General features: G+C 38.8%; 4 protein-coding genes and 2 long non-coding RNA genes across 16 annotated transcripts in view; 3 read left to right on the top strand and 3 right to left on the bottom strand.

The window, feature by feature from the left end:
• Window positions 1-200: 200 nt before the first annotated feature.
• Window positions 201-8,018, top strand: BAG2 (BAG cochaperone 2). Its single transcript, XM_066179741.1, has 3 exons — window positions 201-457; window positions 6,080-6,189; window positions 7,160-8,018. The coding sequence occupies exons 1-3, from the start codon at window positions 288-290 to the stop codon at window positions 7,558-7,560; spliced, it is 681 nt and encodes a 226-aa protein (XP_066035838.1). The 5' UTR covers window positions 201-287; the 3' UTR covers window positions 7,561-8,018.
• Window positions 8,019-11,436: 3,418 nt separating this feature from the next.
• Window positions 11,437-26,515, bottom strand: RAB23 (RAB23, member RAS oncogene family). 4 transcript variants are annotated; one of them, XM_066179737.1, is made up of 7 exons: window positions 26,368-26,515; window positions 24,147-24,348; window positions 23,243-23,328; window positions 18,205-18,361; window positions 16,700-16,782; window positions 15,410-15,502; window positions 11,437-14,554 (listed from the first exon to the last, which is right to left on the bottom strand). In XM_066179737.1, the coding sequence occupies exons 2-7, from the start codon at window positions 24,299-24,301 to the stop codon at window positions 14,415-14,417; spliced, it is 714 nt and encodes a 237-aa protein (XP_066035834.1). In that variant the 5' UTR covers window positions 24,302-24,348; window positions 26,368-26,515; the 3' UTR covers window positions 11,437-14,414. The 4 variants fall into 4 exon arrangements, with proteins under 4 accessions (XP_066035834.1, XP_066035833.1, XP_066035836.1 ...); XM_066179736.1 differs by having other exon boundaries at window positions 26,372-26,515; XM_066179739.1 differs by having other exon boundaries at window positions 26,379-26,515.
• A 2,714-nt stretch (window positions 26,516-29,229) lies between these two features.
• LOC136287225 (endogenous retrovirus group K member 8 Gag polyprotein-like) lies at window positions 29,230-38,554 on the bottom strand. Of its 2 annotated transcripts, none has more exons than XR_010720120.1 (4): window positions 37,967-38,554; window positions 36,581-36,777; window positions 34,699-34,949; window positions 29,230-31,609 (listed from the first exon to the last, which is right to left on the bottom strand). XR_010720120.1 is itself a non-coding variant. In XM_066179735.1 (4 exons), exon 3 carries the CDS (start codon window positions 35,746-35,748, stop codon window positions 34,993-34,995), a length of 756 nt encoding a protein of 251 aa, XP_066035832.1. In that variant the 5' UTR covers window positions 35,749-36,147; window positions 36,581-36,777; window positions 37,967-38,554; the 3' UTR covers window positions 29,230-31,609; window positions 34,699-34,992. The 2 variants fall into 2 exon arrangements, 1 of the variants encoding a protein (XP_066035832.1); XM_066179735.1 differs by having other exon boundaries at window positions 34,699-36,147.
• An 11,347-nt stretch (window positions 38,555-49,901) lies between these two features.
• On the bottom strand, window positions 49,902-60,189 carry LOC136287825 (uncharacterized). Of its 2 annotated transcripts, XR_010720363.1 has the most exons (4): window positions 59,452-60,189; window positions 58,876-58,975; window positions 56,706-56,814; window positions 49,902-53,126 (listed from the first exon to the last, which is right to left on the bottom strand). It is a non-coding gene; the product is annotated as an uncharacterized lncRNA (long non-coding RNA). The 2 variants fall into 2 exon arrangements; XR_010720362.1 differs by lacking the exon at window positions 59,452-60,189 and having other exon boundaries at window positions 58,876-59,120.
• Window positions 60,190-60,625: 436 nt separating this feature from the next.
• PRIM2 (DNA primase subunit 2) lies at window positions 60,626-154,428 on the top strand. 2 transcript variants are annotated; one of them, XM_066180547.1, is made up of 13 exons: window positions 60,626-60,889; window positions 61,602-61,705; window positions 62,022-62,101; window positions 66,016-66,136; window positions 81,943-82,038; window positions 82,882-83,019; window positions 113,167-113,234; window positions 120,204-120,276; window positions 121,230-121,415; window positions 141,142-141,268; window positions 142,142-142,224; window positions 148,890-148,958; window positions 153,828-154,428. In XM_066180547.1, exons 1-13 carry the CDS (start codon window positions 60,736-60,738, stop codon window positions 154,053-154,055), a joined length of 1,527 nt encoding a protein of 508 aa, XP_066036644.1. In that variant the 5' UTR covers window positions 60,626-60,735; the 3' UTR covers window positions 154,056-154,428. The 2 variants fall into 2 exon arrangements, with proteins under 2 accessions (XP_066036644.1, XP_066036645.1); XM_066180548.1 differs by lacking the exons at window positions 141,142-141,268; window positions 142,142-142,224; window positions 148,890-148,958; window positions 153,828-154,428 and adding an exon at window positions 124,862-125,648.
• Window positions 154,429-219,747: 65,319 nt separating this feature from the next.
• The window catches only part of LOC136287224 (uncharacterized), a 169,293-nt gene continuing 145,247 nt past the window's right edge, over window positions 219,748-243,793 (top strand). For 3 of the 5 annotated variants that reach the window (XR_010720118.1, XR_010720117.1, XR_010720116.1), the window contains exons 1-6: window positions 219,748-219,795; window positions 219,880-219,954; window positions 224,318-224,449; window positions 226,051-226,487; window positions 229,341-229,514; window positions 232,291-232,420. This is a non-coding gene — a long non-coding RNA (uncharacterized lncRNA). Of the gene's footprint in view, window positions 219,796-219,879; window positions 219,955-224,317; window positions 224,450-226,050; window positions 226,488-229,340; window positions 229,515-232,290; window positions 232,443-243,793 lie in introns of all 5 variants that reach the window. The other 2 variants (XR_010720119.1, XR_010720115.1) reach the window with 2 other exon arrangements.

Genomic DNA, 243,793 nt, shown 5'->3' with positions numbered 1-243,793 from the left:
TGGAGAGGGGGCAGGGAGGTTGGACCAGATGACCCGGTGCGGTCCCTCCCAGGCTGGCCCGTCCCGTGCCTGCGTTGCCCCCGGCCGGGGCGAGGCGTCCCCGCCGCGCTGCGTGAGGCGGCGCCCGCGGGCCCGGCGCGGGGGCGGGGTGGCCGCGGGGGCCGGCGGCGGGGCGGCTCCTTCTTTGGCCATGAGCGAGGTGCCGGCATTCGGCCGCCGCCGCCGCCTGCGGGACGCGGGGAGGGAGCGGCCGCAGCGAGGTTCCGCCGGCGGCAGCGGCGGGTGGGATGGCCCAGGCCAGGATCAGCGCCAAGGCCAGCGAGGGGGCGCAGCAGCAGCCGCAGCAGCAGCAGCAGCAGCAGTCGGGCGGGCAGCTCCGGGGCCGCTTCTACCGCTCCACCTCCATGGCCGACCGCTCCAGCCGCCTGCTCGAGAACCTGGACCAGCTGGAGCTCAGGTGGGGCCCGGGGCCGGGCGCTGGGACGGGGCCACGGAGCCGTCTGGCCCCGAGCCCGTGGCTCCGCACCGCGGGCCGGCGGCGGAGCCCTCCCCCGGCTGGGGGGGTGGGGAGGGGGTGAGGCTTCTTGAGGGGACCGAGGGGAAAAGGGTTCTCCTTCATGGGGGGCAGAGTTTACAAATGGGAGCTGCTGCTCTAAGGTGAACTTTCTTGGCCTGGAAATACACGAAAATAGGAATATGTCTACGAACGTATGAAAGTAGACGTTTTCCAGAGAAAGCGCGAAGGGCTGCTTCGGATTTGTTAGCCTTCGGGGTGTGGGGAGCCTTGAGCAGACGGGGCTGTGCTCTGCCAGCTGTGACACGGCGGGTGCGAGCCCGCGGTGCCTCCTGTCTGTCGTCCCTCCCTGTCGCCCCTATCCCGCATCTGCGGGCAGGTGTTTTATAAGAAGATGCAGGAAATCCGAGGATAAAACGTGGTGTCATTCGGGCTCTCGGAGGCTCTGGCAAGCCTTTAAGCTGCACTGCTGAATGCTGGCGTGTGAAGCTTCTTGTCTTCTAAACCTCCCTCTGCTCTTACTGGTTCAGCTGTGGATGTTCTGGATGTGTTTGTGTCCACCTCATCTGCGAGATATATTAAAACGTCTCCCAGTTATGTGGATAGCATTGCATTCTGCAGCTGAGGTGTGTTTTTTCCAAAGTTATTGTAAATGCTATGTGAATTTCATCCTTGTGCCAAGGCATGTCCTGACTTTTTTCTGTTACTTGACGTTCCCTAAATTATACCATTTGACTTTTTTCCCAGTTTGGCCTCATGAGAGATGATACCTTGCCTTTAATCATCTTCTCTGTCTTCTCAGCTCTGCTAAATTACATAGTGTCCTTTCTGAGGTGGATGGATGTGCAGGATGCCACTGATTCACCTCCTCTGGTACTGTTTCAACACACCCTTTCCTTCATTACAGCTGCATATTGATCACCGGCTTTCACAGAACCACCCAGAATGTTTCTAGGACTTTCCTGTAATTAAAAGAGCTCTGTGGGATGCAGGAGTTTTATTTCCCCTTTCTGCCTGCATTACTTTGCATTATTCAGGAGTGGACTCGATGTGCTGTTATATTAGCCTTTCACTTAGCTTGATTAAATCTCCTTGAAGTCCTTTGCAGACTTCTCTGAATTTGACTAAACAAAATCACTGTCTGCAAACACGTCTCACTCCTCATATGCCAGGTCTAGGCATATGATGAATATATAATCCAAAAATTAGCATGAGAATATGCAAAAATGTGTTTTAGATTTGCTGAGTGACTCTGAAACAAAGCAGACAGTTTGGTTAGCCAGCAATTAAACCCTCAATTAAACTTCCCAGTTTGCTGTGGTTCTTTCAGACAGCCATAATTCAAAATGTGGAATAGTCATGAGAAAAAAAAAAAGTCTAATTTGATAAAAGTCACTCAAGTCTTATGTTTTTTTTTCTATGCACAACTAATTGACATGCTTCATTTCAAATATATTTCAATGAGAGGAGGAAAAACTTCTAAACTTTCTCTTTCTCCAGCTGGTTTGGTTTTGCTATAGACCCTCAAGGTGTTGCTTAGAAATATAGTAAGTGAAAATTTGTCAAACTGAACGACAGCCTTTAATTAAAACCCTCAACAATCCTCAGTTCTCAAGCTGCCTAAGGTCAACTGAACTCTGAAGCAAGCCTCATCCCTCTGGAAATCACAGGATCACAGAGTGGTCTGGGTTAGGAGGGACCTTAAAGGTCATCTAGTTCCAACCCCCTGACATGGGCAGGGGCATGTTTCAGTAGACCAGGTGGCTCAAAGCCCCATCCAGCCTGGCCTTTAACACCTCCAAGTACAGAGAGTCTACAACCTCTCTGGGCAACCTGTTCCAGTGCCTCACCATCCTCAGAGTGAAGAATTTCTTCCTAATACCTAATCTAAGTCTACCCTCTTTCATTTTAAAGCCATTGTAAAATACAGGGGCTTTCTTCTGTATGGAAAGTGAGCAGGGAAGGGGAATTAATTTGGCTGCCAGGGAGCAAGTGCTCGAGGCAGAGGTGGCGAGGGGGGCAGGTGGCACCTTTGCCCCTTGTAAGGGCTTGGACCTTGGTGTTGCTGTGACTGCCAAGATAGCTTAGGAGCAGCTGGAAGCGTGACCAGAGGCTGTTCATGAGTCACTGCGTTCTGGTGCTTGTGTTAAGTGAGAACAGTTTTAGGTGTGATGATACGCGAGGTAAGTCAGACGCTTGCTGGGTATTTTTTAATCTTCATTTTTGTACTTTTTATCTTGTTCTTTGGGTCAACCATATTCCCCCACCGTTCATTTCAGTGTTGACAGAACTGCTCACCTGTGAGTGGACACTCAGCTGAAGGAGCTGAGGGTGAAACCCCCTGCTTTGTCTCCCTCCAGTGTGCCTGATTAGCTCCATTTCGGGGGGGAAAAAGTTGCTCCATCCTCAGATGTTTCTTATTTCCTTTGAAAACTTATCTGAACCTCCAGCACGTGGGCTTTAACAGTGGGCTGTTTAAGTCAGTCAGTAGTTTAAAGGACACAATTATTGCAGCTGTCCTAAGAAAGCGGGTGTCAAGTTTCTCATCTGGAAACAAAAGCACAGCCTGGTCCACCTGTTTCTCAGGGGAATGCTCTGCTCATGTAAATGGTATGTAGCAAAGGCACTGCTCAGCTAATTGCTCACAATCAGGGAAAATCAGACGTAAGGAATGTCTTTTTCAGTGTTAGGTAATAAATGGAATATTTAGTTGCTGTTCAAAGAAACAAATACACTCTAAGTAAAAATATGAATGGAGGTTTTCATCTCTGAGGAAAAAAGACCATATTGCTGTATCAAAATAATTGATAACTAGGCATAAATATTGAGTATCTTGTGTTCTTTTTTCTTTGCCTTTTATTCTTTGGTTAGTTGTTTTTTTTGAGACTTGGATTATGTTTCCACCCCTTCCCACATCAGTCACCTCTGTTAGAGTTTAAATCTTCTCTTTTTTGGGGGGGTCTCCCACTCAAGGAAAGGAAAGATTTACAGAGCCCTGTGCAGTTAAGAAACCATGCATTTTTTAGGAAAGAAGTTACGAGAATTGACTGCAAAGTGTGAACCTGACACATTATTTTCCTGAAGTTGGTGTGACTTGTTTCTGCTTTTTTTGCTGGTTTTCTTTCCCCCACTAGAGTACTCTTATGAAATGACCCTGTCCCATTGTTGTGTGGCACTCCATATTGCAGTCTAAAAAATGGTAAAAATAATTCTGAAGAAGCAATTATTGCGAAGGAAGTAGTTTTTAAGATTTGGTTATATTACCTTTAGTAAATTAATGTCAATCGAAGCTCTAGTTGGTGAACTATGGTTTTCCTTTTTTGTAGTATGCAACATTTATTCTGACAATTTGGCTTTTAGGTCCTACCTCACATAGCAAGCTGGCCTTTGGAAGCAGTGATATTTTAGGCACTCTCTTTAGAACTGTACCAATTCAGGATACATCTCTGCAATGCAGCTTTTCCACATTCTTCCTAGGACCCAGCAAAGCCTGTGGAAATCACGGACTGATCTATCTACTGAAGGCAGAACTTTAGTTTTTAAGTCAGTACAATGATATACAGAATCTGATTTTAAAACCCCATCAAAATTGAAATTCTGCACTTCAAAATTTTAATTTACAACTTTCCAGCGACCACAATGCATTTTTAAAATTGTGAAAATACTAGCTTTTTAAAAAGGCATGGCAAGGCATTTTGAAGATATTGCTAGACTTCCTAAATTATAAAGTAGAGACATCTGAAGTCTGAAATGACTCCACCTGCTTCATTGCTCTTACTAACCAGTCCAAAATAATAATTAAAAGTATTTGCTCTTGGCATGAATTTGCATTGCATTAACTTTTCCCACTCCTCCTCAGAACAAACATTAAAGGCAAGGCCTGAAGCCTGTGCTTTCACTGACTAAATTAGGCTAACTATTTTGTAAAACAGAATTATTTCGTGAGCAGGCTGCGTGTGAAGAGTGACTATATCCTGAAATGCTCCCATTCTTCTGCTTTCACCCTTTTTTCTCTTACTGCTGTTCTCCCGAAGTTACCTGCCTTCTGCCAGCCTGTGAGGAAGGAGCAGCAGCTCCCTTCCTGTCTCAGAAGATGTCCCCTCCTCTGCAGAGACAGCAATGAGCCACTGCTGTCTCAGGGCAGCGCCCAGAAATGTTGAAGAGTGTAGAGCACCTAAGAGATTTAACAGTGTTTTGGTTTGTTTCCCCTTTTCTGGCCAGGTTTCGTAAACATTTCAAGCTAGATGTTTGGTTTCTCATGATGCAGCTAGACCTCCCGAGCTGTGCACTGCAAGCATCTTAAACCATCAGCCAGGTTCACATGATACTCCTGCTTCTCTGTGCAGCCAGTGAATGCAGAGTTGATGGTTTTGGCACAACTCTTTCAGCCAGTTCCAGCTTGGGAAGTCCTCTGCAAGCCCCTACTCCCAAGTCTCAGAGAAAAGCCAAGGGATTGGGATATTTCCCTCTTTTGTATCGGGTCTTGGAAGTGTTGCATTAGAGTTCCCCAGTGTTCTTTTCCATATTATTCAGCTGATTGCAAAAGCCCCTTCTGTAAATCTATTGTGAGGAATATGACATAGATTAAGAAATTGGACTTGGACTTCTCATGTGGCATTTTCACACTGCCCGTGGTGAGCTGAATCTGTACTTTATGCCAGAAGGAGGGCAGGCTGTGGGCACAGAACCGTACACCTTACCAAGACCAACAATTACAGGGACAGCAGTTTCTGATAGACTTTCCCCTTGTCCTCACTGCATTACATGTGAGTTTCAGCACAGTAATGGGACTGGAGTAGGGGTTTGGTTTCAGGAGGGACTGAGTTTCGTGCTTCCTTGCAAGCCCAGAAATAGGAGCTGCTCCCACAGAAGCTTCCTCCCTGTGTGAATCCATGGAAAGCACCAGTGACAGTGGGAGCAGGCAGTCCAGCATCTTCTCCCAGTGACCAAGGCACACCACTTGTGTCAAGGAAACCCTTATCATGTTAATAAATGTGTGTGAGCTTTGTCCCACTCACAGGGTTTTCTCCTTTGCAAAAGGGACGTTTGGCACGTTGTAGGTTTCTGGAGTTGCAGCTGGATTATATGGGTTCTGCTGGCCTGGAGGTGGCACAGGGAGTAAGGGTCCCTTGCTGCCTCCATCTCTGCAGCTGCCACCCTCACTGCCAAGTTCCCTGATGGGGACTTGATCCCTTTTCTCTCCTAGTTCCTAGTTAGGCAGCTGATAATAATTGCCAGTTGGCTACAGGACTTCTGCTATGGGGCTGTAGTACCATCAGGCTCTGCATATCCAGATTAACCAGAGAGTAGGCTAGAAGAGCACTGTCAGTAAAATAGAAGTCTTGATTTAATTGTTCTTTTCATTTGCTCCTCCGTTTGTTTGTTTGAAATTATATTGAGTCTTGAAAAGAAGAAAGTCATGAAATCAGAGAGTCTGTCTCATGGGTAACTAAGAACTGACTGTACTTAGACTAAGCCAAAGTTTAAAACAACAGTTCTTTGCAGCTATAGAGGTGAACAGCTATTCTATCATTTAAACATTTTGTTTGGTTCAACCTTGTACAGGGTAGAGGCTTTCCGTGATGCAGCATCTGCTATGGAGCAAGAGAAAGAAATTCTGCTCGAAATGATCCACAATATACAGAACAGCCAGGATATGAGGCACATCAGTGAAGGTGAGAAGCTGCTTTCCTGTACCATCCAACTTACCCAAAGTCTAATCAGCCCATCTCTTAGGGAGCAGCTCTCTTTGCTGCTGGTAAAGGGGCACCATTGGAGCCAGCTGAGGTTGTTGAAGTGTCACCCATTATCCTGAGATCTTCTCAAGTATAAATTCATGCTGTTCAGCTGGATGGACTACCGTGAATGTCACTGCTGTGTATGTGAAAGCCTATACTCAGGTCACTGATATATTTTCAAAATCAGCATCACTCTGCTGGGGGAAGAGACATTGATGATGATGATGATGATATAGTTGAAAATGATTTTGACTACTGGACAGGCATGAGTGTTAGAAAGTGTACAGCCTGCAAGAACCTGATGATTAAGATCATTGTCACAGTTGTGTGATTCATGGCTTTAAATATATTCCCTAAACCTTATTATTAGGTGCTTTAAATTGTTGGTTTATTGGCTCTTCAAGAGCCTACGTATCAAGTGTGTTGTGTTCATATTTTTGAAAAGCAGCTATAGTTTCAGAAAATAGAGAAGCCGTTTTTTCATGGCTTCTTATTTTATCTAGTTTTCTCTATATGGCCTTCTGGGGTATTGTCTAAATCTCTCCCTCAGAATGGCACAGAAATCCTTAATGAGCCAGTTCTGTTACTGAACGTTTCCTAGTAATATTGTATGTTTTGCTTTAAAGTGACACAGCAAGCATTGTGTCAGCAGTGGAAAAACATTGCTTCCAACTTTAGTAGAGTTCAGTGCCTCATTTCAAATCAGACATTGACTTCTGTGAAATGAGTATGACTTGGGCAAATGCAAAAAGTTCATTTCTGGCTTCTTGAAATCTTGTTGATTGTCACTTACTTCAAGAAAAAGTTGTTTACTGCTAAGTTCTAGCAGCTTGAGTGTCTCTATGATGCCATTTGCACAGGAAAGTATTTGCCTTTAACCAGGAATATTTTCTTGTTGTCGATTGAGGTGAGAGAGAAGAACTGAACTTGACCGCGAATCGCCTGATGGGCCGAACCCTGACTGTGGAGGTTTCCGTGGAAACCATCCGCAACGCGCAGCAGCAGGAGTCGCTCCTGCATGCCACCAAGATGATTGATGAGATCGTCAATAAGCTCCTCGACGACTTGGAAGACGCCAAAACACGCCTGATGTCGCTTTACGGCGCGTGCACATCCGATGTGCCAGCGGGACCCATCGATCAGAAATTCCAGTCTGTGGTCATTGGGTGTGCCATTGAGGATCAGAAGAAAATCAAAAGGCGCCTAGAGACTCTGCTCAGAAACTTGGAAAATTCTGAGAAGTCCATCACGTTGTTGGAGCATCAGAAATCGTCCGTTCGGCAGTCTTGCAACAGCAAACAGGATTAACGTACCCTCCTGGCTACTTCTGGCAAACCACAGGATGAGCAAGTGCCCATAAAAAGCACAGAGAAGCCAAGAAAAGAATTCTCTGTACGAGCACACACGTGTATACACATCCACACGCACCAAAGTATCTTTGATTGCAAGGTGCAAGCATTTAATGGGTTTTGGTAGCATTGGCATTTTCTTTTGGCAATAAGGAATGCTATCAGTTCTTCTGTAGAGTCGATACCGCTCTATTGCAAATTGTAATTGTGCTTCTGCTGAACTGACAGAAACTGAAAATCTAGCCTTTCCTCCATTCTCCTGGGTTTTTTGAAACTAAAGTTGTTTTGTCCTATCATGAGATTTCAGCTTTTCTCTGCTGTATACGTAGTGTGTGAACCAGACTTTTGGGGACAAAAGACAAATCATGGCAATAAATCAAAACAATTAATAAACATTTATGGTATTTTCATAAACAACACAGTGTCCTACTCCTTACCATTTATAATTTTGCACTTTTTGAATATTTTGAATAAACCAGTCACAGTACTTTTCTAGGGATAGACAGCTACCTCCAATTTGTAACTGAGGAAGTGAAAAGCAACACTTTTTTCCCTGGGAAATGTATCCCAGGGATCACCTGCCAGGCTTTAAAGGACCTGACTCTCAAAATCCCCCCTCCATGCCGAATGAACCATTCTGCTCCCACAAGCTCACTGTAGCTTTGAGATTGCTGTTTCTTTTTAAAAGATAATAGAAAGGGGAACTGTACATCAGCTACTACTCCACTTCTGCATCATCTATGAAGCCGCAGAGCAAAACATTTTGACTTCTCACGTGGCATGGCAAACACTGCATTTGTGTCTCGTGTAGGATGATGCTTTGTGCATCCAGCATTACTCGCCTCTTCGTAAGTGGTTTTTGGTTTGTTCTTTGTCTTCCACTCTCTCACAGTAACTGCTGGGCATCATCACTGAACTCTGTGGCTGTGGGTCAGAAGTTGAAGATTTCAAGGTGTGCCTGTAGTTTTTTGACCCCCTGTAGCCTGGGCAGTCTTGCAGCACTTCACCCAAGGGTGGCGGTGCCCTGAGGGGAGCAGGGGCCTCTGTGGCTCAGCCAGCAGCGTGCTGAACTTGGCTCAGGCTGAAGCTCAGCTGAAGGGAGCCCAAAGGGTCTGAGTGCTGCCACCAATCACAGCTGCCTTGGTGGCAGTGCCTGGGTGTGACAGCTGGAGTGTCACACTTGGATGCTCTGAGGGCACCAGCCCACGGTGACAGCCCTGCACATCAGACTCCTGCACAACCGACAGTCAGGAGCCCTGTGGTTTTAAATGCTTTGGATGGGCTCAGGTGCTCTGCAGGAAAACTCAACCTCAGCTGCCATGAGGTCACCGTCACTGCATTTAATTTGCAGAAACGGCACTTCAGGTGGGTGCTTCAAATGCAGTCCAAGTTTCAGCTTTGAGATTGTGAGAAGTTTCTAAGAGTTGGTGACATTAATTCTGTAATTCCGCGTTAAAAAATCTTTAATTAAAGTATTAAAACCCTTTACAGTAATACACGGACTGGGTTGTTTTCAGAACTCAGGCTGTGTAACACTTAAGTTGAACACAGCTTCTTGTTGCTTAGAATATTCCTTCAATATTTGGGGTTTTAGGGCCATTATAGGGTTATTCAGGCAAAAAGGTTTTTTTGGTTTTTTACTGATACCTAAAAGAATTCTTATTTCTTAGAGCACTTGTGCTATCACAGAATTGCAGAGTAGGTGGGTTAGAAGGGACTGATGAAGGTCATCAAGTCCAGTGCCTCTGTAATCAATCTAAAACATTGCCAATTAATCCTTATCAGGGTGTTAAGCAAACACATTGATTTTCTGTGTTCTAAACTGCATGCAGGAAGAAGCAGGAGTATATTACTTCCGCTGCTCTTCAGATTCCTGAGTAAAGAGGCAGACACAGCTACTGACTTGGGTTTTACTAAAAAGGGAAAAAGTACCAAAACAGTGCAAAATCCCCAGCCAAAAATCACTAGTGACTATTTACCTGTTTAATTTCAGAAAATGTACCAGGCATCTTTGGTATATTAATAATACTTTAATGCCACTTCCAATGTCTGCAATCTTTGACTTAAACCATATCACTGTATTGGCCAGACCAATCATGAAAAGCAAAATGACCAGGAAGAGCAGAAAAGAATCCCTATTTTGTATTTCAACCACATGGTAGAGAAATCAGAGGCAAGAGCTAAGAAATACCATTTCTTTTGGACTGGGGTATCCACACTTGTTCCTTTGAGTGCTCTCATGTGCTGCCTTGGATCCCAGCTGTTGGCAACACACACGAGAATCAAGTACGTTTCTCAATCAGATTGAGGTTGCACAGCTTGTAGTTACAGCAATTTTTGAAATTTAATATACTGACAATTTAATATAACCACAAAAGTAGTGACTTATATCACACCCAACAATAAGCAAACAAATGTTTTAAGTTGCATGATGCAGCTAGTGTCACTTACAAGAGAACAGCAGAATTAATTTGTAGGGATTCTACAGAATAGCATATACAAGATACTCACTTTTAAACACTGATTCTTCTGCTTGAGGATTTTATGGTATGTTGACATTTTTTTTCTACAGATCTGTTACATTTACTTGAGATCATGATGGTGAGAAAACCGGTTAAGTACATTTCCTCTTTTAGCCAGTTACATTTAAGCCATTAGTAACAATGAGTCTTAATCCCCACAGTGAGAGTGGTGTTTTTCCTGGTCCACAGTGATTTTTAATTTTTCTTATCAACTTTAGTGGGTTTGGCAGAACTGACGAAGTATTTATTAGTATTACCCTTTTAGAAACCTGAGAATGAGCCTAGTTCAGTACTAGGACTCACCTCGCTCTGAGATGACTCATATAGAACACTTCAACATGGAACAGTAGCAGGCTTCTCTTATTCCATTATAGCACCTTTCATCTTAAATCTATGCACTGCTGGTTTTCATTCTATAATTTTGATCACCTGCTTGGATGCCATATTTAACAGAGAATTATTTTCTTCTCTCAATACTATTTGTGCATTAGAAAGATGATCTGTACAACTTCTGCTTCCTACAAAAAGATGCCAAGGTCATTTCGATGAACCCAAGCCTGCTGGACCATCCTTGCACTCTAATTTTGGTCCAGTTAGTGTTCAGGTAAAGTGACTTCAACCAAAGGTCTATGAATACACTTAGAAAAGCAGCAGGGGCTCAGGTAGTGGCACTGGAATGGGAGCAGCATGTGTGTTGGCTTGCTGCATGAACAACTCCCCCAGAGGAGAAGGGCAGATCATTCACCCTGTTAACACCTGGAGCTCTCAGCCTGAAGGGTGCATGAACAACTTCAAGTGCAAGCTGAGCCTTGTGCAGGTACCCCACATAACCCCCCAGAGCGCTGCCTGTTCAGTTGCTCAATGCTCTTTAGATTATCCCACCTCTACAGAAATGATGTGAAGGAAAACTTCATGTCAGATGTACGGCAACCCAATAATGAAGCATAAAAATTAAACAGGAAATCAGACCGACAGTGTGGTAATTCAGGCATTTTGACTACAAAAGTGCTGCCTTAAGAAACACTGAAAATAAGAAAGCTTCAAAATTGTCTTAAGTGGAATATTTAAATTTTTTAAAAATTAACCACACACACACACAAGCACAAAAATTAGCGTGATCAGTCATACAACTTTGAGATTTGCTATTTCCAGTTGGAAATACATCCCTAGCATTACTGCTTTGCGTCTAATGATGCCCCACGTACTGGGAGAACACCCATTCACTGAATGGATACAACACAGAAGTGACAATGCTGTAGTGTCATACTTTTTAGTGAGTCCCTATTTCACTAAGGCATTAACAATCACTAAAGTTTCCTGCTAGTGGTAGCTTTACCAGCCAAGGGCAAAGAATTGTGGCAATATCCAGATAATACAGTCAATGAGCTATTCAAGAGATATAAAAAGAATATATAGGAGTGCAATGAACTTTGTGTCTTGTGGCATGGGCATCTCTTGCTCTCAATCCAGGGCATAACAGAACTGCATCCTCACCCACCTTGCAGTCCCAGGGATGCAAAGAGAAGAGAAATTTTATTACCAGCCCTGCACCTGCAGGTTTTGCTGACTAAAACATATAATATTTAATGAGCACACTTTGAGTGGAGAATGGAGTAATGTTTGTAATAAAAATTATTCATGAGGGACAACACACAGTGCTAAAACATTTCGGTATGTCTCTTCTTCCAAAAGGCAAAAGTTAGTGCCACTGAAGAATCATGTGAATACCTAAGGGTTCCTGCAATATGCAAAGTCATCTGGTTTACATCTACACACTAGCCCCAGCAGAATAAAAAAAATCAAAATTTTCAAGCAGAGTACATGCAGGGCACTTCCCAAAAAGATGCTAATTTGGGCAGTTTCCATCTCAGTCATATTGGAGAAAAGCACTGCAAGGTCTCAACAAAGAAAGATCCACTTCAGATTTAGGATGGGAGTAAAATGAAAACTCACTGTTACCCAATGCTGCAAATAACTATTCCTACATTAAAGTATGTGCACTACCTTTCAATTACATATCTTAAATTTATCAAGTCTGTCAAGTCTCCAACTATGAAAATTTCTGCTGAGTCATTAAAACCAGTAGTTTATAGTGACATAATTTAAATACAAACAGCCTATATTAATTGTACAGTGTGTTACAGTATAACATAAAATAGCACAAATTGTCATACATAATAAAGAGTTACTTTTCAGTATGCTGTACAAAGTCAAACAAGGCAAAAAAGATGTTTCAGACACCGTGGTTTTGTTTTTCATGAAAAATGAATAAAACCCCATGGAACTTGGAGACAGACAACAAAATGTAAAAGATTCCACATCAAAAACAATTGTCAAAATTCTTCATGCACACACTCTACCCTAAGTTTTGAGGTGGCCTCATGATGTTCAGTCATTTTATCCCAAGTACCTTACTTCTTAAAGTGCTAAGACAGATAGGCCTTGACTCCATTTATACATAAAATGATTAAATGCACTTGTTAAAAAATAGAGGCCTTTATCCAAGAGAAACTACAGGAAACATGATGGTGAAGAACACACGGTTTTGCTGCAATAGCAGAACTGATGGAGTGTTCTCCTTCTTGCCAGCAACAGATCTCTAATAGCTTGTCAAAGAAACTATAGTGCTCAGTAGAAAGTCTAATACTTTCTAAAAGTAATCATAAAAGTAGATCATAAAATACAGAGTTCAGAGATCTTTAGTGTTTGTGCATAACTTGCCACTCACTTCTCTCCCTGCAGACAGTGGGAATAAGTTTTCATACTCATTGACTTAGAAACGAAGTCAGTCAAGCTTCCTACATGAATTCACATAGTGAAAAGTCCTTCCTTCAAAAATATACAGAATCACTTAACCAATTTTCATTCTCATACACCATTCATAAAACTATTAAAACTTTTTTTAAGCAGCATATTTTGCATTTGTCACTGGCAGACTTGTAGAAATCTTAGAAAGTTAAAATTATATCATACCATACAAAAACATGTAAACAAAATGAATAGTTTTAAAAGGCATGCATGCTCTTGAGAAGGATTATAAAGTGTTCATTTTTGCTAAATAAAAGGTATTTTGCTTAGCATTTTTAAAAGCACCTTAGTGATTTAGGAGCCTTAGCCCAAATAACCTTGAAGTTAGATTTGGGCTCCTAAACATCAAAATCAGTTCTGTAAAATTACCAAAGCATTTTGAAAATTTTTTGCCATATCTCTCATCTTGCAGAATTAGATTTCCTTAACTTTAACTCTGAGACAACATTCAAGAATGTCTCCCTAATATAATCAGCTGCAATTTTTTGGATCCCTGTAACTTAGTTTATGGTATCTATGAAAAAATTTCATATAAGATAAATACTGTGTAACACCACTTTGAAAATTCCTTTTTCATAAGACAACACAGGATACAACAATCAAATTTGAACAAGAATATGATTATGTGGTCCTTCTGAATAGCTGTTAGTGTTACTTGTTCAACCTGTTGAGACTGAGAAAAACAAACTTACAAAACGTCTGTAGCATAGCATTAGGTAAAAAGGAGCATTTTTGGCACCATACATTTTAAAATTTAAGCTTTTAGGCCCAAAGTATAGCAAGTTAAACATACACAGTGGCAGCTTGGAAAGCCTCATCTGAAATGCAACATTTTTAAAGGACAATTGGAAGATGCTATTTGATGATCATTACCTGATCTCCAAGTAATGCAGACACTGGAACCAAGCCTAGATATTCATCCCAAATGTTTACATATATACCTTAGCACACATATATATAATGCAAGGATTTTGCACCCACAGGACTGCCAGAATCCATATTAATATGGTCAGGCATAAAATGAAGTAGTGTTTTTTTTGCTCTTCATTTATCTTGGTAGTGTCCTGACTAATTCTAATATTTGCTTTGAAATTGAGTTGCAAGGTTGCTACATTACATTGGGCCACAGAGTTACAGACCGTACCTATAAGTCTAAGTATTATCCTTACATTAAATGTGCTTTGCAATTCAGCAACACCTAGGTCATAGCTCTGTAAGCAATTCCTTGAAAAAGGAACAGCTCACCTAATCTGTACAAAGTGCACAAGGCAGCCACGGTTCTGTGTGTCGCCACCAGGCGTCTCAGGCCACACAGCAAACCCACAGCATCAGCAAGTTCATCTAAATCAATCCACCCTCTTTCAAGGAGGCACAAGATTTGCTAAAGCACCGGTAAAAATACCTCTACAGCTGGCTTTATTCTGTATTCAATTGCACAACTTCATCCAATTCTCTGAGTTTCTTCATTTCCTCCAAAAGTGGTCTAGGGTATACTGCAGTTGCTAAAAGGACTTCTGGTTTTCTTGGTCCTCTGTTTGTTGGGTTTAAGGTTGATGACATCTCCACCATTAAGAGTGCTAGAATTTTGGTTGGAGTGACTTCCACCAGCTGTATTAAAAACACCTACAGAATTCAGACAAGAGAAGTATTTATATTTGCTTACAGCTTGCAGCATAATACATAAACACTTCAGATGCAACACCTGCTAAGGCACAGTAGAGCACCTCAAAGGTATACGCACATTTTAAAATCTATTTTGGGTCAATTTTGCAGCTAAATTGGAAGTAGAGGCGGTTGCAATTACTAACCAGGCAGTATTTAAAGCTGGTATGCATCTGTGTAATTGAAGGCAGCACATTTACTCATCTGTGTATGTATGTGTATGTTACTAGCTGCACAAAATTGTGGTTAGCTGAGTAACATAACAGAAGAAAAACACGACGATTTAAAATTCAGAAACTTTGTTGATATAAAGGTACGTAAAAGGCCTGAATAAAAAGGGAGTGCTTTAAGGAAAATAAATTACCTGACTCAGAAATTCTTTAAAGAACTACAGAAGTTCAGTGTTTTCTTACAGAAGGCAACTTACAAACACCTTCTGATTACATGCCAGATTCTTTCCCAGTGAGTCTTAAAAGTCCACATTGAGATGAGCAATGCTATGTAATGCTAATTACATTAAAAAAACCCCAACAAGCCTCCTTCTCAAATCCATACACAATCTTGTTTAAATAAATTTAGTAAAAGGGCACTTGCCAAGCATCAGCTAGAAATGTTTGTACATCAGTTTGACCATCTTGTAACTTTAAAGAATCACAAAGTTATTTTACAGCAAGAGATGATATCCTAAGATAGGGAGGTAATAATTAGACCCTGATTCACCTTGTATTAATTCCATAAGGAAACAGATTAGACCATAAGCTTTGGTGGCACAAAATACTGTTTCTAGGGTTTTTTTTTTTATTACAGTGTACATACCAATCTTGTTACTGCTTGTGTGTACTAGTTCTGAATCTTCTGCTGTTTGTTGCTTGAGCTTTTGAAGATATTTATCAGCCAAATACTTAAAAACTGAAAAGTTAAAAAGAAAAAAGGTACATCACAGAATGTTTAAAAATCGTCATCATCATCATCATCCCACTGTATCAAAATTCTGCATGGTGACAAAAGTGCATTTCACACCCCAGGTTTAGCACAACCTGGTGAGTGACTCTGGGCAAGCCTGTGTGCCTGGGCAGAACCCAGGTCAGTCCAATGTCTGCCTAGCTCTTACAGTTTGCAGCACTGAAGTCTTGCACAGAAATATCTCAATGCTCTTACTAAAAAAACTTGCACACACATACTGCCAAATGTTTCAATTAATGCAACTTGGAACCTTTTACAGTTATGTGGGAATTTATTATATATATATATTTGCAAGAAGCCTTAGAAAAATAGCAGTCATGTAAAGTAATTCTATTAATAAAACATGGCAACAACTTTTTTCTAATTAACTAATGCTACCCTCATTTCTATTGGCAAATAAGAGGTTGACCTAGGAATCTGAAAAAATGTAAAACTAAAGCAGAATTTTCAGAACCTAGATGTGTTATGATTATTTACATTTGTAATTCAGCTCATTTAAAGATGATACAAAAGCGTTTTATATTTTCTCTTGCAGATTTTTCCCGTGGTGAATGATGTTAATAGAGAAGAAACAGGGAGTTTACTATTAATCTTGGCTAATTAAACAAGAATATATCATTAGAGAGTATAGTTCATGATTATTCAAACCCAGCCCACAAAAGATAGAGACTCAATATTTTAAGACTACTCTTATGACATTAAGTTCATTGAAAGTGGTACTTAGGAACTAACCAAATATCACCAGTAGATAAAACACTGCAAGAGATGCAATCTTGTAATGCACTTCATTTAAATATGACTGAAATATAAAATAATTTTCTATCAATTATTTATTATTAACAATTACAAAACAATCTGTTCAACAATTTGTATGTTGCAATAACTGAACTTCTACATGTATTTGTTTTAAAAGCTCACGCTTACTGACACTCACTAGGACTGAGGAGCCTTAACACACTTGTAAAACACTGCAGTTGTGTGCGTTTGTAGAAGAGAAAGATGTGCATAAAGAAATGGGCCTAACTCACTGATATCAGGTCATTTTGGCTGTGTTTAAGGCGTGGACAATAAAGAGGGCTGTCACCAGCACACAAGGACGTGTAGGTACCAGGCAGGACACGGCCTCCCCACGGCACCTCCTACCTTCGCTCACGTTCAGGTCTTCCTTCACCGACGCTCGGTAGAATCTCACTTTCAGCTTCTTTGCCAGCGCTTCCGCCTCCTCACTGCACGACACAAGGCAACTTTGTAAATCTTTATCTGGTTCATTTGTCAGCATTTATTCTTATAAACAAAATGCTTCGTTCTAAGTTGAACGTGGCAAAGTGGGTTGAGACATTCAAGACAGTCTAAATATGCCTAATGCTTAATTTCTTTACAATATCTCCACTATAAAAAGGAAGTATTTTACATGCAGTTTCTTTATGACTCAAAGGAATTCTATCCAGTTTTTACTGACTTCATTAAATAAAACTTCCCAAGGGCTCGAAGAAGAGTGTTGGTGAAACCAAAAGGAAGGAGACAGTAATAAACAGCACTGTAACTGCAAACTCTGAACAACAAAAACTAATCCTTAGGTATATCTTAATGAAGCAGTATGCTATGCAATCAGATGAGAACAGATGAAATCAAGGATTACTTTTTTCTGCGAAGTGAAAAAGAACTTATGTTAAAGTTTAACAAACTTATGAATACTTCCCTAAGGAAAATCACATCATCAGAAAGATTATGTTACTGAGGCAGACAGTGTATTCCGAGAACCAAACCTAAGTGACATACCATGAATAAAGGAGGAGTTCAAATGCAATTTTGCTTTTCCTTTGAAAAATCCTCAGAATTCTTTGCAGAAGAAGTAGAAGCTGATTTATGCCATCAATGATAGCAAACAGACAACAAAGAAAGCCAGTGCAGGAAACAACAAAAAAGAAGAAATAATTTAAATCTCTCAGGAAGATGACAGAAATCAAAGAAGTGGAGAATGATCAACTTGATCATGCACTATTTTCTACATGAAATGCTGTGGTAAATAAAAGCATTTGTTAAGCTGATTTTATTACAAGAATGAAGGCGGTCACATACACAAGGGCGGAAAGAACTGACAATAAAATCTGTAAAGAAAAATACAGCAAGGAAGATTCAGCATCATGCAGTTTGAGAATATCACCACATACGTATTTCTACAGAGTTACAATGTTTTGATAAAAATTAATAATAAGAAACAAATTAAAGAAAGCAAAGAATATTAGCAAGCGTTCACTAACCAAACACCCAATGTGCCTTCAGTGGTGCACAGCATGGTTTAAAAGCAACTGAATTTTAACAGGAGAGAAAATTTATAGTTTTAGATTTTCTGAGTTAAAAAAAAAAAAAAAGTGTGACTCATATTATGCCAGAACCAAACTTTTCATGTCATTCCTCTCTTAGTTTTGGCTTCAGGATGCAGCACGAAACAAACAGCAAGCTCCTAGTTTTGCAGCACATCTGCCCAAGTATCTACACTCATGCAGCAACACCTGCCCTGTGTGCTCCTAGGGCGTGTCTGGACGCAGGACACAGGAGGGACAACCCAGATACTCTAAGACTTCTTAAAACTTGTGCATACAGGGGGCACCTATTAATCTTTAAAAGTAGTACAATAGAACTCCTACTTCTTTATGCAAGAGTCATCAAGAAGATCAATCTTATTCTGCACAAGAACTGTGGGAATGTCACCAACTTCAGTCACAACTTTTTCCTTCCAGGTAGGGATTGCTTTGAAGGACTCTCTGTCAGTTGTAGAAAACACAAGAACACAAGCCTGGGCTCCTAGAAATATACAAATAAATTACAAATACACACAAATTAGCCAATAAACAACAGAAAAATAAATTGCAGTGTATTTAAAATATGAGGGATTTTTCAAGTATTTCCCATAAACACGCACTTTTACCACCAGCTTGTGTCAAACCACTCGTCATAGATTCCCTAAAAGAAAATTCATTGCCATATTATTTTGATCATTACAATCATCTTCATGATGACCATGGGTCTGTTACCTTTAAAGTTAATTCCAGCATATTGAATGTATACAGAGGAAAGGAACAGCAGAAGATTTGGAAAGGCTGGAACAAGGGAAGGGAAGGTTTGTTTATTAGTGTTTTACAGACAGATTAATGGAGGCCAGAAAACAAATTTTTTCCTGTGTGGAGCATCTGTAAAGCACATTCCACATTATCCTTTGTGGTACAGTAATTTGGATTCTGAAAAGCAGGAAACTTTAAAAAAGTTTTCAGAGGAAGTTGTGATTATTTCAAGTAAATTGTCAGTAGCTTTTTGGGGGAAATAAGTGTGTTTCTAATTAATACTATCAGATAGTCTAATAATTCTATCAGAGCAACTACGATAAATTATACAAAACCTTTTGTTATGGTTTTGTAAACAAACAATAGTTAAACTCCATGGATACTCAGAAGGTACTTCCTCAGCTGAAATATTAGTGTGTGGTCTTTTGACTGTCCAGTAGCCCTTTGTTATTGTCCAGAAACTGCTTTTCTTTCCACACTTCATTATTTATATGCTTTCAATATACTAGTTACTTAGTAATAGAGTATGAAAGAAATAGATAGCCTGTGTTTTAGAGACTCTTGTGGTGAACATTTCAAATTAATACCATATAGCATGAAAAATTTTTGATCAGTATGAATTTTATCTCAGAATTTTACCAAGTATCCCCAATTCCTGTATTCTGTTTATCTTTGTATCTCTCTTGACACCAAGCACACAAGTTCTCTTACCAGGTTTGCTTTTATTTAGCTTTTTAAAAGCCAGGTTCAGAGTCTATCTTGAGAAAGATTTCCTATGCTCTTTAACATTCTTCCACATGCATATTAAGACTCTTCTGGTATGGTTTTATGCAAAACAATAAGAACTGTCCTAAAAACTTCAACTGAAGCTCTACCAGTAAAAAAGCAGCAATACAGCCTTCCATAATTTCCCCTATTATTTGTGTAGTAAAACTGTTTGTTTTCCCTACTGTCCACACTGTACTCTAAGGTAAGCAATTATTCTGATGCAATTCCTGTGACATAGGTGTAAAATTCATTATTCTTTCCAAAGCAGGTTAGTTTGCATTTTAAATTGCCTATTATCTCACAAAGTAGCTTAATGGAGATGAGAGCACTTATTAAAATACTCTCACCACCTGTAAACATCACTTTGTTCAGTTTCAAGACCAAGAAATCCTTTATGAAGTTTCCAGACTATGACACCTTCATTTCATCTTTCTCCTTCCACCCATTCCTTCTGAGTGCTACCACAGGTAACAGTAAGTTTAGAGGGAAAAGCCCTAGCACGTGGTAAGTAAAGAGAATTTGTTTCAAAAGGGAATTAGATGACAGGCTTTAATAAAGAATCAAACTGAAATATTTTTGAGGATCTTCAAGATTTTTACAACAAACAACAGTAAAACAAAGTGTCATCAACACTGACAAATTCTATACACTTGTGTCATTGTGTACTTCCAAACATCTGCCAAAGTTTTCGATTGCTAGATTGTATGTATCAGACTTAACTAACCCAATAACTCTGTAAGATGCTTATTTAAGAAGAGAAGAAAAAATGACTTTTCCTCTCAGACTGAATGCAAGACAGTATCAACTGTGGTCTTTCTGAAGTAGATTTCAGTATGGTGCAGAAGTTGGTACATCACCAAAGTTCAACAGAAGATACTGCAGGGCAGAGATTTCAATACGCAAATTCTTTTCACCTTCAAGACGTCTGCTAAATACTCCGTATTTTTATTGAAAACATAAACAATTTAATATACATCTAAGAGTTCTAAGGAGGGAAATAAAAAGACAAACCCCAGCATTTAGCCACGTAAACACCTTTTTTAATGCAGGCACTGACAATATTCAGGAGTCAGTAACGTTACTATCTCAGTCACCCACTGCTAATGGAATCATACACCACCTCTGTCATACAATAGATTATGTACAACAACATAATGTACCAGCAGCAAAGGCTCAGGATAGTGTCAAAGAGGAGCATAACAGCTCAGGATGTTCTCAATGAATATTTTAAATTAAAGTTCTTTTGTAAGAAGCTGTTCCATAAAGCTACTTTTAAGTACTGAAGAAAATGACATTGTGTGCAATTACTGCATTGATAATTCCTCTATATTTTAAAATGTTCCAACTGCCTGCAGAATCACTGACATAATATTTATACTGAGAGCAATTCAGAAAAAAATTTAGATACTACTGCTACTTAATTCAAGTAAAGCATGAGGTTGTCAGCTGAACTGGTCTCAAAGATGAGTTCAGCAGACTATCCCATCCCCATAGGTTATAGACTCCATAACCACTTTTTTTTTTTTTCTCCTTTCATAATGGTACAGAGCCTTTGCAATAGAAAAAGTGTAAGGAAACTCCTTGCCATGAGGGGAGTCTCACAGGCTTTATACCTGACCCAGCTCATTTCACTCAGTACTTTGCCTCAGCTTTTCCAGGCTATGATAGAAATTCCAGGCTATAAAACTGATAGTGACTTGTTGAATCTCACACTGAGATCAAAATCCAGCATCATCATCCAGAAATTCTTGTTTACTGCTGATGTTCTAAATTCTGTGGATCCTGGCCGTCTTTAATAGGCTCAGCAGGATTTAATGTCTCCTTAACAGTATCTAAAAGAACTGTACCAGGGCAGTATTGCAGGCCTTCCATTATCATATTTGCCACAGACAAGAGGGGTTAACAAATGCAAACTAAAGCAATATGAAGGCTTAATAATGAAGAATGAACTATTTTGCAACAAAATGAGGATCCTGACAATTTGACTAATCAGCAATGGAGTAACACACTAATGAGCAAGATGTCTCAAGGATCTTCAAGATATACCAGTGGTAGGAAAAGGAAGAGGATACATGCATGAAGAAATTATCAAATACTGCCTTGAGAAACATTTGACTTCAATCACAGAGAAAGTGGTGAGAAGGTGCATGGTATAATACAAAAAAAAGGAAATTATTAAATACATACAGTGCTTCCTTCAACTCTGAATTTAGGCTGCTGGACTCCTTGCACTGTGTGGTCATGGGCATGCAACTACACTGGCTGCACTCATTTGCCTGCACATAGAAAACCACATGACAAATCCACTGTCAGCTCCAATTCTTTTTCTCTGCAAGGCTGAAGGAGTTTGGTCCCTGGACAAGAAACACTCAGAGACAGGCTCTGAAGCCTTCATGTGTGAGCACTGAAGAAATGACAACAGACAGTATCCCAGGGGAGTACATTAAGTGCAATGATAGTGGGACAGTGGTAGAAGCAAACCTTAAATTAACAGGCAGCATTTATCTTAACCTATCTTAGAGATGTCCTCCCCTTATCAGCAATAAAATCCTGACATTTCCAAAGTGAGCTTCACTTTTTGCTTCTATAATAGTGTGATTGCTGAGGTTAGACCAAAATTGCATTCCAGGCTCTTCTGATTTCCCTTGTCCTTCATGAGTCAAGACCAAGATTTCAAGATATTCATGCAAACTTTTTAGTTTTAAACCACCAGGTTGCTTGTGCTAAGTGAGGCTAGTAAGTGTACTTCTGAGTTCTTCTCAACACTCCATATTCTAGCCTATCAGTCCCAGTAATTAGGAGAAAAAGTCTTTGGCTTGAAAAAACTGGGGAAAGCAAAACACACAAGAGGACCAAGGGCCAGGACAGTAAAAAGGAAGCTCCAAAAGAATCAACTACTACCATCTAAAATTCATATGCTCAGCTTGTCAGCTGTAAATTATCTATATCCACGTGACAAAACAAGATCTTTTTCTGAGAAAACTGTAATCATCAATCACAGGCAACAAGTATTACCAAAAAACCCCACCTATTAGCAAATTGATTATGAAACATAAAAAGATCCTAAGACTACAACACCCTGGAACAGCTTGGCATAATCATTATTTTATCTCTAAATGAGGTAATTTTATACCATAGCAGTACATTTTCCCCCATCCTCAGGTACTTAGTTTGCAAGAACTGAACAGTGAAATCTGAGCAGTCATTTTTATCTCTCCCATTGAAAAAACCAAAGAGAAGTATTTACAGAACCACTGTTAAATTTTAAGCAAAGAAAGCTAAAGTATGCAATTTGTAACTGGTTAAATAGATAAGCTGCCTTTACACAAGTAATAGTTTATTTTATGAAGTAAATACGCTTTTCTTACTGCTTGTATTTTAACGTATTCAAGGCAGACTGTACTAGCAAAAGAATGCCTGTGCCCTGTAAACTGTCCTTCTAGGATGACTGCTGGATTTTCCTCTCCTTGGATTAATTACTATGTGCCTCATCCACAGTTGTTGGAGTATTTACCAATTTGTGTGTCTCTCAGAAACAATGAAACACTTTTAGAGGGAAAAAACCCATTTGCATCTGATTGACTGAATGTCTACATTCCGTCCATTTTCTGCGCAGATATTTGTCTCATTTCATTCAAAGTTTTCTAAAGGTCACTACTGCATAAAGCGGACATGATTAAGACAAGAAACTTGCACAAAGAGAAAAAATACTTAAGAATTGAAAAAGCTGAACTAAACATGCTTTGCATACACACAAAATAACTGAAATTCTTAATACAAAGATAGGAAAACATTTTAGAGATATGCAGACCAAGAAAACCCAAAAACTACCAAACAACAAACATGGTATTTTCACCTCTATAGTAGGCCTTCGTTATTGCATCAAATTCCTCTTGACCTGCAGTGTCCCACAGCATTAGCCTGACATCTTCACCATTAACTCTGAAATAAACAAGACAGTTTTACGATCAATACAGTAACAGGAACAAATCAAAACAATTGACAAGGAAATACTTCTGTTTCTACACTATAAGAGTAATCCAAATCAAATTTAACTGGATTTAAACATGATGTAACATTATTAATATTCATTCACCTTCATAACATACAATGGCAATAGTCCCTCAACTACATTATATGCTCTTTACAATCTGTATTACATCTTCCTCTTCTTTTCCTCTTCTTCCTCTACATTTCCCTCTACAATGAAAAATAAGATAGACACCACAACAAAATTCAGGTGCCTGAAGAATACTGCTTTTGTCTTTTTAATCAGCTTGCAGAATTTATAGAATTTTTTTCACTTCTCATTGTCATAAGATTTTCCACTTTACCAAACATAATTGGATACTATCTGCTTATTCTGCATAAAGACTCTAACTAATTTTTTCACAGTCACTTTTTCTATATTGGCTAATAAATTTGTGTAATACTTTTCTCATGAGCAGTTTCACTTCTTCTCAAGAAATCACAAAAACAAATTAAAAAATAATCAACAAGTGGCAGAATACGAAGCAAACTTGTCAAAGAGTTTGGTTTGGCAGAGATTCCAGATTTTATTTATAATTTAAAATTCTGGATGGAGAATAAAGGATATAACTTTAGCCCACAGTGCAAGAGAGAAAACAACTCCCTTTAGTGTGCTTCAGAAACAGCAGGCCTTGTTTTCCTAGTCTTCATAAATTTCAAGATTACAACAGAAAAAAGAAATAGAGAGAGAGAGGTAAAAATCAATAGTATGTCATCTCTTTAATACATACTGGATCTGTCTTTCCAGGAAATCTACACCAATAGTTTTCTTGTAGTCTTTTGTAAAAATCCCCTTGCAATATCGCTGAATCATACTGGACTTCCCAACAGCTCCATTTCCTACTACTACCACTTTGATGGCCACCTCCATATCTTCTTCCAACATCTCTGCGTCTCAGGTGACTCTCTGGTTTATTCAGGAAACTACTGATTCTGTCAACAAAGTAAATAGCTATTATGGTCATAAAAATGCTGTGAATAGAAAGCAAGAGGCAAGATCATCACACAGATTAGGATGCATATAGATAGTACAATTTATTTCTGTCTCTGTCACAGATTGCTTAAGTGGCCTCAGGCAAGTTATTTAACTAGCTTCAGTTTGACACTTACTAATGGAAAATTAATAAAAATTGGAAGTAGAGAATATTTTATTCGGCTTATTGCAAAGATATTTCACTGATGTTTTGGTGGCTTTTTTTCTTAATGAGGAAGAAATGGAGGCACTGAACTACAAAATCACAGAATGGTTAATGTTGGAAAAGACCTCAAAGATCAGCAAGTCCAATCATTAACCCAACACTGCTAAGTGTTAAACCATGTCCCTAAGTGCCACATGCACACACCTTTTAAATACCTCCAGGGACGGTGATGTTGCCCCACTGCCACAGGCAGCCTGTTCCAATGCCTTTCAGTGAAGAATTTTTTCTAATATCCAACCTAAAACTCCCCTGGCAAACCTTGAGGCCATTCCCTCTTGTCCTATGGCTTATTACTTGCAGATGAGACCAACCCCCACCCTCCTACAACTTCTTTTCAGGCAGCTCCTGAAATGACCCCAGCTCCCTCAGCCATTTTTCATAGGACTTGTGTTCTAGACCCTTCACCTCATTGCTCTTGCAACTCACTCCAGCCTCTCGATGTCTTTCTTGCAGTGAGGGGCCCAGAACCGCACACAGGATTTTGAGCTGTGGCCTCACCTCGGTGCTGAGTACAGAGGGACAATCCCTGCCCTGGTCCTGCTGGCCACACTATTGCTCATACAGGCCAGGATGCCACTGGCCTTGTTGACCACCTGGGCACACACTGGCTCATGTCCAGCTGCAGTCAACCCAGCACCCCCAGGTCCTTTCCCACTGGGCCCCATTCCAGCCACTCTGCCACCAGCCTGTAGCTCTGCATGGGGTTGCTGTGACCCACGTGTAGTAGCTAGCACTTGTTCTTGTTTCATCTCACACAACTGGCCCCGGACCATCAATCCAACCTGTCCAGATGCCTCTGCAGGGCCTTCTTACCCTTCAGTAGACCAACACTCCCACCCAACCTGCTGTCAACTGCAAACTGACTGAGGGTGCATGCAATCACTTCGTCAAGATCATTGATAAAGTTATTAAACAGGACTGGTGCAAACACTAAGCCCTGGGGACCACCACTAGCAACCAGCTGCCAGATGGATTTAAATCTACTCACCATCACTCTCTGGACCTCCATCCCTCAAATGCATGCCTCTCCCAAATTCTTCTCTAGGGAGCCTGGTTTTATCACTTTTCTCCTTCACATCTAGTCTAAAACTCCTTCAGTGAGTCCTACTAACTCGTGTAAAAGTAGTTTCCTCCTTTGAAAAAGGGGGAAACCTATTGCCGGCAGGCATGGCTGTTGTGCGGACTGACCCACCACCAAAAAAACCAAAATTCTGCCTGTAACACCAGGCTCTTTCCCGGACTTGCTACAACTGCCCACCTGATAAAAGCTGTTTCTCCCACCTTCTGCTGTGCCGGGATATCACAGTAACATTCTGAAGCTGCAGAGTGGCTGATTTTCTCCCAAGAATCAGATCACCCTTCTTTCGAAAGAGGGGCAAACACTCCCGTTTTGAAGGCTCTGCCCATGAGCACACTCACACCCGTGCTGGCAGAGCGCGGCTACCCGATCCCTTCGCTCGGCTCGCTCAGGCAGATGATGTTTCTCGACTGCATTTGCCTACACCCGGCTACCAGGAGTTCGGCAAGCCCCGTTAGCACCGGGAAGCCGGATGGCCATTTTGGGCGAGAACAGAGGCAGCCACCCACGGGTCTCCGCGCAGGGATCCATCCCACCGACACCTCCCGGCCCTGCCCGAGGGACCACGCCGAGGGCGGAGGTTCGGCCGCCCCGGCCCCTCCCGCGGCCCCGGCCCCGCTCCCGCCAGCCCGGGGCGCCCGGGCTCGATCCCCGCCCGCCCGCGGCCGGTCTCACCAACCCCTTACGGAGCGGGCGGGCGGCGCTCCCTCGAGGGCACGGCGGTGGAGGGACGCAGGGCAGAGGAGACGGGGAGAAGGCGAGAGGAAACCACTCGCTGGGGCCGACCCAACCCGGACGCACATCCCGGCTCCCCCGCCCGGAAGCGCCGTCAGGACCGGGGGCGCCGCTCGGGGAGGCGCCTGCCCGCTGCCCACGCCCCGGCGGCGGACCCCGCTGTGGGCGGCGCTCGGGAGGCGATACCGCGGGGCTGGGCTGGGGCGGTGGGCGCCCCGGTCGGGCTTGAGATGAGGGAGAAGGTGCGTTTGAGGGGTTTTCCTCTGGGTTCCTGAGGAAATATCCGGAAAAGGCTGATCTTTCCTTGTCCACGGGGTGCCTTCATCTGTGGTCCATTCGCTATACGTCGGCATTCCTCACCTCATTCCCCATGAAAAGCAAAACCGTGTGATCAGCCACGGGTTTTCCTTAGGCTACCACGGAAGGCAGCTGCCTCCCTGTGTGTAACACCCTTTTTTTAAAACCAAGATGTGCCCATTACCATGGTACGTGGTCTGCCAGCTCCCAGACTATACATTAAACGGGATACGTTTTGGCATAACAACAGAAGTGGTAGTCTCAAAATCTGAAGATTCAACCTTTATTAACCCCCTTTTTTGTTTTGTTTTCGGTTGGTTGGTTTTCTAAGTTAAAACTGCCAGAAGATGTCTGCTGCCTTAAATCCCCTTTCAGCACTGCAGAGCACATCTCTGGCTGGGGTGGCTGCTCTTAGTGCTCCCGGCCCTCCTGCTACTCAAAGATGGCCAAGGAGCACTCAGATATTGCCAAGTGTGGGTTGATGAAATCTGCCTTCCACAACAGAGAGCTCTCTATGCTGTGTCCTGTGCTTCCCAAGGCAACAGCTTTGTTCTAGAGTCAATTAGTTATGCCTGTCCCTAAATAAATACTTTTTGGATTAGAACATTATGCAGTTACATTCCAAAGGAATAGTAAGATTTTATGCATGGTTTTTGTTTTGAAATGTGTATGTTCATTTTGTTAATGCTGACACTGGCTCATAGTCTCAGAATCTGACTGATGCCAGGGCTTCTCTGTTCCAAAAGGCCTTGAATTGTACAGCCCTCACATTAGGAGAAATTTGTTACCTGCCTAATACCAAAGTAATATATTGGAAGTGTGCCTTATTATACTTCCCTGTTTTCATCACGGGAGACGTTGGGGGTGTGGCTGGGATTCATCTCACCTAATGCCTGCATTGTAAACACTTGTGTGGTATGGTTCACCTTCAGATGGGTGTCAAGTATCCCATGTGGACTGCTCCTTCTGTTCTCTCTGTTGACTGGAAAAGGGAGCCTGTGGCCACAGCTGTACAAGGTTGGAGAAAATGTAGCCTGTCTGAAGTTCCCTAATTAAATTAATGATGGCTCTAAGTAATTATAATGTTTAATTTTTTTGTTTGTGAAATTCTATATATTGGGTAATGCTTTTATGAAGTGTAAGGCTAGAACACGTACTATGACCTGCCTGTGATGTTGGCAGTAGTCAGGTACTTCTTTGTAAAACCCCAACAATTCAGTGAGGCTAAACCATTCCAGCATGTCTTATAGGTGCATTGAGAGCAATCCAGGAAACTATTCCTACAATGTCCCACAGAGGAAAGAGAAGAATGAAAGAACTGATATATTCATGAATGTCAAGGCTTTAGCTTGTACATTATTTGATGACTTGTGATGAGATCAGCTAGCAGTGTGACTTGTTTTGCAACTAAAACTTTTTACCTCTTTTAAATTTGTCTAAATTAACATTCTAGTCACTGGAATGATATCTTGGATATCTTTTCCATTTGCAGGTACCAGTATGCACATTATCTGGGAAATTTCTCTTCAGCAAACTAAATATGCCAAACCCCGTCAAACACCTACCACAATATTAACTTTTCAGCATCTAGATCCCTTTCTGTGACACATCTTTGAACACTGAAGTATTTTGATGATGTAAACAGAGACACCAAATTAGCAATCTAATCTTAGTGTTATAGTATTAGGTATACAGAGGTGAGACAACTTCCTCCCTTACAGATCCCCCAAAAGGTCATGCTAATCCTTCTTGCCATATCATCTTATCAAGGTTTCCAATTCAGGCAGTTTTCTTTACATTCTCTCTGTGATTACTTCCAAGACATTTTTCAACATGAGGATGTAGCCTGTATTTTTTTTCCCAGATGCACCACGGTGCAGTTAGCTACAATGAAATTTTTTTTTTGACAAACAAGGCAAATCAATGGATCTGTACAGAAAAGTACTCCAACTTTTAATAAAATCATCTGTTAACAACAAGCTTTATATGAGTATCATATATGTCTGATTAATTAATAGAAATGTTAAGTATTCTCTCACAGAGAATCATTGGGAGTCCCATTGCTGCTGAAGGTAGTTGATGAAAACTGTCTTGATGATAAGAAGGCTTAGTCTTTTTTTTTTTAATAATTAATTCCTACATTAAATTTTTGTGGGATATATAGGCCCTTCTGAAGTACTTTGGAGGCACAGTGCTTGCTATGGTCAAGCAAATTGTTGGCTTATTTTTACTTTATTTGCAGGGAATATAGTTGATTAGAACATTACATCTGAATTTCCAGAGTCTGGAGCCAATAGAATTAAGTTTCAAGTTCATGGTGTTACAAATAGGTGTCAGAGCTCACCTAACACCATATAAGAGAGGCTGTATGAGTTTTAGATACACTGTGGACTTACAGCTTGCGTGGAAGTCAGTGGAACTGAAGAATCTAAGTAACCTGGGAAACTTCACCTGTATATGTGATGACGATTGACAGAGACATGGACTCTATGGGTTGCATGCATGAAGCCATTTATTGATACACCTAGCTGAGTTTATATACATTTTCATTATATAACAGGTAATATTGCCAAGTACATTGCTTAAGTCATGCCTCACACTAACTAACACAGGTATGTGCTGTCTTATCTAAGTTCTGCTTGCTAAACACGTATTGTACCAAGCACATTGCTGTCTCTTGCATTCCTTTCTCAAAGTTCTGCTTTCGGTTGCCAAGGCTTGTGGCCTACTAATGCTAACATGTCCATTTCTGTCATGACCTGAACAGTGCTCCCAGCTCAGCTCTCTAGGTGTACTCCCACATCTCCCCCTTCCTGTTCCACCAGCAGGATTTTCTTTGTAGATTTATCAATCAGTCTCTGCACACATTGCAATACACAAGGCAAGCACATCATTATAAGCAACAAGATGGTTAAAATATAAATTCTTGTTTTAACTAAATGCTTAAGCCAGCCAGTAAGCCCCCATCCTCCAAGCATATGTCCAAGCCAATCACCATCATCCACCACCTTCAATTTGGCTAGTGTCTCAAAGGGCCTATCTGTTAGCACGAATAGACAAAGAGTTGTCAGAAAGGTTCATGCAGCACAAGCCTTCAAAATCCTCACAACCATGTCTATGAGCTAGAAGCAAAATATCTATTGCAGCCCTATTTTGAAGGGTGGCATGCCTTACACTGTCAACATCTCTTAATAAGCCTGTTAAAGCAGAGCTAGTAGCATTAATTTGTTTTGCAACCCAACAGCCAAGGTTATTCAAAGTTTTCAATGCATGTGCTGTGCCTGTGGATGGAATAATTGAGGCAAACACTCGGGCTCCGAAGTTCCAGGATTCGACATTGTCATCACAGTCTGGGCTATATGTGTGTGTGCTACGTTTCGCTCGCACCAGCTTATGCAGAGATGGTAAGCTGTCCCGAAAAGAGTGAAACATGGTCAGTCAGCCAAAAGTACAAGGGCCTCCTATAGCCCTTCCTGGTATTCCTTTCTGGACTCTATTTCCACATACCAAAATATATTGTCCATCAAACTAATAGAAACAACTCCAGGTGTAATGGGCTGAGGCATGGTATGATTACACCAGGCAGAAGCATTGGCATAGATTCCTGTGCCTGAAATATCGAGGCCAAATTTTTGGTTAGCAAAAGGCTCAGTGATATGATTTAAAAAGAAGCATGCAAAGGCCTGCATGGATCCAAAAATATCCAGTTCCTGGGGCGGCAGGGAAAGGGTAAAAAAGTCAAGAAACCTTATTTACTCCTAACCGTCTATCATTAGCAAAGTATCACTCAGCTGGCCTATTATTCTTTTTGCGATATGCATCATTGCACCACCATACCAGCTCAATTCGACCTGGAGTGACACAGTCCATGTGCATTGTTTTAATATATAAAGCATCCTATTCACTTTTTCCCAAAGGTATGGCAATTAAACAAGTCTGGAAAGGATCACAGGGGGAAGTCATAGACAGGCACAATGTAGATTCATTTAAGGCTTGAGCTAGTGTAAGCCACACATTATGTTCTGGAAGGGGTGGCATTGCTGCCACGTCCCCTTTGCCAAGAATCCACAGCCATAGAAGGGCTAACATTGGAATTGTCCACATCTCGTTCTAATTATAACTTGCCAATCCCACAATTCAACAATTAAGTTATCTTTTGTTTGATGATATATAGCAATAGCTAAAGCATATTGGTCTGTAGATTTCATTCTTCGCAAAAATCCTGGTAAATCCAATTCCCATCTTTCTGGAGGACCAGAAAGATGCTGTTGGAGAACCTCGGGTCCTAATTGTTCTCTAACAAATGCAAATGGAGTAAATGATCTGCAAATCTCACAAAAGCAACAATAACATAAAATGCCAACAACATGTGCAATTTTATGAGCAGTTTGTACCTTACAACGTAAGCAAACAACTGTCACTACTCAGCGACAGCTAAAATTATGTGACTGACACCGTGCTATTCTTTCTATATGACTTTATGCCTGGATATGTACATATTGCAATGCTTGTGTTATATCATCAACATCATTACCGCTGAACTGCAGCAGTGACAGGTTAAGCACTCTGTTAGTCCTCTCAACCTGTCTTCTGGTTGCTTCTGGGTCTTCCAGCTTGCTTTAAGAAGGGCCGAACCAGCTGTCTCTGGAACGAGTTGATCTTGCTGCTCACGAATTGGTGAGAGGTCAATGAGTCATCCCAGGTCAGGCAGAGGCTGGTTTGGGTGGTTTTGGGCTCTCAATGGTTCTGGATTCAGCAGTCTGAGAGAGCAGAGGTGAGGGCGAAGCAGGTGAAGTGTCAGGGTGACCGGGATCCTCAGGAGAGGTGTCCAAGGGTTCTCTGAATGGTCTCACATTCTTGACTGGAATCCACCTTGGGCCAGCTTCTGTTGAGACACAAGCAAATCCTCTTTCCCGTGTGACAAGGGGATAAGGTCCCATAATTTTACCTGTTTCTGGGTCCTTTAAAAGGAATGGAGCTTTCTGTTTAACCTCTAACTTGGAGTTGTTGCCAAAGTGCCTCACAACTGGATGGTTAGGATCCATAAGTGAGCAATTTAGGAAGCTAAAACCATACAGTGCTTTCTGCAATCGCTCTGCTGGGGTAGCATGCCCCATTCCCCCTTTCTGTTGCAACAAAAGACGCTTCAGTGAAGCGTGAGCTCTTTTGATTATGGCTTGTCCTGTGGGGGAATGAGGAATCCCCGTTTTGTGGGTTACCCCCCAGAGGGCAAGGAAATTTCTGACCCTCTGGGAAATGTATGCTGGGCCATTATCAGTTTTGATTTGTGAGGGGATTCCCAGGATCACAAAGGCACTTGCAAAGTGATGGACAATGTCCTTTGCTGATTCTCCTGTGTGACAGGATGCAAACAAAGCACCTGAAAAAGTATCAATGGAAGAATGAATGTACTTAAGTCTGCCAAACTCAGGGAAATGAGTAACATCTGATTGCCAGATCTGAAGTCTCTCGAGCCCTCTAGGGTTAACACATCCCACAAGGGAGGTGAAGGAGTGTCTTTGGCAGTCTGGGCACACAGCCACAATACTAGCAGCTTGGCGTGTGCTCAAGCCAAAGGTGCGGGCGAGCGCAGCAGCATTTTGGTGAAAAAATGAGCGACTGAGTTTGGCCTGGGAAATGCAGTCTAGGAGTTGAACAGGTAAGGGAAGTAAATTAGCTTGGCGGTTCCCCTCTGCAATAAAACCAGGTAAAGTGGTGTGAGACCTAACAGGCATCACAAAGTAGGGATGGTCTCAAGTATCTAAAAGAAAAACAAGTTGTAACCACTGAAACAGCTCCTTGTTGGGCACATCTATTAGTACAGGAGCCTCAGCTCTCTCCACAAGTCCTGCAACATAAGCAGAATGTGTTATTAAGTTAAAAGGGGTGACAAATCACTGAAAAGCTCGTACAAAAGCTGCTAATTCAGGAATCTGAGGTGAACCTGATACAGTAGTGACATCTGAATCCCATCGATCGAGATCGGTGTTCCACCATAGTAGCACTGACTTGTGGGTGCGACCGGATCGATCGGTAAAAACAGTTAAAGCCTGCAATGGGACTTCACTTTTCTTGGGTCGTGTTAGAAGATTAAAGCTGGTTGCTACAAGCTTGTGCTTTGGGGGATGTGTAGAAAGTCGTCCAGAAAAGTCAGTAAGGGCTATTTGAAAAACTTCAGACTGTTGCAACAGCCACTGCAAATAAAAGGTAGTAACAGGCAAACAGATTAAACAAAAATCCACACCTGCAAGTGTGGCAAGTCTCTGTCTAGCTTTTACAATGAGCATAGCAAACATTTCATGTTGTGTGCTTATAGTTTTAGACATCTGATGTGACAAAAAAATCCACTCAATGATCAGCAAGGGGTCAGGCACTTTAGGATCCCACTGGAATATCAAAGCATGAAGTTGCCTAGCCGGATTCAGAATGATTAAGGTAAAGGGCAACTCAGGGGCCCATCAGGCTGCTTGCCGATTTGAAATAGCATCAGCTACTATTTGCAATGCCTGGCAGGCTTCTGATGTGAGTTGGCGAGGTGATAGGCAATCTGGTTCCCTTTTTAGCAGATCAAACAAAGGGCTCAGGTCAGCATTTGAAATTCTTAACAAGGAACGAACCCAATTAATTGAACCCAAAAGTTTTTGAGCATCATGCAAGGTACGAATGTCTGTGTGAATTTGCAAAGGCTGAGCAGAAATACTCTGGGTCCTAATGCACCAGCCAAGGTATTTTCAAGGAGGTTGAGACTGGATTTTTTCAGGAGAAACACAAAGCCCTGCTTGGGTTACAGCATGAGTGACAAGGGCTAGGGCTTCCTTCATGATCTCCTGATTTTCTGCTGCAACAAGGATGTCATCCATGTAGTGATATAACAAGGCAGCAGGCATTTTCTCGCGAATGGGGCTGAGGAGCCTTGCAACAAACCACTGGCAAATAGATGGTGAGCATTTCATTCTTTGGGGCAAAACCACTCAGTCATATCTTTGCAATGGTGCTTGCATGTTGATGCTAGGTACAGAGAAGGCAAATTGAGGTGCATCCTCAGGATGTAATGGAATGTCAAAAAAGCAGTCTTTTAAGTCAATGACTGTCAAATGCCAATTTCAAGGGATCATAGTAGGGGAGGGGAGACTAGGCTGCAGGGCTGCCATGTCTTCAATGGCATTGTTAATTTTTCAGAGATCCTGAAGCAAGCGCCTCTTGCCAGTTTGTTTTTTAACAGCAAACACAAGTGAGTTCCAGGGACTCGTAGAGGGGACTATATGTCCCTTTTGAAATTGTTCCTGAACAAGCTCAGTAAGCGTGCGTAATTTAGGAAGTGGAAGGGGCCATTGATACACCCAACAAGGTGTTTCAGTTTTCCAGTTTAATTTCAGGGTGTCAGGTGCCGCAGTGGCCCGCTATTAAAAGTCAGCCTATTGAGAAAGCACATCTCGTCCCCACAACACCACGGGCATGGACAAAACAAACGGCTTTACAGAGGCTATGTGACCTTCAGGTCCTATCACACAAACTAGATGGAGAATTTGGTAACTGCGACTGCTCCCCCCAGTCCCAGTGAGGTTTTGGGGTACCTCTGTGAGGGGCCAAGTTGGAGCCACTTGGCTTGAGAGACAACACTCACATCTCTCCTGTATCTAAGATACCAGTGAGTGTCACCTGTTATCCCTGTAGTGACAGGGTACACTTGCAAGTGGGATGTTTCTCAGAAATTTCTTGCACCCATAATACTTGTGGGGTTCCTGTGGAACCAAATCCTCCCACCCTCGTATCACACTCTGCAGAAAGGGGTGACAAATTGTGTGAAAAGGGAATCAATTGTGCAGTGCGTGTACCTTGAGGAACAGCACAGGGTGGAAAGGGAGTCCAAGCCATAGTTTTTATTTCCCCAACAGAGTCTGAGTCTATAACTCCTGGTGAAACAAAAAGCCCTGAAAGGGTAGTTGAAGACCTCGGTATCAGTAGAGCACTTACCTGGGGCCCTGATGGGGCAGAAATTCCTGTAGGGTGTAAATGAACAGAAGAGTCAAGTAACGTTACTGTTATTGAGGTTGCCAGGTCCAGTCTGGTGCTCCCTGCAGTTGCTGGGTGAAGACTTGACGCTGTCCTCTGCTGGACATTCTCAACGGCTGCACTTGTGGGGCTGGCATCTGTGGTGGCTGAATCTGCATCGGCGGCTGAGGTATTTGTGTCGGTGTGCGGCGCTGGCCCACGCTCTGGCTTCCCTAGATCAGACGACCTTCAGAATCATACTTGGAACGACACTGATTAGCAAAATGACGACCTTTGCGGCACCATGGACATATATCGGGCTTTTGGCTTAGCTCTCTTCCGAGCAAGGCAGTCTTTTTTAAGGTGGCCTGGCTTGCCACAGCCATAGCAAACTGCTGAACTTCCGAAAGTGCCTTTGGCTGCCGCAAAAGCTGCAGCCATGGCCTCATATCGATGTTCTATTGTCCCAATTTGGTTGCATGCTTCAACCATTTCAACAAGACTTGGTTCTTGGTTAGGCAGGGACCTAAGGAGTTTTTTACAGTCTGTGTTTGCATTTTCAACAGCAAGTTTTAAAAGCAGAATTTCACAGGCATCTGCATTATTGATTTGGTGTTCTAATGCTTGTTTAAGGCAATCAATGAACTGCATGTAGGGCTCTTGGGGCCCCTGGACAATGGTTGTGAATGCTTTCTGAGGTGTTTTGGCATCTGGCACCTTAAGAAAGGCTTGGCGAGCTGCATCTTGAGCTCCATCAAGGGCTTCTTTTGGGCAATCTCGCGCCTGAATAGCAGGATCTGTATATGGTCCCATTCCCATAAGCTGTCTGATTGTGAGGGAGGCCAGGGCCTGACCAGCGTGGCCCATGTAAGTTATAAGCAGGTCTTGCAAACCTTTTTCCCGCTCTTTCTCCCATAAGCTGTATTGCCTGGGAGATAACAGCAGCTGGGCAAGAGTTTTTAAATCATATGGAGTCATTGTGTGGGCAGCAAACACAAAGTCTAGCAAGCAAATGCAGTGAGCCAATACCATGCGCTGTAGCTGCTCGTTGGAGCTTTTTAATTTCTGAGAAGGATAGCTGTTCCCAACAGGCAGTTCTCCATCGCATTCCCTTATATATTACCGGAACTCCGATTCTTTCAGCAATTTCAAAGTCTCCCTCTTTTAGTGCTTGTTGTTTTAACTGCACCCAGTTGTCATGAGGGTCGGGGGGATATAAATCAAGTTCTTTGTCAGGATCAAAGGGATCCTCCTCCGGACCATCTTGATCACTTTCCTCACTGTCAGCAGCAGCAGCAAAAACCCTCACGGAGCGTGGAGGGCCCCCCTCCCTTCTCCCCCCAATAGCTGGTGCAGGGGCTGTGGGTAGCGCTTGCTGCGGCATGGGAGACAGAGATACAGTCTCTTCAGTTAAGGAGTTATTAGATTCCGCTGCAAAGGAGGGAGAAGCGGCAGTTTGTTTAGCTTTAGCAGCAGTCCCTTCAGTTTTTAAAGAGCACTGAGAATCTGCTGTAGAAGAACAGGCATTCCCTGTATCTTGGGAGTTTTCTTGAGCCTTTAAGGTCTCAAAAGTCACCCTCCACAAGGGTAGCATTTCTGCAGCCGCTTTATTTGCCTTGGTAACAAAATCCCATAGCTTAACTCCTGCTTTGTCCCACAGATCTGATGTAAAGATTGTGGACTCAGTGACTCCTGGAATCTCCACTGTTACCCAACATAATAAAGCTTTTAAATCATGCGAAGGCAAAGTTTTACCATGCAGTCGCAACAGCCTGTACATAAGCTTAAAAATGCTTTTTTCCTGGGCAGACATTCCCTGACCCATCGTCCCCTGCACCTCCAAAATCCCAGAGTCTTAGCTCACCTCCTGTTTCCCAGAGGGGTTCCTTTTGCCAGCCAGCGTTCCTTCTTTCAGCAGCACTTTGTTCTGCAGGGCTCGTTGTCTGCCGCTCAGCTGGGCGATTGTCACTCCATCACACAGGGGCACCATTTGATGAGGATTGACAGAGAGACATGGACTCCATGGGTTGCATGCATGAAGCTCTTTATTGATACACCTAGCTGAGTTTATATACGTTTTCATTATATAACAAGTAATATTGCCAAGTACATTGCTTAAGTCATGCCTCACACTAACACAGGGATGTGCTGTCTTATCTAAGTTCTGCTTGCTAAGCACGTATCGTACCAAGCACATCGCTGTCTCTTGCATTCCTTTCTCAAAGTTCTGCTTTCAGTTGCCAAGGCTAGCAGCCTACTAATGCTAACATGTCCATTTCTGTCATGAGCTGAACAGTGCTCCCAGCTCAGCTCTCTAGCTGTATTCCCACATATATGTACTTATATGCACACACACACTTTTATATATATATATATATATATATAATATTTATATGTATGTGTGTGTGTGTTGGGGTTGAGATCAAATGCAAAGCAAAAATCTACATGTAAAAAAGTAAATATACCGACAGTGGGAAGCCCACTGATGCAGTGTTACAGTGTTGAGCTCTGCAGTCTTATGAAGGAGTGTTTGAGATCCCTTAAAAAAATCTTTGGCAGGGGTATGAGCAAAAGTCAGATTTAATATTAAGTGACAAAACACAACAAATTCATTGGCAAGATTCACTCTACTACTTACAGGACATTAAAGGCACAATTAAGGAAAACAAGCAACAACAAAACCAAACAAAATCCAGGCATTCAAAACAGAAATTAACCCATAACTACCTAGGGGTATGTGTGTGTGTGTGTGCGTGTATGAGTTTAGGTGCATGTGGCAAAAGACAGTGAGGCCAAGGATAAAAAGGCATATAGCCTAAAACCTGAACAGCACTCAAACTTAACAGTACTTTAATTTATACCTTAAGCCTAAGAATTTGACACTGGAAAAACACTTAATTATACCTAAAAATTTCTAACTTCATCTTAACAATTTAACAGAGGAAAAACACTTAACAGCATTTAACCTAACTTACACTTCAAAGCTATACTTAGCAACTCAGCAGAACAACACCTAACTGAGCTTATAACTTATGTTTAACAACTTAGCAGCATTTAAGTAAGTTTATAACTATAATTTAGCCTTACTTACAGGCCTAACTCACTTAGATATCCAAGGTACTTAAGCATCTAAGAAAGCAGTGTTTCTCTTAGATTTGTTATAGCATATGCACAGGGGCATAGACAGGAAGAGTCGGTGCAAGCAAGGTACCTGTGAGAAATTTCCCTTGGAGATCAGTGAAATACTCACTTTGGATGCCTCTGCATCTCCTGATGGTGAAGGATTTGCCCTTGAGGAGTGAGGATATATATTGGCCCAGGACACATCATTGCTCAGTGGTCCTCCAAGTGTAGCAAACCTGAGGGTTTGCTGGCTCTGAGAGGCGTTCCCCCCAGAAGGAGATTGCTGCTTGCAGGACACAGCTCCCAGAGAGCTCAAAGGGTCTTACTTTGGACTACTGTTTATAGGGTCACAACGATGTTTCATCCAGCTACAGTTTGGGTCAGCACTTTCTTTGAAAGTGTGAGAACAGGAATGTTATGCCATTCGGGCAAGAAAAAAATCTTTTCCAAGGCTGGTCAAAAGGAAAACAGGAGCTTATTAGACAACAGCAGTTCCTGGGAGCAAGGCAGTGTTTCTGATAAGCTGGGGAAAAGCTGAGCCCAGGTGCTGTTTTCAAGGCCTAACAAGCATTTCTCAGATCACACTGCAGCCTGGAAAGGAGGAAGGGAAATGCACCACCACATGCAGGGGGTGGTTTTTTTTCTCTCCTTTTTGTGTCTCCCTTTGCCACACAATCTCCCTTTTATTTAATTTCATTACAGATAAACAGTCACCTTCTGATTGGTCCCCAGGGCCTCTGCTAATTTTGTAACACCCAAAACCTGTGTGAAGCATTCCATGCATGTGATTGTTTTCAATCACAGTAAGACAAGCACTCAAACAGTGGATTTTCCACCAAGATAGTTTTTTTCACAGCATCCTCAGCAAACACACAAATTAGCAGGGCCTTTAGGGCTAATCTCTTGTTCTGATCTTGGGTAGGATGCCAGGTGTTTGGCACCATTCCCACAGTGTTCATATGTTAACTTAAAAATGGTATAGAAGTGTGGATTTTTACTTCTGTGTATTTAGTGAATAAAATTTTTGACAGTATTTCTGGGAAGACTTAAGCAGATAAAATAGAAATAAGGAAGGTGACAATCTTGTGAAATCAAAAATTCCAATTAACTGTTTCCTTAAAACTGTGAAATGTCTAATAAAGCGGGGGGGAGTGGGGGTGGGGGGGGGAGGAAATAGCAGCAGCAATCATTACTGTGGTGAAATTAGCCTGCTGTTTAACAGGAGGTCTAAGAATATCAGAGGAAAAGACAACACTTTCAGTGCTCTAGTCTTGAGGACTTGTTACGAAAATACATACAATTCATTAAAACAAAGCTACCCAGGCTGCGAAGTCTTTCTTGCTGTCCAGTGTCATCTGTAAGCACTGTTAAGACTTTGTGCAGAACTGTATTTTAATCCTTATGTAAAATTAGAAGAAAAGTCTTCAAATTAAGTTCTTGTGAAGTGTAAGATCTCCCTAATGTTAAACCAATGCCATTTAGAAAGTGGAATCACCAGAATACAGTAAAGCAATAGTTGAGCTTGTATTTAGAGGCAATTATGGGTTTTGCAAAGATAGTAATTTGATAATTTTGTTCTTAGATACACTACCATTCAACATTTAGTTTCCCTCACATTTTTCAAGTTCTCTTTGGAGTCACTGAAGGATTTATAGGAAATAAATGATTTGAGAAATATCTTGTGTGACTTTATTGTGTAGTCCAATCTTGACAATCAGTAAGATGCACTTCCCAGTGTAATAGCAGTTGAAACTTACAGTGGCAGGAATCAGAAAACATATGCATGTGGATCCCTGTAGCTAGGCAAGTAATCTATTTGCCTGGCTGCCGTGTTTGTATTACTTGAATTTTGTTTACAATGAGTCATGTCCAAACTATTGTTGAAGTAAGTTAATGTCTTATGTAAGACTGATATAACCTTATTTTAAACACACTCTATTAGACAGAAGGTGTAATTTTACTGTATTGAGTGGTCATCTCTGTATCCTTATTTTTGGAAGCATTAGTTCTCCACACTGTAAGTCTTGCATTCTGATGGCTGTCTTTGCAGATATTTGCTGATGGAAAGCAGTTTAAATGTGCAACACCACATCATGGGCATTTATGCCAGATACTTTTGTAAGTATATTTACAAAAGCTAACAGAATCTATTCTATGAAAATGGAATCTTTCTTACTTACCTCTTTACACAAACATCAATAAGGCTGTTTAAGTTTAAATAAAGATGACAGAAAAAGAGGCTCTCCAGGAGTGAAGCCGGATATTTTGCATTACAGCAATCAGAAAACTCTCGGGCATAATTGTCAAGAAAACCGTCACAAGGATAATAGGTGAATTTGCTTCAAAATCTATGGAGTTTTCTTTCATTCTCACAGAATTAAACTGAATAAATCTGCTACAAACAAAACCTTGTATTTGATTTAACTACAGACAAATAAGTGCCAATGTTTTTACCTGACTGAGTAAAAAACAGTGTTAAAATCAATTCTTGATATTTTATATAAGGCTACAGTTCCTTTGCTCGCTCCTTCCTTCCTTCCTTCCTTCCTTCCTTCCTTCCTTCCTTCCTCCTTTCTTTTCTTTCCTTTTCCTTCCTTCCTTCCCTCCCTCCCTTCCTCACTTATGGCTGCCAGTATAAAAGTCCCTTCTGGGCTTTGCCTCAGCACTTTCTAGTGAAGATCTAATTTTCTCTGGAATTCCCTTAAAACTATTCATTAGAACACTGGAATCTGGAGCTGGAGGGTGTTAATTCCTGTGAGGGCAACAATTTTCAGTCACAATTAAAAAGTTCATCCCCCACGCCATATGGCCTGACCAAAGCACACCCCATACAGTCTTACTTCTGACCCCTCTCCTTGTGGGGTGAGGATGAAGTAAGTGGCCTCACTGGATTATGTTGTCTCGTTGGAGATACTGGAGCAGGGACTCAAATGCCACAGGAGCGGGGCCACTTGATACTTTGCTTGGAAAACTGAAGGATGGATTTGTTTGGGAAGCAGAGTAGAGGGAGAAGAGCTAGACAACATACCTTGCCTGCATGGAGTTTAGTCAAATGCTTTGCCAGATAGTTGGGGTATTTACTAAGCCTCCAATTAATTAAGGCAAACATATTTGGGACTAAAAGTGCAGACTGTAACAAGTGACAAAATGTAAAACTATGCAAAGTTGTTAGTTGTGCTATAAAAATAACACAACTTGTTTTCAGAGATTTTACTTGGCATTTTAATCAAAAATGGCTAAAATTTTCATATTCCCTGTGAAGAAGTCAGATATTAATAGAAAACTAATAATTTAGTAATACAGTAATAAATATACAGTCCTAAGAGTAGTGATGAGTCTTTCCATGCCTACATAGTAATTTCTATTGTTCTCAACATATGATGTAATATACCTTAAAATTCTATAGGTTTGTTTTAATTAACTGCTTAAAAGAGTAGAAATTATGAGTTATTTGTTTAAAGAAGTTGATTTTTACATCCCAGTATCTGCTTACTCCATATTGCTGTGGTGTTTTACACTTGCCTTCTAGTAACTGCAGATTTCTTTGGAATTTTCGTGTTTGTGTTTATCCAACATGATGAGCTCGGAGGGAAATTTGTGTGTATTGAAGTTGGTGTATATGTTCAATAATAAATGGATGTTAATAGAGAAATAATTTGCTGTGGGAATGAATTATTAAGACATCGTTTGGTCAAACCTTCTCTCTGCCCAAGTAATCTGAATCATATTTTTACCAATATACCAGGAGGAATAAAAGATACAAGCTAAATCAGTCACAAGAGGAATGTGAACTAGATTTCAATTTTCCAAATTGTAATTCAAGGCACTGGGTAAGCAAGCATAAAGAACTGCCAAGATGCTGCCTCATGCTTTGTGTGAGGTTGGAAGGTCATCAGATGATGACTGTTGGGGCACATTTTGTTCACTGTTCTTGTCTTACCGTCCTTGGGGGAAGACAGCTCATATAACATGATGACAAGAGTGGGCTGTGGTGTGAGAATTTAACTCCTCACCCTTTTCACTCCTGCACTATGTAAGTTTTTAGCACATTTTCTGTTTCTTTATCACCTGATTGGCTTTTGCCTTCTGACTGTATGACCATATTCTGTATAAGGTGCTGTGCACATCACTGCCCCTTGGGTTCTAATTTGCCCTGGCTATGCTGCCCATGAAGCTGGCAAAGTTATAGCTATGCAGGGTAGGTTGAGGACCATCAGCATCCCATAGAGTAGGGTGGATGGGTAGAGTCTGGCATCACAGACCTCATTTTTGAAATAATTTTACAGTCCACCAAGGACACATATCACCTCAGAAGTGAAAGAAAATATATCTTCAGATAGGTAATGAGAGTGCAAGGTCTATGCTATTACGTGCCATTATCTTTTTTGGTCTACTACCTTCTTGGTAGTGCATATTCAAAAAAACCCTCATAAATATCTTGAGAGAGCTAGATGTAGTGAGTTACGACCCTGTCAGCTGCCATATGACTGGAATCCAAGGTTTCCCTGGTCCAGGGTTGAGTGCTCAAAAATTTGACCTTAATATGAAAGACCTCTAAAGGCAGTTGATTTTTTCATCCTGCATAAATAATGACACTTTAAAGTAGGAATTAGGTTTGGGGCCTAAATCCATTAAAATAGACCCATACAAGAGAAAATGTTTTAGGTACACCTCTTTCCTTGTCATTTGGGCTTGCCTGGTTCAACCATCACGCTGTGATAGCTGCTGCCCATCTGGACTGGGGACTGTTGCTCTCAGTGTAGCTCTGGATAATTTAATATTTAAGATTAGGCTAACGCTAAAGTTCATTTCTGACCTCAATCTTAGAAAAGTTTGGACAGAAAAAGATGAAAGATGGAGGCCCAAGAGAAACCTTGCAGCATACTCAGCCCCATGCAGCTGCTTACTCACACCCTAGCACTGAGATGGAAGAAAGGATCAGAAGAGTAATAGTGAAAAAACTCATGAGTTGAGATAAAAGACAGTTTAACAGGGAAGGCAAAAGCCACACACGTAAGCAAAGCAAAACAAGGAATTCATTGATCACTTCCCATGTTCAGCCATCCCCAAGAAAGCACATGTGACTTGGGAAGACAGATGCCACAACCCTGAATGTGTCCCCGTCCTCCTTCTTCCCCTCCTTCTTCTTGCTCAGCAACTGCAAAACATCCCTGTATTATCAACCCTGTGTTCAGCAGAAATCCAGAACAGAACCTTGTATTAGCTACTGTGAAAAAATCTATCCCAGTCAAAACCAGGACAGCACATTACTGCAAATCCCAGGAGAGCTCACCAGGTATTTTCCAAAATGCCTGTTGGGGTCTGCTATATAACTTGAAATTTCAAAGGAAAATAGACATTGATAAAATTGATGCCAGCTAAAATGTCCCTGAACATAGGAGGAAATTACTGCATAGCTGTCCCCTGCAAGTCACAGTAACCAGGCAGAGCACTGCAGTTTGCCTCGCACAAGAAGGGTGTCTATAGCTCCTGTCAGCAGAGTGATTGACTTTCCCTGCCAGTGGCTCTGTTGAAATTGATACAGCTCATGCTTCACTGCTGCATGTGAATCTCTGCACTGTGAATCTCTGAACTACTGCTAAATAAGCAGACCATGGCTTCAGACGTAGCAGTAACTAATCCACCAATAATTGACTTGTAAAAATAATTTGGCCTGAAAAAAGTAATCTTGCTCAGATATCAGTTGTGTTATAAATTGTAATTAGCTGAGCATATGGTTATTTTGCTAGATTAGAGATAAGATTTCTTTATTTTGAAAATGTGAAGGTTTGTACATGAAGCTATTATCAGATCCAAATTCCAAGTCTATTCCTCTTAACAGTACTTTTCATTTGGGGATACAATGTGCTTCCTAACTGTTTCTAAGTCCACAGGAACACACAGACTTCTGTCAGAAACTGAAAACCTGTTCTTTGAGCCCAAGCTGTATTCTGAGACCCACCCTATCATACTCAACACTTTCTTCTGACACAGCAACCATTACAAAAGGTGTCTGTCCTATAGGGCCCAGCAATAAAATAAAAGCCTTGTGTTTGTTCCCCCCTCCATTCCATATACTCTCCCAAAATGTCCTGAGACTTGATTTTCTTAAGGATTACTTTTCAAGATTTCCTCCTCATAGAAAGGCTAATGAAACTCATCGATTCCTAGTGGAAGCTAAGCAGGGGCCCAGCACTGACACATATTCCTCCAAGTGTGGCCCCACCAGTGCTGAGTAGAGAGGAAAGATTACTGCCCCTACCTATAACCGCATTCCTGCATCCTAGCTCAGGATAAGAGTAGTCACCTTTGAGGCATGGATGCATTGCTGGCTCGTGATGAACCTCATGTCCACCAGGACACTGAGGTCATTTTAGCCAAAGGTGCTTCCCAGCTGGGTGGCCCCAGCAGGTACAGATGCTTCTTGTTACATAATCACAGAATGATTTGTGTTGGGAAGGACCCACAAGAATCACTGAGGCTATCCCTCATAAAGTAATGACCCATACAGGTAGTGAACTCACAACCTTGGTATTAGCACCAGGCTCTCACCAGCTGAGCTAATCTTAAGGGTCTGGTGCCTGGGGTTGTTCTTCCCCTGGTATAGGACTTTGCAATTCTCTTTTTTGAACTTTATGAGGTTCCTGTCATAGGAAACATTGAAATAAATTAAATTTCTTATAAAAATAAACAATTTATATAATGAAATATTACAGACAAAGGATGTATTTGGTGTATTTCTGTCTTCCTAGAACAGAGCATCTATGCCTAAGTCATTCCTGGTAGACATTTGTCTTGGTTTTAATAAGCTCCAGCAATGAAAACTTTGTAATTTCTCCCAGGAACTTCTTCACCCTGAGAAGGTTTTTCCTGATGTCTACCCTTGCAGTTATCATTGCTTTTCCTTCATGATGATTATTGAAAATCATCAGGCACCACTCTCCCCTACCAGTCTTCCCTTTACTAAGGCAAACAACCTCACTTTATTACATATTTTTGATTTTGGACCTTTGATTTTACTTGTTGTTACGCTCTCCAGTTTTTGTGTATCCCTCTTAAATGTGATGACCAGTTGCAAAACCATATTTACGGCCTCCCTCACTTGTGGTCTGGGCTTTTGGTGATGATGGCTCCTACTGAAATTCCACACCCCAACCCCTCCCCTTTACAAAAGAAAGTGAAATACCTTGACCTGAAGAGCCTTGCTTAAGACTTATTGTGCTTACCACATTTAACTGTAAGTCTATCGGTGCAAAAGACAGAGACCTGAGCTTTGATTTGGAGTAGAAAATTTCAAGTTTTTTTCCTACATCTGAAATAATATGTCTCAGCTGTGGTGGTGCATTCCTCCTTCTCCCTAGGCTGCTCTGCGACCTTAGGAATTCTCGTTAGGCCTCTGTCTTGATAAATGACTCTTGGGCAGTTAAGCTCCCCTTGAGCCTATGAGAAAGACTGTCTGTTCCCAGGATCTTCTGTTGCCTTAGAAACTTCTGTTTTCTAACAGATAGCCTTGGAACATTATTTTGTCTGAATCACAGCCAAAGTGAAACAATATTATTGTTACTGAGGAAAGTTCAGTAATTACCATTGTGGATGGTTTGCGTGCAGGATGGAGATTGACAGATAATTACAGCCAAACCTTTGGTCACCCTATAAACTGTAGTCCTGAGTGAGGCTCTTTGAGTTTCCTGGGCTGCAGCATCTCCCTCTGAAGGGGATGCTTCTCAGAGCTTGCCAGCTCTCAAGCTCAAGATAATTGGAGGATCATTGCTAAAAACTAGTGATGGAGCCTGGACTAGTAATACCCATCCCAATTCTTTTTATTATTTGAGGTATTTCACCAAATTTGAGAAGAATTTTTAACAGGTACCTTTGTACATAATTGTGTGTAAATTGATGTAAATACCTTATAGCAAGTGTGGTGTGAATATTGCCATCTCTGATTTGTAGTTAAGCTACTTCTGTGATTATTGTAAATCCTATTGTATCATTCATTCATTGTTAAGTTAGTCAATTATTAAGGGTTGTTAAACCCTTTAGATATAAGCTGTTGACCAAGCCTGAGGTGAAGTTTGGACTCAACCACACCCAGGCTCCATCAGGAGTTTAGAAAGTAAGGGGTCAGCTCTGAGCCTTGTGTCTCAGTGGGAGGATCTCCCTCACCCCCATGCCCTTTTGTGACTGTGGTCTCCATGCAAATTGATCCTAATACAGTTTTCCTTTGTGTACTTCATCTGTGTAGTAAGTAATAGAGTGAAACTTGCCCCCAAGTTTGAAGTCATGCTTTTGCAAAGTTATATTACACATGATTTTGCTAATACCTTTGACAATGATTCTTTAAGTCACTTTAACCGCTCATTCACATCAGCTAACTGATTTCAAGCTGTGTCTATGTAATGCCATTTCTTTGCAATCCATCTGCAAAGAACTTCATATGTACATTGCATAAAAGGAGGGGTGGGCATCCATTTTAAATCTGTCATTTTGACTGCCTCTGTACTCAGCAGAGGGAGGACTCCTAGAGGGTGATTCATCTTGAGATAGTGTAAGTATCAAAAATATACTGGAGATCTTTTGCTTTCTGAGGCCATACTCTCTCTGCAGTAAACAATGAGGCAGCCAAGTAAATTAGCTTAAATTAGACTTAGCCTTTAGGTGGTTAAATTGGCTGAGCGAATGTAATTATCAACACTATTCTGTTGTGGAAATTCTCGTTACTAATGAAAAAAAAATAATGCAAAAGATGACCTCATGAAATATTATCCTGCTGACTGCTTTGTCGGTGTAACTGAACAAAAATGCTTGTAAAAACAAAAAAGACATGGCTGTGGGCTATCTGCTCCATAAACTGTACACACATGTTGGAACTGGTGACCTATGGTGAATCTGCTGAAAATGCCAAGGGTCAAATAGCTGCAGTATAAGCAAATGGAGTGGTAGAAATTGGCAGGTTTTACAGAAATTAAAACAGCATGTTGAAAAAGATTTGCTTCAATCAGGTATCTGCAACAAAGACCCATAAAGGTGCAATTTCTCCCAGTTTTCATAGTCATCACCAGTGTTTTATACAACACATAATCCATGGATTTGGTTGTTCAAAAGGACTGAGGTTAAGAGTCCAGTAGGCTTCAGCAATAAGCACACATCAGTTGTTATGGACCCTACTTTGGGTTGGATTGTTCGGGCATGTTGTCCATACCCCATGATCTACACAAGCATGACATGTCCAGCTTACAGATATTAAGCAAATGCTTATTGACTCACAAAGTCAGCTTGGATTTAATGATCTCTGAGGTTAAGGATATACTCAGTGCTCCAGATATGGTACCCAAGATTGTTGTTGCTCAGCCAGGCATTAGTCATGATGGGGAGGGCAGGCTGTCCCATGGCTCCCTGCAATGGATGCCCAGGGCTGCTGAGCTGCCACCTACCACCAGCTCCACTGAAATTCATGGCACTGGTGACATGACCAAGAAGCTTCTGAATGGTCTCTGGGCCAAGGAGCCCTCCTCTCTGTTTTAATTTACAATTATATACCTTCTTGTTGCCAGTGTTTTCCCTCTTAAATCCTTGAGCTGCCAATAATCATGGCACACCATACCTAGAATATTTATTTTCCTTGTCTCTGTATAGACTCACTGCTCATTTTCTGCAATCTGAGCAGAGGCTGTGGAGCTGTGGTGTCAGAGGATCCTTAGGGCAGAGACTGCTAAAGACCTGGGGATGGGGGAAGTATGCAGCAGAGTACAGAAATTACAGAAAATACAGATCACTTAACAGGAGATATGTTATTGAGGTGATGGAAGAGAGTGAATTTGGAAAGGGCATAAAATGCCATTCTTTAGGGCATGAACCAGCTAAACAGTAAATCTGGGAAGAATCTGTCCTTATGCATCAGTTCTTCCCTGCCTGCTTACCTCACAGGCTTGTGGAAATTCCCTTTGCAGCCTCTGGAACCTATCAGTGTCAAAGCCAAATCATATTAAGTAGGTGCTTGGGCTGCTCCTGTATTTGCAGCTCCTGCACTTTGTGCAGATGCAGATATCTGTGTGAAAAGACAACCCACCTGTGCTCTGCATTACCCTGATGTTAGTGAGAAGACAGGGGTAGAAAGTGATTGTAAAAAATGGAGAAATGGCTACTAATCCTTTTTGTCAGGTCATTCAGTATTTCATTTTTCAACATTACAGATGGAAAACAACCCCCTTTTTCTTCATTTGTAGAAGGATATCTATCTGTTCCCATATTTATGTCACATTCTTATATAACTGACGTCCTTGGCGATGGTGGCAATGAAAGAATATTGGCACTTTAATCCAGTGCCCTAGTTATAGGGTAGTTCATGGTGGTCCTCTTGCTTGCTTTAGATTTATTTCTGCACCATGGGTCTGTCTTGTGACTGGTTATCAGTCTCCTTAGCATTGGTAGGAGTAATTTTTAATCTTTTCTATTTATTATGTTGACTTTGCCTTTAGAGCTTGTCTCTCTTGCATTTGAGAAGTAGATAAAACTGATTTCTCGCCTAAAACATCACACAGCTCAAACATTTTTTGAAAGAAAACTGTCAAGAGGACAGGTTTTGGTTGCTTAGCAAAAGGACACAGTCATTAAATGCTTTCCTTCATGTGTGAATTTGTAGTAGTTAAAGCTGCCTTCAAGGTAAAATAATTACAGTAATGCAAAAGTGTTGCTTATAAGAAGCCTGAATCAAGTTAACCCCGGCTCACATCCAGGGAACTCCCTTATTTCTCATTTAGAGAGTTTCATAACAATTTCATCCTCTTTATTTTTATGTGACTTCTCACTTTCCTCTTTGCCTCACTACAATTAGAAGATATTATTTATTACTTTGATATTAATATAATAGTAATGAAGGAAACACCTTCATGAAAATCAGGAAGTACTTTTGCTATGAAACCTGGAAAATTCTAGGCTAACACATACAGGTGTTGCTGAGGACTAAAATTCCTGTGTACTTTTCCCTTTCCTTGAGCACTGCCTTCAGATCAGCAGCATCTATACTATTCTGAGATAGCTGGGACATCTGGATATCATGGATGAAACTGCCAAAGAGTTGTGGATAAGCAAGTTAAAGAAATTAGGAGGATAAACTGCTCAGAAGTTCTATAGAACTGAATTCTGATGGTCATAATTGTTAAGGACCTAACAATAAACTACCTTCTCTATGGCATAAAAGAGAACTGAGAAAGAAATACAATGACAAAAAAAAGGTCTTATTTTTCATCAGAAACAATGTGCTGTGATTTGTAAGATAGGCACCATATTAGCTTACCAGCATTGTCCCCATTCCATGTGACATTTTGTGGTGAAGACAGGGACTCACTGGTTGAGTGGCAAATGCCGTCTGTTGTAGCTGATCTCTGCTGGCTGCCTTTGCAGGCTGTTGTGAACACAACAGCAGCAGCAGAATTTTGTTTGAGTTGGCAGCTGGTAATGGTAAATTTCAGTTAATATAGATAGATAAACATCTTGGAGATGGTAAACATTCAACATGCCTTAAAATTGATAGCTGAAGTAAAAGAAAGAGACCAAGATGTATGTTCACCCAGGGGCAAGACAGCTGAAACTATCTGTCACTTTTGGTAGCCACCACTTAACTAAGCAGTGTCCAGGCTATGCTCACATTTACTGGATCTTCAGGCAGTGAGGAAGAAAAGGAGGAACTAGGAAACACGAATGGGGAAAAGGCTGTGTGTGAATTGGAGCAGAGGACTGAAAAAACGGTGATCCATAAAATGGTATGTGTTCTCCTAAATATAGAATAAACGCTGTGCTTATAACGGTATAGACAGTTTAGGAATTATGCCAGGTCTCAGATGCATCACTGAGATCTTTGTCCAGTGACCTGTTCCTGCAGACTGAGTGGGCCACCCTGTATTCCCAGGTGGAAAAAAGCTACTTAGAAATCCAGCTCTCTACACTCCAGCAGACACTGCTGGCTTTATAGCTACACAGAGCTGGAATGAATAGTCTTGAAACATCTGTGTGGAGTAATGGGGACAGAGAGGAAAGGATAACATGGCTCCATATCTTTTCTCCTCTGATTTTAGTTTATTTAAATTCCCAAGTCAATCCAGAACCCCAGAAATAGTGTTATTAATATAACTACAACAAATACAAGACACTATCTTGTCAGGTTTACTCTCTTGAATTTTTGGGCTACTTATCTTCAATTATAATTGCAAGGAATAAGCCAAAAACTGATATAAGAAACTGGTCAATCACATCAGATTTTAATATGAGCTGAAAGTGTTTTAGACATCATACTGCTGGCAAAATTTCAAGCCTGAGTGTTGCCTGAAAAAGTTCTTCCAGCTGACTGTCAAAGGCTTTTTCTTTTTTAAATGAGACTCTTTGTGTTTGATAGATTTTTTTTCCTCCCACAAATTTCAATCCTGACTTTTTTTGTGGCATCTGTAGTACTGTTGTTTTCATCCTGGCCTCTGTGTTCTCTGTAGTCCAAAATCATAATAGCTTGTCTGTACTATTTCTTTTGTTTTAAATATTCACTTTCATGAATCATATGTAAAGCATGAAAAATCCTTAAATATGTTTCAAAACTTTCAGGAATTTTTAAAGTGTAAAGAAATTAAAATATGTAAATTATTCACAATTGGGTCTTTTCCTTCAGTCTTGGGAACAAAATTAGGTAACAAATATCCCCTGTAACGCTGAGGTTCTACTTTGATCTGTGAAGAGCTTAGAAATAACTCTTTTAAAAGTATGGCAAAAAAGGATAAAATTTAAAAAATTTTAATATCTTAATTTTATAAAATCTGCTTTAAATTTATAATATATTTTGACAATATTCTCTAAGGACATTTGAATGCCATTTTTCTCAAAATTATGTATTATCCAAAGGTTAGAACTTCAGTGGTTGGGATGTTGATGAAGCAAGCCTCATAATACTGCCCGGTAATTAAAACACACCAACCAAGAACTGATTTGTACTTCTTAAGTTTCAACTGCTGTAAATGTGTGCAATAAGAAATAGCAAAGCTTTGCTCCCAGGGTCAGGATGTAGGTTTTTTGCAGTATTAGTCACAGAACTGATTGCATATCAAACTATTTTTGGTGCTGTTGATGCCACACCATCTTTCAGACACACTGGTTTGTGGATAGATAATGAATTGCTTCTCCCAGAGCATGGCTCTTGCATACCACTGCAATACTAACAACGAGAAGAAAGAAAGATCATTTTCCGCCATTATACAAATGTTCTCAGCCAAAAATGTATCCAGTATATATAAAGTCTGTTTCTTTAAAAAAAAACCAAAAAAACCACAAAACCAAAAAACCAAAACAACAACAACAACAACAACAACAACAACAAACCAGTTTCAGGTAGTTGAAGAAATCTGAGTAACTCAGCTCTAGTCAGGCTTGAGAGTAAGCACAGCTGGACTCCAGACACTGACTCACTCTCCCATTACCACTACTCAGATTTTTTTCCAACAGGCTCTTTTCTGACAATAAATCTTCCAGCTTCCCATGATGTACTGTTAGGCTGAGATCATGTCAACGTAGACAGAAAAACTAAATCTATGTTTACATTCATAAGGAGGAAAATAAGGTAATAAATTTGAATTTAAATAGCATCAGTAAAAGCAGAAGAACAACTGGAAAACATACAGACAGCTTTGGAGTGTCTTTGTACAGATTACAGTGGAAACATTCTGCCTCTGTGTTTATGGGCCTGCCCACTATAAGCCTTTTGCTGCAAGCAGGAGAGGAAAGCAATTTATAGTTAATAAAGACTACCCCTACTTAAAAGCAACAGGACAATAGAATTTTACTTAGTAGCATGTTACAGCCAGACTATAGGGGGAAAAAAACCCCAAAACTAACATTTTGGGAAATATAAGAAAATAAACAGTGGTCTCTACCATCCCCAGTCTTGCTATCATATGTGAATAAGTAATTATTGATCCAAAGGACTGTTTGCAATGTCTTGCGGTAAATTTCAGATATATGTTCTTGTGGCCACAGCATGTGAACTTAGTAAAGTTTTGGCACAACCACATCTCCCTTGTGCTTCAAGTTTACTCTGGAAAATTTGGATTTGAGTTTAACTGAAAGATTCCAAGATCCACTCTTTCCTAGACCAGATATCTTAGACCAGTTTTAATTGTATGGGTCCATACAGTGGATGAATTCCATGACCTGTTGTATACAGGAAGTTTAAATATACTTCCTTCTGGCTATAAAGCTTAATTAAAATTAAATCATGGAGCATATTCTGCTTTTTCTAATTGCATGGTCAGTCTCCAGCTGAAGACCACGAGCAAGCACCTTACAGTCAACCTGTTCATCAGTAAAGCACAATTTAAAACAATTTTTACTGATGGAAAACAATCTGTCAATTACAAAATAACATTCAAAAACAACATAGAAATTGTACTGTTGAATTTCCAGAGCCATCTCATTTTGAAGCAGTTTTAACAGATAGCCAAGGATACTAAGCAACTACCTTCTTAGTCCTATGCAGCATGGAAAAGATAATGTCCCAAAGTAAAACTGTGGCTGACAAACAGGCTAGTACAGAGTCCCAACAACCAAACCAAATTGATATATAAATTTGGTTGGTCTAGCAAGATCTCAGCCAGGCATTTTTTTTCAGTTTGTTTGAAGATCAAAAATGTCACGAAGAATGAGTTCCTGATATTTTCTTTGGCTACTAGTGAAAACTCATCAGTATTCAGGCTATTACCCTTGAACTTTGAAGAGTCTGTCATAGTAACCTTAAAAAAAGAAGTTAGTGAATCCAACTTTAGTTCAATGAGGGAGACAGAAACCTTATGAGGGAATGCAGATATTTTTATACCAGATTCAGGAAAATGCTCAATAAAACTAACCAAAGTAAAACATTATGAAGAAGGATAAATGCAAAGAGAAAAGCAATAAGAAACCAAGATAGTCTTTTGCCTCCAACACCAATAATTTGTACGAGGAAATGTTTTTTAATTATCTAAAATGTCATTAGCCCCTCCCTCTTTGTTTTTACACATGACATAATTAAATGTTCAGAAGAGCCCTTTGTCTGATGTGTTCCTTTGAATTTTAGTACTGTCAGGAGACAGCATCAGGAAGGTGTCACTGTTGCCTACTTGGCCCCTGCCTACATTAGGAGGGGCAGAATGCTGGGAGATGGGAGGTCTGCTTCTCTTCCCTGGACACTGTAAACTCCTTGGATGGCAAGGCTGAGGTGGAGCCATATGAGGAACAAGGTGTAGATCACTTCATCTGCAACTGCTGAAGGCGAGTGCCTGGAAATGCAGAATCAGCAGGTTAGTAAGCATGATGCTGGTGAAAAGAAGTGTGGGAAGAAATAGGATTGGCTGTGGGGCCGTGAGGGAGGGCAAAAAGTGAAGGCTGTTGTGGTGTGGTCCAGGACACCAGGCTGCTAGGGTAACTACTGTGACTACTGTTCTACTGCTGCCTGCAAATGAGCGATGCCTGCACATATTTGGAGCTGGGTGATGTGGGACAGGCGAAGTGCTGCCTTTGCAGAAGACAGAGCAGGGAAAGGAAATATGGGGAAACACATACACACGGATGGGACCAGAGTAGAAATGAGCATTATGAGTTCCTGGGGCCCAGAAACTGTCAGAGTGGACTGAGTTGTGCCAAGTGAACTGGAATGGCAGATGAGGTGACTTAGGATCTAAGCATGGCAGTGTAACCAGCATACTTCTGAGGACACCTGTCTGTCTGTCTCTTTTTGAGACTCCCTGTTTTGTACTCCCCTTCTACAGCCTGGGCTTTCTCTGTGCCCTGTGTAGAGTTTGCAGGCTGCCATGGGTATACAAGGCAAAAACCAAGATGTCCACAGGCCTGTAGATAAATTAACGCTCGTCTGTTCACTGAGAATATCATCTGCTCACTTCTGCAAGGTGATGAGCTTAGTTGGAGTTGGATGGGAAGGTGCAACACCACATGTACTCAACACTCAGCATATAATTACATAGCTGCCATAATTTTTACCCATATTTAACTGTATACAGTTCACTGAGAGGGCAAAACTGCAGGCATTTAAGTGTGTAATACCATCTAGGTACCCATGTTAGTTATGGGCCCATAAAAAATATGTATAAAGATAACGTAGCCCCTATTGAAAGTATTTGTAACACTATCTGCTACTATATGTATAAATACCACATAAAATATAAAGCATATCAGCTGGATTCATTTGGATACATTGTTATCAGCCCTTGCTGTTTAATTGTTACCAGATTTGTTAAAAAGAAAAAAAAAAAGTTAGGTCTTCAATATATCTAATAATACTGTGGTTTTTAGAGCAGTATGTTATTAATAGCTGTGCAACTGATAAACTTAGTTTTCTAATTCGAAATTTAAACATATGAAACCCTTCTACTTAGTGTGGCTATACTGTAGGCAATTTTAATGGTTATTCAAAAGCTAGTAGGATGAGTCTCAGCTTCTGAAATTTGTTATGCAAATGTGATGTGTAGTTTTGAAAATAGCGAGTGTACCAGATTTCTGCATATTCATGGAAGTGAGCTGAAGAAAGATTGCCAAAATACTGGTGTCAATAGCTATTCTAGCTCTGTAGTCTGAAAATAAATCAACAGTTTTATCAGCAAGCCCTGAATTTTAAGGAGCATTACAGCAGAAACTGATTTTCACAGTGCTGGTGGATGGGGTTGGGGTTTTATATTTGGAGGCTATATTCTGCTTCTGGTGAAACCTGTGCAGTTTAGACAATACTTAATGGGGAGAGGAGCCTTAATTGGAACTTCTCCTAGTCAGTTTTACTTTCTTAGCTCAAGTTCCACAGAGTTCAGACAAAGGAAATTACACAGCATGACAAAAGTAACACAAAGGCAAAATACTATGAACTAAGACAAAGTAATATATTTAGTTTACAGTAGGAAGGTGCTCAAGACTTGGCTGGTATGTTTGTTCATCATCTTCATCTCGTAGGTCTTGCTTAGGCAACTTCCAAGTAATTGGAATTTTGCTTACATAGGGAATGTAAGGTATCTCTAACTCCTTACGCTGGTATCTGTTTCTAATGGGGAAGAGGACCTTGTATTACATGTAAGGAAAACTTCATTCCCCTCATTTGCAAAAATACTTATGTTTCCACTCCTGAGCACCACTTATATTTGAAAGAAAACCTCAGACCCCAAACCTAGAAAACAAGCAAGTAAAAAAGCCAAACAGACTTGAGGTAAACAAAGGGAAAACAATCAGCTATGTAAGCACCTAAATTTAGGCAGTCTAGATGTCCTTTTGGTGGCCTGCAGGATACCTACCTCTTTCCAAGTATTCTTGGGAAAACTATTCCCTTTGAAAGAAGAACTTAAAAGGTAGGTGCATGTTTAGTGGCTAGATTAGGCAGAATAAATCTCACCCCAATGCTTATTTTGGGGGATTTCACTTGTAATGGTGGAAGTGTTCTGAGTAAGTCTAATAGGAACATTTATCAGCCATTGGAATGTGGCTGGCTGCTTAAAATTAGGTTGGAATTTTGCAGACTGTTTTACAAAGTGGCTGAGTATTTGAACACTCAGTATGTGTCAGGACTGAACAGGACATTTTTTTATCATCAAGTCATAGGCTTAGAACATGAAGTATTCCTGGCCAAGTCAGTATTATACAATACCGATAGTCAAACACCAAAATGGCTGAACAAAGTCCTTCAACTGCACTGGGTTTCTTTTAATGGAGACAGAATAATATTTGAAATTTTTTCAGACAATAAGAGATTTTCCTTGTAAAAATACTTTAAATGTGAGTGTTTTTTTTTTTTGTATTATTCTGAATCCTGACAAATGATTCTTTATCTTGTTAAAAAAAAAATTTAAAAATCCTAGGTATATAGGTATGTCTTGTTCTTATGTTGGATAGCAATACTTTTGGGATTAATGAAATCTTTCAATTACCTACAGATTATTTGATGAGAAAGCATCCTATTCTTCTCTGTTATACAGGTAAGAATTTGATTATTCTTAGGAGAGTATTAGAAATGCAGTAAATCTTAAATGTTATGTGTAACAAAAGCATTTTCTTACTGTTAATTAGTTTAATGGTAATAAAAATCCAAGAAAAGAAAACATCAGTATCCCTTCAAACAGACAGACTTTGTAAAACTTCTTTATGTGTTTCAGAAGCTCACAATTTAAATATGATGAAGATAGACATACTAGGAAGAAGAAGAAGAAGATCCTTATGCAGAAGATTAAATTAAGTCTAGAAATGAATTCTACATTTTTTTTGGTCCTGGTTCTGGATAGTTCAAACCTTCCCCTGTCTGTTTGGAGATGATGGAGCAGTGGCTGAGCTCAATCTGTATTTATGCTGACCAGCCCGGATGTTTGTGTTAATTGTCTCATTGCTGCTGTTCCACACACAAAAAAGACTGAGTTCTGCTCTTCTTTTCCATGGTAGAAATTTGAATCTTCTTCTTTTCTCTTTACTCAGGCTCTAATTCCTCAAATATGTGAGCGCATCTTATCTTTGATACTTCAGCCCCCCTCTTTTACATTGACTCAATGCTTAAAAGATACCACAGGAAGACTGACTAGAGAAAAAAAAACCAAGTCAATTCCCCCTCTCCCCCAAGCCCCAGCACGGCAAGCAAAATTATTTCAAGTACATGGAACATCTTGGATAGAAATACAAGGATAACACACTTGTAAAAAGCCTAGTGCAGGGACAGGGCAGATTTTGCCTCTATATGTACCCTGAAAAATTATGCAAAGGGATCAAAAATACAATATATAACAGAAGAAAGATGCAATGAATGTATTTGTTACAACAGCCTAAACATATTGAAGAAGATGCATGCAGTGAGAGGCAGAGGTGAATGACAGACCTACCTGTCAGGAGAAATTTAAAAGGATTGTGAAGATGTATCTGGATTTTCTCTGCCTCTGCACTAGAGTCTTGGACAGGGCATTTGGGGAATAAATCTAGGATTCGTAAGCCCTGTGTAAAGTGGAGTCAGAGAGATTTAGAGTGTCACAAGGGATGTGACCATTGTTACTCTGCACTTAAATAAATTAACATTGAGAGCATATTTCAGCTAAAGCAGTGCTCTGAACCTCTCTTCGCTGTGTGATTCATGCTTTACTCACTTCAGAGCCTGCAGGAATTTAAAGGCCAGCTCAGAACATTTACCCTGCTATTTATAGTAAGTACAGGGGTATCTGTGCATTGTAGTCAGAACTAAAATCCCAGTATAACCTGGATGTCAAACATTTAAAGAAGTAATAAAAAACATGGAGAACTGCAAAACTGAAAAAATATAAATAGCAATTGTGCTAGGAATTACACATATAGACTACAAGAAAAGGTTTCTGAAAAGGTCAGAGTAGTAAAGGAATAGAGTTAGGCAAGGGGAAAATATGTAAGTAAATACTTTGAACAAACAAAAATATTCAAGAAGAATATTTTCAGAGCTGAAAACACCAAAACTCCAAGATATTAATACAATATATTTGAAGACAGAATTACATGAGAATTCAATCAGGCTGATGATACATGCAGTCAGATTGTCAATTGATGATAAGAGCTGAAAGGGAGCTGGAAACAGGGAAGGGACATTTTGTGCTAATCAACTGCCATCCATAGAAATCCAAGCATCGTAGACATGAGGGTTGAATGGGGTTTGAAAGACAGACTGCATTTCAGCATCACCACATTTACCTTTTTGTTAGCAGATGTAGTTAAGCAAATAGAGAACAACTGGGCTCTGGCAGGTTAGCATTAGGCACTGTGCTGGATTAATACAACAAAAGTGGGAGTAGCAACTGTGCAATGATACATATTTAATGCAAATAAGTATTGTGTGTGTGTGTGTTGACACAGACAGGCAGCTGGAACAAGCACAAAACCACAGTTAAAATGCAAAGAGTAAATTTATTGTGTTAGTCTGCTAACTGGAAGATCCCAAGGCAACACCCTGGCAGAGACACACAGGCAGGAAGGCGAGCACTGTTAGGCTCAGTTATCTGAGTGAAAGGCAGGCCTGCTGTTTGCACCAATTTATCAAGGGTCCGTGCACTTGTAGTTTACCAGCATGCTGTGATCTCCTCTGGGCTTTTTTTATGATCTCTGAGCTTTGACCCTCTCTCTCCCAAAGCCTGGGAGCTTAAGTATGTCCCATGAGAGTGCCTCCAAGTCTGTCAGAACACCTGCATTATCTCTACACAGAAATGCTTCTCAAAACTCGAGTATAAACAGCGGTAGGCACAATATACAGGCCTCCCCTCACTGTTATTCTCCAGGCCTTGACATTCCCAGCTGCAAGGTCACCCGAGTGAATCTACTATCCTCATCCTCCTCCTCATTGCCATTCTTCCACTTTTTAAACTCTTTCCTCCCAACAAGGCATTAATTAAGCACCAGAACAGTTTGGGATATGCCCAATTGGACGGTCTTTGCGTGGAATGATGGGGACAGCTTGACAGCTGAGCATATGGATGTTGTTGTAAAACATTTGGGAGGTAGGTTGTTACAACATCAATGATTCTCTTAAAAAATACTTTAAAAATCAGCCCCCAGTGGTAACGTTACTGTGAGAGTAGTCAAAATATAGTTAGAAAAAAGTAACCAAAACACGGTGAGAAATTAATACCATCTGTAGGTTTTAATAGATGCATCAGTAAGAAAGTTTGAAATTTGAGGGAGGTTTTACCCCAAAGTGAAAAATTTTCATTTGTCTATTTTCTTTTCCCAAGAAAATTATTTTTGTGTGAAAGGGTAAGGTCTTATGTCGTAAGTTTTATTTAAGTGTAGTAGTATAGTAATTAGATATAGATGTGAATTTTGATTCTTAACTTCTGCTGAAGTAATCTTGTGTGACTTTTTGCAATGCTTTAGTGTCACCAGTTAACTGAAATAAAAACCAAACTAAAACAAACAAATAGGGTAGATCTTCACCTAATTACAGACAATCTGGGGATTAATACTCAGAAAGAAGAGGAAAAAAAAAACCCCTAGAAGTTAAACAAATAAAAACCAACAGATGTAGACATATCTACTGACCTGTCAAAAATCAGCAAGACGTAGCTCAGTAGAATTAGTGATGGACAGCAAACTGCAAACCACGGTTTCCAAAGGTGTGGTGCTGCTTATATGCCAAAACCTAAAACAAGAGTAGAAATTAAATTGAATTATAATGAAAAGCATCTCTGGCTGCTGCTGTGCTACTCAGCATTGCCATATTTCTCCCCCTCTCGTCCAGGCTGGGTACAGCGCTCCAAGTAAATGTAGGAACTCTGATGGAAGTCCTTGACCTGCTCTGGACAGCACGTTGCCAGTCTCTGTAAGATCTCTTGGGTAATAACACACTGGCCAAAGGCAAAAGCTCCACCTTCTTGCAAATATTAGGATTTTCGCAGATGCACTCCTTATTCCTAAGCAACTCAGGCTGCAGCCAGGTGCTGAAGGGAAGAAACTGTGTGGGATCATCAGTAGTTATTTGAAAAAAAACTTGCTTCAGGTTAAAGGTTTTTATATATATATATAAGATATGAACTTGCTTCCGGTTAAATATTAAACATTACAAAAATATAAATATATAAAAATATATCAATAGCATATTTTCCCCTGGAAAATTACAGAGGAGTCCTGCAGAATGAAACTTGACTTTCTGTCCTGCGAAAACGTTCAGATATTGCCGTGGCAGTGGTTTGGGCCAGACCAAAGAGGGGACGCCGCAGTTGGAGAATTAGCAGGAGCATAGGGGTATGCCCGGTAGGTCATGTGGATGTGGCCGCCTTGCTTTGGGGGTGGAGAGGATTATCCCACCGCAGCTGAGCTCAGCATCACGTTTAATCTGTCAGTAGAGAGGCAGGCTGCAGTTCCAGGCCGGCTCCCAGGGCAGATCACTCGGGACTGCCCCTGGTGTTCCCCACGATCCGTCCTGATCTGTGATCCTGTCGTCTCTCTTCAGAACTTGCCAGCCTAAACTACTGATTTTCCTCACTTTGTTGGCACAAACTGTAAGCCAGTTCTGATTTCCCACCCTTCCACGCTCCGAACTTCTTGCAAGATCGTTAGCCAACTTTTAGGGAAAAATTAGTGAGTAAGCAGCGTTTTGTGGCAGGGGCATAAAACAACATAACCTCAGCTGCAGAAAGTGGCCAACACAGCGGCAAAAATAGTAAATCCTGCAGTTCTCTTGGAAAAGTGACAAAATTATAAAACTCTAGAGCAGTGTAGAACATGCCGGTACCGGAAGCGACCGTGGCAGGTGTGGACACCTGCGAGAACCGCCCCGCCCGTGCCGGAACCTCCATGCCGGGTGCGGGCACTGCCAGCCCCTCCCGTGCCGGGACCGCCATGCCGGGTGTGGGCACTGCCTGTGCCGGGACGTGCCATGCCGGGTGTGGGCACTGCCAGCCCCTCCCGTGCCGGGACCGCCATGCCGGGTGCGGGCATTGCCTGTGCCGGGACCGTCCGTGCCGGGACCGCCATGCCGGGTGCGGGCACTGCCTGTGCCGGGACCGTCCGTGCCGGGACCGCCATGCCGGGTGTGGGCACTGCCTGTGCCGGGACGTGCCATGCCGGGTGTGGGCACTGCCAGCCCCTCCCGTGCCGGGACCGCCATGCCGGATGCGGGCATTGCCTGTGCCGGGACCGTCCGTGCCGGGACCGCCATGCCTTGTGCGGGCACCGTCCAACGTGGCCTCGCCCACATCACTGCAGCAGCCAATGGCCGCTCAGGAGGCGCGGCCCTGTGCGGAAGTGGGCGGGGCCGGCGGAGCGCGGGAAGCCGGGCCGCGGGGCCGGGTGTGCTGAGGTCGGGGTCCCGCCGGGTCGCATCGGGCGGAGCGGTCGGAGCGGTCGGAGCGGGGCTCGGGCGGTCGGGACGGGACCGGAGAGAGCCCCAGGGCGAGGGAGATGCAGTTCTCCAGCCGAGACAGGCAGAAGCATTTGCGGCTGGCTGGAGACCGGCGGGAACAGTACCCTCACAGCCTGCAGTTTTACCTGGAGCCCCCCACGGAAAGCATCTCCCTGGTGGAGTTTGAGAGCTTTGCCGTCGACCGCCTGAAGCGTGAGTAGTGTCTCTTTCTCCCTCCTTCCTTTCACCTTCCTCCTCCCCCCTTCTCCCCTTTCCCTTCTCCTTCCTCCCGCCCCTTCTCTCCCCTCCATACTTTGAATCCTTCCTGTCATGGCTGCGTGTATTTCTGGCAGGCCTGGATGCTCTGTTGGCCTGACGTAAAGAGGAGCTGGGCTGGCTGCTCGGCTGCCATGAGCGTCTGTTAAAGGAAAATGAGTTGCTTTGGGCGTTTCGGAGAACTGAGACAGATTGCACCATGAGCGTTTATTGTAGCTGTCGGGATTGTGTCGTTTCGGTTTACACGGGGGGGGGTTTATGAGCACGGTTCACATCCTATAGATGTGACATGTTTGATGTCTCAGTACTGCATTTCAGGTCCTTGTGGCTGGCAGCCAGGGGTTCCCCTGAAGTCCTGAAAACTGCTGGATCCAAGTTTCCATTAGAGTTGAACCCGATGTTCTGAGACTGATCCATCAGAGTTAGCTGTCTCCCTTTCCTTGTTGGCAGTGTGGATCCCAGAACTGGACCAGCTGTTCAGGCCTCACGGGCCACATTTCATCCTCCGTATTTCTCACCCTTCTCCTCATACCACTAAAAGCAATTCCTGTGGCCTTACCCCAGTTTGTGCCTTTCCCAAGCCGTCATACATTTAGTTTGATTTCAGCATGTTGTCTCTCTAACGTGGACCTTTCCTTTTTTTGCCCAGTGCTTAAAGTAGTTGAAAATCTCGGTGTGAGCTTTGTAAGAGGTACTGATGCATACAAAAGTAAGCTGGAGGGCGAGCTCCGGAAACTGAAGTTTCCCTACAGAGTGAGTAGAGATCAAGACACGGAACTCTCTTGCACTTTATTTTCTTTATACCTTTCAAGAATAATGAATAAAAGTAAGGATGAATAATGAATAAAAGCTATTTCTAAAACTGCAGTTCTGTCATTTTGTCAGAGGTGTAGTTTTTCTTTGAAGGTATATATTTCTTTCTTTAGGGTAACCCTCTTCCTCAATAAGTTGACACTTATTGTCTAAAAGATGACTGTTACTACATTGTTGAATAGCCATGGTAAATTGATTGTGAATTTTTAACCTGGGAAAGATTATTTCTCTGAAATGATAAGAATATGTTCTATAGGCTTTGGCTGAAGATGATTATGAGGCAAGAAGAAAAGATCATATCTCTCATTTCATACTACGCCTTGCCTACTGCCAGTCGTAAGTACTTTTTGGATTGTGCTGTACTCTTATTATTAATTTTAAATGTATACAGATACTGCAGTGCTTTATTATAGACATTACAGATGCTTTAGAGTTGCATAGCTACTAAAGAGAGATGTAGGATCAAAGAGCATTTTTTGCTAGGAATCTGATTTCAATTGTGATGAAAAGGGATATGTGGAATAAACTAATATCTGGATTTTGTAATAACTAAAAAATTGACAAACTTTGGCTTTTAAATACACACTATTGATTTGAGTCTCTTTGTAGCTTTTTTTTTTAAATGAAAGCACATCCGTTTTAACTGTTTGTCAGGCATTTGCAGTGATTGATAACATAGTTTAATTTCTGTATATGCTAACTGTTGATAACTGACCAAAGACCTGACTTTTTATATAGGCTTTATGTTATTGTATAGAGAGCACTGTTTCTCACTGACTGAAAATACCATCCGAGTTTGAGGTTTCATCTGCTGCCTCTGTTTTTTGTCCATATTCATTGCTGTGGCTGGTTGTACTGCAATTTTTTTGTTATGTGAAATTTCAAGCAAAAACCTGGTCCTGTAAAGCACATTCTTTTTGTTTCCCCTGTAGTTTTTGGATGAAATTAGACGTTGTCAGTGCTTCGTGTCTGCAAGTAGTTTTGTTATACATTTGTGTGAACTCTTTACTCCTTATCACTGCAGTCTTTTTAGAATTAAAACTGGCAGATATGAAGTGCGTTGAGTTATTAATTTGATTGCACTTAAGGCTACAATACAGATAATTTTAATGAAGTGACTGTCATAGAGTGCATGTTATGATACTGTTAGAGCTGACATGACAGAAGTGCTGCTATGGATACAGATTCATAAGCGAAAGCAGACAGGGAAGGTGAGTAGGAGGGATTGCGGTCTAAGCCAGGATATGGAGCTGGAATGGATGGGGCTTGTCTTTGAAATGACTTTGGATTCCTGCTGCAGAATATTTGATCAGAGTAGGAAGTAGCAAAGGCCTCAAAAGCCTGCCTCCAGAAGGATGAAACCTCCCCATGACAGGCCCTGGGTGACCTTTAAACACCCTGAAATCTTCCGGATCATTCACATCCCATCGTGTTGTCCTTTCAAAAGACAACTGAGCTGCGCTGAAGACATTTTGTCAATGTGTGTGATCAATGAGCCTGCTAAATCCATGACGCTTGTACGATGAGGAACAGGTTGTGGATGTGGAGACCAATACCAGCCTTCACTGCAGTGACTCTGATAGTGTAGCTCAAAATCCTGAAAGAAGGAAGCAGAAGGAATAACAGAATTGCAACTGAAATCCCTTCTGCATTCTACATGTATGATTTGTGATTAACACGTGGAATATTGCTGTCTTTCTAGTGCTCATCTTTGTTGAATTTTTATAAAATGCCTTAATCATACTAGTCCTGCTGATTTTCACAAGACAATATCTTAATTTACCTGTATTGTAAGTTTACCAAAACCCCCTGAAAAGTAGTATCCTCAAGTAGTCCAGGGCCTAAAAGGCCCTGAAAACATAGTGGTTTGTATTAGTGGCATTTTGAATAATCAATTTGGCCTAATTCCAAAGCCAGAACTTTACTTTAAACATTTAGTTATTATTTAGATTATTTAGACCATCACTTTTTTGTGGGAGATGAGATACTTTGAGGGTGTTGGTAGTTGATGAAAATTCTGCTCTTGTGGAAGGTGAGAATCTGACTGAAGTTCTTGCTTATTAAATAAATTGGAGATACTGTTCAAACCCCGTGTTTTGGGGAAGTATCTTAAAAATTAGACTATAGGCAGGGCAGGTGTGGGCAGCTTGTTGAAGGTGAACTGTGCAGAAATGAATACAAGCTATTTTGGGCCACAGAATCAGCAGGAAAGGGCCTGACTTTGTAATCTAGGGGGAAAGACATCTTTAGAGGGAAGAGGGTTTGGGTAGAGCTCTGGTACACCCTTTAGACAACCTGCAGATGCCATTTTGTGTTCCCATTTATATGTACTTGTTGCATTTTGATAAAGCAGCTTTTAGTCAGTTTCTGCTTGTACTTTGAAAAGGTGGATTTAGTGTGTACTCAAAACATGGAAAATAGCGTACTAACAACTATAAGGTGAACCTGTACCCAGTGTTCTCTATTCTTTCTTGAATACCTACTACTTTGGGGGTATTTCTATCATCTACAACTGGCAAGTTCCCAGAAGATAAAATTGGGAGGCAAATAGAATATACTGTACTTCAAGTTTTTATCAAACTGGGTCAGAAAAAATAAGCTTGTTACAAATCATTAGGTTAATTGAAGCAAGTTGTTAAGGTAGGAGTGATTGAAAAAGTGCACTTAAATAGATTTAACTGCAAACTAGGTTGAATTCAGTTCCCGAGGCAGCTGTGTGTACATGTGTTTACATTTTCCTGTGGTAGTGCTTTTTCAGTTTTTAGTTGGCCAACAGTGCCATCCAGGGGTAAAAGTTTATATTGATTTTTCTTTTCTAGTCTCTATCAGTCCTCACTTGTAAATTGGATTGTTTTGATTTGGTTTTCATGTGATCTGAAGTGACCAGCTCCTTCATTCTGGTCAGTCGAATTTGTGAGGTAGTCAGCATCTCTTGACTTCCCTTCTTCTGCTTTCTGAAATCCAAGACTTTAAAGCTTATTCCTGTATGATAGGGTATTTACAGTCTCTAGAGAACAGTCTCATCCACACCCTTCTTTCACACTTCTTCTAATGTCACTTAGATTTGTCAAGACAAGGAAATAGAATAATCTTGTTTCATTTGCTTTTATGGCAGATGCAGATGTAAAGATAATTTTATTTGCACGTGGATGGGAGTGTGCGTTTTTGCTTTTGTCTGCTGCATCTCTTATCACAGCAAATCAGTTATGAAGAACCTTGAAAGTCTCAGGAGCATGATTTTCACTTTACTTTCCTAAGATAGAAGAAATAAATTTTATCTCTGTTCTGAGAGCAAAACTCTTTTCTGCCGGAAACTTTCGAACATACTTTTATGTCTTTTTAAAGTGTTTTTTTTGCTTGATTTGTGTCTGTGTCACATAACAAGGACATAAATTCTATTTCAAACTTAGCAAGGCCTATTTACTACTCCCTGACATTTTTTTCTATATGATAAATTAGACTTCTCTGCTAAAATTGCTGCCTCTTTATGTTGAGTAGCATTTCCTTTTGTGTTTTATCTATACCCATATTCCCCTTGCTGTCCAGTCTTTAACGCTTAAACTCTGAGTAATCCATTGGTGTTGGTTGCCTAGTAAAGCAGTGATCTGGCCCATGCCCAGATTTTTCATAATAGGTGTTAAGTTGTTGGAACTCTTGTATTAATTATGGAATGTGAGCTACTAGTCTTAAATTCCAGATTTACAAGCATTTGCATGCCTTTCCTAAAGTACTTGTTCATGCTTCCTAACAAGTATGCTGATTTTCCCTGCCCCTTCTTGGAGTGAAGAGTGTTTCTAATTCCAACCCCAGCCCCTCAAGTGCTGTTCCCTATATGAAAGAGACTGTTTTCCAATATTATTTTTATAGTTGGGAACATACGAACTGGTTTAAACTGTTGACTAATCTGCACACCAGAATGTTAAGTGGCAAAAAATGAGGAGATATTCTTAACAGTAAACTGTCCTTTAAATACCAAGGGAGAGTGTTACCTACAATTGAGTATTTTTATCCTAAACAAGTAAAAAGTATTGTCTCTCCACAAATCTTTTCTGATTGAGTGTGCATTAGTGAAGGTTTCCTGCCTTCACTTCCAAGCTTCTCAGTGTGTGGGTCAATGCCAAAGTCAGCATTACCGTTGTGTTCACTAGATTTGCAGTCTAGTTTTCAAGCAAAGAAATAAGGTATATTCAGAAAATGGTTTTTAAATTTTTTTTTTAAATTAAAAATTTTTTAAATCTTTTTTTTTTCAGTGAGGATCTCAGGCGTTGGTTTCTTCAACAAGAAATGGATCTCTTCCGATATCGCTTCAATGAACTAAGTGGCGGTTTAATGCAGAAATTCCTGGAACACGTTAACTTATCATTTGAAGCTGTAAGTAGGTTACTTTCTGTGTTTGTGTTGCACGTCTGTTGTTTTTTAAAATTTTCATTAAGATAGTTTTAGCTATTGTGTTTGAAAAATAAAAAGTGCAGTTATGGTTTTAAAAAACCCAACCACACAGCGCTTCTAAACTTGGGGAATAGTGTGCGTGAGGATTAAGTGATGTAGTTTTGTGCTACAGCAAGAGAAGCTCAGTCTGCTTCAGTCTACAAACACAACTGACAAAATGTGTAATTACACAGGTAAGTTAACAAGGTTTACTAAAGCTGATAAGTATTTTTGAATAAAAATTTCTGGTGGATTAGATCATAGGTCATAGGATAGTTTGGGTTGGAAGGGGCCTTAAATATTATCTAGTCCCAACTCCCTGCTGTGGGCAGGGACACCTTTCAGTAGACCAGGTTGCTCAGAGTCCTATCCAACCTCACCTTGAACACTTCCAGCCATGGGACATCCATGACTCTTCTGGGCAGCCTATTCTAGGACATCACCTCCTTCTCAGTAAAGAATTTTTTCCTAGTCTAAACTTCTAATCTAAACCTACTCTCCTTCAGTTTGAAGCCATTCTCACTTGTCCTGTCACCACAAGCCCTTGTGAAAAGTCCCTCTCCATCCCGTAGGCCCCTTTCAAGTACTGGAGGCCACAAGTCATCCCAAAGCGTTCTCTTTTCTAGGCTGAACAACTCCAATTCTCCCAGCCTTTCCTAATACAAGAGGTGTTCTTTCCCTCTGATCATCTTGGTGTCTCTCCTCTGGACTCAGTCCAACAGATCCATGTCCTTCCTGTGCTGAGGACCCCAGAGCTGGATGCAGCACTGCAGGTGGGGTCTCACCAGAGTGGAGCAGAGGGGCAGGATCACAGAACTGTTAGGGTTGGAAGGGACCTCTGGAGATCACCCAGTCCAATCACCCTGCCAAGGCAGGGTCACCTAGAGCAGGTTACACAGGAACGCATCCAGGTGAGTTTTGAATGTCTCCAGAGAGGGACACTCCACAGCGTCCCTGGGCAGCCTATTCCCGTGGTCTGCAGCCCTCAGCATTAAGAAGTTCTTCTTCATGTTGAGTTGAAACTTCTTGTGTTTTAGTTTATGGCCATCAATCCCATCCTTCCTCTTGCTGGCCTCTCTACTTTTGGTGCAGCCCAGGACACAGTTGGATTTCTAGGCTATGAGTGCACAAGGCCAATTCATGCCCAGCCTCTCATTCACCAGCACTCCGAAGTCCTTCCCATCAGGGCTGCTCTCGATCTGCTCACTCCCCAGCCTGGATTGATATAAATGAGGTATTAAATAGCACTGGTCCCAGTATGGGCTCCTAAGGGACACCACTTGTCACCCATGTCGATCAGGACTCTGAGCCAATGACCACTACCCTCTGGATATAGACGTCCAGCCATTTCCTTATCCATCTATTGGTTCTCCCATTGCATCCATTTCTTTCCAGTTTGGAGAGATGAATGTTGGTGGGGGACTGTGTCAAAGCCTTACAGAAATGCAGATAAATGTCATCTGTAGCCCCTCCCTGGTCTTTTGATGTAGTCACTCCATCACAGAAGGCCACTAATTTGGTCAGGCAGGACTTGCCCTTGATGAAGCCATGCTGGCTGCCCCAAATCACCTTCCTGTTATTCATGTGCCTCAGCACAGCTTCTAGGAGGATCTGTTCCATCATCTTTCCAGGCACAGAGGTAAGGCTGGCTGGTTGGTAGTTCACAGGGTTCTCTCTAAGCTTTTTAAAGATGGGTACAATGTTTGCCTTTTTCCCTTCAACCTGTGACTTCTGACTGCCATGACTTTTCAAATATCATGGGGAGTGGCTTGGCAACTACATCATCCCAGTCTCTCAGGACTCTGGGGTGCATCTTATGGGATCCCTAGTTTGTGTTCCTCAGATAAGGTCTTATCTGCCTTGTCTGACCATCTGGGCCAAATAACACTGATATTAAAATTACCTTGCTTTCTTGGTGAATTGTGTGATAATTCACCCTAAATGTTTCAGTGATGAGAAAAGCAATGGCTGTGTTTGATTCTTTTATGAATTGTATGTGCAGTCTGTTCTCATCACATTATTGACTTCAGTTGAAAAATAGTTGTGGTCAAAATATGTTTTTGTTCATAAACTTTTCTCTAGATCCTTTGCAATCTACTAATTACTTTTAAGATTTGGCTTCTTGCTGTAGAAACCGCATCAAACTACAGTGACCTGGGGACTTTGTGCATTGTTTCATTTGTGAACACTGACATTTGGAAAACTATGTGGAAGTGAAAAATAAGTGCATTCAATGAATGCTTATGATAGCTGTTGAGGATGTATTTAAAACTGAATAATCCAAGTATGAAAATCCTGTATGGATTGCTCAAAAATGTAGCTTTCTGTGTTACTGTTGCCATGGGGACATATGGTTACATGTCTGTGCATGCTAAAAACCATCTTGACTCTTCTTGTTGGTGCATATTTGATGAGTTACTGGAGCTATAGGTGTGTAACCAAGACCATGATTTAGCTTAAATAACACAAAATTAGAGGCCGGTGTTAAGGGTTAATTTATGATTTGTGGTTAAGGATTTATTTATAATTTTAAGAGAAATGATGTACAATTAAATAAGTTTCATTGTAACTTAGATTTTATACATGCACATACATGTAAATTATCCTATTTTTTAATAGACAATCTGATTTTTGCCTGTTAAGTATGTAATATGGAGAATGCCGAATATAAGTTGTCCAAAATTCTGTAAATGCTATTATTCCACAGTTTTTGTTTTCTAATTATAACTTAAATTCAAAACTTTTTCCCTTTTGACTTAAACTCATTCTATTTCTTTTGATGAAAAACCTTAAAAATGCAGAATCTGTTTAGACAAACAACTGTTGCTGGTCTTTTAGGCCTGTTATAAAAGAGTTCCTGCTGTTAGCCACTATTTTGTTTGTCTGAGTGGATTAAAGGAAAATTTCTATTCCAGTGTCTGCATTAATGGTTTTAACAGTGTTTTGCACTGCAGCTATGAAATGTTTGCTATGCCTGTAGCTCTCATTGTAAACCTGAATGTATAGAAATTAACATGCAATCATCACTCCACTGAGAAAGCCTTTCTCTTAAAATATTGCTTATTAGAATAACTTAAATATCCTAAGATATGTGGCCGATGTGCTTTATATTTTGCTGGATTGAAATATCTGGCATCAGTGCATGTTGGTAAAATAGGATTTGTGCAGTGTTAAAAGTAACAGAGGCTTTCCTGTGTCTTTGAGAGCCTATTAGAAATGCCATTCTCTGGTTTAACAGACTTTCAGTGAGTTTGGTGTGTTTGTGGAGCTATATTTTTGTTGCTTATTCCCCAGCCTCATATTCTCTTGTCACAGTTTCAGCATTTGAGCTTGTAAAAATAAATTAATGTTTGCAGGCTGCTGGAAATAGCTAGGAGTATGACTTGGTTTTGTGCTACTGAATGTGCCTTCAATATGTCAAAATGATTAAGAAGGTATTACTTTCTTATTCCTGTTGAGGCAAAAAAGCATCATTTCATTGAAAATCTACTTCCCTACTTCTGCTTTCACCCCCTGCTTTCAATTCTTGTGCGAATTTAGGCAAAACTAATCCTTCATTACTCTATCATGTATAGAACATTTGAATTTTACTAATGAATTCCATATATATTTGAAACAGGTCTAAGTGCTGTGGGGCTGTGTAGAGGCCACTAGAAAAGTAAGGCCTCTCTAAAAGCAGTATTCTTTTTCTCAATGTTCTATTTGTAAAAGGAAACACTTCCTTTGAAAAGGAAATTAGGATGAACTATTCCCCTCATGCATCCGTGTTAGAAGTTACAATGTTTTCACACCTTACTGTGCATAAAGCAAGACAGAAATCAAACTTTGTGCTCTACCTGTTAGAAAAAGAGATAGATAGTCTTCAGAGAAAGGAAGTTCTGATGTTGCCATCCATTTTCTATTTGGGTAAATGGATAAAAATTCTATTATGATGCTTTCAGTTGCTTATGATGCACTAATAAACTCTTAGTTAAATTTCTTTAATGAGAAGAGAGGTGCCTTGCATTTTCTAGGTAATGGTTCTGGTTTCAGAACTGTAATCTGAGAAAGGCCAGCACTGTTAAAGCTTAAACTAGGCCTAGTCTGGCATAGCAATGTTAACAATTCTAAGAACCATGGTAAGAAGTGATTCTCAGTATTTACTAAAAGGACTGGTCAACTCTTTTGTGGGGAGGAGGAATAAGTGGATTGTCTTTGTACAGTTTTGTCACCATTGTTGTCATTTACAGCACCAACAAAGTGAACCTAAAATTGAGAATTCAATAACTATCACCTCTCACCTTTTCTTATTTGCTTACATGCATGAGAAAGTGATAGGTTCATATATATTTTGCAGGGGTTTTGCAGACTAATTTCTGAGATTTTGTGAATTGTGGATTGAGAATTATTGCTTTATAGAATCAAGAAATCTTCAATCCCACTAATGGATAATACTTAAGAAGTTATTGGGATCTTTCCGTATTTAAGATCTTTGAATACTTAATAAAAAGATCTTGTTTAGCAAATTTTGGAAAGAATTAAGTTGTTAACAACCAGAAGAAAAAATACCATATTTCCCAAGCTTTTTTTATATGATCGTCAGCTGTAGAAAGTTTGATATGATAGTAGTTCTCATCTCATGGTTAAAGAAATTTTTAATTAAAGACCAAGAGCTTTCTGTAATTAAAAATTACAGAAATGGAATTTAAGGAAAACTAATGTTTTAATTTTTTAATAGGATTTCTTATGTCTAGTGGCTGACATTTGTGTTGCAGGTGGAGCAAAACATGTGGCACAATGTTTAATATAGTTAGTAAATGCCTGCTCTGGAAAGTTTTACTTGATTATAAAGATGCCCTTCCCTTGAAAAATGAAGGCTGTAAACCTTACGATACTCAAGCTAAACATGATGACTTCAGTATGATGAATGTGTATGAACATGCACAGGATTACTACAATTCAAAATTTTTACAATGTTTATGAAAATAAGCCTCTCTGCATTTAATATAAATCATGGAATTTTGAGGATTACATAAGTCCTTCCTTGGAAAGTTTTTGGAAAGCTGGCACTGGATTAAGTTAGTCCATCTTCAGTATTCTGTAAGAAGCCTCTGGGACCTGGATTTCTTGGCAAAAAAAAAAAAAAAATGAAGCGTGATTTGAGTTTGTATTTGAGATACTTTTTTGAACTACTAACAAGTAGATTGCATTTTAATCACTTGTAGGAATAGCTTTGGCTTGTCTCTTCTCTGACAAGTGTGGGAGATGCCTGGACTGGTGCTGCCCAGCCTAGTGGAACATTGCTTTGGTGCTCAAAATTTTACAGTACTCTGAATTATTATTGTCTATACCTACCAATTTATGGCAGCATGAATAAGAGGTAGAGTGCATGATACTGAATAAAATGTTGAGAAAGGATGAGAGTAAAAGGAAAGCAAGAATAAATCTCTGCTTGAAGAGTATTTTCCCCTGATGCATTGATTCATTTTCTATCACAGTAAAAGGAGAATAATGGAATGGTTCTGAAGGTATTTCAGAATGTTTTTTTGTCTGTTTTATACTTTAAATATTTTTAAAAAAAGGAAAGATCAAGGTGTTTAAGGGACAGTACTCCCATCATCCAGATAAATACAGAAGCTTTTTACGTATGGCATGTAATTTCAGCACTCAAGGCATATTAAATAATCTATGTGCAAAGTCAGTCACATAGGGAGCATCGGAAATCCTTAAACAGCACTCAAGAGGAGTAAATGCTGACATTTAAGGTGACAGAACCCATCAAAGAGAATAAGCAAACACAGGTGTGCAGTTGAGATTTACATCAATTTAGGAGATTAAAGTATTAAAATCTTACTATAAATGAGTAATTACATCCGTGATGCCTGACAGTTTCTGGCAGTAAAAGGCACTAACAGATTTAAAGATATTTAAAGGGAAATTTGTGACTATTTTAAAATTATAGTCATTGAAGAAAATATTTTAATCTCAAAGTACCTTGTTCAGGATATGAAAGAATTATATAAAATAAATGGTTTTACAGGTAAGTGATACTTGGGGTTCAACTACAAAGCTGTTCTTGGCATGGTTAGATATATCTCCTTTGAAGCCCTCAATCTGAGTTTCAGCCTTTTGTCTGCTTTGCCTTGCACAATTTTGAGTCTCCAAGACCTGCCACTTGTTCTTAGACATCAAACAGAAGATTTTTCCTTTTAGCCTCGGCAGCTGTAGGTCTGTGGTACATCTTGTACTGATTTAGAACATCTAATGAACTTCTGGGTCCATTCCACTTGGTTCTTGTGAAACTTGCCACAAAACCTCTTCACCTTAATGTTCTCTCCCTGGGGAATGGTCCTAGGGTCTCTTCTGTTCGGACAAAATGTTCTGTGATTACTTTCAAAGTGCTGAAACTGCTGTGTGTATGTGTGGTGGTGTTTTTTTTTTTCTCTCGCTCTCTTTTTTTTTTTTTTTTTTTTTTTTTTTGTTTTGTTTTGTTTTGTTTTGTTTTGTTTTGCTGTTTTTGTTGTTGGTTTGGTTTGGTTTGGTTTGGTTTTTTTTGGGAAGGGGGTGGTTCCTCTTCAGTATTTTGAAGATGAGAGTAGTTCCATTTGCCTTGTTTGTGAAATTGTCATAGCTTTTCTTGCAAAGGTCCTTGCATCTGTGTATTCAAGTCTCACAGCAGTGGTCATTATTCTGCTGCTTTACTTGCCTTTTAACTTTTTAAAAATAATGTCAAACCTAACATATTTCTTCTTCTTCTATCCACTGGTTGAGAAAAGTTGGGTTTTTTTCCTGTTACTTTGTTTTTTTTTCCTTCTCTTTGTATTTGCCTTATATCTGTCATTATACTTTCTTGTTGCTTCTTTAAGCTTTTCTTTGTGTGGCATTTCGTCATTTCTGTGAGTGTCCTTTGCCATTTTTACAGCCTTCGGTTTTACATCAGGTTTTCTTCTCTGATGCCATTCTCTAGAGCTCTTGCAGTGCCCCCAGCCTCATGGCATTTCAGTATGTGATCAGGCCCTGTTTTAATATACAGGTTAGGAATTGAAATATGAAATTTTACTTGGATTGTGGAACTTGGCTTAAGACATCCTTCTATTTTGAGTTCAATTCTTCCATGCATGTCAGTGGGTTTTGAACCTGGGTTATATAAAATTCAGTGGAACTGTTCGGTCATTTGCATGTGAAAGTGTCTTTTGGTGACTTCAAACACTTTTGGTGTTTGACACAATATGACACCTGCATTTTTCTATGCCCCTGAGGTCTGTGCACTGTGATAAAGGCTGTGAAATCGGCTTAACACAGTTGGGTTTTTTTGACACTCGTGGATTGCTGCTTGCCTCATGTTTTTTCCTAATTACTGTTGGATGCTTTGATTTGTTGCTGTACCTTTCCAGGAATTTAACTTACATGCTGGAATATGGAGTGAAGCAGAATGCAAAATTTAATTCTGAATTAATTTTTTTGGTGTTATTCTGGTCATCATTTTGACTGTTCTGGTTTCTTTATCTTCAGACTGTTAGTACCTCTTTGTTGCTTCCAGAAGAAATAAAAATTAATAGTCACTATCATGTCTTAATCTGTGGTGTAAGAATGTTGTATAATTGGATTTATATTTCCTGCAATGCTTCTGTTCGCTATTTCTGTATTGTGCAAAAGAAATAAACTTCTAAGTGTAGTATATTTCAGCTTGAATACGTCTGTGTTGCTGTTTTTACTCCACAGAGCAGAAAAAAAATCATGTTTAAATTGAACTGTCTTACCTCTGAATAGCCTCTTGAAATTTAAAAAATATTATGACCTTTTAAATGACTTCTAGTTTAGATGCCTTATCTTTTGGATAACTGCCAGTTATTGCAGAATCAGATGTCCTAGTTTTTTAGATGCTGTTATAAAGCACATTATTTTAATAAATGCTTTGGATCATAGTAATGGGGAAGGAATGGCAGATGGGAATAGTCAGTTGGGGGAGCTAAAGGTCTTTAGTGCATCTGCAGGCATTTGAGAAGAAGGAATTAGAACTGCAAAATAAAATAGAAAGAGCAAAATGCATTAGCAATGGAATTTTTCTCCACAGTAGCTCTTTGATGATGCAGTTGAAGTGCTTTTTTAGCTGCTTTAAGCAGTAGAAATTAAACTTTTTTAATTTCCATTTTTATGATCAGAGTAGTCCTGTGAGAGACTTTCTCATATCACTGTTATGCTTTCTCCAAAAACATTTATCTTGGTAGTGGGGCAGTTGTATAAATATTCGTAGTTCAGCTTCTTGAAAAAATGCTTTATGACTGCTGTTATTTGGTACAGAAGATCCTAAAGTCAGATGTGGATTAATGGGAATGGGGACTAGTTTGGGTCCCTATTAAGGACAGACACGTTTGAAGGAATACTCAGTATCATGTCTAGCCACTAAAGGGCTGTGACTATAATTATCCATTTTGGAACAGGTATTTAATCCAGAATTTTCTTCTGATAGGGCTTATGACTTCTCATTTCAGAGGCATCAAATAATATTTCTTCCTTTCCCAAACAGGATGGGGAAAAGTAGAAATGTCTAGAGTCTATATTACTGTGTGGAAACTTATGCCAAGCTGAGACAATAACTATGCAAGTATGGTTTGCATTTGCTAAGGAAATGGTTCTGAATTGTATCTTACTCTTCCACTACTTAAATCTTGTATTTGTACCTTTCCTTGAAAACCAGTGATGCTTATCTTACAGTTGACAGCAAAGGTCCTAAGTGATGCATGCCTAAGTGAGAAATGCGCCTTACTGCCATAAATATGTATTCTGTCATTTAACTCCATGCTTAGAGTCATAACAGAACAAAATTGTATGTGGAAAGGTTTAGGAGTAGGGTGGTTTTTTAAGTGCAAGAGTTTGTTAAATAAGACAGGGAAACACATACTATTAGTGCTTCAAAAAAATGTAGTGACTTATCTAAAGTAATTGGGTTGTTTGCCAAGCAGCCTGGTTATTCTAGTGAGCTAACATTTTGAGGGATGGGTAGAGGGGATGAGGTTTGATTAAAATATTTAAGCTTATAATGAGTGGTAATATTCTCTCACAGACTTTTAAAATAAAGCTTGATTTTAAAATTTTCTTTTTTTTTTTTTTTCTTTTTTCTTTTTGCGTGCTGGCAGGATGTATGGGGGGCTCTTTATTTACTCTTCTCTCATGGATCCTTGAGCTGTAAGCATTACTTTGTTATTAGTTATGGAGAAAAGTGGTGCATTTTGCTGCAGTAATTCTAGTTGCCTGTATTTATTTGCACATATGGTGTTGGTGATATTCTATGAAATTGTAGAATCGAGTAATAGATGTGATTAAAGAATATATTTCTACTGGGGATGTCCTTTTTCACCTTCATAAACATAATGAACAACAGTTTGTAAATGATGCAAAATGCTAATTAAAAGTTTTAATTTGGCAATCATCTCAGTTTGATTAGGAGCAGATGCTGATTATCTGCAGAAATCTAAATGGACCCTTAGAAGGTCTTTCTTACTGCTTAAAATTGACTTGTGGAAGTAAAGTCAAACTGCACCACAAAATGTACAGTTGCTTATGCCCCTTTAGAGCACTGGGGCACTATGATTATTACTAAATAGCTTTGTGTACTTCATCATTTGAATTAAATAGGAACTTTACTATCCACTGTAAGGTTGAATCCTTCTGTACTGGGTACTGTATATGTTCTTTCTGGACGAAGTCCATTCTCTAACTGCTTTGAAAAAGTTATGTGCTTTGAAATAAAAGTTGCAGAAAAGGCTGCAGTAAAGATAGGATGAATAAAAACATTCTTAATCTAGCTGAAAGCAGCTAGACAACATTTGGAATACAGTCTGAATCCTGAGGCAGATGTTCTGCTGTAACTCTGGATTTCTGAAGTAAAATTGAAATGGCAGCTGTGCCAAAATTGTAGTGGAAAATAGGATCTTGTACACCAGGCTCTTCAGCTTAAGGTAGAAGAAGTGGAAAGGGGACCCACACTACTTGTGTGATAATGTGCTTTAGCACTCAGTAGTTGAACAGGTCATACTTGATTACCATTTATCTAAAGCTTGGAAAAGGTGAAAAAATAGCAAATCCTAACCTTATCCTTTTAGATTTTCAGTTGTCAGCAGTTGGTAATTTTAGATTCTTGGAAGAAACTTAGTATAGACAAGCAGAAAGGTGTCATCAAGTCTCTCCTCATTTTTCTATAAATATTTTAGACATTCATTTGGGGAACGAGAAAAGAGAAAATTGGGAAATGAATAGTGTATTTGTTAAAATGATGCCCATATGTTGTACAAGAAGAAATTTGTTTTTGAATAATCAAGGTGTTAAGTTCTTTCGTAGTGCTTGAAGTTAATAATGTTTGAAAAATAAATAAATTTTTTACATAGCAGTGAATGCAGTAGCTTTGGAGATGTTTATACTGTTCCTTAATATGGCAGCATAAAAGCTGATAGGATGGTTTCTGCAGGATGTAATTACTCTGCAAGTAGAATTTACTATCTGCTGTTTTGGACATAAGCTTCAGAAAATGGTCTGCCAACTTTGAAACGCTCTTCCTGGATAATCCTGTGACTGAATCTAGAGAAACATTTGTTAACAAGTTTCTTTAAAATTGCATCTGATGTTACTATCCGGATTTGTAAATGAAAGAAAACTTGTTTATGTATTTATCAGAAGGGTCTTCTGTTAGCTCTTCAGTCATGTGTGACTCTAACGTGTATGTGTTAGCGTTTCTAGGTGTTTCTGTAGTAATTGTTTAGTTCAGCTTTCCTTTGAATGGGTATTGGGAAATGTGTGTCAGGAATGTAGGAAGACTGAACCTGTATCACTGAGTTTCTCTGTGATTATGGTAACCATGAATTAGCTGCATAGTGAGGCAGATGATAAAATTTTCTTTCTGTACCCACTCTTGACTCTAAAAAAAGCCCAAACAATGTTTCAATTGATGGATAAGAATAGATAATAATTCCAAGTGCTGCCCTTTATATTTTTACGTATGCTAGCAAGCTGAACTTGAGCTAAAATATAAAGTTGTAGTACTTTAGAAAATAAAATTTTCTTCTTAATAATTTGTGCTTGGCTAAAATGAAATTGATAATCGTCAGGTTTGTGAACGACAGATTTATGAGCCTCTGGGATGTTTTCTTTAAGGCTCTTCATCCTTTTAATTGGTAGGAGAGCTGGGAATGGTGTCCTTTGCTAATCAAGCTAATTCATTAACTGGCTGATTACACTTTAAATTTATAGTCTCAAATTTAATGGTATCTAGGTTAATACTTTGGTATTCTAGTGCTAGCTTAGTTTGTAGTGTGATGTGTGGCAATGGAGAAGATTGATTAGGAAATGATTATTATTTCTGCTTCACGCCTAGAGTTGCAATTTAGCAAAGTATAGATTGACACTTGTTTTTGGAAAGGGTGTTATGCCACCTGAGTACCAGCTGCTCTGTGACTAAAAGCAAATTTTAGGAAGTTCACTTTCTAAAGACACCAGTGGGATGTGCACATCCCTGAAGCTGAGTCTTGGAAAAGGAAGTAACTTGTGCATGGAGTTCTTGTTCCTTACTGGGAGACTTAGAAACAGTAAAACCAAATAGTTGGACATATATAGCAGTATAATGTGTGCATGCATCTTTATCTCTTCATTAGAACAGAGTAGGGATATCAAATTTATTTTGAAGTTTTCGGACTACCTCACTGACTGTGTTTGTTTAACCAAGCCCGGCATATTAAATTATTCATATTTTAATCTAAATTCATGTGTCTTTGTGTTTCCAGGACAGTTCTGTAATTAAAAGTCAATGAATAAACTGCACATAGAAAGCAAGAAAACTAGAAATAGTGCAGCTTGTCCTGAGTGCTTGCTTCTTTTCCTTCCTCTCTTTTTCTGTCTTTATTTTTCCAAAGTCTCAGGAATTTACAATGACTTACGGAATTGTTTCAAGCTATGCTACCTGACCCATGTCACTGAGAAGGGAAGATCCTTTTCCTGGTATTCGTTGCTCGTGCAAAGCAAAGTCTGACATAGTGATAAGCAGCTTACTAAACTGGCTACAAAAAGGAGGCAAAACTAGTGAATTGTTTTCTGTGAGATTAGTTTAATCAGTTCCATGTGGAAGGTCAGATGATGACCAGGTGAGACCCTCAGAAGTATTTTATATATATATATTTAATATTTTGAGCAACGCAGTGCTTTATCTGGTGAAGGTCACCAAGTTCTGTCCAAAGTTAAGCAGCCTGTTAATCTTTTCAGTCTTGGTTAGAATCCTAAAAGCTGTATTTAATTGTATCTAATTTTTTAGTGATTACTGGAATGTGTTTTTGCAGGTGCTATTTTAGGATGAAATTATTAAATATACAAACCGTAGTACTCTTTATTTAAATAATTAAAACCCCCAAAAACAACAGTAAAAAAGAAGCTTTTCTAGCTTCTGTGAACCAAGAAAAATTGGGATACATGTTTCATGATGCACTAGGAGTGGTGTATTTCTTTGCATTGCACCTTCAGTCAATTTGATATGAAAATGGTGAAATCATTAATGCCTATGGAAGGTTATTTTTCCTGTTCCAGTCTTTAGGAAAGCCAATTTTAGTTTTGAATGCATTCTGGACTCATTCTCCAGCTTTGGGTAGGGGCTATGATTATCCTTTGTTTCTTCTTCCTCTTTCTCTCTATAAGCTGTAAACATGAAGGCAATGTGAATTTGGTGAAAAGGCAAGGAGCAAAGTGTTTGTGGGTCTGCTGAATGTTTGCCTAACCTAAAAGATACTTGAGCCTGTAAGAAGTAAATTATTTAACAACTTTATGTGTATCATTTATGTATATAATATATAGTGCATTACAATAATATTTGAGTTTGTTTAAAAATACTATTTCTGATAAAATTGTGTTCTTGGTCACACTGTCCACAGTCTTATCTAAATCTTTAGTCATGGCCCATTAACCTGTTTTTTTGTGAGGGTTCACCAGGATCGCTTTTACCCCAATGATATTACATTGTTTGCTAGTGACATGCAAGAAAATCTAAAATGACTGTCACTACATCTGTACAAAATTGATATGGTCAAATTACTAATAAAGAAGGATGTAGACAACTTGTAAAGTTTGGAATAAATCCCTCTTGAAATAAAGTGTAATACTGAAAAAAAAAGTTTTTTGTTGATGAAATTGAGCTAATTTGTTGTTAATTGAGATAATTTATTTTGGAAGAACAAATATAGAAGTAATCCTTGCCTTTTCCTCTTTTTGTTCTCCCCCAGCGTTGCTGGCCTGTCTGTAAAACAGTTTCTGGATTCCTTTAATAGCTCTCTGGAATAAGCTCCACTCTGTCTTTGGCTTGGTTTGATGGAGTTATTTTAGTAAGATATCCTAGAAGAAATAATGGAATTGTAACCATCACTGCTATAGAACTTGTACTGTTTTTATTTGGTCAGTGTATTTACACAGGCAGTGAGGGTTTGGAATGACATGGTGGACAGGTTCTCCTAAGGAAATTCTACTAAGAATGCATAAAACTGTTATATTTGAAAAGGGAAGCCACTATTTTGGAATTGAAATGAAAACTTAGGTCTCTGGTAGGTGAAAGACAGGCTTGCAGGCTGATGCAGTGACTTTGATTTATACTTACTTAGACAAGAAATAGATCATCTGTATGGAATAATGGAGTTTTGGTACCACTGTGTGAAATTTGATTATAGTTTCAGTGTGTCATGTTTGAAAAGCAGGAATTTTTCAAAGTCTAACAAGAATAAGATTGCTAATGAGAGTATTTTATAGAAAGTATTTTCTCGTTTCATTTACAGAAACACATTTAATTGTTTTCATACAGCTAATTTGTTAAAGAAAACTGCTTTCTTTACAGGCTGCTGAGCTTTACATTTTTACATGCAGAAATACAATGCTGTTGTGTATTTCCTCTCTCTTCAAAGCTACATTCTTCTGCATTGCTGGCATTTTTATTATTTTTTTTTAAACTGGTTTTCCTGAGAGAGTACTACAGATTACATCAAGATGCAGACAGGGTAACCATAAGCCTTCTCAGCATTGCTGCATTGGCTGTTTCATATGCATATATCAAATCTCTGTTTTTCACTAAGCTACTTCTCCAGGTTTGAAATTAAATGGTCCTTCCTATGACTTCCAAGAGAAGTGGTTTTTTTTCATTTTCTTGGGTTTTTCAATTGAGAAGGAAAAATGTTTTGTTTAAATGCCCATTTAACTGCATGTCAGTGTTGGTCAAGAAATTAGATATTCTGCCTCATTCAGAGAATAAAATTGCTTAAGTACATCCCTTCCCATGGAGAGGGAAGACATTGGGTGACTTAATCTTGCATTTGGAGTCTGTGCATCTAATGCATGTGATGGCCTGGGCTTGGTTCCTGACTAGTCTCTAAAAACTACCTTAGGTGCAACCTTGTAGTAGTGCTCACTGTAGGTATTGGAGCACACATCCAGTTTATGGAGAGCAGTGTCACACAATGTGTTATGCTTTGGTGACACTTCTGTCCATCAACATTTTCAGGAGGTATTCTGCCTTCCTTAACATTTTATTTTCTTTCAGTCAGGGACTACCCCCATTATACTTCATCAAAAGCATGTTATGCAAATGTGTGCAGTTTTGGATGCCACAGTATAAGAAAGACATAAAGTTATTAGAGGGTGTCCAAAGGAGGGCCATGAGGATGGTGAAAGGTCTGGAGTGGAAGCCATATGAGGAGCGACTGAGATTATTTGGTCTGTCCAGCCTGGATGAGAATAACGGGAAGTTCAGTCTGCAACTTCCTCACAAGGGGAAGGGGAGGGGTGGGGAAGACATTGATCTCTTCTCTGTGGTAACCAGTGACAGGACTCAAGGGAATGGCCTGAAGCTGTAAACAGGAGGTTTAGGGTGGATATTAGAAAAAGGTTCTTTACCCAGAGAGTTGTTGGACAATAGAACAGGCTCCCCAGGGCAGTGGTCACAGCATCACCCTGACAGAGTTCAGGAAGTGTTTGGACAACGCTCTCAGGCACATGGAGTGACTCTTGGGGTGTCCTGTGCAGGGCTGGGAAGTGAACTTCATGGATCCCTTCCAATTCAGCGTATTCTATGATTCTATTGTGTGTATTTATGTATATGCACTATTAAAGTTTTTTTATTAGGAAAGGTAACATTGTGGTTTTAAAATGCTTCAAGTTGTTAAGTTAGACATTGCTGCTTTGCTCACTTGTTTTAAGAACTGCAAAAGCACTAACACTTAGAGAACAATAAAGATGTCATTGTTCTTGCTCCTTAGAAAAGGAAAGTTAAATTCCTTTATATAAGATTAGATGTAGTTTTGTTAAATCTGTATTTAAAAATAAGCTGAAACTGTTATTTTTTGTTAAAATCTGATGAAGTTGCTTAGGTCCTTATTAACTGCCATTTGTTTATCCTGCTTTGTTTTAATGCATATATAGAGACTAGCAAAGATTGTCACAAGTTTTATTTTAGAGAAGTTGACTTTTTAGAAGTGTGTTTTACAGTTCTTGTTAAAATTAGTGCTTAAAATATTTGTAGTGTAAAATCTGCCCTTCTGCTTCAGAGGGGAGGTTGCTTAACGTTATTGACCACTAGTGTTTTGCTGGTTTCTGCTTGATTATTAGCGATCACTTGCTGAATATGTAGCTCTTTTTCTCTTTTCAACTGAACTGATAATAGTACAGGTTAAGTAATATTTTAGCTCATGCTAATAAGATAAAAAAGCCTCATCCTAAAGTATTTCAACAGTTTTAAAATAAATTCTTAATTTTAGATTGGTGAAGACCTGAAAAATGAATTGGCTGATGAGCTGAGTGTGTCAACCCCTGGCTTCAGTTTGTCTAAAGTAAAAGAACAGATGTTCTATAAGGTAAGTAAAAATTGCTGACTCCTACAGATCTGCATTCATTCTCTCTCAGTTAAATGCAAAGTTACTAATTTTAAGTTTACCTATAGTCACAGTAAATCCAAGTATCTAAAAGACTAATGAGTCTTTAATGCTCTACTTCATGTGAGCATAAGGGTGGAGGGAGTGACTGGGAAAATGAAGGAAGCTTTGAACTACTAATAATGTCTTCTGTCCTCTTCTGCCATCCCTTACTTTTGCCACAAAAATGATCTTAAGTTTTAATGTTTCTCAGAAAAATGACTTGATTTACCTGGCTGTCAGATTGTTCAGGATGGAGATATTCTCAAACATCTATTGCTGAAATTAGGTTTGGTCTGATTGCATTAGCCAGAAATCGGTTTTGCAAGAGACCTAGGGGAGAGGAAAAAGTTTGTAATGTGGTCCACTGATTCTTTGGAGTAAAGTTGGTTGGGTTCCAGATCTGTTTGCAAAACATTCTGTATGTAACTTACATGAACCAGATATTTCCAGATGTTTGAAACAGAAATCCGTTTTCAAATATCAAATCAGTAAGTGATGCAAAGCTACATAATTGGGTCAATACTTGTAGACACAAACTTTGAAGTAGCTTATTTTGCCTGGTTGCATGACTTTCTGTAAGCAAGCAATATTTTCCCACCAAAATAACGATTTGCTATTCCTAAGTCAACATTTAATTTCACAGTCTTTGAGTTTTATCTGGAGATGTGTTAAAAGACAGAAAATGACTTAAAGCTTTACTGGTCTGTCTTGAATCTTAGGGTTGTAAACATTGTTACTGTGTTATTTTGCTATTCCACAATGTGGGTTTTTCTCCTTTCTCAGGTTGGACTTGCAGATGCTGTGGATTTATTTAGAGCCAGAAGAGTATATATTAAAGATGGCTTTGCCTATGTGCCATTTAAGGAGATTGATGTGATTGTGTTGAATATCTATAGAACAAAATTGTCTAAAGCACTGGCGGTAAGTCAGATAAAGTCTGATTTTTGCAACTCTTGTTGTATTGTTTGCTAACACTTGTGGACAATAGCCTTTTTGGGTTTTAAGTTTATGTGTTTTCATCTGGAGAATACCAGAAACCTTACTACAAATACTGGCAGCACTAAAAAAGTCCATTGTGAGCTGAGTGTTCATTAATTTCAAATGGTATTTAGCAATTTGTGCTAGAGGATTTTAGAAACTGTTTCTCACAGAGATAGTAGCATGCCCTTTCATTCAGCATGTTACCTCTATGCACACAACTGTTTTTTCTACTCCTATCTGTCTTTCTTCCCACAACATTTTGCAACAGTTTGTTGTTGGAACAAGTCAAATAGTTGTGGGGTTTTAGGCTGTGTTCTGTTTGTAAGAACTGAGATTAGCTCACTTGGTTAGAGCATGGTGCTAATAATGCCACAGCCATGAGCTCAATCTTTGTACAGGTCACCCACTTAAGAGTTGGGCTTGATGGTCCTTGTGGGTGCCTTTTAACACTGTTGAGTCCTGTGAGCTCAAATGAGAATAATCCAAAATATGACAGGCAAAGGTAAAGTTTTTGCTGTATGAGCATTTGAGTTATCATTTCTAGTTATCATCTGTGGTAAACACTGTATGTGAATGTCCTTCTGTTAGTAATTCAGTGATCAGCTCAGGAATTGCTTGTTTTACAATATGAGACTCTTCACAGAGTGTAAAAGTGGGTGATCATGTCTAATGCACAAAATATTTAGTCCTAGGAAATGCAGCATTGAATAACATGAAGGCAGTTTGGATTGCTTTTCAAAAATGTTTCCAAAGCCTTGTATAAGAATGCCAAGGTTGACCATAAACATTTAGTAAACTAACAGTAGGAAGCAAAAACTGCATTCCTTTATTAAACTAGAAAATTAGCATACTGCAATCTTATCAATTTTGAATTTAACTGGAGTCTGTGGAATTATTTCATGTACAGTGAAAATTGTGATAGTCTTATGTGAACATTTTCATTAGAACTCTTTAACAGAACTGCAACTAGAGATGTCTGTATTTGAGTTGATGCATAATGTTTTTGCTGAAAGCTGGTAACATTTGTGTGGGATTTAAAAGGAAAGAACATATTCTACAGAAATGTGGCTAAATATGCTGGCTATCTGCATCTATTCAAAATACTTTTGAGAAGCTTTGTGAACTTCTGAAATTTGCACCTTGTGTGAATAGCTGAGAAGTCTGAAAAACAGTAAGAACTGCAATGAGTAGGCCCTGACTTAGTTTGAGCAGAAATCTGAGAACATACACACAATTTTACATATTAATTTCACCCAGATTGCATTCTTAAAGCTAACAACTGCTTTATAGGAAAGAAGTACTTCTTTATGTTATACTTCGTAGCGATGGTTTAGAAATTTGAACACTCAAGACCTAGGAAAACTATCTTCTACAGAATTGCTGTATTTGAAGTTATTGTGATGCTTTGGGTTCTCATTAGCCTTTTAATATATAAGCTTTGTTTATTAAAATTCACCATGTTTTCTAGGTAAGGGATAAAAGATAAGTGATTTCTGTTGTATTCCAGAGCTCCTAATTGAACTTGGGGGTTTTGATTACTAATTTAGTTTGAGAAACTGTATTTAGTAAGCTGTTTCAGCTAATTTTAGCCAGCATGGTGCACTGCTGAGAGATGCTAGGGATATTATTGAGTCTTTGGAAAGGAAGGCCAAAGTTCCAGCATGTTTTAGAGGTCAGTCGAATGTTAATTTTGTTACAACAGAGGCTCAATTGAAGTGTGAAACTTGGTAGCTGGATACTTAGTGTAGTTTTCACTGGAACAAAACTATAAACATCAATTACATTTCAGTGAAACTGTAAGAATACATTTTGAAAGAAAGGATTGTGTGTATATAAATTCAGAGAATTTCCTCAGCCATGTGTGGAGTGAAGAGGCAGAAGTTACTACACAATAGCACAGTGCAAGAACTGTTTGCCAAAAGAAGTTGTTGAAATACTATTTGACCTGGGCTCAAGTTCTGCAAGTACAGCTGGTTTAGCTGTGCTTTTGTAGGACATGGATGCTTTTTTGTGTCTGCTGCAAATGAGAAATCAGCTAAGAGAAACGTGTTTCATTTCAGGCACTCTGGTGAAACAGAGGTCATCATGACTTTGCACAGAAGTTGTGCATCATGGCCAGACTCAATTAAGAAGTAATAAAGCCTTGAACATCATCACCTGTTTTGTTATTTAATTTGTCCCTTAATGAATATATCTGATAACATTACCACTTTGGTAAGTGTAACTTGTGTGTTCTTTTGGGAGTATGTTTTAGTGGTTTTGCAGCATCTGAGTGTTCACACTTTGTTCTCAGCACTTTCTAGTGGACAATCCTTGTTTTAGAATTTGAGAATTAAAGACTGTAATGGTGTGATAATCTGAATTAGGCTTGAATGTTGTTTTTAAAGAAGGGGTTTGTAAAATTAGGTTTAAAAATCGTATGTTTTGTTAGATATTTTGACTTCACTGAGTTAAGAATTATCTGGATGGCCGGGTTCCAACTGTGGTGGTGAATGGGGCCACATCCAATTGGTGTCTGGTCATTAGTGATATTTCCCAGGGCTCAGTATTGGGCCCAGTCCTGTTTAACATCTTTACTGATGATCTAGGTGAGGGAATTGAGTGCACTCTTAGTGAATTCATGAATGGCATCAAGTTGGGTTGGAGTGTGATATGCTGGAATGCAGGAAGCCTCTGCAGATCTGGATCTGGGCAGGCTGGATAGATGGGTGGCGATGGGCGGTATGAGAGTCAACAAAGCCAAATGCTGGATCCCATATTTGGGTCACAACACCGCCAGGCAGTGCCACAGGCTGGGAGCAGAGTGACTGGAAAGCTGCCCGGCAGAAAAGTCCTGTGGGTGCTGGTTGACAGTAGCTGGAGATGAATCAGTGTGTGTGCCCAGGTGGCCAGAAAGGCCAGTGGTATCCTGGCCTGTACCAGCAATAGTGTGGCCAGCAGGACCAGGGCAGGGATTGTCCCTCTGTACTCAGCACTGCTGAGGCCACACCTCGAGTCCTGGGTCCAGTTCTGGGCCCTTCAATTCAAGAAAGACATTGAGGTGCAGGAATGTGTCCAGGGAAGGGCAGCAGAGCTGGTGAAGGGTCTGCAGCACAAATCCTGTGAGGAGCAGCTGAGGGAGCTGGGGTTGTTTAACCTGGAGAAATGGAAGCTCAGGGGAAACTTTATCATTCTCTACAACTGCCTGGAAGGAGATTGTAGCAAGGTTGGTTTCTGCATCCAGGCAATTTGTGACAGGATAAGAAGACATAGTCTCAAGCTGCACCAGGGGAGAGTCAGGTTGGACAGCAGGAGGAATTTGTTCACTGAAGGGGTGATTAGATATTGGAGTGGGCTACCCAGGGAGGTTGTGGAGTCACTATCCCTGGAGGTGTTTAGGAAAGACTGAACAGGGCACTTGCTGCCATGATCTCTTTGATGAAGTGGTGTTTGGTCATAGGTTAGACTTGATCGTCTCACAGGTGTTTTGTAATGTAATTGATTCTGTGACTTTGGGCAATACTTCTGGTTCTGACAGCCTGCTGTGTACTTCTAATGGACAAAATATCCTGGTTATAGATACTGGAGAGATGATTTTTCAAGCATGTAGTTTCTTACCGCTCTCAATAGTGGCACAACTTTTCAATGTTAAAGCACCGTAGTTTTCAAGTATGGGTTGTTTGTGCAGTATTATTGATTATTTGTACTTGATCCATGTTTTGCTTTGTGGAGCTTATTTGGTGCTACTGTAAGCAATAGCATGCACAGGGTTTTGAAAGGAGTTAGGCCTATGCAGGAGCGATATTATGATGGAGGCCTGCCCTGTCTTTTCCAAGGTGCTCTGAAATAGTACACCTTATGGGAATGTGCTTGTGCTAAAGATGCTCTTCCTGGATCTTCAAAGCATTGAATGATTTGGGTGGTTGCCCGTCCTTGTTACACTGCTCATTATGTTGCAGATGTATGTCACCATTCTGCATGTTGGAGTGATTACAGTTGGGGTCGTAAGGGAGGAATCGAATGAGAGTGAATTGATGTGTTGACACTGAGCTTTGAAAGAACGGTAAATAATTCATAGCACTGACTTTTAAAAAAAGTTTTATGTTGACACTGGCAGAAATTCAGTTCAGTCAGTTATGCTTTAATCACTTACTAGTCAAGCCCATGAAGCATTCAGATGTTCTCTTTCATCATTTAAAAACAAGTTTGACATCCCAACTGTGGCTATTTCTTGAGGCTTTATAATAAGAGGAGTTGGTATTAGTCAGGCCTTCCTGGCAGTTCCAAGTACAACTGAAGATGTTAATTTTATGTGCAAAATCAATACTGCAAAGGTCTTCTTTATGTATTCTCTGACCCATTTGATAGTAAATAATTTCCTTGTGCCATTAATGATGATTAAACTGTAGAAAGCTTAAACATTTTCTGTAACGTGTGAGCTGTAATGTTAGCTCAACAATTGTTTTATAATGTAACACAATTCAAATTCACAGAAGTTGGTTAATGTTTTATTCATGAGGGCTTCACTGTGTTTATACTAACATACAAAATTGAGCATCTCATATTTGAGGAAAGTAGTTTTAAATTTCGATTTCTTAAAAAAAGCTCAGAAGATTCAGCTTAGTGTCATGGCCCAGCCCCACAGACTCATATCAGAGCTGTATTGGACTCAGTACTGCACAAAAGAGGATTGCTCTAGAGAAATCTGAAGTGGAACAAAAGTGGGAGAGGGTGGAAGAAGCAGCTGACACATGGATACAGGATGGAAGGAGGAACCCATACTGAAGCAGGTGGAGAGTTCCTGAAGGGATCACAGCCTGTGGAAAACCCATGCTTAAGCATTTTTATTTTCCTGAAGTACTGCATCCCATGGGAGAAAGCCCATGCCAGAGCAGCAGGCATTGTGAGCAGGCAGGAGCTGTGGAGAGGAGCTGTTCTGGACCCATCACAGCTGCCCTGGGTGGGAGGTGTGGGAATCTTAGGTGAAGGAGCACAGCGCAGCTGATGAGAGAGGGAAGCAAAGGTGTCATCTTGTTTGTCTCTGCTCCTCAGGACCTGAGTCTAATTGACAGTAAATGACATTAATTTCCCTAATTTTGTTTGCAGAGGTAATTGTTTATCAGTCTCCCTGTCTTTATCAGCACCATTTGGCCCCTAGGTTGGGGTGAGTTTTCTATGGCTGTTCTTCTGATATTTTGTCATGAGGCTTTTAGTTCTTCTGAGGCTGGATACTGGAGGAAAGGAGGCTCAGCACTCTGGTTCCAGCTCATGCAGCCATGTTAGCTTCTGTGTTTCCTGGGCTCTTTCTCTAAAAGAGCTCCCTGATAAGTTCAAAATGTGGGGATCCTAGATACTGAAAAACCTGATCTGACTGGCATGCTTCCAGCAGTGCTTTAATCAAATAGATTGAATCTTTATGTCATTTTACCTTACTAAACATTATGTTCAGAAAATGCTTTGTCCTAAAGTTTTAGTGCTTTTTGAATATATCCTAAAGCCATAAGGTGATGCTTGAGAATGTGTAAATATTCCTGCTGTGTGAATGCTTTTATGGTGTGCTTTGAAGAGTTTATCTTACAAGGACTTGTAATTATCTATGCTAACATCACTGAGCCATAGATTTATCATAGTTGTATTTAAATACTGCCCCTTTTTTGCCTAGCAATTGAAGTAATAACTTGGCTGGTCTCTGAATTACTGCAAAAAAAGCTGCTTTTCTGAAAACACTTTGCCAGAACATCATATAAGATCTTACTGTTTGCAAATTAAAATAAAACCTAGAAGTAGCACTAATTGGTGCCATATGGAATTGATTCCAATATTAATACATACAATCTTGATAAAGCATTTTTCTTCCTAATTTAATACCTGCATTTTTTTACTTTGAAATATTATCTTGTGTAATCTGACAAAATGTCTCCAAATAAAATTGTTGGGTGTTGAAATTGCAAAAGAAAGACCTCACTGGTCTAATTTAATATATTTTTTCTTGATTCCTTTCCTGATTAGCATGTAATCTTTTTTTTTAAACAGTTAGAAATGGGAATCAAATAAGTTGCATTGCTAATATCTGTAATGATTTGTCTTCTAAAATGAAATATTAGTCAAATAAATATGCTATTTTGGTTGACTTATGCTATAGGTACAAAGAACCTCCTAATTCAGAAAAGTATCAGTATACATAGCACCATCTGTGAAACATTTTCTTTCTAAAACACCTACTTTTTAAGCGGTGGAGCAGAAGGCTTTATGTGATGGGATTAATGTTGAGAAAGTATGATTGATGATGGTCTTGTCACTTGAAATTCATTTCAGGTGTTGTGTTCCCAGTGTTAACTTAAAGTAATTCACTGTAACATAAATGGATGATTTTTATAATATGCACATACAAGGTTAGTAAGGTAATAACTTAGGCAGTGTAAGGTAAAACGTGATTACAGTGACTTTGTCCTCGGAATCTCTCAGGTAAAGTTTGCAGTGAGAATTTTGCAGAGAAGCAGCTGGTCTTCATTTCTGAGTATTACAAGGTCATTGTCTAAGGCACTGGTCAATGGAATAAAATGGTGATATTTTGAGTGGGGGGAGTGATAGTCAGTGAAATTATTTAGGGTGTGTGTAGGTCAAGAGAAGACTGAAGCTTGTATGTTGACTTGTTACTGGACTTCCCTTTGTGGCTTTCTTTTTGGCATTGTCCCGTTGCTCTCTGTTTTCTAAAATACATCCTTCAGTGTTTTATCTCCTCTACTAATTGAAGTACATATGTTCCTTCTAGAGAACACATAGATTGCTAGGATAGTGTCAATATAAATAATGTTAGGAGTATAAATGAAATTCTACTGTATTCAGTATTTTTTCTTTCTATTTCTTCTCTTGTCTTCTTGCATCTTTCATACAGAGTATAATAGTTAAGTACAAAATTTGCAGCAGAGTCAATTGCTGTGGTCTCTACATAGTCCTGTCTGGTTTGATTTGTATGAAAATGCTCCAATCTTCAAATCCACATCGATATTTCATGATAGTCGAGCTAACAAAGCAAGAATTGCAGTATTTAAAGCATGTGGAAGGCTTTCCTAACTAAGTTGTTCCCCAAATTTCAGAAAAAAACTGGAATATATTACTTGCAAGTACAATTTTATTTCTATGTTACGTGGTAGATGTGATAACCTGAAAACTCATCAGTTAATATGGAACCTGTTAAATGTCATTCATTAATATGCTGGTAAGAGTAATTTGTGAATGATGCACTTTAGTCAGTGAGAAAGAACTGTAATGACATATGCAGTTGGTGAGTAAACTAAAGTCTGTATCTCAGGATGACACTGTGTTACAAATTTGCATTTTTCCTGATTATTTTCTTATGGTGGCCTGTGACCACAGCCATTTGCTATGTGATAGCTGTAGCAGTACTTATCTGGAGTTAATTTCATCCACTGTACTCTGGCTTAGCAAGTTTATGGAGCAGGCAAAAAGAAATGGGTTGAATCACTAAAAATTGTGATAACTACCTCTCCATTTACATGATTTTTTTCACACATTTTGCAATAAAATATGGAGAATGGCTTAGTTGTCCTTAATAAAGTGTTATAATGTCCTAAGCCAAGGAATGTACATGGCACATGTGACATTAACATGTTCGTTGCCATTCTTACAAATGATAAAGATCGGCTGACCTTTGGGGAAGGGCTAAATCTTAAATCCTTTTTTCAGTCAGGAGGAAAAATGGGATGTGACTGTCAGTAGATCAAAATCAGACATGAAATAAATTCAACACCTGGTAGTTATATCAGGTCTTGGCAGATTAACATATAAAATCTTTTTAGAGGTTGGAGCACTCCTTTAAGCTGTGAGTGTCAGAGTAAAGTATGCACAAGTTTTATCTCAGCAATGCCTTTGCCAAGATGTGTTTAAAAGAAACTCTGCTGTAAAACTAATTTTAAAAAGGCCCACTCATTTGACTGATTGCACAACTCAAGTGTTTTGAGCTCTTTTAAGAAAAAAAGCAATATGCTTTTTGAACTTACTGAATATTTATTTTCAGACTTTTAAATATAGATGAAGTGAATATTTTTAGAAATGCTTGTTACTGTCAGTGTTTCAGCTAATTTCTGGGTGGCTTCATTGTATGACTTTCCATTTTACTGCAGTTTCCCAAAGGATATTTCATCTGTTAAAGTATTACTTCTTCAATTAATTGCTAATTTGCATACCTATGCTATAGAGAAAGTGGACTTCTTTTGTAGTTCTTGTAAAGGGAGATTATTTGTCAGAATAACTTTTTCCTAGTCATAGGAAAACAGGGTATATTTCAGAGGCAGTATATTTGAATAGAATTTTTACAATAAAATCACACCCTGGTGTCTTACAGGCAGTCTGTACAGGCTATCACTAGAATTCTTGGAGTGTTGTCTTCTTGAAATATTAGAAACATGATTTAATTAGGCTGCAAATATCAGCTGGAGTAGTCAAACTTGGCTGTAGTAGCATTGGGCCTGTTGGTGAATCCTGCCCCCCTCCCTTCCCAGCTGTGGCTTTGTTTTTCACCTCTGGCTAGAAAAGAAGCAGGTCCCTACTTGGATAATGACTTGTCTCCAGGAAAGCATCAGGTGCCTCTGTGTTGCCTGTGCTCTGCTGCCAGGCTCCTACTGGATCATCACTTTCCTTCTAGTGGCCATTGACTTACCTGCCTCAGGAGTGCACTGCTGTATCCCTGAATGTTTTGACTGCAGAGATTTTAAAGTAGGGTAGTCAGTGTCTTATGCTCAACTAATTCTGGATGGTCCGTTTGATTTGGGGTTTCTTTTGACTGGATTTCCTGTTGGATTATTCCACGTGAGTTATGTACATTTGGTCGTGTCAACGTACATAAATGTTTTTTATCATCTCATTGGTCTGATGACATCTCATCTGTGGGAGGGAGGAGCCAGAAAAGTACTATAATATAGATATTTTGTTGGAAAAATTGATCTTGGAATGTGATGATGTACTTGGAAGTCTCCAGTTCTATGTGAAATTTTGTAAAATCTTACATGTGCTCTGTAGATTTTTCCAGGGACACTGAATTAGCTGTCCAGTGTCTGAGTTGTAGAAAGGCAGAAAATAAGGTGAAGTACCAGGGAAAAAGAGACCAGTGACGATACTCGGTTTCAATTTACATGAGGCTTCTGAAAGATTTTTTAGCTATGATTTTTTTCTGTATTTACAAATTCTTTTTCATGTAAATACTAGTATTTCTCTATTTAAATTAAACATCAACCCTTACAAACAATCTGTATTCTTGAACAAATATCAGAAAGCAAAGGTCTTTTTATTACCATCTGTCACAAGTTAAGCAAAATGACATGGTTTATTAATGACTGCAGCCTTTGTTATATGTATACATGAAAAAAAATGGATTAAATTTGGCTGTCCTGCTTAGAGCTTTTTAAGTAACAGAGAAACCCATGAGTTTTCCCTGTTATTTTTTGTAGTTATTTTGTAGATAGCAAAGTGAGGTGCAGGTTGTTCTGTTACTGGATTTCTTAATCCCCAACATTATTTATGTTTATTTTTACTCCATCCTTTTGATTTCTAGATAGTAAAAATAAAATGAAATGTGGAAATCCCAACACGTTGCCCCCCACCCTCTCTCTTAAAAACTGAAGTGTGAATCAGGAGTATCTTCTTTGGGGATGGTGGAAATGTAGAATTACTTCTTTTCAAAATGAGTAGAATGCCACCAGTTGTCAAAGTGAACGAATAAAACTATTAATCACTTCTTACTCCGGATGACAGGCTTTTAAAGTAATTTTTGGAAGAGTTGAGACTTCCAGGCACTATTGTAGAGTGCTAGGCATGTGACACCCCTTGTTGACAGAAAGCAAATACTTGTTTTTCTATAAAAGTTGATGATAGCTCATATTGCATGAGCAAGTAAATAAAAGAAATGTAATAGGGGGATGTAAAAGAAAAAAGAGCTATGAATTAATGTAGGATATATTTAAATTTAAAATCAGTCTCTTATCTGTCACACACAATAGATTTTGCTGTGTTAGATATTTTAATAAGTGTGATTTCAAAGGCAAATTATACTATTTCTTTTGAAATACGATTTTAAACTTTACTGAAATTCTTTCTCTAGATTGTGGCTACTGAACAAATTAAAATCTTGGGGTGAATCTGCTTTTAAATTTGGTATGTTCTCTAATGTTGCTGTCTAAGAAACAAAAGGCTTTGGAGAGCAGGCATCTTGATGCCTGTAGTTACCTTTTCTTTCTTCCCTCTCAGTGCTTTTATCGCTCATAGTACAGGTAGCCAATTTTAGACTAGCCAGTTTTAAATAGCAAATCCAGTTGGACTTTTGATCTTAAGTTACTTCAGGGGGAATGAAAAGGGGAGTGTAGTGGATCATCTGATGATGTGCTTTTGCCAAAATTTAGGCTGGTGAATAATCCCGGGTTTTCATTATTAGTGCCCTTTCTCGTGGAAAATTATTACACAGTTCTATTCATCTATATATTTTTCATATGTCATAGGATAATGCTGTTAGAGCTTGCAATAAGAACAGAGATGATTGAACTAATAATTAGAGAGGCAATAATAAAAAATTCTTCCAAGCTGCATGTTTTTCAAACCAGCAGGGTGTTTAGATCTGTGACTTTGGGAATTTATAACGGTTCCAAGACAATGGGTAATTCTTATGAAATGAAGTTCACAGCCTAGTACTCAACTCTTAAGAGAGTTGGATTTTTTTCAGGCATGGATGTGGGATACTTGAATTCTGTTGGTGCAAGGGAGAATTCATCATACAGGGCATGAGCATAAACCTGTGCTCTGCTGCTGAGGGATTAAGAAGTAGATGTGGAGTAGTGGAGAATGAAAGCTTCTCTCCTGCTCCATGCAGGGTGCTCTGCCAGCGCTGCTGGCAAATCTGTGCAGAGGCTGTGTGAGGGTCATTGTGAGCTCTTCTTTCAGGTGGACAACTTTTCCCCAGGCATGAATGCTATTAAGAGCAGGAGAAGGATATGAGATAAATGAAAAAAGAAATCCATTTTATATTCTTTCATAACATCCTTTGTCTTTGTGACAATGTCTAGAAGCCACAGAGAACCTCTCAGGAAAAGAAGCAGCTTTTGGTTTTTTGTGTGTTGTTTTTATTTTTAAGACCTGGCTCACCCCAGAAACATAATACTTTGTATAGCAAATGGTAACATACTGTCATCTGACAAGTGATTATTCTGAGCTCAGGATTAGTTTTGGAATTTTTTCCTTTTTTTTTTTTTTTTTTTTTTTTTTTTTTTTTTTTTTTTTTCTGAATGTTGGGTAGCACTGTTGAACTCTAAGTCACAGTCACTAAGATTTTCCCTGGCCACTGATGTGTGTTCCTTCAGCCATTTAAATAGCATAGCAAAAGCAATCACAATGGGATTATGTGATGCTGCTGCTTAAACTTTTAGTACCAGTGTTGGGGTTTGGACTGAGTGTAGTTCACAACTAAGCCGACAGTAGGCTCAGTGTATGCCAGCAAAGTGCCCTGGCTGCAGAGGTCAACAGTACCTTGGGCGGTGTGGACAGAAATGTAGTAGGTGAGTAGAGAGAACTAATTCCCCCTTTGCTTTCCACTTAATAAACCACATCTAGAATATTATGTCTAGTTTGGGGAATTGCAGCACAAAGAAAGATGTTGATAAACTGGGGCAAGTTTTGGAAACTTCTGCCCTCTGTGTTTTCTGCCTGTCTTTACTGCCAAAGCCGAACCTACTGCTTACCAGATTTTCAGCTCTTTTCCAGAAGAGCTGTTCTCCTGTGAGTTTGCCATCCTGTACCATTCTGTCATAGGTACAGGACTTCTCAGTTGTGCTTGGTGAATTTCAATTACAATTAGTCACCTAAATTTCTCCTGTAGCCAAGGAATATGGGTGGCACAACACATGCCCAGGCAACACATGCAGTGTAGCACAGTCCAGGCTTGGCTTACTCAGGTTTACTGTAAATGGAATCCTTAGCTGCTTGCATTTTACAGTGAGCAGTGAGCTGGTTAGTATCACTCCAACCTTCTAACAGCTTTTCAGCCATCCAATTTAACCTGGACTATAGAGTTGCATCTTAGATTCAGAGATCTGGTATCAAAGGTCTTGTCAAAGCCAAGGCAAATGCCATCTGCTCTTCCTTACTCACAAGATGTACTTTTTTTTATGATAGAAGGCAGCCATGTTGGTTAAAAACAAATAAATTATAAGTGCATTTGAAGAATACTAACCTCTGTGACTTTCCCAGGGTCTAAAGTGAGACTGCCTGGCCTGTTGTTCCCCACTCATCCTTGTTGCTCTATCAGAAGATGGATAGAGGACTTGCCATTAAGTCATCAGGGGCCTCTCCTGATTAGAGTAGCCTTCCAGCAGTGGTGGAGAGTGGGTTCATAACTTCAGCTCTCAGTACCCTCAGGTACATCCTGTCAGGTTTCACAGACTTTCATGAGAGGACATTTCTTGGTAGATCTTTTACTGGATCCTTTTTGACTACTTGGTAGTTCTTTGCTTCCTTAAATAATTTTTATAAGGTGTAAATGTCTGGAAATTTATCAGTAAAGATGGGCGAAAAATGTGAAGGTTAGAATTGCTCTCAAACTTGCATTCATCTCTAATTTGTGGCATTGCTCTTAGCAGCTAAAATACCTAAGATCTAATTGATTTCTGTTCACTTTTGGAAATTTAAAAAGTCAATATGTAATACTGCTTTTTTTGTTTACTATGTCCTGTCATTTAGCAAACATAATTAAACTATGCAGTTTTAATATTACATGGAAATGCTATAGCAATTATATTTCAGTGACTGCATAATTGGACTCAAAGGTTTCCTGTATTTTCAGGATTCAAGAGGCAAAGCTGGGGAATTTCAAAATACTTCTGGGTAATACTGTCAGTTTTCAAGTTAGATGTTTTTGCCTCCTGAAGTCTTTATTCTGCTCTTTAAAGTAAGTTCTGTGGGTGCACTGTTTTCCATGTTGGGCTCGAATTTAAGGAAGCTTTCAGAAAAGCAAGCTCAGGCAAAGTACTAAAAATCCAATTCTTTGTATGAATTTTCTTTCCAGGCTACTGCATTTCCACAGCTGACATCGTGGTCCAGCTGGACACTTTACCCAGCGAGTGTGGAGTTTGGAGCAGCTCTCTCAGTTTGGTGTTTTGTGAGCTGACTCTCTAAGCTCTGGTGGCAGTTTAGGTGTGGTCAGCACCCAGGGGATGCGGTGACTTCCTTCCATAAGATTTATCATTAACTAAACCAAGTATCTGACTGTAAATGAGCAATTACATTTTTCTTGTTAATTATTGTTGAGACTGCTTATCATTGATTTCTATGGTCAATTCCTTGTTCTTATTTTCTTTCCCTAGTGTTTTAGTTAGTTTTCTTCCTGATGTCATTGCATTCTTTCTAAATGGACATATGTTCCTTTTTTAATAATATATGTTAAAAGCTTTTTGCCATCTTTAAAAGATGAGTGGTTCTTTCTTTCTGAATATTTTTTACCAACTAGTGTTGATCCTGGAAAATAATGCTATCTGTATTTACCAAAAAAGCAGAAAACTCTTACTAATTAACTGGCTACTCATTTGTTTCGAAAACTGCTTCTGTTTGCTTGTCTTTTCAGCTTTCTGAGGTCATTGCTTGAGCATTTTCCTTCAAGTGCTCTGTAACCTGAAATACTGCAGATGTATCATCATCAGTGGACAGCTGGCTGTAAAAGTCATCCTGTGTTTAGAGCTTTGTTTTTTGCCTCGATGTGGTTCTATTCACCACACCTAACCTTAATATGACCAGTATTCTAGTTTAAGATCTCTGTGTTTGATCTTTTCCTGCAAATATTGTGTATTGTATCTCTGTAGATACCACTTCACCAGCTGGATATTTAGAGCATTGTCCTGCATTCAATATTGTAAAAAGAGCACAGCCTGTTCCAGGTACTCTGGAGCCACAGTGGCACAGGGGTTCAGGCACAGATTTTTATTCTTGTCAGCGCTGCTGTGAAATTGCATGTCAGGTTCCTTGCAGAAGAGACATATTCCAGATTTTAGCTATTGTTTCAAGGTTATGTCTAAAACTTTTCAAGGAGAGGATATAGAATTCTACAATCTTATTTTTCCCAGACTTGTGTTCTAGTTGAATTCTCTTCATTGTCAGATCTAGCTTAGGTTGAGTTGTATGTTCCCTGTCTGGCAACAAATCCAATTCTTCAGCAAGCTTAAAAAAATCAAAGCACAATTCTACTATAGACTGCAATAAAATGAAATAAACAAACCATGCTACTTACTCTTTGTAGAGCCAGAGCCTTAAAAAATATTTATGCTAGGTGGTAACTGTGCAGCTTACTGCAGAGATAACCGAATTAGTGAAATGTGGCTCTATTATCTTCGACAGCATATCTGTGTTATGCCAAGCTATGACTGAGAAGTAAATGAAAGTGGGAACAGAGTACCATGCTGCCGTGATGATTTTATCCTTAGGACTTCTGGTGGAATCTCTAGTGAAAGCTGTGTGTGTTTAGCAGATGTGGAGGCAAGTACATTCTGAAAATCATTCTACATATTATGGCTTTTCTGCATGTGAACTTCAATATAGTGCAAGTGCATAGTCGAGATTCGCTTCTACTTCAGTTCCCATCTACCTGATTTAAATGGCAATAAAAGTTTAGGTTGTCTCACACATCAGGAACAAGCTAAAACCCTGTTACTTTCTATGTTCTAGCTGGTAAACTGATGAAGAAATAGAGACCTGAGTAAAAAAATATATCGGTTTGGAATGCTTCTGCAGTTGTCTGCTCTTGCAGCGAGATAAAGCAATAAAATAGCTTTGAAAAAGATTTGACACGTTTCCTGACATAATTTGTCTGTAAGCAACGATTCCTATATAGCTCAGTTTTGCTGGTTTTGTCCCGTAACAACATTTCCTCCTGCAGTTTGCAATGGTCTTTCTCAAAATAATAGAAGTAATAAGAGGCATAGTACTTCCTGAGTAGTAGAGATCCGACTTTATAAATCCTAACCCTGTTAGTGACACCTTTGCAATAAAAATTCTTTTCTGTGTTTTCCTAGACTTGCAGTTTTAAGCCTTGTTTGTGAAGTTTCAGTCAGAATAGTAGTGCTGTATACACTTGTGGACTGTGTTGAATTAAAAATACAGTTTTGAATTAAAAATACAGTTTAATCAACTCTTATGATCTGGTTATGCAGCATTAAATTAGTAGGCCCCAAAAGTGTTTAAAAACAGGTATCTGTTTAAAAAAAACAGATAGCAGAAGATGCTTTTAAGCACTTGTAAAGATTTTCTCATGCCTCTTGCTGACCACGGACCCATGAAACTGCAGGTCTGTAATGAAGAGGGGCAGTGTCAGGTATACTTACTTTCTCTTCTTTTAGAAAGATTTTATTTATGTTCAAGATGAAGTAATAGATGTTTGCTATCTGAAGTGATTGTAAACCAACCTTAGAACTGCACTAAATGAATTAAAACAAGTATTCTAAGTTTCTCAAGCTAGTCCTAATCACATTTTTCTTACAAAAAAAGTTGTTGGTGTATCTTACAGTGCATTTAAATGCTTGTAATGGCTAACTAACAGAGTTTTATGTGTATATATATATATATATATATATATATATATATATATATATATATATAATATTTTTATTCTTGTGTTTTATTATTTGAAACTTGAATCAAAAGAATATGTTAATTTAGGAAAATAAAACAGACCTATCAGTGTAGTCACTGAATTTAATACATCGTTAAGTATAAGATGCATGTCACTGATGTGGCCGAACAGTCATTATGGAGAAGACATATTCACTTAGGTTTGAATATTGAAGTTCTGGATGTGTCATTCCTAAAATAAGATTTGACTTATTAATGAACAAGGTGAATGATGAGAATAGTTTATGTTTTTGTTGGCTTATTTTACCTTTTCCAGTTACCCATCAGTCCCAAGTACTTTTCTCAAAAAAGGTGAGCATTTACTCAGTCTTTGTTATATCAACTAAGTCATTAAAAATTCTCAGGAACACATGAGAAAGATTAAATCCCAACAAACTATTTCAAACAACTTTCCCTACCTAGTTCATTCTGTGATTCTGTGAACTTAAAGTTTATGGGGTTTTGATAGAGATTTCTGGGGGTTTTTGGTGCATAATAGACTGTTATGTAAAGTTCTTTCTGTTTTGAGTGGAGAGGTTTTGGTTTGGTTGTTTTTTTGGTGGGTGTGTTTAAGTGTACTTGGTTAACCATTGGGACTGTGTGAAAAATAGTTGCATTTTTATTGAAAACGTGTGGGAATTGACAGAATCTTGTTTCTGAGTATTTGGTGATATGCAAAAATTAAGCATGCTATTTTAAACATCTTTGCTGTGTTTTGATTCAGAAAGAACTTGAGATGTTTTTAGGATTTGAAATGTAACATTTGAGTTAAGCAATGATCTTTTATGAGGACTGTCTTGGTTTTTATTTTAAATTTTGTTGCTTCTAGACATGACTGTTTAGCTTGTATAAATTGTGTTCTGTCACCTATTTCTACCCAGAAACCCTGATGGGATTCTGTGACTTTCCTTGTGTGTCGCTTTTGATCTCTCGGATCTCTTTTGGTCTCTTTGATGCTTGTTTGGTGCAAGGTTAGCATGTCTTACTATCTAGTTGTATTTCCATAGTGGTGATATTCTTGAAAAATACTGATCTGGCCCATGGTGGCTTGACACTGTTGAAAAGTGCTTTAGCAATTGTCTGCTCAAGAGCAAGGCAGATGCTCCCATACAGCGTTACTTTGTGCTGTAGATAAAGGGGGGCTAGTTTGGTGAAAATTGTGATCCTTGTCTTTATCCAAGCTTCAGACTGTCTCAGGCGGACAAAATTACATAGTCCTTGTACACATTGCCTTCTTCATCTGGAGTACTTTATAGATATGACATTCAGTGAAGAGCAGCTGAAGTGGCAAGTGGATGTCAGAGAGAGAACTGAAGTGGCTCTTTCTGAAAATAAGAGGCATTTGGCCTTACTTGGCAGAAAATAACCTCTTGCTGGATGTTACAAAAGAGCTGGTCATCTTTAATGCTGCTTCACTGGTAGTAAGTTTTCTGTACATTTTGTTTATATATGGATTATTTCATTGAAAACTATCATGAAAGATAAATTAATGGGCTAATTAAAAACAAAAATTACAATGAAAAATCTGCATGACAATTAGTATTTCTTTTAGAGCAAGCATGTGGTTAAGAACAATGCTATCTCTTAAAACACTGCACACTGGTTTTGACTTTCTTCATTTTCCTTTCACCCTATACCACTTGGTAGGGCTGGCTTATGAAATTGGGAATACAGGAGTGAAACTGAGCCTGGGAAGAAGAGAGTCACAGCAAGGTTTTGTTTTGGTTTTTTGTCTTTGTTTCCCACCACCTAAATCTCTTTTCATTGTCACTACATGAGCTTTTTCCCAGGTTGAGTCTGTTTTGCCCATAATGGCAATTGTTAAGTAGTTAATGGACTTGCAGATCTATTTTCTCCCACCTTCCTGTTGAGGAGGGGAAGTATGCAAATAGCTGGGTGGGAGTTAGGCTGTAGCCAAGGTCTGCCCACCAAATGGTTCAATGACCAGCTCTCACATTCTTTGAAGAGAGTTACATCAAACAAATCTATAGTCAAGCTGTGACTGGTACCATGGACTCTGAGGAGGGCACTCCCAGCAAGGGTCAGGTCTTGGCTGGTGGCTTGGGTTCTATGCACAGTGGTTCCCTCTTGGGTTCAGCCTTTTGCAGTGTTGAATGTTCATGGGTGAGTCACCTCCTCCTAATCAGGGCTATAATTTTTTATTTGTTTGTTACATTCTAATTTAGGTATTTGGCGTAAGCTGTCAGTGGCCTCCTTGGTGGTGTTGTCTCTTTGACCTTATCTGTATCTAAAGCCCACCTGCTGTTGTTACCTGAGGTGCTGTCATTGTTTTGCATTTTGGCCCAAATGTAAGGATGCAAAACTCTTATGAGGTCATCCATTCTTCCTGTTTTTGTCTTGCCCGTACCTAAACCATTAGAATGAGCAGATGTTGTTTTTCAGGCAAGCTTACACCAGTGCTTTCCTCATTTTACCAGTGTACACTGGTATCATCTAAAGAGTTAGAGCTGGACAAATGTAGTCAAATTCTTATTTTCTAAGTGACGCCTCCAAGCACGCTTGGACAATACACGGTTGTTTCTGTCACTTCTTGAAGGCATTAGGGACAGAAAGTTTGAATGAAGGAAAATAAGGATGTTTTGTTGCATGTGTTCTTCTATTTTGACTTAGTGAATTGACCTTAAAGAAAAGAGATAATATTTTAGACAAATAATTTCCCATTTAATTTTGCTTTCTAGAACAATGTTCTATACAGGCTGAGGAGTGAATGTGATTGCTCTGGCATTTTGTGGGAATTGTTTACTGCTTTTTCCTAACCTCTTCCATTATCTCTTGCACATAGATGAAAACAATGTGATTTTCCCAACCTTGCTAACCTTATTGTCCCAGATAATTTTTCTCCTGCTTGAGTATTCTGTACAGTATTCTTAGTCCTGGTAAAGTCACAAGTTGTGTGAAAAGAAGCTAATTTTCTTATGCAAAATGGACAATGGGCTTTCACAAGATTTTCAGTAACCATTAGAGAAAATGTTGTAAAAAGCAAAATTAAAGAACTGTGCAGGTTTGGAATCTGTGTTTTTATGGTCACAAGGATGATGCAATATGCTGAATGCTGTATGAAATTTGCTTAGTAGGACTTGTGAACACTGTTTCACGAAATAAGAAAGTAGCTAATGAGTATATATAAAAAATATGTCACTCAATTCACCTAGTCCCAGTTTGGCGAGGGCTTTGAAGCCATTTTGGTGTTCAAGGGTTATGCCAAACCAATCTGCAAAAGAATTAGTCGGCTGACTCTCACTGGTAAGTGATTTTTAAAATTTTTATTTTTTGTTGCTGTGTTGATGACCTACCCAGAACATGACTGATACGAAATGCATTTGGATCTAATAACTTCTAACTTTTAATTGTGTATAGACCTTATTCTTTTTATACTATTTTTAACAATGGCTTTGCTGAACTATATAGAAAGTTGCTATTTATGTACTTTATGTACTCTTTCTCTACATGGGTTATTTTCTCTTATGAAATTGTGCTGCAAGTAATTGTGAGCAGCTTTAGACATCCTTTAGGGCTTTATAATTACTCAGCAGCCATGGTGGAACAGATTTGATGCTAGCAGCAAGAGTTCCTTGGCTAATATAAATACTTGAACTACTGATTACAGCCTCTGATCCTCTGCCAGTAGTAATTACATCCTCTATTTCTCTGCCCTGAGGGTGCTGAACTGCTGTAACTTAGGAGAAACCAAACTTCTGCAGCCTGTTGCCAGACACTTGGCCAATACCATTGTATATTCTTGTGGCTCCCAATGGATCATAAACTGTGGTTTGAAGAATGTTAGAATTAGACAAGAACACAAAGGATATTTGGTAACAGGTTTTGCTTAACATTATGTTGTTCTTGCTTCAGAAAATGGATACCAGGTATGTTCAAAGGATAATGTTTGGGGAGTACATTCTTCATAAAAACTTTTTTAGTACTTCCTTTATTTGAAGGCAATACTGTAAAGTAGTTTTCCTTATCCTCTGAAATGCACTTGCAGTACCTGATTTAGCATTTATTTGGTTTTCCTTTGCACATTCTTCTGGCTTCAAACAACTTATATCTTTCAATCCTGTACTTTTGGTTGCTGGACTCCATAGTCTTTTTGGTGCCTGTTTTTGTGTGTGTGTGGAGTTCTTGTGGTGGCCAGCAGTGTCTGCGCAGTGTGTGTGTGTATGAGGAGTACGTGGTCAGCCTGGCTGGGGTCAGAGGCTGGCAGCAGCCTGGCTGTGAGGGGCTGGCAAGGAGAACATCCCAGGGGCTTGGAGCCACCAGCTTCAGCTTCAGTTTAGCAGCTTTCTGCTCTGAAAGGCACTGAGCCACCGGCCTTCATAGAGCTCAAATGGAGGTCCCACTTCCATAGTTAAGTTCTAAGGCAGCAATATTTATGTTTTATAAATAAGTAGCTTTTTTGAAGACTTGGTTTTCTGCTTCATGAAATTTACTCCTGTGCGAAGCGTTCTTATGTCACAGTGTATTTGTTTATTCAGAAGTAAAATATTTGTAATAATTCTAAATGTAGATAATCAACATCTTAAAAAGATTAGAGCATTGCATGTTGCGTGGAGTTGCTAGTAGTTTTCTTTGATACAAATGTCCTTTTTTGTTTTGGAAAGAAAATACTTAAACATTAACTCTCACTCATGTCTGGGAAATGTCATTGCTGTTACTGGCAATTGAGAGTAGAGATGAAGTAAAATGTTGGAAAATGATGATAAGTAGGCTCAGATTAATGCTAGGTTTTAGCTGTATGAAATTTGAGTGCCTGTCATGTTTTTAGCTCTACTTGCTAAAGATAAGAATGTAGTCACTGGTACTTGAACATATGGGAAACTGGGGCTTAAAACTATCAAAGACTGGCTATTAAACTATCAAAGATTTGATTTTGCTTCTTAATAAAAGATAATCAATATTGTAAAATATGCACAAATGAGCAAAAGTGTTTCAAATTTTATATTTTACATTTAAAAGATTGATATCTTTCTAAGTTTTAGCAGCAAAACAATTATTTTCAAGCAGTACCACATTGAAAGAATAAAACAATTGAAATTCACTTGGTGCCTTCTGAGTTTTGAAAGCAAGAGATTGGTGTCGTGCAAGCTGTTGTAATAAAATCTTTTCTATGTTGTTTGTTACTAAAGATCAAGTGTGGAATTCCTAAGGATTACTTAAACTTATTTGCGATTGTATAGTAAATTTGTCAAGGGAAAAAAGTAAATATATGGAGATTTGAGAAGCTCATTAAATACAGAAAAATGTTTTGCGATGGTATCCTTTTTCCTTAGATGTTAGTGTCTCTATCTTATTGTTTAAGGACTGAATAAGAGCACAGCCTTGGTAAGTGTCAACTTCTGTAAGTAATCCTGGTCCCTAAGAAAAAGTGATTTTAAGATCTTTTGTAAATAATTTTTCGTTGAAGGAAATCTAAGAGTAAAATGATCTTGTTTCCTAAAAGTCTCTTCATTTCATCCTCTTGAAAAAGGACACTTGACAGTCTTGTTAGAATTTGTTAGGAAAATCACGAGTAATTAGTAAAATTTCCCTACAATGCAGATGAAAATGTGGACTTTGGAGGCTGCTTAGAGAATGGAAGCTCTTGCATGCAAAACAGGAAGGCTTAGTAGTTCAGAAATATTTGGCACTGTATTATGGGCTGTATTATGTATTGTGTGTTTGGTTTTCAGAAGGTTCCTCAGGGAGATTGGAGAGTCTCCATCCTTGGAGATATTCAAACCCCGCCTGGACAGTTCTGGTCAGACAGCTCTAGGTGAGCCTGCTCGGTCTGAGGGGTTGGAGCAGATGGCCTTCAGAGGTACATTCAAACTTCAGCCACATTGTGAATCACAGTTGTTGAAAACCAAACACACAATATGAAATACAGACAGCATTTCTTGATGTTCAGATGGCATCTCCTGTGTTTCAGTTTGTTGTCCACATTTCATCCGGTCCTGTCACTAGTCACCCATGGAAAGAGCCTGGCTCTGTCCTCTTTGCACCCTCCATTCAGGTATTTATATGCATTGGTAGAATCCTCCAGAGCCTTCCTTCCTCCATGCTGAACAGTTCCAACTCTCCCACTCTTTCCTCATTACAGATGCTCCAGTCCCTTCATCCATGTGGCCCTGTGCTGGTCTTTCTCTGGTATGTCCATCTCTCTTGTAGAGGGGAGCCTAGAACTTGGACAGATAATCGATTCCCTGTATTAAAATCTGGTTACTAATAAAATCTAAATATCTTTTCTGAAGTTCTGTAATAAAACTGATTTATAGTAACTGATTTTTATACAGTAGCAGACATTTATTTCCTGTAGTGCATAGGGCTTTAGTAATAGGGTTTTTAAAGATAAAATACATAACAGTTTTTAACTGAAGGTTTTTATGAAGGCCTGCATTGATGACTATGTAGTAATAACGATGACTACGGAAAATGAGCTTTTAATCAAGTGTATTGGATCGGTATATAGGGAATTGTTTCTTCTCTTTTTGACTATAGTCTTCAGCATCAGAGAACTTTTGCTAGTGTGGTTGTTCTTAAAGCAGTTTTGGAACACATCGGTGCTAGACTGATGAAGTTTGTGATGGGAAACACCAGCCATGGTTTGTGACAGTGACTTTAAGGGTTTTTAAATAATAATCTTTCATATGTTCTGACCAATTGCTTCTTGTGTGATATTGGCTAGTAGCTTCTACCAAGAAGAGGTTTTATGAAGAGATTTTGGCTTTCATAATTTCCTTCACTTCGAATGAAGTGCAAGGGGCGAGTGGTGTGTGTGTGTGTGAAATTTTAAAATCATAACCATAAGACCTTGGGGAAATCTGTGCTGTCTGAGGTACCTTCTCACACTTCAGTAATGCTGTATTGGATTCAAGTTAATTAAAGCATCATTGTATAGTTGAACTGAGGAATACATTCCAGGTTACTTTGGAGTACTGGCATCATCATTTAGTCTGTGAACCTGGGAGAAGGACTGGAAAAACAACAAACTGTTAATAAATAATGCCAGAAAAAGAAACAAAAATCTGCATGCAGCCAAAGAATAGTAAGCAGTAATGAAGAGATGAACTATTTGCATGAATCAGCAGTTCATAGTGAAATAAAAGAGACTCATTTTCCATGCTTGCTGTGAAGGTGAGTGTTCCAGTATGCTGTTTATTTGGTTTGAAAATGACTAGGTATCTGGAAGCTGATACAAAAAAAGGACTGAGGACTAAATTAAAAGTTAAGGAAGTTCTCTGTAAAGGCTGAGTCACTGGTGAAACAATTGGTAAAATCATTGAAGAACCTTCACAGCTATGGGAAGCAGTATTATTTAACAGAAGATTTGGTTTTTGCAGACAAGGTAGCTTCTTAAATGTCTACAATCTACATATAATTAAAGCCTGAAGCACACTACACACTGTTGTAAGATGGAAACAATAACTTATTTTGGAGGGAAAATATCTAATGAGCATCTTCATAACTGTCAACTTCTGCTTTATTTTAGTATGCAAAAAAGTACAAGAGATGAGGTCATGGATGTGCTGTCACCCTCACATGCAAGTGAAATGATTATATGCAGAAGTAATACTGCTGCAAAACCCAGCAACAGTTCGTTTAGAAATTAAACAAGGTTTAAAGATTGAAAAAATTTGCTTTAAAGGCTAAAGATGAGACTCCAATCCAGGTGTTATTTATACCTCAGTGTGAATATGAAAGCCTAGACATTTCCAAATGGGAAAAAGAAATCAATTACTTTCAGAACCAAGCGCCTCAGGAAAACATTAATTATTATTCTGAGTGCATTTGACAAATGCTGAGCTGAAATTAGTAGACTGTGGCTTCTTTAGAGTTGTTAAAGTATTAGGTAAATATCTAGGACATGCTAGCAAGGACACTTTTCACAACTCTTAATTTGTTTCTTCTCTTATGGAAAATTTGTCCTTTGGCAGCTTGAATTAACTGGGAAAATGAAAAAAATACATGATATATGTAATATTTATAATTTAGAATATATGTTTTACAAATAGTTTATTTCTTTATACCCATATATAGGTTTTAAATTTTTAGATATAGCATCTAAGCAACATTGATAACTATTGTGCCCTGCCTTTTAGAGTCCAAAACCAAAATGACAGTGCTAATAATATAACTTCAATTCTTTTGTTTATTTGTTTTTTAGATGAGTTAGTTGCTGTGTTTGATTTGCTTTCCTTAAAAGGCCACTTTGTGTTCTGTGTGGTTTTCTTTTGGCTAGCTTGTGTTACTCTGAAGAGCTCTGTGTGTGCAAGGAGGTGGTGGGGAGTTTTTATGTAATTAAATAACAAAAGAAAAGTAAACCCAGAAAACCAACTTCAGCCTTATATTGACACTTATATCATCTGCTAGAGATTCAAGAGGAAAATTTTTTCCTGTGCTTTAGAAATGTCAGAATTATTTGTACTAGAAGCCCAGTAATGCTAATCTGTATTATTTATTTCCTTTCCTCCATAAATTTGGTGGTACTAGATGGAAATAATCTAAATGCTTCATGTATTGAATTATAGTGACCCATTAAAAAAAAAAAGTCTGATAATGTTGAAAGCACATTTTGCATAGCTTTTTTAGTTTTGAAGAATAGTATTTCCTGTTATATAGGTTGTGTGTTGTGGAATAGGTGTGACATTAATTGTTTGGTGTAGCTTTTATTGAGCATATTGCAGTGTAAGTGCTGCTGAAATAACTTAAGAGCTGAAGAAGTCTTGGCAAAAATTACTTGTTAATTTTGTACAGTACTTGAGATTCGTAAGATGCTGTGAAAGGTTAAACCCCAACTTTTTTCAAAAGAAAATTGATCAGTGTTAAAATGTCAGCTGTCTAGGTATAGCAGCATACTGGCATGCAAACACTGCTCTCTTATTCCAGGTTCCCCAGCTGTATTACATTTGCATTGTGACATTTTGTAACAGCATTAGCACCATAGCTGATGTTTCAAAATCAATCACTTTGTTGGTATGAGACAGCCTGCAGCTTAGTTGGATGTTGAAGGTGTTTCTCTTGTGCATAATTAACTTGCATTCTTGGGTTCTGGCAGTATCTGCATCTCATGACTTCTTAGTGCAAAATCATACAAACCAGGTAATATCATTTTGAAATGTCTTTTTCAAAAATAAATAAAGGCAAACCAAAGTAATATTAATACTACTCTGGTTTAATATTCTCAGAAGTACAAAACCTTTCTAGACATTGTATCTGAAATTTAATCTAAAGCAGGTTTTTTTGTGCCTGGTGCATTAAAATGCCTTACTGGAGAATTCATATCCTTTAAGACTACATTTTAGAGAATAGCCAGTTAAAATTCAATTTTTGTTGAAAATGAAGTTGTTTTAAAGTTTCAGAGCTTCTATTCATTGACAATGCTTTTAATCAGAGAGAAGTGCATTAAGAAGTCTTTTGCAACTACTACTTTCTCTGTTTAGGCTGAATTCTAGAATAAAATATACATGAGAACTAGCTTTTGTTGCTGAAGGCAGATTGCAATGGGAAGGAGATTTTACATGAACGATTTATGTTTGAAATGTCATTTTATGGTAGAGTTTCCCTTTTTATATACAAACATGGCCTTATAGTTGGACTCTGTGTAAGTGTAACTGAGACTTAAAGGCCTGCTATTTATCATAATCTTGCTGGATATTTGCACAACTCATATTCAGGACCAGGCTGGATGGGGCTCTGTTCTAGTGGAAGGTGTCGTTGCCCATGACTGAGTTTGGAACTAGATGAGCTTTAAAGTCCCTTCCAACCCAACCCATCCTATGATTCTATGTTAATCCTATAAATATATAAAGAGTACTCTGAGATGTGTGTGGTGTATCTATAACAGTGTAGTGAATATTGTGACACAGTCTTGAAGTGAGTTAGAACTAAAATGTTTGTACAGCATTATTTTTAACCTGTTCCATGTCTTGAAATGGGAATGGGGAGAGGAAAGCTTCCCAAAGACTTTTGTAGCATCTCCTGAAGATTGTTTTTTCTTTTGATCAAATGTATACTCCAGAAGGATAGCTAATCTGGATAAACTAGGGTTAAGGAAAATAATCTGGAATGTAGGTAAAAAACTTTCACGGAAAGCATCTTAGTGTCTTTTCTTGTTTCTGAGTTATTCCGGGTGAAGGGGGAAAGCTGGGATCTGTTATTCTGAGTTTCAGAAATGGCATGCCTACAGTATTGTCAGTAAAAAACCAGGAATGGTTTGGTTACATGGAATTTGGTATTCTGTTAGATTGGTTACATTTATAAAACATCTTAAAATGCTGGCCAAACCGATCTTTGAATAAAGTTTGTCTAGTATTACTGAGTTAGTTAAAGGAAGTGTAGTACCTATTAATGTTAAAAAGCTATCGTTAAAGGCAGTGTCTGTTTAAAAATGTCCAAGGGAAAGACCAGAATAGGTAATGTTGTGTTGGATTAGTAAAGCAAAAAGAAATTTTATTTCATTCCACAAAAGATAATTTCTAATTGTATATCATTCCTTTAGATGAGTTACTGCTGCAGGTACTACTATGATGTCATATTTTACTCATGTCTTTGTTTCCATTTTTTATGAAAAGAAGCATTTACCTTCTTTCCCTCTTGCACTTTGCGACTGTGCAGGCTCATACTCAGCTGGGTGATGCATTTAATGGGAACAAATAGACCCTTGTGCATTTGTTTGTTGGGCACAGACCGGTCAGGCAGTAAGTTGGGCACAGGCCCTGCAGAGAGACCTTGACAAATTAGAGGGCTGGGCAGTCACCAACGGTATGAAGTTTAACAAGGGAAAGTGCTGGATTCCGCACCTGGGATGGGGCAACCCTGGCTGTGTGCACAGACTGGGGAATGAGGGGCTGGAGGGCAGCACTGTGGAATGGGACTTGGGGGTCTTGGATGATGGAAAGTCACATCTGGGTCGGCAGTGCCCTGGCAGCCAGGAGGGCCAACCTGTGGGCATCAGGCCCAGCATGGCCAGCTGGGCAAGGGAGGGGATTGTCCTGCTCTGATCTGCTCTGGGGCAGCCTCACCTCCAGTGCTGGGGGCAGTTTGGGGTGCCACAACATAAGACAGATATTTAGCTGTTAGAGTCCAAAGGAGAATGTTTGGCCTTGAGGGGAGGGTATGAGGGTATGAGGAGCTGGTAAAGTCACTTGGTCTGTTCAGCCTGGGAGAGACTGAGGGGAGACCTCATTGCAGTCTTCAGCATCCTCATAAGGGGAAGTGGAGGGGCAGACACTGATCTCTTCAGGCTTGTGACCAGTGACACAACTGGATTGAGGTTAAAAACAGTTTATTAAATGAAAAAGAAAACCAAAACAGAAGTCCCCACAAGCAATGCTTACCAGCAACAGACTGATGCCCAGCCAGATCTCGAGTGATGGCAGCTTTGGAAAACCACCCCTCAGTCTTACTGCTGAACTTGAGGTGGTACAGTCACCATCTCAGTTTAGCTCAGAGGTGTCTGCACATGCCTGTCTGCAGCTCGCTCTGCCCCCTCCTCTGATCATCCACGCCTTGGGACTTCAATTATCTTAAGTCAGCAGTGTTTTATGTTCTCTGTAAATTAAACTGCTTCAACATGATTAGGGTATGGAGCTATGCTCTTACTGGACAACATTTTGATATCTTTCATGTATCTAAAATGTCAGATGTCATTTTTTTTTTTTTTTTGCTGGTATGATGATCTTTGTGTTGAGTACCATATAAAGGTGAAAGCAAGGCTGTGCTTGCAGCAATTTGTCTAAATTTCATTTCAGAGGGGTTGGAAAAAGTCTTCAGAATCTCAGTTTGGAATGTGTAATAGGGATCATCTTTTAGAAAAATGCTGTCGAAAAAGCTCATAAAATTCTTAGCTGTTTAAAAACATGAGCAATTATTTACCATGACCTTGTAAAAGCTGCTTTTATTTACAGTGTGATTCTGTTAATAAAAACATAATGTTATAAGAAGAAACTTTATACTTGAAAATGTTACCTTTTTTTTAGAACCCAGGCAATTGAAGGAAAATGTGCTCTTTCAATTAAAGTTAAAATATTTTGATGAGGTCTCCTCAGCTTTGTTTAAGGAAAGCTATCCTTAATGTTAGGTAGAAAAGGGCAGTGTCATGAGGATCCTACATCTTCCTGAAAATAAACATTTGAAATAACTGGACAAAATATTTGTTCTAAGATTTGAAAAGAGTTAGATCTTACTTTCACAACACTATAGTCTATAGAGAACATTACCTTGTCCAGGCAACAAAATAGTGGAAAATGGGGAGTAATTTTTGCTCCTAAGATTTGCAGATTCAGAAAAATATTTGCCATGTGGATTCTCCTTGAGGTTATTTTGCCCTGTAACGGTGGATCCTGAAACTTCCAAGCATAGGCCACCCCTTCCATATTCTTTCATTACAGTGTCAAGAAAAATCTTGGTTAAAGATCACTAGGTCTTGGTTCTGCCTCAATTACTGCAAGTCTCCTAAATTAGTTTTAAACCCATGTTTCTGTTAATTGATAGTGCCTGCACAGAGATGCAGTTTATTGTATATGCAACTTTGATAATAATATTGATACTTTTTCAGGTTTCGAATGTGAGTTTTTTTTGTGGTTTGGTTTGGTTTGGTTTTGTTTTTGGTTTGGTTTGGTGGGTTGTTTTTGTTTTGTTTTTTTTTTTTTGCTGCTTACATCATTGTCCAGTCAGACTTTCATAAACATCCTGTGTTAAATGCAGTGTTTCAAGTGCTGCATAGAGGAAAATACAGTATACTTGTTGTATGTAAAAATTATACCTGTGTATTTGAGTGTGCACACAAATACTGTTTTCTGTATCTCTTAACAATGGAGAAAGAAGTGTATGGTATTTCATGTGGTTCAGTCTTTGTTCTGATAACGTTGGTTGGTGTTTAGAAGGCTTCTTTTCAGATATAATTTCTGATTTTCTGGTTGTGTTTAAAACAAAATCAGAGGATTATTTTATAGAGGATTTCAATATAGAACAATACGTATATTAAAACTCAGTGGTAGGAAAATGAGGGTTTTTTCTTAATTAAAAGAAACTTCTGAATAAATGCAGAGTTTACTGAAGTTTTAGTATATCATATGCATCTCAGTCTAGTTCCATAAAACAAGGGAGTGTAGATCATGCTGTAATTGCCAAGACAGCTGCATTCTTTAAAAGGAGGATGAATGGATTGCTGACAGTGCCAGGTTAACATTTTCCGCAGCAGTCAGATGGGGTGAGTACATTTGGTTACCTGGGACTGAGAAGAGCCATGTTGTGAGGCAGTGACTGCTGCAGTCCAGGGCTCCCTCACCAGCAGAAATGGTCCCTTCCCCCCTCCCTGCTCTCCCTGGGTTCAGTAGCTTCAACCTTCCCTTGGCAGACAGCTGCTTCCAACCTCCTCTCGTTTACTTGGTGGATGGTGTTGTGAGCTTGAGGTGCAAGTTTCAGGTTTGATCCCAGCCTGACTTCTGCCTAACAGCAAAGGTTGTGAAATGGATGTAATGAATGGGTGGTCTCACAGGAATTATATATTTTTAATTAGTATGTATACTAATTAAGTCAATTGATACTACATGCTATTTTTGAGTTACCTGTAAAATACTTAAAAACTTGATGCTTATTTATATGGTGTGAAATACCTTGAACTTTCTAATTTGTTCAAAGGTAGTTTTCAAAATACAGCCTAACTTGGCAGCCACAGAATCATGAAATGCATGTTCATGTTCAGTATTTTATGTTAGATACATGTCAGAATTATTCAAAGTGCTATGTTTGCAGCTTTTATAGGTGAAGGTAGCCATCTTATATACAGATACCTAGCAAATTTAATACATATATTTTCTAGTTATTTTAGTTAATACACCAATTAACTAATATTCTGCAATATTGTGACCTGTATTTGTTGATCTATAGACTGCTAGGCTTATTTTTGCAGAAAAAGTTGAATGTTTTAATTAGTCATATGAATTAGAAGAAAAAAATATGTATTTTAGAACAATCAAATTGCAAAACATGTTATTCCCATTTTAAAAAAACCCAGTGTACACAGAGGCATGTTTATATAGAAGTCACATAGTGCAAAATACTATGTGAATTGCTTTTATACAAATGTAAATTATATATCATATGGCTTCATGGGTTATATTTTCATTGGTAGAAGGCTGTCTAGGAACAATATGACTTTTAGTTCAAATATGTTTGGAAAAACATGTACCACGTTCAATGATGTCTTGCTAATTAATTCTAATAGCATTGTAATTTGAGAAAAATGATTTTTCACTGTTAACTTGTAAATATTTCTGCTAGCTTCAGATTCTGGAAGGCTGTGCGTAGTTATTTTTAATAGGAGAAATTATGTCTTACCCAATGTTGTATAAAATTGTAATGCACTGTTACTTCAAACATAATTTCTGCCTTGTGCTATCAATTTTTTAAAGCCAATATTGTATTAATTTTACTCCTTTTTTCTTGCAGCTGACAGCACGATCACTACCTTCCATACAGTCTGATGAGAGACTCCAACCTCTGCTTAATCATCTCAGGTAGTGTAAAATGAAAGCATGAGTATATTCCTTCCTACAGATATAAGTAATTGTTTTGGTAGAATGCCTTAGGTACAGGTTTTTTACAGACCTCATCTGTGTGATTAGCTTTGAAAAAAAAACCAAACCCAAAAGTAATTCTTCAACTTAACAAAAGCTTTATAAATGACATGGAACATAATTTATGGAGCTAGTGTTGCTTCTTAGGAACAAAAAATAGTTGTATCTTTTATTTCTTTTATTTTATTTATTTCTGTTTTATAAAAAAAAGGTTTTCTAATAGCAAGTGCAAAGTTGTTCAGTTTCTGTTCCTTTATGAACAAAACAGATTCCAAATTACAATGCTCAGAGCAGGGGCCTTTCTTGTTGCTAATATTCCATGCTGTCTGCTCTTCTTGGAAGATTTAGCTGTCATTGATAAATGGAGTACTAATTTGTTCTTTTAATGGACCTATGTAGGTTGCTGAAAGTGTGAAACATTAGAGTAGTCTGCCTCCCTCTTAACTGAGTGCATGTGTATAGATAAATATATGTATATGTATATATATAAGCTTTCTACTTCATTTGTAGAAGAGGGTAAGCAGAGAGCTCTGGTCTCTTTCTTATATATATGGTTGCTTTTTACCACTTCATGTGGGAGACTTTTCTTACTATGATCATATGCAGGAGGGCAAGGTCCATACAATTAGAGCGAGCTGGTTTGGAATCATGGAATAATTTAGCTTAAAGTGAACCTCTGGAGGTGATTTAATCTAACCTGTGCTCAATGCAGATCTGGTTAGATCAGGTTGTTCAGGTGTTTGTTTCTTCTAGAATTTTTAATGTCTCTAAGGATAGAAATTTACTTAAATATTGGATGCCAGCAATGAAAGCTGTTTTTGAACACATACATCTTAGCATTAAGATCATTGAAATGATGTTGGATGAGTTAGAAATGTAAGTGTTGAGGCTCCATCATGGCAGCACTGCATGGGGAATTGGGATGCAGATCTAGTTTGCTGGATCATGCTTCTTATTTTCTGTGGTGCTCTGCTGCTTGATCTATCTGTTCCCAAAACCTGACATTTTATTTTGATTTTTGAAAGTTAAAGTAACACTGCAATCCTTGTTTTCATCCCTTGCTCTTGAACAAAGTTCAATCATATGTAATTAAGTAGATACCATGAAAGCTATTTTTTCTATTTTCTAACTTTCATTATATAGAAAGAATTTCATGTTTTGTTGCTTTTAGTGTAAATCAGAATAGAAAAAACAGCTTTCATGGTATCTACTTAATTACATATGATTGAACTTTGTTCAAGAGCAAGGGATGAAAACAAGGATTGCAGTGTTACTTAAAGTGTTACATAGCTGGGGGTACTTCTGAATGTCAATAACCTTCCATGATTTTATTACCCTACATCTTACTGGGATTGTAAAAATACACCTCAGTGGTATACCTTTCTCAATTTGAAGATCAAGAGCAATTAAGTTAGCTTTTTATAGGCTGTCCTCTCTAGGAGTAATTACTGAGAAATTGAAAATTTCTTTTGATGTATGCTCTGTTCTATGTAAGTGGAACAGTCCTTCAGTGTCACAATCAGTCCTGTCTGTATTTTTTTTTTTTTTTAAATACATAAAAAGGAAAGGTTCCAAAAGAAGGTGCTTTAATGGGGATGCTATACCCCACATTTATGCCAACTGGTATTTTTGGACATTCTTATGTTACCTTTAGTGTGTGTGTTACACGACTGGTAAATCACTTCCATTTTGCTTTTGTGAAAATGGAGGGACTGCTTCCAGTTTATTTTGTCACCAACTGAAAAAATGTTATAAATACTTCCAAGTTGCCTGTTTGGATGTTCCTTTAAAATGAACAAAATGTATCAGACCTTGCAACTTAAAAAGAAACCTCTGGCAGTAAACAGACAGGTGACCAAATAGGTCGTCTTTGTTATTTATTTCTGTGAGTCTGTGATTCATTTTGCTTCATCTTGCTCATGAGAAAGGAGAATATTAGCTAGTTGTAGACTTTCCCTTGCCTTCATTATCTGAATTCGTAGAGCAGTATTTTATTTGTGGCATATGTCAATAGACCTCTGTGAGGGAAGCAAAGGCTTAGAAATGAATGAAAAGAGCAAACAGTTGAAGGTTACAGAGCATTGTTTAGTTTTTAATGCCCCATACATGCTTTGTCATCTATTCATATCTGCTTGTGGCTTACAAACTATCTAGTTCTCGGTAAAGGTTATTTTACTGTGGATTATGCCTTCATAGATGTTTTAACCCATGGTCATTATTTTTTTAAAAGAAAATGACATGTATTTTGTAATTGGATGGTTCTGGACTAGATATGTATTTTGTCTGTGATTTAGTACTCTTTTTATCCTATTCTGTTTCATTGGTGCTTTCTAGTACTATTTGTACTAGACCAAAAAAAGAGAACATTTTGAGTTAAAATGTTAAAGTATTATCTTTATGCATAAAGTATTATCTTATGCAAGATTGTGTTTAGGGATTTCACATACTCACAGTAGGCTACGAAGAGATTTAACTTGCTGAAATGTTAACAATTTAATAGAGATGGAACCTTAATATCTAAATGTGTGAGAAGAACACTTTGCAACTCCTGCTTTGTATGGGGTTTACAGACTTGTAACACTCTACTGTTTAAAATATTCATCAGGAGTAATTTCAGATGGACAAAACCCTTTGTTGTAATCCCATCACACTACTATAGGACAGGGCCTATAAATGGGTTGTAGGGAGAAGCTGAGTTGTCTTAGTTTAGTCCAGTGAAAAAGAAGCTTAGGGGAGATCAAATAGCAGTGTACAACTGTTTGGAGGGTAAACATTGTGGCATTGGAATTTTCAGTGGCAGCAGAGGATTTAACAAGTGACAGTGGTCACGTTTACAGCTTGGGAGGTTTAGATCAAACAGGAAAAATGTCTATGCTGGAGCGATCGTGCAGCAGATTGCCCAGAGGCAGGTAATCTTAGTTCATGGAATTTTTTAGGATTCAGCTAGAAAAACCTATGGCTCACCTGACTAGTGTTGGCAGTAATCCCATATTAAGCGGGGTATGGGACTAAATGGTCTTCCAACATCCTTTACAAAAAACATTTAAATGATTTTGTTAATTCTGTCTTCAAATGATAGTTCATAACAGTGAAAGAGAAGCCAAGTGTTTTGCAAGACTGGATCTTTTAACGGATAATGCAATACTCATGCAGACGTTCACCCTCCTTCTTGCTTATGTTCATCTCACAAGCAAGAGTGCACACCTTGAGAGACTGGTATTACTCACTGTCTTCAACATCTACAAAGTGCCCTTCATGTTCTTACTAAATCTTGCGGTGCACAAACACATCTGTGAATAAAAAATATTTATCAGAGCTGTCCTACAGCTGTTCCTTTGAAAGACATAGGTCTCATTCTTGGAAACATGGATGTAGTGGAGATTTTTTTCTTGGTCAACAGCTGTGTGAATGTATGTGCTGATCTTTGGTTGCAAGTTGTGTTTAGAAAACATCTGGTAACTAAGATTTTGGATTTTAGAAAGAACAGGTTCTAAGTGATGAGTCAGACTGAATGGAGAGAGGAATTTATAAATGGAGGTAAAATAAAACTTTTTAAAGTGGAAAATGAAGACATTGCTGCTTCCATTCCAGTAAATCACAAAAATACATTAAGAGAAACTACAGATACTTCTAGGTGAGAATAAAACTTGGTCCGGAAGTAATCTCAATAGCTATGTCATATAAAAGAAAGAATGAGTCCAAATAAGAACTAAAACTGAAAGCAAAAAATATGAGAAGTGAGAGTGATCACAAACCTGGTTAGTTTGTGTTTGTAATTTTCAGACTGGCATCATTTTTGAAGCTGCTTTGTAGGGTTCAGCACTCTGGTTAGTGGTGTCAAGAAAATTGGATCTTGCAGAGGTCACATACTATTTTTTAATGTATCAAATCAATAACTTTTCCTGTTTGCTTACCACAGTAAGAATATTCAGCCTTTTCAGAATCTGAAAAGTAGAATTTCTTCTTTTCCCTCCTGACCCCTCTTAGCTTTGAATTTTCTGTCCTCACAATAGAGTTTTCTATCAAGTCCGGATACAATGGTCAGCAAGATTCAAAGAGCATGTCATTTTTTTAACAGTAACTTCTGAGGGCTTTCCTCATTCACTTGTATGAAAACTTCTGTGTCTTCTCTTTGGACCTTCTCTCCCCAGGTCAGTCCTTTCTATGGATTCTAGGAAAAAGTAGTTTTCTTTTACCTTACTAATGTTTTTCAGTATTGGTATGATTCTGATAAATACTGTAGGGTATAAGCAGATGACAAAGTGATTATGGTAGAGCAGCTTAAGAAGTTACCAACACTCATTCTGGGATGTGATTGCTTCCTGCATGGTTTCCCTAACTCATTGTTTTACAAACTAACCAAATCAAACAGAACCCACCAAAAAATGATGTTGCCTAAGAAACAGCTGTTATCTGTTGTTTCGTGCTTCAACTGTAATATTTTTGTAAGTGTAATTTCTGTTTTGTTCATAGCTTACTTAAATAAAATGATGCAGATCTATTTATGCAGGGGAATTTAGATGCTTCTATAGTAAAATTAGTAATAATAAACACACATGGTTTAAATAATTTAAATTATTTATCCCTTTTGTGTAATGGAAAAAAATCTATTAAGTACAGTAAGCTTGTCTAGTGTTCCGGTGCATCCCAGAAATAAGACTAAGGAACAAATAAATGTACATGTAATTAAACACCATTTGTACTGCAGTAAAATCAACTGTTAATTATATGCTTTTTATATTTCACAATATTGAAATGTCACAGAATAATGACAACTTGGTATTGTCATTTAGCAAAATGCCTTTTTTCCTGGAGTTAAATTCTGCATGCCTTCTAAGACTTAAGGTATAGCCCTTGTAAGTTATTTATTTATAAGGTAAATCCCTCTTGCACAAAGAAATTTGTTTTTACCCAGACCTTGCAACCTGCTTTTTGGACCAATAATCTGTATCCAAAGTCCCTGTTTACTTTATTGCCTGTAATACTGTCAACTTTTGATTTTGGTTAGGTTCTGGGTTCTGCTGTAAGAGTTTCCCTGGGTCTGTTCTGCAGCCCTGCACATATCTTAATTCAAAAAGTCTCTAAAAGTTTTAAAGTAAAAGCTGGGCATTAGCAGCTTGTGCTTGATTTGGAATTACTTGGGTGACAATGTCTGTGTCACCGTCTCTGCTGAAGTGTAGGGTTACCTGAACTTAGCTCAGCTTTCAGAAGTAGCTGCCTTGCAGTATAAGTGACAGATGAGACAGCTCATGTAAATAAATTTCTGTGCTATTTTGGTTAAGACTTTAAACTGTATTGATATATCAGTAATGTAGTAAAAGCCATCCCAGATTTACTGTTACTGTTTAGCTTTTGAGGTTTTACTTTTTCCCCCCAGTAGATATCCATAATGATACATTAGGGGGGGGATTTAAATTTGTTTTTGTGGTACACAAATGGCAAAGTAGAAAGATTCTTTTTTACTGGAAGAAAGCAAAAAGTGTCCCTGGCTTCACAAAGAGTAGGGAGAAGAATCTTCATCTCAGTTGCAGATATAAAAAGAATGTGCCCATGAGTGGTCAGTGTAGAGGTGTGAATGGGAAATTATTCTTGACTAACCTCATAGCTGGTCATTTTGTCATAAAAAACTCAATATATGGGGTGGGGAGATCAGTGGATGTTGCTCATCCTAACTTTAGCAAGGTTTTTGACACTTGCAACACCCTCATGGACAACTGATGAAGTATGAGCTAAGTAAAGGGACAATGAGGTGGACTAAAAACTCTTAAGTGCACTGTTCAAAGGTTTGTGATCAGAGATGTTAAGACCAGCTGGAGGCCAATCCCTAGTGGAGTACCTGGAGTCCTGCTTTCTTTAACTTCTGCTTTATTGCTTTGGGTGATGGAATTGAGTGTGTACTTGGCAAGTCTGACATGATATAAAAATGGGGAGAATGGTTTGCACCAGATGGGTGGTCTGCCTTTCACATGGGCTTGGGCAGGAGGAAGAAATGGGCTGCCAGGAACCCTGTCAAGTTCAACCAAGGGAAACAGCAAGGCTTGCAGTTGGAGAGGATTACCCCATGTGCTAGTTTAAGTTGGGGGTTGAATGGCCATGAATACAGTAGAGAACTTTGGGGTTCTGCTGGACAAGCTGTGAACCACCAGGGTACCTGTGTAGCAAAGCAAGCTAACAGTACTCTTGCATGGCATTGGGAAGGGCACTTGCAGCAGGTCAGGGGAGATGATCCTTTGCTCTGCTCAGCACTGGTGAGACCACATTTGCAGGACTGTGTCCAGCCCTGGGCTCCCCAGTACGTACGAGAAGGGACTGAAAGAACTGAAGCTGTTCAGCCTGGGGGAGATAAATTGCAGGAAGTGTGTGTGTGCATTTTATCAGTGCATGTAAATAGGTGTCTGAAAAGGAGGAGTAAAGAAAGAGTGAGAGTCTTCTCAGTGGTATCATATCCAGTGATAGGCAATGGGCAGAGACTGATATACAGGGAATTGCACCTAAACATAAGAAAACACTTTTTTATTGACAGGGTGGTTGAATTGGAACAGAGTGTTCAGAAGGTTATGAGTCTCTGTCCTTGGCTAAGCTCAAAACTCAGCTTTATGAGATCCTAAGCAACTCCATAGCAAACACCATTTTGATCAAGGGTTGGAGTAGATGATCTTCAGTGGTCTCTCTGATCTAAATCCGATATGATCCCTTGCCTTTCCTTTCAGATAAAGTGAAAAAGGGTTTCTTTGCTATGTTTGGTCTAATGTTGGCTTTATGAGTCCTAATTACTTGGTTTCTTGTTTTTGCCTGATATGAAATATTTGCAGCTTATAATTGATGAATTATTTTCTTTCTAAATTTGTAAACTTAAAAATATTTTGGAACTGCTTTAAATGATGCCATACTGTTTGCTTTCTTTTTCAGCCATTCTTACGTTGGCCCAGATTACAGTGTCCAAAAGAACACTGGAAAAATTTCTCTAGATCAAATTGATGCTGTAAGTTGTGTTTCTGGAGTTACATAGGATGTTGAAGTATAACTTCTTAAATTCAAGTACTCTATGTAAAAACTAAATATAAAGACTTCTTTTTATTCATGTTTGCTTTGTAACTGTTGAATAAAATTGTGTTTAAGTTCAAAACATAGCAGAATTAGCTGAAAATGCATCTAATCAGAATTCAGACTCAGAATGAAGTTGCAGTGAAATGCTTAATTTGCTGTTTAATTTTGTGTACTTTCACAAATACCTAACATAATTATAAGCAGAATTTAACAAAAATTCTTATTTAACAATCTTGCGAACGATGCTGTTTAGTTTATGATTACTGTGTTGCAGTATTAGTCTTTTCAATGCTATTTTTTGATTTTTGACTTAGAGGAGGGGTTTTGAAAACAAGGAAATAAATAAAGCATAGGATGTAAAACACCATGCATAGATTGTACCGAGTTGATTAAAAAGATATTATAACTCCTTTATCTGGATTTTAGGAATCGCGTATTTTCAGCGTCCATCTTAACCACGATAGTATTTCTCTAGCAGTGAATTAAAATCCCCTCTCTTCCCCAACTCCTCAAAACTCTATCAAAGGTCATTTTGCCATTCCGGATGCTAAAATAAAGGAGAGTCAAGAAATACTGTAATGCAGGTGTGGATATATTTTTCCTGACAGCAATTAAACCTGTGTTGCTTTGTAGCTGGAGACAGTCTGATGCTGCCACCTGTATTACTGGGTCCTCTGGACAGAGTTATTGAGATGGTTATTGAATTGGATAGTTTGTGGACTCACTTGTGTTGTGGGTTCAGTCCCAAGGCTCTCTGTACATGCATATCTTTTCTTCCAGCCACTGGCATTTTCAAATGGAGCTAATTAATAATCACAGTAAACATATATCCTACAAATTAAATGATCAGTGTGCCTTAAACATACTTAAACATACGTCTCTTGTCAGCTCTCTGTGAAGTCGTTTCCCCTCTGCATGCGGCAGTTGCACCGAGCGCTCCGCGACAGCCACCACCTCCGCCACGGAGGCCGGATGCAGTATGGGCTCTTCCTAAAAGGCATCGGCCTCACTCTGGAACAGGCACTGGAGTTTTGGAAGAAAGAATTTATCAGGGGAAAAGTGGATGCAGATAAGGTAATTCAGCAAATGAAAAGTATCTCAATATGTAAATGTGGGGTTGTAATTAATGTGTGCATTGTGCTACAGATTTGAATGGATGCTTTTTGAAGTAGAACATTGGGCAAAAGGTACAGTAATACAAAGGTGGAAGATTTTTTTTTTTTTGCTCTCTTTGCTTATAATTTTAGTAATTTTATTGGGTATTGACCTGAACTATGGGTAAAAAAGGCAAGCCATAAATAGGCTTTTATAAATGTGTACTTGAAAAACCTTACCAGTACATTACTGGGAAACCAGTGTCCTTTATGAAATACAGGTACTATGTAAATAAATTAATTCACCAAGCAGATACGTGACCAAACCCAGTACTGTCTGAAAGGCAAGGGCAGCCTTTTTTGTTGTTTAATAAAAAAGTATTAATTGGACAACTCTATGTGAAATAGTTTTGCTTTAGCAAATTTACAGTTGAAGAATGAAAGGAGAAACTGTAGACAGAAGACAGAAGAATATGTTCAAGGAAATGGTAAGAAAATACTATTCAGTGCAATGGGAGGTATTACAGGCTTATTAGTCTTTGGCCTCACTCATGCCCATATTTTTGATAGTATTGTGGGTGTGGAACATGTAATGTCTTAATTTTTGGAGGATTGGGAACTGCTACTTATCTTGAACAGCTCAGGTACAATGAAGCAGGCTTCCTTTCCCATCCTTCTCTGCCTGTCCTGTGGTACATGCTAGAGCAGAGTTTCAGACTACCTCAGTTTTGTGTGGAGTGTGATACTTAATATTTAAGATTGAGATCTCAGCCTTCTGGAGTACCATGAAGTTATTTTGGAGTGCTTGGTAGACAGTCTTTCATTACCTTAGGTTCTCTTGGCCATGGCTCTTTATACAGGGCAAAAATAAAAGTCAGCTAAAATGAATTATGATACATACGCCTCTTTCAAGACCCAGAAGATAGATCAACTTGTCTGCAAGTTTTTTGGGAAGGAAAAAGGGATTTAGAGGTATGATTTGAATGAGTATCTAAACCTCAGTTTATCTAGCTCCTTAAATATGATATGATTTAGAAGGAGATAGGTAGTTTGTTAAAAAAAACCTTCAAAGTGCATGTCGTCGTAGAGATGGACATGACATATAAAGTGACATGGTAAAAGTTTTCAGAAATCTCTCTTATTATGGCAGCATACTGTCTTTTTATACAGTTTCTACAAGCCTCGTGGGCAACTTTAATTGGTTAATAGCTTTCTTGCCAATTATTCCATTGGTTAGTAAAAGGTATTCTACTTGTCCATCAAATCTATCTGTTCTTGGATTGTTTACATACTTTCTTTACTGGTTCTCATGGGACAAATCTCTTGTTATTACAGGTACATTTGTTTTTTACCCTCAGAATAGATTATTGTGTTAAAGGAACTTCTCATTCTCAAAATAGCTTGATATAGGAACTTGCAAATTGCCTGTTAGCTGCACTTGAAAGAAGTGACAGGCCAGCTTTGGCCCCTTCCTCCAATGCATTTTTTTACAAAGTAGTCAAGAACATCTCTTGAAGAGTGGCAGTAAATTTTGCAGTGGAATGCCAATTAATTAACAGTTGTATTGGGTTTACGTGGCCAGGTTTTGGTAGTGGATGTGGCTACAGGGTTCTGTTATGTGAGAAGCTGCCAGAAGCTTCCCCCATTGTCTGACAGAGCTAATGCCAAGTACCTCTGAGATAACATATTCAAGAAAAGGGGGTAAAAATCCCTTTCACGATAACAGCTTAAGCCAGTGAGAGGAGAGTGAGAATATGTAAGAGCAGCACAGCTCTGCAGACACCAAGGCCAGTGCAAAAGAAGGAGGAGGAGGTGCAACAGGTGCCAGAGCTGAGATTCCCCTGCAACCTGTGGAGCAGACCATGGTGAAGCAGCTGTGTCCCTGCAGCCCGAGAAGGACTGAGGTGGAAAAGTGATCCACTTGCATCCCGTGGAGGACCTCATGCCAGAGCAGAGGGATGCCTGAAGCAGGCTGTGACCCAGTGGGAAGCCCATGCAGGAGCAGGCTCCTGGCAGGACCTGTGGCCCCATGGAGAGGAGCCCACGCTGGAGCAGGTTTGCTGGCAGGATTTGTGACCACATAGGGACTCACACTCTGAAGCAGGCTGAAGGACTGCACATCACGGAGGGACCATGCTGGAGCAGTTTGTGAAGAACTGCAGCATGTGGGAAGATTCAACATCGGAGAAGTTCATGGAGGGCTGTTTTCTGTGGGAGGGACCCCACTCTGGAGCAGGGGAAGAGTGTAAGGAGTCCTCTCCCTGAGAAGGAAGGAGTGACAGAAATGTGTGGTGAACTCCCATTTCCTGTCTGCCTGCACCACCTGTGGAAGGAGGTAGAGAAAATCAGGAGTAAAGTCAAACCTGGAAGACAGGAGGGATGAGGGGGAAGTGTTTTAAGATTCATTTTTATTTCTCATTTCCCTCCTCTGATTTGATTGGTAATGAATTAATTTTTCGAGGTCAAGTCTGTAACATTAACTGGTGAGTGATCCCTCCCTGTCCTTATCTTGTCCCATGAGTCCTTCGTTGTATTTTCTCTCCTCTGTCCACCTGATGAGGGGACTGAGAGAGACACTTGGATGGGGGGACCTGACATGCAGCCAGGGTCAACCTGCAACACTAGTTGAATTCAGGAAAATCCAGAATTTTCAGTTGCCATATCCTGTGCTTAAAGGAACTGAAAGAATAAAAACAAGTTATTAGAAACAGTAGCAGTATAAAGACACACATTTGTTATTTCTGTTTTCAGAAAATGTTGGGAGAATACATCTGATTCTACCTACTTGTGCTTTGACCAAATATGTACATGCACATTTATGAAGACATGTATGCACCTTGGATCCTGTTTTCAGTCACAGGGTTATGACTTTCTATTATAGCATCTCTGTTGAAAGGGCCTAGAAATAAATGAAGTTTTAGGATCCTGTGTTTAGCTTTAAGAGTTAGAAAGCATATTGTGAATCAAACAAGGAGTTTGATTACTGCAGTTTTCACAAGCAGGCTACTGCTTCCATGTAATTTTGATCCTTTTCAAATTCTAGATAACCAGCTTCAGACTGGGATGTAAAAGAAAACTAATTTTTCATGCATGTAACTGAGGTTGGTGGCCTTTGATTTTACACAGTAGTGTCATACAATGTTTAATGTCCTGAAAAAAGGAAGATTAATACAATTCTTATTGCTATTTTCTTCTTTTGACATTTTTATTTTCTGGCATTCGTGCTATTGTTCCTTTCCTGTAGAGTGGAGATAATTAATTACACTGTTTCATTTTACTGGAGCATTGTGAAGGTATATGCCTGATACTTTGTAAAGATTAAGGTTAATGATTTATTACCTACTGACTCATATTGCGGAGAGAGTGTTCAATTTGCTGGAAGTGGTTATGATTTCAAAACTGTTTGTTCATTTTTGTCTTTAATAGCTGCAACATCTATGCCAGTTTTCAATCCTAAGAATTCTTGGCACACAACTTCAGTCTTCAGCAGGAAGGAAGTTACCATGAACACATTAGCAGTGAACTGGCTAAGCATGGTCTACAGGCTGAGCATAGGCATATAGACAGTTTGCACCAAAAAGAACTCCTCCTGTGCTCTGAATAACTGTTTCAGGCATATCTCAGGGCTCATTGATAAAAACACTGTTGAAAAGCTTTTAAGCAATTATATTTTGACTTTAGAGAGGAATCTGTGAAGTATGAATGAAGTGTGAAACCATGTAGATGGTGGGAAAAAAATCAAGTAACACAAAGAAAGTGCTGAAACTGGTAGAGATGCTCTGTTGGTGGGGGAGGGAATGATCATGTATTGGCATGTTCACAACAGGGACAAATGCAGAATGCAAAATAAAACTTTTTCCAATTTAGGCACTGCAATTAAAATTACTCTGCAAATTGCTAGGTTAAGAGTGCCTAAATGGTAAATTGTTGTTTTTCAGATGAGAGGATCAACTGCCAAATAGGAGTAGATGCATTACTTCTGAATGAAAGGTTGTCCCAGTTGGCTTCAGTGTTATTTTATGACTGGGGTTTTTTTTCTATAAATTGTAATCTTACTCTAAACAGATATTGATTCTCATAGATTCTTTCACTGTTCTTGCTTTAAAAGTAACTCCTGACCCTATCCAAAAAAAAACCAAGGTGGGAGGGGATGTAACTCCAGTGTGATTTAAAAATACACATAGGTAATAAGTTGGTAAGAAAAATTAAATAATTAGAGTACAGTTGTAAAAAATGCTTTCATAGTTGAAAATAAAGTCCTCTAACAGAGATCATTGTTGTGGACATTGTTACTATTTTCAGATATTTTTGTATGATTAACCTGTGAATGTGACAAGGAGGAGTTGAAAGATAATGCAGTATTTCAGACAAAGGAAAGAAGTAATGCAGAATCAGTTTCTGTAAGGTGTTATTCAGTTACTTTAGTAAGTTTTGGATCTGAGATTTTGATACAGATGGAAGAAGGCTTTAAGGCTGCCCCTTGCTTTTGGCTTTCCATTGCTACTTATACTTGTGATAATGTTCTTTTTCTTAGGAGTAATTGGTGTATGGTGGTACAAAATGCCCTCTTCTAGTACTCTGATTTTTTTACCTCTTTGTGCAGAAGTAACATTTGCTAGTTACACATTCCTGTGTTGAAAAGTAGTTCCTTTGGTACTGCAGTTTGATATTGCACCCATTTTAATTATTGTTGCATATGCTACAGAAGTGCATCTTAAAATTGTGCAGGAGTGTGGGGTTTATTTATTCAATAAATCTCCAAAGTTGTAGTATTACTATATTTACAAAATTATCCTTGTGACAGAACAGCTTTTTTATCTTTGTGACCTCTTAGGGAAAATGAGACATGGCTCTTTAGCCCCTGTGTTCTAGGACTCTTTCTTCAGAGTTGTGGTGGCAGTTAGGCTAGCAAAGCCTCTTACTCATCTTGACTCAGTCTTCCAGATGAACTTACTGTAGTTTCATAGGGCATGTTGTTTTTTCTCGCAGTTGATTGCAAATGGCAAGGAGCAGGGTGTTTTCTAGTTGCCTGAGGTACGTCTCTTCATCCGTTCTTGCTAGTGAAGGTCTTTATGACAGATGTTTTGCTGGAAGAAAGAAAAAGAAAGTTCAGTCAAATTCAACCTTGCTCACAGTCTGTTATTGATAAAGAAGCAAACTCTATACAATGAAGCTTTTGAACTTCACTTGATCATTGATGAATTCTACCTGTTTTGTCCACACATGGTGATCATGTATGAAGCTGAGGACAGATAATGTGATGGCTATATACTGCATCAATAGGCAGAAAATATGTTGCCTACTCTGTTAAATAACAATGAAACTTTGGGATGATGATGCATCCCAAATTACAATTCCAGTGACTGTTTTCCTGGCTCTTTGATTTCTTTTCCAAATGATCTTAGGAAGTTCTTGAGTCTGGATTCAAGAGTGAGCCTTTTAACTTGATTGCAAAAAGCTGGTGATGAATGTTCCTACCAAGGCCAACCAGAAATTCCTTGAGGTGGAGCTTGGACTAGGGACCGTCTGAGGTCTTTTCCAGCCTGAATTACCCTGTGATTCTGCAGACAGGGCTAAATTTAGGTAGATGCCCATATTTGTGAGAGCCAGCCACTAGAGGGAGACAAGATAGTATGGAATAAACAAATATATTGCATAAATGTAAATTAGAAGTGTTTCTATTCCAATGCTACGTAAGTCTGTACAATTTTATTATTTAAAAAGCCCTGTGTATTTAAATGAAAGTAGAAGTAGGCACTTGCCAATCTTCAGGTCAGTGATTTTAAACGCGTACAACTATCCCCAATGCAATTTATAATGCATGGATGAAATGGTGGTTCTTTGAAACAATCTCCACCTGCTCAAATTCTCAGGAATATTTTCTCCATCAGTTGGTTATCTTTGGGTTTGGTATTTTACTTTCTCATTTCTTAGAGATTTGTGGGTTGTTTTGCTCTTAGATTTATTTTTTTTCCCCTTACTTGCCCCCTTTATATTGGGTATTGCTGGCTACTGTTTTAGGAATGTTTTGATTCGTAAATCAGAAAAAGATATTTATTCTGTCATATTTTTAATCATAATTCTCTAATTGAATGCTATCTGCTATTTTTATTCTTGAATTTTTTAAACTTTACAAATCTGGATGCTAGAGTGACGTTTTGGACAGCAAGCCGCAATACTTAACATCCAAGAGATAAAGATAAATTTGAAATCCCTCTATATGGATTAAAATCTCATTAAAAAAAAAAAAATTACCTCAGTAATACTGGAATGTAAATAGGTGGCCAGGCTTGAATTCTCCTGTAATGTATAAAGGCTAAAATAGAATTTCAAGAAAAGCTTGTTTTCTCTTCTAGGATATATAAGACAAAATTCTAATAAAAGTGCATCATAGATTGGCAGTAAGATCTTATTTCCTGAATTCTGCAGTAGAGGGCTATGTCAATGTAACGAAGTGTTGATATAGTAAAGAATATTGTTGTTGCTTTCATTGGTTATCAGGGGTCTAGATATTCACATTATTGATTAAATTGTATTTCTGTGTTAAACTTACCAAAAGTTTTTTTCCTTTCCACCAATGACTGTAAAAATTAGCTTCAGTGGAACCACATACTATCTGTACTTGTTTTTGATTATTTGGAATTTATGATTTCATACTCTAGTTGAAGTGAAATAGAACAAGTGAATTTTAAAGATTTTGAGTAAATAATTTTTGTTATGTTTTGGCAAAATTACATTCCATTCATAACATTATTATGTGTTGAATGGCAATACTTATGTAGTATAACTGTATGTTTCATACAGTATGTTTCAAAATGTGTTTTGTATTCTACAAAGTTAGCTCTTGAAATTTCTTAATTAACAGGCTAAAAGGGATTTAATTGTCAGAAGAAACATGAAAATGCATTTTTCATTTGCATGACTCATTTTTTTCCCAAACTTACTGTTTAATTGACATTAAACCTTTTCTTTCAATGCAAGTTCAAAGAAAAATATGTTATGTGTAGCTGTTGGGGGTCTGAAGACGGTAAGTAGATGGTCCACGGCCTACATCCTAGGCATGTAGGCTTGAAGTAAAAATTAGTTTTTAATTTGAATTTTAACCGCAAAGGCTAAAGAAAAGAGCCAGGTAAAGACAAGAAAGTCAAGTCTGTGAAATCAGAGTATTTGTGCATAACTGCAAAGTGACTCAACCAAGATGTTGAGTTATATGTTGAGATGGTTGTTAGGAACTGAAGAGCCTCTGAGACAGTGATGCACCAAACACCAAGGTAAAAAAATATTCATGTTAGTTTCCAGAAATCAGCTTAATATCAGTGAGTCAAACATCAGGAGACCTACTCCTTTAATATAACTTCCTTAGTGGTTTTTTTGCATACAAATTGAAGCCTGGAGGAGAACAGGTGTGTTGTTCAAACGGGACATAACTGTTTTTCTAGGTGATATTCACATGAAGACAGATGGCTGCTGAGATCGATTAGTTGCCTTGATCCTGCCTGACGAGAATAGTCTGGAGTTCCTTTTGTATTTTAATAAGCAATATGCAGAAGAGATATTTTGAGTGAATTTGTTTTATAGTAAAAATTTATACAGCCAGGCATGAGAACTAAAAGCATGACTTCAAACTGTAAATACATGGATTACTGGTGTTACATTTCAGTTAAGCTGAATTAGTAGTATTCTTGTTGATTGTATCTAGAAAAAGATTTTATTTTCCTTTGGCTATGGTAGTTTGCTAATAAGCAATGAGGAGTAAGACTAAAATAACTGAAAATCCCAAGGACTTACCTTGCAGGCAGCTATTACTCTTTAGCATTTGATTCCAGATGAATGGTTGGAGCTGAGCCTGGCAACTGGGATTTTCTTGAAAAACCTCTGTCATCTGGCCATAGAGTTTAGAATCATAAAATCATAATATCCTTCTTTAGCTGAATGAAAATAAGCTTCAGTTGGCCATAACTGGGGTTTTTTGGCTTTATGGCTATCACAGTATGTATGTTAAATCTGTGCAAGATTCTTGCTGTCATATATTGTTATTTAAAGTTGTGTTTTATAGGTAGGGATTTGTCCTTTGTTTCCTTCACGTCTTGTATGTCCTGTGCACATTTGTTTATGCTTGCTAGCATTCTGTTCCCTTCTCTTGTGGAGTGCTTCAGAATTTTGCAAGCTCATTGGAGTCCTGTTGGTGGATTACTGACGCATTGGTCTGCATGGTTTGGTTTTGTCCGTTTGTTTTGTGTGCCTGTTGACTGCAGCAGTGGGAGGGAGATCTGTAATGGATTCTGGAAATGAGAGGACTGAGAAAGCACACTCACAAGGGTTGCCTTTGATTGTATTCCAAGAAGGAGGGTACTTAGGGACATGGCTTAGTGGTGGATTTGGCAGTGTTAAATTTATGCTTGGACTCAATCTTGAAGGTCTTTTCTAACATGAATGATTCTATGTTTTTGTGATCATACTTGAATAACCTCTTGCAGAGTCCTTTTAGATTCTGCCAGATCATGGGAAGGAAATGGGACAAGATTCCTTACTTGCTGTATCAGAAGTAGAGATGATTAGCAGTGCCTGTAAAGATATAACTGTGGCTAGAGGGAAGTCCCTGTTAGCCTTGTCAGTGTTACTTGTGTTTAGTCTTGTGTACACAGTGATTCTGGAAAGACTGCAGAAAATTAGCTCATCTAATCAGAGCTAGAGATAGCTGGGTTTTTCCTGTTTAATTAAGCATCGTGAGATCAAATCAAAATTGTTTAAAGTTGTTTGCATCAGATAATGATTTTTATTAGGACTTAGATATAAATAATAGTATGGAATTGCTGTTATTAAAACAACATGCCATGTTGCATTTGCAGATGTTGCTGCCTGATACCATTTCTTCTATCCTGACTTCACTGCAAAGGGATTTACCAGTACATCTACACTGTTCACAGTTCTCACACAAATATGTTTGTAGGTAGTGCTGCTCTAGCCTCTTTACTAAACAAAAAAAATACAGACTTGTTCTGTGGCTGCTTCTCTTATATTTTGTTATATTTTGTGTTACTTTTGGTTCCAAATTAGACGAGTAAACAAAGCACATCATAATTCTGGTTGACAGATAAGAAGTCAGATGATGAAAAATCAGATGTGAATATAAGATTCCATGTTCCATTTATTTTAGGAAAGTAAGATGAAAATAATTTTTTTTCACTATTTTCTGCCCATATGCTATATAGGTAATCAATATTGAAGCGGTACTGTTAACTTACTACTCTGTGTAAACATAAATACATAAATACACATGCGCACGCTTTCCAAGGGTAGATGCTGCATCAGTTACTTTTGGCAGGGGAATAATCTGTAACTTCACTTGATACTGTTTTCTTTCAGTTTGCATATAATTTGTTTTTTGACTGATACACTGGAAGTTTCCCCTTTTTTTTTTACCTTTTACATGTTGTAAGAATTTATTTTACTTTAAGCAGTATTGCATGACCTTTTTAACCCAATGTGCTTGCAAGTTTATCAGTCAATTTAAGGATTCTAAGGAGGAAATGTCTTTGGGACATAATTATGTTTTAATTGTGCCCTGTAGCTAATGTAGATGCGTAGTAAACTCAGCCATATTTCCATGTATTTCCCTCTGAAACCTTCCTTTCTCAAGCCTTAAATTAAAAATCAGCATATGAGTGTCTGTTACAGTTACCTAAGCTTAGGAATATTGACAAAAATCTGTTTCACTTTCATTTTATAACTGTTTTTCGTAAGAGAGTATTTTTGTTACAGAAACTTCTAATTAAAAAAGCACTAGGTTTTGCGTAATAGATTCAGAGTCTTAAAGCAGTATATCTTAAATGAAATGGATCTGGTGTAGATCCATTATTTTTCACCTTATTTCTGTTTCATGGGTGTTATTCCAGTGGACCCCAGCTGATAATGAAATTAAGGTACTAAAAGACATTGAAGAATATTAGACTGTAAAATACATGAAGGCTAGAGCATGCACATAAATATTTGAGGAATCACAGCAATAAGTGATGGTAAAAATGTGTGCTCTTTCACTCCAAACTCAATCCCTTTTTCGATTTTCCCAATTGTTCTAGTTGAAACTGGAGCTCTGCAGTCTTTGTTGTTAGTGCTGAAGTTATGGTGGCATTTGCTTATGATTATGCACTTTAAAGTGCTTTAATTTGTTCAGCATTTTTTTTAACCTGTTAAAAATGTATGATTTTCAGTTTTCATCTTCTGAATTACATTAAAAGGGAAAATTTGGGGCAGTCTTTCACCCTGTGGCATGTCTTAGTGATAGAGAAGAGCTGTAGCTATAATCTCTCTTCCAGGACATTAATAGTGCTGGCAAAGTTTTAGTGGTGTTTAACTGTGCTAGCTACCATAAAAAAAAATAGGATCACTTTCTGTAGTTGTTACATATTAGATACAGAAATCTGTATTTAATAATCTAATGGATGAGCTGGTTGGTGATATGGTTCTTGCAGTGAAGAGAGTGAAAGCAGTAATTATCTTTCCTGTACTAAAACTAATTTAGATCAGAATCTGCTCTCTTATGACTTATTCTCAGCAACACACATTGCTGTAGATATTGCATGATGTAGTGTCTTGTTAGAACTGCATGTATAAAAATGAATGTTGAAGCCAGACCTTTAATTTTCTAAGATTCCTTTTGTAGTTTGGAATCACTTGTCAGTCCTTGCACTTCATTATCAATGTAGATGGGCTGTACTTGTCAGAAGTGGTTTCTGTTTTATTGGCCCTTGCAGCAGCAGCAAGAAAGTCATTCCATGACATTTTAAGAAATGTAATTGATGGATTTGGCTATGTGGCTGATAAATTTCTAAGTTTAGGGATATTGAAGTGTCTGAGTGTCCCTAAATATAGACAAGCCTTTAGCAGAGTCTTTTGAATACCTTCTTAACCATACAGCTCTCTCTGACCATCTGCTGAAAAATGCCTGCTGCACATTGCTGCACACACCACTGGTAATGTATTTAAGCTCTCTGACTATTTACCCCGAGTTCTGAGACAGGGGTTAGTGGTTTTTGAAATGCAAATCTTTTCATCCCTATTCTTTTTATTACCTTTCAAGACAAGCTGAATGACCCAGTAGGTCTCTTCCAGTTTTGTTCCTGTGCTTTTTGAACAGAAAAGTTTTGATAGAAATTTTTTTTTAATCTTGATACTCTTAGTTGAAATAAAGCTTTAAAATCATTTTATCAAGCATTCAGATATCCTGTAATTGTGTAAACTGTTTTCAAAACCAAACCCCAGAATTCTGAATACTTTTGTTTGATCATGTCCATGTAATTGCTGTAAGATTATATAGCTGTCATATTCAGTCTATATTCAGCCAGTAAATCATGGCTATGTTTCATATTCAGTCATCCAGAAAAGCAGCATATTGTATCAAATGTGCACTCTGCTGATATATCACAGTAGGCATGGTGTAAATAAAAATGTACTTTTGCTTTCAGAACTGATTTAACTTTCTGCCTCATGTCTTTGAAATCTGTTGAATCTCATGAATAAAGACAGAACAGCTCTTCATACATTATTTGTTCTATGTGCAATTTTGTGTTTTGGAAATTTAATATATTGATTTAAAAAAGGGAAATGACTGTGATGGGGCTTAAGTATTTCAGCATTATGGGTGTTAGTACTTCTTGAAAAAAGGTTGGATTCTAATTTTGTATGAAATGTACAATGCTATTTAGCTGTGAAACTGAATTCCATAGAATGTGTTATGTGCTAGGCTTTTACTTCTCTTTGCATCCCTTCTTAAGTCTACTTAAAAGAAGAAAAACAACGTCCTCAAATATGGTTTCTTTGTGGGGTTTTTTTGGGTTTTGGATTGTTTTGTTCATTTGTTTTCTGTTTCCCTGTTTTTCTTTTGGTCACCTGCTGTACATGTAGAAGTGGAAACATATGGTCTTTATGGCAAGTTTTACTGTTTAAATTCCAATTTTTATTTCATGTACTTAATGGAGTTGAATATGGGGCATGAGAACTGGGGGCAATACTAGTGAATTCTAGAAAATTCTAACAATTTTGTTTTTTTTAAAAAACAGTTACAATAGTTGGGCTCCTTCTTGTACTTTGTTACTACAATTATTTCCCTGTTTTTAGAAGTTTACAGCAGGCACTGAAAATGAGATATCTGTTGCTTCTTCCGAGGCAGTTCAGAGCAGTCTGGTAGTAGAGCTTCTGTACTCTTCTGTTTCCCATTTCCCCTGCACTCAAGTCATCTTTTAGTGAGAAAAAAAAAAAAAAAGAAAAAAGATAGGAAAATAGTCTTGTGTATTTTTGTAACAAGCTTTCTTTTGTCAAGTGCAGAAAGGCTCTTGTCATAATTGTAGTCTAGAGTTGAAGTATGTCTTGATTATAGTGCATTTTGCATAAGGTAGAATATAAAATGCTCTTTATATGTAAGCAGTTCTCTTATGACAGCAAGGGCTGAATTTCTGCACCTGGTTTTCTGCACTTCTGTTTGATCATTATCTTAAAATGTGATTTAGTCTTTTATTGTCCTGTTAATAAATAAGAATATCTGGTTTTACAGCAGAGTTTTTAGAGAGAGAATGCCAGTGATCCTGAGCCAAACTATGCTGTTAGGAGAGCTCCAGTGTCTAGTTTACTCTGTGTTCAAAAGGGTTAACAAACATCAACTATCCATGTACCGTTTTGTGTTTCGTTGCCTTGCCTTTGTCATTCTTTTATGACTGCCTCAAAAAAGTTAAGTGTATATGTTTCTAGAGTACACATAAGGAATACTTACTGCCTGAGGAAATTTCTTCATTACTCAGTCTCCTTGTAATTTTATTTTAACAATTATTAGATTTTTTTCCCCAATTATAATTTTTTTGTAGAAAATAAACAATATTTTAAAAGTCTGCACTTATACTGAGGATTTGCTGACATCTTGAAACATGTGATTGGGACTTAATATCCTTTTGTTCTGTCACTGATCCTTGTTCAAGAGGTTTAACCATGTCTTAATAAAAGGCAGGGGGGTTTTGTCACAGTTGTATCAAATTTTGATAACTTTGTCACTTCGGTTGAAGGGATGTTTTTCAGTCATTGATTCTCTTTGAGTGATGCTGCCACTTTTGAAAATCTGAGGCTTAGGGTAAAATTCCAATAAAATTGTAGAACATCATATGAGAGCATTCTTGTTGAGGGAATTGAACTAGCGGTAGGAAATTAGTTTTTGGACTTTGTGTCCCTGGCCAGTCTTCATCCATCTTCTCTGTGAATCTTTAATACACCGTGCTGTGGTGTACATTTAAGTATGGATTTCTCTCAGTTTTGATTCTGAATTTCTTTTCTCCTTGATATACATTCACTTTAGGCTTGGATTATAAACTGCCATCATGACCCATAGAAATCTAGCTTATATAGTCAATAGTTTCTAGAGAATGATTTATTTAATGAGCCTCCAGGGCAAATGGAATTGCTCCCCAGACTCCTCTGATTGCATTGACCACCATTGATGCTAATGGGAGATGTGTGGATTTAGATGTTTGGAGTGGAATCTTATTTCTGCAGGTGCAGTTAAGTTACTATTCTACCTCTGTTGAACTTTTCTTAGTTATCAAAATAAAGATAGAGAGACGACCCTCTCCCCCCCCACCTCCTAATTACAACACCCCCAACAAGCCACAAGTGAATTTGCTCACCATGTGCTCACCAATGCCTCCACAGTCTCTAAGCAGTGATCAGCAGCACCCACACAACTTAGAGCAGTCTATGTACTGAGCATGATTTCTGTGGCATGGAATTTCTTAGCTTCTGTCAGTTCTTCCTCCCAGCTTCTGGTGCACCTCCTCACTGGCAGAGCATGGGAAACTGAGAAGTCCTTGACTCAGAGTAAGCACTAATTATAAACAACCAAAACATCAATGTGTTAAAATCATTCTGATACTAAATCCAAAACATAGCACCCTACCAGCTACTGGAAAGAAAATTAATTTTATCCCAACTGAAACCATCAGAACAATTTAGATACAGAAAGAAATATTGCAATGTTTGGAAGTAGCTAATTAAATCTTTTCTCGGTGGCCAAACTTGTGCCTAAGAAAAATTAAGTTGTTACAGAGACGGCTTTTAAGATGTGTTGTGTTGATAATCTGATGCAGTGTCTTGAGGCGGAAGACAGCCTGCTGTGGTTTATGTTTTACTTTTCCTGGTTCAAAGTCTTGGTGCATGTAAATGTGTGAAGAAATTGTGTACATAAATTGTGTGTTTAGCTAAATTATACAAAGGCAAGCTTAGACTGCTGTAAATAAAAGCCTATGGTATCAGGTTTTTGCTAGTTCATCAGCCACACATTTTATGCTCATATGGGTAGTATACAAGGTGTTCGACTGATATAAAAGATTTCTGATTTTCTTGTAGCAGATGAAGCTGTCTCCAGGGCTAAGTGGTTCTTGCCTCATGTAGTTTGATAATCTTGGAATTGGAAGGGAAAAGGTTTTTTTATACTGCTGTGAATTGGTCTGTGCTGACTGCTACACAGTGTAGTAGTTTTCCAGCTCGGTTTTAAGTGATGTCTCTGATCTGTACCTTTGAGGTAGAAATTGGGCTACGGGATGGTAATTTAGGACAAATTTTTGTTGTTGGCAGATAGGCATTTATTCGTGCTCCTAAATACAACTGTGCTTGCAAAAAGATAATCTCAAGTGGAGGTTATTTTAAGAAGGAGCTTAAAAAAAGAAATGTTGCTTGGATAAAGATATGCCAACTAAGCAGTGTCAACAGTAATGATTTAAGTGACTGCCTAGGAAATGGATGAAAAAGAACCAGTTATTTCAGCAGATACATGACTGTGTGCGATAGATTTATGAATCTGAAGCTGTTACCTATAAAGGCTCAACAATTTTAGACAAGAAATTACCCAGTGACTGTTTAAAAAAAAGATATTAAGCCGTTACTTCTTTGAATTTTGCAGACTTGGAACTAGTCAGGTGGACAGTCAAGAAGCTAGATGAACTTAGTACTCCATTTTGCTTAGTTGATAGACTTTAAATAAATAAATAAATTTCTCAGTACTGTGAGGAGTAGGTGTGTAAAATCTTACAAGGATATATGAAAGGAGTTTTAACTGAAACATGAAAGTTTTGTCGAAGTGTGAACCTGAGCATGCAGGGCTTGCAAGACCTTACAGCAAATTATTTTCAATCCTAATATGCATGCTGAGTATCAGATTTGATTACAAATTTTATGGGGCACCTAGTTGTATTTACAGATACTAATCTACTAAATAATAGCAAGTGGTATAAGGAAGGTAAGTGCCAGGGATGACATGATGCCTATTGGTCAGTGACTGGAGGGGCTAGAGAATGTCATTTCTTGTAGCTCTCTTTTGAACGTGTATTCTCTTAGATCAGACTGATAATTATGGGGCAGACATGACTCATGCTTTCCTGCTTCCTAAAGATCTTGTATGCATTTGTGTGATCAGAACTTGTTGAAAAAAGCTTTTCCTAAACTTCCTATCTGGAATATGATAAGCTGGTATTAGTTGCAAATTTATAGCTTTTAGATGTCTGTATCTATACCCATCCCTTTTTATTTATACTATAACTTCTATATCTTTGAGTGAAGGCTGTCCGGTACAGTACACGTGTCTTAACTAACATTTATTAGACGGATAAAGCCTCCTTACCCTGATACTCGTGTGAATGTACCACATAGAAGCAAAAGCTAAGTTCCTTGCTACAGTATTATCTATACCAAGTGAACTGTCTCGCAAGCCTCCTTGATTCTGGCTTTGGACTATTGGTTTTGTCCCACTTATCAGTACTCAGAGTTTTTTTTCTTATAGGGAGAAGTTGTGTAAGAAAGCGTCAGTGCCACCAGGTTACCCAGTATCACCGTGAGCACATTCAGTATTGTACAATGGATGTGTCAGTTCATTACAACAGGCACTGGGGCATAAAACCTCAAAACTACCCACTTGTCTGGTCTGAAGTGCTCTGCGATGGCATCCCATGCATCCTACAGCCATGCCTAAAGGAAAGAGAAGTTCCTAAAATACTTTGTCTTTAGTGATCAAGTAAAAGCTTGGAGGGTTGACTTGCAGTACTTTTAAAACAAAAATTCACCCTGCTGCTAATGCCTAGACTTGCACATTCCAAGATCCAAGTGACAATTTTTGGTAAGGCTGCCTTTGCCTCAGCTTCTTGGTCTCAGTGTGAAATCAGTTCATTGCTTAAATGAGACATATTTCTTGATCTCTTTCTCCCTTGCCAAAGCCATGGCCCATTCACCTCACACATAAATTATAAATGTGTTGCAGATTTTAGAAAGCTCAGAGAGCTAAATAGAGGCAGAGTAAGTGAGATAGTCCTGATATGGGCCATACAGTTAAAAAGTTGCAGAGAATCCTTGCTGTCAAGTGTGACCAGCAGTAGGTCATCTCAGCAGTGTAATGATACTGCTTCAGTATTACTGTTTCATAGTAACTTTGGCAATTCCTGTTGGTATTTAGTACAACTGTGGTGGGATTTGTAGAACATGACCAGCTTTTCTGTGAATAATTTTTTGGGGTTTTATTAGTTTCATCTCAATGGAAGCTATCACGCAGAGTAGAAGGGAAATGTACTTACTCCTGCAGCATCATTACTTGGACTTGAACAAGTTCATATAAGGGTTCAATAAGACCTTCTTAAGTCCTTACAAAAATCACCAAAATTTTTTGGTGATTTTTCAAATCACTTAATTTGAGTCTGACCTTTTACAGGTTGTTGCCATAATGCCCTTTTAATAGATTGCAGTTAGAATAGATGGTAATAGTAGTTTTGTGGATTTTAAAGCTGTTTCTCTAAAATAGTTTAACAAAGCAATTTATAAGCAATTAGAATGACCCTGCAAACACCTACATGCATGATATGTGCTGTCTATAGTTTGTTTTGTTCAAGGAACTTTAATTGAACCACTTTGGAGCGTTAGAATAAATAGAAATGCCTTCTTGTTTCTGCAGATTTCAAACATGTCTAATTTTACCTTGGTGCTTTTTCTAGCAAAACAGGTTGCTCCTCATGTTTGCTTTTCCTTTATGCGCATCCTAGAATACTGGTATTAGGAAAGAATGAGGCTGACCATGGAGTTCATTCCCCAATGTACAAAGAAGGCTGTTCTGTAATCAAATGCCCCAATTCATGGTTTCTTTCTGCTGAGGATGACCACAGAGCCTGTGAGATATTTGCCCTGCTAAAATCCTGTTTCCTTGATCAAGAGATAAGAGAAGCTGAATCACAGGGATGAGAGAGCTCTCAGTGATGCATGTAACTGCACATGTGCCAACTTGCACCACGTAGCTCTGTTATTCTCTGCCATCTGCCACTGCAAAATGAAAGAACCAAACAGGATTACAGGAAAGCAACGGGAAAACATACAACCTGTCCCAAGGCTGTGTTGTGCTACTATGTAGCTGTTGTTTCCATTTACTGCAGGAGCTGCTTCTCAGCATAAAGTAATGAATTAGGTACTAAATATAATTTCTCTGGGCATTAAGGCAAGTGATATGATAAGTACAGCTCAAGACTTTAGTATACAGAACTGTTAAAGAGGGGTGTTAATTTTCTAGGAAACTAAGCAGTACATCCTGAAGCATTCATGATTTGCTTTACTCTTGAAAAAAAAATTTAGTCTAACTTAATTGCTTTTTCAAATATCCTTTGTTAAGAAGATGAAATGTGCTTTAATTCATCTTTTGAAAACGATGAAAGATTCCAGAACTTTTGAGTAGAAGAATAGGTGGCTGCAGGATCACAGATTCCATCTTCTGTTTAATAGGTTCATGCAGAGATTGGAATTTAAAATGCAATTTGTATTTGATCTTTGCTGTGTTTGAGGAGAAACCAGACCATTTGTGGCTCCAACAGGAGCAGCAGCAGGACTTGGCCAGCAGCTGCTGGTGCCCTGTGAAGAGGTGGGGAGCTGTTCCCTGGCCCTGAGAGTGTGAGCACACACCTAGAGAATTCTTTCTAATGATGAGTTGGTAAACCCAACTCTGTTGCTAGAAAAAGTAGTGTTCATTTGCTATTCAACCAACCAGTTCTTTTATCTCCTGAGCAAAAAGGTTGACTATAGATAGGAAGGAGTATTCCCACCTGCTTGATCCTGCCTGTGGCTATGCTGGGAAACAAAATGCTGTTTTCTCTCTTTTCTTCCCCTTCCTGCTTTTTAAAAAGTCTTTTAAAGTAAAGTCACTTTGTCAAATGCACGGTATGGATTAATTAGTCAATGTTTGTTCAGAGCTTTGGATGTCCTTAAGCCTTATTAGGGACGAGTGCTGAATTTTAGTCTTCCTCTTGTATTGACTTGATTATGAGCAGCATCTTGATGAAGTTTCTTTTTCACTATTTGAGTCAGGTGCAATTTAGGATTTTATTCTCAAAGTTTGTGTATATTTTTATGCACATTTATCGTGTATATTTGCATATTATAGAGTTTCAAGTAACTGTATTTTCAAAATCATTGACGTGTTTTATATGGAGAAAAAATTATGTTTCTGTTTTGTTATCTTTAGGCCAGTCAAGAGATCTCATAGGCATATGAATATGAAGTACTGCTCGGACATCCACAGGCCAAATAGGGAACTACTTGATGTGGTAGAAATGAGGATATACTTGCAGTAGTAGTGTTAGCAGTGGTACAACCAGAGTCAGAGTAAAAAATTAATTTAAAATGGGTTTCGAGAAGAAAACTTAAATTCTTATGGGAATTGTCTATATTTAGATGAAGAATTTGAGATTAATGCTATAATTTTGAATTGAGCAAGAGCAGACTTGTTACTTTTATGTATTGCCATTGCTCTTTTTTTAGGCAAAGAGAGACTGAAGAGGTGTAATTCTAAATATGATGCTTCATTGTTTTATCATATTTGTGGTTTTTAGAACTTGAAGTATGTTATTTGAACAAATGTTCCTTGTTGTCTTATAGTAGCTAATGCAATATAATGGAATCTATATATTAAGTAATCTGATTGCTCTACAGATTTTATATCACCTATTAGCACGTAAAAAATGACATGACCTCATGCAATTGAATGGTTTCCACAGGGCTTATCTAAAATGATATATTGATAGCCTTGTGCTGAGCTGTAAAGATAAATGTTTGATTACATCTATATACTTTAGAAGATTTCATTTTATTGTAGGGGTTGTTAGTCTGTTGGTAGACCAACGATAAAACCTTCTTTATGCAAGCAAAGTATATTTCATTTTAGAATCTGAAGAATTGAAGTTCAGTGCGAAGCAAAGTATCGGTGTAACATTGTACTTCGGGAGAAGAAGAATGTGAACCTGAGTAAAGAAATCTGTATTTCTATTTTTTTTTTTCCGATCAGGCAATTTATGGACATTTGTGAAAGATTTTAAATTAACATGTTTTCTCCATTTACTAATATTGTAGTGTCCAAATTTTTGAGCTTTGTATCATCTTATCTTTAAAGCCATTACAGAACCAGCTGAAAAGATCTTTAATCAATACAGTTACACACTTCTCTTGAGTTTTGTTTGTAAAGCACATATATGTACAAATGCAAGTTTGTATAATATAAGACCCAAAGCTAGCAGTGAGCAACTAGGTTTTTATTTTCCTCAGTTTGGGTGTGTTTGAAGAACTTATTTTGTTATTCAGTATTTCTATTTGCAGAGAAGATAGAATTATTGACCCAATATGTAAGAATTTATTCTTCTTTTTTTTTTCAGTTTGACAAAGGATATGCTTACAGCATTCGCCACAGCTATGGGAAAGAAGGAAAGAGGACTGATTATACCCCATACAGCTGCATGAAGATTATCATGTCCAATCCACCAAGTCAAGGGGATTATCATGGTGAGTTCCTTAATGGGAAAAACCCCAAAAATTTACAAACGGCAGGATCCCTTGGCTAGAGACATTATTCCCTCGTGTAGTATCTTAAATTATGTATTTAATTTCCAGACCATAGTGGTCTTGAACTGTTCGCTTTAGATCAGACTTGATAACTGCTGGTTTTATATATGTTGTGTCATGCAGTTCAAGGAGACTCTAAATGTGCAGGTGCTTTAAGAAATGGCCACTTAGAGGTGTTCTGAGATATGAATTCAATCATACAGAAAGTCTGAAGTTTGCTAGGGTATTTTAATATCTCCTACAGCTGTATGACTAAATATGGAAAACCTGCACTCACTTCACTGTTGTTATGCCAATACTAAGTCATTCATTCAGTTGTGTCTCAAAACTCACTGTAGGACGAAAAAAAAAATAATCCACTTTTACTTAGGTTGTGGAACTGTTCAAGTACTTATAAGGTGATATTTTTACAACAGACCATGCTTTTAAAGACCAGTTGTCTCTCATTACTTTTATTTTCTTGGGTTTTTTCCCCAAAAAAATATTAAATGTATTTGGTATTAAATGTACCAACACTGTCAATGTTAGTAAGGAACCAACTTAAACTCCTTTCCTGTCAGTGAATAAGAATTGTGGCCTCTTTATGGTGGGATATTTTATGTGACTCTTGAGCCTGTGGTGCCCTGATAACTCTGCAGTAGAGTAATTATTTAAAGAAAAGAAAATAAGCAATTGTACACATGGGTAATTAACTTTCCTATTAATAAGCTGTTAGACAATTAGGAACAGCTTAGCTGGTCTCTTGAGTGCCTTACTGCACTAACTCCTGAGTAAACTGCCTTGTTTGTGAGCTTGCTTATTTTTTACTGTCAGGGTGCCCATTCCGCCACAGCGATCCCGAGCTACTGAAGCAAAAGCTGCAGTCCTACAAGATCCCTCCCAGTGGAATAACTCAGGTAAGGCATATTTTGCTTGACACTTTCATTAATAAGGCACTGCTTTTCAGTTTTACTTTCTACTCGTGTAGAAATGCCATGTGCAATTTGTCAGTGTGTATTGTGAAATATTTCTTCTTTTAAAAGGTTTATACCAGAATTTGGGCTTTCTGGCTGCAGTGCTCCCACTCATGTGATGATTATTCTCACCAGCTTTTATTGTTTAATATTATGAGTAGGTTTATTACAATAGTGGATACAATCCAGAATTTTTTTAATACCTTGTTTTACTGCACTGTGATTAGAAAGGAAGTTTAAATGAACCTGGCAGTGTTTTAGAGAATTTATTTTTATTCTTGCAGTGTTTTGTGGATGACTTCTGTGTAGTCAGTCTTTTCTGTAATACGCTTCTAAAACCCATACATTCCTCGTTATCTGTTGTGCTAACTTCCTCTGAACAACAAAAGCACATAAGGCACCTAATGAAATTAGCAGAAATTTTTATTAGCTTTTGAAAAATGTAAACATAAATTGGAAATCTATTAGCAAAAACAATGTAGGAATTGGAGCTTCGAGATGTGTCCTGAAGAAGTGTGACTCCCACTGCTTGCTCTAGTAAGAGCTTTAGGCAGTAAGAAGTTGTCATCAATTTCATTGAAAGAAGACGTACTGGTGAGATTTAAGCTGAGACCAAACAATTCTGTATATTAACTGCCTGGATCCTGTTTAAGTTCATAGGAAAAACCTTCTTTAAGTTGTTGTCTTTAGTTCCTATGGAATATCACCATTACTTGTCCGGCATCAACAAACTGTTGTACTAGATGGAAAAGAATGTGAAAGTTCCACTTAAAGAAGTCTCCCTTGGAAGGATTAATTAAGATGCAAGTAAAAAGAGAATAGTTTTAAAGAGTTTATTGTTCACTATAGTAATTCTTGACAAATTCCTGAAATACTTGTACTTTTTCCTAGGAGTGTTTTTTCCTTTTTCTTTTTTTCCCCTATTTTCTTCTGGTTCATATCAATAAGCATCTGTATCTCTGACAGGCCCTAGAGATACTTTCCTTTGGCTTTCTTTCCTTATATATACATCAAGAATTGATGCTGGTCTGGGATTTTTATCCTGCTAATCATTGGAAAGACTGGTGAGGATTTACTGGCTTAGATGCCTTGCTTTATGTGTGGGTAGGATTTAGTAGAGGTTATTTCTTCAGTGAATTTGCACAGTAAGAGACAGTGTCTTCATATTTAATGTAGTTCCTTATTTAATGGGAATTGTGATTTTATTTTTGTATGTGTATGCGTTTAGGGTTTTTTGGTTTTTTGTTGTTTGTGGTTTTTTTTTTGTAAAGTAGAATTTTGATTCAGTAACAGTCTTATATTTTCTTATCAAAAGTGACTAAGAAAAATTGTCTCCATCAATGTCTTCTTTGTCCAGAAATGGATGTTCTGTCCATGACTTTTGTGGTGTTTAAGTGCAATTAGGGTAAAGGGCTCTTCAGTGTCCACTCCTAGCGTTAAACCAAAAACCCCACAAAATTATACACCCTCCATGCAAAGCCTAATAAAAATAAAATAACATAAAATAAAATGTTGGCTGTGCCTGGGTTCTCAGAAATTAACCTTTTACATCAGATGTTCTTTGAGACATCCAGTAGGAGCAGAGGAAGAAAAATAGTTGCCGTCTGTCTCCAAGTTGTCATTATTGCTACCCCTCCTTTTTGTGCCATTTTCATGGTCCAATAATGTTTGAGTGACTAATAGCAATTCAGGATCCTTCCATCCAGACTATGGCTTTTAGAAGTCTTGTCTGATGTTGATGACAGTTGCTGCATATCGGAAATTGTTTTCTTCCTTTAACTCTGTGAATAAATATTAGAGGTGGATGGTTTACCAATCTTTCAGTGGTCTCATGTAACTACCTTTCTAGTAGCTTGCTCTCAAGACTGGCATTCACTCAAACCTTTTGACTAAGAGTGAAACCTTTTGACTCTTAGACTTCCTGTTAACTCCAGGTCCAACAAGAGCTCCCTTAAAAACCGGTAGATACCTGTTTTTAATGAAAGGTTCAGAGCTTGAGCTGTGTATTTCAATAAATGGTATGTTTTTTTCTGGGGCTTAGGACCTCTTATGCTTGTTCCTTCCTCTGTTTCAGAGTTCTAGGAATGATGCATAATTTTTCAAATATCTATTTTAAATTTAGCAATGCACTGATGAATTGGTCCCCCGGTGGGATTTTTATCTTTTTATCTTTTAGAGTACTCACATCTTCCCTCCAAACCCACAAACAAGGCTGTTCCTTTTCTTTGAAGCTTGTTCCTCATGGCTGTTATGTGAGCCACAATGGGGGCTAGTGTTTAGCCCTAATGGCTGTGGTTTTACTCAAGATGCTCAGATTTCTAGTGTTGTTCTCAGCCTTGTGTTTCTGGAGCTGTCCATACTCTTGACATGCACCCTTTCCTTTAAGGTTCATAAGAGTTTCTGAGTTTTTCCAGTGTAGATAAAGCATTTGGCTGCTGCGTGGTAGGAGCAAACGCCATCCTAAAGGGCTTTTTCACAAGACTGGATGTGAAATGGGAAAGCTGGACCTTGTGCTGATGGTACAGAGCAAATACTGCCAGACCTCACCTGAGTTCAGTAGTCAGTCTGAGCATTAGACTGCTTTCATTGCATTCATTTTTTAGTATTGTCAGTAATGAAAAAAACTGATCAAAGCACTTGAATATGTTAATCTGCTTGCTCTGAAGTATTTGGATCCAACCAGTTGTTCCAGTCTAGATTTTCTGAGGCTGTATCTTGTCTAGGATTGTATCTGCTGAAGTAATCATCTCAAAGTAATGCAGCAGATGACTTACATGTCTTGCTAGGTATCACAGTGCTTAAAGCAGAGAGCTAATCCTGATGTTTATTCCAATTCAAGAATTGAATTATTTGACTGGTATTAATTTCACATTTTCCTTATGGTAGTCTATGTTTGTGATAGTAGCTTTTTTTTTTTAATGCTTCTTGGAGAAAGAAGCATTAACTTGAGCATCTAGTGTGTGAATGTGTAGGTGCATAGCATTTGAATTTATAGTAATTCTTCATTTCTCTCTCTGGTACACTGCTAATCAGGTAAAATCTTAATGAAATCAGGTTTGATAATAGCTAATCAATTTGAAGAATATAAGGTGTATGTTATGTTTTTACATATGAGACATTGAACAAGTGCATGTAGTGACAGGACAAGGGGGAATTACTTCAAACTGAAAGAGAGGGAGGTTTAGATTAGATAGAAGGAAGAAATTCTTACTGTGAGGGTGGTGAGTTGCTGGAACAGGTTGTCCAGAGAAGTTGTAGATTTCCTATCCCTGGAAGTGTTCAAGGCCAGGTTGGATGGGACATTTGAGCAATCTGGTCTAGTGAAAGTTGTCTCCGTCCATGGCAGGTGGTCTGAACCAGATGATCTTTAAGGTCCCTTCCAACTCAAACCATTTTATGATTCTGTGATAAATACATCTGTTGTGATGCTATACTAAATGCACTGTAATGTGTTGCCTGCACATCTTACATATAGGGAGATAGAAATGATAGGCTTTGAATTAGTTATTTCAAAATACCTATTATTTGTTTCAGAAAGTTTTCTTGGAGAAATTACCTTTTCCTCAAATCATGTCAATAATAATAGCAAAAGCAAAAAGTGGTAAAAAATTCTGACTCTACAAAGAGGAGAAACAGAGTCTAGACTAGTTCTTTCTGCTTTTCTATTAGGAGTAAAAACATTTCTTTAGGGAAAAATATTTATGTCGATGAGCAGCATATAACTTCAGAAGAAGGCTTGTTCTTTCTAGTAGAATTTTCCTCTTAATTTAAAAATCTTGTTTTTCCCTATAACTGGATTAAATTAAAGGTTTTGATTAAGTCACTCAGTGAACTTTGTGTAATATTCTTCAACAGATTTAGTGTTTTGGTGGGTTGGAGATTCTTCACAGAGATGGGAATAAATAAGCCAGTCTATGCCTAGGCCTTTCTGATATGGCTGTATGTTTCTATGAATGAAAAAAGTCCCCTCAAAACCCTGAACAAAACCCTGCCAAACCTACAAAAAAACCCACCACGAGACCACCACAGAGAAAAAAACTCCTAATACTCTCCCTGTTGATCTATTTAAAAAGTTTTAGGTTATTGCTGTCTGTAAAAATATTTTCCCTTGCAGCTAAAGAAACTTTCCAGGGAAAGTTAGAAATTAATCATATATAACTGAGTCTAAGTAGAAAGATTTTCACAATAAGTTAATTCCGCAATGTAAAAACACCCAAACCCAAACTCACTTTGAGTAAGTTGAAAATAACAGTGGATAATTATAGCCCCAACTATCCATGCAACATCTTTACTTTGAGTACTGAGGATCTATGAAAGCAGGTGGCTGCATACATCTGCCAAACATCATCTCAGCCTCATTAGCAGTCAGTAGAGTAACATCAGAAAAGCAAGTTGCAGATGGCAGTGAAGAAAAAGGCACATAAGGACTAACAGAAAAAGTCCTTGAGTATGTACCTTTACTTAGAAAATAAAGCAATGCAGCATAAATGGCTTAATGTATGTAGAGGCAGAAGAATTGCTGCTGTGAATTAAGCTTTTGAGTGGAGATTTGTTTCTGGGAAATACTAGGGCAAAACAGCTGCAAGCTTGCTTTCATTATGGACACAAATGTAGTAGAGAAGATAATATTTTTTAAGGATGGTAAATCTGTTTTATTTTAATAGAGTATTGTTAGTTTCTTGCACACAGCAGGACTCCTTTGTAGCTAGGCTCCATTCTGTGCAGTGTTTAACCTTTTTTGTTTCCTCTTAGCAATTTCTTCCCTGATAAAGCAAGTTAATCTTCTAAAGCTATTCTTCTTTAAATGTATTAAATGTGCCCGTTATTCCCCCCCCTTTTCATATATGCAGAAGGTGAATCTGGTCCCCCATTATGTAGCCAGTTTGAAACTTACATATATACCAACTTTTTTAGTCTGTTAGGGTTTATACTAAGAATTTGTCCATAACTAAGTTTGTTTGCTCACTTAAGGTTCTGAGATTTAAAATGTATTTACACCTAAATTTAGAAAATTTTTTATTTGTATCATTTTATTATATGTAATCTTGATTAAATAAAGAAGAATTTTGAGAAAACCTTTAAGTATTTATGAACTAGATTGAATTATCTGATTTATTTCAACTGGAAAATTCAGGTTAGACAGGTCTGAATGCTACAGAATATTATGATTGTTTCTTTTAACTAACTGACAGACAGATAGGTCTTCTGATAATTGCTCCATATTAAGTGAAAAATACTTTAAAAGAAAGAATATACGTATAACATGGTTAGCATTTTCTTTAAAATAGAGATAGCTGTTTAGTATGGCATAGATTATATTGTAAGGAACAAACAAGCAAATGTAAGGCAATAGGAAATTGAGTGTTTAGAATAGATGAGTTTTTTCAGTCCTTAACTACTAACTTTTTCAGTCAATTTCAGGGAGAGATGAGAAAAAAATATATGAATGTACACAGACAATGGCAGATTTCAGACTTCATTGCCTAGCTGGCCTTGGCCTTTCTGTTTCACAGAAGTTTTAACAGGAGGTGGCAAGAGGGATAGAAATGTAATCAGTTGGGCTATTACAGAAAAATAATGGGGCTAAGTACTTTCCTGGCAGTGTGTTGCTGTTTTTATCCATTCAGCAAATGTAATTTATTTGTATATCTGTCAATAAATACAAGGCAGCATCCAGTAATGAGTACAGCAGGGATTTAAGCTGTATATTGCTGTGTTTGACACAAAGGTCAACCTTGGGAAATGGCTTGAAATTAACATTTCTTGAAAACTATTTTTCCTTCTGCTGAGGCTATCTCTTAATTCCAGCAATTTTCTCTGTTTGATAAGCAGAGAGAACATACATTTTGATTATATAAAGGAGGGAGGAGGTAATGAAACTTTAAAATATTTCAACCAGCATTTCATTCTGATGATAAGAATGGGGCTTCATGCAGCACAGAAGAGATTACCTGAAGTAGAATTGGAAAGCAAATTGTATTTACAAAAGATGGCATGATTTTCCTAATACGTGTTCAAAACAGCCTATTCACTCACATATTCTGCTGAGCTTCACTAGAAATAGCTTCATTTCCAAAAGGACAAATCTGATTGAAAGTAAAAGTGTTCCCCTCTCACAGATACTTGTCTAAAGGATTTGCATTAAATTTTCCTGATGGGAGCACAGTAGTATTTTATTGTGCATCTGCATGAACTGGTAATGTGGAAAATAAAAATACAAATCATGTCCTTGATTGCTTCATGGTTCAACCACTGGAATTGCTAGATTTATGTCTGCAATTATGGAAGAGATGTTGCAATACGATAGTTTGACAATAACTGTCACAATTATATTACCAAAATATAGATTCAAGTTATTCTTGAAGTTAAGAGTATTGAAATTACATTTTAAGGGTTGGGCATACCTTCCTGTGGTTTTATCTTGTTTTTGACATAGCCAGGGTGTTTTAAAATGTTGCCAGTTATTAGTAGGATTCACAGGTGTCATGTGCTGCAGATGTCCATGAGCTGTTGTACAAGGCTCTCATGTAATACCTTGTTGTTGAAAGTATCAGTAAGTTGAATGTGTGCTGGGTGTGAATCTGTCACATTCCTCTCCCTCTGTGCAGGTGCTGGAGCTGGTGAAGGGCATGCATTACCAACTGGCCTGCCAGAAGTACTTCGAGTTGACCCATGATGTGAGTAGCTACCATTCTTTGTTCAGCTGTTATCACACCCACTTTGTCTTGAGGAAGGCCTTGGAAACCATGAATGAAGCCCAGAGAGTATTTTCACTTTGCCCATCTATCATTAGTTGTTTTGCCTTGTTAGTTTTCTTTTCAGTAATTTCAAATATTCTTTTGTAATGTTCTGCATTTATATATTGCTGTTATTAATGCCCTCAACAATTCAAGATGTAGTAAAACATTATGCTGTCTTCCTGAATAGGTCAATATTGTTGAGCCTTATTCAAATCATTTAGTTTTTTCAGTATTCTGCTTTTAATCAAATACGTAGGCTTTAATGCATTGAGCAAGTTTGATCTGTTAAGAGAATAAAGAGAAAGTATCTAAAACCTCTTAATTTAATCTCCTAGCAATTGCATGTATCCCTTTTTTAATCTTTATTTGATATTTTTTCACATCTGTAGTCATGTGCGATTATTTTTCTAAATCAAGATGAGCATTATCAGAGCTTTCCCATTTGCTTAATTGTAAGCAAAGTTATTTTAAAATTTTGTCCAAAAATTTTTAAGATAACAAATGGCCACACTTTGTCTCGTGTGTAATTTTTTGATCCAAAGAACCAGCTTTTCCACTGGTTCAAGATTCCTTGTCATCAAAAAAACCTCAGTGAAGTACAGCTGTTTTTACAGCTTTGTTCTTTTCACAAACTGAAAAATGGTAACACCCCTTTCAAACAGCAGATTATGGAACAGCCTTACTGAGGATATGGATGAGGATTAGATGACTCACCCAGAGGCATTTACCGCTGACTTTCTTGTTCTTACCTGTTTTCACAATTGATTTAATTGGAACTGTTTGTCTTCACGTATTTCCAGCAGTCATACGTATTAATGTATAGCAAAGGTGTAGCCTGAACCCATGTCCAGTATTGTTTTGGCAGCTGTATTTTGAAAGGAATACTTTGTCTTACAGTGTTAGGAAATTTGAGAACAAGTCTAATAATGTGGAAGGAAATTGAAAATAATGTACAATTTTAAATTTAGGTAACACTCGCTCTATGTAAGCTCATGTCAGTCGAAATAATATTTTCCCAAGATGACTGTAGACCCTAGGATCAACATTCATCAAAAGATAAATCAGTACTGTGTATTTTAGGAAAGTCTTTTCATTCTTCTACAGGAAATTCCAGAAAAACATTACTTTTTATCAGTTTTGTGGTAATATAAGTATCTGTCTCTGCTGCTTGCACTCACAATCGTCTTTCTGCTTTGCTCTTGATATTATTTCAGTGAAGGAAAGCAGCATACAGAGACATTGTAGTTTGAATGGCACATGCTTATGATGACAGTTTTTTTACAGAATTTAGCTGCACAACTTTTACTGCTACCAGCCTGCTTGGACTGATTTTTCTATTCTACAACTATATGCTTTATTAATTTCTAATTTTTTTCTGTGGGGTGGTAAAAATGTGTCTCTGAAGCTGGTGACCTTTGTTTTCAGTCAATCCTTTGCCTTCTGTATATCATTAGCAGAGTTTTTCAGTGAAGGAAATTTCAGAAGAATCAATTAGCATAACTTTGCTTGTTTCTTTGAGCAGGGGAACAATGTTAAGAAAATTTTCATGGAAGTAATGGACTTCCTCACATGGAGAATTTTAACTTAAATTAAATAAAAATTTTACCAAGAAAGTGTTTGATATGTGTTGGGAAGAGCTGTTGCCTGTAATTTTTAAAAGTTATGGTGTATGTGGGTTAGATTGTAACAGAGACTTGTTCAAGATTTCATTTCTCGATGTTCAGAGGGTCAGCTTCAGCAGTCTAGTGCTTGGCACTAAGACTGAGCTAATACCTTGCAGCTGGACTAGAGTGAGAATATTTACATACATTTTTGGGGGTTGGGTGATGGGGGTTGTGTTCTTGCAGTTCAGTGCTACGGCTTCAAATAGCATGGGCTAACAAAAAGCTGATGCTCTGTATTCTGTGTAACCTGGGCTTATTAACTTCAATGCTGCACCTCTCCTGAACTTTGGTTTCACTTTTTCACAACCACAGAACAAAAGCAGACATCACTTGTGTGGTCCAGTGCATGGACCTGGCAGGAACTAAGCTACATGTAGGCAATTTGTTAACTCTTCAGTAAGTGTGAGAAAGGAAAGCTCTACCACCATGATTGCTCCACCTGGTTTTTCTCTGATATCAGCTGTAGTATTATCAGCTGTCATTTTAGAAGTTCTTGGTTAAAACCCATAGCTTTTATAGCTTGAAAATTATTATTTCAGGATTTTTGAAACAATATTTTGCTATAGCAGGGATACTGAACTGAAGTTATTTTGTACACACTGGCTCTCATACTGTGCTGAATCCAAAAAAGGTCTTGTGTTAGTTTCACTTACTTAGATGGATTACACAGTTTTATCTGAAGTGGCAGGTCTTTTTACTTGGTAAAAATGTAAAGTTTTAAAGCTTCTGCATGTTAAAAGCTTAAAGTTTTGCCTGTACAGAAAATTCATTTTTCTTTGGGTATGATGGATTTCAGACAGTTTTACCAATGTGAATTGGCAAAGCTGTTAGAGAAATCTACTTTCTCTATTTCTTGTAGTAAGTCTCAGGTAACTTATAACTAAGTTAAAGCTTTTAAAATTAATGTGCTTTGGTCTATATTGCTTAAAAACACTGTAGAACTTGCATAAAGTTGTATGAGCAATCTAATGTAAAAATAGACTTCCATTTTCATGAATTTCCAGCCAGAGCAGAATATTTTTATTCAGAGAAATGCTAACTGAAACCTGTTGAAAATTACAGAGAACAGAATTCTTTCTATATCATTATATTACAAATGAAGATAATGAAAAAGTCTTTCCCTTTCTCTTTTAAGGCTCACACAAAAAGTTGATGGTTTGAATGGGTGTAATTCTTTTAATTAAGAGTTGTCTAAGCTTCATCTGATAAGAGTTTTATTCAAGTGGCATTCAAGTTTGAAAAGGAAAAAATGGTGCATGGAATCATACAACAATTTTAACTAACAACCTGTAAATAGCTTTTAAAAACCCACAAATTAAAACTCACAAATACCATCAATCACCTCTGAAGACATGGTTGTCACCCATTCAGACAGTGAGCTGCTTCTACAGCTTATTCCAGACTGCTGGGGAGAAAAGAGTTTAGAATAAAATTAAGAGTTACAAAGTGACTCTTAAATTGTTCTGAAGAGAACTGAGATTTTAAGGTTAAAAAAACCAGAGCTCATTAAGAGCTTCTAAAAGGAATGTCAGTTTTTCACGATACCACTTTTTAAGCCTTTTTCATGTAAAGAAGTAATTTAGTTCCCATGTAATGAAAATTGGAACATGGACGAAAGCTGGCTGGATGAAACTCATCCAGATAAGACTAAAATCAAATTCAGTGATGACTTTGGGTTAGGTGTTTGGGGGGTTTTTTTGTTATGCCTTTTGAGTACCAAATTAAAGTTCTAGGACTGTTACTTACTTTTAAGATTTTTCAAGCAAGGTCACTGACTACAGTTGCTAATTCATGTCTGAATTAGACTTTGTTATCCATGTCACCATTTTCTAATGGAGCTAAGCTAGGCAGTGGTAGTGCATTTAATCAGGGTTCCATTTAGAGCACACACTGATCCTCTGCTTTATGATAATTCACAAGCGGCTGAAATTTAAATTGATGGGGTTTGGCATATTAAATTAGCCACAGTATGTCCTCAGGAGACTCTGTGTGTGTGCGGAGTTGCTTATTATGCCAGAATTGGCCCCTTCCTTCTGGAAAAAAAGAAATGTAGTGGGAGAAAAATTTATAGGTATATAACTCTTAGTCTTCCATGACGTGTTTTACCCCATGCTTGGTAAGTCTTCCAATGTATTTTAAGAACAGTATTTAAAAAAAAATGTTCCTAGAATTTGCGTGAACTGACAGGCAGGTGAAAGGTGCAGGTTGCCTTGAATAGGAGGTGAAAGCAGCTTTTAAAGTAAGCATTTCCAATTCTGGGCCTTCCCAAAGGAAATAAAAAAGTTATAACTTTGGTTTGTGGTGAATATGTCAGAATAGCTTCCATGTAAAGCTGAAAGCTTTGTTGATTTGAAGTATTTGATGAGCATTAATTGAATGTTGCTTTATCGAATAGTTCCAGAGCTGAAAAAATGTACCTGCTAATTAAAAAGCAGGAATACAAATATGCTGCACCTTATGCTAATTTCCTGTATTCTTTTCCACTGAAGACTAAATGTTCTGTGGTACTGGTTGTGCAATCTAGAGTCAGCATGCTGATGGTGGAACTGATGGAGCAAAGATAAGCTTGACCTGTGGGGCTTCTGTCTTAGCCTGCTCCCTTGTAAATATTGCATTTCTGCCTTTCTGGGGAGACCAGGAAAAGACATGAAGCTACCCTTTTCCATTCGCAGTTTCACACTGATACTGAGGATCTAGATTTATGCTGTGCAGTTGCTACAGCTTCCAGTAGTATTTTCCACTTTCATTTGCATTCTAGACTTCTCTCACTCCCTCTTTTGGGTGGTGAAAGTCCATTTTATAGTGCAGGTTCAATAGTCCTACATCTCTAAAAAGATGCCATTTTACTTATGTGTTTTTAGATGATTTGAGGTGCTAGAATTTCTTTACTGTAGGAAAGAGAGTGTGAAATAATGTTTGGTATACTAAAGTTATTTTTTTTCTACAATGAAGGAAGAAACTTTCTGATGAAACTAGATTTGTGTCATGCTAACATTTACTGAGGCATTATTTACAAACCAATGCCGTTTTCTTCGAGAACATTGGAACTTATTAAATTGTTAATTAATCTGTTCTTGAATATGGAAAAGATGATTTTTAGAAATAAGTGTAATAACTTGGTGTTCTTTCCTTTTATGTGCAGGTTGATGACATTGGGTTTTCTTTGAATCATCCTAATCAGTACTTTACAGAGAGTCAGAAACTGTTAAGCGGTGGTAGAGAACTGAAGAAGGAATTCAATAACTCAGGAAACTTTCAACAAAAAAATAATAATCAGGAAAGCATAAATTCAAGTTCCACTCCCACCTCTTCAAATGCAAAAGCTGATGCAGAACTGGAAGGACTGGAAGCATACTTTACTGAAGACTAAGCAGCTGTGCTATTTGCGTGTTATTTGTGTTACTTTTTCTTTCTTACATTCTTTCCCTTCTCTAGGATTTGTCCCTATACTGAGGAATATGCACTTCACCACCTGGAGGACAGAAGCATTTAGTGCTTTTAGTAGGCTGAAAAAATGAAAGATAAATATTGCATCCAGTATTTATTCTTACTGCTTTAGGAAGCAGTTTTATAGGTTGTGTTTAAGGATGGGAAACTTTCTTCATAATTATTAGGTAATTTTTGTCTGGCTTACGTTTTTTGATTTTCTTCAATAAGTTCAAGTATTTTTATCCCCTTTTGTGATCACTTTTCTATGTATCATCTTAATAAAAAATTGCAAAGAAAAAGTTTTTTGTATTTTTTTTTTTAGCTGTGTTGGGATGGTAATTAAGTTGGAGTTCTTAGGAAAATTACCCTCTGGAGGAGTCTGCCTGTCTCTTCTATATGAGGAGCTGAGGGAAATCAGCTTCCTAATTTGTACCTTGACACTAAATTTAGAGAGCTGGTTTTGATACTTGGAAGAGAACGTAATTAGAGTTTAGACATCAGTATGTAAGAAAGTAGTAAAAAAAAGATATTCTACCAACTGACTCATGAAGAAGCTAAAAGCTTATTAGCATATATTTCTTTTAAAGTTTCCTCAATATCTGAGTGTGGTTGGAGCCTCCTGTGTCCTGCTAAGCTAAGCAGCCATGGAATAAAGCTTTGGGTCCCCTAAACTCCACCCATTCTCCCAAAGCCCAGGTTGCCCAACCCAAACTGCTTTCAGTCCAGCAGAAACCATCCTGTGGTGGATGGGAGCTCCAAGCAGAGCTGCTATTGTCTAGCATGGTCTTTGGGTATTCTCCCAGGGATTTAAAAGACCTCAATTTTATTTTGCCTGCTGCTTAAGGAGTTTCAAGACAACCTTATGCCCTCCCCGTTGAGTGACCTTGCTACCAGTGGAGCCTTTTAACCACATAAACACAGCACTGTCAGTGCTGGGGACTTGCACCAACTCTGTGAGGCTTTGACGTGAAGACTCACTGACTTCCATTTTTCTGAGCTTGCCTTGGCCCACCTGAAGCTTTGTTTTAGCTGTAACTTTGTCTCTCAAATGACAGCCTAGCTTTGTACATTTGTGTGCTGTGCTGCCTGTGTTTATAATGATTCTGGTATAATTCTGTGGCTAATGGCTAGGAAGTAATAAGTAGTTATTTTGTATAGAATGAATTCATCTATGATTTTAGGTGTCAGAGGCTGCATGGATATAAACAAATTATCCAAGTGCCAGGCATGGATCCTTGTACAAGGATGGTTTCTCCTGTTGGTTAGGCTCCTGGCATCACCCCACCTGATGTGTGGAAGTCCATGGGTTGTAGTAGATGGTTAAAAAGCTTTGAATTTTGAAGTTTCTTTGGAAGCGGTAACTGTCCTCTCATTTAGCATTACTGAATACCTGAGTTGGAGGTGCCTAGGTGGACATCATGGATTCTTTCAATAGAAGTGGAACTCTTGGACATGCCATGAGATTTATGGTCTTAAGTGAAACAGCTGGGAGAAGAATGAGGTCATCAACGCATTGCATGCAGGTGATCCAAGGGAAAATGTAATTTCTGGTTCATCTGTAACTTGCTCATGTAGACATTAAACTTCCAGCTCTTCCTTTCTGAGCTTCTCTTAGAAATGGGCTGTTTGTACATGTATTCTGTAGTGTATTGCTACATTAGAATAAACTGATTTTTAGATATTCAAGCATAATTTTTTTGAAAAATAAGTCTGTGTTACAATGAAGAGAATATAACCACACAAATCCTCTGAATGAAAAATCTTAAACTGAAGTGCAAGAAAAAAGGGTATGGGGAAAAGCCTTTGTGCTCTATTGGCTTACTTCATTATTGTGGGTTTACATCACTTGATTAATAGTACTACAAATTGCCTTAAACTATATTTTCTTTCCTTTTATTAGGAGTACTATAATTAAGTAGCGGAAAAATGTACAGATTATGGTATATAGTTGCAAGTAACTAACAAAAGATTGAAATTAATGCTTTTGTTGCTATTTGAAGAAAATGGCAATTTATTTTCATATTTCACATATTTTGATCATTTTGTGTTTCCTTCGTAAGCTGAATATTTTGGAAATGATGATGATGAAAAAATGGAAAAATCTGAAAGAGAATCCTCCTTTTGAGCTGTTGGATGCTGAAGAGCTTAAAACTCTTACTGCTTTGTAAATTCAGTAAGAATCACTTGTCCTATGATTATGGAGCTGTATGAGATTAGAAAGGTAGAATCACTAAGGGTATGTAAATCATTAATTTGAAAACATTTCCTATGTTGTAGTGCTATTAAAGTTATACTTAGCCAGAAAATAAGGATTCTGAAAATAAAAGACACCCTGATAGAATTATTCAGTAGTCAAAAATAGCAGCAAACCAATTACCAAGTAAACCAATAACCAGAGGCCCTCAAAATTCCAGTTCCTGTTTTACAAGTTGAAAACAAAAGTGTTTCTGCAGTAAAGCATTGCAGATGGATCTCTGCGAGTATCAACTCTTCTAAATGTATCTTTAAAGTAAATTATTATATTTTGCTACTTGAATAAAAACAGGAGACACACATCTAAAATTTGAAATCGTGCTGGAGAACACACTTCAGTATTCTGAATCTTCAGTATTCTGCGGTAAAGGAGATACTAAGATAGTATTTGATTGCATTTCTGAGGGGTTGCACTATGCCAGAACATAGCACTGTGCAGCAGCCATGCTGATGTAGTGACGCTGTTTTACACCACAACGACACAGACTCTGAGCTTCAGAAGGCTGAAAATGACTCCTTTATTTTTGGGATATGTCTCCCTTATATGCTGTTTTACACAGACCAATTTGATTGATGACACAAAGACAAACCTCTTCAATCACATTGGTCAGACCAGAGGGACATCAAGAAGTCCCTCCTAGGAAAAGGAATGAATAACATAGGTACAGTTACAAAAACATTTCTCCTGTTTACAGAAAATTCCCTGGGAAAAGAATTTCAGAAAACCAAAACATCTCAGACATGAAACCAGGGCTACAATGTAACAAGGAGTTTTCTTTCCATCCACCATCTGATCTCAAATGTACCACAGTTCAGTTTGGAGTTGGATGTTTCAAAAGGAATGCTGGCCCAAAGCTTGTGTAAGTGCATCGAAGACAATGAAACCGTCTCTGTCCTCAAAGCCTTTCAAGGTCTAATGATGAAGAGACTGTCACTGTTGGGTGTTCAGCAGAAGGAAGGGCGAGGAGCTCCCAAGTTGACTGTGGCTCTAAGTGCTCTGCTGAGGTGAGGAATGCTGCTTTGGCACAGGGAATGGCAGGAGCTGCCACCACCATCACAGCACCGTGGGAGCTGATGCACCGCCGCACACCTGATGCTGAGCACGCTGCCTTCCTTCTCTGCATGTTCTGGGTGGTTTACTTCAGACTAGTTCTTGTCTTACCCTGTGGCTGGAATGGTCAGTAGCAGGTAGAGGCATGTGCAGAATGTGCCTTTCGTGTGAATTTCTTCCAGAAGGGGCCCAATTCGCACGCACACAGACTGGTTGGCAGCATGAGCCAAAGCAGAGCAAATGGAGGTGACTTGAGAGATTGCCTTGAAAATGGTGAACATTTCAGACAGTCTTAAGTCCATGTAATTTATCCTGGTTTGGGCTGGGATATAGTCGATTTTGTTCTTTAGCTGTTACTCTGCTGTGTTTTGGACTCAGTATGAGAATAATGTTGATGATGCATGGATTTTTAGCTGTTGCTGAGCAGGGTGTACTCTAAATTGAGGACTTTTCAGTGTTCCATGCTCTGCCACTGAGCAGCTGCACAAGAAGCCAGGAGGAAGCACCATTAGGACAGCTGACCCAAACTGGCCAAAGGGATGTTCCATACTGCAGGATGTCATGGTCAGTGTATAAACTGAGGGGAGTTACTTGAGAGTCACCAATTTCTGCTCAGACAGGCTGAGCACCAGTCAGTGTGTGGTGAGCAGCTGTATTTTGCATCTCTTCTTTCATTTAGGTTTTATTCCTTTCTGTCCTTTTCATTACTATTATTATAATAAATTTTTTTAAAATGTTTCTGTTATTAAACAGTTCTTATCTCAGCCCATGAGGTGTGGGGTTTTGGTGGTGGTAGTGGTGGTTGTTTTTTGTTTTTTGTTTTTTGTTTTTTTTGCTTTGATTCTCACCCCTTCCCCTCATCCCTCCCCAGGAGGGGATTTGTGGTATGTGTGAGCTTTCAGGTAAGCTTACTGACTGCAAGCAATTAAAGATGCTTTCCTTGTTTTCCCCAAGTACATATCAGGAAAATCCAGTGAATTACAGATGGAAATATGTATTCATACTTGAGTGGTTCTTTCGGGTGTATTTCACATCCTGATATTTCAGTTGTTACTTTTTTTAAAAAAAGCATATATATTCTGAAATCCATATCCATTGAAGTCCTTTAAAAGCCCACAGAAGAATCACTTTTTTTTCTGCTTGTACTCATGAAGTACTCTTGGTAATGCTATTATCTCAACATCAAAACTTCTACCTGTGGTATCTAGTTGACAGAAAGAAAAATACTTTCACCCCTTAACGCACTTATTTGCTGAGATTTCTTTAAATCCCTCAACTGCTGAAGGATTTACAGTGTTTGAATTGGACAAAGGTTATGATCAATGGGTGTAATTCAATCCCACAAGGAACCTGAAGTGTTTATATAGGTAAATTGATTGAAAAACTGGTATAAAAATGGTTGGCATAATGTCAAGAGTGAATTAGAGCTGTGAAATATTAGGAATAGATACCTAAATACTGACTTATTAACACAGGAAGCACTGGAAGACTTTAGAAGTGGGTTAGTGTGGATGAAAAGTCAATCACTAGCTGGAGACTTGAAGGTGATACCAGCATGTGTCAGTTGGGGGAGAGCAGGACTTGGTGATTAGCCTACAAAAAAGGAAGATGGAGGAACTCTCACCTTCTCTTACAATAAAAATCACAACCACAATGAGAGCATCATGAGAAGCTGTGTTTCTAGCTGAGAGTTTTCAGCCAAGTTGAGGATGTTTTGTCATATAATCATAAACTTGAATTAAGAAGGTTCTTGAACATGGGATGATGAAAAAGACATCAGTATAGTGGAAGACGATATGGCACAATGTTTATTTTTTACAAGGATGTTGCATTCTACTTAGGATCAGAGTTGTATCATGAGAAGTGTTATCCAAACATGAAGTCTCTGCCATGCTCAATGGCCAGACTCATAAAGTGAACATCAGTAAAAATCAGTTTAGATCAGAAGTGTCTGTGCTCGAACGGAACCAGTCAAGTGGATGCATGCAGTGGGTGAAATGTAATGGTCTCTGTTGTGCTGTTCAAAGTAGATGGCCTGGCTTGCCCCTTTGGCCACCAAAGTCTATGACATGTGGATTTATTTTTATGCTTAATGCGGATTGAGTCTTCTAAGCTGGAAGTGTCCTTGGTTCAGGCAGCCACTGTAGCACTTTTGGGTAGGATATAGAGGCAATGTAAGAGAGATGGAAGAGTCAGAAAAGTGATTGACCCACCTGATGTTCAGGTCTTTGAATTGTCAGTGGTTTGGGCAGCTACAGTGTTCAGAGAAATGGTTGGCTGTAGAAGAATACCAGGAAACCTGCTGAATGACTTTGATTCTGATCTGATCTTTGGTATTGGAACATAATTAAAAATATGTAAAGTTCTTAACATATTGTAGGTAGGTTAACACCTGGTAATAATTGGAGTTACTGTATGACTTTGAATGGAAGAAAAGGAGAATCCTTGTCAACTGTAGCTTAGGAAGGAGGTGAAGGTTTTCTTCCACTGTCTCTCAGTTAAATCCTGAGGCACCGTTGAAGAGTGGTTTTATCTACAGTGATCCAATTTTTCTCTCTATTATGATATCCTGAAGAATGGTTGTAAAACTTCCTTTTTTAGGACCTAGCATTAATAGAAGTACAGTTTTTTACAGGTGGGGAAACTTTTCACTTGGATTTAAAGTATTCACCGATGGTCTTACTTCTGTTTCATCACTACTTCAGTGCATCAAGAATTACAAGTACAAATATCTGAATCAACATACAAATAAGAAAAATAAAAATTATTTAAATACATGTGTCATATCAGTTGCAGGGTGTGTAATCATAGTTACAATGGTCGAACATGTTGGTAGTGCAGCCATAGTAATCTGGCGAGGGCAAGCAAGTGTGAAAGAAGTGCACTTACTCCTTTCCCAGGTTATTTCTACTTGGCATGTTTAGAAATGAGCCTTAAAAAGTATATTTCTCCCTGTTGTACCATTCATTTAAAGACTGCTATAATTTTGTTTTGTAAAAATTTCAAATGTATTATGCGGTGGAAAAATACATCGGAATGTCCTTTTTAAATTCAACACTGATATTCATGGATTTTCTGTCTCTTGCCTCTGTTTTGGTTTAAGCTCCCTCTTATGAGCTATGTAAGGCCTTAGTTTGAAACCTCAGGATTTTGTAGTTTTGGATTAAAGAATCTGACTTCATTCAATTCTTTTTCATGTGTCACCTAGGAAAAAGAATCCCTACACAATGAAAATTCTGAAGACCTTCACAGACCATAGGGAATAAACTACTCCCTTCGATCTCCTCAAGTTTCCATCAAATGAAATGATAAGTAAAGAAATAAAGTAAATTTGCTTCTAAACGGGGGGTGTAATTACACTGAGGAAGCCTTATGACTATATTTGTATAGTCGTTTTATATTTATTTATATTGCCTGTTCTAGAGGCAAAGCTTTTCTTTTGATTTCTGAATTGTTTTGGAGCATGTGTAAATGCAACTTCAGTTGTGAGGGAAAACCAAACCAACCTCACTATCCTTGTCAGGAATAAAATAGTAGAATATTCAGCCTGCTGAGCTGCTTCCAACCTGAAGGCCAAAATTATCTGAAGCACAACTATCAAGCTGGAATATCTAAATTGGCTGTCAAGCAAGTTTGATGGGATATTCACTCTTTTTAAATGCAATGTGTGCTCCCAGCATGTATCAAATTAGACAGCAGAAGAGAGCCACTTGGTTCCTGTAGGTAGCTGGAACCTATTTAAGCCAGTTCACCTGTGTGACACTTACTTAAAGTGCTTAAATGCTTATCTGGGAGGGAAAAATCCTATCTCTGTGTATGCCATGTAGCTGTATAACTGGTTCTGCTAAAGTGCTTTCTATAAATGGGTTTTATGTCTGAATAACAACAGCTGTACTGTTACAGACTTGTCGTATCTTTGCAAGAAGTGTTCTTAGCACATGATTATTTCATAACTTAGTTCAGTATTTATTAAATTGTCTACTTTGCAGATTTAGAGCACTAAACCCAGTTCTCTGCAGTAATGCCAGCCACCAGCACACTCAGTTTGCAGTTTAGATTCAGTTTCTCTGAAGTGGTGAGTAGTTGATCTTATTTTTCACCAAGTAGCAAACTCTAGAAATGCTTTTTTCCTAAATAGAATTTAATGCTGTTTCAAAAATTTCACTTGCACTCTTCAGCTCTAGTGATTCAGTATTTTGTGGTAATCTTAATAAGAAAGAATTGTTTAAAAAGTTTTAATTACATTTAAACTGAAGAAAAAAAATGCTACATTTCTTAATTACAGTCTGTTACTGAAGTTTTTTTTTTTTAATTCAGTGGAGCTTATTGCCAGCAAAGAAGTTGGTTCATAATAAGTTACTTTTTCTCCCCATCATATTAGTAGACCTAAACCTGTCTGCGTCTTCCTCAATGAGAGTGACTGCAATAATAATTTTCTCTAACAAAAATCACCTGAGGAGCTTTCTGTAGCTTGAAACAACAAAATTTTAGAACAGAAAGGAAACCAGTGCTCCTGTATACAGTGTTATTCTTCCAGTTGTCCTCTTCCTAATCATCCTATCTATAGAGAACATTTAATTACTGAGAGCTGATGTTGTCCATGAAACTGGAAGAATTGTCTAAGTAAGGCCATCTCAAGCTTTAGTAAGGACCCCTTTTAACAGCTATTAAACTGACATTATAAAGAAGTGAATATATCTCTCTTACTGGGCAAGGTTTATCCTGTGATTGGTATTAACTTATGTCTCAACAGGGCTGAGGTTCTAGTATCAGACTGAACTGTTCTTCCTGACTTTTTTCATCTGAGTATAGGAATTTGGGTCTGACAGACAGGTGGGCTGTACTGTGAGCATTGAGCAGCTGCTTAGAAAACTCAGATGTCACGTACTGAATTCATGTGAGAATTCATTCACAAGTTGAATGCTCAGTTTATAGCTGCATAAGAAGATAAGCCAGTTGGTTTGGACTCATGTTTTTAATACTGTGAACCAAAATGAAATGGTAGAAATATTATAGAAGTATCTTATTTCCTCTCTCTACCAGTAAGCTGAAGGTTGATGGCATTCCTTTAAAATCCAAATGTCCAAATATTTCAATTAAAATCAAACAAACAACACCAACAAATGCTATTCCTGGGTACTTTAGAAGAGTCTTAATTTTTAACAGTTGCTGAATGGCTGTTGTGGGAATGAAAAGTTGTCTCTTTTCTGTGCTCTAAGTAAATAAATGCATTTGGTGCGTCTAACGTATCATGGTGTTAATGTCTTCATGGTTCACTGTGCTGAAAGGCTTGCACACAAATCCTTGAATGTTGTTTAACCTAAATCTACACCCTGAAATGGTTTTTTGGTTTTTTGGGGGGTTTTTTTGCTGGTTTTTTTTTTTTTTTTTTTTTTTTTTTTTGCTTGTGTGGATAATTTATGATGCTTCACTGAGCAGAATCTACAGCATGAATTAGCTGTATGACCAAATTGTGGTTGCACAGGGTAAATTATTAAAGCCATGGGTTACTTTGCATGTTTGTTCTGCCAGGTGGAAGACTCAACTCTAATAATTAAAGATATGCTTCTGAAAGAGTCTCAGTGGGATGTTTGTAAGTGACTGGCAAACTCTTAACTTCCCAGTATAAAGAAGGCTTCTGTTGGCCATCAGTCCTGCTTTGCTCATGATTCAGAGCAGTTAGCACTGAAAGGAATCCAGCGTGGTCCTTGGGGTCACAGGGTTACTTTTGAGTAGAAAAGGGAGGGATAAAATCATCAATATGTTTGTTTTCTGTATGGATGAACTGTTGTACAGTAAACAGGACATGGGCTGTGGGCTCTGTGTGCCAAAAGCCATCAGGTACCTAGAAAAACTGGAGGTCTTGTGGATAACATCTGAGGGACTTTATTTGATACTCATGGATGTTAGACTACAAATACCTCAAAAAATATACCCCAAACTATATAGATTTTCACTTCTATGAATGCACAGAACCACACTGTCCAAAGAATTGTGACATTAAACCTGCCCGCAAACCTAATAGTACAAAGTGATCATTTCAGGGCAGTGTTCCATTATTACAGGAAAATGCTGCTGTCCCTGTTCACTGTTACTAACAAGGAGGTGACTCAATGCCACAAGCATTTCCCTTTTGTGGGCAGGAGACCTTTTTTGTGCGTATGCTCTCTGAGCAGGTTTTCAGTTGAAAACACTCCCCAGATGGGGTTTCATTGTTAGGTTTGCTCTTAGAAATAGCTCTGGCTTAATGGAAACATTCAGGCAAACTTTATTTTGCCATTGTCTCTTTTTGTGTGTTCTGTGTTCAATGAATTGGAAAGAGGGAACCACTGAAGATCCATCTGCTTCCTCCATCAGGCTGTGGGAACCTGGAAGCTGCTAAAATGCTAATGAGCCACCTGAGTTGCAGCACTTTGTTCAATAGATGTAGTGTGAAATATTGCTTTTTCCAAAAGAACACAATTTCCATTCCTAATCTCCAGCACAATTCTGAAGTGATGTGTACCGTGGATTGCTGTCCTATGACTTTAGAGCACAACAAAAATATGGAGCATGGCAAAACCACCTGAAGGACAAACCCTGTCTGAATTCATTTATTCTGCTACAAAACACTTTTCCCATGGAAGATGTGTGCTGTAAGGGGCACATCGTGCAAAATGGAAAGAGGTGCAAATCAGACAGCAGCTTCTATTGCTACTCCTAAAAAATATCAGAAAAAACATACTTCAAAATGATAAAGAAAAAGTTGGAAGGATATAATAATATTGTTACAGGTATTAATTTCCAAAGGAGCTATTGTGGCAGGGTCTCACTGTTCATGGTATCATTGCACAAGAATATGGAAGACAGAATATTTTTGTCCCCAACAGTTTACTGTTTAAATTATGAGATGATGTAATGAGTAAATGTAACCAATATGAGGGGCAGATGATTAAAATATGAAATGGCAAGGACTGTGATTAGTGATATTTTTACTATAAGTGTTGTTGTATAAATTGAAGGGTTGAGCTGGATTGTTAAAATAGATGTTAATTATGTCGGTAGTCCAGGTTTTGTTTCTGATGTTGTCCAGGTCTCTTTCATTCAGCTTTGTAATATTACTTTCAGCTTATGAAAGACATTCTTATTAGCCTGGTTTGTTTTCCAAAGCAACACATCCACCACAGAAGCATTTTGACATGCAGCAGCCATGCTCCCATGTCCAACATTAATGGCACATGCAGAAGGTTTGTAGATTGCTCCACAAGGAACGTGGGTTTCTCTTGGCAGGCCTTTCAGCCATACCTTGTTCAAGCAAGGAAAAGTCCACAGTAGCTGACAATTCTAATTGAATATGAGTTAAAATACTTTGGCTTTGAGTGACACTGGGCTAATGCATATCATGAGATGACAATTTGTCATTTCAGCCACGTTAGCTCTTAGGTGTCAGCTCATAATTATTTATAAAGAATATTTTAATATATCGGGGTTTAGTGCACTCAGTTGCATTTATGAGTGATCACAAGAGCATCTAAAGGGTGGATTTCTTTGCTTGTTTCAGTCAAAATAAAAATAAGTAAATATTATGCACACCAACTCATCATGGTGTCTTCTGTTTTTTAAATGCCTTTGGTTAGAAAGTAGCTCTGTAACTCAGGTGTTGAGTGCTGGAGCTACTTGCAATCTCTCAATCCCAGCTCTAATTCTCATAGCATAGAATGGCAATAACAAGCTTGATATATGCTTATTGCCTATTCTGTATGTTGTTTATTCTGGTGGGCCAATCTTAAATTTTCATTGCTACTGCTGCTGCTTTGTACTCCCTGAACATTTGAATTGAAATGAATTTTTGCTACCTGATGAAGCTGAGTCCTATGACTTTCTAGTCCACACCTCATCCCTGGCAGCTGAAACTCATTGGTTGCTTAGGAAAAGAAGGAAGAAAGTGGGCAGTGATCCTTCTCTGGGTAGTCCATGAATTTTAAAGCAGTTTTTTGAAGTAATTTACATTTTTTATCTTGGCATTCTTATGTTTCCATGATGTGATTTTGTATTATGTGAAAAAAAGTTTCTTTTTTTTAAAGTTGGGTGTCTGATCATATTATGTTGTATAATGAGAAACAACAACTAACTGCTGTTTCCACCTTCTCAGGTGAAAACCTTCTCTTTCACCTTCTAGCAGGTTCTAGCTGTCCTGGTTTTTGTAAACAGAAGAGTCTTGCTGTGTTTGATATTTCTGCACATGGATGTTCTTCTGTGTCTCTCATATTTCTTCTTCTTGTGTCTTTTTTGTATGTGGTTTATTTTCACCCTGGACTTCAGGTCGTGTTTTCAGTCCCAGGGCTCCGGAGACTTGGCTGGTCACTGTTGCAGTGCAACTAATGAGTCTCACTGCACACCTTGTGCTCAGAGGCACAGGTTCACCTCTCATCTTGAACCTGCATGAATGCTTGTGTACCTGGTAATTTTGGCTGGGGGTAACCAAAGGTGGCTGGACACGATGCAGAGAAAATTACTCTCCTGTACTTTCTTAGCTCCAGAAACATCATCTGCCTGGTAAGCAACTGTGTTTGAGACTGAGTTGCTTGAATATTTATTAGGATGTTATAGATCAGTGATGTATCTAAGAGATCTAGTGGAAACAAGTAATTCTGTAACTAAGAGCTCACAAGAGCACATATTTTTTCTAATTTAAAATCTCATATTGTCCTAATATTTACCAATAAAGAAAACAAACATGTCTTGTAACTTCAATATATATGTAGAAGGAGGCAGTAAATTAAACAGATATAATAGGAAGGATTTTTCATGATACTGTTTTTCATAAAAAATCTAAGACATTTTAACCTTTTTTATGCTTTCTGATAAATGCTGAGATTAATATAACTTCATTTTTATTAAGTATAGTCTAGACCACTACATGGAGCCCTGAGTGCTTTTCAAACATTTCATATAGCTTCTGCCTCAAGCAGAAGCTTCAGCTGTAGTAAGAAATCTAGCTCTAAAAATAAAGGCTCTATTTAAAAAGATGTTCATTAAAAGAAAAAAAGAAAAGATAAAGAAGACATGTGTTCTGTCTTCACTTCTGGCTTTCAGGGAAAGAATAAATATAGGGCATCTAGGCTCTTCTAAATTGTTAGATTTTTTTTTTCTTCTTCTTCCCAGTAAATTGGTTGTAGGTGTGACAAACACGATTTATCATCCCTCTAGACTGCATACAGGTGCTTGATTGATTTCAGTGTTGTGAAAGCCAAAGCCAGCCCCACGTTTTATCATTGTACTCCTCTATGAGAGATCTTGAAGATTGGATGAAATACCCCAAATATAAACTATTTTTGTTATTACAGATTGACCAAAGAATAGGACTGTGTGCATTTTGCAAACACTTCCTCTTGTGCTGAGCATCGCTGGTCTCATATTCTCTAAATACTGGTAGTTAAGGTTCATAAATATCTTTGTATTTGAATGGTCTGTTTTGTATTCTAGTTTTGTGGTTTTATAGGTGGAGTGAAACCCTGGGTTCAGCAAATTTCGTATACTAGCTTATGTGCTGCAGCAAATGATTTTGGATTGATGCCATAAAAAGGATCTTGTATTTTGGTAGTTATTTTATAATCGTAACTAACTGTTAACAATTTGTAATATACAAAAATACTACCCAGCCAAAAAAATCAATGAAAATCTCTTGTGCTTGATGAATTTGGTATACTAGGGAATAGACGAACTCATTTTTCTGTTAATTTAACTTTTTACATGCAACCTAATAATTAACAACAAAGAGTTTTTCAATACTTGAATATTCAAAATGCATACCTTGATATTTTATTCATCTTTGACATGATGACAGAGCTGTCTTCCACACTCTAGATATGTTCCACTAATGGGTTAGGCTCAAGGGATGGATCTGGAGTGAAATAACCAGCAAATTTTGTTTCTGCTCTGTTCTTTCTAGCCCTAGTTTTCTATGGAAATTAAAAAAATAAAAAGAGTTACCAGTCAAATATATTCAAGAAACTTCACAATGAGCACTTGAAACATGTTCAGAACAGTATTCTGGTCACTTAACTATTTTCTGCCATTCCAGAATTGCTTTAAAGTTGAGAAACGTTTTTTCCAGGTTTAAATAGCACTTTCAGGAAAAGAAGCTTGTTGGAGAAATGGAGTCTCATAATGAAAATTATGAACGCTGAGCAGGCGCCCAGTTGTTTGGCTTTTTGTTTCTGATTTGCAATGGATATGTGAAGTATTGCTTTGTGTTTCTCTACAGGTAGATAAGTAAGCAAGTGCTTCTGTTCTATACAAAAGGCTGAAGAAGAAAAAGGAAATTCTGTTTCTGCAGTCACATTTGAGCTTTTAGTTCCAAGGACATAGCATCCAAGAGCCTAAAAGGTACCAACCAAAAAAAAGTCAGAATGGCAATTAAAAAACAAAATTACTGTTTTAATTTTTCTTCTTTTTTTTCTTTAAGTATTGCCTACACTGACATGATAGTGTTTCCATCATCCATTCCATCATCCAGGTCATTTCCATCACCTCAGCCTTTGTGGGAAAGGGAGCATTTCCTCTGCCTGCTGAACAGTATTGAGTCTGGGGAGCTGTGTTGCCTTAGACTGGGAGTTCTCTTGTATGCAGAGCCAGTCACCTGCTTTTCCTTTTCAGAGTAAGCATGCATACTTATAATCTCTCCTGATTTGGAGGAAGTCAATTTTCTATTTTCAGAAAATGGTTTATTTGCTTTCCACTGCTGATCAACATACAAAATATCCTGTTCTCTGGCAGATGTTCTGTGTCTTGCCTCATCCCTTGAATTTGAGTTGCAGGGAGACGTGCTCATTTGGGAGCTGTTCCATAGTAATTTCTTTTTGTGAAATGATAGGCTAAGAAACTGTACTAATGAGGACTGCTCAGGAGGTCAGACACCAGTGGCAGCTGTCAGGATGCACTGTGAGCCACTGGTGGTGGATGAATACAGCCAGAAATAAATGCTTTGTCACAATGCACTATGGGTGAAGCTTAGTAATTCTTTGTTCTGTCATACATATTTCTTATTAATGCACCACAAAATGGCATACCTTAGGTGTAAATAGCAGTAAAAAGAGTCACTTAATATGATTTTTTATTTGCTTTACTCCAGATTTGAAAAATTAAAACACTATAGGGCCTGGAGGGAGAGAACAGTTTTATCTACCTGCATTACAAAAGGGTACAGAATGGTTTTCAGAGACAGTAATGGAAAACTGCAGAGTCACATCTTCAGGATGTGCAAGCAGGTACAGTATCCAGCTTGCATTATGAAGGATGGTAAATAGGGCCTAGCTGGGCAATCCTGCCAGAAAGGGTAGAAGGTTCTCATGCTGAAAGGGTAGAAGGTTCACATGCTGTCAGAGGTAGGTAGAATAGGGTTTTGCCTTGGTGAACTGGAAAATGATGGGAAGACCAGTAAGTTATGAAAAAAACATAATCTTGCCTACTTACCAGAAACTGCCACGTTTTAATGCCAGATGTGAGCCTAAGGCCAAATGTTTCCAGCTGACTGCAAACCCTTCTCTCCATTTACAGTAAAGTTTTGGACTGAGCCTGTATCTGGACTTTGTTTATTGTATTCTCAGTGAGGTCTCCCCAGGAAATTGTGGAGAAGGGGGCAAATAATCAATTTGCAGTTTAATACTCTGGAGGGGCACAGCTGCAGTAACAGATTTTGCTATTGACACTGTCGTTTTCTGCTCCATTAATCTCTTAATCTCTCTGTGGTACGCCAGCAGTGGACAGAGGCACTTTTTTTATGGGGACACCCTTGTATGTTGGAACAACAGTGAATTTATTCACTAATTTATTTTCCCTTCCTAATAAATGTATCAGATTCTCTTTTCAGGCACATGATATGAAAGGTGTATTTTACCTGAACAATAACTTTGGATTTTAATGGGAACAAATATTTCAGGTAGCCTCCTCTAGCATCCTGATGCTAAAAGTTCTGGGTGTTTGGGACACTCATAGATGCTAATTCTCTCATGTTCTGGATTTCATGTTGATCCAGCAATTCTATATTTCCATCTCATTTGATACTACCTTCAAATCTTTGTGCTTTCAGCAGTGCACCTGAAACTGTTCCAGGTTCTCTATCACAGCATAACGTCCTCTTCAGCCATTGGGGCTGGGTATGGTCTGTGTGTAAGGGCTGCAGCATGGCATGCATATGCTAGGAAATTAAATCTTCCTTCTGACTGCATGGATGGTGCAGGCTGCTCCTGTTTTGAGTTCACTCTTCTGTTCTCCTGTTTGCTATAATAGTCAGTTCAGATGCAGCCACAAAAAAAAATCTGCTATGAGCAGCTCCATCCCACTCTTCAGAGTGTGAAAACCCCAATTTAAGTGATTTGCAGTGTTGTGGTTATCTAATTATTGTGAATGTTCTGTTTATCCATGCTTCTGTTCCCTCCCAGTGCAGCTGGCATGGCTGTGTCTGAACTGACTATTACAGCAAATAGCAGAGCAGAAGACTGAACTCACATCAGGAGCACCATCATCCATGCAGTCAGCAGGATCTGGAACACTGCAACCTGCTCTGGGGCCCCCAGAACAAGGAGGACGTGGACCTGTTGGAGGGAGTCCAGAGGAGGCCACCAAGATGATTAGAGGGCTGTAGCCCTTCTGCTATGGGAAAGGGCTAATCAGATTTGTTCAGTCTGGAAAAGAGAAGGCTTTGGGGTGACCTACTTGTGGCCTTCTGTGTCTGAAAGGAACCTTACAGGAAAGATGGAGAGAGGCTTTTCAAAGGACACAGAATAACAAGACAATGGGTTACCATTTCAAATTGGAAGAGAGTAGTTTAGATTAGATATCAGAGAGAAATTCTTTACTATGAGGGTGGCGAGGCACTGGAACAGGTTGCCCAGAGTGGATGCCCATGCCTGGGCGTGTTCAAGTCCAGGTTGGATTAAACACTGAGCAACCTGGTCCAGTGAAAGGTGTCCCAGTGCAGCAAGGGTGTTGGAACTAGAAGATCTTTAAGAACCCTTCCAACACATGTCATTTTGTGGTTGCTTATGAGCTTAAAATTTGTTTACCTTGCTTCCCCCTGTCCAATGAGCACTTGGTAAGTTTTAGAGGTTTAATTGGGTTTGCATTTCTCTTTGGTGGCTCCTGAGCTCTGTAGATACGGCATCAGTTTGTCCCTTTTTCTGCAGTTCCGCTGGACATCTGTTCTGCTCAGTGGGACAACAGGAGGATTAAAATGGATTAAAGTTGGGTAAGGTGCTAATAAAAAATACAAGAAAGAAGAAAATTTCACATATAATTCATTAAAAGGTGGTGTGGCAAGGAGGGAAACACAGCTGTATTTTTGGATGGAAATCCTAACAGGTCTATCAGTCAAGATGAAATCTCACATTACACACCACAGTGTTTGTAGTCCAGAAATTCCCCTAATTGCATTGTGGAAATTCCTGCAAACCATTTTGTAGATTACATTGAAATAGTTTCTCTCCCTACCAAAATGTCATTTTTGCTAATAATGGGCACTGTTAAACCAGAAATGAGTAATGTACAATCCACTTGACATTTTTAAAGCTGAGTTCACTGAGGCAGGAAGTCTGCCAAGGAAAAGTGAGATTGTTACCTCCACTCCTCTGATAAATGTTGCAGGGTGTTCAGCAACCATGGATGGCAGGTCTTTGCAATGAACTCTTCCTCGTGGATTCAAATCAGTTTTGAAGTATTTGCACCAATGTTTATCATGTTACAGATTCAAAATCATTGCCCAATGTCTTTGGGCAGGCTTTCCTTCTCCGTGTCAGGATTTGCTAACATCAAGCTAATTGCTTTCTTACTGTTGGAATAGGAAGAATGATGTTTTCTTGGGGGTATTTTCACAGTTTCCTGGAGCAGAGCCTGCTTTGTGGAGTCTGAAAGGACCTGCTGCTCCCCAGCCACCGCCAAAGCTTTTTACAGAAGTCCTGTGGGAAGGAAACTCAGTCAGTACTGATTTTCTGAACATCCAAATACTTTTAAAGCGTGTGTACTAAGCTATTGGCATCTATTGAAAATATGCTACTTTATAAAATGTATTTCAGGAGACCAAACCATTTTTCACAAATTCTGGTAAATATTTAGAAAACTGCCTATGCCACTTAGCTAGGCCACAAAATGTTTCAAATTTAATGAAATGGACATGTAAAAGCCTCAGATACTGGTTACAATAAAGAGATGGACTGTTGAGCTTTACAATAACTGCAGCATCAACAAGACTCAAAATATAAATATTTAGTTGAATTTTCAGACACTTGGCTGAATTGCAAATTAAATATAATTTCATTGATTCTCTGCATAGCTAACACACATTTATATTTGAGCAGAGAAGGGGGAGAGAAAGCAGAGATGGGAAGGCTGTACCTTAAAGTTAATCAGATTGCTTTTGACTTAAATTCCTCTAGGAATGCTGAATAGGTTAATAGGCATTGTACCCCAGTAATTACCATAGAAGAAGCATTGCACTATTAAAAATAATCAGTGCCTGGGATTTATTTCTGAGCATTTGTCTTATGTGTTCATATAAAATGGTCTGAACAACAGTAACTAACATGTAATTATAGGTATTTAAAAGCCCTTATAATGAAACAATAGTTTAAATATGAAATCAGACTTTACAATTTTTAAAATAAATACACATTTATTCTCACTGTAATTTGTGATAATTCTGCTTGTAATCTCTCACTACACTGAAGTTTCTTTTCAATTTTCCAGTTGATTCTAAGCTTATGAAACCCAAAGGCTGAAGTTCTTCATGCAAACTGTGTATGTCTCTGTTATTATTATTATTATTATTATTATTATTATTATTATTATTATTATTATTGTTATTGAAAAGTTTTGGATGTAGGGAAATTTTCATCTGTTGAAATGGCAAGTTTTAGGCACACCTTTAAATCAGATGTCTGTTAAAAAGGCTTCTCAGGTTCTGGCTGGGTGTTTGCAGCAGAAAGGCTGAGGGATACTCTGAAGGCTTAGTCATTTGTGTTAGTCTTATGAGACCACAGGTCATTCCTTGTGATTGTGGTTATCACTCCCATTAGCCTGTTTAAAGACTTTACTTAGAGAAATTCAATTTCTAGCAACTGTGGGCCGAATAACTCCCTTTCCAACTTATACAGAGAGTTGCTTCTGTAATCCCCTTTCTTGGACATCTTAAAATCAATCCATGGATCCCTTCTGGGTTTGGAGGCCGCAGGTTGGAAGCCCATCATTTTATTTATACATGCAATTGGAGCATTGATCACACAGCATTGTGCCTGGGGAACTGATGGGAAAGCAGGCACCTCAAGGAATGGTGGTTGACCACTGGATATTCACATCAATTAATCTTATCACTGTGCTTTTCTCCTATCCTCTCCCTAAGCCCTGCACAGTTGTTCCAGCTCATTATTACTGTAGGCAAAACTCTGTGGTGAAATATAAAACATTTCATTTTGTTTTGTTTCCTTTTCGGGCCAGACGCATTATAAAAGTAAGATGGTGCCTATGGGGCACCCAGTAACAGGTATGTAAGAACAGGCAATTCTCATAAATAGATGTGTTTATTTTCATGGCACTGCAGCTGGGCAATTAACACAGCTTGTTTTCTGGGTGGCACTGAGGTCACAGTTCTAAGCTAAGAGACATTATCACTTACTGGCTGATATATATATATGTGTGTATGTATGTATATATATATAGTGTATATACATATACATATTTATTGAAAAGGATTGTAACTTGAGCCCAAAGTGACAGACAAAATATTTTTTATATATTAATTTGGTCACAATTATGTCTGGAAGTGAGCATAACAGATGTGAAACTTCTTGAATTTCAAAAGACAGCTTCTTTTGCAGCCCTCTATGGATCACATTTAAGGTCGTTATATCATTAGCAGGCAGCAGGGAGATTGTAATTCTGCATTTCTTCAACCTAATCATTCCACTGTGCAACCCCTTTTCTCCTCACGTTGCCACTTCTACTTGAGTTGATTACCAACATGATCTTTGAATAAATCTACTGGTTATAGATGGAAAGATGAGCATCTGAGTAAAGCTGTTAATTCTATGTTTATAAAATTATCTCCCTGGACTTAATTATCACTATCCTGCTGCATGCTCTGATTCTACACTTGCTTATCCCTTGACTTCATTCTCTTGTTTGATCATACAGCTTCTCATAATCCACACAAGCCTTGCAATATATTTCATTCACTTGCTGACATTTCACTTTGTTGTTGGTATTCATCCCTAGGTATCCCAAATGCCTGTCAATTAATCAGTCATAAGTCTACAGAGTGTTATTAAAGCCAGGGACTAAGCACCCAGCTTTCAAATGAGGCAGAGTTTATCAATTCATGTGACTCTCACTATGAAAAAAGAGAAACTGTACTCTGTCATTGCCAGCAGTCTTTTTAGGATGATTAGACTACAAGGCAAACTCTGGACCAAATCCTTCTGGATCTACTGGAGATCTTAAAACTTCAGTCAGTTTTGTCTCCTTCTAGCTTTATCTCTTGTGGTCTGCTGATTTTTCTCTCTTGGGGTTTAAAAAAGGCTTGGAATCCTGAGTGGCCTTTAAATGCTCTTTTGAAAATTATTATTTCCCTGAATTTTAAGAACAAGACCTGACTGAAGCAACGGCAGAGATAATATGGGTTAGCTTTTCTTTAGATTGTGGAAGAAATTAAAAACTGAAAAACACTTTTGGTAATCCTCCCCCCTACTTTTCCATGCACAATTGCATGCTTTCCATCTGTTCAACACACTGTAGGGATTTTATTTATGGAAACCGACTGTTTCTTCAAGAAAGTGCAGGCTTCTGGAAACTAAGAGCAATAATGACCATGGATTGCATGTGAGTTGCATGGCACAGAGTGACACCTGAGGCAGGGTTTTCTTTCTGCTGTTTGCCTCCACCAGGCTTACCTGTGTCAAAGGCAAAGCCAAGAAAGCATTTCTCTCTCCTGTAAGAAATATCAGTGTATTCTGCTTAAGAGAGCAGCTTCCCAGGCAGTGCTTTATGCACTGATCCCACTCTCCACTCATTCATTTGCTATCAAAGCCCCAAGCTCAGGAGAAATTACTGGCTATAACTGAACAAGGGTGTCCATGTGTAGCAAATAAGGGGTTTTTAGTCATCTAAACATTGGTGTCCTCTGTCCTTGTTCCTGAGAAGTGTCATAATTAGTGGTGAAATATTTCCTTCCCCAGAATATATTCCAACTGTGCTTCATCCAAGGAGTCTTATTTATGGCTCTATGTAACATGCATTTCATGAAAGAAATGCGGTGCTGGGTCTGTCTAAATGTGAGGTAGAGTTTAGAGGATACTGAGAGTTATATAGACCCTCTGGTTTATGAACCCAGGTGTCTTGGGTTTTGTAACCAAAAAAATGTTTATTCTATTCCATCTGTTGAAACCGGGTTGGGGAGGTGTTTTTTTCTTTATCTGTTGTAACTCCAGAAGGGAGGGGGTGACTGCCTTCTCTGATAACAAGCCAGCTGTTAAAACCAAGTAGAGCATTGTTTCTTATCTCTGCTCAGCCTGCCATTACTTCCATGGGGATATCTTCTGTTAATGGGCCTTTGAAGCTCACCAATGACATGACGCATTACATAATCCCATTGTGAGATTTTCTACCCAGGGAGGAGGAGCCAAACCATTTCCACCTAGATAAAATGGAGCCACAAGTGCCACCAGACATCCAGTGTTCCCACGGAACTCCCGAAGGAAGACTGGACCCATCTCTAGACCCTTTTTCCTCTACAGGACCATCTCTACTTCCAACAGGACCACATCTGCCATTCCAGGAGTGCTTACTTTTGGATTGCTTCCAACACCCTGCCCTACAGGGTGTCGGGTTGTATTCTGACCCTGTAAGTGGTCTTATATATTATTGCATTTATTTTATTTTACTACTTTTTTTTTTTTTCTTCCTATTAAATTGTATTTCTGACTTGGAGCCTCTCACTGGTTTTGCTTGCAAACCACTACACCAGGAGAGACTGTAAAACTTTTGCTGTACCAGTAGCTTGCAGTGTCTAAAAAGGTGGAGTGAGAGATGTATGAATACTCTGATGATGTTTCCTTATTGCTCCTTAGTATATGCAAGGCCCACATCCATGCTGCTGACAACAAGCAGAGGAAATAAGGAAATATCTCCAGTTTTTCATTCATTGGTGTTTCACCATAATTCCTGGCAGACTCAAGGGCTGCCTGGCCAGTTAGGAGTCAGGGCTGGCTCTGAGCTGCTCAGCAGTAGAAGGTGACATCAGCATTGTCATTCGGGGGAGGAACAGCGAGATTTTGGATTCAGGGAAGGCAGAAGTGACGTTGGGGGGTGGGGGGAAGTTGAGGCCTTTAAGAGCTCCATTCTTTTGCTGGTACTTCAGGAACAGGAATGGGCAGGTTTTAGGATATCCACCTTTACAAATACATGAGCACAGGCAGGTAATGAAATGGTCAGCTCTATCTGCACTCAGGGCTGTCTTCTTTCAGTGAAAGATTAGTTTAAATATAGATGTTTCTAAGCCAAATGTGAGTTGCTATGATTTTTCTCTTTGTCTGATAGTCCAGAGCAAATTTTTTTTTGTCAGAAATATGAGAAACTTCCAAATTTATTTTTAAACTTATTTGTGAAATGTCTTTCTCACAGGGAATGGTTTTTGAAGGAAATTCCTGTTCTGAAAGAAGCAAAAGGGCGATTTAATTTATATCTTTCTATTTATATCTTTCTAATTTGTGATCCATACTCTGACTGGTATAGTAGTAATTTCTGAGAAATATATGATCTCTAGTTTTTTTCCAAATCACTTTTCATCCAGGTGCGTGAAAAAACCCCATACATGAGACCTTTAAAATCTTTTCCAAGGCAAGAAAGTCATTCCATCCAGACTTATTTGGTCAGTCTACACAATGCCTTGAAGTTCGTTATGTGGTAAAATCTCTCATGAGCCTTCTTCAACCCTCAGTTGTAGCCACACAGAACATTTACTCTCGATGGTGTTTGATGAGTAATGATGCTCATTGACTACTTGAGTACTGGCTGCTGTAGGGATGGAAGTTCAGTGCAGATTATCTGAGGCAAAAGAATGTCAGTCATGAAGTTGTCAGAGTGAGAAAAACTAGATGTATAACTACCAGATATATAATCCAGATCTCTGAAAAATCTTAAGTGTCGAATTTGTGCCTATGAACTTTTTATGGTCTTTGTACTTCTTTGATCAGGTTTTAGTCAGGCCAGAAGAGCAGCCTGAAGGGAAGTGGCAGTGGGGTGACTGTCAGCACTGCCAGCAGCTGCTGAGGACTGGGTAAGCTCCATAAATATTTGACGGCCACAGCTGGAACCAGACTTGAGAGTCAGGATATGCACCCGCAGACACACATTAGCTGTGCTTACGTACACACACGCATGCAGCTTGTGCTGGGGCTGGTTGATCATTGAAGCAGCAGCTGTGCTGGCACCGTGTGTCTGCTGAGCCCTGCAGCAGAGAAACACATAGAGATTCTGCTTTTGTTACACTGCTTCCTCAAACAGCCCAACTAATCTAGTAAAAGCATATTTGTACCTGCTCCAGGGGTTAGCAGAGCTAAGCTTTGAGATACAATTTGTATTTACTTATTTATTTAACATTCATAACCAACACAGCTGTTCCAGCAAAGCTTTGCAGGACAACCTGAACCTTGATAAAATGACCACTGCACTGCTAACCTTTGCACAGTACAGTGCCATATTTTAGGCAGTACTCACTTTGCTTTTATTGGGATGTTCAATGTAATGTAGTACCACAATCTGTCAGCCAATAAAAATGCTATTTCCTCCCCAGGCTGTATGTGTTCTCACCTGTTACAACAATATTGAAATGATGTCAGTTGCATCGTGTTTGTAAACAGTGCCAGATTGGAACTGCATGCTCTGTTCTATAGGATCATGTCTGTTGTGTGATGTGATCACCACTCAATTAACCAACTCCCTTTGTTTTCCCTAGATTTTTTTCTTGACATTTATTTCTGGGAAGGCAGATTCTGCAAGCAGCTTTACTTGTGGTTCAGGAAAAAGACACGCTTTAATGCCCTCACACCATATTTATCATCATCTCGCCTGCCTTGCAAAGGTAGCTGCAGATGTTCTGATGGATAGAGAATGACTTGACCAGTTTTGCTGTGGTTTCTGTAAGTGCTGTTCTTCATCTTTGTGCAAAGAGACTGTTATTTCTCGTGGCTGTGCCACACAACAGAGCTCTGATCTCTCGATTGTTCACTGTCTGTGTAAATAACTATTGCCTTTTAAAAGAGGTTTTGCCTGATCAGGTACTGAAGTTGCTGTGCTGTGATGTTTGGCAATGGTTCAGAAGAGAACCTGCTTCTCACCCTCCCACCCCTCTGGGGGTAAAAGTACGGCAGCATCTGGTGGGGTTGTTTATAGTTTAAATCCCCAAAATAATGTAGTTGCAAATTAGATATACATATCCAGGGAAGGAGACACTAAAGTGCTCACGTTAATAGAGAGCTTTAAACTGAAGGTAAGAACTGAAGGCAAGAACTTTTTTATCTTAATGTGATTTTGAACTGTTTCCAGTGTATTATCATTAAAGGGCCATACTGTTAGGAGAGAATGTAATTGTGGTCCCTGAAGAGTAGAGTTCAGTGTTGTCATCTTATTTCTTATCCCACTTTATTTCTTAGTGCAGATTTATTCTGTGCCCATCTGCCTCATGCTTCTTTTAAACAAAGCTTCAAACAAATGAGTCCAAGTAGACAAAATTTTCCTCCTTATTGTAAGTGGCCGTATTTCCTTGGTGTCTGTGGGGAGGAGGGCTTTCTCAGGCCCTTTTTCCTCCTGTCTCTTTGGAAGCAGAACTCACCATGGGATTGGACCAGCAGCCAGTGGTGGTGCCTGGCTGTGGCTGGAGCCTGCTCTGGGGTGGTGGCACTGCAGAACCTGGGGTGCAGGGATGCAGGACTGTGCCATGCAGTTCCCTGCCTGAAGGGTATGGCCATGATTACTCAGACCATACTAATTCATCTAATCCCCCGCTAAATAGTGACACTAGGAACTGACTTTTTCTCCTGAATCAGATGAATGAACACAAAATGTGACTGTTCCCTACTGGTTGTGTTGTATTAAGAGCTGCAAAACCCCCAGAGATTAAATAACATTTCCAGAAATCAATCTCGCTAGTTACTTACTGGGGTTTTCTTCCTCCTAATATGCAGTGAAGATATAAAAGCCTAAAACTGGAGCAAAAAAGAGTCAGAATATGAATATTCTGTTTTCAGACACTGCATTCCATTACTTTTTTAGAAGAAAGAGGAAATAGTTATAAAATTAAAATGAAGCAACTTCGACAGTAGGAAAATAACTGGTGGAAATTGTTTGTTCTTTACTATTCTTGGCTGGAGAATGCAACTTCTCTTTTCACTGTAAGGCTCAGTCATAGATTTTAACAAAAATAGCTTGGGATCAGCTCAAATGCAGTGGTGTCTGCTTGCAGCCAGTAAATATTTCCTAATCAAGAGACATAGCCATGGAAGAAATTCTGATCTCCCTCAGGTAGCAGCTTTAGAAAACTTACCTTTCAAGGTGTTTGATAATACAGGAGGGACTGTGGAGTAAATTAAATAAGATTATAGACTTGGATTAGAATAACCCCCAAGATTTATCTGACCTGCACCAGAACTGGGCACAGCCCCTTTCTTCCCAGAAAAGGCTTCATAGCTGGATCTTTGGTTATCTTTGTGCACCAGTGTTCCAGGCAGACCAGGTCTGATGGAGAACATCAAAGCCAAACTTGCTCCCATCACTTCTGAAAGGCTACTCCCTACCTCCTGTTCCCCATATGTTCCCATAATGTGCCTGGTGACAGTTAAATAGGAGTTCGTTTTACTTCTCACTCACTCAACAAAAACAAACAAACAAACTTCTCCCCCCACCCCCCCTCAAATAAACAAACCCCAGGTTTGTCTAAAACGCAGCCAAACGTCAGGTTTTTTTATGCAGAGAGTAACTGCTGCTGGTGAGATGCCCTGGTGGTGGATTTGTCCCCCTGTGCAGAGACAGGCTGGTGGCTGTGTGTGGGCACTGGGCGCATCCAGGCGGATCCATCAGGTTCATCTGTTCCACGCAGGCAGGAACTCCTGCTCTCGACAGGGACTTGTTATGCTGAGACTGTCACTGTGAGTAATGGCTGCTGGTGTGATAACTCAATGTAACTATTGGATAGCGAATGACTTACTGAGGCTTTTTGTAGAACAACTGTACAGCACGAATTCAGGTTTTTATAAATGGGGACTGGTGTCTGTTGTGATAAATCAGATTACTTGTTTTGCCCTGTACTTCCAGCATATTCAATTTGCACTGCAGAAAGACAAATTTATTGTGATTACAGACTTATTTTTGCTGTTGAAGGTGGCAATGGTGAAATGCGCCATCTAATGATCTTGCTTTCAAGATTCTCCAAAATTTCTCCCAGCTGTTGCAGGAGAAGCCAACTGGCCAGCATGATGCAGGGCACAGGCTGAAGCCTGCTGTCTTCAGGAGCCACATGCTCTCTGATGCAGAAGTACTGCCAGGTCCTTTTTGTAGGTAAGGACTGAGTCTCACCTTGCATGGGTGCATCCTTTGCACTATGTAAAGCAATAGGTTGCACTGCTGATTCTGGAGCCTTCTCCCTGAGGGCCTTTTTTGGCACCCAAAAAGCAGTGGAGGGAGACTTAAAATGAATCCAAGCCCCTGGATCAGACAATTTTAGCAAATCTAGGCAAATTAGTATTTTCTCTTCCTGCCCACATAACCTTTCTGCAGTGAGCCTTGCCCATTATACTCTAGGTTGGTGTCTCACAGGGGTAAAGCGCTGATTCTCTTCAGCTCCATCTCTGAGGACTCATGCAGTCAAGTGTTTTAGGTACCGAGTTCAAAGTGTGAAGACTGCATGTAAAGTTCATTGATGTTTCTGAGACTTACTGCTGACTGTCTGATTCCCAGCCCTTTATTTGGCACAGGTAGCATATGTTGAATGACAGCACAATAGACTGCAAATCAGTTTCCATATTTTAATTTGCTTTTTTCTGCAAGAAGAGGGAAATTTTTCCCTGGCATTCCTCCACAGCTCTGCACAGCCTGAAATTAAATTGCTAGAGCAGTGCCCTAAGAGATTTTAATTTACATTCCAACAGTCCAAAGTAGCAGTTACTAAATCTCCTAGTTGGAGTAATCTTAAAGTTCTGGTTAGTCACTAAAGTTTTTGATATTGGGGAGAAGTAGGCATTTAACTGTGAGGATTAAGGTGTAATTTTTTTTTTTGCTGTGGAAGGGTATGAGTGCAGGAACTCTGTCCCTCTGTTAGAAGGGTTTAAAAAGTACCAACCCACAGTTTTTAGTTGCTTCCACCTCAGCTGAGGAATGACACAGGAGAAGCAGACCTGTCTAACCTGATGCTGCTCAGCCTGGGTGAAGAGGAGCATCCAGTTCCTCCACCCCTCCTGTTCCCCACTGTGTGTGATTTATTAACTTACTGGAGACAAAATAGAAGGGGTCAGAGAAGGTCAGGAAGCGTAGCTTGATGCATAGGTAAAGGAGGCATGTGCCTAGCAAATCAGGGATATGAGAATGACCTTGTTTCCAAACTCTGTCCCTGGCAGAGCCTGGAGAACTGCTGCATTGACTTGTGGGTGGGAGGGGCAGCCCTGGAACCCCTTTCTTTTCCTACAACTCCCTTATCCTCTGTCCCTGTGCTGAGGCCACATGAAGCTCTCCAAGGCTGCTCCTGGGCTGGCCAGGTGCTTTTCATCCTGCCCTACCCCCAGCTACTCCTCTATCCTATAGGACTGCATTGCCTGTGTTGCTGAGAGGCAGCTCAGCAGCTCCCCACTTGATGGCTTGGACAACCTTAAACAGTGTGTTTTATTCTGAGGTTATTGCAAGAGAAGACACAGCAGCTGGTGCAGAACTCTGATATGTGTTATAACATGGGTGGCACAAGGCATCCCGCCCTGCCCTCTGCCTGGGCAGCTGCAAGAGGCGATGCTGCAGTGAGGAAATGGGTCTGGCAGGCACAGTGAAAATTAAATTGCTGTAATGGAGAGGGGTATCTGTTCTTGGCTTACTGATGCTTAAAAGGAGCCAGACTTCTGACTTCTGCAGTTATTTTTCTGTGTTGATCTTCTTCCCTTTCACAAGGAAATCTTTCCCTCACTACCCACACCTCCCTGGTGCAGAGGGTGATGGGGGGAGTTATGTTCTCACCTGGCAGTGGCTTTTCCAACTTGTCTCTGTAGTGTCCATGCCAAGGGAGAAGGAGATGTGCAAGTGGCCTAGACAAGACTTGATGAGGGCATAGGGCATTGCTGTAGTGTATGGACCTGCTGCACCTTTATTTTTAAGTCTCTTCCTTGGGTTGTGGCACATCTGTGACTTGCTCCTGTGGTGCAATGGATGTCTGACCCATTGCAATGCCAAAATCTAGAGGCACATTTTAAAGACCTCAGAAATAAGAGAGTGGACATCTGAATACAAAATTCTTTTAATAAGGTTAGTCTGAAGAATCATACTGCATAGCCATTCTGTGGAATTACTCTTTCTACCTTTGTTGCATTATTTTTTTTTCCTTTGGTTTTGGAGGAAAAACAACCCTTCCAATTAAACAATGCTGATCTGACATCAAAATGACTTTTGATATGAGTAGTTGAAATGCTAAAGGTTCTATTTCCAGGAACTGAAAGCACATATTAGGTGGAAGAATGTTCGCCTGATCGTTAGCAGAGTCTCCTCAAGCAGAACAAAGAGGTAAGTTCCAAACATCCATCTGATTAGAAGCTAAAAGGATCTGATTTTACCACTGGGTATGCTGTGTAAACATGTGAGCATGCCTTTATTTCCCTTTATATTTTCTGTGTTGCAATCTCTCGTCCTTCTGAAGATGTTTTCTGTGTCTTTTCTGGAAAATAAAAGCACCAGTCCCATTACCCAGACCCCCCTCAAAACCACCTGCGCTATGAATCCCACAGAGTGTTTCTCTGTGTCTTGGAAACATCAGCTGGGATGACAGATACAAGTACAGTATGCTTACTTTAAACCTAAAACCTAAAGTCCCCAAACCTAAGCTGTTTCTTGACCAGGACCACTATTCCTTGAGGGTCACTTTCCAGATTACCCTGGGAGCAGCTACAGATGCCATAAGTGCTATATGACATTACAGAGAAAGGAGCCAGGTACCAAGTGCAGATTACTGTAAAAAAGTGACTTGGTTGTTAAAAAAAAGAAAATTATAGCAAAGGTATGAGGCAGTCAGTGACCTCTGATACTGTGTATCTGACTCTCTGATTGCTTGACAAATGATTTAAGCTCAGTAGCTGGCTTTGGAGGAAGGGAACATGTACTCAGCACAAGCATAAGCATTTTTTCCAGAATAACACAAAAGTTAATGTGCTACAATAAAAGCATCTGCTTTATTTAATGACCCATTTAATCTTGTAATTCCTGTCTTTAGCTGTGAAATGCCAGCAGTTTTCAAGTAGGCTGGGAGTGTCCCAGCACTGATGTGCCTGTTTTCTTATTTATGAGAGAAGGAAAGAAGCGAATGAGAACTGTAAATTATTTCTGTCAATCCTGGAGTTGTCCTCTTCTGATGGCCTGGCATGGTGGCCCCTGGGGGAACTTATTCTCATGCCAAGCAGAAATCTCCTCCTTGCCCCTTTTCCTGCTCTCTACTGTTTAAAAACATTGTGTGTTTATAGGTAAAATGCAAAAATATGTTTTGGAAGGGCTCTGGTGTTGGACTGCAGAATCTGCAAGGCAGCACTGGAGCTTCCCTTGTGCTAAACAGATGGGGCTGGTCATTCAGAGATGCTGGTCTAACACTTGCCACTCCTCTTTGCTTCATGCTCTGCCATGGAGAGTAAAAACAGAAAAGTTCTGCTCCTATGTCCAGAAACTAATCTGGTTAATAATAAACAGTGATTATAAATTATGCTACTTTATGGAAATATTGGAGCAGATGAGGTCAGTTGCCTACAATCACACATCCTCCTCATTTCTCTAGAAAAGTTATATTAAAAGAATAAGATGCAGTAAAATATAATAATTCAGCAAGTGTTGCTAACTGGAAGATAATGCAATGCAGCTGTGCATTTTGTATTTAAAGGTGAGAAGACTTCTCCACTTCACATATTTCTCTAGCTTGTTTTTCATAGCTTGTTCCTTCAGACACTCCTTTGTAGTCCTTTCTGCTTTGGACTCAGTTCAGAATAGCCACAGCAGAATTCCCAGCAGGTATGTGCAAAGCTACATAAAAAGCATAATATCTGCAAAGTTAATTTTCAAACTGTAGTCTGCTTACGCATTTGTTACAGCTCTGCTGTGGGAAAAAATAGGAAACAAAGGTTTTCTACAGGCAATTGGCAGTAAAATTCATGACACCATTGCTTCTCCTACCTCATCTGAGAGGGTTAATTCACTCCAGATTTTTTCTATAATCCGCTTCCTAGCACAGCTCTGTGGGTGGCTGTTCTGCCTGGATGGAGGAGGAGTAATGGAAAGACGGGATGGCCTTTTCCTGACAGTGTCACCAGTGATGCTGGGTTGAGTCACCCAGGCACCACCAGTGGCTCTCCAGCCAGAAGGGGCCTCTGGGGACCCTTTTTGCAGTGGGAAGAGTCCTGCAGCTCATCCATGAAATGACTGCAAGTAGACAAACACAAACTCTTCCCAGGTGAGTGTGTTAATGTGTGACATAAGATGAAGGTCGGCTAAAAACATAAAGTAACATCTAGCCTAGTTAAGCATAAGCATTCTTTCCTGGCAAGTTTTTTTACAGTTTAACATTTTCTCTGGAAGTTTTTATGATGCCCTCTCTTTACGTCTTGAGGAACTGAACTCCTTTTTTCCTCCATTATTTCATTTCTATCAAACAGTTGAATATATTTCCTGTGTGCTTCTTTTCCATGTAATGTCCTCCTTTTAATTTGTTTTTCAGCATTTTTTTCCCCATGACAGTCTCTTGTGACCATTGCATTGGACCAAGGTTCAGAGTTGGTTGCTTTCTATCAGACTCCCATTGGCCTCTGTTCATATGTTCACTCACCACGTTAAGTAGATAAAAGCTTTTTCTTTCTTGAGTCATTGTTTATCTGTTTCCCAGGTTCCCAGGGCATGGTAATAAAGCTGTATTAGGTTACTTGTTTTTAAGTAGCAACATGCCCTGTTCTGCAGTGACTGGAAGTGGAATAGCCTCAAGATAAAGGAAAATGAAAATGCAAAACATTATGGTGACATGACCTTGAAGGGGGTCTCCTCTATCACAGATTCTCTCTGCCCCTTGTGTAGGGCTGTTAGGTGCAGTAGAAATGGTGTGTTTATTTTCTGAGATTTTCTCATAGTGCCCAGGGCAAGTAATTGAAATTTGATTCTCTCATTGTTAACCGTGATACCCAGAATTCATGTCTTAAAGGGCAGTTATCTCTGGAGAGCTAATATGTAAAAAGTGGTAAATTCTTACAGAGCAGTTTCATTTCCTGTGTGTATACAGATTTGGATTTAGTTTTGCCTGTTGCAGATGAATTTCCTATTTTTTCCCCTGCATATTTCCTTATTTCTCTTGCCCTGGAGATGCACCTGGAGAGGACTGAAGTGGATTTTTTTTCTGACTTTCACAACACAAAAGAATCATTAAATAAGACCTGGATTGTGGTGCCAAGTTGAGCCCCCACTTACATCTGTGGAAAAACACTAAAGGCACAGGGAAAGGATGTAGCCTGTGGAAACTTCAGTGATGTAGAGTGTGTATGACTCTGGATTATCTCAGATGAATTTTTAAATTAGGTTTAAAAGTAACTGGGTTAGCTGGAGTCAGAAATACCCATCTTCCCATTTGTGAAATGACAATCTCATGTAAATCACAAAGACATGACAAACCCTTTGATGCTGCTCATGCAGAATTGGTCTGCAAAGCTGAGTTGTTTTTGAAATAAGATTTTGTTAGAGACATACTGGGACCCCAACCTGAAGTGAATAAAACTTTCAGGCAGATGAAGAACACTTCTTAATGTGAGACCATTTCCTCTGCAACATGCAATGTTTTGTTGTAGAAGCTATGGTCAGTTTTAGATGTCTTTTAACTATGTTATGAATTACATCCATAAGAAAGGGGAAATGTGCTGCTCCATATTCCTCTTTCTCATGGTCATAGGTCCATAGTTTCAGGGTAAGAGGCATGATGGCAAGGACAGCGAGTATTTCTTTCTATACACTAAAGCTTTTTTGTTGATAAGATTTAATATCATCCATGCCAATATAATGCCATTATTCCAGGGAGCAGAGAAGAGCCTCCGTTGCTCTAGAGTCAGTACTTACAGGGTATGAAACGGTCAAGCAGCACTATCACCATAAAGAAGACCTTTGATCTTCAACATTTGGTGTTATGCAGGGTTCACTACAGAAAAAGGAATTCTTTGTCAAGTTTAGTGAGAAGTGAAAACAAATCTGTGAAAGCTTCTGGAGTTTTGGTTTATTTTGGGTTTTTGAACAGCACAGACTTACTAGAAAATTTTGTTATTGTCTAATTCCCAAACCAAGCAACTGGTTTGTGCAGCAGCATCAGAAATCAGGTGTGCAAAAGAGCAACAAACACGGGTTTTGTTAGCCAGGAGTGTGCATATTCAGGCATCTTTAAGGCTCCCTTAAAAAATATAAAACGTTGTTTAAACTCACATATAAAATCATATCAAGTCACAGTTATTGGAACTGAGAAATGGGAATATGTGAACTTTTCTAGGCTTACCTGCAAGCTCTCAAAATATCTATGAGAAGAGCAAAACTCTTGTGTTTTTTGACTGTGAAATTTATTTTTGAAAGTTATGAAAAAGGTTGCTATTAGAAAACTGATTTTCTTGTAATAGACTCATGTGCCTGGTGAAAACTCTGGTTTCTCAGACCCTCAGATTATTCTGGCAATGAACATTTTCCACCCAGGGACTCGGGGCTCATGAATCCAGCTAAACAATTGTGGTTTTGCTCAGGTGCCAGCTGCAGCCCAGGAAAGCTGGTTCTCCCTGGTTCTCTTCTAATCCATTCTGGACTAGCTGCAAAGAGGGGAGAGCAACTTATGGAGAAACTGCAGGCTGATCTCCTAGTGAATTGAAGCTTAATAACTAAAAATGGAAACGAGAGAGGAGGGAAGGTGGGAGAAGATTCTGTGCATCTCTTGTCCATCACGCTGGGATGTGGGGCTGCCCTGCCTCCCCCAGCAGGACTGCAGGCACCACTTATCCTCCTGCCAGGGGGCATGGTACTGTTTTGTCTGTGTATTGATAGCTGCTTTTCTAGTTGGACATGCTGAAATTCTCATAACTGTTTCTTATGAAGAGAAAAACAGTTCATGGCTCAATTTTCCCTGCCCTGCCCATCCCAATTAAAACTTCTCAAACTTGTGTACAAAATATCACAGCCTCATGGAGATTTGCAGGCACAGATTTTCTGAAGTAAAGAGAAAGCCCTTTGAAAACTGCAATCCTAAAGCATTTTTCTTCAGCATAATGTCTGTTTTAATAATGACTGTTCTCTCATCAATTTTCATCTATGGAGAACTGAAGTAGATAAATGTGTATTGATCTCTATTAACTACCAATTGGTTACAAGTTGCCACTGCAATCTGAATAGAATTTCTTTTTAAAGATTAAACTGCGTTAACTTTACCTTGTTGAAAGGGAGGGGTAACCTCTGTTCTGGCTGTTCTTGTCCATATAGGTATTGAACTACTGCACTCTGTGGTAGCACTGATATAGATAAGATTCACTTGAAATTTCTTTTTTCATTTGTGTTCAGGTAAACTGCACATAGTTAATGGTGGCTGTTACTTTGATGCTTCAGAAACTAAGTGAGAAACTAAAATCTCAAATTTTCCTTATCTATTTCAAGTGATTGAAATGGCAAGGACAAAAATTCCCCTTTTCTGTGGACAGTGGTTGCATCAAATAATTAACAGAATTTTTGCTACTTAGTTTATTGGATCATCTGAAAATGCTTTTTAGATATAGTGGTACAGAAATAATGGATATGGCAGATGAAACCCCACCAAATCGTTAAGTATCTATGTCTCAGACAAAATAGCAACGCTGAAGGACAGTTCTGAGTTTGTCTCTGTTTCATGTCTGATTGCAAAGAATGCATAGGGGTGTTTGTCAAGCACTCAGTTGTGGGGGGATCCGAGACCTAAGAGGCTAAGGAACAAAGGAAAAACATAATGTAACTGCATTGGCAAGATGAACAATGGAATTAAATGGACCCTCAGCAAGTTTGCTAACTGCACCAGCCTGTGTGGTGTGGCTGATAGGCTGGAGGGAAGGAAGGACATTCAGGGGGACCTTGTCAGGTTTGAGACGTGGATCTCTGCAAACCTCATGAAGTCCAACAAGGTCAAGTGCAAGGTCTTGAGCCTGGGCTGGGGCAATCCCAAGCACAGGTACAGGCTGAGAGGAGAATGGATTAAGAGCAGCTCTGAGGAAAAAGACTTGGGGGTATTGGTATATTAACAAGAAGCTGGACATGTCTCAACTCTGTGCACTTGCAGCCCAGAAAGCCAATTGTATCCTGGGCTGCTTCAAAAGCAGAGTGGCCAGCAGGGTGAAGGGGTGATTCTGCTCCACTACCCTGCTCTGGTGAGACCTCACCTGAAGTGGTGCATCCAGTTCTGGGGTTCCAAGCATAAGAAGGGCATGGACCTGCTGAAATGAGTCCAGAGAACCACAAAGATGATAAAAGGGTTAGAGAATCTCTCCTATAAGACAGGCTAAGCGAGTTGGGGTGGCTCTGTCTGGAGAAGAGAAGGCTCTGGGGAGACTTTATAGCAGCTTTCCAGAACCTAAAGGGGGCTTTTTCAAAGAGCCTATAGTGATAGGGCAAAGGGGAATGGCTTCAAACTGAAACAGGGCAGAGTTGGATTTGCTATAAGGAAAAAATTCTTTACTGTGAGGGTGGTGAAGACTGGAACAGATTGCCCAGAGAAGCTGTGGATGCCCCATCCCTGGAAGTGTTGAAGATCAGATTGGACTGGGATCTGAGAAACCTGGTCTAGTGCTTGTAATACCTTCCTTTGGCTTGGGTTGGAACTAGATGATCTTCAAGTTTCCCTCCAACCCAAACCATTCTATGATTTTATAATTTTTAGTTAAAATCTTTTATATACTCTGTGAAGCAACTGATTGTGATATAATGTATCTCAGTAAATGATAAAAGACAGAGATAGGTGTTGGTGTGTCCTGTATCAGCACTATATTTAGGGGGATAATCTGTGTTCAATAAGGATTACTTGAAGGTGCATATGTTTATATATTCATAATGATTTGCCTAAAGGTGTTGTTTGGTATGTTTTTCCATAATTAAAAAGTCTACATATCACTGATATTTCTAACAGCATATTCCAGCAGAAAGCACTTTTCTGCCTGGAATCGTAGGAGCTAACCACAGTTTCAAATAACAGAGGAGTTTCAGTATGTTAGAGTCCTGCATACTGGCTAGCTGCTTCTCAATTGAAAGATTTATGATATATATAAAACAGATGAAAAGTGGAACCACCAGCTGTAAACTATTAATGCAAGGGTGGTTGACTTGTGCAATCAGGTAAGGTCAGTTGCTATGCACCATTGGGAGAGGATAGATTCCATATCAGTCAGATCAATGTGCTTCAGTACATTCTCTTAAAACATCCCAATTTCCAGGCAGCCTGTAGACTCTAACCATTTCCTGAAGCAATTAACGAAGTATAATGCAAAGCCAAACAGAGATGAAAACCAAAGTGAACTACTGACTGTAAAACGTGGAGTAAATCTTGTGTCACTTCTCACTTAGTCATAGCTAAGTGCTGTTAATCATCTACTCTCTGTTGCACTGTCAGGTGAACAGCTGAGATTTTAGGTGATTTATATGCCTGTTGTTCATTTTGCAATGCAAATGCCTGGACGTGCATGTGCTCTGCTGCCAAATGTTAGCTGGGAAGAGGTAACCTGCAGCTTTCTGTGCTCTGGGAGTACCTTGAGCTCCTCTTGAGTCATCCCCACAGGAGGTATGACCTTTTTCTAATTTGTTCATAAACAACTGGCTGTGTAAGTACCACCATACTGTTAGAATATCTCATCTTTCCAAGTCCTGTGCCATAACCCTTTGTAGTGTAAATACTTCCAGTAATATATGCCCAAGCTCAGGGGTCATGAATCTGGTAGTATTGGCATTGGAACTTATAGACAGAGGACTGAACATAAGCATTTTGAACAGCTAATTCAAATGTGTTTGTTTTGGAAGAAATAGGTCTAAAAGAAGAGTAAAAGTAGTCTATAAAGTAGATCATGACTGTCATGTGTGGACAGACTGGATAATAGATAATGTTCTTGAAAAGGAAAAAAAACATTTCAGGCCTTCCATTTTTCTTACACAAGCACTGTTGGGCCACATTTTTCCCTCTCTGACTCTTCTAAGGGCAACAAGTAACCTAAAAGATCATCTTTCTGTTTCAGAAATATCTCTAGCACAGCTTAAAGCAAAGCCTGAGTGGAAATGTAGATGTTTATATATGCATAGAAACTGCTGTTAATGTTGTTAGATGCTAAGTTCAGACTTTATGCAAGTAAAAGGATTTTGGCCTTCATCCTGCCACAGGATAGGAAATCTCTGTAGCTGCTGGGTGCAAGCCTCACACTGCAACCATCTGGTGCCACAGAGATGGCTTTAAAATTATTTATTTTCACCAAGAAGATAAAAAGCTCTGTGTCATTAAAAAAAAAAAGGAAATTTTTTAGCTGTCATTACTTTTTTGGTGTTTCCCCTTGAAGTACCTTATGTCTTCAACTTCTCTGAAACTCAAGTCCTCTCTCAATATCTTTAATGTTGAGTCAGTTATTTCTGAGCACCTCAAGACAAAATTTGTGGATCAAAATGATGCCAAGAAATGCCAGTCTGTTTCTTATTGTTTCCTAGCATTGTGCTCTCTTCAATCTTAGAATAATCTAGTGCTCCTCTAGGGATAGTAGCTCATGAAACTTTTTGCAGAAGGGAAAGATGTACGTGCCTCAGTTGTCTGGTTCAGTGTAGCACTTTGAAATATGTTGTCTTTCAAGAGAAGGATAATACATTTTGGCAGTAATGGGGGAATGCTGAGCCACTGTAGGATAGAGCAATGTGTTTTCTGTTCTCTCAGAGTAGTGTTGTCTTTTGTTATTATTTACTTTTAGTTTGTATTAAGTTATTTGCTAATGGCACTAAACTCCTTGTTCATTTTGGATGCGTAGTTGACTAATTGGCTTTATCTGATAATAGATGTTATGCTGTGAAATGGCCTCAAGCTGTGCCATGGGAGGGTTAGATATCAGGCAGAAATTAGGAAAGAAAAAAGTTGTCAATTGGAATGGGCTGCCCAGGGAAGTGGCGGAGTCACCATCCCTGGAAGTGTTCAAGAAATGACTGGACATGGCCCTCAGTGCTATGGTTTAGTGGAAAAAGTGATGTTTGGTCAAAGGTTGGGCTTAGTGATCTTTGGGATCTTTTCCAACTTCAAATAATCCAAATAATTCTGAGATTCTATGAAATTTGAAATCTGTTGCTGTCTAGAACTGTGATGATGTCCAGAAGACAAGATGTGCTCTAAATACCACCTTTTAAATGTTCAAGTAGAAAAGAAATTACCATTTAGTTTTTGAAAAAGCATATTCACACCCTAACAGGCAGCCTGAAAATCTCCATGCTTTTATGAAGATTCTTGACAAATTTCAGCTTGCCCTTCTGGATTTTAATTTCTTTTCAAGCCACCAGCATGTACAGACCTCTTAGTCTACTGTATGGAGGGTGTCAGTGACTTGAGAAGTGTAACTTCCTGGACGTCTGCTTTAGAGTCCTCTATATCTTTTCAGACCTTTTTTCCCTTTCCCAAAGCTTTGTCAAACCTTTTTTATTAATCTGTAGTAGTTTTCCTATGTTCTTAAATGTTTTATAAGCCTATTTAATCAGTCTGTTATACAGCAGTATAAAAGTCACTTGAATGATATGTTCTCCAATAGTCATAGCTTGGCTCAACACTAACAGGATAAACAGGTCCATAGATCTTTCTGCATCACCACCTATTTATTCTTTTCTCAGACCTGACTTACGGGGTAAACTTTATTTATTTCCCTATATCTGAGCAGCAATGCCATGTACCTCTACTTGGTTAACAAGTCTGTGTGACTGCAGAATTCTTCAGTCATGCTTTGATTATGTTTATTGTCAAACTTTTCACTTCACATTATCTTTCCATACACATTAAAGGTGAATCTAGAGACCACTGAGGTAAATCTGAGGCTTTGCACTGACTTCAGTGAGCCTCATTTCTGTCCCCATGGGATCACCCATACTTCTATATGAAATATGTAAGTTGGACATCCTTTTGTCTGTTATCTGTTAAGTAACTTAATATTACAATTTATTATTTAAAGCATGTCACTCTGACATCTGGTGAATATGATGTCCAAACAACAGAACCTTTTATTAAGTTAGCTCTTGCTATTCAGAGTGGCCGATTCTTGCCCTTCAGAAAAGCTCTTTAAGCTTTTAAAGGGTTCTAATTCTCCATGCAGCTTCCTGCACCATAGAAATATATTTTATGAAAGTATGCTTTCTTCACCATTGACTGCTGGGATTAAATGCAGTAACATTAACCCATCATTGTGCATTTCAAAACCTGTCAAATTCATGTACCATCTGAAAGGAGACTTTCCCCACTTCATATATATAGAAGGAGTTTATATTTGTTCTGTGAGTCATTTCTCACTTCTGAAATTCATTCCCTGCTATGTGCAAAGGTTGTGTTAGGTTTCTGCATGTGGTTTCAGATTTATGGATGCAGTGATATTGCTAATCACAGGAGACAAGTCTGAGATAGAAAAAGGAGTTAAGAATTGTTGGCAGTTCTCTGAGAAGCTATATTAAATCCTCAGATATTAATCATTTCAATGAAGAGAAAGAATATGAAGTGCTATAAGAAAAAGGTTAGCTAAAAACAAATTCCATGTGTAATAAGAGAGGATGTGGAGATTTGGTTAGATTGCTGAGGATGAATTATAAAAAATTAAATAGGAACAAAAGAAAAAAATCCAGAAAAATTAAGACATATGAAGATAAACAAAGCAAGACTACGCAGTATAAAATACATATTATGTAAATACAACAACAGGGAAAAAACCCATTCCACTCAGTGAAGAGAGAAAGTTGTGGTCAGATGAAAAATAAAATATTTCTTAGCTCCATTTCTCAGATTAGCACTTGACTAACTGCTATTTAGACAGGCAATAACTGGATGAAAGCTCAGGTTAGACCACTTGGAAGACAGATGGGAGAGCACTTAAAGCAGTTTAACAAATTATCTGGATCATAACACCTGTGCCAGGATATTGTAGAAACTGGCTGAATCAATCACAAGTCATTATTAATCTTTGGGTGCTTGTGGAGGGTAAATGAAATTCTGAAGGAATGAGAACTCAATACCTATTTTTATCTTATTAGGAATAAAAGGCATTTGTTCTTTATTCTGGAAAAAAGTCCCTCCAAATATTAATTTTTGTTTTCTCTGGATAGGAAAAAAAAAAATGGACTTTCAGTGCAGAAGATAAGTTTGGATGAGACAGTAAAATATTTAAAAAAAAAATCCCTAAATCTTTCTAATGTTAAAGGGGTACATATTAATGGAAACAGGTTGCTTAGAGATTTTTGAGGGCCCAATCATGGTGCATTGTTCAGATTAAGTTAGGTAAGCATCTGCCAGGAACAGTGTAGATAAATTTGACCATGTTTATAGGGAAGAAATGGATTATATTGTCTCTCAAGGATCCTTTCAGATTAGATACCTGCTTTCTTATTATATCATTATTGAAAATATCTATTTTGAGTGTCCTAACCTCTCATTGTGCCTCCTCTCTTTTTGGTTTGCAACACGCTTGTTTTGTGTGGTTGCCTATTATTTCTCTAAGTTTATGATTCTTAAAGCAGAGACTTGGATTGTTCACAGCATCTGCTAATAAAGACTTAAATTTGTTGGCACCTAGATGCCTGTTACAGACCTTTCTTTAATGATACTAAAAATAGAATCATTAGAAGGTTTCTGGTTTTGAATACAAAAAAATCAAACTGTCTGAAAACTTTCTCCAAAAGAATCGGGTTTTTTAGGGGGGTGGGGAAGTAAAGGGAGTATTCTAATTTTGCTTTATGCTGGATAGCAATTTAGAGAGTTTTACCCAGCATTATAAACTAGTGTTTTATATTTAGCTTCATTTACATTAGAAAAGTCCTAAAAATGACCAGAGTGCAGAGTAATTCCAGCTTGAATTTCATTGATAAAGGTAGGACCAGTCTGAAATTTTTTCAGTGCTGGATTTAATTCCCTTTGAGTGAGTCGTACACAAGCAACACACTTAAAGGATTCATATCATGCAGTTCAGGCAATATATTTAGGCTAACCCAAAAGTGTGAAAAAATAGTCACCATCCCTGGAGGTATTTTAAAGATGTGTAGATGTGTAGATTGGGGACATGGTTTAGTTGTGGGCTTGACAGTGCTGGGTTAATGGCTAGACTCAATCTTAAAGGTCTTCTCCCACCAAAGCGATTTTGTGATACTGTGTGAGGGCTTTTTTTTCTCCTTTGGTTTATATTCTATCTCAGCAACCCCTAACTAAAACCAAAAATTATGCCATAAAAATATCCTTATACATCTGGAAACTCAGCTGTAAGTACACTGTTGTTATCATCCAAAAGATAATTAAATAAGGATCTTTGTACAAGTTTGGTAGTGTCTCTACCAAAAAACCTCTACTTTTATTTACAGGTTGAAGAAACCTCCCTCCCTCCCTCCCTCCCTCCCTCCCTCCCTCCCTCCCTCCCTCCCTCCCTCCCTCCCTCCCTCCCTCCCTCCCTCCCTCCCTTCCTTCCTTCCTTCCTTCCTTCCTTCCTTCCTTCCTTCCTTCCTTCCTTCCTTCCTTCCTTCCTTCCTTCCTTCCTTCCTTCCTTCCTTCCTTCCTTCCTTCCTTCCTTCCTTCCTTCCTTCCTTCCTTCCTTCCTTCCTTCCTTCCTTCCTTCCTTCCTTCCTTCCTTCCTTCCTTCCTTCCTTCCTTCCTTCCTTCCTTCCTTCCTTCCTTCCTTCCTTCCTTCCTTCCTTCCTTCCTTCCTTCCTTCCTTCCTTCCTTCCTTCCTTCCCGCCCCTCACTACATAAATATTAAATATAACATGGGGGTGATCAAAGCAGCTTAAGTTTAGATACTGCATTTCCTTCCCAGCAATTTATAGCAAAGCAGATGTGTATGCAAATTACACCTATCTTAATTCCAGAGATCACTATCTCAGTCAATTACTTTAAAATAACTTATATCTTTGAAACATAAAATGTGATGAAGAAGCTTTAATGTTGGATAAAGAAGGTGTCAGTAACTACCCAACCAAGGGCAAGACTGAAACATATGGTCACATTTTCTCAGCTTTCATTGACCTCATGGGAGCTCTCAGTAAAAAAATCAATGACAGGGTCTTCGATGTATAAGAGTAAAAACTCTGTGAATGTGTGTTAGAGGTAATAAGACGTGTCTTGTATTACAGATGATTTGCTTTTTGGGTAAATATATTCTAAAGACTATGAAAACCAATGTTTTCTCTACCTGGAAAAGGAAGCAGTGACATTTTAGATGCAAATGCATCTAGCCCCCCCACTCCTCCCCCCATGTTTCTATGTGGAAAAGCACAGAGATTGAAGCACTGAATTTCACACTTTTTCATATAATTGACATTCCCCTTACTTTTGCTCACTTATGTAAATTTCATTGTAGGGCTGTCTGTGTAGAAGCCCTTTGTATTCTTGTACTCCTGCCTTGCTCAAAAGTTAGTGCAACCTCCATTACTCTCAAGACACCAGTCTCTCCTAAAGAGACCTGTCAGAAAAGGCATTAAGCAGCCTTGACAAATAACTGTCAAGACTTTGATTTCACAGAGTGGAATAATTTGTGGTTTTAGCCTTTCATTCAGCAAGACCTATTACCTGAGCCTTTCTGTCCGCAGTTGTTAAATGTGTATTTTTAACCCATCATTCCTCAGGTGGCAGATGATGTAGTTAAAATCGTGCTGAGCACTAGCTACCTTCAGAGATCCCATTAATGCTTGTAGTCTTGCAGTAACTTTTGTCCCCTCTCCTTGAGGGACAGAGGAGATCTGCAACTAGCAGCATTGGCTGAGAAGGGATACTAGAGTGTTCCCAGCAAAACACACCTTTTCACACAGTGGGCAGGAAGAGTTCAGTAACCACAGATTTTGCTGTGGGAGCAGCTGTGTTTGTTTAAGAGTAAGTCTTCTTGCATGTATACCTTGTATTCAGGTTGCTAGGGTAATGCAGATGCATCATGGGCTTGGCAGTTTCTTTTTTTCTAAATTCTTTTTAAGTCACTAGTTTCTATGTCCCTTAAATTTGGTACCATCTTTTTCCCATCCCATTCCTTTATTTGTTATCATAATCATAGCTGGTTCAACAACAAAATATTTAATGTCTTTCCTTTCTGCTGGGCACTGAAACTATTGATGTAACACTTGTCTTGTTGTGTTTCTTTTCTTGTTCAGGGTTTATTGGAAGGCAGACTGGTAGCTGATACACGCTTTTCTTCTGTTCTTCATGGATAAGACCCTGAGAGGACACATAAACAACAGCTACTCTGTTTTGTTCTACAGAACAAAAGAATGTTGCCAAGACATATTCCACTTATATCTCCGAGTACAATAACCTTCCTCAAACATTTCTATATATTGGCAAGATGCCCTGAGTAGGAAGCATTTCCCCCCTCATTCCTTCATATTTTCTCTTTTAATTTCCTGGATTTTATTTGCAAACAGTTGGACAAGAACATTCTCCCCATACCTGGAATATTATTGTTATGCTGCTTCTTTTAAATCCCACCAGGTTCTGATGAAAAAGAGATATATTTAGAAGCACAGTCTGCTGTCCAAAGAGGGTATTTTATATTATTTTATATTGATATGTCATCAGCCACTGTTACAACAATAGACAGAAAGGCTCCCAGGAAAAGGTTTTTTAGTAGGAAAAATCCTATCCTGATTGAAGACACTTTTGAATACTAAAAATACAGTGCCCAGTGATTTACACATGACTTATCTCCCTTGAAGGGGATATGAGTAAAATCATTCCTCCATAGTACTAAGCAAAGCAGTAAAAAGAGCAGTTTCAGTTTGCTATGCTATGTATGCATCTTTTTAGTGTACCTGTACCTTTGCTGTTTATTTTTGACTTTTTTTCCCTCATTCTATTGTTTTCCAGGGAATTTATGCAGGTACCCATGTGTTGTCATAATGGCTTTGTTTTGTTCTCACATCATGCATGTTTGAAACGAGTTAAATATAAAAGGAAAGAGAAAACCTCGGTGGCAGTTTTTTTCCTTCATGTTATTTCAGAAGAGTTCATTGCTATGCTAATGGAGAACACGTGGTACAGGGTAATTGCTAAAAAATATTCCTTGCAGACATCCATCATCTTTTATTGTTGAACACTCAATATTCTGCTCACAGTAAGGATGTAATTCACTCTGGGCAATAAGACGCTAAGCTGAATGCCACGCTAATTGCAACAAACCTCTGCAGTGTCTAGCCGGGGAGGTGTATGAATAGAACACAGTCCATAAACCACCATGCTGTGGTGTGGGTGCTGGCAGTAACGTGCTCAGCTGAGGAAGATGAACTGTGAAGTGGATTTGTAAGAGAGATATGGCTCCCAAAAACTGATTTTATTCTATCAGGACTGATTTACTTAGATTGTGTATGGTATATATGTATAGAGAGAATGATGTGTGTACTAAGGAATATTGCTCCACAGAACTGGAAAATGTCCATCTTCTGGCCAGAAAGCAATCTTATACTATCCATGATGCCAGATCATAGTTATTTCATGTGGCCTTAAAATTTATGAGTAGAAGCAGAATGGTCCACAAAACCTACTAACAACTAAGCTAAGCAGACCTGGTTTTCCTTTCAAACATTTAGATGAAGATATTGAAAAAAATTACAAAAAGACCTCTTGAAACTCCTTTTAAAAATGAAGGGGTAATACAATTCTGAAGTACCTAAGGGTGTTTTGTGAGTTGTTTAGTGCTTTCATTGCACAGTCAAGGTTCTCCTATAAAAGGCACTGCTATGCTCAACTGCTGAGTATTGCTATTATTAATGAAGGACTATAATGGTTCTAAATTTAGAGTTATAGTTCAATATAGAGTTTAAGCTCTTTGCTGGGGTTACAGCCGTGAGGGTCTGCATGTAAGCAGTCCCTGTCAATTACTGACACTGACATATATAAGATGGTACCTGCTTGTGTCTCATTATTTTGATTTGAAGACACCATACCATAAACATTTAGAATGCTAAAACCCCAAGAGAAGATGAACATGCTGATAACATGAGCATAAAGCTGTCAAAGGCAGATATCCTTAAGTGTGGCTCCAAGCAGGGCTTTTGCAAAACCACAATCTGAACGTGCCCTTTGAAGACTGTAATATATATTTTAGTCTAAATCTTAAAACATACACATCCTAGCAAAAAAAATCCACCACCCTATGAAAACATTAAAATAGCACTTTCTATTGTGCTTTTGTATGCTATATATTTAGAATACCCATCATTTGAAAAAGTGGAGGGTAACATGTCAGCATTTAAGGCTACCTAGAAATGTGGGGGCAGCATTAAGAATTTTTGTTAGTTTGTATTGCCATGAACTATTTATTAGGCCACACATGTTCATGGCTTCTTTGGTCTAAACTCCAATGTACAAAATCCCTGATGCTGGTTTGTAGTATGAAATTCCTTTAGGGTGTGGAGATGTGAGTGGGTCCTTGAGAAACAAGGGCAGCTGGCAGGCAGTGGTGGCACAGTGCTCAGGATGGAACAAGAGCAGCAGGAAAGGGATACAGGCACCATGGGTATTCAGCATGGTGGCCCCATTGCCCTCCTTGGTGAGGAGAAGGTTGTGCTCGGGGAAAGTCTGCCTGGGGGGTGTAATTCTGTAAGCAATGCCTGCCCTGGAAGGGTCAGACAACCTCTCATTTAGCACAGGCTGAGGGATATCTCAGGGTTCCTTCCAGCTGTATTTTCTTCAGATCTACTCTAGAGCAGATCATATGGATTTGGAAGACTAACCACATAAATCTTGAAAATGTGGTTGGTACTGACAGGGTGTCACCAGTGCTCTTCCAAATACTTTCAAGTCAAACTTAAGGTGGAACTAAAATGACCCTTCTATGTGTTTATGAGACACACTTTGTTTGATGGGGGTTAATATCCATGAAATGTAAAACATAGTGCAAGGATACTGCATACTGCTTCTCCTGGGGAAACAGTTAATGAATCCATGTTTTGCGGTTCAAAATTTTTGTGTTGCATCAAGCTCTTGTGCAAAGAGATACCTGCCCTTCCATCCTCTAATTTATTACAGGAGAAGAAAAAATATTTGAATAACACAGCTACTGTTCCTTAGTAAAGTTTAGACATGCTGTTGACTTGCTCATACCCTCAAAAATAAGTATATGTATTTGAGAATCACTATTTTCTCCATAAAAGAAACATTTTTGGTTTTATTTTTGGAATTCACACTTACACTTTTTCAACAAAATATAAATAAGCGCTAGTGTAGCACATGCTCACAGCAAGAACAAAATGCTGCCACAAAAGTGATTTACCACACAGGAGCCTGCTGTTACCATTTCTTTGCTCTGCAGGCCCATGTTGCTAGAGAAAACGTGAGCCAAGCCTAGCTCTTTGCTATCAGAAAATAGATGGTTGAATTATTTAACATATGAGAGACCGAAGTGATATGAACACAAAAGGCTAGCAAGTTTCTAGTCTCCAGAGACATTTGTAAATCCTGTAACCATGAAAGTGATATACTGTTTATCTAGGTCAGGCTGCCAAATATATTACATATTTATATATCTTCCATTCCAGGCTAAGCATCATGTCAAAAATGTCATCAGGAAGTATGAACAAGCACATAGTGATAGTACCCATTAGCTTTGTGCTTACATTCTGCTTTTCTCCCAAGGAAGTCCATTTTCCACATTTACTAATTGCCAACTGGTGCGTGATTTCTCCCCGTCCTTACCTCCACCCATTAGTGTTTCATTCTGTTTTCTTTTCCCTGTCCGTTTGGGAGGGGTGTTGTAAATATCCCCCCACTGCCCCCCTTGGACTAGCTCTTGAGAGGCTTTGGAGGGATATCTCAGAGGGACAAATGATTCCAAAAGAGGCTCTTACCCCAGGATTATTCCAAGGTGTTTATTCTCAACGGGTTCCAGGGGGCAAGAGAAAGAAAAAGGAAGTACAGGGGTCTTATCTAGTCTCTCACTCAGGGAGGACGGCTGGCACTCAGCCAATTAGGTCAAGAAAGGAAGGAAAGGTCAAACCAGATGGTTACAGGCATTAGGGGTCTTGGGGGGAAAAATCATTCCCCAGAGAAATACAACAGGGTGTGACAGAGTGACTTTGCTGGCTACCCAGCATCCAGTCAGGGTCAACCCACCACAATATTTTATTAAAATCAATGACTGTAAAGAGGAAAAAATTGTGGGATTTTTTCCCTGAGGTCAGGCCTGGCACAGACAGAAATAGTCCTGACAAGAGATGGAATGCCCTACTCCTTAAGGAAACTAAGCATGTGATTTTGGCAGGTCTTTACAACCTTGTCTGTTTCTCTTCTCAGGCTACAGTTTGATTGCTCTCCAACCTGCTTTTTCTCCATAAGAAAAAAAGATAGTAAACAAAGATAGTAAACAGCTGTGAAATGGCTAAAAACTGTCCACTGTCTCTCTAGAGCAAATAAGTCATGCCAGTGTGATGACAACTTCCTGAAATTTGGCTGCAGAGGGCTTCACACCAGGAGTGCCTTCACATGTAACAGCAGTGAAGCAGCTTCCTCTTCCCTCTCCTACCTTGCTATCTGCAAGCATGGCCAGCATCCTAAGGGTCACTGAGCTGCAAAATCACCTAAAACCAGGAAATGCTGAAAAGAAAGTAGAGAGTACTATAAATAAGGAAAAAGTCAAATTTTTAGGTGAGGGAATGCTGCTGGACCGGAGGGACAGAGTCTCCTGGTCTCTGCCGGAGGGACAGAGTCTCCTGGTCTCTGCCACAAAACTCCTGGTCATTGCTTGTCCATCGACTTTTCTCACATGGCCATTGTCTGGAAAGGTCTTATCTTTTAGTACTTGACTGAATACATTTAAGTTAAATGCTCAAAGCTGCTGATCACCCAAAAACTGCCACTTGAAAGTATTTAAAGATGTGCTTAGATAAGCATCCAGACTCTGGAAAATATGTAAGTTTGTAAGTAAGGGATTTATCCAAGTGTTGACGTTTGCACCTTGGCTTCTTCTCACCCTGTAGTTATTAACTGTGTCATAGCAAATTTGCACAAAGTGATGCTGTCTATAAATCCTTAATTCTACTATTCATTAACTTCTAAATCCTTGACTTTGCAACCTGACTGATTCTTCAGAAGAAATGTCTGTGCAGTTCTGGGTTTTTAGCAGGCAGACTAAAGTAACAGAAATTTTCTCATGAGAAATTATCTGTTGACAGAATCAGAGCCTTCTATCGCAGAGATCTTTGTCACTTCAGCTGCAGAATAACTGATAGCAGTATCAGATTGTCATCACCTGTTTACCAGCAGTAAAAGAGGATGACAAGTGCCCTTTCCAAGGTGCTTTATAATCCATGGCTGATACCAAGTTTGGGAATTAAAACTATGCTCTGCATCTTGAAGACAAAGATCCTTTGGTGATTAGAGATCTTTCTTTAAGCTACATCTATCATGGTCTTTTCACCAGTCCTCTGAAGTCAGTCCTCTGAAGTCCTCTTTCTTAGCTAATCTCATGCTTACTAGCTTCTCCTGGATCTTTAGCCATTACTTGTCCTAACCTAGTCCTTCAACTGTGTGCTTATTGTCCCTGGTATTACATTAGGTGGTAGTCTTCTCCTTGCTACCTGGGTGCCAGTGTTGGGAATGTTCAAGATCATGTCCTGAAATTTTGTTCTGGTGAAAAAAATTCAGTAAGGTTTTATAAGAAAAGCATGACACTCTGCCAATCTTTGGATATGTCCTGCCACTTGTAATTCTACTGTGGAAGTAGTGTTTGCCCATTTCCACTGAGCTGCCTCTGTTTCTGTGGTCTCTGTAAGGATGGGACATCTGATATAGCAGCCAATATCTGTTAGAAACACAATAAATTTGGGGGCTCAGGTCATTAATTTGTTTAAATATCAGATAATAATATATTATCATATATAATAATATGTCAGATAGGAAACAGAGCCAATCTGCCCTCCCACTTGCTTTCCTGTGCATCCTAATCTTCTGCAGTGCTGTCGGAAGAAAGCCAGTGCAGCGAAGGGAAACATTCACTGTCCTGTTTCAAAATAAGACAGGAAATCTCAAATTGTGCTAGACCATCCCAAAGGAGTAACTCCTGAAATCTTTGCTTGAAATCTTTCTTGTGCTGTGCTGAAAAAAGCAGGTGCCAAACTGTTTGCAGGCTTGGTGTTGAACAGTGGACTTAGGCTGGGAAGGGGAAGATCATTTAATAGTGACACCACATAATTTGTTGTTACTGAAGTCCATATTTATCCTATTAATAAAGAGTTTGGCGCTAACATTTTGTGTAAATGAGAATAATTTATTAACTAAAAAAAAGAAACTAAGGAAAACAGATTGCTCCAGAGGGCAAAGAAATATATCACTGCAAACATACATAATGAATGCAATTTATAAAGCACTTTTAATTAAAAGTTTTTAACTTGAATTATATAATTTTATTGCAAAACTTGAGCATGTTTTATTAAGCCAAACTTCTCAGTTGATCCTTATACACCATTTAAGAGAAAATAACCATTATGTTTATAGCTGTCTCTTGGTCATTAAGATTTTTTTATTTATAACTTACCAAAGTGGTGTAAGCAAAACATTTGGGATCTGTGCTCTTGTTCACCAGAGTTTCCTCTGAATTAATTTCCATCTGTCTAGGCCTTTTAACAATGATAGTTATTCTTCTTTATAGGACTGATGAATAATACTAATTCTTGCATACTACTTTTTATAACAGACTTGAATAACTTTCTCTTAGCTTGGGAGCATGAATGCTTATTGTCCTTCAAACATATGCTATACATTATCATCTGCTTAAAGACACACATAAGAAGCATCTGCTACAATGAGCAGTCGTCTCTGGATGATTGTTTGCTTTGAGCATATTAGTGAAGAAGGTTGTCTCAACTCTGTCCCACAAAACCTCTGGTTTGCATGAGAACTTGTTGCACAGAACAAAGAAATACTGCATTCCCAGCTTTTGAAAACATTGAACAATTTCCGAGGAAGTTGGATACAGATGGTAGATACAAGTGCTTTCTAAGTTATGGTTCTCACTGAGACCAACAAGCGCCCACCTGAGATGAAGCCATGGACAGCTCTGGGAATGATCCATCCTCTCCTCCTTAATTTTAAGGTTCAGTATCAACAATGGAAGAAGTTCTGAAACTTGGAATAGGGGCTGGGTGTCCAGTCAAGAAATCAACTCGATATTGCTTTGAGATATTAAGCCTTAACAGATGGCAAAAAAAAAGTATTGTACTTCAGCAAAATCTGACCTGGCTTTTTTTGGGTATGTGTGCTCTGTATCCACCTCCTCTGGTTCTTTCTAGCTAGTAAAACAGACTAATCCAGTTAATTTTTGGATAAAGATCGTTTACCTTGCATTTAGTATGCTTGGGAAATGGTAGGTGAGACACAGAATTTGTGACTCATCTCACTAATATTCCCTCCTCCTGATTCCAAGAGAATTTAGATATTGAGTTGTTCTCTGAACAGCCTAACTTTTGGAGGTGGATCTGTGAGATTTAGCTTTGAGCGTTCCTCTTGCCAAGTTTAATAGAACATAACACAGCAGCCTGCAGGAGTTTTGCAGTGAGATTTACTCAGGTGACTCTTCAAAAACTGAAGAGCAGAGAGACCAAGTACATCCTTGGAGTGCCATTCCGTACTCCCCCAAAAAACAAATTCACCTGTAACACTTTTCTTTTAGTGAATGAGCAGAATTTAGCCTTCAAAAACCTTTAAAATTACAAACAGATTAATCAACTGTTAAAATAAAGGTCTTGTTTCTCTGTCAGGAAAAAAATGGTGGTAGATCTTGCTAATGCCTGCAAATAGCTTTTCTATTGATGTAAAGATCAAGTTGTATTTGGCCACAAGAAAATGAAGGGAGCTGTATAAACCAATAAAAGGAGAAGGCTCCTAAGAACTTTTCACTGAAGTTTGGGAGTGAGAAAATAAATTGTCTAGCTTCCAAATTAGAAGCCGTCTGTATAGATCTTTAGTCTGCTGTTTACCTTTCATGAAATGCTGAAGTTTGTAGCTTTTTTCTGAGACATTAAAGCCACGATTTCTCCCAAAACCATCTTTTTCAGTTTTATTTAAAAATTATAAGGTTTATTTCTGATCAGTTTCAGGACCTTTCTCTTCCCCATAGACATAAACAGGTGTCAATTTTCCAGTTGGCCCTCCTGATTACCAGCAGTTCTGCTTGAGTAATCTTACACCTTGAAGAACTAGCATAAGAATAATGTAATTTCATTTAGTATTGCAAATGTTTCTTCCTTTTTTCTTCCACATGGTTTTTCAGAGTCAGGGAGCATTTTATGCTCACTGATTTCCCTCCTACCTCAACATTTTGCACTGTCAAGTGTGCAAAGAAAGTGCTACAGAGCTGTTTGGTCCTTTTATAGTGCTGATAATCAACATGCTGCCCTTTGTGAGGCCGTCATGTTCAAGTACAGGATCCAACACCTTCTAAAGAAAGCTGCCAGCACTTGTCTTTGAATTGCTTTTCCTCCGATCAAGACAAATGCTGACATTGCCTTTCTGACTTTTGCAAGGAGACCACAGTCTCAGCTGCAACTGCTGTGAGGAGCAAGTAAAGCATGAATGTACTCAGATACTGCAAAGACTGCTTATACACATTTCAAATCCTCCTTCAGGCCATCCCACTGAAGTTTCAGAGTGCTTTGGTTTTCAAATGACAACATTTGATGTGAGGAGAAGTTTTGGGGTTACTTCAGCCTTGTGCTTACATGTCAAAGATATGTGTCTTGGTGTGTTTACGTCTTATCCTTCTTCCTACCATGGTGTCCTGCATTCATTCAAGGCATTGACTAGAGCATTGCTCCCGAACAGCAGGTATATATCCTGGTACCAAAAGACCATTATAGGAATTGGAAATATTATCGTTAGTGCTTGGACATGATTTTGCTGTCTTTCCCACCAAGAGATGATTTTTTTTTTCTCACCTCCTTTTTTATTTCTTAAATCTCTGGCGTTTTCAGCTGCCAGGAGGTGGTGCTGACGTTCTCCTCTTGGTCAGGAGCCTGTGATGCCTCTGAGCACACAGGAGTGAGAGGCAGTTTGATTTTGGCAAACACGTACAAGCTATTCAGTGACAGTATTTGGTTACAATTTTACATCAGTTAAATTTCATGTCACTGAAACTAGCTGCTAATATTGTGCTGCTGTATTGACTCTGCTGTGAGGAGAAGCTGGACTGCTTGTCTTCTGATTCTAAAATGCATTGTACCACCTTCTAGGTACCAGCTTCCTCATGTGCAGGGCACCAGTCTTAATATCTAGAAATTCCCTAAGAGAAGCATTAAATATTAAGCAACAAATAGATATGAACTGCAAGTGTGAGTAACTTATACTGGTTCAGACTGATGTACACAAGTTTGAATTCAGTGAATGGCGAAGATGGTGATGTTTCCTTGGTACCTCCCTGTGTTGGTGTATTCCCACTGGACCTGGAAACTCTGTGCAGCTCACTTCACTGGGTGAAGCAGACAGTGTTTCAAGTCGATAAAACCAGGGTCAGCATGATCTTTTACTCACCTACAATCATCCAAACAAATCCCTGTTACAGACTTGATCTCCCAGAGTTAGAGCTCATTTTGTCTATGTCAATGTCACATCTCCTTGGCCCTTGCTGGGCTGCTGCTTCAGGCCCAGCTAGTCTGTCACAGTTCCTTCGGTTACTGCTGTGACTTCAGACAATATCTGCCTTACGCTGGACTTCTGTGTGATGATCAGGATTTGAAGTTCTTCTTGTTTGTGTTCTGCACACTCAGCATGGCCCAGAGCACCAGGCTCGTATCCCTGTGGCTCCCACCACCTCCTGCTTGCCTTACTACCCTGGACCTGGACTATCCTGCTGCTCAGTGGTTGCTCTCTTCTTTACTGCCCATTGATGACTAACATAAATTTATAAATATTTCCATCTACTTGTAGAGCTTGTTCTACAGTGGCCTGGTCTGTAGTCCACAGTTTCACTGTCTGACACAGGCAGAGGGGAAGTGATCTGGAAGAGCTAGTGATTTTCTGTTGTATCAGCTCTTTAGGTTCTCCTTAGATAGTCTTTGACTAGACCTAGCTTGCATTTCTTGGTGTAAAGTTTATTTGTTTCTTTCTGTGGTTTTCCTTCTGTGTTTTTATTGTCTGACATAAAATACTTCATTTAAGTTTTCTTGTGAATCTTCTCCTATAGGCAGAACTCATATTTTGGCTCAAGGTCTGTTTCACAGTCCTGCTCTGAGGCTTCTTGTCTGTACTCAAAATGGCATAATCTGTAACAAATGTACCATGTAAGTAAGTTAAGAATACATTGATCTTTACTTCTGTCTGTGAGTGCTTGATAGGCAAAGAGATATTCAGAAAGGCAATGTCATAAAACTCCTGTGAGCACAAAAACTAAGCTCCTACTGTTAAGCCACCAGTATAAAAGACTTGACCTCATAAGGGCAGATAAATCTGCGTGTCACATAAATTCCCACTCTGGACTCCAATGCTCAGATTCACTGCTTTTCAAGTACTTCAGAATTTCACATATGTATTTTTTTCTTTCACATAAAGGCCTTTCTCAGCACGGCATCGTGACATTTACTCCCTCTCTCTGTTCCAAGTCTATACTAAAGTTAACTGTAAATTCAGCCTGGCAAGTAAGTTTAACTTGTAGAAGAATTCATACTCTTCAAGGAAGTTTATGGCATTTTCAGAGGTTTGGTTCTCTTTCAAATGGCCTTATTTAAAATACCGGACTCTAAGGCAGTCTTGTGCAGTGAAACTCATAATCTTTCCTGTTTCTGTGCAGATGGAAAGAAGCTGATGCTCTGATTATTTTCATTCAGAAATCTATGGAGTCATAAATACAGCAATAAATACCAAAGACCTGGCTGTACAACAGTCTGTTTCAGTGAAATTTTCTCTGTAAGAAGGATTAAAGAACAGCATCCAGAATCAAGTAAAATGTGAGCATTTGATTGCTAAGTAGGAGAGGGACAAAATCACTATGACTGATTATCTGCTGAAATATAGAAGAATTCACAATATCCTCTAGACTTCTACTTTAATGCAAAGAAATGCATTTGAGGGTTTGGGGTTTTTTGGCTGTTTTTTTTCTTTTTAAAAAGGTTTAAATTTTTTGAAACAATATTAGTTTGCTTAACGTGGCGGTTATTCCCCCGGCCCCATTTCTCCAATTGCAATAGAGAATTTTTTTTTTTTTTTTTTTTTTTTTTTTTTTTTTTTTTGGATGGGATTTGGTTGAGTAAGTGCAAATAGCTTCATTCCTTTTGTGTCTGACTCACTGATGAACTCAGATATCTCTAAACAATTATTTCAGGAAATACTTCAATTAAAACAGGCATACTTTTTCTTGGCACAGTTCATCACCAGACCAAGTTTTTCAAGTCATCTTGTCAGGTTGTCTCTAATCCTACCATGTAAGACTGCTGTGAGTTACTCTTCTGCAGCTCCGCATCACCCCAAAAGGGGTGTTTCTCATTAAGAAATGGCAAAGCCTTCTGCCCTTACCCTCTTGCTGGATTATGTTGTGACAACCCTATGTCAAAAATATGCTTCAGTCTCCTTAGGGTCAGATTTTATCTTGCAGTATGACAGGAGCATGGAACAGGATCTCTCCAGAATGAGTAATTTATGCCATGGTTTACTTTCTGCTGAGAGACCAGAATAAATTAATCTATTTTACATTAGGAGAATATTTAGTTCTGACACCAGGAAAAGGTTTCTCTCTAGGGTAAATGCAACATGCATAGTCACAGAGTGTCTTTTGTTGAGCTCATGCAAGCAAATTGGATGTGTGGCAGTCCAGAGACAAGGGGACTGTGTGTCCTGCAAGGAGGGATAGGGTAGATCAAGTTTTCAGCCTGGTGTCTGCCTCTGGCTTACCCTAAAGTTCATTGATTAGGGGGCTAGGGTGGCTCATTTTGGTGCAGTAGTGGTCTGTTCTGGGCCAAAGTCCTCTCAGCTTGCCCTTACCACATGGTTCCAGGACTGCTGTAGGGACAGAAGAAACATGCTGGGAAGGTACAGCTCATCCTACACTTTGATAAATTGGGCTTTCTGCACTTGGGCCTCGGTCCTCACATGCCAGGAGAGGTGTAGGAGATGCCAAACACCCCTGCCCTCAGAGAGGGACGTTAAATGTCTCACTGGGGCCTGTCCTACAGGACCCCCTGGGCATCATCTGGTTCTACATTTCTATGAATACATTACATGAAAAGCCAGAAAAAATTAAAACTCCATAAATATATCACCTATGACCCTGGAAATTGTAATTTTGCAGAAGTCCTTTCCTGCGCTTTTTATTCAAGGTGTATTGTGCTGTTCATTACAGTATGTCAGAATGACAGTAGCATTATTCTTTTATTTACAGTTCTTCCTTTCTCTTCAGCAGTGAAAATGAAAAGGAAATCAATGCCATTAAAGAGAATAATGACAAACTCACCTCCTGCAAGGTCTGTGCTCTTATATATTTTTTTTCTGAATTCTTATCTGTGAATGTACTTGTACAAATGCAATGGAAAAATGGAAGAAAACTCCAGAAAAGCACCACTGCAAAAGAGAGAAATACTGTGGTAGGCCAGTGGATGTGCAAAAGGCTGAAAACAATCCCATGTCCTGCATCCCCCTCCACACCCCTGGCCTTTACAAAAGTGTGCTATATAATTAGAAATGTCAGAGAGGAAGAGCAAGAAAGATCAAATTAAGTGACACAGGAGACAAATGGAGCTAGTATAATTCAGTAGCAATCAAACAGCATTCAAACTTCAGTAACACTGTTGTGTCTTTCAGTCAATCTTTGCACCACACTGTGAAGCCTCATATCAAAGAGCTGTTAAAAACCCACCAAGGAAATTCTCCATCAGGCAGGAGCTTGTGGTCTTTCACAATTTATTAAGTCAGAGCAGCACCTAACTCTGAACTGTGCCAGTGGTGCAGTATTTCATTGCCCTTTCTGTGGAATTCTGAGCTAAAGCCTTTTCAAAAATTTCCAGATTGTGAGCAGAGTTTGCAAGCACAACATCTGGAAACCACTTTGGCTTTCAGAAGTGAGAAGGCTGCAGCATGCCTCTATATTCTCTGCATGAGCCCTATTCCTCTGTGCTGCATCGCTCAGTGAATAACACTGACTGCTCAGTTCTTCCAGAGTGTGAATTTTACTGAGAAATGAAGCAACAGGGATAGAGGGCAATATATTTATCCAGCATGGTGCCTTTGCTCTAATGAGTGGGGCAGCCATACAGCGTTTAGAGTTGCTGACTATAAAGGATGAAACAAATCTCATTTGCATACTACTCTCAGGGAGAGTTTCATTAGTGAGGTTCACCCTCTTTGTACTGTACCAGTCCCTACCTCTCAAGCAACCCTGCTGGGCTGATGGGAAGCAATTTAGATGGGCTCAAAAGTGGTTCAGTAAGATGAAAAATTTTCAATGGATAATTACAAAGCCAATATTTCATAGGCCTGATTTCTTGCTAATTAACATACTTTGACTAGATCTGCCTGCAGCCAGAGCAGAGTCCATTAAGAAGTAAGCTACCAAATTATGTAGTAAATACTGTGAGGTAACTTCATCCAAACACAGGCTGCCTAAGTGTGATATGGCTTGAAGGTGCTATATTTTGTCTGGACGAAAGGACATCTAAGCTAAGCTGAAATGAAGAGAGATGCAGTGGTAGCTGTGAGTGTGTCCTGGGACCTGAGTGCCCATTAGCTGAGAACATCAGGGCAGAGAGTGCTGGGCGTGGGCTGCAGTTTGAGATTGAATATGGCAAAGAACACCTACAGCAAATGATGGTTCTGCCCCAGGAGCAGACAGTGGTAGATTTTGATGTGGTTCATGATTGTTACAGGAACAAAGTTGTACAGCTGGTTCCTGTCCTGCTGCATTCACTCATGGAGTTGGGACATCTATGCCCACCAAGGGAAAGAAGAACATATAAGGGGCTGTTCTATGCAAATTTTTTGAGTTTGTGTGAGACAGAGAGAGAGAGGAAAAAAAAAGGTTTAGTTAGTCTCTCTTGCTGATAAAAAAAAAAAATGCTGTTGGCCTCTCCATTGAAAGCACAGAGTCTGCAATTGTTAGTGCAATAATTTAATTACAGCACATTCAGGTACGACTTGGTGATGCTCCTGATGTACAGAGGTTACACACCTTGCAAGGGAATTGGTTGAGACTTTCCTAGTAAGCACTGCATCCTGTATCCTCAGCACATTTCATATATCCTGGCTGGTTTCCCCCGGGACAAAATATTTCTGTTTCAGCTGCATTACCCAAGAAATACACCTGCTCCTTTATGTAATCAGCACCATCTCTACAGAAGGGTAAATAGCTACACATTTACCTGATGCAGCAGATGTTAAACATGTTTGCAAAATGGCAAGTAACGACCTAGAATTAGCTTTGCAAAATCTTCTATAAATGTTATAAAGAAATAAAATAAGTGACAAACACAGGTTTATGCAATTTTCTCCATTCATCTGCACTTGTTCTGCTTATAAGTAGCAGAGTATTGGATAGTCTGCACATGTAGGAGTGTGTATGTCCTTACATGCTTTAAAATGCATTTGTCCCGAGCTCCTGTACAACCAATCTGTGTTGGTGTGTGCATACATTAGAGAAATACATTCACAACACATTATTTGCTTTGCATATGACTGTGTGGTATGCAAGGTTGCAAAGGAGGAGGAAAGTAGAATCACTTGCATGGTACTGCTGGTTTTGAAATATTGCTGCCACCAAAACACTGCCAGATCTTCAATTTGATGGAAGACTTTGCTAAGGAGCAAGATGGGAGCCACCAACAGCTTAGTGGTATCTCGTGTCTATGAGGGGAGATGTCTCCTGGGATACAGTATCTGGGCTCAGCCTTCACTGGTAGCTGGAGAAAAAAGTATAACCTTGCCTTCTTCATGGCCTTGTAAACTTGTCCTGCATACAAGTGTGAGATCATACTACAGACTTATTCCCCCATCTTCCCGCCACTTATGTTCTTCATGTGAGGAGTGCAGGGATGTGCTTAAGGGCCTTAGCTCTAATTTCACTGGAGACAAGCTGTTATGTTCCCTTTTCATTCAGTAATTTCATATTACAGAGAATGTGAATCTATATCTATTTATATAATCTAAATCTATATAATTTATATTTATATATAAACTGTGTGTAAATTGATATGAACAGCATATATACATATGTGATCTTTTATGTATATGCTTATGGATTCAGTGCATAACTGAATCATTTTGTAAAGACTGCTCACGTATAATTTTAAAACAAAAAGCTATAAATAATACAAAAATTATTTCTGTTTATAGTATCTGATGTTAGTTTGCACTAATGGATGATTTCATAGGATTTTAGAGGTATGTGTATTGGGATATATCATGCAAACATGCTTACCTTATATAACGTGTGATTGAATGCATGATTATATGTGTGTATGACATCATTCTGTATTGCAGTGGTGTATATATGCTTTTATAGTAACGTCCCCAGATGTCAGGCTAAGTTGTTCTCAGCAGCTGGAAGGTTGAAAGCTAAGGCACAGCGTGTGCTGTTTATGCAACACTGCTACTATAGAAGAGAGACCTGATGTTTAAAATCTGTAAAAAGGTGCTTCAGCAGCTGTGCTACCAGCCAGTAAGAGTGGCATTCCCTTCCTGCTCCCTTCAGCCATAGAAGACCATAATTGAATAGCATGTGAATCCTTTGCTGCCTGAAGCATCCAGGCAGCAGACCCAGAGATCCTTTCAAATCAGGGTTTTACAGTTCTTCCTAAGTCAGAGGAGATGTTGCTGCTCTTCTGCTTCACAAAGACAGACAAAAGCCAAAACAATTGTGCAAGGGATGGTTCAGGAAGAAGATCAGCATAGCAGAGAAACAGGGACAAAATAAGCTGCCTGTCTCATTAGTATGTAGTAACACAAATAATATGAAAATCATGAAAACTTCACCTTTCTTTAGCATGGGGTGTTACTGGCCATCTCACACATGATCTTACCTCAGCCCTTTCAGAAAATAAGAGGGTTACTACTCTTTCCTGACATGTCTGCCCTCAGACCTGTGTTTGTATGTGTCTTGTCAGGGGATAGCACTGGCTACTCAACTCCCTTGCATCTGATGAGGGGTGGGAAACCTCTTGGTCTAATAGATCTTATCTAATAGATTATACTGCATTTTCCTTTGTCTTCTATAGCAAGTCATTATTTATGGCCAAATCTTTTAAAGCAGGAGCTCTGTCTAACCTGCTGGGAAGGTGAGAGTAGCATTACATTGCTTTTGTGTTGAAAGTTGTATGTGGTCCTAAATGGTCTGCCTGTTTAGGTACCTCACCAATGTCATTGGAAAAAGGATGAAAAAACACTGCATTTGTTGGCTGCATTATATGTTGTACACAGGTAAAAGGTTGCTGACTGTAGAGTGCTGTGGAATCAGACCATTCTTTGTTTTTCAAAATATTTTGAGTTTGAAGTGTAAGCTGTGATACTCTTAACACTTGCACAAAAAAGTATGGGTTTGCGAGTAATTTGTGTTTCAGCATAACTTAAAATATTTCCTTGACCAACTGGTTGAATAACTGGTACCATTTATTAGCTGAATTTAAATATGGGATGATCAATAAAATATGAAATTCTGTAATTACTTTGTGTTTTCCTACCTGATTAGCAATCCAAAATGAATATGATTCTAATTCTTCAGTTAAAATGTGGAATGAAATTGTTAATGAATCTACATTTTCACTGCTGTGCAGGTGTATTTTATAAGCTAGCCGAAAAATACTTCTGAAACTCTCAGGTTGGATTCTGAACATAGTAGACCATTTCTCAGATTCACAAAGGTGACAGTGAACACCAGCATCCTGCTATGATCATTTTTGGCTTCTCTGAATAGACAACGATCAGTCTTTTGTTTTACTGGGACAGAGCTCTGCTGTGCCACCTACTGGGGCATAGACTGCCCCTCATCTCATCTCCTGACCTTATCTTTGCAGGGAGCTTGGCAGCAGGAGGGAAAAGACAGATCCAGAAGGGCTCCCTGCTCCTCCCCACTCTCCATTAGCTGTGAGCACTGCTCACAGTACTGCTGCTGTGTCACACCAGCATTGAGATGTACCTGGTGATAAAATGACTGACTGCTAGGACTGTAAGACTGAAAATAAGGCAGACAAGATTTTCTTCAGCTTTCACCAGAGCACACAAGCTCTATCACCATGTTTTGGCTATTTAATATTTCCAGCCTCTCTGTGTTGGAGAATGAGTTTTCAATGTCTTGCCTGAACATCACTAGCTCTGCTCCAGATGAGGAAGACCGCCTTTAGTTTTTAGGCAAGCCATCAGTTTAATCTGAAAGGCCCAACAATTTACTGCAATGTAATTTCTTCAAAGACCACACCCAGTCATTCTACTGGAAGGAGAAACCTTCCTTTATTTCCACAGGAAAGGAAAGCAAATATTTGAGGGTGACACTGAAGAGCATTGAATTAGCTGTTTTCATTTTGTGTTTGGGATATTGTACAGGTCTATCCAAAAACAATTGCTCTTGGATTCAATTTCTATTTTGTTCAACTACAAATGTTTTATGGAAGTTACACAGAGCTACATGTACAACAAGATGCCTGCATGACAGAAAATATGAACCACCAGAAAGATTAATGTAATGGTAAAATATGCAGAAAAATAACAGTACTTTGCATATACAGATCAGTTGCTCATTCTATAGTAACTGACTGTATAAGGCCATTTAGGCATAAATCACTTAGTTCAGCCTGATTTCTGCAGTGATGGGACATAATTGATGATTAAAAGTTTTATGAAACACTCCCAGTCTGTGAAATTAAAGGAAGTTCTTTTGTTTAATTTTGTATTTCAATCAACTGCCAGGAATATCACGATATTAGAAAAATACCAGTTTTCTCCTAAAAACTTTTTATAGATATTATTAAATCAGTAAGTATATTAATATATTACAGAAAAATATTTAACACCGTGATATTTTTCACTTTGTATCTGGAATTTCTGGAATAAAAGCCAACAACATTGTGATAAATCGATCCACTTCCAGGAGGAATGATGGTAATATTTCATCAGCATCATACCTGAGTTACAAGACTTTTCTTTCAGAACAGCATTAGACAACTCAGGCATTGGAAACCTCTGGGTCTTGTGGCTGTGGCCCACCTGCTTTTTGTTTAAGAAATTGGTTAGTCAGGCTGGGATAAATGGGGAAATATTTCTCTTGTTTCCATCATTTGGGAGCAAACAGACAAGGGAGGAAAGATGGGTATAATCCCACTGCTCTTCCATGGGTCAACATAGGTGTCGTAATTTAGCATGAATACACTATAGCAGTGAATCTCTTTCCTCTGGAATCTAGGAAGGATCAGCAGCCTCCTGAACCACTGCATCTATCCCTCAGTATTCATGCTGGTACAGCAGTACTTTGCTATTGAGTGTGTCCTTATGACAAAACGAAGGCATCAGTGGTTGCTGTACTAGGGATTTTGATTAATGCACTCACAATAACTGCTACTCCCTGCAGTTTTAATTAAAGCACTAGTTTCTTCACCTCCTTTTGCATCTTAGTTTTGAAACAATTGCTCAACAACTTAATCTTTTTTCTCCAGGCTTTTTATAGTAGGAGCTATAATGAGAAGTCCCTGCACAGCCACCCCTTTATCCCTTCAGCTATTTTTGAATATACATCAAATACATCTTCTACACATTTTTCAAAGATGGTAAATGTTTTGGAATTGGAAAAACAGGCAGAGAGCTGTGAGCCAGCCTGGCAATGGCTTTAGCTGTGTATTATGTACTTTAATGTGTGGCAGGCTTGAACTGATAAGAGAGGTGGAAACTATTCTCAAGGCACACATACTTTCATGGACATGAAAAATAAATTGCTTAACCTTTTAGGAAAGCCTCATGTGCTGCAGTGGCTTTCCTCAGACCCCAGTGACAGATGAAGGAGCTCTTGCTGTGCTTTGAGCCTGCTGGGTTTCCAATGGTTGTGCACAAAGGCCTCTGATGATTCATTCTTATCCTCCTCTGTGATACTCCCAAATCTCTCTGGGTCCTCCTGATGTCCTGGTGACCAGCTGGCTTATCCTCAGCCCTCTGTGCAGGGATGAGAGAGGCAGCATTGAGGACTCTAAGGAAGATTTGCTGTGCAACTGAAAGGGAATGATCTCAGGCCCAACGTCCTGCAAATGGATCCTGAAGGCACTGCATACAATTACTATAAATTATTGAACCAAAACTACACTTAATACACTGAGTAAAACAGAGTGAAAATACTTGCTCTCCCCCCCACAATCTCTCATACTCCTGTCACAATCTTACATAGATTTCTCACTGCAGACAAAATTATAGCAGAAGAGCTATTTGATTTAGACAGGAGTCTGTGTACACAAACATTGCAGTGTGTGATGCAGGGTGATTGGTTGTAACATGGATAGTTTTGTCTTTGGTTAAACCTCCATGCTGTCAGATGTTATTTCCCTGCTTTGTATGGTAATTGTCTTCTAATGTTGTTAGGCAACTGCAATGCCAGCCTGATAGTGTGATTTGGGACACTTGCTATGCCACTCACTGCTGCAATAAAGTAATTTAAATTTGGTAGATTCCTGAAAAGGCTTCTTCTGTGTAAATGATCTAGCCAGGCATGTGGGTAGCATGACTTCTACCTTGCTTTCCCGATGAATCAATGCTAATTGAAAGAAGAAACAGAGGCTTTTCTATAAATCTACCTGAAAAAAGTCACAAGGTCTCCTTTCAAAATTCATACAACAGGTACAGACTGGATGTCAGAAGGTGAGTTCGAAGAGACCTGAAGTGTCACTGTGTTTGAACTGGTGACTCAGCTATGGGAAAAAGTGGTGATGACTCTGTAAATAGATAGGATGAATGACACTGAAGGTGGGAACATGAGCTGTAGGGGTATTGGGAGATTAATAGGTGTAATTGTCATAATTATCTGGGAATCACTTGAGTCTTGACACTATCTGTCAGGTAAGTGCAGAAGATCATTCATAAGCAATTGAAAAGGATTCAAGTAGCCTGTAAAGAAGCTTCCAAAAAGGACAAAAATGAATTGCATCAAAAGGCAGTTTCAGTACAATTACATGTAAATAATTGTATAGGTACATGTAAAACATTTTTCTGAAAATCTTTCTTCTCTCTTTGGATAAATGTTGAGGTTGTATAAACAGTGGACTAGCTGTTTGGAATAATTTGCCCCAATGATTTTAGCATTCCCTCCAACTACCAGAAGAAAAATAGGAGGCCTGTTAGTTTTTAATTTTATACGATCAAGCCACTAAGGAAAAGGAAATGGCCAAAATAGATGGCAGTGTTCAGGCTGTGCACCTTGCTGTTAGGTCCATGATACTTGTAGCTGGCTTTGTAACAAGAGCGAGGTGTAGCACACTGATGCTGCTGTTTCAGAACTATTTTTTGCCACAGAAAGGTGTTCAACTAAACTAATGAGAGAATTGTCTTGACAGAGAATGGCAGTCAGAAGATACATCACAGGGGTCTTGTCGCATAGGGATGGAGAATGGGACAGTCATGTCTAATTTTTGCCCAATTCTTTGGCTCTAGGAACACCTTCTTGCCAGCCACATGCTCCAAGAGATGATCATGTACACCCTTCACTGCTCAAGTGGGGGCTTTATCATGAAGAAGCCTGAATATTATCTTGTAAGTGCATCTTCCTTCAGCTGCTGTCATTGGCACATTTTGTTGTTTACTGTGGTTGAGACTCAGTTAAAACATGACAAGCTTTGATAGACTACGTCAATTGTTTTTTTTCTTTCCTTGATAATACCCATTGTATTTTACAGTACTCTGTAAAAAATAAAAGCTCTTTGCTTATATGAGAACCAGTCAGCAGAGAAACATGACACACAGAAAATGGATATTGTTTATGGATTTGATAATGTTGGCTCAAATGTCTGCATAAAAAGTTCCCTTTTGACTTTTGTCAGAATCACAGTCACATCAAATGGCTTTTGTGTTCTACCTTGGGTAAAATATTCACCTCATGGACTTTGCCAAAACTTTTATACAGAGGTAGAAATATTTATGATCCACCAGAGGCTCCCTGTAAATCCCTTCTTATAATGCCTTTTCGAAATGCCTTTTTGAATGCAATGTCTTTTCAGCCTCTGTTTTGCAGGTTCTACTCTCTACTTTCTAATTTGGTAATTTCCTCCACACAATTCTGGTTTTGTTCTGCTGAGCCTGTGCCATGGGAATGAACTGGCTTTGCTTTCTGCATGGGTGGTCTAAAGTTTCCTTGGAAAGCGTGGCTGGGAGTCACTGGCACAACTGCAGCCCGTGGCCACAGCATCCCTGCAAAGTGCATGTTGCTGTTCTCACTTTACAGATGGCTAAATGAAAGTAGAGGAATGAAAGGATTTGCCCAAGGCCACATAATAAATCAGTTGTTTCTGTTGGATTAGTTACAGCTCAGGACTTCCATGCTGCCAACTGCCAACCCTGCACTCATTCCACCACTCACTCCACTGTTTCCAGTGCCACAGGGATTGCTTCTGCCCTACTAGTTTAGAGGACATGTAGACGGTCCTACTCGAGACATAAAATAATCCTGCTGTCTCTTGTTTTAAGAGATTTTGCCGCCCTTATGTAAGGCGGAAGATCTGGGGTAAATGGTTTCTGCCTGCATGATTCTTCACACTGTGAACATTATGTCATTGCACATTTAAATGACATTTTTCTGGTAATGGGAAGGTTGACAAAAATGTGCTTGGTTAAGCCATGGAAATCTGGATTTCTTTCCATAGTTTTGTATTCAGACCCAAAAAGTAACATTATATGCATCTTGACACATAACCCAAAAGCTAGGGTGAAAGTAGGCCTGTCCATTGTGCAATATGGGATAGTTAATAATCTGATGTAAACTTGCTGATAAAGATTGGCGCAGAGCAGGGCAATCATCCTGCACATGCTTCCTCCTGGAGATGTGCTTATAGCTTGGTCTTTGGTGTAAATAGTACAGCCAGCTGTGAGCACTTGGAGCACTCTGTCTCCACCAGTACAGCTGTGCTTTTGCTCCAGCAGCTGAGGGGGATTGAAGGAAAGGGTATATGAAGGTACTTGAACTGGGAGCACTTCTGTGTTTAGAAAAAACCAACAGAAAATGTGACATGTACGTGGGTTGTAAAGAAAACCACCAGTTAAGGTGTGAGCACAGCTGCCTGTGACTAGGGCACTTCAGGAGTAAGGGGTAGCCGGGAGAAGCCATGGAGGCAGTAGAAAATATCTAGCAGGCAGACATGCACAGCAAGCAGAGGAAGGAAAGGATTTGCTCCTGCAGGGTGCAGAGCATCTTTGATGCCCACTTGAATTCAGAGGTAAAAGGAAAAATTCTGCAATTATCTCCATGTGGGATGTATCTTAACTGCTCCCAAATCTTCCTTGTTATAGTTACTGCCATTTCACTACAAGCAATGTAATGTGAGCAGATCCACTGTGCTTTTTTTCTTTGCAATGCTAAATTGTCATAGCTTTCTGATCATTTGTTCTGACAAAGCTCATCCAGAAATGCACAGCAAAAAGGGTGACGTTTGATGCTGTCACTTTTATTGCCTCACTAAATAACACAAGAGAATTTTTCATCCCTGAAACAGTTTTTCTGACTGTCCACATAGTAATGTCAACTCTATAATCTTTTTCTCCCTAAGAATGGTATTATTAAAATATTCAATGTCTTAAGTAGGATTCTCTTCATAGTAACACCTTTCTTTAAAAGGGCTCATCTTCAGGTCCATGCAAATATCCATTGTTGTTTGTGCACATGTAACACAATTACTCAGGCTTCATGATAATTTTATATACCCGATATTGAGATGACATGTTCACCTATGTCCACAAACGGTTAAATCTTCCCTTCAGGTTCTTCCACACCTCTGTTTAAGTCAATGGGATGTGAGCAGGGAGGGTGGAATCAAGCCCTAGAACAGCCATGGGAGCAGCATGGCCATGTGCAGAAATTTCACTTACGTTGTTCCCAGCTGGAATGGTGTGTGTTTCTCTGTGTTTGCAGCTGAGTGGTTACCCTTCAGCTGTCTGGTTGGTTGTGGCTTTTTTTCATAGCAGTGAGATAAAACAGAGTGCTGCATGAAAATCAGCGCCCTGTGACTTGTGACACCATCAGGGTGGGTTTTGTTTGTCAGTGCATTGCATGGAGTCAAAACCACGCCTTTTCTGGCACATGGAATCTTGCTCTGCAGTCCTGCTTTATGCAGAAACAAAAAAGTCTTCATTTGTACTGGCTGCAATGTTATGAAATGTCTGAAAAAGAGCATGAACTGACCAAGCAGATGAAAACTCCATGTGGACAGTGTATAAAAAGTGAACATTACAGATGTTTTCCTCTTGCAAGGTGATATATGATTAGCTGCATTTTGGAGTCCATGGCATTCCTCTGGATGCCCTGGAAGGTCACAGACCTCAGCAGAGAGGACTGGGACCCGAGCAAGGGGGATTGGATACCCTGGCACAGAGCCCAGAGAGACACAGCCTTTGACTTTAGTCCGTGGAAAAAAGCTTCTAACACTGAGAGAAGAATTACAAGTCACAAAGGTGTGAAAACAGTAGTTTAACTTAGCACAGGGTGAAAAATTATGTAGTTTTGAGTTTTTAGAAATAGGTGCATGGGGGACAAGATGGAGGATTTAGGGTGGTGCCCTGAGTTCTTCCTTCTTCTTCCCTGGCCTCCATCTTCTGGTGACGGTGGCACAAAGTAGTTTAAGGAGATTGGGTCAGGGCAGAGATGGCCCCTTTAGTATAGGTAATAGGCATTGGCACATAATTGTAAATAAGATGTACGTAATTATCTGTATAAGAGGTAACATCCTCCCATCGCAGGGGGAGTCATCCTGTGTCCGAGCAGCAGAACAGAGCTCGGCTGGCACAGAGAACATTGTAAGATAAGAAACAATAAACAATGCTAGAAACCCAGAAAAACAAGACCTTGAACACTCAGTTTCTTTCTTGTGTCTGGCTCAGGGTCTTCAGAGGGCAAAAGACTCTAAACCACCAGAAACACGGGCAAAGGAACAAACCTGAGAGCTGCACAATAATGTAAGTTATTTATTCATAAGAGGATTGAAGCAATGTTTCTTCCAGTGTGCACAGGCTTTTGATTCTGCATAGCTGAACTGGAACCTATTGTTGGCTGCCACTGCTGTGACACTGTGCAAATGCTTAATCACAGCCACTTCAATGGAATAGGTTATCTGTAATCTGGAGACACAACTTCTCCAACAGAAGATCTGCTGTCATTAAATATATGAGATTAGCTGACACAAATCCTCTTGGGAAAAATGTCTTCCACTGCACCAATCTCAAGTGCATCATACATAAGTGCAACTGTATACAGATTAAAAATAAAAAAAATATATTTAAAAATATGCCTATGCAGCTATGAAATGTCATGTTTGGAAGGAGTGTAGTTATGCTAAAAGCCATACAAATTTAGAACTTTACTGTAGAAAAAAGTATTGATGATATCAATATGACATCAATTAGATATATTTTTCTGTTTTATATTATAATCTCTCTATTATATAGGATAAATTTCAATAAAATTGTACAAATTTGTTGTAGGCCAATCCAGTTTATACATGAAACATTATATTAGCAAAGTACCTGCTTCAGATAGGAATTTCTAGGGATCCCACTGTGTGGTTCTTATGCTTTTTGTAAAAATAAATTTTCTTCAGAATTCTTTTTTATTTGTTTGCTTGTAAAAGTATGAAACCAAGCCACTTTCAAGCCCCAATGACTGACCATGACTTTCTAAAATACGGTGCTAGGAACCGCTCCTATCACAAATTCTCTAGACAGAATTCACATTGAGGGTTTAATGCAGGCAGCCCTCTGGCCATGCATGGAGCTGCTGACATGTTTAGATTAAGCCTTTTTTTCTTTTTTTCCTTCAGGGATATAGCATTATCTTTCACTTACTTCCAGAAAGTGTTGTGTATTGCCATGGCAGCTCACTGCTGGGCTACTGTTTTCGAATTACAAAGCGGGGAGAATGGAAAAGCAGCTAAACAAATAAGTTCTCTTAAAGCCCAGAGTTGTCATCATGGGAGCATCATATATCTCTCTGTCATTATTATTATTATTATTATTATTATTATTATTATTATTATTATCCCCAAAGAAGCCTGAGGTATACACCAATGCACTTAGTGCTATACTTTCAGAGGCATTGATACTTTTTTTTGTCAGAGGCACTTCTCTGTCAATATAAATGTTCTCATGGTGGTGAACAAGCTGCAGTCAAACAGCCTTGAATACTGGACAAACTGAAATAACAAAGCAAAAGAGAAAAATAATTTTTTTGTAGCTGGAAGGAAGAACATGTCTTAAAATTGCACAGACAAAATAAAATGGAAGGAATAGAATGGAATAAGATAGAATAGGTAAGTAAATATCACTGACATACTGTTTATATATATGTATATATGTCCAGCTGAAAAGATATGCAGAAAAGTATTTAGACCATCATTTTTTTTTTTAATAATATGTTTTCTGTGTTGATGCTGTATGTAGCCATGATAGTTTGGAGTTATAAGAAGCCCGATCTTTAACTACTCTGTGACAGGGAAGTAACTGGTTTCTTAAGCGCTGGAGATGAAATATCATCTGTGATATCATCTCTGAGCTGCTTAAGGAGCACGTTGTTGTATGTGGCCTTTTCTTCTAAAAAAGCAGGGTCTGAGATGAGCCATATGGGTGAAGTAATGCCTAATAAAGTACACTTCAAATTTATAGCAGTACTATTGCTAGTACTTGGAAGTGACAGTTTGGGGTTAGGGCAGGAGCTACTGAGGGGAAAGCAGTCCATGGTAGTGTTTAGGCAGCATCAGGTGGCTTGATACTCAGACACTGAGTTTTGAGAGCAGGCAAATGCACGGGGTCTGGAACAAGCAACAAATTTATCAAGTGAGTCATCTATTGCCTGTTAACGTTTTTTTTTTTTCCCCTAGATTTTGTATGGTTAATACATAATATTACTTCCTATTCTGCTTTCTGCTCACAATTTCTATATATTAGGTTGAATACTGTGAGAACATAAGAAACTGTATGTATAGCAGTTTTCTATTATTAGGGTTTTTTGTTTGTTTGTTTGTTTGTCTTAGTTTTAGGGTTATTTGTTTGTTTTTTGTTGATATGTGTGATCTTTTGTGGAAAAAATTGCTTGAGAATATTTTATAGGAATGTTTCTGTCTTAGTACTAAAGTAAAAATTATTATTGCTGGAAATTTCCTAGCCCTCAATTTATTTAAAAGTAATGTATTTCCCTTCATGGGATTTTTCACAGGCTCTGAGGTATATAAATGAACCTTGAGAGTTGCAAGTGGAAAAACTCAGTCTGTATTCCAGGTCACCCACTACCCGTAATGGGATGTTTGCACTGATGCAATAGGCATATCCAACTCACAGAACAGAGTTCCAAATAATGCAGTCTTTGGGTACAAGTTCAAACTGCCTTACATACCCAAAAATCATGCTAGGCACCCTTTTCTGAAGAAGTAACCATTATTGAACTCCCACCCTTTTTCCGAATATGTCATGCAACCTACAGCACTAAAACTTTCTCATATAGATGGTGTCATAAAGAGTAAGTATTATAGCAGTCTTAAACCTGGGAATGTCTGGGTGTGGAAGCACTGAGGGGAAGTCAGGAGAAGGGCTCTGAGATTGGTGTGTGTTGATGCTCAGCAAGACCTTAGCACACATCTACCTGCAGCTTCCCACCAGGACTGGGAGACAAAGGGCAGTGAGCAAACCTTAATGGAGGTGGGGATGGAGAAGTGGACATTTCCTAACAGATACAAAAAAAGTTTACCTAAAGCCAGTACATGGTCACCAACATAAGAGGAGCACAGAAGATGGAAGAATGACTTGGCAGTTGAAATTCCTTCTTCCCAATGTCATTGCAAGGACTCCTAGATACAGCATCTGCATATACATTATTGTCTGGATGCTGGAAAAATGACTTGTGCTCACACATATATTGCAGTCAATGTGTCATGTATTTTTTATTAAATTTTGGGTTGTAAATATAAAGAACTTTGGAGCTTCGTACCATGTGTGGGTGGATCCCATAGGGGATGAAGAGAATATGTCTGGTTGTGGAAGATAATATGTCTGGTTGTGGAAGATAATATGTCTGGTTGTGGAAGATGACGTCAGTATAAAGGTACAAGGGGCAGAAAGAAACCGGTGGGGAAAAGGTGCAGGAACAGCCATGCCTGGCTGCCATTCTTGTGGGGGAAGTAGTATTTCACTGAATCAAAGAGGGACCAGAGGACACATGCCAGAAGTGGCTGGAAAGGATGAAATGGTCTGAACTGAATGAAATTCCAAGGCTTGGAGATTGAGAAGACCAGGCAGCTTTTCAGAATCTTTTCTGTGGATCTGTGAAATAGGCTCCTTTGGTTTTGGGTAGGAGTATATAAGGACCAATATATGAACAGAGAAAGGCATAGTCAGTTTTCTGTTGTGAAGAAAGGCATGAAGAAAATTATAGACAATTGAAAGAACAATAATTTCTCTGGAGAAAAGATGGGTGAATGGAGGGGGAATTCACATTTTAATGTAAAAACTGATTGTAGTATTTGGTGTAATATGAAACAGTGATGCCTTATACAGATTATATTGTTAAAATGTCAATAAGTTTCTGATTCATAAAGCTGAAACAGCACAGGACTTAAGGTCAAGGTTAATGGCTCCTTCCTAGCTCTGCTGGATAACCTTAAGGCTCTACTGTATTGTGGTGGGCACGAGTCACCTGCATGTTTGTGTCTGCATGTAGTTCCTCCTTGATCTAAACCTGTAGTATACTGTGTGAACCTCTCAAGCTTTTGGTCATGCAAAAGCATCGTGAAGCAGTGAACAGATTGGATCATGATCACATGGAGAAAAAAGTCACAAAGTCACTGCTGTATTGGCAGCTGTAATTTGCCTGAACATTTTTTTAAATGGTGAAATAGAAAGGTGACATGTTTTGATTTGAACACCGACTTGCAAATTATAATGTGATGGTGAATTGTTTTTGTCTAATAGTATCTGAAAATGTCTCAAAATCCAAGTTAGAATGGGCTTAAATTTGCTCTTTGAGGATTTCCACACTTCTCTGAAATTCTTTTAAGGATTTACAGGTTGCAAATACCTGATGTAGAACAATGCTGATGAAACCAGATAATGTGTCCAATTTCCCCCTGGCATTTGTAAAAAGAATCTAAATGGGATTGGTAGATCTGCACACTTATTTTGTTATGACAGGAGATTTTATTTTTCAGCAGTATGCCAAGAAAGATTGAAATAGAAACAGTCTGAGAAAACCTGCAAAGCTTTCCATATTCATTGTTTTTGATGGTCTAGATACATAACTTGAAAATAATGTATCTTGGATTTCTGCTATTTCCAGTTCCTGCTGGCTTAAATGAGAATCATGGGAAAAACTGAATAATTAACCAAGATAATAAAATGTTATTTTTCAAATCTTTTGGTGGATGTGATCAAGCTGAAAAGGAAGATGCAGTTAATTTACTTACCCAAGGTAACCTGATCATTTCTGATTTTGTTTCTTTTCCAGTTACTTTACTTTACCTGCAGCCACAGCACAAAAATACAGAAACATTCAATTTTACCACTCTCTACTTTGGCTTAATTCTTTATAGTGAGGAGAAGCTTATATTTAAAATTATGAACAGTTTTATTGCTTCTCTATTCTGGCCATTGAACAAATATATGTAAACACAGCTTCCTGCAGTTCTATGCCATAGCAGCTCACACACACCCAGGCGGTGCCTATACTAAATTAAATACTAAATGTGTTCAAGACAGTTGAACCCTCTGTCACTAGAGACCAACTGGCTTGAAATGACCTTCTAAGCCTTGCTTCAAAACTCACTTCATTTTAGCTATGAGTCCTGACCTGCCTAGAAACACTTGCTCCTGCCTGTTCCCTTTGCACAGTACCTCTGCTTACTGTAGACAAACCCTGATTTCTTGAGCTTTGGCCAGGTCTTCGATGATTCCCTTTTCTTGACCTGTCCTGTGAGTCCTGGGCTGCTGACAGGCCTGGGCTCCAGCCACAGCATCTGTCTTCAGGTGGGGTAACCAGCCAGAAGAGGGGACTGCAGACTGTGCCCCACAGCCTTGTGCAGTCCCATGTAGGCTCCTCCTCTGCTGGACTGTATGGGTAAGGAAGGGTGTGCTATATCCATTATGGTTTGACTATTGCTATTTAGGTCCCTGTGGGTGAGACAAGCTGGCAGAAGAACTGCTCAGCTCCCCAGATGGCTGGGCTGTGAACCATGTGTGATAAACTGGTTTGGTGAATCTGAATGACTGAAAAAATTTCCTGGTAGGAAGAAATGTGTCCTTCCATAGCTACGAGTAAATTACATTTCTGACTCAAAAGTTGGGAATCTGTTTCCAGTGATACACTGTTTCTGTTCCTAATCCAACTGTGCTTGGCACAGTGGTATATGAACAGCAAGGAAATTTTACATAAAGAAAAATCTGACACAACTTAATCTTACTGATCTGGACACAATACAAAGATTACAAATGCAAAGATATGGGGGACTTGAGGATTTATTCTGTTGTTAATAACAAATAGATTGCTCATGGTGTCTTGAGTTTTAAAAAATTCAAGCTGTAATCTGTTTTTTGGAGCTATAATAATTTTTTTCAATTTATGCGCTATTTGTTAATTAGCATTATTATTAGTGCATTGTACATATACACATACTTAAAAACATATTTTATTATACATACATATATACTAGAAATATTGTCATTATTATTATTGTATTAGAATTTTTCAAAAAGGCTATGAACTTCTTGCATTGTGGGAAGTCTTGGCATGTGGCAAGGTATTTGTTGAGCAGATTCCAGTGCTGGTGAAAATTTTTCTGCATGTAGGAATCTTTTCATAGAGTCCAGGGATCATCAGTGTCTTGTGTCAAGTGACTACTTAGGACAGAGTATGATCCAGTCTGAAATTACAGGTAAAGTGGGGAATGTTTAACACCTTAACTGGATATTGAGCTTGCACAAAATCTGAAGGATCACAGTCCTATTTGTCTAAACTTGGTGATCAGTGATTGATGAATGCTTTTAGCGATTCTAACTTCATTTTCTGTGCCTCAGGTCCCAACTGTTCAGTTAGAAGAGCTTAGCATCCATCTCACAACAACTGCATTGTGGAGAGAAACTAATTAATGCTTCTAACATGTTCAAATGCAGTGCATCTCAAAGGAAAAATCTAGAAGGAAACAAACAATTTTGTGATCTGGGCCGAACCTTTGTATATATGTTTAATAAAAAAAGAAGAAAAAAATAAGAATCACAGTCTGAACAAGAAGGTTGAAACAAAATACTGAATAACAACTGCTGTACTGAATGAAGTTGTGATCCCATGGAGAAAATGCAAAAAGATAATGCAATTAAACATGAGAAGAGAAGATCAAAGGAGACCATGCTGAAGCTTTTAGATGTGTGATAGGCTGATGCAAAGCCCTGTTCTTCATGTTGGGTTTAGAGGACAGGAAAAGCACCCAAAAATGCTGTAAGGGAGAGTAAGACAGGTATGGAAAACTTCCAAATGTGGAAAATTTTCTGATGCAAACCTGAGAAATACACAGATTTCCATTCTCCATGTTCTTTGCCAGTTTCTTTCCAGTTTGCATCTCATTTTTTCTCTTTTCTTGTTATGCTAAAATTTTGATTTTTGTCTTGTCAAAGCTGAGCTTCTCACCATATCTGTATACATCCTCCTTGCATGTGAAATCTGCAAAGTTCCCATGGCTTAGTCACATCATCAGTCTCTTGGCTGAACTTCTTTTCTTTTGTCTGTGGTAGAATTCTTTGTGTATTAACCATAAAGAGTTTCTTTGAGGAACTCAGTCTCTTTAACAGGTTTCCTCGTTGGAAGAGGAGATTAAATCTTGAAATTTTTTTCAATATGTTGAAATCTATCTTCCTAAATACTGGGAGTTTTTTTGTTTTGTTTTGTTTTAAATTTGGCCATTCTCCTTTCTTCTAAACATGTCATTTCATTCTTGCTTTTTTTTCCCCTCAGATGCCCTTCCCCTTCGTATTGCAAAAACTTCTCCCCTGCTGATTAGAAACTCCTGATGGCTTTTTGCGCTATTTAATTTCAAAGCATTTGTCTAAAGAATAATCAAAATGTACATTTTCAAAAGAAATTATCTGCTGGTTTGGCTGTGTGAAAAGCTCCACTGTTACAACATCTGTGGTCTTTTCCCCTTTGAAACACACTTTCCAACAGGTCAGCTAGTTTTGTTGGTGACCTAGAGAGGTAACATATGCTCCTTGACATCTTCCCTGATGACAAGGTAATATCTACACTGTATTAAGTAGTCCTGTGATGTGAATTAACCCACAAAGTCTCTTATTTTAGTTAAATGATCTTTTGATCAGGCTTGAGCCCATATTTGACTATCTTTCAATTTTTGGTGCAAATATTTATTTCTTCATGCAGGTACATTTTGTAATACTTTTGTGTTATCAAGAATGATGTTTATACTACAATGAAAGAAAAAAAATATTAATCTTTCTCCAATTTCTTCCAAGTAAAAGAGAATAAGAATTAAGAAAAAATAGGGAAAATTGAGAGAATAACAATGTGGCTGGCTGGGTGAAAAGTGCAAGGGGACTAAGAAAACAGGCTTATGATTAGATCTTGACAATGACAAGAACATACAGGAAATAACAGAAATGTATGTAGTCTTCACCCAAATTATTTTAAGGAAAACAGACTAAAACAGTGGCTCCATAATCTTCCATTTGAGCTTATGGTTTGAGGAAGTGCTCTGATATCTACAATATGGAAATGAGTCTGAATGTAATGTTCTGTTCTCCAGAGGGAAGTATCAAACATGAACAGGGAAGGGTGAAAATAAGTAGACAAGAGCACTTCTGATAAAGGCAGGGGATTATAATACCAGAGGCATATAAAACAGGCTGAGAAATGATTTTGTTGCCAGGAACCTAATCTCATTCCAGAATTGTTGTTATAGGGAAAAGATTATGTCAGACAAGAAAGGTAATTACTGAACCCGACTCAATGCCAGCAAAGTTATCTGGAGAACGCTGTCCAGTGTTCTATACTGAACCTGAGAAAAGATGCAAACAAATTGGATAGCATCCAGGAAAAAATCACTGATACTTATGAGAAATTTTTGAAACCCAAGCAAAAAAAAAAAAAAAAAAGTTGAAACAACTGCAGCTGTTATTTTAAAAGTCGGAATGACAAAGGAGGGACTGGAGAATATTCTGACATTTTAAATGGTTTTATAAAGATACCTGTGATCAACTATTCTACATAGTCAGTGGGAAAAAGAAAAATAAAAGCTATTTAATTTGAAGGACAGATGGCTGGAAAGTTTATATCAAAAATTCTTTCTTGTTAAAATTCTGAAAATTCAGAAGAAGCTTCTTTAAGGATCTGATGGCATCAGTGGTTTTGAAGAAGAGCTGAAAAAATGCTAGAGATGAACTAGGAATGCTTCAAAATATCTCACCAGGCTCAGTCACTTTCCAGCCCTTCATTCTTATGATTTTTGACTGTGTCTGCTATCTGTACTTACAATCTCTAAGGTTAAACAAGGATACGATATCAAATAATTTGCCAAAGGGCCTCATTAAACCTAACATTGAAGGACTGACCATCGTAGCATTGGACAAGCTCTGTAGAGCCCCAATTCACTTTCAAGAGAAACATCTTCAGTCATCTCTAGCAGTATTATTCCTATTTTTTCATCCCAGGATGAGTAGATTTGTGATCAGGGGTTGGAATCAGAATCATGTTCCCCATGTGCCCTCCAGAATCAGAATTCCCCTGTCTTGCTCTCCGTGTTGTTTCCCAGTTCTTTGCATTTTGTTGCAAATGAGACATGAAAAATGCTTTTAGTTTTGTGTAGGTTTTTTTTTTTTTAGTATTTCATAGAGGCATATGCAGCTTCTCTGAAAGGGAGAGGAGCAATGATCATTACCCCTTTAGACTGGCAACTGTCAGAGTGTGTCCCTTCTCTCTGCTTTTGGGAGCTATTCCAATTATGGTGCTGCAGCAAATGGAGGGGAAGGCACCACTCCTTTTCTTTCATTGTTTGCCTGTTTTAATAGTCATTCTTCAGCAAAATGGAGGATAAAATTACTGGATACTTGTTAGTTCAGGCATCTTTTGGGCTTGGATTCAAGGATATTCACTCTGGAAGAAATTCTGCCCCCGCAAAAGGTGGGCTTCAGTTAATAGCCTATTCATCCACAATGACAGAGTTTCTAAGCAGTAAAAGCAGTGGGCATCTGTGTGCAAGATTCTAGTCAGAAAATTTGATGGGTTTATGGCATTTCAGGCATACAAATGCTATTTTGGATGACAACTTTACTGATTTATTTTTATTTTCTGTACTTTGCAGCAAAGACAGCATCTCCTGCCATGTTACGTGAAATGCCTGCTTACATCTGCAAGGCAATGGCTGTTTGGATTTTTTTTTCACATTTCAGTAGTAGCACACATACCCACATTTCTAAAATACAGTGCTTACGTCACCCTGTGTCAAGTTGCATAAATATTCTGCAGAGAAGGGAAGGTGAGAGATACAAGCAGTCTTTTATTACTGAAGCATGAAACACTCATTCTGTAGCCTTCAAAAATCTATCTTAGGGGTCTAGAAAGGATTCCCAGCTTTGCTTAAATTTTCAAGGTTACTGAGCTTTTCATAAGCTTGCCTGCGTGCAATAAAATCATTATTTTAATCCTGGAATGATTCAAGCTATTATTTTAACTTACTACTACAAAATTCTTGGGTTTGATTGTCATGAAGGAATGTTAATTATTCTAGTAGTTGAATTTATGAAAATTATTGTATCGTTTTATTTGAAAGAAAATTTATTAATGGCATAAAGAAGTTTTCTGTTTCAAACTGAACAAGAGAATTCAATCCTAGATGAAAGATAGGTAAAATGAAATTTCTGTGATCATTTGTCTTAACCTCTGAGAGCAGGTTTTAGATCCCTGAATGTTTAAAAAATGCATGCCAACAATACTTCCTAAATAAAATAAAGGGAATCTAAATTTATATTACGAGGAAGCAGCAGAAGTTTTCTGTATTTAAAGAACAGCTTTCAGTTTCAAATCAAAATAATAGCTACAGCAGAAGAAAGGGATAATGCAAGCATCTTGGAAAAGTAAGTAAATCTAATAAAATAGATAAGGCCTTTTTGACTGTTTGGGTAGTGTATAAAGATTTAAATATTGCAGGTAAATATCTATTGACAGACAAAACCCCTGCCAAACTGTGAGACCCTGACTTACTAGCACTAAACTATGACCCAGCATTCAGAATATCTGGTTCTGGAAATAGAGCTACAGACAGAAATAACCTCTGAGGTTTCTATCTGTGAAACAGTCATAAAATAAATTCTTACAGGATTACGAAGACTTCTCTGATATAGCACTTTTTTCAAATTAATACAATGACTGTTGTTTCAGTTAGTGCATTGCCTTATTGGCTTTGCTTCACTCCCTAAAACTTGTTTCTCTCTGAAGGAAAGCTGAGCAATGTGTTACATCAGTTACAACACGGCTTGAACCGTGGTCTGGTGTATGGGATTTGTTTATCTCCATGTTTTTCAATACTTAACCCCATGTCTCAAGAATCATTATGTGCCCAATTAGCTTTGGTTTATATGCTCTGTGTGGTTTAACTGTGCAGTGTTGTTTCTTGAGAAAAATTACCTTTCTAGAAAACTGGGATCATTTCATCCAGCACAGGCCACCCTGAGATTATTATCTTATCATGGGTCAAAAGGGAACAGATGTTGCTACTGAATGTAGGGTCGGGAGGGAAAGATTTGGTCACGCAAGGCAGCAATACCTTAGCTTCTTTAAAATTGTGCCACATTCTTGGATGTCGTTCAGGGACCTCTACAAGATAGAAAGATGCTAAATTATCTTGGCCTACCGCCTTTATTAATTGGAACTACTTTTTAATGGTTCTCATGAAATTCATAAAGTTAGTGCCTCTAGTTTCTTTTGGCCAAGAACCTGTTGAGAAATCAGACTACAGAAAAGTGCCCTGTATATAAAGCAATTTATTTTTGCATCTTCTTCTTTGTGAAATGTGTTTCTAAGATGATAACACTTAAAAAATATCTTTTAAGAATCTGTAAATACATCTTTTGGGTTTTTCAATTTCTGCACATTCAGTGCAGTATTTTGAAATAGTCCTTACCTGACCATTATCCAGATTTTAGTGAGATGATCATTACTTGAAATATAAACGTAACTTTAACTTTGTACGTTTGTTTTGAAAGCTGCAGTTCATTATATTGTCTGAACTTTTGACATAATATAGAACTTAACATAAATGCAGAACCAAAAGTCACTCCTGCTGAAAAATCATTCCTTTGAGCATTTTTACATTCTACTATGTACAAAGTTCTGACAAAAAATAGGGTTATGCAATGTAATCTGGACGCCATCAGAATCAGGCTATTTTAAGTTACAAGGAAAGTATGAATTTTAAAGGTCTGGAGCCTCCCCTAAGTATGGGCTGGATCCTCCTCCTTTATTTTCAGTCTTTAAAGCTCCAGTCTGATTTCCCCTACTATTTCCAAGTGAGTAAAGGCAGCCTTAGAGAATAGAGTCTCCTTGAGGAAGCCTACAGTTGCCAATTCATTTGAGTGCCTAACAATCCATCCAAATGCTCTACCTCTAGGCTACTCCGCCATCACTGTTTTTTCTTTTGGCCACCTGTAATTAAGAAAATAGCTCTGTGTATAGTGACGTTTCAAGATAATTTCCAAGTAGTTGCAAGACTAAATATCTTTCATTTGAGCAGAATGGTGTAAAGGTAAGGACTGTCAGTACAGAAGCGGGTAGCCTGAAGAGCCTAAGAACAGACTCATTCCATTCATAGGTAAACCAAAATTTGATTTCTTATCTGTAACAAGACATCCAGCTCCAAAAATAAAAAAACCAACAAAACAAAACTAGTTGCAAGACACCTTTAGACTTTTTTTTCCCTTTTGTGAAACTTAGATGAGAAATGTCAAGATTACATGTAACAAAACTCTCAGCCAAAAACATGATAATCTTTTTAATGGAACAAAGGCTAAGCACATAAAGTGGTGTAATAATTTGTCATCTCAGGAGAATGTGTGTGAAAACTCATGAAAATGTGATAATGGATTCTGATGCTGATGTATGAATCTTTTGCAAAATGTTTCTCCTCCCCTCCAGGCAAAGAAACTAGTGAGTATTACATGTTCAGGAAACAGACGTAAACTTTTTCATAAACATGCTTTTTAAAATCTGGCTAACTGCTTTCTCTTTTTGTTTTACTCTCTGCATGTGCTGGACAGTGAAAATTGAGGTCATGATTCCTGAAGAGGAAGTGTTTTCCCCCACTGTAGACCTCTTCACGTCCACTGTAATGTCATACAACTGATTTGTACCTACAATTTGAAAGAAGCAATATACAAGCCTGGTTATGTAAGTAACTTTTCTTAATGAGGTAATAGTGAACCTCCATGCACTCTGCTTTTTTTTAAGGAAAAGTCGCTAGACAACTGGTGTTTTTCTTCTTTTACTGTAGCCAAGTAGCAACTGGGAAACAAGAATATATAGCCACTTCAGAAATACACCCATGAGTCCCAAATCCATGGTGAACCAGAATGGTGAAATTTTTCTATGAGAGAAATGTCTTAAAACAAGTGATGAGACAAAATTATAGCTAGACTATAAGTCTAGAACTTGCCATAATGTGTCATTAGTAAGAACAGTTGTTGCAGTGTGCAGTTTAAGCCTTGGCTTAAAGGCTTTCCTTTCCTTTAGCAATGTGAAGCTTACCAGACTCTCTAGGTAGATAATTTCCTTTACAAAACAAAACAGCAATGAGCCATATGCTCAAAAAGGGGAAAAAATAAAATTAACACTAAACATGTAAAGTTTTTGTGATAAATGCTTAGTTGTGAAGATTTTTGAACAATGTTTTACATTCTAACTGAATGCATAAGAAGATATTTCCTAATTCAAAACAAATAAACACTGTTTAAGTATTTACAATTCTTAAAAACTAAGTAGTAATCAACAGAAATAAAACAACCAAATATGAAGAAAGGGTAAGTAGGAGGCTTTGTACCCCTATCATCCTACATGGCAATGCTGGCTTACAATTCCTCAACAACTGTTTAGTCCTATAAAGATTTTCACAGTAGCAGAACACATATTATTAGTTACAAGTGTATTTGAAACTTAGCTCAGCTGATGGAACTTATGTTCCCAAAATGACCTTTTTGTTTTTGTTTTTTTTCCTGTTGTTTTGTTTTTAAGAAAAAAAAAAGTCTATGGGGTCTCCTTGTCCAGAATTACTATGGTGATCACAAAACAGATCTCTGAGCATAAAGGTGTATCTGCATCAATCCAACCAAACAGGTTACATGTTCAGCATTGAATTTCCATTCTAGGCTGACACCATGGGAATGAGTTAATATATTCACATGGAAGTATAGACTGCTCTAAGTGTAGCAGACAAGCCAAATCATTCATGCTTGGTGTGTGGGGTCCTTAGCACTGCAGAAGGGAAAAGATATCTGATTACCAATCCTTGTTAAAGTCTGCAGGAATGGCAGAAATATAAAAAAATCCATTCATAACTATATCCAGAAAGAGAAGATGGCTTAGCATACTTTATTTCCTTTTATTTCTCGTGTTGAAGATGAAGACAAAGTGAAAACTATATCCATAGAGTCACATATTTTAATCTTGAATTGGTGTCTATTAGAAATGAAACTTGTTTTAATACATAATTCAGAGCATACCCACCTACTCTCCTGCTGAATGTTGTGGGAATAGCTATTTTCTTATTTTGTTCCACTTTCAAAGAGAAAGTTGTTGAGCCTGTTATCTTTGGCTGAATGTGTAAGTGCTTTTGGAACCATGGAGTAACGTAAAAAACCAAACTCAGTCCCAGAGAAACTATTTAACTGGGCCCCCACCTTGTGATTTCAGCTTTCCATTCTTGCTCTTTGCTAACAGACTCCTTTATCCTTCTGCCTAGACTTGCTCCAACATCACTTCTTAGTGTCACTGATTTTCATCATTCGACTAAGAGTTGGCTGGCAATTGCAGAATGTAGATAATTATGTCCTTGTCCTAGGAGTAGTTTAAAAAGAGTGAAGATGTGGAAGTTTCTATTTTTCTTCCCTTTTTTTTCTGCTGAAAACTTTCTAAACTAAGCATGTCCACCCCTAGAGGGAATATTTCTCAAAAAATATAATATAGATAATTCATCAAGTTGAAACAGAATAGCATAATAAAACTAGGGGAAGAATATTCTGTAATAGAATGCAGGAAAAGCAGTGACATGGTGACATTATTCATGTAGACAAGCACTAGTGAGATGGAAGTTTAAAAAGCTGCCTCTTGCTGTAGGCATGTTTTAGTTTGCTGTTCAGTACAGCTTTCCAGTGGTGTTGTTGTTGTTCCTGAAGAACAATAACAAAAATAGTCATTAGGATCATGGGATAAAAAAAATCTTGTTTTTTGTCCTCTCTGAGAGACTCATGTGCCTTACCTAGAACAGGACCAGTCTGGCTCTGTACCCAACAAGTTGTCTCTGCTGGACTGCGTTTTACTTTAGCAGTGGTGGGTTCCTGCAAAAGTGTCTGTGCATGTGTGTAGGCTGCAGTGACTTTAGAAAAACAAAAATAGTTTTTTATTCCTTCAGGTGTGTAGGTTCTAACTTTTAGTTTGGCACTTGAAATCCTGACTGTTGTCCTCTCAGCCCCTTATTTTCTAGCAAATAATTTCAAGATCCTTTATTGTGTTTTTGTCAATATACAGTCTAGTATTTCTCCCAAAGTAGAGATTTTCCATTTTCTTTTGCCATTTTCATTCACTCCATGTGACAAATGTGGTAGGATCCAATGGGTAAAGTCTTGTCATCCAGTTTTCCCATCCCTTGCTCAATCTCCTACATTTGCACAGCCGTAGATGCTTATGACGACCAGACAGCCCACCTCTTGCTCCATTCATCCTTTCATCCATTTCATCCTTGTTTATCTCCTGGATAAATGATGGCAGAAGACCTCTGATCCCTCTTATTGCATTTATTCCCCCTCTCATGTCCTCCGAATCATATTTGAGGACAGAATTTTAAGACTGGACATGCTTGCAAGTTTATATTTAAGCCATTTTAGAAACCACTGTGTTTGAATTTTCCTGCATCTGCTACCACTAGTATTTTTTAACCTTCTTTTAATTTCTTCATTTAGCTAAGAAAGTCGAAAGATTTTCTCTTCCAAGTTTGAAGGGCTTCACCCCCTTTTCTCTGTTCTTTTTTAAAAATATATATATTGAGAAGGAGGTAAAAGAGAACCAGAAAACAACACTTAAAAGTTTTGAGTGCCCTCTCCACCCCTCCAAAGAATCTGAGAGCCCAGAGAGACAGCTGTGTTATTTCTGTGGAGATTTGTTTTCCATTTGATCAGCTAAGATCAGTCAGGGGGAGCAAAAGGTGTTTGAGAAGTAACCCAAAATTTAAACCATGCTTTTTTGAGAGCTTTATTTTTTCCTTTGAGGATTTATTTTCTTTATTATTATGAAGGACCAATAGTGCTGTCAACTATAAAATGTTAGATCTTGTGCTGCAATGGACCAAGTTTTATAGGATCAGGCAGGGCATGGTGAGGATTTTTCTGGTTGCATTTTATCTTCATAAATTCATAGCATCAGCTTTCTGTGCTTGGCTTGAGCAATGAAGGCTCACAGTTTCTATTGTATTCTTCCCAGCAGAAGAACAGCCTACCCCTTCAGTATCCTTCTTCTGCTTCCCAACTCACAATTTCAGGTGAAAGACAAGTTCCTGAAAAACTCTGTGATCTCTACTGGTTGTCTTTTTTTTTACTGGAATTCAACATCAATGATTTGCCAACTTTGGTTTTGTTCAGTTATGGAAAACCAAAATTGGTTCCAGGTTCAATGTGAAAGCATTTAACTGCTTGGAAATAATGCAAGTTTGATAAATACCATGTTAAAGGAACTTGCCCTGGTACAGCAGACTGGCTCCTGCCAGTTTTACTGAAGATTTGAAAACCAGAAAAGTTTGAACATAATATATAGGGAATTTGGGCACTGAACTTTGTCAGTAGATTAGTGGCATACTCTGGTATGGCATGATGATATTCCTGTAGTGGGTTGACCCTAGCTGTATGCCAGGACTGGGGAGAGAAAATATAAATAATGGAGGGTTCATGTGCTGGGATAAGGACAGAGAGAGATCACTCACCAAATACCATCATGGGCAAAACAAACTAGAATCAGATATATTAATTGAATGTATTACTAAAAAATCAGAGCCCAATAATGAGAAGTAAGAACAGATCTAAAAAAAATCTTCCCCCTTCCCTCCTTCCCAGCTCTATCACCTCTCCCAGTGGTGCAGGGAGACAGGGAATAGGGGTTACAACCCCAGTTCATCACAGGTTGTTTCTGCTGCTGCTGCTGCTGCTGCTGCTGCTGCTGCTGCTGAGGAATAGGAGTTTTCCTCCTGCTCCATTATGAGGTGCCTCCCATGGGACACAGTCCTCCATGAACTTCTCCAATGTGAGTCCACCCCACAAGGGACAGTGCTCCACAAACTACTGCAGAGTGGGTCACTTTTCCATGGGGTGCAGTCCTTCAAGGACAGGCTGCTCCAGTGTGGGCCCCACATGGAGTCACAAGCCCTAGCAGGAAACCTGCTCCAGCATGGACATCCCACAGGTTAACCGCCTCCTTTCAGGCATTCACCTGCTCCAGCATAGGGCTTCTCCAAGGGCTGCAAGTGGATGTCTGCATCCCTGTGGTTCTCCATGGGCTGCAGGGGATCACTTCACCATGGGCTGCCCCATGGCTCTCCATGGGCTGCCTCACCATGAGCTGCACCACAGGCTGCAGAGTAATCTCAGCTCCAGCACCTGGAGCCTCTCCTGCCCCTCCTACTGCTCTGACCTTGGTGTCTGCAGAGCTGTTCCTCTCACATTCTCACTCTGTTCTTCTCAGGCTGAAATTACATCTGTGCAATAACATTTTTTTCCTTCTTCTTAAATATGTTATCACAGAGACATTATCATAATTTCTGATTGGCCCAGCCTTGGCCAGCAGTGTTTCCAACTTGGAACAGCCTGGGCTTGACTCTGCTGCACATGAAGGAAACCTCTAGAAACTTCTCACAGAAGCCACCCCTGTAACCTCCCTGGTACCAAAACCAGGTCACACAAACCCAATAAAATTCCTAATTTCAGCTCAGTCCATCTCTGTCATAAAGATAACACAAAAATAACAATTATTGAAAAAGAAAGGAAGAAAATTCACCAGATGCTCATGGTGTAGTAAGAAGAGACTGGAATGATTTGATATTTTTCAGTTAGAATCTGGGGTTCTGGAAATACTTGATGTGCTGGTGAGGGAGGAGCACATTTACCTTCTTTGTATGGGGCAGATCCTTGACTTTACTGGGTCCAATCAGCTTCATAATCTGAGGAATTTCTGCTTCTTGGTCCACAGGAGCCAAATCTAGTGGCCATGGGGACTGGTTTGCCATAGTTCCTGGAGGAAAAAAAGGAAAGTCAGATGCTTGAACAGACTCAGGACTGAGTGGACTACAAAGCCCCTGTTTTTCTTGTCACAGATTTTATTCCAATCCCAAACTTTTGTTTCTTCTGCCTTGTCAAGCAGGCTAGGAGCTAAGTGTTGTCACAGTGAATGCTGCTATTTCTGTCCTGTGTTTTAGCTGGGAAAACCTTACCCCAAAGTCCATCATATTACACAGGTGTCCAGGAGCAGTCATTCCGACATGACCACCAGATTGACCAAACTTCTTGTTGCTGGAAGTGCTCCCCTGGGACGAAGCTGTTGTTCTGTTTTATGGTGTGTATCATAAGTCTTCCTTCTCCTTGTCTCCTTACTCTACTTGTACCCAATGTGCTTTGCAGGAATGAACTTACGGGACTTCTAAATGTTTCCACATACATGGAGCATCTTCCACAGAGTCTTGTTTCTGTAGAGGGAGCAGAAAAAGGATAATATTATGTTGTCCTAATCTATAACAGTAATCACAAATTAATCCCAATATCAATGTATGGTGATAAAATTCCATGGGGAGATAGATTGCAAATGCTGTCCTCTATTTATCATGTAGCCTCCTTCCTTTTAAATGAAGTAATCACTTCATATGGACTTACAAGGTTAGGGAATAGCCTAATGGTGCTGTAAACTAGAAGGCATCCATGCCTGTAAAATATTATTCTTTTTCTCAGACATTTGCAAACATTAACTCATAACCTCTCGTGATGACCCTTTGAGATGCTTTCATCTGTGTTTGACAGAGTGGGAAATAGATAAAAAATTATGAAGGGACGAGGAAAAGTCAGAGAGTGAAATTTATGAAATCATGTACATCCCTGTTCTATCTTTCTAAGTCAATGTCCTGCCCTATGTCCTTCAAAGCAATCCATAGGAGTTTTACTTGTATCTTTAATGTTTCAGTCAACATAGTATAAGACCAAGAATAATGAGGTTCACACTATACAGGCAGGGTAGCTATTGATTTACACAAGGTATGTCTCATTTATTAATCTGTAAATACTATGCAAATATCTGCATAACAAGAAATTAAATCAATGCCTGTCACATCTCTTTTCAGTCTGCATGCTTTCATGTGTATAAATTTGACATTAGTATTAGTTTACAGGAATGTATTTGTTGAGAAAGCAGTGATTTACACTCGTAAATTGCTCATATGAGTGGAGAGTTTTTGAAAACAGTGTGTGTAACATGCCAGCTGTCCCATGAGTGACAATTTATAGATGATCTTAGATCCATTGATTATATGCATTGTTGAAGTAAAATAAGAGAAAGGAAAAATTCACTTAATTCTTAAGATCTGGTGGATGGTCTCTATCTGAAAGGTAGAAGTATTAAGCATTAGAGTTTAAACATTAGGGTGGAAAACATGTTGAACAGCTGAACCCTGAGCATTAGGGTTGGGTGGAAAAGAGCTTTGTCTGGAACTCAGGGTAAAAAAGACAGTTTGTGACCTTTGGAAGAAGAGGCAGGAAACTCAGGAGGACTACAAGGTTGTCATGAGGTTATGCAGGAAGAAAAATAGAAGAGTCAAAGCCCAGCTAAAACTTAATCTGGCCACTGCTGTAAAAAACAATAAATAATGTCATATTAATAAATAATAAATACATCAGCAACAGAAGGAGCACTAAGGAGTATCTCTGTCTTTGATTGAATGTGAGGGGAAACAGTGTGACAAAGGATGAGAAAAAGGCTGGGATACTTATTTCCTTCTTTGCCTTAGTCTTTATTAGTAAGAGCTGGATACCAGGCCTCTGAGCTGGACGACAGGGATGGGGAGCAGAAGGAAGCCCCCGTGATCCACCTGGAAATGGTCAGTGACCTGCTACACCACCTAAAAACACAGAAATCTGTGGGACTGGATGCCATCCACCTAAAAGCACTGAGGAAGCTGACAGAAGTTCTCAGCCACTTTCAATCATTTACCAGCAATCCTGGTTAACTGGGGAGTTCCAAGTGACTGGAGGTTAGGCAGTGTGACACCCATCCATAAGGTGGGTTGGAAGAAGCATCCGAGGAAACTACAGACATGTCAGCCTGACCTTGGTGCTGGGGATGGATCATTCTGGATCAGGACAGCCGGGGGATCAGGGACAGCAAGCATGACTTCATGAAAGACAGGTCCTTCACTTACTTGATCTCCTTCTGTGACAAGATGACCTGCTTAGTGGATGAGGGAAAGGCCATGTATGTTGCCTAGCCAGACTTTAGTAAAGCCTTTAACACCATTTCCCAGAACAATCTCCTGGAGGGACTCATGGCTGCTCACAACTTGGACAGGTGCACTGTTGGTGATGGGAGGCAAATCTCTACAAAGAATTCTGGAAGAAAAATATCTTTGGGGCTCTTCTTTGCTCTTTGCTGGATAGCTTTGTGCATTTCACTGTTCTCAGAATACCTGATTATTTCTTGATATAGAGTGGGACACTGAGAATCAGTGGCCTCTGTCTGAGTAATATCTATTTTGGTAGTAATATTTATAGCTTTTACTTAAGCCTTTTCTTACATCCTTACTGATTTATTAAGGAACTGACATTATCCATATCTGAACATGTTTGAGTTTGAACATGATCTGATGCGTATTTTTTGTGAGAAAACTGTCTTTTTTAGATACTTGTATGTAATGGAATATCTGCTAAAGGAAGGCATTGGGTTGTGATAGAAACACCATGAACAAATTAAAGATACTTGTTCTTAAGAAATGTATAGTTTTATTTCTGTAAGTTGTTGGGTTTTTTTTTTTCTTTCATTTTAAAATCAGTTTTTCACCTTAGCATCTTTAGATATTCTGAAACAAGAAAGATGAAAAATTATTGAACTGGAGATTGTGGTCTGAGCATTTTCTGCATTACTATGAGATGGAAATAGCATAAGAAAAACCCCAAACCCACGTTTTTAAATCACAGTTTTGAGGACTCCAGAGGTTCAGTTAAGCATTCTGCATGAACATCTGCAGGTTTGAATCTCAGACTTCCCTGATGCAATGACCTCATTTCTCTACAAATTGGTCTCTGTACTCAGCTGGTTGTAGGTTAGTTAAAATCAACCTCTCTCTGCTAAGTCATACTTCAAAAATTCCTTTAGAAGTTTTCACACTGAATACATTTCCACCTGTCAGTTCACATGAACCCATCCGTGTCTTCCAGGGACAAAAAAGTCTGAACTAACCGTCGATGGAGTTTTATGACTCATTGAAGCCCCGAGCTATGTGAAACTGGCTTTAATTTCTAAAAATCAATAATACGTTTAAGCCGTGTGTGTCTCTGATAGTCTTACCCCAGTGAAGAAGCAAATTTACTCAGTATAACAGGTGAAAATAGATTTTCATTCAATTTTTGGCTGAAGTAGTGTTTCTGAATACAGCTCTGATAACAAAGCTCAGTTGTTGGGTTTAAGTGAAACCATTGTGTAATCCATTGCAGGCAGCTGAGCCTGCTGCAATGGAAGAGAAAGACAAAGCCCTTTCGGCAGGGTTTTCAAAATAAAAATTAAGACTTTCTGGAGGTGAATCACTTCCTGATGGGCTGATAATGCTATAAAATATGTTTGTTTTAAATATTGTTGGTGAAATATGGAGCCCATTGTTTGCCACAGTCATTTGATGGTGTGTGATTCACAACACAATTTCCTTCCCACTGCAAGCCTTTTTAGTCAGTCAGAGAAAAGAAATAACAATCCATCCCTGGGTCTGTATTGTCTGATTTAGACCACTTTGGAAAGCTACAAAATGTCCTGGATAATACATCTTGAATGAGAGGTTTTCATAGCTTTTTTTTAGACATTGTGAGCTTCTCATGCAAACCCAGTATAAAAAAAAAATAAACATATCTATTTTATTGATATTCTACCATCCCTGCAATGAAAAATACAGCAAGAAACACATATATATCTATAAAAATGTAGGCATGTCATATTTCAGAAGTCTGCATTCGCGTTGTTCTTTTCTCTGTAAAACAGTGCTGCACATTTTTGGCGTACATCCCTTACTGATTTCTGAAAAGTGTGAGAATTAACATCCCTGTGGGCTGTACTTATAGAATGACTTTGCCCTTGGCTATCTCTGCTGTAGTTTTCAACCCTTGGTTAGACCTCCTTTAAACCATCCCTCTTGCTTTGATACCAAAAAGAGTTTCTCAATTTGCCACATTTGTCAGTATTTACTTTTTAGTCTGCCAATAACTTTAGCACTTTTAATTGATTTACCACTGATTCTTCATTGCCAAAGGAATGATAATAGATCATACGAGCACACTGTACAAGGGAGTTGTGCCTCTCTGTAGAATCACCTCTGGACATTGTGGGGGATCTCAGTCTGTCTGCTATGTATACTTTTGGTAATTAGAACAGGAATAAGGCTAATAGCAAAATCTGGTGATACAACATGAAAGCACCACTTTTTCTGAGGTATTTTTTAGGATATGTTTTAATTCTTCAGGCTAAGTGACGTGAAGTAGTTGAGGAAACAGCAAAAAGTGAAGCTAAGCACTGTATTGTTTTTTTTTTTTAAATTATGCTTGACTTTGTCTAATCTCCAGATGTCACAAAAAGACCAATGCTGCTACAGCAAGGGAGAACTAGTGTTTGCGGTAGGGAAGATGATAAACAGTTTTGACTTGAGTCCTGTGAATATGTTAGCATAGGAGTCACAGAAATTCAGAACCTGCTGGAAGAGTCAGAGTATAAAGCTGGTTTGGAGCAGAGTTAATTTCATTACTCCATTAATCTTGCTTCTGAGCTTGTTTAAAAGAAGCAGACTTGCAAATGACTTTGAGTTCTGCAGGAAGATAATTTTAATTTTATGGGACACTTTTACTCAGAAGTAGGCGTTTTGCAGCTGAAAGCATATGGTGTTGGAATTCTCCCTGTCTGTCATGAGGACTGGATGATGCCAGCATCTCCTGCCTTCAAATGCTATGGCACTTTATAGAATTTGTAGAGTTTCTGCCCATTAATTATGCAATTTCTTAGAGAAGAACTCACTATAAGAACCAGATACTGTGAAAATCTTGTTACTGGATCCCAATGAGGATAATAACTACTCTGCAAAAGTCACCAGCCTCTATCAGCCACTAATGCTCAAGAGCTTTAACAAAGATAAACCACCTTCTCAGGGGCCTCTGAAAGCACGAAATCAAGAGCTGCATATAATTTTGTGTACACAAAATACCAAAGATACTTCCTTTAAGGTTCTAACATTTCCCTTGCAACAAACCAGATAGAAAACAAAGCCATAAGTTTTCAAAAGCTTCAGACTTCCTGAGGTTCAAAGGCTATGAAGAGTTTCAGCATCAGTTGCCCATTCATTGCAGTCAGTAGAAATTTTAAAAATGAATGTATTTCATGGAAGCTTCAGGTCTGATCACTCAATGACATTTTTTGCCTACTGGTTCAGTCATATTTTATTACAGTAGTTAGACCCAAAAACAAACAAAAAGTTCCTCACAATCATGACTTTGCAATAAGGTCTGGTCTTTACTTTTCTACTGAAATAGGAAAATGTGGGTAGCTAGTAGAGGAGATATTGCAGCTTACTGAGATATAGGGCTGCAAAGCAAATTTATTCTTGCTCATATTCTTTGTAAAGTTTGTGTTGGGTAGTTTGTTCTGCAGATCTGTACACTATTTTAGTCTCCCCTCGTCTATGTGACATTTACATGATATCTGGCAAGTTTCTGCTATTCAGTTCCTTCAAATAAAATCAGAGGAGTGAGATGCATTAAGTGCATCTGAATTAATAAAAAAATGTTTTATGGATACATTTAATCCTCCATTTGTCAATTTTAATTCCAAATTCTGTGATATCCGTAGTGTATCCAATTTAAACTTGTTTTTAAAGAGGAAAATTTGTTTACTTCTTCAATGGGCATTTAATAATGGTAAACTGATTATGGAGTTATTTTCTCTCTTTCTCAGTTACCTAAATCTTGCTATTATTACGACCTCTCAAAACAGTAACCAAAGTTGCTCTTGCAGGTCCTGCCATTCGTGAGATGAATTGATTTTACCTGTGCCTTCAAAGTTTTAAAGTCAGTATGCATTTTTTATTATCTCTTCTCCTCTGTGCCAGTAAAACCTTTCATTTATACTCTTTTTTTAGAAATGCTACAGGTTAGACATATCACTAAGAATATGATTTAACTGGAAACACTACCTGTATATGTAACATCCTGTTGAAATAGCAAGGCGTATACCTTTTCCTTGACTCTTAAGGAACACACATCTGTCTACTACAATGTCTGG

The sequence above is a fragment of the Chamaea fasciata genome, unplaced genomic scaffold, assembly GCF_029207755.1.
Source record: "Chamaea fasciata isolate MVZ Bird 193981 ecotype frontalis unplaced genomic scaffold, bChaFas1.0.hap1 SCAF_3, whole genome shotgun sequence".
Lineage (NCBI taxonomy): Eukaryota > Metazoa > Chordata > Aves > Passeriformes > Sylviidae > Chamaea > Chamaea fasciata.
This window is presented reverse-complemented; position numbering and strand designations above follow the sequence as displayed.

What these genes read in the sequence shown, in the direction of transcription:
- BAG2 (XM_066179741.1), top strand. Translation starts at nt 288, where the DNA reads ATGGCCCAGGCCAGGATCAGCGCCAAGGCCAGCGAGGGGGCGCAGCAG. An exon ending in CTGGACCAGCTGGAGCTCAG is followed by an intron (nt 458 to 6,079) that starts GTGGGGCCCGGG and finishes AACCTTGTACAG; the next exon opens with GGTAGAGGCTTTCCGTGATG. An exon ending in TATGAGGCACATCAGTGAAG is followed by an intron (nt 6,190 to 7,159) that starts GTGAGAAGCTGC and finishes TTGTCGATTGAG; the next exon opens with GTGAGAGAGAAGAACTGAAC.
- RAB23 (XM_066179737.1), bottom strand. Translation starts at nt 24,301, where the DNA reads ATGTTGGAAGAAGATATGGAGGTGGCCATCAAAGTGGTAGTAGTAGGA. An exon ending in TTCCTGGAAAGACAGATCCA is followed by an intron (nt 23,329 to 24,146) that starts GTATGTATTAAA and finishes TGTTTATTTCAG; the next exon opens with AGTTAATGGTGAAGATGTCA. An exon ending in AGACCTGAACGTGAGCGAAG is followed by an intron (nt 15,503 to 16,699) that starts GTAGGAGGTGCC and finishes TTAACTTTTCAG; the next exon opens with TTTTTAAGTATTTGGCTGAT.
- LOC136287225 (XM_066179735.1), bottom strand. Translation starts at nt 35,748, where the DNA reads ATGGTATTGGCTCACTGCATTTGCTTGCTAGACTTTGTGTTTGCTGCC.
- PRIM2 (XM_066180547.1), top strand. Translation starts at nt 60,736, where the DNA reads ATGCAGTTCTCCAGCCGAGACAGGCAGAAGCATTTGCGGCTGGCTGGA. An exon ending in TTAACTTATCATTTGAAGCT is followed by an intron (nt 66,137 to 81,942) that starts GTAAGTAGGTTA and finishes TCTTAATTTTAG; the next exon opens with ATTGGTGAAGACCTGAAAAA. An exon ending in CTCTAGATCAAATTGATGCT is followed by an intron (nt 120,277 to 121,229) that starts GTAAGTTGTGTT and finishes GTCTCTTGTCAG; the next exon opens with CTCTCTGTGAAGTCGTTTCC.